The sequence below is a fragment of the Podarcis raffonei genome, chromosome 1 (assembly GCF_027172205.1).
Source record: "Podarcis raffonei isolate rPodRaf1 chromosome 1, rPodRaf1.pri, whole genome shotgun sequence".
Taxonomy (NCBI): Eukaryota; Metazoa; Chordata; class Lepidosauria; order Squamata; family Lacertidae; genus Podarcis; species Podarcis raffonei.
In genome coordinates this window covers 12,226,536-12,457,500 of record NC_070602.1, presented here as the reverse complement: position 1 = coordinate 12,457,500, position 230,965 = coordinate 12,226,536, and the positions used below count along the sequence as shown (strand labels likewise).

At 45.0% G+C, this 230,965-nt stretch overlaps 5 protein-coding genes and 2 long non-coding RNA genes across 11 annotated transcripts; 4 read left to right on the top strand and 3 right to left on the bottom strand.

Annotated features, from left to right (window-relative positions):
* Positions 1 to 19,405: 19,405 nt before the first annotated feature.
* AKT1 (AKT serine/threonine kinase 1) lies at positions 19,406 to 135,540 on the top strand. The gene is made up of 14 exons (XM_053359518.1): positions 19,406 to 19,756; positions 39,475 to 39,636; positions 103,363 to 103,491; positions 109,277 to 109,388; positions 110,145 to 110,292; positions 111,324 to 111,455; positions 111,606 to 111,671; positions 115,199 to 115,267; positions 116,690 to 116,815; positions 120,533 to 120,661; positions 127,744 to 127,958; positions 129,853 to 129,940; positions 132,027 to 132,129; positions 133,419 to 135,540. Exons 2-14 carry the CDS (start codon positions 39,591 to 39,593, stop codon positions 133,496 to 133,498), a joined length of 1,443 nt encoding a protein of 480 aa, XP_053215493.1. The 5' UTR covers positions 19,406 to 19,756; positions 39,475 to 39,590; the 3' UTR covers positions 133,499 to 135,540.
* Positions 135,541 to 137,059: 1,519 nt separating this feature from the next.
* Positions 137,060 to 143,820, bottom strand: SIVA1 (SIVA1 apoptosis inducing factor). Its single transcript, XM_053360078.1, has 4 exons — positions 143,596 to 143,820; positions 139,271 to 139,462; positions 138,417 to 138,573; positions 137,060 to 137,303 (listed from the first exon to the last, which is right to left on the bottom strand). Exons 1-4 carry the CDS (start codon positions 143,711 to 143,713, stop codon positions 137,246 to 137,248), a joined length of 525 nt encoding a protein of 174 aa, XP_053216053.1. The 5' UTR covers positions 143,714 to 143,820; the 3' UTR covers positions 137,060 to 137,245.
* Positions 143,821 to 143,862: 42 nt separating this feature from the next.
* On the top strand, positions 143,863 to 146,585 carry LOC128398890 (uncharacterized). Its single transcript, XR_008327184.1, has 2 exons — positions 143,863 to 143,937; positions 144,985 to 146,585. It is a non-coding gene; the product is annotated as an uncharacterized LOC128398890 (long non-coding RNA).
* Positions 146,586 to 149,179: 2,594 nt separating this feature from the next.
* Positions 149,180 to 171,816, bottom strand: ADSS1 (adenylosuccinate synthase 1). Of its 2 annotated transcripts, XM_053359636.1 has the most exons (13): positions 171,548 to 171,816; positions 162,789 to 162,891; positions 161,766 to 161,828; positions 160,904 to 160,954; positions 159,883 to 159,949; positions 156,620 to 156,727; positions 156,176 to 156,257; positions 155,047 to 155,173; positions 154,109 to 154,263; positions 152,412 to 152,536; positions 151,417 to 151,514; positions 150,624 to 150,773; positions 149,180 to 149,664 (listed from the first exon to the last, which is right to left on the bottom strand). In XM_053359636.1, exons 1-13 carry the CDS (start codon positions 171,746 to 171,748, stop codon positions 149,612 to 149,614), a joined length of 1,383 nt encoding a protein of 460 aa, XP_053215611.1. In that variant the 5' UTR covers positions 171,749 to 171,816; the 3' UTR covers positions 149,180 to 149,611. The 2 variants fall into 2 exon arrangements, with proteins under 2 accessions (XP_053215611.1, XP_053215704.1); XM_053359729.1 differs by lacking the exon at positions 171,548 to 171,816 and having other exon boundaries at positions 160,904 to 160,956; positions 161,767 to 161,828; positions 162,789 to 162,844.
* LOC128398963 (uncharacterized) lies at positions 157,447 to 159,594 on the top strand. The gene is made up of 2 exons (XR_008327187.1): positions 157,447 to 157,545; positions 159,443 to 159,594. It is a non-coding gene; the product is annotated as an uncharacterized LOC128398963 (long non-coding RNA).
* A 4,752-nt stretch (positions 171,817 to 176,568) lies between the features above and the next one.
* Positions 176,569 to 197,299, bottom strand: LOC128424444 (inverted formin-2-like). 2 transcript variants are annotated; one of them, XM_053359177.1, is made up of 13 exons: positions 196,857 to 197,299; positions 196,405 to 196,547; positions 195,715 to 195,776; positions 194,447 to 194,549; positions 192,942 to 193,027; positions 191,293 to 191,393; positions 188,878 to 188,948; positions 186,579 to 186,686; positions 185,690 to 185,760; positions 184,353 to 184,473; positions 180,598 to 180,762; positions 179,048 to 179,169; positions 176,569 to 176,681 (listed from the first exon to the last, which is right to left on the bottom strand). In XM_053359177.1, exons 1-12 carry the CDS (start codon positions 197,290 to 197,292, stop codon positions 179,089 to 179,091), a joined length of 1,548 nt encoding a protein of 515 aa, XP_053215152.1. In that variant the 5' UTR covers positions 197,293 to 197,299; the 3' UTR covers positions 176,569 to 176,681; positions 179,048 to 179,088. The 2 variants fall into 2 exon arrangements, with proteins under 2 accessions (XP_053215152.1, XP_053215061.1); XM_053359086.1 differs by having other exon boundaries at positions 179,048 to 179,147.
* A 12,214-nt stretch (positions 197,300 to 209,513) lies between these two features.
* Positions 209,514 to 227,060, top strand: CLBA1 (clathrin binding box of aftiphilin containing 1). 3 transcript variants are annotated; one of them, XM_053359897.1, is made up of 6 exons: positions 209,514 to 209,591; positions 214,655 to 215,359; positions 217,345 to 217,493; positions 219,200 to 219,329; positions 223,382 to 223,492; positions 226,504 to 227,060. In XM_053359897.1, exons 2-6 carry the CDS (start codon positions 214,883 to 214,885, stop codon positions 226,669 to 226,671), a joined length of 1,035 nt encoding a protein of 344 aa, XP_053215872.1. In that variant the 5' UTR covers positions 209,514 to 209,591; positions 214,655 to 214,882; the 3' UTR covers positions 226,672 to 227,060. The 3 variants fall into 3 exon arrangements, with proteins under 3 accessions (XP_053215872.1, XP_053215944.1, XP_053215821.1); XM_053359846.1 differs by lacking the exon at positions 209,514 to 209,591 and adding an exon at positions 209,669 to 209,806; XM_053359969.1 differs by lacking the exons at positions 209,514 to 209,591; positions 223,382 to 223,492 and adding an exon at positions 209,668 to 209,806.
* Positions 227,061 to 230,965: the final 3,905 nt, after the last annotated feature.

Genomic DNA, 230,965 nt, shown 5'->3' with positions numbered 1-230,965 from the left:
CGTCCCCTTCTCCTTGTGCCCTCCATCTTTCCCAACATCAGGCTCTTTTCCAGGGAGTTTTTAAATGCCTTATGTGCTTTAACCTTGCCATACCACAAGTATGCATGCCACCCGAATACATTGTCATAACCTTCAAGATCTAAGATGTCAGTGTTCTCAAGAAGCAGCCATTCCTTCAACCAGCAAAAAGCTGCTGATTCATAATAAAGTTTAAGGTCCGGCAGGGCAAACCCCCCTCTGTCTTTAGCATCAGTAAGTATCTTAAATTTTATTCTGGGCTTTTTGCCCTGCCAGACAAATCTAGAGATATCTCTTTGCCACCTCTTGAAACAATCCATCTTGTCAATAATTTGCAATGATTGGAACAAAAACAACATTCTCGGCAGTACATTCATCTTGATAACAGCAATTCGACCAAGCAAGGAAAGCTTCAGATTCGACCAAATTTCTAAGTCTTTCTTCACTTCTGACCAACATTTCTCATAATTATCTTTGAATAAATTCGCATTCTTAGAAGTCATGTTCACCCCCAGGTATTTTACCTTCTTTACTAATATTAAATCTGTCTCTTTCTGAAACCTCTCTCTCTCAATCGGCGTCAAATTTTTCTCCAAAACCTTAGTTTTTAACTTATTTAGTTTAAAGCCTGCCACTTGACCAAACTCCTGGATTAGTTCTAGAGCCCTCTTGGTACTACATACTGGCTCCTGTAGTGTCAATACAAGATCATCTGCAACACCCATTTTGATTCTATATGTTATGTACTGAAGTTCTCACCCTGGGCCAGCAGGGGGATACCGTAGATAGTTATGCAAATGAAGGATCGAAAAGTGACGTTCAGTGATTGGATAGTTTTAGAAAATGGCAACAGTTGCATTGTTCTGGAGCTCTATATAAGCAGGCTGACTGAGCTCCTCAGCCAGTTCTGTTCTGGCATCTGAATAAAGAAGAGCTGTTTAAAGAATCGCTGTGTCGTCTGACATGTTCGCCCACAACTTAACACTATACAATATCCTAAGTGTTATTTACTGCTGCTCATGTTATCTATCCCTTCTTGGAAATTTAGCTGGTTGTTGTTCCTCTTTAAATATTATCCAAAGTATTTCCACCCTTCCAGCCCCTCCAAGTGTTCCTATTTTCCAGGGACGTCCCTGATTTAGAGAAGCCGTCCGGGTTTCTGATTTGATCCTGGGATGTCCCCACTTTTTCCTTAGGATGTCCCTATTTTCATTGGAGAAATGTTGGAGGGTATGGAGTTATCTGACCCCCCTGAGCCTCCTGAAGGCAATCCTGTGTAGGGAAGTTAAAAAAAAAGGTTTAATGTTCTATTATGTTTTTATATATGTTGAAAGCTGCCCATGGTGGCTGGGGCAACCCAATAAGATGTGTGGGGTATAAATAGTAAAAAAAATTCATTATGGAATAGGGTGTCCCTATTTTCATTGGATAAATATTGGAGGGTATGCTCTTCCCTCACCAGTTTCTCATCATGATTCCTTATCTTAGCTGACATCGTAGCTAAACTGCATGGGGGGCATGTGCCAGCTTGCTTCGTTGCCCAAGAGCTCCTTAGAGCCTCCCAGATTCCCTGCGACCATAAGAGAGCACTTGTGAGAGATCCCGTCAATAGGCCTTTCCATCTCACTGTTCCACAATGAAGCTAGATCAGGGGTTGGCAACGTGCGGCCCATGGGCCAGATATGGCCCACAAAGCCCGTTTTACTGGCTCATGAGCTGCCCCTGAACCGAGGTGCCCACTCAGCGGGTCCCCCACGCACTGTGCTAAATCGGCGCAGCACGGCGCAGTGACTCACCGAGCGGTGCCGGAAATCGCATCTAGCTAGAGCTTCAACAGGAGCACCAGCCACGCCAACTGGAAAATCCCCCAGAGTGTTTGGAAATCCCTCAGAATCCATCAGCCTCGGCGGGGTGGGGGGACAACAACTGATCTAATCGGTCCTCCTATGATGAGATTGCTCCCTAATTGTTTTAATATTGTATCTTAATCTTTTAAATTGTATTTTAATCAACTTGTTTTTATTATTGGTTGTTAGCCGCCCTGAGCCTGGTCTTGGCTGGGGAGGGCAGGGCATAAATAAAAATTTATTATTATTATTATTACCCCTGCAGTACGGGGTGGGGGTAGGGAATCAGTCCTAGTCAATCCAAACCTCACCACAGAGGGATCTGCCCATGACAACAGGGCAATATTTGCCAGATGCGATGGTCTTAAAATTTATATTAAAAATTAATTGTGAGGCAGACCAGGGATTTTTTCCCCCCAACCGGAACTTGCCGGAACCTCTCAGGTGGGCGCCATTGCCATTGTAAGAGAACGTGGGAGTTGTTATCTCCGGAACCTCTTTTTCTAGAAAAAAATATCACTGAGGGAGACTAGTAATTATTATGGACCAGTAGGTTTCAATGTAACATCTACTAAATGACCACTGAATAAACCAACCATTTTGTATGCCCTGAACATAAAAGCTCAAATCTCATATGTGCCTCACCATCAACTAAGCAACTGTGAGCAACTGGGGCAGTTTAGACAGTCGTGTGGCAGAATGCCAGCAGAACTCATATGCCATGTATCTCTTCTCTGGCTCTAGGCAAGAGTAAAAGACAAGGATTTCCTGCTTTCCACAGTTCGCTATATTTACATACTAAACACTGTTTACCTGACAACAGTGTTCTTACTTAAAGTTTACCTCATAAAATGTTGGTTTTTCCTCAGGGGCCATGACTGCATATTGCGGCAGTGAATCTCATAGTTTAACTACACACACTTTGTGGAGAAATACTTCCTTCTGCCTGTCCTGAACATTTAGCTTTCTCACATGACCATGAGTTCTAGTATGACAAGAAGAACACATCTTCTCTCTGTCGACTTTCTTCGTAGCATGCAAAATTTTATATGCCTCTATCATGTCCCTCCGCTTTCTCTAAAGCAAGTTACTGAAACATTCCTAATTTTACATAAGGGAGTTATTTCATCCCCATGTTCATTTTAGTTTCTCTTTTCCAGGTCTAACAATATCTCTTTTGAGGTGTGGGGTAAAGATAAAGCAACTAAACACAGTACTCTCATGTTTGGCCACACACCATAGATGTGAATTTATGAGGCTAGCAGTCCCCTATCCTAATGATTCCTAACAAGCAATTTGCCTTTTTTTTTCACAGCTTCCACAGCCTGAGGCAACATCTTCACTGAGCTATTCACCTCGGCACCAAGATTTCTTTTCCTGGTCAGTCATTGATAATTCAGACCACTTACTTATCCCCCACACATCTTACTGGGTTGCCCCAGCCACTCTGGGCAGCTTCCAACATATATAAAAAACATAAGAAAACATTAAACATTAAAAAAACAACAACACTTCCCTATACAGGATTGCCTTCAGGCAGCTTGGGGGTCGGATAACTCCATACCCTCCATCATTTCTCCAATGAAAATAGGGACATCCTAAGGAAAAGCGGGACATTCCGGGATCAAATCAGAAACCAGGATAGGTTCTCTAAATCAGGGATGTCCCTGGAAAATAGAGGCAATTGTAGGGTCTGCCTGTGATCGCCTTTGGCTTTTTAATGAATGCAAAATTTTCCCTTCCACACAACTACTCGAAGAATTGATGCTTTTGAATTATGGTGCTGGAGGAGACGCTTGAGAGTCCCATGGACTGCAAGAAGATCAAACCTATCCATTCTTAAGGAAATCAGCCCTGAGTGCTCACTAGAAGGACAGATCGTGAAGCTGAGGCTCCAATACTTTGGCCACCTCATGAGAAGAGAAGACTCCCTGGAAAAGAGCCTGATGTTGGGAAAGATGGAGGGCACAAGGAGAAGGGGACGACAGAGGACGAGATGGTTGGATGGTGTTCTCGAAGCTACCAGCATGAGTTTGACCAAACTGCGGGAGGCAGTGGAAGACAGGAGTGCCTGGCGTGCTCTGGTCCATGGGCTCACAAAGAGTCGGACACGACTAAACAACTAAACAACAACAACTACTTAAAAAAATGCCAGAGCCCCGCCTGATTCCGCATCCACACATCTTAATCCCAAAATTCTTCTCTGTGAAGAAAAATAATATCCGACTACACTCCATTGCTTTTGACAGCTGCTGGACATGCAGAAATCCCAAGCTGTGCAGCTTTAACCAGCATGGCAGGGAAGGATTGACCTGTTGAATTTCAGTAGTTATTCTGCGCTTTGTGTTTCAAAATCTAGGCAACTCCAATGCCTGCCATTTTCTCTGCATGCCTTTAGAGTGGGCTGCTTCCATTAGTTACTGACAGTTAGATAAAGCCTTGCTGGGGAGTTGTGGTGTTGTGAAATCTGCCTTTCTCAGCACTTGGAAGAGCAGGACCAGAATGTTGATGAGCTTTCCAAGGCAATGTATGAAGTGGGGTGGGGGGTGGGGAATTCCCAGGCATCCCATAATTCAGGGAGGCTAATTCAGTGAAATGATTCCGCAATGATGGAAGAGATGCAGTTGGAATCCCACACAAAAGAGAAAGAAGGGGAGGGGGGATTGGGCATGTGTGTGTGCCTGCCTGTAAAAATTGTTGTTTTTAAACAAAGAAAGAAAACTTCAGCGTTTTCCATTATTGCAGAGCTGTAGTGACTGGCCATTTTGCACAATCACTGGAGAAATTTGAAAGTTTTAGCTAAGCAGTGACTCAGCACAGTGATCTAAGATCTTTGGTATCTCCCCCCCCCCCCGCAAGTCTCTCCCCCCCCCACCCTGACTCTGCAGTTTGATGACAGCCGCTACATTCCCAGAACCACACGGTTATTATTTCCAAGAGGAATGTATAAGGTCTGCATTTGTGCATGTAGTAAAAATGTTGGGAGTGAAAGATGAGTCAGGGGAGAGTTAAAGAAACCTTGTATTACTTAGCAAGGGCTTGTGCTTTGACCAAAGGCAGCAGCTAAGCTTTTACTTTGGTGGAGGGCAAGGAACATGCTGCAGTTTGCTCCTTCATTTACAGTGACGTGGAGGGGCATGGGGGGGGATATCTTGGGGGACACTGGTGGGTTAAGCCGCCTACTCGATCTGGGAGTTTGCCACCTCTGTCATATAGTCTTTCATCTTTCTGCTGACCAGTTACCTGTATTTACTTAAAAGCGTGTGTTAAAGGCTAATCCCGCTGCGTAAAGCCAACAGGCTGGAAGTCATACAGAGCTTTGGACTGGAGACGTTGGGCTGCATACAGGGAAAGCTTATTTTAATAGGGCAAAGTGCACTGAACTTTTCTCCTGGGCTGAGCTTGTTGCGGCAGAGAAGGCCCTGCCAAATGCAGCTGACCTTGAATGCAGGTGCAGGCTTCAGCTCCATCTCTGGCAAACAAATCAAGGGGTGTTTTTTTAAAAAAAATGCAGGGAAATAAATCTTTCAATGATGAAAGGGAGCGAACACACCATAAAGGCAGTTATTATCTCCACAGACATGAACCTCCAACAGATGCCAGGGTACAGCTTTGGACATCCAAAAGATTATTAAGAGAGAAGAGTGTAAGGACGCTTGACTCAGCCATGATCCCTCACGTGTGCTTTGATTCGTGCCCAAAGTTGCTTTGAGCTTTGAAGGCCTTCTCTAATGGTAACTTCCTCAGAACTGTAAATAGCAAATTCCAAGTGGGCATTTTTAGTCAGGACCATGGCAGGGAGATAAAGAGTTAAGCTTTATATTCCTGCCAGATTCCTCTGGCTAATTAGGTTTTCCCTTAGCTGTTATTTAAATAAGCAAAAAACCAAAAGTGCATCATGTCCAGTTTGACCCTTAGGGTGTACTTACCTGAGGATCTCAGGTGGGGAGAGCAATGTTTTACTCAGGCCCTGCTCGCAGGCTTCCCATAAGCATTTGGTTGGCTGCTGTTGAGAGCAGGACACAGGTCTAGGGGCACTCCCAGCTTGTAGCTATTTTGGGTGGGATTCAATAACAAACAGGTGATTGCACAATTAAAGTTGATTGGAAGGTCTTCTGCAGCAAGCCCACTTCTCCAAAGGATAGGAGAGGAAAGTCAGGAGGGAACGCGCCAGAAAGTGTAGGACATTTGTTTTGAGCCAACTTCCCCACAAACAAACAGGCTGAGTCCTGTTCTGGCCCTCACTGCCTGCTGAAGAACTCAAACTTACAGCTCTAGAATCATAGAATCATAGAGTTGGAAGAGACCACAAGGGCCATCGAGTCCAACCCCCTGCCAAGCAGGAAACACCATCAGAGCACTCCTGACATATGGTTGTCAAGCCTCTGCTTAAAGACCTCCAAAGAAGGAGACCCCACCACACTCCTTGGCAGCAAATTCCACTGTCGAACAGCTCTTACTGTCAGGAAGTTCTTCCTAATGTTTAGGTGGAATCTTATTTCCTGCAGTTTGGATCCATTGCTCTGTGTCCACTTCTCTGGAGCAGCAGAAAACAACCTTTCTCCCTCCTCTATGTGACATCCTTTTATATCTTTGAACATGGCTATCATATCACCCCTTAACCTCCTCTTCTCCAGGCTAAACATGCCCAGCTCCCTTAGCCGTTCCTCATAAGGCATCATTTCCAGACCTTTGACCATTTTGGTTGCCCTCCTCTGGACACGTTCCAGTTTCTCAGTGTCCTTCTTGAACTGTGGTGCCCAGAACTGGACACAGTACTCCAGGTGAGGTCTGACCAGAGCAGAATACAGTGGCACTATTACTTCCCTTGATCTAGATGCTATACTCCTATTGATGCAGCCCAGAATTGCATTGGCTTTTTTAGCTGCCGCGTCACACTGTTGGCTCATGTCAAGTTTGTGGTCTACCAAGACTCCTAGATCCTTTTCACATGTACTGCTCTCAAGCCAGGTGTCACCCATCTTGTATTTGTGCCTCTCATTTTTTTTGCCCAAGTGCAATACTTTACATTTCTCCCTGTTAAAATTCATCTTGTTTGTTTTGGCCCAGTTCTCCAATCTGTCAAGGTCGTTTTGAAGTGTGATCCTGTCCTCTGGGGTGTTAGCCACTCCTCCCAGTTTGGTGTCATCTGCAAATTTGATCAGGATGCCCTTGAGTCCATCATCCAAGTCGTTGATAAAGATGTTGAATAAGACTGGGCCCAAGACAGATCCCTGTGGCACCCCACTAGTCACTCTTCTCCAGGATGAAGAGGAACCATTGATGAGCACCCTTTGGGTTCGGTCAGTCAGCCAGTTACAAATCCACTGAGTGGTAGCATAGTCAAGACCGCATTTTACCAGCTTCTTTACAAGAATATCATGGGGCACCTTGTCAAATGCCTTGCTGAAATCAAGGTAGGCTACATCCACTGCGTTCCCTTCATCTACCAGGCTTGTAATTCTGTCAAAAAATGAGATCAGGTTAGTCTGATCTAGTTCTAGTTCTGCTAAAGTCTTTAGTTCTGCTAAAGTCTAACTCTAGTTCTGCTAAAGTCTAACTCTAGTTCTGCTAAAGTCTTTAATGCTCAAATCAGACTAGTACATAGAGCAAACTATGGGTTACAAAATTCAGCAGGTACACAAGAAGTTTGGATGCATGGCTAAGTGCAACTTGAGTTGTCAATCCAAGAAGTATCCATACACCTTATTTTTGAAGAGCGGGGTTGGCACAGGTATTTGTGCAGCAAGTGGCTGGAGTCTCAGGACTGGGCAAGCAAAACAGGCACTCCTTCAAGCGAGTTGGCTCTGTGAGATTTGTTCCTGCTGGTGTCTCTGTGTCTTTGGAGACAGAGGTGGAATCGCACCGGTGGTATTTGACTCCTGTGAAGTTAGCAAAAATGTACAGAACGAGCACAAATACTTGCTGGAAATGTAAAGAAAAAGAAGGTACCTTTTATCATATGTGGTGGATGTGTAAATAACTAAAAAAAAGGGTGGAGATGATATATAATGAAATGAAAAAAATGTTTAAAATAACTTTTGTTAAAAAACCAGAAGCTTCCTTATTAGGAATTTTAGGTACCGAGATACCAAAGGACCAGAAAATATTGTTTATATGTATGCGACAACAGTCACATGGATACTATTAGCCCAGAGATGAAAGGAAGAGACAACCCTGACCAAAGAATAGCAAACCAAGTTAATGAACTATGCCAAAATGGCAAAACTAACTGGGAAACTCAGAAATCAAGAAGACAAGAACTTTAAAACTCTTTTTAAAAATGGGGAAAATGTATATACGAGACTGAAATATACTCAGAGTCGCAAAGTGATTTCATGCTCTTTATTCAGCTCATAGTGGTGAGGAGGAATGAATGAAAGTCCCCTCAAAGTATCTGCTTTATATACATTATTTACACAATGGGCTGCACATGATTGGCTAATTCCAGAATTCTACTGTAAGCCAATCAGGTTGTGGATTCACTTCTATCTGGAGCATGATTGGGTAGTTCCTGCCAACCAATCATACTGCTGCATTGTTCTAGGACCAATCAGACTGCTGCATTCTGAATCCTATTGTTCTAGGACCAATCAGACTGCTGCCTTTTGGATCCTATTGTTCTAGGACCAATCAGACTGCTGCAGTTTGGATCCTATTCAACTCAGTACATAACACCCCTCCCCTCTAAGTTCCAGTCCTGCCCGGGAGGTCGCATTCATAGTCCTCGAGGTACGCTGGCGGCCTACGTGTGCGTTGCGGCCTGGGGTGTTCCCTGGTCCGGGGTTCAGGTTCTGGCTCGTGTTCCAAGGATGCTGGCTGTGATGGGGCTATTTGGTCTGGCGCAACCGGCTCGCTCAGTCGTGGTTCTGGTTCCGGTGTCCTTTCGGCCTCGCAGGTCCTCTCTGTATTTACTGATTCTGCCTCTCCTGCTGGCCCCTCGTGCTCTATGGGCCTCACTGCCCCTCTGTTCCCTTGGGACTCCTCTGACCTTTCCTCCTCCTGGTTTTCTCCCGGGAATCGTCGCCGTATCTGGTCGCAGTGGCGGCGCCAGCATTGCCCCCCATCTGTTAGCACCTCGTACGACACGGGGCCAGTGACCCTGGTGACTGTGGCGGGTACCCATGCTGGGCCTGCCCCAAAATTCTTTGCGTACACTGGGTCCTGGGCCTCGAAGGTCCGGGGGTTCCTGCCTTCCCCCACCACTACCTCATCCTGAGCTCTATCGGGGTGAAGGCGGTCCAATCTGATTGCAAGGCGCCGACCCATTAGTAGTTCAGCGGGGCTCCGGCCAGTCGTTGAGCTGGGGGTGCTGTGCTGTGCTAGAAGGAATGTGGCAAGGCGGTACTCCCAATCCCCTTGCGTCATGCGGCGAAGGGTGTCCTTGGTGGTCCGCACCATGCGTTCTGCTTGGCCATTGGTGGCAGGATGGAATGGCGCCGAACGGATGTGGCGGATGGCGTTCTGCACTGTGAAGGTTTGGAATTCTCCTGACGTAAATGCAGTCCCGTTGTCTGAGACGAGAGTGTCAGGGAGCCCGTGGGTTGCAAACAGCCTGCGTAGTACCCGGATGGCTGCGGACGTAGAAGTGGACGGTACCAGTGCGACTTCCAGCCATTTGGTGTAGGAGTCCACCACTATGAAGAATGTTTTCCCCTGAAAGGGGCCAGCGAAGTCCACATGCAGGCGTGACCATGGTGCTCGGGCGGACTCCCAGGACTGGACTGGGGCCCTTGGGGGATCTGGGCGGGATTCTTGGCAGGCCTGGCAGTGTTTGACCCAGGCCTCTATCTCTCCGTCGATCCCCGGCCACCACACATAACTCCTGGCAAGGGCCTTCATTCTTACTACCCCTGGGTGTGTCTCGTGTAGGGCTGTGAGGACCCTTTTGCGGAGGGGCTGGGGAACAACGACCCTGCTTCCCCATAACAGGCACCCCTTGTGGGCCGACAGTTCATGTTTGCGGGTTGTGTAGCCGGCGAATTCTGGCCCGGGGCTGCTGCTGGGCCATCCCCTCCACACCCAGTCCAGGACCCGGGAGATGACCCTATCTTTCTTGGAATGGTGTGCAACTTCTTGTGCCTGAATGGGGCGGTCAGGAAGCAGCTCCAGGCTCATAACCTCTTGTGCAGGTGCTGGGTCGGGGCCTGTTTCCGGTAGTGGTAGCCTGCTGAGGGCATCCGCATGGCCCATCGCCTTCCCCGGACGGTGAATCAGTGCATACTGGTAGCTGGCAAGGAAAACTGACCACCTGAGGACGCGAGGAGACAGCACTTGGGGGGTCTGCTTTTCAGGGGCAAATAAGCCAAGCAACGGCTTGTGGTCAGTCACCACGGTGAAGGGCCGCCCGTACAAGAAATCATGGAATTTTTTTACTCCCTTCACAATTGCCAGACCCTCCTTGTCGATTTGCGAGTAGTTCCGCTCGGTTGCGTTGAGTGTCTGGGAAAAGTATGCCACCGGTACCTCTCTTCCATCCGGGAGTTGGTGTCCCAGGACAGCGCCAATTCCATAGGGCGAGGCATCGCATGCTAGCACCACCGGCAGCCTCTCGTCGAAGTGTGCCAAGACTGAGTTTGAGACAAGCAAGTCCTTGACTGCCTGGAATGCGGCCTCCTGGCGCTGGCCCCACACCCAAGGGGCCCGCTTGTCCAGGAGTCTGTGTAGGGGCTCTGCTACCGCCGCCTTGTGGGGAAGGAAGGAATGGTAAAAGTTCAATAGTCCCAAGAAGGCCTGAAGTTCAGTCTTGTTCTTGGGCGCTGGGGCATCACAAATGGCCCGTACCTTGTCCCCAGTCGGGTGGACCCCTTCTGCGTCCACCATAAATCCCAGAAAGTCCACCTGAGGCACTCCTAGTAGACATTTTTCCCGCTTCACCTTGAGACCCGCCGTCTGGAAACGGTGCAGAACGGTGCGGAGGCGGTCCTCAAACTCCTCTGGTGTGGGCCCGGCAATCAACACATCATCGAAGAAGGGGGTGACGCCAGGAATCCCTTTAAGTAGAGAGTCCATTAGATTCTGGAATATGCCTGGTGCCACGCTGACACCGAATTGCAGCCGCTTTACCCTGAATGCTCCTCTGTGCGTCACAATCGTCTGTGCCGCTGCTGTGGCCTCATCTACTGGCAGCTGTTGATATGCTTGGGCCAAGTCCAGCTTGCCAAAAATTTTCGACCCAGCCAGGGTGGCAAGAACATGGCTGACCACTGGCACTGGGTATGCATGGGCCGTGAGGGCCTTGTTTATGGTACATTTGTAGTCTGCGCAGATGCGGACTGAACCATTAGGCTTGACGGGCGTGACGATTGGGGTTTCCCAGGGGGCATTAGGCACCGGCTCCAGCACTCCTTGCTCCACGAGCCGGTCCAATTCCTCGTCTATACGGGGTTTCAGGGCGAACGGGACCCGGCGGGCCTTGAGCCTGACCGGTCGTACTGCGGGGTCAAGCTGTAGAGCAATGGGGGGGCCCGTATACTGTCCCAATTTCCCATCGAAAACCCCCGGAAATTCCTTGCATATGGCGTCCACGTCCACTTGTAAGCTAGTGTGGTTCACCCCGGTGACGGCTAGCCCCAGTGGTCCAAACCATGCCAATCCCAGTAAGCTAATGTAGGGGCCCTTGACCACAAGCAAGTCCAGTTGCCGCGTCCGCCCTCGGTATTGCACCCTGAAGGTCCCCACCCCCATTGTGGGGACCTTACGTTTTTGGAAGTCCCGGAGGGTGAATGGGGCCGGCCTGAGTTTGGGACCCCCAGTAGGACACAGTTTCCTTAAGGTCCTTGCCGAGATTATGGATAGAGTTGAACCCGTGTCAAGCTCCATGCGGCATGGGGCCCCCTCTATCTGTACGTCAACATAAATTTTCTCTACGTTGGGGTGGGGCAACTGGTATACCTGGAAGTCCGTGAGCTCTGTCGAGTTGCCTTGGTGCGTTGGGCCCCGGGACCTGGGGCTCTTGGATTGGTCATCTGATGCCTGGCGTCGGGTGGGCCGAGCCCGACACACCCGGGCGATGTGTCCCAATTTTCTGCACTGCCTGCACTCTGCGTTGCGGAAACGGCAGGTCCTCCTCTCGTGACTTTCTCCACAGCTTGCGCAGCTCCCTCCTTCTCGTCGAGGCAGCTGTGGTATGTGGGCTGCTTGAGTGCGCTGCTGTACTCGGTGCACCTCCTCCCTGTCGGATCCTGAGTCGTCGGTGAGGTCTTCGTGGTGGACCCTCGGTTGGGACAGCTGGCTCGGCCGTGCCTCTTGCGTCGACCTCTCGGCAGCTTCCGTTGCCAGGGCCTCCTCCAGAGCGACCTGGAACGTTAGGTCCTTCTTAGCGTAGAGGCGTCGTTGCAGCTTCTCATCCTTCAGGCCACCGACGAGGCAGTCACGAAGCATGTTCTCCAGCTCTGAGAAGTTGCAGAACCGGGCGGCTTGGCGGAGAGAGGTCACAAACCCAGTTATGGTTTCCCCAGGGGCTTGCCGCTTTGCGTAGAAGGCATTTCGACAAGCCACCACTGAGGGCTGCGGCGAAAAGTGCCCCTTCAGCTGTTCCATTATTGTTTTGTATGGAACAGTAGCGACGTCTTCAGGCGCAAGGAGAGCCCGGGCGATTTCAAACGTCTCCTCTCCGCAGACGCTGAAGAATATCGCCCTCTTCTTGGCGTCTTCTTCGTCGGTGACCCCTTTGGCTTCTAGGAGGAAGGTGAAACGGGAGGCGTACGCTTCCCAGTCTCCCGATGCTGGGTTGAACGGCGAGAAGCTGTTGTCGGTTGCCATTCTGAGTTCCTTGTGTCCCGGAGCTGAAGCCTGGATACACGGTGCGAGGCAGCGGTGCGGCAGGTGGCGGTGTTGCGGTGCTGTGTGTGGCAGTCAGCTCAGCGGGATCCCACCTTCGTCGCCAGTGAAATATACTCAGAGTCGCAAAGTGATTTCATGCTCTTTATTCAGCTCATAGTGGTGAGGAGGAATGAATGAAAGTCCCCTCAAAGTATCTGCTTTATATACATTATTTACACAATGGGCTGCACATGATTGGCTAATTCCAGAATTCTACTGTAAGCCAATCAGGTTGTGGATTCACTTCTATCTGGAGCATGATTGGGTAGTTCCTGCCAACCAATCATACTGCTGCATTGTTCTAGGACCAATCAGACTGCTGCATTCTGAATCCTATTGTTCTAGGACCAATCAGACTGCTGCCTTTTGGATCCTATTGTTCTAGGACCAATCAGACTGCTGCAGTTTGGATCCTATCCAACTCAGTACATAACAGAGACCATGGTAAGCAGGTTAAAACATTGGCAGGATTTTAATCACACTTGTAAAGTAACAGAAACTATGGACAATTTAGAAGGATAAAAATTTTGATAAGTAATGACACGCAGTTGTAAGCATTACCATTAGGACCCATGGAAGGGATGGGGGCGGGAAATCAGGAGATTCAAAGCAATCTCGATATTTGGATTTTGAAATGTTTTTGTTGTATGTTTATATTTTTTAAAATCAATTTTTTTTTAAGAGACAGCGGTGGAGTCGAAATCTGCTAAGCATCTGACTTATTCTCAGTCACCTCCTTGGAATGGGGAGGTTCCTCGTTGACGTAAGGACTGTCTGATGTCGTAGGAGTGAGGCACTCTTCTGAAAACCGTCTTGGTTCCTTTCCTGGATCCAGATCTCCATCCCCTACAGGCCGCTGGATCCCTCCTTGGAATCAGACACTTTTAGGGGTACTGATTCCATCTCCCACACCCTGCCTAGGGCCCTTCTCAGAGTCCTCCAGCTCCAACTCTCTGAGCTCTTCCCGCCATCCCTTCCCAGAGCGTCTCATCATCTCCTCCAGGACACCTCCATGGGACTCATGACAAACACTCCTTAATTAACCACCATCATATAATCTCCCTGCAAACTAATCAGGATGAATGCTCAGTCAGCAGGTCATCTCAAATGCATCTTATCGGTTGCATTCCAAGTAGCACTAAGCGGTAACTTGCACAAACATAATGGCTTCTGCTTGCACAAAGGGACTTTCCCTCCTCATCTCTTTCCCCTGCAGTCCCCTAAATCTGTTCAAGGGGTCCCCCCAACTCTGGAGCAGATCTGGGGACAGTGTGGAATGCAAGGGTGGGGGGAAGGAAGGGAAAGTCCCATTGTGCAAGTGAAAGCCGTTCTGCTTGTTCAATTATTTAGCTGAATACTGCTTTGTGTTTTTAATAACACCCGATGAACTCAGTGGTGCTCGCTTCTGAATAGAGAATACTGAACCGCACACTTGGTGAACGAATGGCAAACGCCAATAAGATTGTTATTAATCTTTCGCATAACATTTTTTGTTTGCTTCTGTTCTTTGAGCAATGTGTGCTCCCTCTGCCCTACACAGGTTTACACATTTTAGCCTGACCTTTTAGAAAGGAGCAGAATATACTGTCTCCTTCTGCTACAGGCAGGTTACCTAGAATTACCAGACATTTTTTGCTAGTAGGACTACTGTACTTTTCATCAGGTGATGCTTTTGTCAGCGTTTTGCCAAGTCAAGTCAAGAGAAAAGTGCCATTTGATAAATTCCTGCTGTTTGCTCGGCTTTTTAAATCATTGGAGCCATACGAGGAAAGAAAACAAAAGTTGCTTGTCTGTCCTCTGCTGTTCATTACGCAAGGAACAGCAATTGTGCATCTAGGGATCATCTGGGCTTGGTATAACCGTACTACTGTGGGGAAATATACATCAGTGTGGTGTAGGGATTAAAGTGTCAGACTAGGACCTGGGAGACCAGGGTTCAAATCCACACTCAGCCATAAATCTCACTGGCTGACCTTGGGCTAGTCACTAACTCTCAGCCTATCCTACCTCATAGGGTTGTTGTTGTGGAGAGGAGAACTATGTATGCCACCTTGAGCTCCTTGGGGACAATAAATAAAATAAATAAACATTTCATGATAGGGTCTAGAAAGGGCCCAGCAACAAGACAATACTGCAGCAATAAAGTAATGAAGGAAACAGCAGCGAGGCAGCTACAAAACTGTAAAAGGGAATACAAAGAAAGGAGGAAGGAGGGAAGGAAGGAAGGAAGGAAGGAAGGAAGGAAGGAAGGAAGGAAGGAAAGAAAACTGGGGCACTGCATCCTTGAACATTAGCAACAAGGAATATTTTCACAGAGAAGCAATGGAGAAGATTCACTCCCTCCCCTCAGCATTGTGGGAAAATATTCTATAGTCTAGGAGGTGGCCAGGACCTTGAGAGGTTGCCTGAGATAAATGACAACTAACATTAAACATTAAAATGTCTGTAAACTTTCATGGGGGAAATAGCCACACGTCGATGTGGAGAACTCAACTTCCGATTGGAAAAACGAGGAACTGAAAGAAATAGGAATTGACACAGTTACCCATCCCTAATGACAACTGCAGCCCAGTGGCAAATATCACTTTTTGCCTAAAGTAGTGAAGAGTGTGGTGGCTTGGACAGCTTTGGTCATGCTTGGAAGAAATGAATTATCTAGGCCGGTTTCAATTGGGCGATAGGCCTAAGTTCAGCACTGAAGCAACCTTTGTCATCCTGGTCGATCACCTACACCAAGAGAGAGGGAGTATGACTCTAGATTCTCCTACATGTCTTGAGGGCTTTGGATACCATCAGCCTCCTAGCGTGGCTTTGCAAGGTGGGAGATGGCAACACTGCAAGACCGTTTGCATAGAGTAGCATTTGGGGAGTTCTGCTTTTCCCCACAGTGTTTGTGCTGTGGGGTCCCCCATGGTCTCACCTTGTTGTCCATGCTTGTTAACATCTGTTCAGTGGTTCTCAAAGGGTGTGGCGCTCCACACAGGTGTGGCAGGAGAGTATGGCAAGCGTGGCAGGAAGGTTCAAGGGCAATGAAACATTTGAACATTTCAGTGTAGTATAGTTAGAGTATTAAAGTTGTTTTTTTTTTTTTTTTGCAGAATATGGATAGATACGGAACAGGGATTTTCACCTCTGACAAACATGAAAGATCGGAAAAGAGAAAGGCTTCTTTGTGTTGATGAGATGAGGGTTTGTCTCAAATTCAACCTAATATAAATGAAATTCCCTGGCAAAGGCTCAGACCTCTCACTGATTTTGTAGGCATACTTAAGATACATATAAGAGGCTCGTTTATATTTTGGGAATGATTAATGTGCTTATGAAGATGCATTGTTGTACACTTCCTGAATGTCCCACGATCATATTATAAGGTAGTTGTGTTCTGTGTTATAAACCAAGCACTGCTAGGAATTGCTTCTTTTTGTTTTCCAATGTATTTCTTATTGATAATCTGTACGGCATGGCATGAGAAAATTTCTGAAAGTGTGGCCCAGGGAAAAAGTTTGAGAACCACTGATCTATATGAAGCCAGTGGGGGAGATCATTTGGAGATATGCAGTGAGGTGTCACCAATATGCCATTGACACCAGCTCCTTCTCTCCATACAGATTTCAGCTTATGTACATTCTGCATAATGCTATAATCCTCTACAGCATCACCTCCATTCCTATGCTCATTGGTACTCTAAAAGAACTCTAAAACAGTAGGTTAGACCAGACTTACTATTGCAGAAGCCATGTTGGCTATGCTTCAGCAACAGTTGTTCTTTTAAATGTTTGACAATTCTAATTTGAATAATTATTTCTACCAGATTTCCCAGGAAAGACATAAAGCTAACCAATCTGCAATTTCCTTAATAATAATAATAATAATAATAATAATAATAATAATAATAATAATAATAATTTATTATTTATACCCCGCCCATTTGGCTGGGCTTCCCCAGCCACTCTGGGTAGCTTCCAACAAAATATTAAAATACCGTAATACATCAAACATTAAAAGCTTCCCTAAACAGGGCTGCCTTTCCCTCCCTCTCAATGTTTTTAAAAACTGGTGTTTCCTTGGCCACTTGCTGGTCCTCAGGTATGAATGCCGAGCTTAAGGTCGTATTACAGCACAGTTTTGTTAAAAGAAATTCAATTTCATATCTGAGTTCTTTAAAAGCTCTTGGTGGGTGCCATCCAGACCCTGTGAGTTGTTCATTTTTAATTTGTCACTAAGGACTAGAACTTTGTGCCTTGTCACCACTATTTGCCTCAGTTCCTCAAATTCCTTTGCTGGGAAAATCAGTTTAGGCACACGGATCTTTCCCTGATCAGCTTTTCTTCAGTCTCCTATTTCTCTTTTGGCTCGTTGTCATTATTATTATTATTATTTATTGAATTTGTATAGCGCCCTTCATCCGCAGATCGCAGGGTGGTTCATAACATAAAAATACAAAATGAGAACACAAAATACACAAGAAAGCAAAAGCAAACCAATACCTCCCCCGTCATCCAAACATCTAGTCACCTCCCTAGTCAATTTCTAATATATTTAAATCTGTTGTTGCTGGTGGTCTTCTTGTTTTTTGTAGTGTGCTTCCTGAAACCTTTCTATTTGCCTCATTTCTTTTGCAAAGGTGTGCGTTTCTTTTGGTTCTCCTTGTATGGGCAAGACTTCTGTTTTCTGAAGAAAACCGTTCTGCGATAAACTTCCTTGGCTTTACTTGTTAACCACGCCAGCATCCTCTTGGCAGTAACTTCCCTGGCCTGTAGTACTATACATTCTCACTGGGCTTCTGTTAGTGTAATTTTGAACAGCTTCCCCAAGCATTTAATAAAGATTTGACCATTTTGATCAGTAAGGCGAAGCTCTGGCTGGTGGGCCTAATTAGGCCAAAAGGCTGTTTCAGTCAAGTCAAACTGTGCCCACCTAGAGCAGGTGCACAGCCTGGGAATCATTTTTGACTTACAGCTGTCCATGGAGATGCAGGTCAATTCTATGTTCAGGGCAGCTGTTTACCAGCTCCATCTGGTACGCAGGCTGAGACCCTACCTGCCAGCAGACTGTCTTGCCAGAGTGGTGCATGCCCTAGTTATCTCCTGCTTGGAGTACTGCAATGTACTCTATGGACTTGGAAACTACAACTAATCCAGAATGCGGCAGCTAGACTGGTGACTGGGAGTGGCTGCCGGGACCATATAACACCGGTCTTGAAAGACCTACATTGGCTCCCAGTACATTTCCGAGCACAATTCAAAGCGTTGGTGCTGACCTTTAAAGCCCTAAAGGCCTCGGCCCAGTATACCTGAAGGAGTGGCTCCACCCTCATCGTTCAGCCCAGACACTGAGGTCCAGCGCCGAGGGTCTTCTGCTGCTTCCCTCACTGTGAGAAGCAAAATTACAGGGAACCAGGCAGAGGGTCTTCTTGGTAGTGGTGCCTTCCTTGTGGAACACCCTCTCTTCAGATGTCAAGGAAAAAACAACTATTTGACTTTTAGAAGACATCTGAAGGCAGCCCTGTTTAGGAACGTTTTTAAGGATTGATGTTTTTATTGTTTTTCTATATGTTGTAAGCTGCCCAGAGCGACTGGGGAAACCCAGCCAGATGGGCGGAGTATAAATAAATTATTATTATTATTACTACTACTATACCGGACCTCATATATGTAGCAGGTAAAGACATAGCTGGGCCTAATGGTGTTTCGCCTGAGAAGTCCCATGTACTGGGTTATGCAAATACTGATCATCACCCGATTTCACACTGCTGGGCGAAAAGGGTCAGCTGACATCATTGTTGACATGAATTGATTGACAGGCTGGCAGCCCCTCCCATCTGTCAAACTTGGTCCAGTTCCCTCATCCTGCTGCCCTTGACTTTCCCATCTTTCAGCTTCCTTTTCACCAGCCCTGCTCATTTTGGGGAACTTTCCTTTTTTCAAGTCCAGTATGACTGTGTGGGGGTCTTTCTTAGCTGCAGCCCATTTAACATGTATGTAGAATTACAATTTACAGCTGTGCTCAGTGTCCCCAGTGAGGCCAGCAACACTTTACATCTCTAACCAAGTGCTGGGCGCCTCTTAAGATGAAGTCCAGACTCTTCTCCCCTCAATTTCCTTTTGAATGAAGGAGGATTGTGTGTGTGTGTGTGTGCTCTGAGTAAATGCATGCGAGTACATCGAGTGCTCTGTGCATGTGAGAGCTCAGAACCAGCGCATGTGTATGTCTTGAGTGTGCTGTGTGTGAAGCTGCTGAGTAAAGTCTATGTATTTTGAGTATGCGAGCGCTGCGCCTGTTTTGAGTGCATGAGAATGCTGAGTAAGCGCATGCGTGTGTGTTGAATGTGTCAGTGTGCTGAATAGGTGCACGCGTGTGCTTTGGGCGTGTTGCGTGCGAGAGTGTGCACGTTTTGAGAGCTGCTTTTGCTGAGCAAGCGTCTGAGTTTGGAGGCACGTGTGAAGTGTTCAGCGTGTGCTGGATGCGGCAGTGTGCTAAGTGCATGCGTGTGTCGCGTGTGCATGTTGGGGGTGGGTGGGTTGAGAGAGTGCTGAGCGGGTGCGCGCGCTGTTGTGTCGCGTGCGCTGAATTGCCCGAGGAAGCGCATGCATGCAACGCGCGGGTGTCTTTCCAGCGTCCTGGGAAGAAAAAAAAAACATGGCATGGAAACTGGGAGTGGAGCATGCCGGGCAGTAGGACCCCGCGGGCGAGAGCCGGCGTGTGTGTGTTTGTGCGCGTGAGCGTGTGAGTGTGCGCGCGAGTGACTCAAAGAGGGGAAAGGAAGGGAGGCTGGAGGAACTGGGAGCAGCAGCAAAAGCAGCAGCAGCGGCGGCGGCGGCCGCAACGGCAACGCGTCGAGCTCGCGACGCCCGGGCAGCCGCGCTGCTCCGAGGAAGCCCCGCAGGAGAGACCAGGAGCCGCCGGCCGCCTCCCCATTCATAGCCCTCGCAGGCGGGAGCTCAATGGGCTGATTCCCTGCGAGACCAGCAAGGAGGCGGCGGCGGCGGCGCCCGGCAGCCGCAGCAGCAGCAGCCCGCCTAGGCCTCGGCTCCAGCCAGCCGCTCCGCTTGCACCCTCCCAGGCATGTAAGTGGCCGTCGGCGTCCCCGGGCCTCGGATGGGGAGGGAGCAGCCGCGGGGCCTTGCTCAGCCCCCTTTGGCTTGGGTGCGCGCGCGCGTGGTTTTTTTTTGGGGGGGCGCCCCCTTTTTTTTGGTGCATTGTCTGGAGCGCCTGTTCCGAGCGGCGCGGCGCTCTCGCCCTTTCTCCGAGGCGGCTTGTTTGCTTGCAAACCTCCCGCTGCAAAAGTGACCCTCCTTTGCAGGCCTTAGATGAGATGTGTGTGCTGTTTTCTCAAATAATATATTGAAATATCCTTTTTTTTGTGCATTGCAGTGGCGGCGGCGGCGGCTCCCTTTTGCTCCTGCCTGCAGATGCGCCTGGGCTTTGGAAACGCCTGCTCCCCAAAAGCGAGAGGGGTGGGAGAAGAGAGGAAGGAGGGGAAGGGGCTCTTTGTGCGTGCCTTTGGGGTGGGGTGCGCGCTGGGGGGGGGCTTCTCCCCCTGTGGAAAAAACTTGCACCTTTCCCAACCCTCTTTTTTCCTTTCGGGACCGCTGCGTTGCGGGGTGTCAGGTGGGTGAGGGGTCTTGTGGGTCCTGGGTTTGCACCCTCCATTTGCTTTACTCTCTCTAACCCGCCCCCCCTTCTTTCCTCTATGCGGTGTTTGTTTACCTCAGGCTTCTCCATTGCTGCCCACAGCTGTTGGAGGAAGAAGGAGGTTTTCAGGTCCCTCCTCCTTCCACTTCTGAGATAACTGGGTCTCCTGCCCTACCCCCCAGCAATGTATACGCTTTCCAGGCGTTGGATTATTTCATATTTCTTATAACACGGCCCCCCCCCCGCATCCTCACAAACCCAGTACCATAAAAACCAGGCCTTTGCCACCCCCACCTTCTCATTCGCCAACCGAATCTTTGATGTGAGACAGGCAGGGCTGATTCACACATTATTTTATTTTTACTGTACACCTAAAAAAAGTAACGAGCGAATGAGTCAAAAGAGCGAATCACTTGGGGGGGGATGCTTGACAGAAGAATCCCACCCGCACCCCCACTTGGCTGTGGCTCCTCGTGAGGTGCGCAATTCGGTTGCAGACCCCCAGGTCTTTGGACCACTGTAGCCTCCTCGTTAGCTTTTGGAGGTAATGAAAATAACTGGTTTTCTCTCTTAAAACAAAACAAAACAAAAAGTATGAAGGACTTTAGATTTTTGGCTAACTTGTTCTAAATGGAGTTTCGCTTAAGCTGGATTGCTTGCAGCGGATGCTATATAGGTTTTGTTTACTATTCTTCTGCAATATCTAAAAGCTTCATAATATCTGCCCTGGGCACGTTATACCCAAGGTATTAATAGGCCTAAGTGAGTTTCACACAATCCACTTGGGTGTAACTCTGTAAGATCTGTGGTTTTGTTTCTAGAGCTTGTTCATAGTCTTGTGTTCTTCTGTCCACTCAGGCAGTCCTGACAGCTTCTAGGTACTACTTTGTGCGCACAAACGTAATGCGCAGACTTGGCAGTCCCTCATGAATGTGGCTGAAGCACAACAGTTGTAGCAGGGAATACTGCTCCATTTCCATGGAGCTGCCTGTTGGACATGAGAAAACCTGAAGTGTTGTGGGATAGAGTGGTGTTGAAGTTTAAGCAGAGAGACACGGGTTCAAATTCTCACTCGGCATGGGACAGCAATGCTGGGTGCCTCTCTAAAGCTAACCTCCTTCGCAGGGTTGTTAATGAGGATAAATTGGAAATTGCTCCCCAAAGAGGCAGGGATGCCCACTGACCTGGATGGCTTTTTAAGGAGAATTAGACAGAGATCAATGCCTCAGTTGCTGGAAACTGCAGGAAAGGGAGAGCGTTGCTGTGTTCAGGTCCTGCTTTGAGGTCTGGCTTGTGGGCCACTGGCCTGATCTTGTTTGCCGTATGCAGGTGGCGGTGGTGTGATGGGCTGTCAGTTCTGCCCCAAGTTTCTTGGAGGAAGGGCTGAATGAAAAAAATAAGTAATAAAGTTACATTTCCCCATGCAAATGCATACTCCAAAGAAAGGCCAGGAACAGGCCTCTACTTATCTGGAGAAAAACCTTGCTGTGTGAACAGACCATGATTGTTCCTAGACTTTTTGTAAGTGGGAATCCTTTACTCACTTACTTAGGAGAGTAAGCCCTTCAGAACTCGATGGGACCCGCTTCCCAGTGAGGGTAGGGTAGCATTGTTAACACTTTTAGGTCGTTTTGTCCAGGGTAGCATTGTTAATACTTTTAGGTAATACCCCCCTTTGTCTTCTCTCTGGCATGAGAAAACAAAAGGATGGATCCCTTATTGCATTCTGCGTGTTTGCGTAATCATGTAGTATTTAAAAGTCAGGATCTTTTCCCTTCTTTTTTTTTTTTAAAGGGCTGGCCAGGTTAATTATCGCCATTGCATTTGTTTACAGGTAAATGTGCTCAATAGGCTGTGTTGCCAGTAGAATGTAGCTTTTTAACTTCCATCTTCAAACCCACAATAGTTTCATTTAATTATCTCGGGCCTTTGAATGTATAAAAACCTTTGTGCCAGGAATTACTGCTTTTGGAGTAGGTGAATTGCTGCAGCGGCAATACAGTGGTACCTCGGGTTACATACGCTTCAGGTTACATACGCTTCAGGTTACAGACTCTGCTAACCCAGAAATAGGTAAAGGTAAAGGTACCCCTGCCCGTACGGGCCAGTCGTGTCCGACTCTAGGGTTGCGTGCTCATCTCGCTCTAGAGGCCGTGATCCGGCGCCGTCCGAAGACACTTCCGGGTCACGTGACCAGCGTGACAAAGCTGCAGCTGGCGAGTCAGCACCAGCGCAGCACACGGAAACGCCGTTTACCTTCCTGCTATAAAGCGGTACCTATTTATCTACTTGCACTTAAGAGTGCTTTCGAACTGCTAGGTGGGCAGGAGCTGGGACCGAACGACGGGAGCTCACCCCGCCGCGGGGATTCGAACCGCCGACCATACGATCGGCAAGTCCTAGGCACTGAGGTTTTACCCACAGCACCACCCGCGTCCCTTAACCCAGAAATAGTACCTCGAGTTAAGAACTTTGCTTCAGGATGAGAACAGAAATCGGGCAGCGGCGACGCGGTGGCAGCGGAGGCCCCATTAGCTAAAGTGGTGCTTCAGCTTAAGAACCGTTTCAGGTTAAGAACGGACCTCCGGAACGAATTATACCACTGTATAAGGAGTTAGGTGTAAGGTGGGGGCAAAGGCATATTAAGGAGGTCAAGTCTGTCTGATCTATCTAGATGTGATTTTGGGCAGGAAGAAACAGTGTAATTGGCTCAAGGTTCCAAAGTGAGCTTCATATCCAAGCAGGGGCTTGATCCTGAGTTTTCCCATAGTCCAAGTCCAGTGCGTTATCCATTGTACCACATTGCTGTTTCACACGCAGATGGTTTACCTGGCACGATTAAGCTTTCTCCCTTTATTTGTTTGGGAATGTGCAAAAAACCTCCACGCTGACCTGAATGAGCCACCTCACTTACCCAGGTTGTGGCAGCTAAATCTCTTTTAAGTGTTGGTTTATTTTATAGCATACATATTCAGCTGGTGTGTGAGGAAAAACCAGAGTTTTAAGTGGTAGAATAGAAGCATGGCACCGTCGCTTGTGAACGGGACGCTTTAATAGCCGCAAACTTCACAGCCATATGCGCGGAAGCTACAAAACGTGCTGGGGAGAACCAGCAATGTAATGTGCCGTTTGCAACCTGCCTTGTTGTTTAAAAGTTGCATACTTAACATGAATTCAAAAAATTAAAAGTGTGAACCCAGCCCTCTACGTTTTCTTCTCAGGCTAGGGAGAGTATGGTTTTACTAGGACTAATTACTTTCTCTAGGAGTAATTTTGGGATTAAAAAGATTTGTCTTTCATCCTGCCCGAGTAAATAAAAGGCATATGATTTTAATTAAATAGTACTGCATGCCGCCTGTGTGACTCACAAGCCCCATATACACATAGGCTAGCCTACCCTCCTCTGTGAAGGAGAATGGTCAAGGAAGACCGTGTGGGGATTTCGCATTAGGTGAGCAACAAGTCTTCCCCAACACATGGAGGAGATTTAGGGAAGACCCAGTGCCCACAGGAAGTGCTCAGTTCTTAGGAAAGGCACCACAACTTGGTGGTAAAGCACATGCTTGCTCTGTAGAAGATGCCAAGTTAAATCCCTTGCACCTTCAGTTAAAAAATTACCTGCTAGCACAGATCAAGACTTGCCTGGGACCTCTTAAAACAGTGATGGCCAAACTTGGCCCTCCAGCTGTTTTGGGACTACAACTCCCACCATCCCTAGCTAACAGGACCAGTGGTCAGGGATGATGGGAATTGTAGTCCCAAAAAACAGCTGGAGGGCCAAGTTTGGCCATCACTGTTTTAAGAGCTACAGCTGGTGGGAGTAGCTGTTATTGGGCTCTGAATGGCCTCACTACGTGTACTGGAATTCCTATGTTTGTATTACTGCAACAACATCTATACAAGAAGTTTTGCAGAGTTTAGGGAAGTTATTTCCCCCTCCTTCCAGCTGGAAAATTGAGCAAAAACACCTCTTTGCTATTCCAGCATCACTTGTCTTTTTCAAAAAAAATGAAGCCCCACAACTTAGAGCAAGCATGGGGAGCTCCAGGCCTGGCCACCAAATATAGCCCTCCAAGCCTTTCTACCTGGCCCTTGGAACTTTAAGAAAATCATAGAGTTGGAAGGGACTCCAAGTGTTATGTAGTCAACCCCCCCCCCCGCAGTGCAGGAATCTCAGCTAAAGCATTCAGGGCAGGTGGCCATCTAACCTCTGCTTCAAAACTTCTGAGGAAGGAGAGTCCACCACCTCCTGAGGGAGACCTTTCCACTGTCGAACAGCTCTTACCACCAGAAAGGTCTTCCTGATTTGTAGCCGGAATCTCCTTTCTTGTCCCTAAGCCACACACCCTCACTGGACTCTGGTTTGCATTCTGTGTGTTTTTGGTCTGGCTGGAATGCGCCCTTAAATTCTCACAGTGCCTCTTTGCTTGCCTGGGTGGAGGGTAGAGAGAGGTATGTGCAGAAAATGCACATTTGTAAAATTCACTTTTTACTCCATCCACCTTTGCCCTTGGACCAGCCCAGCACTGGCATGTGGCCCACAAAAGCTTGCCCAGAAGCAGAAGGTGGCCCTCAGGCTGGAAAAATCTTCCAGCCCTAGCCTGGAGCACCAGATGTGAGTCTCTCTGTACCTTCTGTGCATGCACAAGATCCCAGTCTCAGTTCCCCGCGACTCCAGGCAGGGGGCTGGGAAAGGCTCCTTCCACCTGAAACCCAGGAGAGCTGCTGCCAGTCCGTGTAGACAGTATTGAGCTAGGCAGGCCAGTGGTCCCACTCAACACAACTTCCCGGAAGCTCCTTTAGGCTTAACTTCCGCCGCTCAAATGTGTGTGTTTTTGAGAGAGCAGACCTACAACAGTGGTTTTCTGAAAATCTGCCCTGGTGTGTATCTGCGACACCTCCACTGGGCCACTGCAGTGCTGGCATGGTGCCGTGATTTGTGATGTGCTAGAGCAGCACTTGCTATGCTCAGTGCTTTGCGTGCGCATGCTGTGGATGCAGGGGGAATCCTGACGGCACAAGATAGCACCAGTGAAGTCAACAGAATATTCTTGCCCATGGATGCATGCGCTGCCTATTTTGCCTTGTGTGTCTGGGACCCGTTCTCCCTTTATTATTGCCAGAACAGTTTTTCGCATCCAAGTCCCTCTTCTTATTCCTAGGCCGTTCTGGCTTTACCCTTGTACCATCTCTGCTCTTCTGACTTGTCTGTTGCTGTCTTTACTGTTCATTGTTGGTCTGTAACCTTTTCTTCATGCTTGGCTATCTGGGGCCGTGTGAAGGCTTGTTCTGCGAGGCGCAAACTGTGCAGGCAGCAGAAAGGCTGTTTATACAGCGGAGGCTGTTCTATCGAACAACAGGCATAGAGGGCCATCCTGTCTGTAAATACAAACACGTTCCATATAAAAAGCCCCTTGTTTGTGGTAATCTGGCATATAGGGGAGAGACCAGTGCTCAAACTTCCTTCCTGATGTGCTACTTTTCTATATGCGGGGAGATCTTTCCTTACCAGCAGAAGCATTCAGAATAAATCCTGATGGCAAGTCCAGAATCTTCCTACGTTCTTACTAATCATCATATTTTACTAGGAACATAGGAAGCAGTGTTAGAAACTCTGATATACAAACTAATCGCCAGTGGTGCCTTAAACTTAGATAGCAGTCGTCACAATGGATTGTCTAGGCGCCTTTTTTATTTTCCATTGAAATTTATTATTCTCTGTTTCATTTCTGTACTGCTTTATATTTTAAAGAACAAATCTCAAAGCGGTTTGCAACGCATTAAAGCATCAACTAAAGCAATGCAGAATAAAACAAATTCGAGCTTCACAGAAAATATTTCAGATCCTTCTCTTCCCCTATTTATTTATTTATTTAATTTATATAGCTGCCCCATAGCAGAAGTGTTCTAGGAAACCCATATGGTGTAGTGGTTAGAGTGTCGGACTAAGGCCTTGGGAGATCAGGGTTCAAATCCCCACTCAGGCATGACGTTCACTGGGTAACCTTGGGCCAGTCGTAGTCTCTTAACCTACCTCACACGGTCGTCGTAGGGAGGCAGCTAAACTATGGACTCCTTGGGAGAAAAAGGCGGGATATAAATGCAACAAATTAGCTCTTCCGCTTATCTGCTTAAGAAAGCTGGAGGGGCCAGCCAGGTGGAGATGTCAGTCATCAACCTGGCATCCAGATATCTCCACATGGTCGCAGTTGGACCTGTGCCAGTCGCAAGACACACCTGGAGCCTGGGGAATTTCTAACACTGGTAGGAAGCTGACTTACACTGAGTCAAACCATTAGGTCCCTCTAGTTGTATTGTCTGCACTGTTTGGCAGAGGCTTTCCAGGGTTTCAACACTCCCAGCCCTAACTGTGGCCTTTCTCTTCTTGGGCCCCTTATTCACCATTTTTTGAATTACCTGGATTCATTTTTAGAGGTGTATTGATTTTGTATCTGTGTATCATTGATGGTGGTTTGGTTTTTAGTCGCTTAATGGATTTTAGCTTGCTTTCTCCATCCTGTTACACCTGATTTTTTGCGAGCTCTTTAATTAACCAGTTTATAAATATTGCTGGATAAATACAAATAAATAAGTGTTCTGGTTGTTTCAGCCAGGGTGTAGAAGCCTGTGCATGTAGCATCGTCCTTGGCTGCCCATCCCCGAGTTTGTTAACATTAAAACATGTTAGGAAGAACACAGGAAGCTGCCTTGAACGCAGAGTCAGGCCCTTGGTCCATCTGCCTCAGAACTGTCTGCGCTGAATAGCGGACGCTCTCCAGGGTTTCAGCTTTACCTGGAAATGCTGCGGATTGCACAACCCGGGACCTTTTGCAAGCAAAGCAAACGCTGTACCTCTGAGCTGAGGCAATTCCCCCTCTGATTGATCATGCTGGCAAGTGTGGTGCCCCATATGGATGAGACTTTCTTTGTTTGGTCCAACGTGATATTTAAACCAAGTCTTGTGAATTGGCTCTTAAGTAGCAGCAGCAGCAGCAGCTGCAAAAATTATGCAAAGGAGTCTAGCTTTTGCTGGCCTGGCAGGCTTGCACAATACAGGCACCTCCTAACCCTGCGAAGTATCTCTGGTTTTCGGAAACAGCTCCATTTCATAGGCTTGCGTCCAGATCAGCAGAGCTTTGCTTGTGCCATGGGACATTGTCTTCCTGCTCTGCGCCCCTTCCCTCCCCCATATCTGCTCTGGAGGGTCCCTCAGCCTTGAGAGTGCACATGGGCCTGCAGGGAGGGGAGAGGAGGCGAACAGGAGCTTTTGATGCATACCTGAGTCTTCTATTCCAAACTCGTGTCACATCCACATGCAAACTTCCTTCTTGCTCTATCTGGGGAGCTTGATTTCTCCTTGAAAGCATCTGACGTCTTCCAGTGCTCAGATTACATGTGACCGCAGGATCCACTCTCCTTCTACCTTCATGAACTGTCGTATAGCCACCGTTCTTAGAAGTCTGCACAATTTGGGAAATAAAGTCAACAGTAGTGAAGTTCAGTCCATCATATTATTCTTTTCTCCTTCCTCCCACTTCCCTCCGCCCTCACTTGATTTTCTCCGCATTATACAATGATCTTTGCATTCTACAAGCTTCTCAAATCATCTATATATTCTCATTATCTTTCCTTACTAATTTTTCTTCTGTCCAGTACTTCACATTTTAATCTAGGCATATTAAATGTGGGGGGATGAGGAGGAAATGGTGTTGGCTTTGGTACATCGGTATTGTAATGTAATATAATATGTGAAAACCAATAATAAAAATAAAAAATAAAATAAAACGGTAGTGAAGTTCAGGGAACGGGCTTCATTAAGGTGCCCCCTCCCCAAATTCAATTATTGAAGTCTTCCCAGATCACAAAGGGTGGAATCCAGTGTAGCGCTAACTTTCTTGTGCTGTCAGCATATGGTTTTCTGCTTGCACAGTGAAACACCCCCCCAATCTGTTCTTGGGGTGGGGGTTCTCCCAATTCTCTGGAGCATATTTTGAGAGGGTGCAGGGCAAGCCTGGGGAGAGGAGAGGGAGCACATTTTGTTGTGCAGGCGAAAACCCTTGTGCTGATGAGAAGAGGGAGCTGGGTTACCGTCCTTGATTAGCAACTGGATGCCCCAAAGCCAAACCTGGCCATAGGGCAAGCAGGAGCTGGCCTCATCCATTGCCAGACCAGAAGCAAGAGTGGCATAGGTGCAAAGAGCGGTGGCTGTGGGCTTTATTTTGGCAGTGGTGGCTAGGCAGCTAGGAAATTACATTAATTGCCACGTTTTAATTGATGGGATTTTGATAGCTGGAATGAGCTTAGGAACAATCCGGTGGTTTCAATTAAGCATGGTTTTTTTCTCGAAAGCAGGCCCCTTGAGGCTCATATATGATGCATGAACAGGAGCTACTGCGCCTGTTGATTAATACCTACTCAGCCGTGGAACCAAATTCCACAGTGCTGAGGAGAGGAGAGGAAAGGGCTTCCTTTCCTTCCATAATGTTCTACCCTGGAAGCCTAGGGTGGCTGGGGCAACCTAGTGAGATGGGTGGAGTATTATTATTATTATTAATTATTTGCTAAGCTGAGCAGTGAAAGTCAAGTCTCCTCCCAACTCATCCCCTGGTTGCAGTCACTCTCGCATTCACACGATACAGTATATGAATATTCCTAGCATGTACATAGCGAGGGCTCCGCATACCCTTTCAAAATGCGTTGTGTGTGTGTTTGTTTATTAAATTTGCATCCTGCGCTTTGTCCCAAAGGAGACCAGGGTGTCAAAAACAAGAGGTGACAAAATTGAACAAAACCGTAAGAACAGGGCTCAGCAAGGTTTACCTCACCTGGGCCAGTTCACTCCAGTGGAGAGCCCTCTGTGGGCCAGATCGCAATTTCGGGCGTCTGTGTCTGCGCAGACGCGATTTCTGGTGCCATGGAAGCAAGTCCCCGCGCTGTGCTGGTTTAGTGCAGCGCACGGGGACTCGGCAAGTGGACAGCTCAGTTTAGGGGCAGCTCGTGGGCCGGTTAAACGACCCCCAAGGGCCGCTTGTGGCCCATGGGCCTTAGGTTGCCGACCACTGCGTAAGAACAATTCCACCTACAGATGCAGTTTGCCAGGTGCATTTTCTGGCCTTTCTCTTCCTGTTACACCTCCCGTGTCTCTGCCATGCATTTCTGCTAAAGGTTGGGAAAGTGTGCTGCTGAGCATATCAGCATATTGGAGAGAACCCCCCAAAAAAGAGCTTTAAAAACAAAAACTGCTACCTTTTAGTGTCAGAAGTGCAACTGGCTGCACCCCTGCTTGAGTAAACAGATTGGTGGTGGTAAAGCAAACTTTCTCTCTCCCTCTCTCTCTCTCTCTCTCTGCATTGAAATGGTTAGACTGAGATTCTGCAGTCCCGGGTTGTCTCTTCAAAATAACACTCGGTGATGTATTCGCAGCTTGAATGCTTTGGTCAGCGCATGAATAAATTAGCACAGTATAAACTGCAGTGAGGCATAAGCACCGCTTAGTTTCTTGACTGTTCTTTATTGAGCTGCGAGACTAGGGGAGACAGTGGTTGCATTTTTTTGGTGCTGAGTAAACTAGGAGGAGTTTTATATCTGCGCGTTTTGATTTTGATTTACTTCTATATCTTTGGCACAGCTCAGTCACGTGGTCAGTGGCTAGACAAGCAGGCCACAGCCACCTCGGGTGACCCCTATTCACTGTAACTCTAGGAACTGCTCCCAAGTGAGGTCACTCTCCAGCCCGGTTTTATTTGTTCATTTTATTTTTATAATTTGCCCCTCCATTCGTCCGGCAAGAGCGCTCGCCTTTCTTTCTACGTAAATGACTGTAGGGGTGAGAACTTTTTTTTCAAGCAGTGTGGGAAACGCATCGTGCGCTGCAAGGCCAGGCTTAGATTTTGCATAGCAGCGCATTAACATACTGTCCTTTTATGCGGTCTTTTCAGGATAAGGAATGGCTCTTGGCTGGCACGCTGCTTTGATTCCGCAGCATTGTTGCTCTGAAGCTGTTCATTCTCAACCGTGAACTGCTTTGACCCTCGTAAACTATTTTATTGGGAGCAGGGGTTCTTAGAAATGTGTTTTCTCTTTCTAGCCTAGAACCGTGATTTCTGATGCAAACAGATTAGCAGTGGTACTCTGAACTGAGACCTGCTGCACCCAGTTAAACTTGTTGTGTGTACAAGACTGCAGCCTTAAGGTTGGGTTAGGCTGCGTGAATCCTGCGGTAGCGTAAAACTCGACAGTGGCCACAGAACTCAGCATCCAGAGAATCTGTCCCATAGAAGTCAATGAAGTAAGATTCTAGTTAACCATTTGCCACCAAAAAGCCTGGTGCAAATGGGACTCTGCAGACTGGGAGCTTAATTTTGCTTTATCCCATTGGAAAGCTCTTTCCAAATAGCCCTTCCATACTACCTGTTGTACAGGGGAATTTCCCTGCAATGATGGATCCTGCCAAGCAGCCTAATTAATTCTTGGAAGCTCTGCTACAACCTAATGCAAGTAGATGTCCTTGTTTAGCATTGACTAACTGGGCTGTAACAACAAGGCAGTCACCTACCGCCAGTAATTGGACTAAGGTTGAATCTACAATTCCTGTGAAACGCCTTCCTTTTTTCACCCCTGCAGAAAGGACATCTCAGGCTGTAAGTTCCGAATGGCCCAAGGCCTTTCACGGATGATTCTGCCACTGAACGCTGTATGAAGCTAGTCTTGAAATTTGTAACGACTCGGCCTTTGAACTAACATTCAATGTCTCTTCTGCGCAGCCCTGCCCTTAACGAGGTCACCTTTTGGAATTACAACTAAAGCCCATCAGAAAGTCTGCTTCTTATAATTGGGCACCAGTTGGTTCAGGCATTTGGTTATTATTTGACTCTCTAGAACAGTGTTTCCCAACCTTGGGCCTCCAGCTGTTTTTGAACTACAACTCCCATCATCCCTGACTAGCAAGACCAGTGGCAAGGGATGATGGGAATTGTAGTCCAAAAACAGCTGGAGGCCCAAGGTTGGGAAACACTGCTCTAGAATACCCCATGTCCCTTGTTCATCAAGCCCCATGGATGTGATGTGGGGCCAAGGTTTCCTCTGTAGCAGGTACAGACAAACTCAGCCCTCCAGATGTTTTGAGACTACAGTTCCCATCAGCCCTGACCACTGGTCCTGTTAGCTAGAGATGATGGGAGTTGTAGTCCCCAAACATCTGGAGGGCTGAGTTTGCCTATGCCTGCTCTGTAGCCTAGCTAGACCGCTTACCCTTCCTGCCTCCTTGCTTTTCAAACCACATTGTTTTCTCTTGGGAACAGTCAGAATCTTGGCGGGAGACACAAGCCAATGTTATCTCAAAGTAAATATTTTCCTTGATTTTTTGGGGTAAGTTCATTGCGAGGATTCTTGGAGAACCCAGGACGAGAGTCAGTCTTGGCTCAAGGGATACCTCATTGGCCGCCTCGTCTTTGACTGAGTCTGATGGTCCCTTGGTGGGAGAGAGCCGTCCTACTAAATTGCCTCTCTGAGCGGATCAGCCACCCACTTCTGAATTGCAGCCGTGACATGGACTCACAGGTCGGGTGGAACTCAAGAGATGGTTTCTCTCTTTTTTTTAAGAATAATATTTATTACTTTTAAAAAGAAAAAAGACAGAAGAAAAAGAACAAAAAAGAAAGAAAGAAAAACAAGACAAAAAAGACAATACAATACATAAACAATACAATATATAAACAATACAAAACACAACCCATCAAGCTAAAACATTTCTTTCATTCCCTTGTTTCCTCGACCTCCTCTCACCTCCCTTTTTGTATTCTACTTCTACTAGTTATTTCAGCAAATCCTTTCTCAAGAGATGGTTTCTCTTTGCCCTGGCTTCTTCGAAACAGGTGGTTATTATCATCTCATTCCTGCTTTCTATCTCTTCTTGCTTTCCAAATCTCGCCGCCTCTCAACCGCTGTGCCTGTCCAACCCTGTGATGTGGGCTTCTCAGAAAATGTTGAATTGAAATATTTCCTGGAGGAAAAAATTCCCACGCATATCAGAGTAACTTTCATTGGAAGTTCTTCTGATGTCCTTGATTGGCCTTTGGCTGGTGGATTAGGATTTGAGGTGGGTCACAACAGCAGCACTACCAGCATACAAATAAGGGATAGAAGAGAGAAGTGGATCCCCCCAAAGTAACCGTATTTTTCTGTGTTTTTTGCTTTTTAAATGTAGGCAGAAATTGGGGGTTGTCTTATACATGGATAATGAATGCAGAGGGGGGTGAGTGAGCGATTGGCGGTGGTGACCTCCCCCCCAAAAGTGCAATAACACAAGGGATATCTCCCCCCAAAAAAGCTCAGCAAAAATATTATTTTCTTAATTTTGGCTTCAAAAAAATAGAGGTCGTCTTATACATGTGGGTGTCTTATACACAAGAAAATACGGTATGTTTTGGTTGAAGGTGGGTCTATAAAGGTGAACTACTGCCCTTGCAAGAAATCTATTTTAGCATGTTTATTTTGCTTATATTTAGTAAAGCCAAAAGCTTTGAAACGGCAATGATTTCCTAATACTGCATTGGCAATAGGTTCACAGTTACTAATTAGCTCATGACATTTGTGTGTGTGTGGGGGGGTGAATCACCCCCCACCAAATAAAAGCCCTGGAACTTTTTGTACCCCACACCTCTGCCATTTGTGTCTGAGCTGACCCTGCTGGTGTGTTCAGTCCGGTTGGCCAATGTGAGAACAGGATATTGGACTTGGTTTGCGGGCCTTTGCTCTGACCCCACAGGCTTTTGGGATGTGATGGTGTCCACTGATAGCTTTTAAAAGGGACTAGGAACAGCTTCCTCCAACCTGGCACCCTCCTGATGTTTCTGGATTCCACCTTCCTATCAGCATGGACTGTAGTTCAGCAACATCTGGAAGGCTCCAGGTTCCCCCATCCCTGGTCTGACTAGCTTGAATGGCCGATTGCACAGGAGAGACGGGTTGCTGGTTCTAGCTTTGCAGTAAGGACTGTGACTGGCACAAAAATGCTGTGGGTTTTTACTAGACTAGGGCACAGTGTTGGGCTAGATGAGGACCAATAAACTTGAGCTTGAACCTTGGAAAGGGGGAGGCGCTATGGGTTTGGGGTGCCTGCACCTGGGAGATTGGCCAGTTGCCTGTTCCGGATGGCAATGGTCTCCCTCTGAAAGAACAGGTTTTGGGGTGCCTGAATCCATCTTGGTCAGGTGGCCTCAGTGGCTCGGGATGGAAAGTTTTGCTTGCTAAGTGGCCTGCAGGGAATTCCTTTTTACCTATGGCTCCCGGCCCTAGTGTTTGAATGCATCACTTGAATTCACTTGTAGCTGAGTGGATTTGGTTGATATAGCTTGGGTGGACGTCACTGCTTGTTTTTGCAAATGGGACCTGTTGTGGTCTTCAGACGGTGAACACATCGCCAGGTGGGTGAACCAGTGCAATGAAAAAAATGTGGGGGGGAATGATACTTAGAATAAGAGCTTGGAAAGAGTGGGAAGCAGTTTGAAATTCTCTTGGGGGGGTGTGCGTGCATTTTCTGCCTTCCTAACAGACTTTGTTTTTCTTCCTCAATCAATTTGCATACATTTGCATTCACTTGTGCCAACTTTCCTTATAGGAAAATTAGCTACAGCTACAGCTAGAGCCAGGAATTGGGAGTTGCTAAGGTGCTGTTATGTGTGCTTTGTTTTGTTTTGAATCGTCATCTTGACTTAGTAACTATGGGGAAAGGATCCTCTTTCTCTGTTCTGGCTGTGTTCTAAACTGTACTCACTTTTACAGTGGTACCTCGCAAGACGAATGCCTCGCAAGACGGAAAACTCGCAAGAAGAAAGAGTTTTCCGTTTTTCGAGGTGCTTCGCCAGACGAATTTCCCTATGGGCTTCCTTCGCAAGACGAAAGCCCATAGGGAAATCTCCAGGGACAGCGGGGACCTCCTCCGAAGGCTGGCGGTGGGGCGGAGAGACCTTCTCCCCCCGCCAGCCTTCGGAAGGCTGCTCCGAAGGCTGGCGGTGGGGCGGAGAGACCTCCTCCCCCCGCCAGGCTTCGGAAGGCTGCTCCGAAGGCTGGCGGTGCGGCGGAGAGACCTCCTCCCCCCGCCAGCCTTCGGAAGGCTGCTCCGAAGGCTGGCGGTGGGGCGGAGAGACCTCCTCCCCCCGCCAGCCTTCGGATGGCTGTTCTGAAGGCTGGCGGTGGGGCGGAGAGCCCTTCTCCCCGCGCCAGCCTTCGGATGGCTGTTCTGAAGGCTGGCGGTGGACCGCCAGCCTTCAGAACAGGTCCGGGGACAGAGGAGAAGCGCAACGCGCCTTCCCCTCTGTTCCCAGACCTGTCCTGAAGACTTGTGGTGGGAGGAGGGTTTTCCTTCCCACCGCCAACATTCAGAATGCTGTTCTGAATGTTGGCGGTGGGGAGGAAAGCCCTTCTCCTCACCGCAAGCCCCGCAAGCTCCGGGAACAGAGGAGAAGCGCAGCGCGCCTTCCCCTCTGTTCCCGGACCTGTCCTGAAGGCTTGCGGTGGGGAGAAAAGCCCTTCTCCGCACCGCCAGCCCGGCAAGCGGTTTCCATAGGAACGCATTAATTGATTTTCAATGCATTCCTATGGGAAACTGTGCTTCGCAAGACAAAAAACTCGCAAGAAGAAAAAACTCGCGGAATGAATTAATTTCGTCTTGCGAGGTACCACTGTAATTGTAAATGTTGCATACAAATTGGAACCAATTATTAAAAACACCAGTACAGTCATACCTCTTGTTGCGTTCCGCTCTTGTTATGGACTTTCAACTTACGAATGCGGCAAACCTGGAAGTGTTTACTTCCGGGTTCGCTGCCTGCGTGTGCGCGGAAGTGATCTGCGCTTTGCGCATGCGCAGAAGAGCTCGATCGCGCCATGCACATGCGCAGAAGAGGTGCTCTAGTTGCGGACTTTTCGGGGTGCAAATGGCACCCCAAAACGGATTAAGTCTGCAACTAGAGGTACCACTGTAATAACAAGAGCAGTTTGTAATATCCTGCAGCAGAAAATGAAAGCAACCAGTCCAGTACCATCTGCAAAATCCAGTACCTTTTATAGACTATTGCCATTTCTGATTATCGTACCTTGGCATGGTGCTTCATCTGTCATGTTCTTCATCTGCCTCCAACCCATTTCCTCCTTCCCTTTTTTGGAGTGCCGCAAAAAGTCGGGAAGTCTTAACTGTAGTTTCCCAGAACATCTTAAACCAGTGTTTAAATTTGGTTAAAAATCCTGCTTTCTTTTGAATCTGGTAACCACAGTTTCTCAGTCCTAACACAATGGGAAACTGTGGTTGATTGCAAATTTTCTAGGTTAATTGCAGCACACTTGAGGGGAGGGGAACGGGCTGCATGCATAGACGCAAGATTCTTCACATTTCTGGTTGTTAAGCAGTGATGGGGATTTCCTAGGAAATTTTGATTTGGGAAATTTTCCTGTGTGAATTAGAGCCGTTTGCTTCAGAAACAGTTATTTTGTGTGTATTGGAAAGCTTTCTGGTGGCATTCAATGATCTAATTTAGCATGTCTATCTTACTTAGCTTAAACAAAACTTAAAATTTTTGAAACCGCCAAACTCTCTTAATTTTTCTTTGCTGGTGGCATCCATGCATTGTCACCAGTGAACTTACGAAATGGGAAAATTGCCAGTGGAAAAATAAAAGCACCACTGGAAAAGTTTCTGTTTCAGAAAATGTTCAGCCAAGGTATAATTGAACTGATTGGATACCAGCCTAAATTGACAAGGCTGAATCCAGCCTCTCGGGGTTTGAATCTTCTAAATTTATCAGTGACCGTAGGCTAGCGATGGCCAGCTGTGACCCTCCAGATGCTGCTGAAGTCCAGCTCCCATCATCTTTGGCAGTTGACCACTGACTATGCAGACTGGGACTTAGGGAAGTTAGAGTATCCAGAGTGCCACACGTTCCCTATCTCTTTCCAGGGCAAACCAGCTCCCCTTTTCCTCTGATCTCCATCAGCAGTATGGGAATGAGGGTGCCACCACTGGCAAGGCTCTGTTAGATGTTGAAGACAATCCTAGCTAGGATGGATTTAGTGCCCATAACACTTCTGTGTTGGACAACCATGAATGTGAAGAAGAATAATAATAATAATAATAATAATAATAATAATAATAATAATAAAAAATTTATTATTTGTACCCTGCCCATCTGGCTGGGTTTCCCCAGCCACAAAAATACACTAAAATGTCACACATTTTTATATATGGGAGAAGAGCATAGCCTTAAGCAGTTTTAGAGAACAACTTTCTCGGTACAGTAATGATTTTCTCGCAAATGAGAGGAGATGAATGTGGCTTTGCCTGCTTTAAGACTTTGTAAGGTAAAGGTAAAGGTACCCCTGCCCGTACGGGCCAGTCTTGCCAGACTCTAGGGTTGTGCGCTCATCTCACTCTATAGGCTGGGAGCCAGCGCTGTCCGCAGACACTTCCGGGTCACGTGGCCAGCGTGACAAGCTGCATCTGGCGAGCCAGCGCAGCACACGGAACGCCGTTTACCTTCCCGCTGGTAAGCGGTCCCTATTTATCTACTTGCACCCGGGGTGCTTTCGAACTGCTAGGTTGGCAGGCGCTGGAACAGAGCGACGGGAGTGCACCCCGCCGCGGGGATTCGAACCACCGACCATGCGATCGGCAAGTCCTAGGCGCTGAGGCTTTTACCCACAGCACCACCCGCGTCCCTTAAGACTTTGTACTTAGACTTAAAATTACGGGGACAGTTCCTGGTGGAATCTCAGAAACCAAAAAGAGTGGGGTGGGAAACAGCTGAGCAGGGACTCTGGTGGTCAGGGCGTGGTGTTTTGGGAGCTACCAGAGCTTCCTGCCCTTCCCCATGAATCACAGTAGAAAAAAATTAATTTTTTTATTATTTATTTCAACTATTTATAGGAACGTAGGAAACTACCTTAACATTGAGTCAGACCTTTGGTCTGTCCCAGCTTAGTACTGTCTACACGAACTGGCAGCTGTTCTTTAGAATTTCAGACAGACCACCATCCAGGTTCTCCCTGGAGATGCCAGAGTTGGAGCCTGGATCTTCTGCTTGCAAGGGAGATGCTGTGTGTCTGCGCGCCTACACACACACACACACACACACACACACACAAACTTCATACTGCTTTATCATCTTTCTAAGTGGTTATCAACCAAATTTCTAAGTGGGTTAGGTAAAAATTAGAAAAACCCTCAGTGGATAAAATATTAAATTAGTCATAATAGCATATTAAATTTGTGCAAAGTAAGCAAGCATATGGGAATCATTGCACATTCAAACAGGTTGCAGAGTCCCAGCTTTCCTAGTGTATTCTTAACGATGTGTAGTGCACGTTTGTACACAAATCTAGGTGTTCTTCAAAGTCTCCACTGTCCACATCTTCCTCCCCACCCTGCCCCGTTCCCAGTATCTGTGCCGTTTCACCTCTCCAGATCTGTTCCTCAATTCCATCCCGGGGGGGGGGGGGGACAAATCATTTGACTTTGGAATCTCATTGGTGTGTGTGTGTGTGTGTGTTGCACTTGCAAATGTGCCGAAAGTAAACATACGCTAGTTTAATCTTCATGTTTCTGGGCTCTATTGGTACAGAGTCCAAGCAGTCCTGCTGTGCTTAAACATATGCTATCTAATGTGGCAAGTGACTCATTGCTTGGTTTTTGTGTGGCTTTGAAAGGCAGGTGAGGGTTCTGGGTTTTGTTTTGTTTTGTTTCCTAAACCGATTTCTGAAAACAATTTTTTCGTGACTGTTGACAGCTTTGCAGCACCTAATGGGTAAGATCACAAGCTGACAACGGATGCTGAAACTTCAGTGGCATTGTTTTACCTCCCTATTTCCAAGTACAGAAAGAATAAAGCTGCATCGTAGTCATATTGGGAGTGGGCCACTTCCCGGTAGATTACTGAAAGGGACGTGGCAGCTTAAACGCATCAGGGAGACTGATTCTAACCTAATGTTTTTGCCAACATGGTAGCATTCATTTCTCCAAAGAGACTTACACTTTTTGTTTTCTTGGGGGGGGGGTAAAGGTAAAGGGATCCCTGACCATTAGGTCCAGTCGTGACCAACTCTGGGGTTGCGGCGCTCATCTCGCTTTATTGGCCGAGGGAGCTGGCGTACAGCTTCCGGGTCATGTGGCCAGCATGACTAAGCCGCTTCTGGCGAACCAGAGCAGCACACGGAAACGCCGTTTACCTTCCCGCTGGAGCAGTACCTATTGATCTACTTGCACTTTGACGTGCTTTCGAACTGCTAGGTTGGCAGGAGCAGGGACCAAGCAACGGGAGCTCACCCCGTTGTGGGGATTCAAACCGCTGAACTTCTGATCGGCAAGTCCTAGGCTCTGTGGTTTAACCCACGGGGGTTGGGAGGGGAAAGGAAATGCTTCAGGTCTGAATTCTTCTCCCTGCAAATCCTTGCTTTGTGAAAGACTAGAATTGGTGGATGTAAGGTTAGGCAAGTGCCCTTCTGCCTGATTTGTCCCACTCTGTAATCTATGGGTCTCCTGTGTGCTGCCTAAAGGGCATCCACCAGTACTTGAGATTCCTGCATTGCAGGGGGTTGGACTAGATGACCCCTGGGACCCTTCCAACTCTTAAGGTTCTGTGATTTAAAACACACCGGGATCCTTCCAGCCGGGCGGGTGATGGTTGATGGCCCTGTTGGGTGAGTGTGGAGTCTACCCTTGAGCAAGCATTACTGACCATTTCTCCTTTGCTTTGGCAAAGTTTAAATGCTGGGCCAATGTTAAAATTCATTCCTAGGGAAATCTGCACTTTTCCAGTACGAGGTCTTAATTCCAGAGGTCTCTCCTCTCTCTAGCTGATACGGTCTATGCTCTTATCGAGGCTGCTTCTGTATTTTGCCTGACCGCTTGAACACGCAGGAATCCCCAAACAATTATGTCAGCTTCCCCTGTTTGCATTGGGGCGGTTCTTCTTCTCTGTTTTCGTGTGTATTTTCCATTGCATCATGTGTGTGTGTGTGTGTGTGTGTGTGTTTGTGTTTGTTTAACCAAAAGAGCTTTGGTCCTGGCTCTGTATTTATAATGGTCTTTGCATCTTTTATAACCTGTTTGGGTTAATCGGTGTTGCCTTGTTTTTCACCCACCCCCCACCTTATCTTTCAGGAATAGCTGAGAAAGGGGAAAGAGGAAGACGGGGAGAAAGAACTCAATTTCTGTTCACCGCTGTGGGCAAACGTCTGTCTGGCTTCCATCGCTAGGTCGAGGGGGAATTTGCCATTATGAATGAAGTTGCAATAGTGAAAGAGGGCTGGCTCCACAAACGAGGTAAGTGCTGTCCCCTCTCCCCTTCTCCACCTTTGCTGAAGCTGAGTAATTCGGGGTCAGTTCTTGGATGTGGGATAATAATAATAATAATAATAATTTATTATTTGTACCCCGCCCATCTGGCTGGGTTTCCCCAGCCACTCTTGAGCGGCTTCCAACAAAGATGAAAGATACACTAAAATGTCACATATTAAAAACTTCCCTGAACAGGGCTGCCTTCAGATGTCTTCTGAATGTCAGGTAGATGTTTATCGCTTTGACATCTGATGGGAGGGCGTTCCACAGGGCAGGCGCCACTACCGAGAAGGCCCTCTGCCTGGTTCCCTGTAACTTGGCCTCTCGCAGTGAGGGAACCGCCAGAAGGCCCTCGGAGCTGGACCTCAGTGTCTGGGCAGAACGATGGGGGAGGAGACGCTCCTTCAGATATACTGGACCGAGGCCGTTTAGGGCTTTAAAGGTCAGCACCAACACTTTGAATTGTGCTCGGAAACGTGCGGGATAACTTATGAAAGTCGCAAGTAAGCTGCCTTGGGTTGTTTGGTTGAGGTGTGTGATGATAGGAAAGTGAGATATCAGTGCAAGAAAAAAAATCACGTATTTTTCGCCCCATAAGACGCACCTGACCATAAGACGCACCTAGTTTTTAGAGGGGGAATGCAAGAAAAAAATATTCTTTAAAGGGAGCGCTGAGCAGAGCCTGCATGCACCCCAGGCTCTGCTCAGCACTCCCTTTCACGAGCCGCATGGAGCATGTGTGCGGCGCTTGCAGGCTTTTCTTTGAGGAGGGAAAAGCCCCCAAGAGCCGCACACACACTCCACACGGCTCTTTAAAGGGAGCGCGGCTCTTGGGGGCTTTTCCGGGAGGTGGGGGAAGGGACTGAGGGGCTAAGCCAGAAGCTAGAACAGCGAGAGGGAGCGCTGCGCAGCGATCCCTCTTGCTTTTCTGACTTCTGGGATAGCTGCGCAGCCTGCATTCGCTCCATAAGACGCACACACATTTTCCCTTACTTTTTAGAAGGGAAAAAGTGCGTCTTATAGAGCGAAAAATACAGTAAATAATAAAATCAGGAGAAACATGGTCTATCTGAGCCACCCAGTGTAGTCCCCACTATGCATTTGAAACAGTCATGGCTTCCCCCAGAAAATTCTGGTTGTACTGTTGTTTGTTACGGGTGTTGCGAGTTGTATGGGGAACCCTTTCCCCAGAGTTCCCTGGGAAGAAGGATTGATTGATAAACCACTCTGAGAATTGTAGCTGTTTGAGCATCCGTATTTTCCCGGACATTTTGGCGATTTCTGCCCGGACTCTGTTTGCGACTGCAGTATTCCAGCTATGTCTGGGGAATTCAGAACATATGGCAGATCTACCTTTGAGGCTTCCAAATGTTTGTGTGAAGGGAGCTCACCAAAAGTTGGATGTTTCTGGTTCTGTATGTAATGGTTACAGGTTGTTGTTGTTGTTGTTTATAGAAAACTGACATATGTGAAATGCCTCACACGCTGAATTTTAGGCTGTGCATTTGTGAGTTTGAATAGCACCTTTCTTTGAAAGGCTCTAATCATTCATGCGTTGTAACATGTCTCCTTTGGCGCAAAGCATTGTGGGGGAACATTGGAGAGATGCTTTTCTGTCCTTCATACATAGTTCTGTGCTGCAGCCGATAACCCTTTATGAGGACTTAGTTGATTCTTTTGAAGGAAGCTCATATCTAGTGCTGGAAGTGTTGAGGGCATATTTCAGCAGCACATTTTGCAAAGTTCTTCCTGGGAGAAAATGCAGTCATGTAAAGGTCCTTGATTAAGAATGACCACAAGCAATAGGAAAGACACAGGATGCTTGCAAACATTTGCAGGCGCGGTTGGGGGGGTCTTGGTCACTTCAAAGCCCAGATTAGTAGGTTTTTGTACAAGATAATACCTGTGATGATGAAAGAAAAATAGACAGTTTTGTTGAGTTGATGAGGAATGTTCTAACAGGAGAAAACGCTTTAAAAATTCAGGTTTGTAAATGAGTTTTGTCGATTGGTTGACTCCTGATACAATTTGTGCTGATGATTAAGGGAAGTGAGCGATTTTATCTCTTATGAAAATGTTAATTCTTAACCTGCGTCTCCCATCACATGATACCCAAGGCACTTTACAGAATGTGTAGGGTCTTGAATCAGTAAAAGAGTGAAATCTTTTAAGTTTTTTATCTAAAATCTATTAAATCAAATTGCCGAACTACATTCTACTAACCCAGTAAACCCAGCAAAAAGTCAGTCTTTACTAGCCTGAATAGTTTATTGCTGAAGTCGTTCATATGAATGACACCTTTAGATAGCTAAAAGCAGCTGAAATGAAAGAAAAGGGAAAGTTTCCTCTTACATGTTGGAGAAGCTCTATTACTTTTCCTTCAGTAAATCAGGCACATTTATAAGTACTGGCAACCGCAGATGAATAACAGGAGGTTTGTGCCTCGTGCCTATATTTCTCTCTTACTGCTGTTTTTACTTTTTTTAAAGTCTCAGCCTGGCCTTTTTGATCCGGGAGAACAAATGCTAGGGGTGTTAATTATAATTTGACCTACAGTAGGAGTGGAGAACCTGAGGCCCTCCATAGGTTGCTAGACTACAAATCCCATCAGTCGCAGCCAGCATGGCCAATGGTCACAGATGATGGGAATTGTATTCCCATCAGAATCCACTAGCTCCCTGTCGTCTAGTGTGAAATCATTGGTGAACAAGAAAGTTCAGAAGGGGAACAGTTTGGATGGCCCCAAGGCACAGAGCAAGCAATAGTCGGGGACTTACAAATGAGTAGCATGGGGAAGAGTGACCACTTTCATCTGCAGAACCGGCACTGTAAACAGATGCCACATAATAATAATAATAATAATAATAATAATAATAATAATAATAATAATAATAATAATTAATAAAATTTTATTTATACCCCGGCCAGAGCGGGCTCAGGGCGGCTAACACCAATAAAATTACAATAAAACATAATGGGGGGGAACCAATTTATTAAAATACGGGTTAAAATACAAGTTAAAATGCAGCCTCATTTTAATAGTAGCCCATAAATCAAAACCATAAGGGGAGGGAAACATAAGGGTCAGACTGAGACCAAACCAAAAGCCAGGCAGAACAGCTCTGTCTTGCAGGCCCTGCGGAAAGATGTCAAGTCCCGCAGGGCCCTAGTCTCTTGTGACAGAGCATTCCACCAAGTCGGGGCCAGTGCTGAAAAGGCCCTGGGCCCTAGTTGAAACCAATCTAACCACCTTGCGGCTTGGGACCTCCAAAGTGTTGTTATTTGTGGACCTTAAGGTCCTCCACGGGGCATACCAGGAGAGGCGGTCCTGTAGGTACGAGGGTCCTAGACCGCATAGGGCTTTAAAGGTCAAAACCAGCACCTTAAACCTGACCCTGTACTCCACCGGGAGCCAGTGCAGCTGGTAAAGCACTGGATGAATGTGATCCCACGGCAAGGACCCTGTAAGGAGCCTCGCTGCAGCATTCTGCGCCCGCTGGAGTTTCTGGGTCAGCTTCAAGGGCAGCCCCGCGTAGAGCAAGTTACAAAAATCAAGCCGTGACCGTCACATGGATCACTGTGGCCAGGTCGGGGCGGGAAAGGTAAGGGACCAACTGCTTGATATGTAGAATGTTGACGTGTGCTTTTCTCTGGTTTTGGGTGTCAGGGAGCCTTGGGTTGACTAGCCCTATGGAGCGTCGTCTGTCTCGGAAAGGGGCCCACCTCTTGCCCACAGAACACCCAGTGTTCGAAATTCCCCAGGCGCGTTTTGCTACTGGCACCAGGTTAGCCTTAGTCCGTAGTTAATACCATTTCCATTTCCCCTGTGTTTCTCCTTGCATACTGAATTGTTGTAGGAGCAAGCTCCAGTCAAGCAATGTAGTTGAGATCATGGAATCGTAGAATCATAGCGTTGGAAAAAGGACCCCAGCGGTAATCTAGTCTAACCCTCTGGCGAATACGCATTCCGTTGTGGTCACCTTAACCCACATTTAAGCTGCTGTTCGGCACCTAGCTTATATATCTGAGTTTCTAACACCACATGTTTATGGAAAACCCAGCATTAAGTCCTAGATAGGTTATCAGCCCCTGTGGTGAGCTCTTATTCTGAGAGTTAATGAACTTTAGGGCGGGATTTGAACCCAATTTTTCCAAGTCCTGATCTAGCGCACTCTCAGTATTATGCTCTTCTGCTTTTTCCCAAGCTTTGCCTCAGAGACTGCACATGCTGCCTTAACTCTTGTTCCTGGTTTCAGCAGCTACTTGTCTTGCAATATGATTTTTAAATTTTGTGCTAACACCGTCAGGAATTGTGGCCTGCGTTTACCTTTTGTTTTGTTTTTTGGCTGTGTTTCTGAGTGCGCCTTTTTAATAGCGGCTTTCCGTTCACAACAATGGCTGTGTAAAAATATACTTGGAGTGCAAAAAAACAAAAACAAGAACCTGGCTGGCTTTTGAAAAGAGCATCAAGGTTTTCAAGTGCAGCGACCACAGGATGTTTCCAAAACCAATGTCTGATATTTTGAGCTTGTGAAACATGCTCAGGCTATAATTACAACAAGGAAAGCTTACAGAAAGAAAATACAGATTATGGACTGTGGGTTGTATTCAGTGTTAGTCATGCTTAGAGTAGACCGCTTGAAATGAATGGACAAGGCTAACTCGGTTCCATTAGAATAATGGGTAGAACTTACTTGGCTGCAGCTCTGTATGTTTGTTAAAATAATCTCCCTTTGAAAGGAAAACAAACCAGTGAACTGAGCCACTTGTGTTTCATTTTTTTAAGATGCCCTCATCTGAACAGTATAGCGTATTTGCTGTTTTAATTGAGTTCTTCATCCAGTAACAGCTATATTTAGAGAGCTGCTACAGTTTACAATTCGGGTTGCAAAATGCTTTGGAACTCTTGTGAATGGGAGGCACTTAAGCTTTATGTATATAGGGCAGATGTGGGGAACCTTGAGGCCTCCAGATGTTGCCGAACTACAACTCCCATCATCCCTGGCCATTGGTTTGCCAGCATGGGTTGATGGCAGTTAATAATAATACCTTTATTGTCGTTGTACAACCTGTGTTCTGGTTCAGCAACATTTGGAGGGTGAAATGTTCCCCACATGAGTGTTGGTACTTAATGGACTAGCGTGCGGAACTCACTTTTTTTTAAAAAATACTTTTTAGTATGTGGCTCAAAAGCACAAAAGCTTCAGGACCAAACTATGTTTCCCAAGCTCCGCTCTGGAGCCTCTTCAAGTCTCTAGTTCTCATTGTTGTGCAAGTTACAGTGGTACCTCAGGTTACATACGCTTCAGGTTACAGACTCCGCTAACCCAGAAATAGTGCTTCAGGTTAAGAACTTTGCTTCAGGATGAGAACAGAAATTGTGCTCCGGCAGTGCGGCAGCAGCAGGAGGCCCCATTAACTAAAGTGGTGCTTCAGGTTAAGAACAGTTTCCGGTTAAGTACGGACCTCCGGAATGAATTAAGTACTTAACCTGAGGTACCACTGTACTTCAAAAATCTAGGATAGTACGCTGGAAGGATACAGTGGTGCCTCGCAAGATGAAATTAATTCGTTCCGCAAGTTTTTTCTTCTTGCGAGTTTTTCGTCTTGCGAAGCACGGTTTCCCATAGGAATGCATTGAAAATCAATCAATGCGTTCCTAGGGAAACCGCCTTCAGACCAGGTCCGGGGACAGTCTGTCCCCCGACCTCTTCTGAAGGCTGGGGGGGGGCAAGGACTTCTCCGCTGTCCCGGGGCGATCTGAAAATGCTGGCGGGCAGCAGCGCAGCGTTCGCTGCCGCTCGCCAGCATTTTCAGATCGCCCGGGACAGCGGAGAAGTCTCCGCTGTCCGGGGGCTTTTTCTTCTTGCGAAGCAAGCCCATAGGGAAATTCGTTTTGCGAAGCACCTCCAAAACGGAAAACTCTTTCGTCTTGCGAGTTTTTCGTTTTGCGAGGCGTTCGTCTTGCGAGGCACCACTGTATTTGTTTGTGCTGTAAAATCTAACTTTTTTATTTTCTAAGCTTTCATGAGAAGGGGCTGCTCATACCCATTGGTCCATCTATTCAAGTTAGTAAGTTGAAAACTCATCTGTCAACTTGACTTGCCCCCATCTGCCAGGAGATTGATCGGCCATGTGAATTTCATATCTGAGCTCAGGAATGCAGTGGCTGTGTACCTCTAAGCACATTGCAGAATTATATTTCGGAGCACAGCCGTATTAGGAGGTTTCCACTGTGGCCTCCCATGTGCTTTCCCCCTGCACTAAATGGAGAAATGAAATGAGACTCCTTCCTCTATGTCTGTCTTGGTAGTTCCTGGCAGAGGCATGAGTCAGTCACTTAAAGGAAGTGCTACTTCCAGGACAGCAGATGTTTCGTTTGTGGAAAAGCCAGTCATCTCCCTGACCTCAAGCCAGAAGCTTGCCGATCTCATGAATGAACTCTTCAGCTTTCAATGGGTGTTGAGTAGCCCTGTGACCCTAATTGCAATAGCCCGGGGTTTAGTCATCTGCAAATACGGCAGCAGCTATTACCAATAACTTCCTCTGTTTCTCTTGGGGAATGCTGAGCGCAAGAAAAGCGCATAGCAGAAGCTGTGACAAGGGGAAGGGAGGGCCAGGAGCATAGGATGTTGTCTTGTGCAGGGCCATTTAGCTCAGTATTTACCTACACTGACTGGCAGACGCTCTCCAGGGATTAAACCTGTGAGCTTCTGTGTGCAAAAGGGCCTGCTCTGCAACTGGGCAATAGCTCTTCCTTGTCATGACCACAAGTTGCGGGGAAAACATTTCTCTGTGTCCCTGTGTGCATATTACCTAAAATACTACCTGCGGTAAGAGGGAGGTGTGGTGATGGTTGGAGGTGCTGCATTTGATTTTTCAGTCCTGTGTATCCCAATGTCATGTTTTCAGATGGCACAAAAATGTTGGAACATCTTCCCTGGATAAGTTCTCTGCTTCCTTTTCCTGCTGCCCCTGGTGCTATGTGGGCAGAAGCTGCTGGTTCATTCCCTAGCATTGCCAAGTAGGGATGAAAATTATGGAGAGCTGAATGCAGTCACTGTAAGCAGTACAGAACTAGATCGACCAACAGTCTTCACTCCATATTAGTGTTGGTTTTTGTTTTAAGCATTTTAAAATGCACATAGGAAGCATTTACAGTGGTACCTCGGCTTAAGTACTTAATTCGTTCGGGAGGTCCATTCTTAACCTGAAACTGTTCTTAACCTGAAGCACCGCTTTAGCTAATAGGGCCTCCCGCTGCCGCTGCACCGCCGGAGCACGATTTCTGTTCTCATCCTGAAGCAAAGTTCTTAACCTGAGGTACTATTTCTGGGTTAGCGGAGTCTGTAACCTGAAGCGTATGTAACCTGAAGCGTATGTAACCCGAGGTACCACTGTATTGAAAGGTGGGCTACAAACAATTTAATTAACGAACAAGGCACACTCTTCAAATGTAAACTCTCTGCAACTCAAAAACATAGTCCAGTAAAAAATTAGGCAAATGCTTGATGGTGGTGGAGAATGGTAAGTGCAGAACATTTTTGAGGACAAGTTTATAAAGGTGGTAACGGGAGGCTGAATGCATTATTTATTTCATAAGATTTTTATACTGTGTGATAGTAAGAAGACAAACAAAACGAAACAAAAACAAAAGCAGCATTCATTAGATTATATCCCACCAAGGAGATCAAGCTGGTGAACTCTGGCCATTTTTGTTCTGACAACACCCCTGCAAGGTAGGCTAGGCAAGACTGAGTGATAGTGGCTGGGCCAAGGTCACCCTATGAGTTCCTCATTAGACTGGTGGTTAGAATCTGGGTCTAATCCTGATGCCGAAGAATTCTCCTTGTTGCTATTAGCAACAGCATCTCTCCATGTGTTTGTGTGTGAGAGTGTGCAAAATCAATATTGTGTGATCTCCACAGTCAGAACCAGCAGGACATAGTTGACTTACCGTGGTAAGCATAAGGTTGATAGGGGTGGCTGTGTGTCTCATGTTGTGTTATGACACACTTCCTATAGCAGTCATTTTGTGTTATTGCCCCCACCCTCCCAGCTGCATAGCTGCTATTTATGACCGGCACTTCCAGAACACTCTCAAAATTCAGAATGTGCCCATTGGTCTAGAAATGTGCCCATTGGTGACCATGTGCTAGTCTGGCACTGAGACATCAAAGTTGAGTTTAAGTGAAAATGCCCATGCCATCTTTTAACAAAACAAAGACCTGGAATTAACAGCTCACGTAGGGAATTATATAATGAAATGCAACAGTTAGGGTTGTGGGAAATGCAAGGGAACCATGATAAGCTGACTTAATCACCCCAAGATCTCCTTGTAGCAACACTGACTCTCATTCTTCAGTCAGTATGTGGGGCAGATAACCTGTCGGTGTGGGCGGAAGAAGAGTTGCGCTGAAGGCAGTAGAAGACTTTGATCTTGTGGTTTTGTTTCTCTTCTGTTTCCACCGTCAAATCAACCTTTTGGTGGTGGGCAGGCTGCTGGGAGATATCAACTGAGGGCCAGATCAGAGAATGCTCTGGTCATGGCTTGGCTTGATGCATCAGGTTTTGTACTGAAGGGTAACTCTTGTCAAAAACTTCTTCTTAACCATTGGAGGTAGTTGATGTTGGCAAGGACACACCTTGACTCCTGTCTTCATGCATACCCCTAATGGAAGGGGTGGGTAACCCTTGGCCCTCCAGACTCTTAACTCCCACCCTCCCCACTCAGCAAAACCGGTGATCAGGGTGGTGAGAGTTGTACAACATCTGGAGGACCACAGTAGCATATGGTGCTAGTAATATCTGCACCAAGAATGGGGAACCTCTGGCCCTCAAGATGATGTTGAACTGCAAATCCCATAATCTCTTGACTATTGGCCATGCTGGCTGAGGCATGTAGGGAGTTAGATTCCCAGCAAATCTGGTTCCCTATCCCTGTCTTATGACCTGAGCCAGTGGATCTTTCTCTTTTATCTGTTTTGGCATAATTCCTTCCTTCCAACTCCAGTTGGCTGGTACTGTGTCATGTCATGGGCCAAAGAAAGTATACACCCTCTACATCAGGGTTTCCCAAACTTGGGTTTCCTGCTGTTTTTTGGACTACAACTCCCATCATCCCTAGCTAGCAGGACTGTTGGCTGGGGATGATGGGAATTGTAGTTCAAAAACAGCTGGCTCTACATCTACATCATGAAGACCACCATTTAAAGGCACAATACTATTCCTAAACAGTCATATGAATAGAGCATATGTAACAACACAGACCACGTAAACATTTGTGTTTTGCAACTGCATTTAAGTAATAGTTTTGAAAAAGAAGAAGAGGAAGAAGAAGAAGAAGAAGAAGAAGAAGAAGAAGAAGAAGACGACGACAGTCAGACAGGTTAAGGCTTAAATGAGCAAGTTAAGTCACGAAATATCTGATGTTGAGGGTAACATTTAATACTGGACGCAGAGGGAGATGAAGGACAGCCATCAATAGACACAGTCTACCTCAATTCTGAGACAAAAGGGTTTAGAGTCAATGTTGAGGCACTAAGGGCAGGGGTGGATACACTTCAGACATGTTTGGTTTATTCTGCCTTTTTCTAGAACCCCAAGATTTACCAACCCCAGGTGCAAAAGCTGCAGAGTTAGAATTAAAGAACAGGTTGCCTTTGAATGCATTCTGATCTTAGGGTTTTGTTTTCAGTGTCAGAAGAGAATTCAACTCGCTGTCCTTTCTCACAGAAGCCTGTTCCAGCTTAGCTTTTGTCTTTAAGAACGGTTTATGGTTTCAAGTCTCCTTCCTTGCAGGCTTCCCATTGGCATCTGATGGGCCCCTGTGAGAACAGGATGCTGGAATAGGTGGGCCTTTGGTCTGATCCAGCAGGGCTCTTCCTATGTTCCTTTGTCCTTATGACTGCTGGATGTCCTCTGATTTTAATCGTTCTGTATTTTTTATTTGGTGTATCTTGTTATTGTACACCATCTGGGGACGCTTGCATGACCGGCAGTAGATGAGTAATTGTAATAAACAAATTTTCAGAGGGGCGAGTTATTTTGCTTTGGAGTCAGAAACCCTTGCTGATCTAATGCAAGCCACCCAGAGATCTACCAGCGCATCCTATCCTAACCTGTGCTGACTGGTAGGGTTATGCACTAACATAATGCACTACACTTCACTTAGTGTTCGAAATTGTTGTTGCTGTTGTTTAGTCGTTTAGTCGTGTCAGACTCTTCGTGACCCCATGGACCAGAGCACGCCAGGCACTCCTGTCTTCCACTGTCCAACCATCTCGTCCTCTGTCGTCCCCTTCTCCTTGTGCCCTCCATCTTTCCCAACATCAGGGTCTTTTCCAGGGAGTCTTCTCTTCTCATGAAGTGGCCAAAGTATTGGAGCCTCAGCTTCAGGATCTGTCCTTCCAGTGAGCACTCAGGGCTGATTTCCTTCAGAATGGAGAGGTTTGATCTTCTTGCAGTCCATGGGACTCTCAAGAGTCTCCTCCAGCACCATAATTCAAAAGCATCAATTCTTTGGCGATCAGCCTTCTTTATGGTCCAGCTCTCACTTCCATACATCACTACTGGGAAAACCATAGCTTTAACTATACGGACCTTTGTTGGCAAGGTGATGTCTCTGCTTTTTAAGATGCTGTCTAGGTTTGTCATTGCTTTTCTCCCAAGAAGCAGGCGTCTTTTAATTTCGTGACTGCTGTCACCATCTGCAGTGATCATGGAGCCCAAGAAAGTAAAATCTCTCACTGCCTCCATTTCTTCCCCTTCTGTTTGCCAGGAGGTGATGGGACAAATGGCCATGATCTTAGTTTTTTAGATGTTGTACTTCAGGCCATATTTTGCGCTCTCCTCTTTCACCCTCATTAAAAGGTTCTTTAATTCCTCCTCACTTTCTGCCATCAATGTTGCCACTTGCGACAAGTTATTGGCAAGTGAAGATTCCTGGGTGCTGGGACATCTCCACCACCTGGAGGTGCATGTCTGGGGATCATTGGATCAGGACTGTTTTCACACACTAATACCACATCCTGTAGATTTCTATCAGTTATATTTTATCTGCACAATCGGAATGAATTTCAGGTACCAAAATGCTTTTCCTGTGCAGCCTGAACAAGAGCGGTGAGCAACGTTATAGTTAATTGTTGCTGCTTGTCTTCACTTACCCACATTCCACTGCCCTGCTCACAGTTGTGAAGAATATTCTTAATGTTATGAACGGTCTTGTGTCACCTTTAAGAAAAAAGAGGTCGGAATCGGCCAATAAGTATGTGGAGTGTCCCTGGATCAAGTGACTTTTCTTCTTTAAGTTCTCAAAGCTCTTAACCTAGCTCACGCTTGGCATCTGAACTAGCCAGATAGTTAACTGAGAATCAAGCACACTCAGTCTTAAAATAGGACTTTAGAGTTGTCCTGCTCCAAAATGACAACTAGTTGTTTTTTGGCGACTGTAACCTTGGTTTAAGGAGCCATTTGGCTCCCAGCTTATATAATATCTGAGTTTCCAACACTGATCAAACCTTTGCTGATTGGTAGGGTTAAGCACTAATGTTATCTTCTTTGGCAATCACTCGTAGCCGAGTAAGATTGTCTTCCATAAACACGGTTTTAACATTGAGTCCGTAAGTGACTGTGGAGGCCAATTCTGGATCCACACGTCCTTCCACAGTGGGGACACTGGCTGCCGGGCAGGAGTTGATCACGGTGTGGATTTGCCATGTGCCTTCCTCTTAGCACACTGTACTTCACCTAATGCAGCAAATGTCAAGAGCTTTGTGTGAATACAGTGGTACCTCAGGTTAAGTACTTAATTCATTCCGGAGGTCCATTCTTAACCTGAAACTGTTCTTAACCTGAAGCACCACTTTAGCTAATAGGGCCTCCTGCTGCTGCCACGCTGCCAGAGCCCGATTTCTGTTCTTATCCTGAAGCAAAGTTCTTTACCTGAAGCACTATTTCTGGGTTAGCAGAGTGTGTAACCTGAAGCGTATGTAACCCGAGGTACCACTGTAGTTAACAGTCTGGAAGAGCTGTAGCTCAGTGGGCTGGGAGAGACCTCTGTCTGAAGTCCTGGAGAGCCGCTGGCCAGTCAGTGTAGTCAAAACTGAACTAGATTGTTCAACGGTCTGACAGCTTCCTAAGGGTCTAGACATGTTGGGCTTGGCAACACAGAGACAACCTAGTGAACTTTCACGTAGAAGAGGATAAAGACGTCTTCTTTGCTGTTCCAGAGGGCAGGACTACATCTGATGGGCTTAAGCTGCGGGAGGGGTAGATCTTGGTTGAATGCAAGGAGAAACCTCTTGATGGCAAGACTGGACCACAAGGCCTTTCTAGCTCTGCATCCTGTTTCCAGTGGCCAAGCAGATACTTACAGAAAGCTTGCAGACAAGACATGAACTCGGTAGCCCTTTCCTGCTCATGTTCCCTTAACTGGAAGGTGCAGGGGTGTTGAAGAGAAGGAATAAATTGCCTAGTTCTGTTTGCCTGTGTAGTCATGTGAGGTTTGTTTTTTTTAAAACAAACAAACAAACAAAATGGGATTGGAATATTTTCTTGTGCAAATTAGGCTAATTTGCATTGAAAGGTTTTCTGTTTGCATTGGAAAATTTTCTGCTGCCTTAGAGAGTGAACTAATTTAGCATGTTTGTTTTACTTTTATTTGGTAAACAAAGCTAAAAATAAAGCATACCATGTTAATTTATATTTGCTTTTATTTGCACCAATATGGCACAAAGCATATGAATTTTTGTTGGGGGGGGGCAGGGGAATGAAGGCACACTTAATAAGGTTTAAATGTTAAATTGCGTAGACAATTTTATTAGAATGTTTGTGAACATTTAAAGACAATGCTAGGGACGATTACCTGAGAAACATTAAGTACAACTTTGAAATTGCTAGTATTGCCTAATATTTTATTCGCAGTTGGTGGTAAACTTTCTACCTCACGTTGTGTGATAGGACTCCTTTGCATCTATGCTTTGCATAATCTGAAAACAGGATTATTATACAATTATACTACAAGTATGGTAGTAGTTGCACTACCAATTTGTTGTTTTTTAACATGCTAATGGCTTTTGTTTTTTGCAGAATGTATTTAATGGTAAATGTTTGGGTAGTGGCAGTCACTAGGGCAGTGATGGCCAAACTTGGCCCTCCAGCTGTTTTGGGACTACAACTCCCATCATCCCTAGCTAACAGGACCAGTGGTCAGGGATGATGGGAACTGTAGTCCCAAAGCAGCTGGAGGGCCAAGTTTGGCCATCACTGCACTAGGAAAATAAAGAGCAGCCAGCATGTTTTGGAAACCAAAGGTTGAGTTTAGCTGTATACATTTGGTCGGTAACAACAACAACAGCAGCAGCAGCAGCAGCAGCAGCAGTAGTAGCAGCAACATTTCCTGTGCTTGAGAGCGAAGCAGTGGTCAAAAGGCCCTAGAATATGTTCTGAAGATACGCAGTGCAGCCGCCCTACTGAAACTAAGCAGGCCAGGGTCATGTTAGCATCTGGGTGGCAGATCAACTGGGACTCAATTCTATACTCCATGGTGGATGGGCAGAATTTAAATGCTGTGAAACTGTCGTGGGTTTTCTTTTTAAGTTAAAGGGTACAGTCCCTGTCAGAAAGTGGCAGACAGGTTGTTGTTGTTTAGTTGTTTAGTCGTATCCAACTCTTCGTGACCCCATGGACCAGAGCATGCCAGGCACTCCTGTCTTCCACTGCCTCCCGCAGTTTGGTCAAACTCATGTTTGTAGCTTTGAGAACACTGTCCAACCATCTCATCCTCTGCCGTCCCCTTCTCCTTGTGCCCCTCCATCTTTCCCAACATCAGGGTCTTTTCCAGGGTGTCGAGTCTTCTCATGAGGTGGCCAAAGTATTGGAGCCTCAGCTTCAGGATCTGTCCCTGCAGTGAGCACTCAGGGCTGATTTCCTTAAGAATGGAGAGGTTTGATCTTCTTGCAGTCCCTGGGACCCTCAAGAGTCTCCTCCAGCACCATAATTCAAAAGCATCAATTCTTTGGCGATCAGCCTTCTTTATGGTCCAGCTCTCACTTCCATACATCACTAGGTAGGCAGGCAGGTAATGGGGAGCTAAGCTAGTGAAATGCAGATTTAATAGGGAAAACATACTTGGGGAGGGATTCACCTAACTGATTCTGTCAGTGGAATCCCTGTGCAAGGGCTTCTGCTTGTGCAACTGGGCTCCCCCCCGCCATTTCCCTCCCTTCATGCACCTCCACTACATAATTTGTTCTTGGGGCTCAATAAATATGGGGGTCCGAATATGGCTCTTGGGAGTCAATAAAACCCCCAGGACAGTGCACAGGAAAGGGGAGGGAGATTGTTCTGGCTGGCAAGCTGATAAGCTTGCACAGGCAAAGCATTTGTGTGTGACGTTGAATTCCAACCTTAATTTCCAGCTTTTGACAATTTCTCCTTTTGGTGTGCAAAATTGGAATGTGCCTTGCCAAGGAGAGGATAGCTCAGTCGGAAGAGCATTAAACTCTTAATCTCAGGGACGTGAGTTAAAGCCCCACCTTGGGCGAAAGATTCCTTCATTGCCGCAGGTTTGGCTATAATAGATTATCCTCATGGTCCCTTCCAACTACAGTGGTACCTCGGGTTACATACGCTTCAGGTTACAGACTCTGCTAACCCAGAGATAGTACCTCAGGTTAAGAACTTTGCTTCAGGATGAGAACAGAAATCGTGCGGCAGCAGCAGGGAAGCCCCATTAGCTAAAGTGGTGCTTCAGGTTAAGAACAGTTTCAGGTTAAGAACGGACCTCCAGAACGAATTAAGTACTTAACCCGAGGTACCGCTGTATGTGATTCTATGTAGTCTTACCTCTTGCTTTAAGACAGGATTATAGATTAGTTCTGGAAGAAACTCCAGAGTAGTCTTTGTCAACCTGGTACCCTCCAGATGTTTTGAACTGGGAATGATGGGAGTTGTAGTTTAAAACATCCAGAGGGCACCAGGTTAGTGAAGATGCTCTAGGCAAGCGCTGCTACTCAACCTTTTTGGTCTGGCAACCTACAAATCCAAATTTGCTTATTATGATGACTCATCGGATTATTGCCGCGTGAATTGTGGACCTTAGGTCTTCGGCAGCTGTGTTTGGTGCATTTTCACTTCTAGTTGGCTCTATTTTATAACCATTACTTGATCCTTCAAAGCAAAAAATTTCTTAGCGCCCCTGTTAATATGTGCTTACAAAATTATTCACAGTTGCGTTTCTCAAAATGTGAGAACAGCGGCCACCTGAATGCAGGATGTTCCTTCATAAATTGTGTTGTTGTGGAGATTAAATGAGGAGGGGGAGAGCCATGTATATAACCTTGAGCTCCTTGGAGGAAAAGGTTTGATATAAATGCAATAAATAAATAAGTTACAGGTTTATTCTAAAAACATGCAGTTAGGCAGTGTTAAATATAATGAGCTGTTAACATTTTAAACATCTTTATTATTGATAAAGTCTATTTTGGCAAGTGTCAGTTGAATGGCTAAGATTGTATTTTGCCAACGAGTACCTTAGGGCGCAGATTGTTGTCAGATGCGCTCTGTTGTTGTTGTTATTGTTGTTGTTGTTGTTGTTCTTCTTCTTCTTCTTCTTCCTCCTGCTGCTGCTGCTGCTGCTGCTGCTGTTATATTTTGTCCTTGTAGCAGTCAATGCTGGAAGACCTGTTTTGTAAAGTTATGTACAGTACTACCAAATGTCAGCAGCACAGATACTGCTCCATCAGCAAGCTCCTGGTACTCAGTGGTAGCAGCTAAAATTTGCTAACCACATTTCCAAAAATTTATCTTTGTAGGTCTTACCGCACGACAATTCAATGAGTTCCTTCTTTTTTTGCAGACAAAGACAACTTCATGACATCAGTTGCAATTGGGTTTTGCTTGCACTTGCTCAGAAACCAGTAGGCAAATTTCCCATGTAGTAAATCCCAAGTGGCTGATGGTTGTTTGCTTAATGCTTGTTTGCTTAATGCTAGCTTTTAATCTCATACGGTTTATCTTCCCGTGAAACATGAAGTTCTGTCACGCATGGGAAAGTTGTCTGTTGTTCCTTTTCAAACCCAAACTGCCCAGAGCTCCATTTTAATCATGTAAACTCCCAACTTCTGCTACGTGAGTAAGGAGGTTTCCGTCTTTGCCTTGTCAACTGATTCAGCTTAACCAAACTGGTCTGCAAGGTATACTAGTGTTGACCAAATGACTTGGAACGAGTCTCTGACCCCCCTGACAGCCAACAAACCTCTGTGTGAAGCAATAAGTATACACATTCGGAACCCATCTCTGTAAGATGTCACATAAAAGTGCATTGAAGCAAACTGGCTTTGATAAAGTTTATACTTGCCAACACCTTTTTATGTCCTGCATGAAGTACTGCACCTAGCTCTTTGGCTGCCAATGCTTCGCCGTTTATGAAGGCAGTGATAAGATACAGCATCGGGATCTACATTTATAACTCGCCGTACTAACCGTAAATGTTGACTTGCCATTGCTGCCACTCCATCTGTGGTGGCACCAACACACTTAAACCAGACCAAGCCACTTTCAGTCGCAAACTTCTCTTAACAATTGAGAATTTTTCTTCCGTGGTTTGTGTTGGCACCTCTGAAACTTGCTTCTTCAATAACCGCATTGACGGGATTAACAAAGCGTACCTAAATCATAAGTGTTGAGCAATTTGCAACATTGGCTGAGTCATCTCAACTGTATTGCAAAGTAGTTTTCAACATATATTGATTAACTGTTCATTCACAGTACAGTGGATACTCGAGTTGCGAACGTGATCCGTGCGGAATGCACATTCGCAACCTGCAGTGTTCACAACTCACATCTGCGCATGTGTGGGTTGCGATTCGGTGCTTCTGCGCATGCGCAAAGCGCAATTTAGCACTTCTGCGCATGAGCGATTGCCGAAACCCAGAAGTAACCCTTTCCGGTACTTTCGGGTTTCGGCAGTCCGCAACCTGAAAAAAATGCAACCTGAAGCGTCTGTAACCCGAGGTATGACTGTATTTGGCATTGCAGAAATTTGATGACTGCTGGCATTATTCGAAAGAGGAACGGCATGCATCTCGCTCACCATGTGCTGTCCTAAGACTTAGAAGCATAGAATCGTAGAATTGGAAGGGATCCCAAGGGTCATTTAGTCCAACTCCCTGCAGTGCAGGATTCTCACTTGTTTTCAACAGTATCTGCAGCAGATGGCAAAATAAGCTCTTTGGCTGTAGTGTGTGGCTTCTTCACTCTTTCTGTAAGTAGTAAAAGGTAAAAGTAAAGGGACCCCTGACCATTAGGTCCAGTCGCGGACAACTCTGGGGTTGCGGAGCTCATCTTGCTTTATTGGCCGAGGGAGCCGGCATACAGCTTCCGGGTCATGTGGCCAGCATGACTAAGCCGCTTCTGGCAAACCAGACCAGCGCACGGAAACGCTGTTTATCTTCCCGCCGGAACGGTACCTATTTATCTACTTGCACTTTGATGTGCTTTCAAACTGCTAGGTTGGCAGGAGCAGGGACGGAGCAACAGGAGCTCACCCCGTGGCAGGGATTCGAACCACCAATCTTCTGATCGGCAAGTCCTAGGCCACCAGCGTCCCTTTCCTGTAGGTAGCGCTACCTCCAAATATCCTTTCAGTACTGCAAAATTTATTGGAGCCATTTTCACAAGCGATCTCTTGCTGCTATTTCATTAGGTCATGTCTGCTGGGAAAACTTAGTTGGTTTTGTTGTTGGTTAGTTTTCTGGTGTTGTATCAGCTTTGAGGGTTTCCTACTAACCTTAGCCAGCACTTCTCAACAAAGTACACATTGTGGTGTTTTAGCTCGATCTTCTGGACCAGCGTGAACGAAACCAAACTTTAGATAAGATTATATCGTATGTGCGTTTTGGGCCCTTGTCACCAGTGCACAATGTCTTTGTGGCTGGTTTATCTGCTAAATCCTTGTTGTCATCTGGATCTGATCCATTGCAAGTGCTGACAAAGACCAAGCAAGACCTACGTTCAGGAGGATTTCTGCATTTCAGATATTTTATCAGCAGCAGCCTGTAAAGGTGAAGATACTATTTCTTATTTTGACTAGGCAAACTTCAAATCACTTGTAGCTAACTCTGGGCTTCTCCAGTTTTCACAAGGATTGCCTCATATCTGCAACTCAGTGGGTGGCTTAATCTGGTTCATTTGTTTTTTTTAAAAAAATACTTTTTAACATTTTCCTAAGTTGCATATCAAATATAAGAAGTCAAAAATGTAACAAAAGCAAAAAAAGGGACCATAACCAACTGAACGAAATCAGAAACGAAAATACTAAGAGGTTTTTATGCACAGACACTGCTGAAAAAATTCTGATAAATGCAGAGATGCAGTTTTTAAATAAATAAAAAGAGAAAATAAATATCTAAACAAGGCCATCTGTACAACGTAGTGTCAGAAAACGCTTCAGCAGTACTATCTACCTGGTAACCTGTCACCATTGGTGTGTCTGCTGGGTTTGCATCAACCAAATTCAACCTGGTTAATACATCAGCAATTTTCTGTGTTTGGTGTACCAGAAAATTACCTGCTTGGTCCCTCTCCACCTGCAGAGAAAGATAGTTGGATACCTCACCAAGATCCTTCATGTCAAAGTGCTCCTTCAGTTGAGCTAGGGTGCTTTGGTAAAAAGCCTGATTCTTCCAAAACATCAGAAGATCATCAACAAAACATAAACAATTCAGTTTGTTTTGCCCCTCCTCCTTGACAAACACACACGAATCAGCTTTGCCCTGGTGAAAACCTAGAGAAAGCAATGTTTCAGTGAGTTTTGTGTTCCAACACCTGGCACTCTGCTTGAGACCATATAAGGATTTCCGCAGTTTACAGACCATTCCCTTCTGTATCTGCATTCCATCAGGTGGAAGCATGTACAGCTCCTCCCCCAAAATCCCGTACAAAAAAGCTGTATTAATGTCATGATGGGAAACATGCAGTTTCTCCTCTGCAGCTATCTTGAGCATCAGCCGAATGCTCTCATATTTGACGGTGGGTGAGTAGGTCTCGTGGTAATCCTGCCCTGGTACCTGTGAAAAACCTCTGGCAACCAATCTGGCTTTGTGTCTGCATCTCATTTTGGGAAACAGCCAGGACCTCCGATGCAGTCAAACTCTGGGCTGGTATGACCGGCAGATGAGCTACTTTCAAAGCATTCCACACCTCACGGGCACTGGCCTTGCCAGCCAGGGTGATTAACTCTTCAGGAGCTACTGAGAGCAAAAGTATCCCCATGGCTCTTGAATCCTGTGCCTCCCATTCATTTGGCACAGGGGCTGGGGGAACCTCGGAAATAGTATTCCACACACCAAATTTTCGCAGCAACGTGCCCAAGTCTCATAATTGTGCCTGTTTAACTTTGGGCACTCAGCAGCTTCAGAAGCGTGGAAAAACTCCATTTCAGCTTTTCACTTGAGCCGTGAGTCTTTTTCACTTCAGAGACTCCTTATCTTGGCTCCCATTAATCACGAAGCCTGCTTGGCTCGGCTCCCAGGCCGATTAGGCCAGCCGGACATCAAACACTCTTGCCGCGTCAAACAGAAAAGCCTTATTGCTTTTGCTTTTCCAACACATACCTCACAGCAGTCTGTTGCAGTCTTACTCTCCTGTAAGTGCCGTGAATCTGGGCCCATAACCTGTTGTTGGGATACTGCCAGGGAGGTAAAGCCCATCATGGCCCACGTCGCCTCCGGACGATCCATCGACCTCCCGTAGAAACAGTATCAGCAATTAGCGACACGAGCTCCAGAGAATATCTTGCCACATTCCAGAGCTCATGCACGCTCTATCAGCAGAAATCCACACAGCAAAAGTTGCACACAGGAGAGCATTTCTTAGGAGTTTATTCAGCGTTGGTCAGAACAAAGAAAAACATGACTGCCTGCTAGCGTTGTCTCCGGCAGAGAGAGAAACGAAAGCAAATAGAAAACATAAACATCCTGCTGTGAACAGGAAATACGCAGGCTGTGACACACAAAGCCTGCTCCCTTTTAAGGTGGAACGGAAATATCCTAACAGAGTAGACCCTAGGGATACTGGTTCAGTAGGGCCTGCAGTACAGATTTTCAGTTCTGGCTGCTGCTAACCTGGAGGCAACGGGACAGTTCTTGAGATGATATGGTATCATTGTTTGGGTGCTGGTGAGCTCTGGATTGGGGGACAAATGTACAGCTTTCTATTCTTCTCTTTTTTAAAAGCAGGATAAACCCAACCTTTCTCTTTTCCTGACTAAAAACAGATACAGGTCTTGGCTCATGCTTTTCCTAGCCAGCAAGGAACGTGAAAAACCTTCAGCAGCAGCCCTTAGTCCTGGTTCTACAAAGTTCTTATCTACTGTACAGGGAAGACGCACAGTTAGTTCTCTCTCAGATTAGAAAGAGATCACAGGACAGACCACAACTCTTTTTGGGGGGCCTTTAGGTTCTTCATTTTATTATCACAACTACCTTGTGAGGTGGGATAGTCTCACTAGTCCAATGTGGCCCAGCAAGCATCTTGGCTAAGTGTGCACTCAGACCCTGGTTTTCCACCTCTTACACCATTGGTAGCTAGTCCCCTTTGCATATGGAGTCCAAAGAGTGCCCCCGCCCACTCCACCTTCCCAGTGCTTTTGCTGATGCTTCTGTGGCATGCCCTGGGGGTACCCCCCATCAGTTCACCTGGGGGAATTGGCTCTGCCTGTTGGTCCTAGCTGTTGCCATGTATGCACCATAGAACACTCCCAACTTTGTAGCTGAGCGACAAAGAGTATTTGCATGGGTTTGAAGGTCCATGGTTCAATCTCCAGCATCAGCAGGTGGAGATGGGAATGGCCCCTGTCTAAATAGGCCAGTCATCGGACTCTGTATACAAGTAGCTTTCTACATTTCCACATTCCCTGGATAGAGACCTGCTTGTTTTGGGGATGGGAGTGGTCCTCTTTCTGAAATTCTGGAGAGGTGGTGTTGTTTAATGACCATAGACAATACTGAGCTAGAAGGACCATTGGTCTGACTCTGTATAAGTCAGTGTCTTGTTTTCCTGAGTATTGCAGTGGAAAATAGCTGTTGTTGTTTAGTCGTGTCCGACTCTTCGTAACCCCATGGACCAGAGCACGCCAGGCACTCCTGTCTTCCACTGCCTCCCACAGTTTGGTCAGACTCATGTTAGTAGCTTTGAGAACACTGTCCAACCATCTCGTCCTCTGTCGTCCCCTTCTCCTTGTGCCCTCCATCTTTCCCAACATCAGGGTCTTTTCCAGGGAGTCTTCTCTTCTCATGAGGTGGCCAAAGTATTGGAGCCTCAGCTTTACGATCTGTCCTTCCAGTGAGCACTCAGGGCTGATTTCCTTAAGAATGGATATGTTTGAAAATAGCTACAGGTGGGTAAACTATCTTAGGCACAAATAAATGTGCTAAGCCATGGTCAGTTGGCTTCTGCGTGAGACTTGAACTACTTCTAGTCTTCATCTGACTTGCTCCATAGTCAGAATCTCCCCAGAATACCAAGAGGACATTCAGGAGCAGTCATGTCAACTGTGGTTAGAGCAGCCGTTCTCTGGGTCACATTTTCAGAATAAAAATTTGCTAGTGCCACAACCGATTTTTTTAATTGATGAGAAATGCATTGGAAAACAAAAATACTTAACATTCTTGCTGGCCAGATTTCCATGTTTTAAATAACAGTTGTGTTTTCATCTTGTTTGAAAATCCCCACTTAGCAATGAAGCTCACTGGGTGACCTTGGGCCATTCGCGGCCTGTCAACCTAACAGGGTTGTTGTGAGGGCAAAATGAGGAGAACTATGTAACTAGAAAATTCCCCCAAAGCATTCAGGAACATGTCAGGTTCCATTGCTCTCTTGAGAGTGGGCCATGCTGGGTAACAAGGGTGGTCAGTAGACCAGTAGCATCCCCACTCTGTCTCTTTGGCCCAGCTGCAGACCCTCTTAAGCCCACTCCAAGATAAAAGGTTTTATGGAAAAATATCCAAATATGAACTAAAGTGGAGAAGGAAACAGTAAATGTAGATTTTTTTAATTGGATGAAGCACAACCAGTGATCTAGAACATTGGTCGTGCTAAGGCTAAACATTGGATCTGTTGGTGCAGTGATTTTTTTCTTGCATGATGAAACCTTACCATCTCCCCCTTCCACAGATCCCTAAATCTGTCCTGGGTTTCCCTCCAAAGGAGATTTGGGGACTTTACCGGGGGATCCCCTTGCACTAGGTCAAGAGGCTGTTCAGTGACACAATAACATCAAATAAGGAACCAGGCCCGATACAGATTTAGAGCTGAATTCTACAAAACTTTCCTAAGCTGAATTGCCAGAGCCTATCAGCTAGCTCTGTAATTGCTGTTGTATTCATATTTTCCAGATTTATGGAATGAAGCACGTGTTACCACTTTTATCTGTAAATAAACCTCAACCAGGATCCCGCTTCTAGTAATGTCTTATAATTCAGTTCCACTTTTTAAAAGTTGTTTAGATAGGAGCCTGCCACTGGCAACCCAGTGAGCATTATTGCTCAGTGAAATGGGTCTTCCATATTCTCCCCCCCACACACACACATTCTAACTTAATAATTAAATGCAGAACTTACTGGGTTTGGGATGGGGGGGGGAGAGAAGGAAAAAGTGCTCCTTTTACTGGGAGCAGGGAAATGAAGTAACCCTGCAGCTATAATGGTCTTTTGTGACACTAGAAAAGTGTGCTGTGCCAAAGTTATGGTAAGAATTTTGTAGGTTTTCTGGCTTCTGGAACAGTTCCTTCCTCTGTTACAACTTTTTCCAGCATTAAAAGCACACAAGAGTAGAATAGCTTATTTTTCTTTTTCCTTTTTTTTTTTAAAAAACACAAACAGAAAGTACCCAGCCAACGGACAAGGCAAACATTCATGTCTAAAACGAAACCGGCCATTCACATGACGCAGCTAGTTTGGACATAAACATACTGTTGTTGGTCTTTGCCCTGCAGGGTAAATCCTTTGGACTTCCTGCACCCTTCAGAAAGCGAGCCGCCGCTGTCATTGGAAGAGCAGAGCAAGCGTGGGCCTGTGAAACTTGGGTGGGGAGCTTTGCTGAAGAACAAAAAACCCTCTTCTGTAGTTTCTCTGGGTACGGGCAAGGGCAGTCTGCTCCAGCTTGCTCCACCAGTGGCAGCTGCCTTTGTGCCGAACATCTGCAAGAAGCGGAGCAGTTTGTCGCTTTTGACCACTGTAATTCTTTCCCTGCCTGTCGTTTTGTTTTAATGTTAGCACCTTTAAATCCTGCCCTTTGGACTGGTTCGTCCTCAAGGCAGTTTACCACAATTTGTTTAAATCAATACAAGGATTATCACACTTGTCACCACTAATAATAATAATAATAATAATAATAATAATAATAATAATGTTGTTTAGTCGTTCAGTCGTGTCCGACTCTTCGTGACCCCATGGATCAGAGCACGCCAGGCACTCCTGTCTTCCACTGCCTCCCACAGTTTGGTCAAACTCATGCTGGTAGCTTTGAGAACACTGTCCAACCATCTCGTCCTCTGTCGTCCCCTTCTCCTTGTGCCCTCCATCTTTCCCAACATCAGGGTCTTTTCCAGGGAGTCTTCTCTTCTCATGAGATGGCCAAAGTATTGGAGCCTCAGCTTCAGGATCCGTCCTTCCAGTGAGCACTCAAGCCTGATTTCCTTCAGAATGGATAGGTTTGATCTTCTTGCAGTCCATGGGACTCTCAAGAGTCTCCTCCAGCACCAGAATTCAAAAGCATCCATTCTTTGGCGATCAGCCTTCTTTATGGTCCAGCTTTCACTTCCATACATCACTACTGGGAAAACCATAGCTTTTACTATACGGACCTTTGTTGGCAAGGTAATAATAATCACAGCTAATAAGAAAGAAACTATATAAGATCGTCAACAACAACCCCTGCCAAACACTATATTTAAAAACTCAAAAAGCTTTGCTAAATAAATGTTTCCAGCTGGTGTCTAAATGACTGTCTGGGGAGAGAATCCTACTGATAGGGAGCCATCACAAAGAAGGCTCTGTCATTTGTAAGCTATGCACAACATAGCTGTGTTTTCTGCCTTGATCCTGCACTCTACAGCATACATTCACTGTACAGTGGTACCTCTGGTTACGAACTTAATTTGTTCCGGAGGTCCGTTCTTAACCTGAAACCGTTCTTAACCTGAGGTACCACTTTAGCTAATGAGGCCTCCCACTGCTGCCGCGCAATTTCTGTTCTCATCCTGAGGTAAAGTACTTAACCCAAGGTACTACTTCTGGGTTAGCGGAGTCTGTAATCTGAGGTGTTTGTAACCCGAGGTACCACTGTATAAGCAGCAGTTGTCTAAACCACGGCTCTCCAAAAATTTTGGTTCCATGGTCTTCATTCCCTCCTGGGCCAACTTTCCAGGGCCTGCAACCCAGCAGGAAAGGGGAAATTGGTCGTTACCCTTCAGTTGATGTTCAGGTTTCTATACTAGGTGGCAAAATGCTTAACTCAGTTTCTGTCACTTAGCTCTCAATTCCTTTACTTAGTTAATGACAGGTGTCACAGATAAAATACTTTTGACACAGCACAGCTTCCTTCACAGCTTTGGTTCATGAGCAAGGGGCACTTTTTGTCAGTTACCCAACCACTTAACATTCCCACTCCTGAGGCATTTCCAAATAGTATAACAGACCTTGGGGTTTCACCACACCCCTTTTAACTGGTTTGAGAGTCTTCTTTTCCTAGAAGATCTCACCCCTCCTGATTGGAATGAGACCCAAGTAGACCGTATCTACACAGCTTCTACTGAGCTCCTGGCTCAAACTCTTGTCTGGCGAGAGGAGTCTTTACAGTGGCAGGTGAGGGGGTTTGTTGTTCTTCCCAGGATGCTGACCCCTGCCTCCTGCCATGAGATGCAGTCTGGCGATGTCTTGAAAAAAGCTTTTTAAAATTATTATTTTTAAAGTGCTTTTATTCCTGTGATGGAATCTACTTGCATGCATGTGTATCTATAAGTAAGCTGAATGTTGGACAGTTGTATTACAAATTGAATTCCATATACAAATACAATTGAATAGTTGTACAATATATAATAACTAAAAAGGCAATTAAAATAGAGTTGAAATACCATATATGAGAAATAAAAGAAGCAATTAAAATGCGATTAAAAGATATACGGCACCTACCACAGCGCAGTGCAAAAGGCAAAATAAATAAATCATCAAGTGGTCCACCATGACCGTCAGTGAGTTTCAAGCAGTCCACGGGTGGGCAGCAAAAATTTGGGAACAACTGCTAGTCTGTAAGTGTTTTTGAGCACATCGGCACAGGGATGAACAATTTCGTTTCAAACGGTTGTATTTGGATTGGGAGTGGGTGAGAGAGCAGTGTGGTGGTTGTAGAAGAAAGACCTTCAAGTTTCCTGAAATTAAATACCAGGAAGAACTTTCTGACAGTTTAAGAGCTTTGTGGGTGGCGCTGTGGGTTAAACCACAGAGCCTAGGGCTTGCCGATCAGAAGGTCGGCGGTTAGAATCCCCACGACGGGGTGAGCTCCCGTTGTCCGGTCCCTGCTCCTGCCAATCTAGCAGTTCGAAAGCACGTCATGTGCAAGTAGATAAATAGGTACCGCTCCGGCGGGAAGGTAAACGGCGTTTCCGTGCGCTGCTCTGGTTCGCCAGAAGTGGCTTAGTCATGCTGGCCACATGACCTGGAAGCTGTACGCCGGCTCCCTCAGCCAGTAAAGCAAGATGAGCGCCGCAACCCCAGAGTCGGTCACGACTGGACCTAATGGTCAGAGGTCCCTTTACCTTTTTTTAAGAGCTTTGTGACTGTGGAACCGACTCCCTGGGGAGGTTATGGACTCTCCTTCCTTGGTGAATGCATTAAAACCAGAAATGTGTGGTTCATAATTCCATTTGCAGCAGCAGATAAATCAGAACAAACTTCCCTGCATGTAGTAATATCCCAAGATATTATGGGAAAATAGGCCCTGGGGCTGAGAGCAGCCCCAAGTCAAGTCTTACTAAATCAAGATATGAGCGCGCCTTTTGACGGTATATGCAACCCCTTTGCTCAAGCATGCTAGGAAACCAGGAAGTCTTCCACTAACCAGTTTTCTTGTTTTTATTCATACCAAGAAACTTTGGTTAACGCCTTCGGAGCAAGTTAAGAAGTTGTGGCTTGAAATGGAGTTAATACTCTTGCTTGTTCTGAAACTGTTAACCATAGTTCCCTGGGAAACTAGCTAATAAAGGGCTTCCTGGGTTGTTTGTTGTTTTGTGCAAAGGAAGAAGCAAAAGCTGATGAGCATATGCCCTAAATGCTCATTCATATCTTGGCTTACCAAACCAAGAAATGATCGTCCGAGCTCCCATCATGTATGGTGTTTTCTAACCTAATGTTTTTTTTCTAAATTACTTGAAGATAATTTTCAAAGATGGTTTGAGTATCAAAATCAACTGCTCCTTTCTCTTTCTTCTCTTGACTCCTTTAGAGTCTTCCTCAATAATATTGTTCAGTTTTTTCTTTGGGCACAGTACGAGACATGCTGGGTTCACATGGAATGCTGAACCATTGTTTCCTGGTTTGCAGCAAACCGTAATTTGCTACTACACCCAAGCCAGCAGACAGACTGTGACTTTGGCTTGCCCCGCCAACAATATTTCCCTAGTTTAGATGTGACTTGCTGCAAGCCAGGAAGTTCTGATATTGGGTATTAAAAAAAAAGTAATAAATCTAGAGAAATGCAAAGGAATGGATTCTGGATGTGGAAAGACAATAGTCAGAGGCACCCTCAACTTTTCCTCTGACATGTTCTAGGGCTGCTTGTGGAGAATTGATGGGAACAGAAGGACTTGCCCGAACCTCCACTCACACCGTCTTCACCCAAACCATTTTACTTTTCAATGCCCTTAATTTTCATTGTCCCAGTGATATGACATATTGATAAAAATGGGGTCCCGGCATCACAGGGCGACCAAGTTGATTTATCAGCCTGCACAGAACTGTTTGTTTGTTTTTAATTTTGGGTGTATCTGAAGTTAGAATTGCAATGCTCAAACCCCCAATATTTCTGTGCACCACAATTTTTGTGGACCCACACCACATCTCTGTTTTTGGTGGGGATGGGGGAGAAGAAGGGACATGCATGCACACCCCCTTGCTGGATTTTCCTCTTCAGGTGCTAGAAGGATGCCCGATTTGTTTATGCCAGTCCATGCGTGCAAAAAGTAAAATGCGGCTGCTTGGCTTTGATGCTAAGGATGATATACACACAACTGACTCTAATGCACACAGGAGCGCATGTCTTGGAGCATGTGCAGAGGATGTGCACAAGCTCAGAGTTCTCTCTGGCCTTAAGATACTGATACGAACATTTGGATTGCTTTAGAAGAAGGATAGACATTTAAATGCTATTGTCTCTCTCTCCCCACCCCACCTCCCAAAATAAAAATGCTTCAAGGCATAATGTAATCTTTTTTTCATCGTTTTGGTGCTGGGGCGCCTCAACGACATCTGCTTTTGCTGCCTATTGCATCAACCCTGTTCTCTTCCAAACTGTAATTTTCACTGTAATGATGGATTATGTTTGTCATGGTGGAGAGGAATCTGGCTTGTGCCTTCGGTTTCTCCTTCCTGCTTTGCTCTCTCTCACCCCCCCAACCCCCCCCAAACACTTCAGGTCTCTTCCCTTTTTAATAATAAAATAAGATTCCTTTGCTCATGACTTCAGAAGTCAAATAAATCTGGAACCGAAGCTCAGCTCACACAAGAAGAGCTACTCTTTAATTTTGCGGTTGTCTGATGGGACCCGCATCTTAGCGATTTATTTGTTGTTCCTTCCTTCTTAACGACGCTGCAGTCGAGAGGCGCTGTTTTGCTAAATGTTGTGTAGAAAGTAAATTGTGGTGCAGCAGATGTTGATATTTGGATGGATGTCTGTTCGACAGGGGGACAGCCACCGTCATCTCTGTCAGCTGTCTTCAGACTCCACAGGCCTGCTGCGTGGTTACTTTGCTGTGTAAAAACAGCTCATTTCGCAACTGTGGAAGTTTGGCATTACGGTTGGCGCGGAGCCATTCTGCCGGGTTTAGCACAAGTGTTCACCCAGCAATTTTCTTAACACTGGTAGCTCCGTGATAATGTGTATTAAACTTCCCATAAGGAAGAAGGAGGGATTGGAGCAATGGCTGTTTGCTTGGTTTTTTTATTTGCTTATTTGTGTGTCTCCTGTCTGTTTTTTAAACGAGCCATCAAAAAACTTGTCGCAGTACAACACACACACACACCCATTCTCTTTGGCTGTTCTTTTATTGCCAAACCTTCATGCAAACGGATCATAACCTTCTCTCTCTCTCTCTCTCTCTTCCTCTTTTCCCCACCCAGGTTTATTGTCCCAATATTGTAATATTTGCCAGGAAAAAGCAGACGGCTGTCCCATTCGCATCCTCCTGTGTGGGCAAACGGCAGTGATTTGGGTTCCAACTTGGTCGGAAAAGTGACCTCCATCGACTGCAGTTGCTCGTGGTCCTTGGCCACGTCTGCCCCATGCATTTAAAGCATCACTATAACACTTAAATGGGACATGGGTGGCACTGTGGGTTAAACCACAGAGCCTAGGACTTGCCGATCAGAAGGTCAGCGGTTCGAATCCCCGCGACGGGGTGAGCTCCGGTTGCTCAGTCCCTGCTCCTGCCAACCTAGCAGTTCGAAAGCACGTCATGTGCAAGTAGATAAATAGGTACCGCTCCAGCGGGAAGGTAAACGGCATTTCTGTGCGCTGCTCTGGTTCGCCAGAAGCGGCGGCTTAGTCGTGCTGGCCACATGACCTGGAAGCTGTACACCGGCTCCCTTGGCCAATAAAGTGAGATGAGCGCCGCAACCCCAGAGTCGTCCGCAACTGGACCTAATGGTCAGGGGTCTGGTGTGCCTGGTGCCTTGCAAATTTTGAACGCTGCTTAGGAAGTCTCACAGAGGGCTTGTCCGTGCTTACGCTTGTTTTTGCCCTTTTGTCCTGGGAAATCTGGTATTTACCCCTGAATCGGAACTAACTTCAATCCGGTTTTCTTCAGGTTGACATCTGCTCCGATTGAGCAGTAAGTAGTAGATTTTCAAAAGGAAAGTGGCGGACCAAAGGGAAAACCACTCGGGAGGCAGGAGACAAACGAAAAGCTCATTGGATCTGTGCTTAGAAAGCAGAGGACACGCAGAAGTGTGGACGATCCCAGAGCTACAATTGCTAGAGCCTCCTTGGGAGGAGAGATTGGTCGACAAAGCACTCTGGGAGTTGTAGCTCTGTGAGTCAAGTAAGGGTCTCCTAGCAACTGCACCCGTAACAAACTGCAGTTCCTAGGTTCCTTTGGGCACAAGTGTGCTTAAAATGTTTTGTACGGATGTGGCCCTTGTCTCGGCTTAGTCCCAGGGTGGAAAACCTGCTTCCTTTGGAGTTGTTGCCTTCCCAGCTCACCACTGGTCAAGGATGATGGGAATCGTAGTCTAACAACATCTGTGTAACAAGCCACAGTTTCCCCATCTCTGGCCTAGTGGTAGACTGGCATGATTCACCTTGCATGAGTTTGGAAAATTTATTCGCAAAACTATGTGATGCCAAGCTGTCTAAATCCTTGACAATAGTGTCCAGCTGGTTTCCGATGGGCTCTGTGGCATGCCTGCCTGCCTTCAGATGTAAACACCAGCTTTGCTAATATATTAATGGGCTGCTTTTTTTTATTTCTTCTGCCCTGTTCTGTGCCTGTTATAAGGAACCTTTTGAGATTCAAATTATGCCAGCATTACCACGTTTCTGGTGGTAATCTTCCAGTGGGAGATTTTCTTCCATTCTTCAAATGCTCTCTCCCCACCTCCCGGCTCCGTGTAGTTTTGTGCTGGTTGAAAGCTTACCAGCGTAGCCTGTTTATAATCTAATTAAGAGCTGCTTTACACATCACTCTCTTTTAGGTGTGCACCTAAGATGTCTTAAGCCCACACTGGGAAATATCAAGTGTGGATAAGCTTGTGTTTGCAGGAACTTGCGTACTACGTGCATAAATCTGTTAGGGAGCTGCAATTGGCTGGGGTCCTGTGCTGTGGGAACATTTAGGGATAAATTCAGGTATGTCACTGCATGCTTGCATGAAATGAACCTTTGGGGCTCCTTTGCTTCCCTCCCACATTGCTGATCAAAGTCTCCTAACACAGTAAAAACAACGGTCAGTACTTGGTGCACTCATTCTGCCAGTGCAATGATTTATGGGTGTGCAATGGACTTCTCCAACTCCTCTCCTCATGCGTCCTTTAAATCTGTTTGGGGGGTGTCCATGACCTCTGGAGAACATTGGGGAAAGGTGCAGGGTATGTGCAGGTGGGGGGGGGGAGTTCTGTTGCAAAGCCAAAATTCCTTGTGCTGGCCACCACCTTGGTGGACAAATTCCTGGGGGAGAAGTCTAGCAGTGGCTACCAGCCATGATGGCTATGGTCTGTCTCCATCATCGGAAGCAGCAACGCTTCTGAGTGCCAATTGCTGGAAAGCACAGGAGAGAAGAAGGGACGCGGGTGGTGCTGTGGGTTAAACCACTGAGCCTCTTGGGCTTGCCAATCAGAAAGTCAGTGGTTCGAATCCCCATGACGGGGTGAGCTCCCGTTGCTCGGTCCCTGCTCCTGCCAACCTAGCAGTTTGAAAGCATGAAGTGCAAGTAGATAAATAGGTACCGCTGTGGCGGGAAGGTAAACGGCGTTTCCGTGCACTGCTCTGGCTCGCCAGAAGCGGCTTAGTCATGCTGGCTGCATGACCCGGAAGCTGTACGCCGGCTCCCTCGGGCCAAAAAGGGAGATGAGCGCCGCAACCCCAGAGTTGTCCGTGACTGGACCTAATGGTCAGGAGTCCCTTTACCTTTACAGGAGAGAAGAGTGCTCATGTTGCTTGTGTGTTTCCCGCAGGCACCTAGGTGGCTATTGTGAGAGCATGATGCTGGCCTTAATGGGTCATTGGCCCGATCCAGCAGGTTCTTCCTGTGCCCTTACGTTCTTGAGGCTGTTTTAGTGTTTGTAGAAGCTCGCCTAGGTAAAATTTGCATTATTTGCTCGCTTTTTGCCTCTGCCCCTTCCCCACCATTGGCATGTGGCCCCCAAGAAGAGGATGTGGCCCTCAGTCGGAAAAAGACTTCTCAACCCCCAATCTAGAGGGTTAGACTTTCATGTTACTGGAAGTGGATGACTTAGGAGGGCCAGACAACATATTCCCAGCTTCCACTCATAGCAATGGCTGCTGCTGCGGCATCATCCCTGCAAGGGGAGCAGCAGAAATAGCCATTTGTCTGCGAGGGTGGGGGTTGGTTTTCTCCTTATAGCTGCCCCCTCTTTGTTTTTTCCAGCAGTGGAAGCAAGAATTCTGGTGCAGCCGATTGCAGCTGGGGAAGCAGCAGCAGCAGCAGCAGCAGCAAATTTTACTCTTTCTCGTTGAGTGTTACTTCCCTCCCTCGAAGTCGCTGGCACCAGCAGAATTATTCAGGGTGGCCTCTGTCAGCTTGACCCATGCAGCGCCAGCAGCAAAACCTTGAGCATCTGCAGCAGCGGGAGGTGGGAGAGAAAGATGGGGAGAAAATGGATCCAGAGCAATAAGAAGGGGATGTTTTGTGTCCGAAGAAGTGAGCCCTCTTAAACCTCAGGGTCATGAGGTCAAGCCCCATATTGGGCAAAAGATACCTGCATTACAGGGACCCTTGTGATCCCTTCCAACTCTGCAATTCTATGATTCTGTGTTTCTCTGTCCCTCTTTTGTAGCCTGAAACCCCTGTAAGGTGCCAGGAGGTTGAGCTGTGCTATGTAGTTCAGGCAAAGGAGAGAATAGTTTTTCCTCTTTGGTTGTCATAGCCATATGAGCTTCTCATGCACCCCTTTTTGGAATTACTGTTATTTATTGCAAGCAGCACCAATAGTTTTCGGTGCCCCACTTTCCTTAAAAAAACAAAACAAAACTAAAACTGCCTTGGAGAAACACCTGTGGAGTCTTATCAAAATCATAGGAATATTTGCAAAATAATACAGATGGCTTCTGCTCCCTTCTCCCCACTTTCAGCATCCACTGATGGGAAGTGCCAAAGCATTGCAGAAGCTCGTAGGTTTCGTTCCCTGGTATCCAAGAATGTCCCCTTGTTGAACTCCTGGAGAGCTGCTGCCAGCCAGTGTGGACAGTACTGAGCTTAGGCACACCAGTGAATTGGCTCAGTCTAAGAAAACTTTTTGCATTCTTGATGTGCATTCATTCAAATCAACAGTCGCAGTAGAGATATATTTGAAAAGTGATTGACCACGCATCTAATTGCATAGATTCCACATTACTGTATGCTGTGGAAGCTGCTGAATAATAATAATAATAATAATAATAATAATAATAATAATAATAATAATAATAATAAAATAAAAAATTTTATTTACCGTATTTTTTGCTCTATAAGACGCACCAGACCATAAGACGCACCTAGTTTTTGGAGGAGGAAAACAAGAAAAAAAAAATCTGAATCCCAGAAGCCAGAACAGCAAGAGGGATCGCTGCGCAGTGAAAGCAGCGATCCCTCTTCCTCTTCTGGCTTCTGGGATAGCTGCGCAGCGTGCATTTGCTCCATAAGACGCACACACATTTCCCCTTACTTTTTAGGAGGGAAAAAGTGAGTCTTAAAGAGCAAAAAATACGGTATATCCCGCCCTCCCCAGTTGAAGCCGGGCTGAGGGTGGCTAACAACAATAAAATAGTACAACATTCTAAAATCATTCCATTATAAAATTAATTCAAATCAAATTAATGGCAACCATTAGGCTAAAGTGAAGAAGAATGTGTTCAGTCACCTTTTTCTAAAGAAGATATGATGGCAGGTAGAACTGCAGGAATAGCATTAGAAGTCCCTAGGAGACAAGAAGGAGATGGCATCCCTGTCTGTCGAGAAGGAAAAAAGGACAGAAAACGAAACACTTTGTAAGAGGGTGCTTACATATGTCTTAATAAATATGTGCAGAAAATCATGGCTAGGGGTACATTTACTTACACTTGACTGCCTATTTTGGATGCAGGTCCTCCAAAGGTTCAAGACACGCATCTAAATTTAGTGCAAAACCCTGTGTGATGCATTTGTGTGTCTGGGTGCAGAGAGAAAAAAATAGGGTCTTGCTTCCGCGTGTGATTTTCATGTAAAAGCAGCGACAAAAAAATAATGCATAACCTTAAAAGACAATGCACTTTCAGAGACATTTCATCCATTAAAAAACTAAATAGGAAAGGGATGAGTTTTGTTGTTTTTTGGAAACTTTAATTTATGCACAGACTTGTAGAGTCGGTCGCAGTGGCTCAGGTTCTGCAGTGATTCCTTGTGTGTGTTTGTGTTATTATAGTGGTCTTTTGTGATTCTTCCAGCCACAATGTTGTTAAGAGGCGAAACTGACACCCAGGCTTACTTTTTAAAAAGGAGGAAACTGTTGTTGTTTTTCAGAGCTACAGCTATCCTGTAAAAAAAAAAAAAGGAAAGGAAAAGGGAAGAACAACTTGTAAAGATCTTAGTGCTTAATGAGGCTTCTTCATTTGCATTTTTTCCCACCAGAGGCAGCTGTAGGTTAAGGACTAGTCTGAGTAAGCTCTGCCAAAGGGAAACGTCAGGAGTTCTATATGCTGATTTAATTCCCTTTCACTCCCTTTGGGAATATCTCGCATTGGTGAGAATTGATTGCTGTAAGCAATATGGCAGCGGTTGTTGTTTGTTTGACCTTCTAAACCAAAGCACTGCAGAAAACAGCAACACAACACAGCAACCCATGTACACGCCCTCAGATCTGTTTTATTTGCTTTTGAAACAGCGTGATTAGACTTGATTAAGACAAGGTGACTCGGGATTGAATGGCAAGAATTGGCACAGCCTTGGGTGGCGTTTCCTCTCTCTCCTCCTGAAAACACACACACACACACACACTTGTGGGAAATCATATTTACTTATTTAATTTATACCCAACCCTTCCTCCCCAAAGGGTGTCCAGGGAGGCTGTCGGCATAAGATCCACTGGAACCAAAACCAACAGACAAAAAATGTAGAATGGCATGTTTTAAAAATGGCAGTGCCTAGATGTACTGTTGGCCTTCCTTGCGCAGGGATCGATCCAAAGACCCTTGGTTCATGTCCCAGTCCCACTCTTCCTGCTCAGAAATTGCTGCAGCTACTGAATTGTTCAGTTTACTTGTTTGTTCTGACGGGACATTAGATCACACACAGTTTCCTCCCTGAATACGCTCCAGAGGAAAGGAGCAGTGTGCTAGAGCTGGGCAGTATCTGATTTTCAACATCATGATGTATCACCAGCTAAACATTACAGGATACTGATTCAGTGGTACCTCGGTTTACGAACTTAATCCGTTCCGGAAGTCCGTTCTTAAACCGAAACCGTTCCTAAATCAAAGGTGTGCTGTCCCTAATGAGGCCTCCCGCTGCCGGTGCCCTTCCACCGTTCGGATTCCATTCTTAAAAAGGTAAAGGTACCCCTGCCCGTACGGGCCAGTCTTGCCAGACTCTAGGGTTGTGCGCTCATCTCACTCTATAGGCCGGGGGCCAGCGCTGTCCGCAGACACTTCCGGGTCACGTGGCCAGTGTGACGAAGCTGCATCTGGTGAGCCAGCGCAGCACACACAACGCCGTTTACCTTCCCGCTAGTAAGCGGTCCCTATTTATCTACTTGCACTCAGGGGTGCTTTCGAACTGCTAGGTTGGCAGGCGCTGGGACCGAGCAACGGGAGCGCACCCCGCTGCGGGGATTCGAACCGCCGACCTTTCGATCGGCAAGCCCTAGGCGCTGAGGCTTTTACCCACAGCGCCACCCGCGTCCCCCTTAGGCCGAGGTAAAGTCCATTCTTAGGCCGAGGTAAAGTTCGCAAACCAGGACACTAAACCCGGTTTTGTGGAGTTCGTAAACCGAATAGTTTGTAAACAGGGCTGTTCTTAAACCGAGGTACCACTGTATATCACGATGTCTGAAATAAAGATGGAGCAATGTAGAGGCATTGGCTGGCTTCATGGTTTTTCCCACATTGTGACTTTCGCATAACATGCACACACCATGATTCGCAATACAATGCCAGGTCAAAAATCATGAAACCGAGATCACGATATGGACTTCAAACCCATTTTGGGACGATATTTCAATATATCGCCTGGCCTGACACTATGCTGCTTCAGGAGGGGGACCACCTATCACTGCATTCTCTGCCAGCCCTCAGTAGGCTAGTAACTTCCGTGGGTTTATTTGCAAGGCTGGGCTAAACAGTTATAAAGAACCAGCTTTCACTCCGCTTGCCAGGAAGCGATTCTTACTCCCCAGAAATGACCAAGTGGTCAGCCATTCACAAGCCTATCAGTGCTGGCTCATCACACTGCAGTGCACATGCATGTGGCAGTCTAGTATATATTTTTTTGTTTTATTTTTTATAGAAGATAGGCCACCTTCAAAAGCAGTTGCACCACACGCACACACAGAGCGTTTGGCATTCTGTGTATTGTCTTAATTCTCATTCCCAACTGTAACGAAACTTCTAAGAACATGTAAGGACATTTGCTTGCCTTCACGCCTCCCCACTCGCTTATCTGTCTGTTCCTTCCTTTCTGTTGCTTCACCACTGCCTATTTTAGAACTGCATTCTTAGGCTTGGGGACGGAGATCTGCCTTATGCTGCCTGTGCATCTCCTTAAGATGCCGTGTTTATGAGTGATGCAGTACGCACATGTGTTTTTAAATAACGAAATGGCAATTCTGCTGACTTCTGGCCCCAGAAGGTGCTGGCCCGATTTCAAAAGATGACTTTGGATCAGTAATTAGTAGATCACCTGAGTGGTGTTTCTTCCACGGGTGCTTTTAAGGGGGGGGGGACTAGTGTCAGGTAGCAGTTAGAGTATTGAACCAGGACCTGGGAGACCAGGGTTCAAATCCCCAATCAGCCTTGAAGCTCCCTGGGTGGCCTTAAACCACTCGCTGCCTCTCAGCCTAACCTACCTCACAGGGTAGTTGTGGAGATTAAATGAGGAAGGAGAAGAACCACGTATGCCTCATTGAGCACCTTGGAGGAAAAAGCAGAATATAAATACCATCGATCGATCAATAAATTGCTTTCCCTTGATCAACTCTATCCTCCTCAGCTTTTGTTTAATTTTATTTTAAAACCCCACCTCTCTAGCCCTTGTAGAACCTTAAAAACAAAGCAAAATGTACAGGCCCTATTCTTACGTTTTAATTTTTGGGTCAGAAACCAGCTCACTCGCCCCTTTCAGTGTTTTTTACCTTCCCCTCAGCTTTCCCCTACCCCGAAAAATATTCCTGTAGATGCTCACAGTTCCTTTCAGTGGCGTTTCAAGCAAGAGCAGGCATAGTCAAACTCGGCCCTCCAGATGTTTTGGGACTACAATTCTCACTATCCCTGACGACTGGTCCTGTAAGCTAGGGGAGATGGGAGTTGTAGTCCCAAAACATCTGGAGGGCCGAGTTTGCCCATGCCTGGGCAAGATGATATAGCCGGAGGCAAGTCTGCCACCACCCCACCACAAATGTGAGGGGCAACAGGGCAGCTGCCAGTCGCTGGCATAAACTCTGCAAGGCAAACCACTTTTATTGGGGGACCGAGACCATGCCTGTGCTTAACTTGTGGTTGGGAAAGCCAAGTTGTTTCCTTGTGACATGGCAAGGGAGCGCCAGTCATCAGGGTTGCCCTTGGTACAGTGGCCAAATGGCTTTTGCCTCCACCCGTCAGGAAGGATTGTTTGGGGGTGATAACTGAGGTGAAGGATGTGGCTTAGCCTTTTCAGAAAGAAGTCACAGTCTGCCAAAGGCACAGGGCTGAATCCAACAGAGCCATGCTCAAAGTTAAAAACACTATGAAATGAACTTTGCTATTTCCTATGCAGCCATCCTTCTGTAATAGTTAGCTGATCTCTGATTTTAATGCCAACCTATCAATCATTTTATTACAGTCATGGACCACCAGTTTAAATGCAATAATTATAACAACAAGATGCAATAGTTATAAGAACAAGCCAGAATAAAAGGTTGCTTTTATTGTGTGGTTTTTGCGTGCATTCGCTGTAAACCACTTGGGTATTTTTTCTGTGAATAGTGGCATATAAACAAAATACTTGTCTATTGGTTTCAGTAGGTCTACTCTGAGTGGGAGTAATTTGGCTACCACCTGGCCTCTCTCCCTTGAGTACTACCTTGTTGTTGTTCTTTAGTCATTTAGTCGTGTCCCACTCTTCGTGACCCCATGGACCAGAGCATTCCAGGCACTCGTCTTTCACTGCCTCCCACAGTTTGGTCAAACTCAAGTTAGTAGCTTCGAGAACACTGTCCAACCATCTCGTCCTCTGTCATCCCCTTCTCTTTGTGCCCTCAATCTTTCCCAACATCAGGGTCTTTTCCAGGGAGTCTTCTCTTCTCATGAGGTGGCCAAAGTATTGGAGCCTCAGCTTCAGGATCTGTCCTTCCAGTGAGCACTCAGGGCTGATTTCCTTAAGAATGGATAGGTTTGATCTTTTTGCAGTCCATGGGACTCTCAAGAGTCTCCTCCAGCACCACAATTCACAATATTAATTTTCTATATCGCCCTTCATCCGAGGATCACAGAGTGGTTTGCAGTATAAATACACAAAAATACACAATGTGATAACCAACTAAACAATACCCCCCCTCAGTTTAAAAAGCCACAGATTCTTTAATTAGCCAAAGGCTAATTAAATTAGATCCATCCCTTGTTAATTGTTCTAAACTTAATCCATACTTATTCCCACCAAAACCTCTGACTTTTTCTTGCTGTTGTTTTGTTTGACTATTAAGCTTCTGTTTGGTTAGTGGTGACATAAGATGAATTTAGGTCGTTCTTGATTTGTATAGCAAGGATCTCTTAATTTGGATGGCTACAAGTCCATAGAGGATTTGGGTTTGCTGTCTTTGTCAGTTAAAATGGAGATTCCATTTTCAGAGAGAGTATATCTGAATACCACCTGCTGGCTCAAACAACAGGAGAGGGGACCTTTTCCTTTTGTGGAAACATCCAAGTGGCAACTAAAAATGAGGATGAAATTTGATTAAGATCACATTTAAAGGTGAAACTACTTAATCCACACTTTCCAAAACAATTTGAGAACTGAAACACAGCTGCCCTTTGAAATTTGCACACCTCTGAATTTTGTGATTCCATACTCCCATCAACGGTTATACCCCCCCCCTTCTAAAATGGGAAAAAACTGAATGTAGTGTAGAAAAATACATTGTGTTAGGGGGAATTGCTTGCAAAAATTTGTGCATTGGTCAGAACTGCATGCGTAAATTCACACTTAAACTCTAATGAATTTTCATGAAGAGATACTGCAGATTGCTGCAGTATAAGTGGAGAACCGAATTCAAGACTGGAAAAAAGAGAGACTGAGAGAAGCGAAAGGGACAAATCGGACCATGCCTAGCGTCAACAGTTGAAAACCGGAATGCTGGAGTAGATGGATCTTTCATTCATTCCTTTTCTTTTGCCTGACCCAGCCAGGGTAATTACCATCTTCTTAGATGCAGATGTGTGCTGAAGCCAGATGGGTTTTGTCCTCCTCTTCTTCTTCTTCCTCTTCTTCTTCTTCATGAGCTTGCTTCTGAATACAGTGTAAAAAGCCCGCCCCCATCTGCCCCCTTTATAAACAACGTTGCTCTGAACATGAGCCTGCTTTTAATCACCCCCTACCCCTAACACCCCTCTTTCCCCCTTCGCCCCCGCCTGCAAATTCCCTGAAGATATGATAATGAAGCAGGTGCCGTGTATATTGTTAGCTTTCCACGGGCCGTGAGAAACAGCAGTCGGTTCAGAAGAAGAGTCGGTGCCGCCCGTGAGGTTGGAGGGCCATTCTTCTTAACCTGTTGCCGTTCCTGTCAATCATTGCTCTGCAGGCTGGAATCGGGGAGGGGGGGTTTAAGGCGCACGCGGTCAGGGTGGTTCGTCTCTAGCCCTTATCCAGCATTATGGGGAAATGCATCAAATAAAACGAAAGGAAAGCAACACACACATGTATAAATTTGGCCTTGCCCCCCAAGTTATTACAGCAGGATCCTGTGCTTGGTTCCCAGAAAGGCAAAAGAGGCCGTCTAAGCCTGGGGAAGGACCGGCTCCGGGTGCAGACAGTCTGCTGACTCCAGCCTGACCTCTCTATTGGGGAGCGCCCTCCACAGCAGTCTCGGTGGGCTCATTGAAATGCGGAGCACAGCCCAGGCGTCCGCAGCTGTCCGCTGGAGGCAAAGTCTCAGCAAGAATCCAGAGGGGGTGAACAGGCCCGAAAAGGGGGTTGTGAGTGGGGGGAGGAGGGGGAGGAAAGGGGGAGGTGGAATCATACAACTGTCACTTTTGTGTGTGTGTGTGTGTGTCTGCCTCTATGAATAGGTGAGCCCAGGACTCTTCATTTTTCCGGCAGCATATTTGGAGTAGCATTAGCATATTTTGTGCTTTGCTCGGTCCCTTCCCCCCCAGCCCACACCCGCCCCCCGCCCCCCTCCCTGTTTCCAGCTGCCTTAGCAAAATGGTGCTGCAAATTTCTCCCTTTCCTTCCAGATACTCCTGTACAGTGGTACCACGGGTTAAGTACTTAATTCGTTCTGGAGGTCCGTTCTTAACCTGAAATTGTTCTTAACCTGAAGCACCACTTTAGCTAATGGGGCCTGCTGCTGCCGCCGTGCCGCCAGAGCACGATTTCTGTTCTCATCCTGAAGCAAAGTTCTTAACCTGAAGCACTATTTCTGGGTTAGCGGAGTCTGTAACCTGAAGCGTATGTAACCTGAAGCGTATGTAACCTGAGGTACCACTGTACTGCCTAGGAGGAAATGCAGGCATGCCCTTCTGTTCTCCAGAAGTGCAAAATAGCAGTGTAAATTTGACGGCAAGGAGGAATTCCTGTAGTTCGTTGTTGTTTTCTTTCTACCAATGTGGTTGAAGAGACCTTTAGCTGGGAACTAGGGAATCCCCCGTTCAAGTCCTACCTCTGCTTTGAATGAAAGGCCAACCTATACATCAAGGCGATGGGACTGTGCTTTTTTTCATATGTGAAGGTGGGGAGGAAGTCAATTTGGGGAAGGGCCATTGCTTAGTGGTAGTGTATGCAGAGCATCCCAAGTACATTCTCCAAGGGAGGGGTAGGAATGTCCTTTTCCTGAAACCCCAGAAAGCTGCTGTGGACAGTGTTGGAGTGTGGACAGCTGCAATCTATCTCTAACGTCATCTTTTCTTTAATTTGCAATGTGAGAACAATAATACAGTGGTACCTCAGGTTACATATGCTTCAGGTTACAGACTCCGCTAACCCAGAAATAGTGCTTCAGGTTAAGAACTTTGCTTCAGGATGAGAACAGAAATCGTGCTCCGGCGGCAGCAGGAGGCCCCATTAGCTAAAGTGGTGCTTCAGGTTAAGAACAGTTTCAGGTTAATAACGGACCTCCGGAACGAATTAAGTACTTAACCCGAGGTACCACTGTACAGACCTTTCTTACCTCTGCAGGAATTGCAGTGACAGCATGTTTGAAACATTTTGAATGCTCAGGATGCAATATAAATGACGTTTTGTTGTTGTTTTATTTAACTGGTGCTATTTTCTAACCTTTAATGATAACAAATATGGGTTCATCAGTAGTCTTAAAAAGATTTCTTGGTGTCCTGTTCGTAGAAATTACATGCAAGAATTGAAATGTAATTAAGTTCTGCGTACCCTCTCTCAAGCAGTTAGGTTTCTTTAGTAGAACCATTTTTTAAAAAATAAGAATGTAAGACCAACCCATTGGATCAGGCCAGTGACCCATCTAGTTCAGCATCCTCTTGACACATTGACCAACAAAATGCCTATGGAAAACCCAGAAGCAGGACCTGAGCGTACCAGCACTTTCCCTACTTGTGGTTCCCAGGAACTGGTATTCAGAGGCCTGCTGCCTCCAACATTGGAGCGAGAGCATAGCCATTACAGCTCAAAATGAGCAAGACCTGTTTGCCTGGTTTGCACAACACTGTAAGACAGGACTGCCTATGGCTCTTGGAGAAGAGCTCATAGCTACTTTGGCACTCTTTGGTGCTTTTTCACTGCTGTGTCAGTGCGCTGTCCAAACTGGGGCTCATGGTTAAGCTCTCTCCTCACTAGTCATGTACATAACCAAGGTTTGTTCCTAACCTCCGGTGATGGTTTGGATGACATGCGAAGCCAGACTTTGGTTTCACTGTGGCATGGCAGTGAAAAGGACCAGGTAGGAGCAAAGTGACTGAGAAGTCCTCTTTGGGAGCTTCTCTACTTGTACAGCTTTGATAAGCGGGGATTGGCTTGTGTTTAGCAAAGATGGGGTCCAGATTCAGATATATATGCAACTTTAGGCCAGCCTGTAGCAGAAACATACGTGTCGGGTGCTAAGAAGCTTAAATAATTATCAGCCCACAGATCCTAGATGGTGGTGGGGAATGGAGAAGGAAAAAAAGCAGTGATTTTGCAACCAAAGTCAACTATTAGACTATCATGAAGAGATATCTCTGTGAGCAAAGGAGTAGTTTGCTAATAGTATTGTGAGAGGGAACATACACAGAGCAGGCACTGCAAAGAGCGGTTTTTCAGCTCTGCATTTGTACTTAGCATTCATGTAGCAATCTTCATAAGTGCTGAAAGTGCTTTTGCAGATGTTCCCTAAGTGATTCTTAAAAGCAGCCCTGTAAGGTAGACCATTATTGTCATGTTTGTATTAAAGAGAGTTGCTTGCTTAAGACCATTTGATTAACTTCTTGGATGAACTGACATTTGAACTGGGGTCTTCCCTGGTGAAAGCTCATGTTCTTCTAATTTAAATTAGAAATGGTAGAAGAAAAATATCCCACTGTTGAAACAAACCAGCAAGGCTGTAAATCGAAGGAATATAAAAGATCAACAATACGATTTGCTGTCAGAATTTAAAAGAGAATTGCCCGATATAAAGGAAAATGTTGATAAGGCAGCCTCTCAAATTCGGGAAAATACTAATTTACTTTCAGAGGCTGTGGCACAACTCAGAGAGGTGAACATACAAACCACTGAGGTGGCAAAGGTAGAGGTGGGAGGCGTGAGGAAAATGCATGGGAAAGTAAAGGTGGTTCATGGTAAAAGTGGCACTACATGTGAATTGATCTGGGAGGCTTTGACAGATAAAAGTTGTACCTCGTGTGAAACGATTTGGGAGGCCTTGACTGTGATAGAGAAGAAACAGAAAGGGAGGGCAAGACGTATGAGAGGTTACCATATGTGGTAGCAATGTAAAATTATTAAGAAGGCCTGGGAGGCAACATACAGTCATACATCGGGTTACAGATGATTCAGGTTGCGTTTTTTCAGGTTGTGGACCGCCGAAACCCGGAAGCACCGGAACAGGTTACTTCCGGGTTTTGGCGGTTGTGCATGTGCTGAATCGCAACCCACGCGTCAGCAGACGCAACGCTGCAGGTTGCGAATGTGCATCCTGCACGGATTACGGTCGCAACCCGAGCGTCCACTGTATAAAGATTTGAAGAGAATGTTGAAAATGACTTTTGTAAAAACAAAAAATAGAAGCTATCATTTTGAAAGGTACAGGACTTAATGGATGTACTGGGAGAAAGACTTAGTTCCTGCACCTGAGAGTGGACGCCAGGCCAAGACCAGCCCATCCCTATAGAAGGAAGAAGACTCCGCCAAAGAAGATAAAAGAAGATTGGTAGAATAACCCAGTGAACTATATGCAGGACATATAGTGGTACCTCGGTTTAAGAACAGCCCTGTTTACGAACTATTCGGTATACGAACTCTGCAAAACCGGAAGTAGTGTTCCGGTTAGCGACCTTTACCTTGGTCTAAGAATGGAAGCCGAACAGTGGAAGGGCACCGGCAGCGGGAGGCCTCATTAGGGAAAGCGCGCCTCAGTTTAAGAACGGACTTCCGGAACGGATTAAGTTCGTAAACCGAGGTCCCGCTGCATTAGACAATTTGAAACCCCAAAGGGCATTGTTGTTGTTGTTTTTTAATAAGGGAAATGTTTAAAGCATAACCTTGTGAGCTTTGTGTATAGGTCTTTACATTAACTGAACTTTTAAATGTCACTTGTAATGAGATGAAGAAGGTAGAACAGCGCAATCTGTTAAATCCTGTTGAGTTCAGTGGCATTTCCTGCCAGGTAACTGTGCATATTGAATTCTAGCCTAAATCTTGATCGTGTGGGAGTCAAACAATTACAGAACGAAATATTCTGTCCGGCATACCTAAAAGGCAAGGCTGGGAATGAAGAAATGCCTTTAACCAAGGGCAGCCAGTATTAAAATTGCAACAGGCAAAACAGCAGCAACAACAACAACTCATGCTCTTCACCACTGATTTTACAACAACGAAAACAACTCATGCTCTTCCCCACTGATTTTCCACCTGCTCTACTGAAGTGTGCTAGGTCAAACCAGTGCAGTAATGGAATAATTGGTGATTTTATTGGTTGCTCTATATTTCTGCAGAGTAAAAAAAAAGAAAAAAGGATCCTATATCCAAGATAATGGTAAAATCATTGTTAAGTGACTCTTGCTCAAATGTACTCTGCTGCGAATTGGAGGGCGCGGTTTTGGCTTTGAAATCGGCTTGATGCAGCAACAAGCTTTGCAGCAGTTGGTAAATAAAGATGGATTTCCTTTTGTTCTGCTGGTGCTTTGCTGTTCATTATTCTCTACTTACTTCCCAGGGAGTGGCAGCTGTTTCTGATGTTCAGCACTCCATCAGTTGTAGACAGCTCCCCAATTTGGTTAATACACTGTGGTGTAAAGTTGGGTGGAAGGGAACACAACACAGCCCTGTATTTTATTGTCCAATTCTCTGCAGAATTAACTTTTCATGAAACAGAAAGAGTTTCCTGTTCTGAAATATTTAAGTTCATGTATACACTTATTTGAGGGGGTAGCACATTCTCTTTTTGGCATAGCAAGTCTGGCAGTAAGTATGTACAGAGAGTTTTAATGTGCTGTGTGCATATGGGGTAGGAGAAAGAGTGGAAGCTAAATCTCTTTTTTGTGCTTTGCACGGGTGTGCATTCGTGGAAACAGCGGTGTGAAAATTGCTTTGGGGCAACTGCTGCTGTCGGTGGAGATTTTAAATCTTCTGTTTAAAAGCAGGCAAGTTGGAAGCGGAGTAGATTTCAAACAAGCATTTTACAACCTACAAATTATCACTCATCTCATTTGTAGGGTTTTTTTTGGGGGGTGGGAAGTTTATTTCCTTTACATGGTTGTTTGTGTTTTAATTCTGAAAATGAGCCAAGAATAGATCCATGAAATGCTTTTTGGTAGGCTGCAAGCTGGACATCTGTGCAACAGCCCACCTCTGATAGTGGACATAGAACATAACTATTGTGATTGGTCCTTCGCTGGAACTTCTCCAGACAGTCAGAATGCAGGTCACGCTTGCTAAATGGCCAGTTTGACACCTTTCCAGGAATTGGGAAGATGTAGGCAGGGGGAAGTGGTGGTAATTCAAACCGTGGTTTCCTCAGTCTTCCTCCCAGACAGAACCTATCATGCGCTTGTGGATTCAGGAAGTTCATACATGTGATCTCTTGGTACACGAGAGAGCAGGGCCTTTCTCCACAGAAAGGTTGGAGCTGATTGGAACTGGAGTTCACCGCCACCTGCACTCTTGCAGGTTCCCCCAACCCTGGTTTGCTCTAGCTGACAGCTCTCCAGGATCTTAGCCGCAGGTCTTCCGCATCGCTTGCTCTGTGATCCTTTTATATTCCTAGAGATTCCAGGGGTCAAACGTGGAATCTTCTCCATGCAAAAATATGTTTCCTCCATCACTGAGTTGTGTTTTTTGTTTAATAATGCAAGCTCAGCTTTGAGCCATTTCTCAAAGAGGTCAGAAGTACCATGTTGAGACTCCACTTCAGACGACAAAGCAACTCATATATGTTGTAAAAGGGAAGTTGTCTTATGAGATTATCAGAGGGGATGGAGGGTGGGCAGACCTGAAACTGCCACAATCACAGGAACAGCTGCAATGCAGTGGCCACAATCCAGAGATGGCACATGCAAGGCCAGCGTGGTGTTGTGGGTTAGAGTGTTGGACTGGGACCAGGAGGGTAAGAGTTCAAGTCCTCGCTCAACCATGGCTCTCTCGTGAGTTGACCTTGGACCAGTCACTATCTCACAACACAAACATGGGCATCTGCAGGACTTTTCCCCAGGGTTTTTTTTTGGGGGGGCGCAGCAAAGGAAGACACTGAAAGCAAGGAGCAGGCTAGTTTCTGACTAGTGGGAACAATGGTGTCTGCACATTTTGTCTCATATCTCAGGTATCTCTAATGCTAGGAGGTTTAAGAATTAAAAATTGGGTTTGTGGTTCATGGGGTGCAGACACCATGCTTACAAGTTTGTTTGGATGCTATAACGGGTTGCGTGGGAACCCCTTCTTGAACTTCCTGGAAAAAAGACGAGATTAAAAAAATGTAGTAATGTATAATAAAAGATAAATTACTCGTGCAATTAAAACGTTGGCTTTAAAAGTAATGTTGCGGTCTCTCCCTTCCCCCCTTCAGCAGTGAGACTACTTGTATTGAAAACAGCAAGCAGAGTGCGAAGGCTTATGCATGTTTTTTGCTGCAACGCCGTCGTGTCTCTGAGTACAGGCTTATAGCAGGCGCAGTGCTGCATCAAATGGAACTGAGTTATCCTGCAGTGCAGCTGCGGCCAAAATGACCTGGTTCTGGTTTGTGTTGTTGCCTCTTTGGGTGGCGTGCATTAAAGCAGCAGCTCCCATAGGTGCAACTGATGCACATTTGGGGAGGGGGGCAGGAAATAAAGACATTTGCTGGCATACAAAGGCGAGAACTGATGAGGAAGAAGATTAGGTGAAGGAGAAGGGGGGAATGGACCAGCAAGGAAACAAAACCCTCTGAAGAACGGTTGAAGGAGTTGGGTATATTTAGCTTGGAGTAGAGGAGGTTAAGGGAAGATGTAATAAAAGTGTTGGGAGGAGCCCAGTAGGAGAAGTTCTGTGGTTCAGGAGTCGCATTGCCAATTTTGCAAGGGACACCCAGATTTCAGCACCCTGACCATCTCAGCATACATCTTAATAGAAATTGGAAAAAACCCCATATGAGTTCTAGCTCATAAGAGCCAGGTCTGTGCGTGTTCCAGCATTCCCAGAACCTCAGCGCTCATTTTAAAAGAAGAGGAAGCAAACAAAAAGCCAAATTCTACCCCTTCCAGCTATGGGCAGTGCCTGGGGCTTCCTGCCAGGGAAGTGGGCCTAGGGATGGCAGGCTTGCTCTGTTTAGTATTATTATTATTTGTTCTTATTCTTGGTCTTGGTTTTTTGTTTTTACATTGTAAGTCGCTGTGAGGTGCTTTGGTGAGAAGAGCAACAAAGGAAAAGGGAGTGGGGTCTTCAGATACGGAATAGACATTTTCTGCTGCTCTCGTGGGCACAGCTGGAAATTGCAGGGAAGCAGATTTCAGCCTAAGCATTAGGATGAGATTCTTAATACTTTAAGTACTGTTTGAAAATGGAACTGTTTGCCTTGGGAGATGGTGGGGTCTTCTTCACTGAGGCGTTGAAACAGGCTGGGCAACCACCTGTCAGCAATGCCGGAGTACAGGTAACTTGCAATTTACGCACATTTAACTTATTCACATCCAATGTGCTTGGGAAAAATAAAAATAAAAAATAACAAGGGGAGCAGAAAGCAGGGTGGTGTCGGGGGGGGGGCGCAGGTTTGGCAATCCCATTTGCCATTGCACCCAATGTGTTTTCACTTTACACAATTCCTGCTTTATGAGCTGTTCCTGCTTAAGGCAAGAGTCTCCTGAAGTTGATTCACAGGATTGGACCCTCCAAACTCCTATGCTTTCCACAAAAAGCCATTTCTTCATATATTTTGAGAACTGTATCCAATTCCCACCTTATTTTCCCAAAAAGGAACTGAGGGAGACTAGGAAAACAGGAGCTGTCCCACAGTATTTAAAAGCTAAGCATCGCAGCCACTTCTCCCAGTTTCTGGGAACAGCAGTGAAAACAGAAACAGCATTTAGTCAGGAAGTCAGGAAATCAATATTTATGACACAAGCTCTTTTTTTTATTTTTAAGATCCAAGTATCTAAATTCTTTAAAAAGTGGGGAGCTGATGGGTCTCAATTGGGAGGCTGTTCCACAGGGTGGGTAAGTGGGGGCCTCTCCAGAAAAAGTCCTATTTATGGGTGCCTGCCATGCTTCACAAATTTATGGAGGGAAAGATTATCGGTGACCACTAGCGACAATGGCTGTGTTCTGCCTCCACTGCTTGAGGAAGTATGCATCTGAGTACCAGTTGTGGGGTTCACAAGCGGGGAAAGTGATGTTGCACTCAGGTCATGCTTGTGGGCATTCCCCTGATGGCTACTGTGAGACAAGGATGCTGGCCGAAATGAGCTTTTGGATTGGTCCAACAAGTGGTTCGTACATTCTTATATGGAAGAAGATGGTCCTTAAGGTTCTCAGGCATAAAGCTTTTCATCAATCCCACCTATCATACATACAAGCTGGGTATGTAATACCAGTATTATATTGGAAACGAACTCTTCTAGGCATTCTGTCTCAGATCCATAGGATAAATTTGCAAAGAGGAGAAGGCTTTGCCAAGGGAAGATGCAGGGTCTTTGAATCATGCACCACAATTCAAGAAGGATATTGACAAGCTGGAACATGTGCAGAGGAGGGCAACCAAGACTTACGAGGAACTGTTGAGGGAGGTGGGTATGTTTAGCCTGGAAAATATTGACAAGCAACCAAGATGATCAAGGGTCTGGAAACTAAGCCTTATGAGGATTGGTTGGGCACGTTTAACCTGGAAAAGAGGAGACTTAGAGGAGATATGATAGCCATCTTCAAATATCTCAAGGGCTGTCACATGGAAGATGGAGCAAGCTTGTTTTCTCCTGCTCTGGAGGGTAGGACTCAAAACCAATCCCTTCAAGTTACAAGAAAGGAGATTCTGACTAAACATCAGGAAGAACGTTCTGATGGTAAGAGCTGCTCCACAGTAGAATGGTCTCTCTCAGGAAGTGGTGGACTCTCCTTCCTTGGAGGTTTTTAAGCAGAGGTTGGATGGCCATCTGTCATGGATGCTTTGGTTGAGATTCCTACATTGCAGGGGTTTGGACTAGATGACTCTTGGGATCCCTTCCAACTCTACAATTCTATGATTCTGTTATTTAAAGTGTGGTGCAATGTGTTCTAGGGAGAAATACGGCCTTGAGATATAAAACTCAGGTGGCACGTTTCAAACAAACATAGGTATATTTCTGGCTAAAGGTAAAGGGACCCCTGACCATTAGGTCCAGTCGCGGACGACTCTAGGGTTGCGGTGCTCATCTCGCTTTACTGGCTGAGGCAGCCAGCGTTTGTCCGCAGACAGCTTCCGGGTCACGTGGCCAGCATGACTAAGCTGATTCTGGCGAACCAGAGCAGCACACGGAAATGCCTTTGCCTTCCTGCCGGAGCGGTACCTATTTATCTACTTGCACTTTGATGTGCTTTTGAACTGCTAGGTTGGCAGGAGCAGGAACCGAGCAACAGGAGCTCACCCCGTCACGGGAATTTGAACCGCCAACCTTCTGATTGGCAAGCCCTAGGCTCTGTGGTTTAACCCACAGCGCCACCCATTCTGGCTACCTATTGCAGATCCTTTCCTCTGTGAAAGGGATACTCTCACATTTGTCTAGTCTTTCATCACAGGTGTGGGTTGGGCAGTTATTGTATAGAGTGTGATACAGTACACTGTAGGTGTCTTCACACATTTCCACTCAGCAAGTGTACAATCTTGTGTACGCAAAGAGTTGAGCTGTAGATTCGTACAGTTGTTCACACATAACACTTGACAGCTGTACAGTCTGAATGCACATTAGCTGATCTGTACAAATCAGCAAGTATATACTCATTCACACAAACACTTGGGTGTGTGTAGAGACGGCTTGTACCTGTGTTTAGTGCAACACATGAAAGAAATACTTTTGTGCTGTGGCCTTGACTTCAGACACTTCTAGTGTTTGTTTTGTCCTGCCAGGGCGTGAGCTAAAATTCGGCTTCTGCTGTGGAAGTAACATTGCAATATTGATTTCAATAAGTCTTCCTTTATGATGGATTGCATCAAAAAAAATGAAGCGTAGCAGCACGGTTACAAAACGATGCAGAAGTGGATTGCTTAACATTCAAATTTAAAACCTGTTTTTTTCTTGCGAACATGATAGTTATTAAAGAGGGCTTCCCACTTCCTTTTTTCCCTCTGATCCTGTTTACAACTAGAAGAGGAACTTAATGGCTATGTTTGCATTTCGTGTTTGCTCAGTGGTACCGTCCAGCCCTGGTCCTTCCCACACTGCCAAAACACACTGCTATCCTCGCTTTTGTGTTTTTTCATGCTGGAGCTGTGTGCCCTTCCTTGAGTGGCCAGTTTGCAGCTCATCATAGCCTATGTGCATTCTGGATGCACATTCCTGTATTCTTACCAATCCTGGTGTGCAAGCTTTTACCACTCATGAAGGCAAGGCAACAGGGATGCAAATAAAATATATCCACGAGGCCTTCCTTATTATGAACCCCTCCACTCTCCCATTCCGTTCGTTCCCCTCTTCTCCCACCCACATTCTCCTGCGCTGCACCCCAGTAACTGGAAGCGCAGCTCTCGGTCCTCCCTTTTGTCTCAAACCTCATGGATGCTTCCAGTCTTTGTTCAGTACTGCCTGGCCCTTTCTCTGCTCTCTGCAACCGGCTCTCTAAATCTCCTGTGCCCGAGGCTCTTTTGTGATGTGGTTGAAGCAGAAGTAAGAGTCAGAACTTAGGGTTGGGGTTGGGTGGCTGCCCCATCTTGTCATGTGCATGGGGCTGTTCTTCTCTCCCCCCCCCCACCCCTTTTTTGCCAGATTTCCCAAGCAGCCTTGCCTGTTTTTCATCCAGCAGATTGTGGAGGTGGGGGTAGAGAATATTATAGGGAATTTCTACATCGATTTAAAAGATGATGCAAGTCAGTGCAATATAAAATTAGGGGTTGGTGTGTTGTGGCTGGGCACAGTGATAGCAGGGTTAATCCTTTATGCTGCCTTTGTGTTGTGTGTGTGTGCGTATGTGTTACACACACGCACACACAAATACAAGCCCTACGTTGTGCAAAACATTCCTGCATTGCAGAGGGTTGGACTTGATGACCCTCGTGGTCCATTCCAACTCTAATATACTATGATTCTATGATATATCTTTATCTACCACTGCTGACTGGATGGAAGCACTCTGTTTTGCAAGGTTGGCTAAACTGATCAACTTCTGTAAGTACAATGGCAGGCACTGCTGATTTGCTGTATAGCACACTAATATAAGCATTGGTTGAAGGTGCTTTCTGGAGTGAGCATGAGCGAAAAGCAGCCCCTCTATTATTGGTAGCCTATTTATTTTCTAGTACAGAGATTTTCCTGCTTTAAATAGTCAGTCTTGCTTTTTTAAAGAGCCAAAAAGTTCTAGCCGCTAAGTCTTTCCACATCCCTCCAAACAGATTATTGGTGGGTCTCTGGGCATGCATGATCTGAAGGGATACGGAGCTGTAGGAGGAAGGGATGAGTTTCATTTGCTTTGTATTTTTAAGGGAACTAACCTGATACACTCCACCTGGAGTTTTAGACAGGCAAGGACACAGTTTCCTTTGCATTTTGCAATGCTCCAAATTTTCCAATACAGCACTCTGCCCAAACAGCGGTTAATGATGCACTTTTGTGGGAGGGGGGATAATCTGTATTTGGAAATGTGTGCGTTGAGTTGAAAATGTCTGTTGAGGTAAGTAAAAAAACAAACAAACAAAAGCCCACCACACATGTAAATACTACATTTTGTAGAGATATTTAAATAATAATCGTAATTCACAGACTGATGCAGAAAGGGTGCAGAACAGACTTGTGCATGAAGACCTGTGATATTGACACAGCTGAGCAGGACATGATCTGACCAAGGTTTTACCTTTACTTAAAACTTCCTGTGCCGCCTTGAGTTCCATAGCCGAACAGTGTAATATGAAGCAAATAACTTAGGTTTAATTTAAAGAAGACCCCCAATGCTTTACCCATGGAGGGTTTTGGGTGCCCAGTTTGATATTTTGGAGCGTACTTATAAACTTTGCTCTGGCAATTTACCAGTATGTCTATCCTGTGGTACATAGGATCCGGCCCAATCGCCTTCTAAATCCGGCCTGTGGACGGTCTGGGAATAAGCATGTTTTTACATGAGTAGAATGTGTGCTTTTATTTAAAATACATCTCTGGGCTATTTGTGGGGCATAGAAATTTGTTCATCCCCCCAGCCCCAAATATAGCCCGGCCCCCCACAAGGTCTGAGGGACAGTAGACCGGCCCCCTGCTGAAAAAGTTTGCTGACCCCTGCACTAACGCATAGATATCTGCTTGTGCAGTGGAACTTCTCCCTTTCCTATTCTTGCACACCCCTAAATCTGCTCTAGCCGTTCCCCCCAACTCTCCAGAGCAGATTTGGGGAGGCTGCGGTGGGGAGAGGAGAGGAGAGGGAGAAGTTCCATTGCACGTATGGAAGTCCTTGCATGTGCAGTTCTGTTCAATAGGATATGACCCATAGATTGCTAGTATGTGAGGACAGCAAAGTTAGGCTCCTGTGCACCCCTTCAAAACCCTTTAAAAGTGATGCTGCGATATAAATAGGTCTTGAATATTTGTTCTGTTAAGATGCTCATGATTCTACAGATCTAGAAAGATAGAGAGGCTGTCCTGTACACCTGTTTGTTCACCTAGCTCAGAATTACCTACTCTTGACTGGCAGCAGCTGTCCATAAACGCTCAGGGAGAATGTGGTTCCGTATCCCCTGCTACCTGATCTACTTTAGTTAGAGATGTCAGGACTTGAACCTGGGACCTTTTACATGCAGCACTCGTTACTCCGCCACTGAGTTGTGCTCCCATCATAATTTCCGATCTCGATTTGAATTTCGCCCCTCTGAATTGTGTGGCTGTTGGTTTCATTGGATATTTTGATGAAACTTTTACACGTCTAGCTTGTTCTCCAAAGTGATTGGTAGAAAATAGGGCCACCATCCATTGTCCTGGCAGGGACAGATGGGAATTGTAGTGCAAAGCATTTGGAAGGCATCAGGTTTGGGAAGGCTGGTTATTTCTCTGGAGAGCAGAAGCAGATGGAGAAGCCTAGGGCGGTGGTTCCCAAACTTTCCCCCACAGACCACTTGAAAATTGCTCATTGCCTTAGTGGACTGCTTGATTTTTGCTAGCAATTGTCATACACTGTGCTAGGTGCTGTCTGATTTTTAGATGTATTTTTATTGCTTCCCCCCACCTCTTACTTTGTACTTTTTTGTTTTTACTTTTTGCATTTTGTTATTACAAATTTGCAGCAATGGAGCCCCCATGCAAAATGGTTTCCGCCTGTACTGTACACTAAGGTACAAATTAAAATGCAGTTTACAGTCAAAGTGGATGTTTAATGTGGACATGCCGTAGGGCACCTGAATGAAGACTGGTGGTCTATAGACTTTAGGAACCTCTGAATTAGGGTTCTGTGAAAGTCATGGAGCGCTTAGGATCTCCTTGAGAGAGACACAAGTTTGCAATCTGTTCCCCTGCAGTTCTAAACACCCTTACTTGGAAGCAAGCCCCATTGAATACAGTGGAACTTACCTCTGTGTAGAATTTGTGAGACTCAAAACAAACAGCTTTATTATGGTATTAAGCTGTTGTGCCTTATGCCCTAATAACTTTGTGGTGTGTTTTTTTTTTTAAAAAAAGCTGCCACAAGACTGTGTTGCTTTTGCTGCAGCAAACTAACAGGAAAATGTTTTGTATTGCACTTTTGAAAATGCCCCTTGCAAGAACCACACCTCTTATCTTCATTCTTTCCTACCCTGCCCAAATTTGCTATTTGCCCATCCCAACCTTCTGTTTCGTTTCCTTCCAAGACACCCTTTTCCCAGCAGAAGCTGGCTTGGCCAAACATGGTTGTCATTGGGGTGTGTGTGTGTGTGTGTGTGTGTGTGTGTATGTGTGTGTGTGTGTGAGAGAGAGAGAGGTAGGTAGGTAGGTAGGTAGGTGTGTGTGTGTGTGGAATTAAAAAACAACACTTGGGATGCAGTGAATCATTATGTTGCTTCCCTGAAGACCCCAAATACACACACTGCGAGCTAAAAATGCAGCTGTGTTCTTCTCAATTCGGATCAAAGCCGGTTTGGGGAAGGATGCATCAAAAAGCAATATTTTATAGGACAGAAATGACAGAATAGATCCAGAATGGATCTGGATTGTGACTAACACTTCCCAAACTGGTGGTGGGAGTGAACTGAAACAGGAGTGTTGGCACATCTTGAGATTTCTGTCTCTCGTATTCTTACCAGCAAGATGGACTTACTAAGAAGAATTAAAAACAACCAGAATTAAACGTGGTGTATCTTTTTTTGTTTACAGCCCCCCCCCATTTTTGGTTCTCCGTTCACTCCTTTCCCCCAAAGACACGGGGAAGAGAAACGCTTGCAGTGGCTATTTCTTTTTTTTAAAAAAAAAATCAGAAGCAAAACTAATGTTGTGATACCCGAGTGAGCCTAGGGAAGCCAGCTGGTTCCGTGCGTTGATCAGGGAGAAGGAGGGTCAGCGCTGATGAGGAGCAAAACAGCCTTTCGGCAGGTGGGAGAATCGGTGGCAGGCGGCTCCAACAGAGGGAGGGGAGGTCTGTGGGAAGTGGGGGGGACGGAGGAGCACCATCTGTAGGGGAGTGTCCGGGGCAGGGTCCACGTTCTCAAGGGAGACATTTCTTGGAAGAGGATAGAACAGCTGGAGTGGGCAAGGCATAAAGGAGGAGAGAAGCGCTTTGGAAGTTCTGTCTGCTAAGTACAGGGCATCGTTTTCGAATTCGTGTGTGGATACCTTTAATGGATAGCTGTTCCACACAATAAACGGCAGACACGTTGCTCCCCCTCTTTTTAATTTTTTTGTACCATCTTTTTTGTTATTGGTTTTTAAAGGAAGATAGTAAAGGATAGACCTCACCTGGGCTGTGTCGTGGGATTGATCCCCACGCCCTCCCCGGGATTTATATGTCTTCTGTGGGTTTTGTTGCAGATAGAGAGAAGGCAAGCGAACAGTGATATGACAGAAGTTTATAAAATTACATAGGGCATACAGAAAGGGAATAGAGGAAAGTTCTTCTCTCGCAGTGCTAGAAACTCAGAGATATAAGCTCATCGCCAAATGGTGCCTTAAGCCTAGATTACGGTCTGCCTAGGTGCTTTTTATTATTGGTGGAATTATTATTATTATTATTTTCATTTTTGTACCTCTGTCTTTTAAAGAAAAAGCTCAAAGCGGGTTACAAGGCATTAAAAATGCAATCCAGAATTAAACAAATTCAAGCTTCACAGAAAATATTTCAGATCCTTCTCGAAGTGACATTCTACTTTCCCCCTATTTATTTACTCACTTAATGTATAGAGCTGCCCCATAGCAGAAGTGATCTAGGAAGCCAGTGTGGTGTAGTGGTTAGCGTGTCGGACTAGGACCTGGGAGATCAGGGTTCAAATCCCCACTCAGTCATGAAGCTGACTGGGGGGACCTTGGGACAGTCGCAGCCCCTTAACCTACCTCACAGGGCCGTTGTAAGGATTCACTGAGGAGGGAGGTAAACTATGTACAGTGATACCTCGGGTTACAGACGCTTCAGGTTGCAGACGCTTCAGGTTACAGACTCCGCTAACCCAGAAATAGTACCTCGGATTAAGAACTTTACCTCAGGATGAGAACAGAAATCGCACGGCGGTGGTCTGGCAGCAGCGGGAGGCCCCATTAGCTAAAGTGGTACCTCAGGTTAAGAACAGTTTCAGGTTAAGAACGGACTTCCGGAACGAATTAAGTTCTTAACCAGAGGTACCACTATACAGTACTCCTTGAAGAAAAGGGTGGGATATAAATGCAATAAACAAGCTCTAATGCTTACCTGCAATGACAAACCTAGACAGCATCTTAAAAAGCAGAGACATCACCTTGCCAACAAAGGTCCGTATAGTTAAAGCTATAGTTTTCCCAGTAGTGATGTATGGAAGTGAGAGCTGGACCATAAAGAAGGCTGATTGCCGAAGAATTGATGCTTTTGAATTATGGTGCTGGAGGAGACTCTTGAGAGACCCATGGATTGCAAGAAGATCAAACCTCTCCATTCTTAAGGAAATCAGCCCTGAGTGCTCACTGGAAGGGCAGATCCTGAAGCTGAGACTCCAATACTTTGGCCACCTCATGGGAGGAGAAGACTCCCTGGAAAAGACCCTGATGTTGGGAAAGATGGAGGGCACAAGGCGAAGGGGACAACAGAGGACGAGATAGTTGGATAGTGTTCTTGAAGCTACCAGTATGAGTTTGACCAAACTGCGGGAGGCAGTGGAAGACAGAAGTGCCTGGCATGCTCTGGTCCATGGGGTCACAAAGAGTCGGACACGACTAAACAACAACTGTTCTTTTAACGCCAGGACTTGTGGATATCCAGCAACGCTGGACGTTCAGAAGATAATAGAAAACACTTCTTCACACAGTGCATGGTTAATTTGTGGAACTCACTTCCCCAGGAGGCAACGATGGCCACCGATTTAGATGGCTTTAAATGGGCAAATTCATGGAGGACAAAGCTTATCAACAGTTACTGGACCAGGACGGCCATGTTCAGCCTCCAGTGTCAGAGGCAGTACCAGTAAATGCCTCTGAATGCCAGGTGCTGGAAACCACAGGAGAAGAGAGTTTGCTTGTTCTTGGGTCCCACTTGTGATCTAGTTGGTCACTGTGAAAACAGGATGCTGGGCTAGTTATTCCTGCACTGCAGGGGGTTGGACTAGATGACCCTTGGGGTCCTTTCCAAGTCTACAATTCTATGTCTAGATGGCCCACTGGCCTGAGCCAGCAAGGCTCTTATGTCCTTTCTCCATGCGTGTTCCCCTTTCCTGTTTCCAGTGCGAAAGGGAATGGACTCTTGGGAAAATGACGCTCTGTAAGAAGAGTTGCTCTTCTTCTTTTACAAGTTGCTCTTCAGAAAGCACCTAAATATCTTCTTTCTCCCAAGGTGTTCCCTCTGAAAGGACCCACCTCGCCCAGAGTTGGCAAGAGAGGAATCGAAAAGGTTTTGGGTGTGGAAGTAAACTTTGGGGGACTTTCCAATGGCTCGGAAGAGTCCCTGGCAACTTAACTCCTGAGAAAGCAAAGTTGCTGTCAGTTGATTTCATCCATGTGTGAAGCGTTTGCCCATTGATGAATACATGGTTCCTTCTCATTTGTTCCTGTGTGGTTAGTGTCAGAAAATACGGAATGAGAGGCAAAATGATGGTTCAGCTGGCATTGCATGTGGATGATATATTTGGACTGAAATATTTATTTATTTATTTATTTATTTATTTATTTATTTATTGCCTTAAGCAATAATAACAGCTAATAATGGACATTCTGACAGCTTTCTAAAAATGACAACTGATCTCAGACTTTACTTCTTAAAAATGTCCTAAGTTTTATACTAGGAGTACAGAAACTGAACCCCAATTCCTGTCCTAGTAATTACTTTTTAATAAGTTAAATAAAGATAATGAATATAATATATATATATGCATGCAAAGTTTGCTATTTTGTGTGTTTTCTTCATTCTGTTCCTAATATTTTGAATATTTGTAGAATTCTGGGGTTTTTTTGGTTGCTTTGCTTCTTCTTGGCTTCTTTGGTTTGGATTAGGCCAGGGGCCCATCACAGTCCACCATCCCATTCTCACAGCGGCTGACCAGATGCCACAATGGGAAGCCTGAAAGTGGGACCTGAGCATCAGAGCCAGCCAGGCCACGAGGCAGTCTGAGGCAGCTGCTTCAGGCGGCAGAACACCAAGAGGCAGCGTCCTGCCAGTGCCAGAGAAGCAAGATCTTGCAAGATCTCCTGTGCTCTACCATCAGATAATTTAAGGCAGGCATAGGCAAACTCAACCCTACAGATGTTTTGGGACTACAATTCCCATCATCCCTGACCACTGGTCCTGTTAGCTAGGGATGATGGGAGTTGTAGTCCCAGAACATCTGGAGTGCCGAGTTTGCCTATGCCTGATTTAAGGCAGCGTTTCTCAAACTTGGGTCCGTAGCTGTTGTTGGACTACAATTCCCATCATCCCTGACCGCTGGTGCTGCTAGCTAGGGATGATGGAAGTTGTAGTCCAACCACAGCTGCCACCCAGGTTTGAGGAGCATTGCTTTACGGAGCAACAGTGATGCTCTGAAATGTGGCGGGGAGGAGACAAACTGCACATTACATTAAGAGAAATCACGCTGAACTTTGGTCATTATCTTTTTCAAGGAAAAAAAAGTATAATCCAGACCTGGAGCACGGTTCATGGGGAGAGTGGATTTACCTCTTTTCTCCCTTCAGCAGCTTCCTGCTCAACATCTGCTTCCTCAAACTGTTCTTTCTACTTCTGCTGTTTACAGTAAATAACACCTTTGGGGAGCACATAGCCAGGGGCTGATTCTGGGATGTGGAAGGACCTTCCTTCTACAAAAAGGAGTGTGCGACCCTTATTAAAAGCATGTTCTTTTAAAAAGGGTGCTTAGTATAGTTTGTTAGCCAGGCCCTGGAAGGTCAGGTTGGTGTGTTGTTTAAAGCCGACTGTTAGTTTGAGAAAACAGCAGGCTAATTAGTGAAATAAACCATTGTTTTAAAACACTTGCACTGCAAAATGTAAATGGAAAAAAAAACCTCCACTTGTCACTATGAAAAATGACAATAGCAGAAAAATAATATGTAGGACATCTGCTGTGGTTTTTCCCCCCTTTTCTTTTTTTTTCTTCTGAAGGCAGGGTTTTAAAATGCACTCCAGGCAAATGATTGTAGAATTCGAAAGTTAAATTGCAAGCCGGTCAAGAAGAAAAACAGAGCTGTTTTAACATTTTTTTTAATGAGATCTTTTTTGGTAGTTAGCACCATGCGTAAAAGGTCTAAAACCTTACTGATATATGGGAACAGTTTTTTAAAAAAGAATCTCTTGTTAGTTTCGATGTGAACATTCTGTGCAAAATTGCAGATTGCAAAAGCCAGGTATTTCTGGATTTTAGTTTGCTGCGTTCATACCAGGCTCCGCTTCGAGGGGAGTTCGCAGCTATTGTTATGGCCATATCTATTGTGCATAAGCCAGTTGCATACTTGCTGGAAGTCCTGGTCGCCTGTTGGCGAAGGTAGTAAGGGGGAGAAAATCCGTAGTTCCTCCTCCCACTTCCAAACCCAGTTCAGCACTATTGCTGTTATTGATTATCTGGTCAAGCACTCAGAGCCCCACTAGTTGGGTCAACATAGAAAAGATATGTGCAGCACCACTTTGCATAAATAATTTTCTATCAGGTGAGGAATAGGTAAAGGTAAAGGGACCCCTGACCATTAGGTCCAGTCGTGGCCGACTCTGGGGTTGTGGCGTTCATCTCGCTTTATTGGCCGAGGGAGCCGGTGTACAGCTTCCGGGTCATGTGGCCAGCATGACTAAGCCGCTTCTGGCGAACCAGAGCAGCGCACGGAAATGCCGTTTACCTTCCCGCCTGAGTGGTACCTATTTATCTACTTGCACTTTGACGTGCTTTCAAACTGCTAGGTTGGCAGGTGAGGAATACAGGCACAAAAAAAGCTCTCCAGGTGCTGCTGACCTTCAGTTCAGAGATCATTGTTTTCATTCCTATATTCTTGTGGTTCAGGGTACACTAGTAGGAGTTGCAACGAAAGGTTTGCAGTGTGGAATGTTTGCTGTTCAGGATTCCAGCTAGCAAGCTCTGCCTTTTCTCAGGATACTCCATTCCATTACCTCTTCTTCCCCAAGCGTTTCATTTCCCCGAAACAGTCACCGAGCTTTCTGCAACCACTGAGCATGCTCAGTTCTCACTGAGCTGGTTTTTTTTTTAATTAATCTTTATTGCTTTAAATCAACACTTACACACACAACAAAAGCTTGAGAAAAGAAAAACGAGACAAAAGCACAGTACATCTCTTACAAACAAAAAACCCCCAATGGAACAATATGTCACAAATTCACAAAAATGTTCCGTCAACTTCCAACTTCCTTAATATGAGTTCTTTGTTTTCTTAATTACTTGCCTCTATTTTTCAATAAACTTTATTCTTATTAAATCTTATTTGACTTCATTATACCTTAATCAGTTCTGAGAGTTATTCAAAGCATTCTAAAGTTTTTATATTGTCTATATATTTCCCATTCTCTTTTGAACTTTTGGGTTGAATAATCTCTGATCTTTTCCATCATATATGCTAGTTCCATGTATTCAAGCATTTTTAATTGCCATTCCTCTTTTTGATGGAGTTTTATCTCCTTTCCATCCCCTGCCAATCAGCATCCTTGCCGCCGTTGTTGCATACAAAAACATCCTTCTTTTCTCCCTTGGGATGTCTGGTGCCATTATGCCTAATAGGAAGGCTTCAGGTTTTTTATTCAACGTCATTTTGAACAGTTTTTAAAAATTCATTATATACAAAAAATTCATTATATACAAAAATTAATTGTATATAAGTTCCCAAAGGCTCTTTATTTATTTTTTTTGCAACCCCACCACATGTGGTCTTTTTGGACTCTCCGCCCTATCAGTTTCTGCACTTTGAGGTTTTCACCAGACCTGATACTACCCCCAGCCCCTTGTGTGAGGGTGGCCCCATTAGGGTCGCTCGTGGGCTCCTCTCCCTGCATTTTCTTCTGATCTCTGGAACAGAAGACGGGAATTTCTGCTGTGAGGCAGATCCCAATAAAATGGGTCATAAAACGGAGCACTACCCCTCTTTAAAACAAACAAAAACAAATCAAAACAAATCAAAAACCTCAACAACTTTGACCTGAACCCCAATAAAAGGGTGGGTTTTTTTGAGTAGATCGTGGTTGGCCACCCCTGGCCTGGTTTGGGGATTATATGGGGTGTTATGGGAGGGGTAGTACCTCTGGTGGGGGACACATCCATCATGCTCCTTCTGGAGTACAGTTATAGTAAAGGTAAAGGGACCCCTGACCGTTAGGTCCAGTCCTGGCCAACTCTGGGGTTGCGGCGCTCCTCTCGCTTTATTGGTCGAGGGAGCCGGCGTACAGCGTCCGGGTCATGTGGCCAGCATGACTAAGCCGCTTCTGGTGAACCAGAGCAGCGCACGGAAACGCCGTTTACCTTCCCACTGGAGCGGTATCTATTGATCTACTTGCACTTTGACGTGCTTTCGAACTGCTAGGTTGGCAGGAGCAGGGACCAAGGAATGGGAGCTCACCCCGTTGCGGGGATTTGAACCACCAGTCTTAGGCTCTGTGGTTTAACCCACAGTGCCACCATACCTCGGGTTAAATATGCTTCAGGTTGAGCGTTTTCAGGTTACACTCTGCAGCGACCCGGAAGTAACGGAACAAGTTACTTCCGGGATTCACCACTCACGCATGTGCAGATGCCCAAAATGATGTCACACGCATGCGCAGAAACGGCGAAGCGCGGCCCGTGCACACGCAGATGTGCCGTTGCAGGTTGCTCCGGAACGGATCCCGTTCGCATCCAGAGGTACCACTATAGTTTGTCCGCCTTTGGTCCCCACCCAGGGGCATCTTACCCATAGAGGCTAGTGGTGCTGGGTGCCAGGGCGCCAAGTTCTGGAGGGTGCCAGGGAAGAGGCGGAGGCGCGACACGGTGCCTCCCGGCGTCAGCTCGCTGCCCTCGCCCGCCTTCGCCATGCTGCACTGAAGCAACGCCGCACCCAGAGCCTCTGTCTGCCATGGCCACTGCGGCACGAAGCGGCCGGCTGAGTCTGGAGGCGCCATATCCAGCCTCTGCCTCTTCGCCGCCGGCGGAGCCGCCCTCCAGCCGCTGCCCACCTCCTCCAGCCCCACCGGCAGTGCCATTCTCCCTAAAAAACTCTGGGAAAGGGGTGGGGACACCGGAGGGAGCTTTGCACCACGACGCCGGATATGCTTAAGACGGCCCTGTCCCACCCTGCACTCAGCTCTCACTTGTGGCTCCTAGAAGTTGTCGGTGTGCGACAGAGGCCACACCCTGGGGTCGTCTTCAACTGACCAACTAAGCCAAGTGAGGGTGGCTAATGTGTCTCAAACTCTTGGTGAGTTAGGGACTTCCTCTGCGTGCAAAGACAGGCTCCAGGGGATTGAACGAACGAGACCAATAGTGGGTCCAGCGGTCAAGAAGACGGTTTCTGCACGTTGCTGTAGGGGGAAGTGAGGGCACATGGGGCTCATCACCCTTGGAAGGGAGCCCATCTAGGAGAAGGAAAATCCTGGTCCTAAAACTGCTGCCTGGCAGTACATATTTGGGAGAAGAAAAGGCTAAAACCTACACAAATCCAGAGTGAAGTTCCTAAGACTGTTGGATGGCGCCTTGTACGTCTCCTTCTGGCAACTCCTGCAGCCAATCTCGTGCCTAAACGTATTGCCCTGCTTTCCTTTGGACCACATCAGCGAGGTCGAGGGGGGGGGTCTTGTTGGCTGGGCAGCCATACTGGCTGGCCACACACATACTGCCTGGGCTTGCACCCCAGGGAGGTCACTTTGGTGCTGCTAATGCAGCAGTTAGATTTTAGGGAAGCTTTTAATGTTAAATAGGTTATTGTATTTTAGTGTTTTGTTGGAAGCTGCCCAGAGTGGCTGGGGAAACACAACCAGATGGGCGGGGTATAAATAATAATAATAATTATTATTATTATTTAACACCCCCCCCCAAGAGGAGCGCTCCATTGTCTCTTGAGACAGACAGATTCCAGCAACAATTGGTGTATGGGTAGAATTTCTCTTGGAATCTGGTTTCTAGTCCAGTTGTCTGGACTCCAAGGTGGTTAAATACTTTCATTTTTAATTGCACAAAGTAAATGTTGTTTCTTTCTATTTTTGTTGAAATTGCATTTAAAAAACACCTTTAAACATAGCAGCTGTTTTATTTCTTTTCTCTTTGTCCGGCGCCTCACTGCTTACAGGTGTTTTTTTTTTTTTTTTGCAATAACTCACGGTAGTTGTAGCAGTAGTACTTAAAAAAATAATAAGCTGCTTTAAATAGACATCTGAGTTTTGGGAAATAAACATGGCCTGTGATCAAGAACACTGAGAGTAAAGATTACTTTTCGGTGTTAAGAGAGGACCGTGGGGAGAACGCCATCTCTTTCAAGTCAGGCGTCGCAATTAGGGGATCAGATAGGTGACTTACTGCATTTATTATTATGGGCTTTGATGCTGAGTGGGAGAAAATGCGCACACAGCTTTCCTCTCTGCTTGGAAAGTGAATCTCTAGGAGCGCTGAACAGTTTTAGGACAAGTTGTGATTGCTGTGATTTGTGATTCCCAAACTCGTTTTTGTTCTTATTTATTTATTTATTGTTCTGAAGTAGTTGAAAAGGGTCTGCATTCCGAAAACTTGGGGAGCTGTCAACAAATCTTTGTTTTTCTCGCTGCTTTACAAGTCCTCCACCTTCCCATTCCCATATTTGTTAATACAAGAAACGAAATAGGCATCAAGTTATGCAGCTGCAGAAGAAAAGCTAACTGCAGGTGCATTTGCAACTTGCAGAAGAAGTCTGTGAAAGCTTATCCCATTATAAAAACGTGTTGGCCTTTTAATGTGCCACAAGATTCTTCCTTGTGCTGTACCTGCCTTTGTAGTAGTAGTAGTAATTATTATTATTTTTATTATTATTATTATTATTATTATTATTATTATTATTATTATTATCATCATTATTATTTATACCCCCACCCATCTGGGCTTCCCCAGCCACTCTGGGCGGCTTCCAACAAAATATTAAAATACAGTAATGCATCAAAAATGCTTTCTAGCAAAACGCTCTGTGACTGTGTGGAGGGAGGCCCCCTATGGGTCACACAGTGTCATTGCACACAACTCAAGTTTCCTGTTGGCATGAGCAGAGTCACTCAGTGTGCTACGTAAGCTTGCGGGACATGTTTCGCCTTCGCTGCAATTCCCTGCTGCATTTGGGGATATAGCTTAAGGTTACCAGATGTCCCCGTTTCCCGGGGACAGTCCCCGGATTTACAAATCAGTCCCCATATAAAATTCTATCATTCCTACTGAAGTTGAAAAGTGTCTCCGGATTCATTTGAAAAAATCTGGTAACCTTAATATAGCTCTTGCCCCAAAACAACAGGATAAGTGAACTAAAGCATAATTTAACTATTAAGTTACGTGGCGTAGTCTGGGTTCACCGCTGAGTTGTTGTTTGTTTTCCCTTTTTTAGTAGATTTGTATTCTGCTTTTTAACACAGGGCAGCTGGTTTGCATCCACTGTTAGTCCCTGCGTAGGGTGGACTGTTTGAAATTTCTGCATGTGGCTAACTTGGTTTCATTTCACAGGTGTGCTCAGAATTGAACTTTGGTAGGTGCAACCCACGCTTTTTGGCTTCTGCGCAGTATTGATTTATTTCATTGGGCATTTTAAATTAGATTATCTGATTTCCATGTTTCATTTTAAGCAGTTGTATCTTACGAGTCTCCATTGCAACCTCATCCTTATGCACTGCTTAAAAACCGTGGTGCCAAGTGGCGTGGAAAAGGTTGAAACGAAACGAATGCAATTATCCACATTTACCAGGCGCTGTTTTGTTTTTCTTCACATCAACCTTTCCAGGGGAGTACATTAAAACATGGAGGCCAAGGTATTTCCTGTTGAAAAATGATGGAACGTTCATTGGCTACAAGGAGCGGCCGCAAGATGTGGACCAGAGAGAATCCCCCTTAAATAACTTTTCTGTGGCTCGTGAGTATTTTCTCAACAACCATCCTTTTACTGTTTCTTGCTTGCTTATTAAAACTTATTTGAAGCGTAATTTATCTGATTCGATGGTCTGTGGGGTTTGTTGCAGACTTGGTACAATGGGCATATTTATTTTATTTAGTTATACAGTCGTACCTTGGATCCTGAATGCCTTGTGAGTCGAACATTTTGGCTCCCAAATGCCGCAAACTCAGAAGTGAGTGTTCCAGTTTGCAAATGTTCTTTGGAACCTGAACGTCTGGCACGGCTTCTGAATGGCTGCAGGAGCTTCCTGCAGCCAATCAGAAGCCGCGCCTTGGTTTCTGAATGTTTTGGAAGTCTAACGGACTTCCGGAATGAATTATGTTCGACTGCCAAGGTACCTAACACTGTATTTGTCACCCCACATAATGAGACTGTGTCATCTCTCAGTTGCTGCTTTGAGGGTTGTTGTTGTTTCACAATCAAGTGGTATATAAATTTTATGAATTATTATTTTTAATTTCTTTTTTTAAAACAAAACACAACCATGCACACCAGTGAGCAAGGGCTTCTTTCCAGCTGACAAACCAAAAAGTCAAGAGAGACATAACCAAACTCCTTCCAGACGACCTGTTGAAAAACAAAATCTGATTTTAAAAATCCACAAGGCCACTCATTGATCGTAGGACCAGGAATAATATGACTATCAATCTCTTCGTTTCGCTGCGACAAAACCTGCCTTTTATTTCAGCCTCCTACATGGAATTCCTGGTCACCTATAGGGCTTTTCTGGTAGCTATAGGTGACCAGGTATTTCATGCATGTGTATGAACTGGCTGGTGGCGGAGAAATGGAGCGCTGTGTGCTCAGCATAGAAACCAAACAGGCTACTAGAAACGGGTGTCGTCTTGTCCCCAGTGCTGTTTAAGATCCATATGAAGTCACTGTCCTGCTCTTGATACAGGCCATCCATCAGGGCAACCCAAACTGCACCTGAACCCAGAAGGAAATGTAATTAATAAAGCAGCGTGGCTGGTAGTCCTGGGATTTCGCCCATTATTTTGTGCTTCTGAAAGCAGCCTGGTATCCCAACTACCTTCTCTACATCACTCTTGCATCTCCTCCAGTTGCCTTAGAAAACCCTCTAGTGACAAACAGGAGAGTGAAGGATCCTTTGTGTCATCAAATGGGGAGCCAGTTTGACACCTCCACTGCATGAAAAGTTTCTCTCCCCCCCCCCCCTTTCATTTTAAGTGTTTGGAGGCAGAGTAAATATTTTGACATTCTAGGAAGTCACTAGTATAATGCCTGGTGCCTGTTAGCCTCACAACAACAATTTGCATATGAATGCCCAGTTGTCTGTTCACATCATCAACACTTTGCACCATCCAACCTACCCTTCAGAGATCCAACCAGCACAAACAAGTCATAGTTTTAACATTTAACTCCTTTCCATGGGGAAATGGCAGGTAGGAATAGGGGTGCGGTTGGTGTTGGGTTGGTGTTATTTTGTTTTTGGTTTCTGGGTTGCTTTTTTTTCAAAATAGGCAATTAGGGACCAAACTGTTCCCTTAAGAAAAGTGGCATAAGTTTGTATCTAGATGTACTGAAAAAACACCATCATCATAATTATTTATGTATATGCCGCCCTTCTGACTGGGGTGCCTCAGCCACTCTGTGCGGCTTCCAGCAAATAGGAAAAGCATAACAAAACATCAAACATTAAAAACTACCCTATACAGGGCTGTTTTCAAATGTCTTCTAAAAGGCAGATAGTTGTTTATTTCCTTGACATCTGATGGGAGGGCATTCCACAGGGCGGGCACCACTACCAAGAAGGCCCTCTGCCTGGTTCCCTGTAACTTGGCTTCTCGCAGGGAGGGAACCGCCAGAAAGCTCTCGGAGCTGGACCTCAGTGTCTGGGCTGAACGATGGGGGTGGAGACGCTCTTTCAGGTATACAGGGCTGAGGCCATTTGGGGCTTTAAAGGTCAGCACCAACACTTCGAATTGCGCTTGGAAACGTATCACAACTGCACTGCAAAGAGCTTGCTGGGAATAAGAATCCTGGCATCAGTATACGCCATCCTTAGCGGCTGTTGAGGTTCAGGTAGTTGGTGCATTGAAACCTTCCCCTTCTTGTCCTGGTGCCCCAAGCTGTAGCCTTACCTGGAAACTGCAGCTGGAAAGCTGCTAGCTATTTAAAAATAAAATCCCACCATGTCTCAGAATTCCCAATGTAGCATCATCCCAGGAACATTGGAAAGAGCCCTGCTGGATCAGGCCAAGGGCCCACCTAATCCAGTATCCTGTTCTCACTGTGGCCACTGGATTCCAATGTGCATTCCAGGAGAAGGTGATTTGGTGTCTTAACGCAGGCCTGTCCTAATTCACACTTCCAGAAACAACACAGCCATCCTTCAGAATCCCCAGTGCAGTGCAAGTTTCCTTACTGCCAGTGCGCTTAAGATGTTTAATTGGGTGGGGTGAGGCTGTAGTTCAGGAAGCACAACGAAGTGGCATAATTCCACCCCATCCCCTTTTTTTCTTTTAAAGTACCGTGCAAGTTTTCAAACGAAGCTTTCTCCCCTTCTTGATGCGTTCTGTAATGATTGAGCAGGGTAATTAGACAGCATATTGTTCACTAAACAAAACATTTCTGCGTGACATACTTGAATTATAGTGGTTATTAACTGACAAATCTCTATTATTCATCTTGCTGTGTGCTTTTAAGGACTGCTGGATCAGCAAGCTTAGCAAATATCAACGGGGCAGCGCTGATTTAGAGGAAACGTGTCGATTCTAAATGGCCTCATTCCTTTCCTTGTATCGAAAAGCAATAATAGGGTGTCATACTTGAGGTCAGAATAATTTCGACTGCTGCCGCATTTTCCTCCTCCTGTCTTGCTCTCCGCACTTTTGCCAACGCATGTTTTAGTCCAAGCTGGGATTGGCAGTGGCTGATTAATCTCGGCTTTTGTGTCTTCACACACACCCCATGCCAAATAGCAGGAGGTGGGAGTGCCTAGTGTCTTGTCTCCCCAGTTGCCTTCGCTAGCTCTGGTGCTCTTCAGATATTTTGGACTACAGCTGTTCTGCCTGTGGCTGATGGGAGTTGTAGTCCAAACCAGAGTTGCCGAACGCTGCCCTAGCAGGTGCCATCTGTCTTTGCACCTGGGAAAATGGCCGCCTCGTATCTCCATCAAGCCAAGGAAGAAAACAAACGCAAGGGATTGGTTCGTGGCAGAATTCTCCCAAGCCCTGATTGGGCAGTAGTGGACTTGGGGCATTGAGAGCCCCAAGCTGGCTGTAAATGGACCGACAATCTAAGCAGAGGTTTTCAACCTTTTTGAGTCCACAGCTCCCTTGACCAACTACATCCTTCCTGCGGCCCCCCTGTGGGGCTTAGGAGCCCAGTTATGCCACCCCTTGCCTGAAGAGCTGGCAACCTCTCACCCATTTTCAAACACTCCCTTGTGGGGTGTTCCCTCAGCCTCCCCTCCATTTCCCTCTCCTTGAGAGTCCTCCGGGCAGCTGCTGCTGTCACCCCTGGTCTCTGAGCTGTTCCCCCTGCCCCAAAGAGAGCTGCCTCCGAGAGGCACCATTCGCCTGTGGAGCTTGTAGCCAGGGCTGCTACAACATACAGCTGTGCAAGCCTTTGGGAGGCAGAGACGCGAGAGGGCATCAGAGGAGGGAGGGAAGGAAAGAGGGACAGAGGCCAGTGTTGCCCGCGGTGCCCCTGACCATCATTCAAGGCAGCCCAGGGTGGCACAGCACTCTGGTTGAAAACCACTGGTCCAGAGTCAAGAAAACCCTGGAAGGAGATTTGTATGCACCCCTGTTGAGTGGGTGAGGTGACACCCACGACTGCAGACTTGTGATGACCAGTGCTTTTCCCCAAGAAAAATAAGTGCCGGAACTCACTATGAGGTTGTTCCAGTAAGTTGCTGGGGCAGCCCTGAACAGATGCTGGTGCCCCTGGTTCTGGCGCAGGTCAGTTAAATGCAATGCTTTTTTCCTAGGAAAAGAGGTGCCAGAACTCACTATGAACACCTCCCTTATTCTCTTATAATGGCGCCCACCTAAGAGGTGCTGGTTCTGACACGGTGGGGAAAAAAGCACAGGTGATGACAGCGCCTCTGGCTCTTCCTGCATTTCCAGTTTTTAACACTCCCAGATTTAGCAGAATTAGGGCATTTGTGTGCTGATCTCACTAAAGCGCGCCTTTCATTCTTCATTACTCATTTAATGCACTTTTAAAACCTAATTGCACTCCCTTTAGTAGGACGCCTTGTAACCTTGGTGTGCCGTGAATGAAAAACTAGATGATGTTGCCATTTAAAAAAAGTACTCGTTGAGAAGCTTCACAATTTCAGCAGCAAATGAGGCATAGACTATACGGTCCAAAATGCAGCATCTAAAGGAGGATGAAAGGGCGGGGGGTGGGTTGTGGAGAAAACTCAGCCAATGGCAATAAATATTTAATCTAGCTGTAAGTGTGCAAATTAAAAGCTTTTAGTTTTAAAAGCAGGCGTGCTCTTTAAGTTGCCGCACTAATAGAACCACCCTTGGCCAGAGTGTGCGCATGGCACATATCCAAAGAGCTAGTGGTTTGCAAGTTGAGTGAGTTATATTCTCTTGATAGCGGATTTTGTGTTCATGTCTTCATGAATACTCTGAGGTTTCAAGCACCCTGTGTAAGCAAGAGTGCTTTGCTGGAGCAAAAGTCAATTCAGCGTGTGGTATTAAAATGAAATGGGTGGGGGAATTGTTTAGTATTTTCAAACAACAACAGCAATTCTCTTGTTGGCTGCCAGTGACATAGGCACAATGCACAACTTGGAGATCTCACACTTTTTTTAAAAAAATCACTGCACACTACAAGAGAGAAGGTGGGGCACTTCAGAAATGTTTTAAAACCTGCTTTTGGGGGCCACTCTCTCACAAAGTGGGGTGCAAGAAAAAGGAATGGCACAAAAGACAATATAGATCAATGGGGGGGGGGTCAACTCAAGGGCCACGTTCTTGGCTGGGCAGCCTTCCAAAGGCCACATGCCAAGGGTATGTTAGAAAGTGCCTGGGCAGTGCCTGACCGAAATGTCATACGCCGGATGGGTGGCTTTGAAAAAAGTGTCCATTGGAGGTAGACATTTTTAAGGGTCGATGTTTTATTATGTTTTTATATGTGCTGGAAGCCGCCCTGAGGGGCTGGGGAAACCCAGCCAGATGTGCAGGGTATAAATAATAAAATTATTGTTATTGAGTGAATAACTTTTACGTAACTTTTTGTATCCCTGCCTCTTGGTGGGTGGACCCAGGATAAATTGTGCCAGCTCATTTTATACAAGTCGCAGAATCCAGTTTTTCTTGGTGCAGAATTTCAGTTCTGTGAGCACAGAATTCTTTTTTTGTGGTGGCGGTGGTGTGTTTGTGTTGAGGTTAAAGCATGGCATGTGTACAGGCGCCAAATCTTCGCAGAAATCTGGGGGCACTTCCTCCGCGCCGTGCTAAACTTCTGTCCTGCGGATTGCGGAAAACGCACGACACCAGCCAAACTTAATTTTTGGCCGGGCAGAATTTCCAGCGGCCGTATTCTGCACTGTCAAGAGTGCAGCTCCTTGAAGGCATCCTATCCACCCGGCTGTTCTGTTTGCTCTTCTCATCCGGCGGCTGCCCCTCTCCCGAAGAGCTACTTGTGGAGATTTCCACGCCTGATTAATCACAACAGTTTGTTAGATAAGAATAAAGACAAATGATTATTTAAACCTGCTTACATACCATGACTTCCCTCCCTCGATCTGTGCTAGAGTGCCAGTTGATGAAGACGGAGAGACCCAAACCAAACACATTCATCATCCGGTGCCTGCAGTGGACTACAGTAATTGAAAGAACGTTTCATGTGGAGACTCCGGAGGAGCGGTATGTCTCGTTCAGACTTAAATACAAAGGCAACTTGCAAAAAAGCAGATGTAAACGTTCAGCGTTATTAAGAGCGCGCCTTCTTCTCCAGAGCTTTGCTTTGTTTATGACGAGCTCTGGTGCTGTGGGTTTTAAGAGTCTCATTTCCCACTTGGGTGGGGGTGGATTAGAGGTTCTTGCAGAAGGGACTGATTGGGGGGTGGGTGGGTGTGTACACACATGCACACAAATTTGGAGATGAACTGGGGAAGGAGTCCAGAAATGCTCTCCCCTCCAGGCCCATCTGTTTGGCTCCCTCGGAAGGTGGTGGACTCTCCTTCCTTGGAGGTTTTTAAACAGAGGTTGGGTGGCCACCTGTTGTGGGCACTTGAGTTATTTATTATTATTACTATATACAGTGGTACCTCGGCTTAAGAACTTAATTCGTTCTGGACGTCCATTCTTAACCTGAAACTGTTCTTAACCTGAGGTACCACTTTAGCTAATGGGGCCTCCCGCTGCCGCCGCACCGCTGGCGTGCGATTTCTGTTCGCATCCTGAGGTAAAGTTCTTAACCCGAGGTAATATTTTGGGGTTAGCAGAGTCTGTAACCTGAAACGTCTGTAACCTGAAGCGTCTGTAACCCGAGGTACCACTGTATTAAATTTTTATACCGCCCTATACTCGTAGACACCTGTGTTTTAGCAGCTTTTTAAGCAGTGATGGGATATGCTTGTGGTGGGCAGGAATCTCAATCGTGATTGCTTGTTTGTTTAGGGATGAATGGACAAAAGCCATCCAAACCGTAGCAGACAGCCTTAAGAAACAAGAAGAGGAAATAATGGATTTTCGATCCGGTTCACCCAGCGATAATTCAGGCGCCGAAGAAATGGAAATTTCTATGACAAAGCCAAAACACAAAGTAGTAAGTATTGGGGTTGAGGTAGGTTTTCTCGCCCAAGCATTAACATTCCCTATGGCCTGTGTTGCTACAGAGCCAGAGGTAGCCAAATGTTGCTGGACTCCCAATTCTCATCATCCCTGGCTAGCATGGCCTAGTGGTCAGGGAACAACTGAAGAAAAGACCCTTTCTCTTGTGGAGGGGGCACAGGTCGGTTCATATGAGAAGGCAGTCCTTGAGGTATTGCAGTCCTGAGCTGTTTAGGGATTTTTATAGGTCAAAAGCAACACTTTGAATTGGGCCTGGAAACTAGTCAACAGCCAGTGTAGTCAGGCCAGGATCGGGTGTAATATGCTCAAACCTTCTTGCCCCAGCGAGCAACCTGGTTGCTGAATTTTTTTACATACGTGTGTGTGTGTGTGTGTGTGAACAATCTTCAGAGACAGCACCACACACAGCGCCGTAATCATTCAGAGTTAAGACGCATTTTTGTTTGTCTCCATGAATTGAGTTCTTTCTAAAGCTGATCCCACTGTTTTGTGAGAGGGCCATTCTTTATCGATGGTGGTTGGCAAAGACTCTCCTTTAAGTCTCCACACAAACATACCGGCAACTCCCCATTTAAATGAGGGTTATGTTCCGAGGCATCACGTGTTTAAGCGAAATCGCATATATTGGGAGCTCTATTGGAAAAACCTGCAAGCACCTTCTAAACCTCTGGGAAACCCTTGATAAACCCTTTAAAAAACGAGCAGTACTCCTGGGATTGCGCTAGCAAAGGCTCGTGGGATTGTCAGACGCTTTTTTCATGCCATTTTTGTCATTCTCACACTCTTGGGGGCCATTTTTGCCCCTTCAAGTGCCGCTTCTAGGTTTGCGGCAATGCACGGTTGCAAGCGGCTCAAATGAGCGTAAACGGGGAGTTGCCTGTATATACACACATACATATATAAATAAAGGATTCCTCAATGTTGTCATTCATTTTGCTTTGTTCAAGTATTTCGGGACGTTGGCCTGTAAGCCTCTTAACCACCTTTCAAACGTGTCTTCAACAGACTATGACTGAATTTGAGTATCTTAAGCTTCTGGGGAAAGGTACCTTTGGAAAGGTGATCCTGGTAAAAGAAAAAGCAACCGGGCGATATTACGCCATGAAAATTCTGAAGAAGGAAGTCATTGTTGCAAAGGTAAGCGCTTTGTTTTTTTAAATGTTTAGATTAATTTTGTAGGATTTTGGGGGAGGGCTATAACAGTAACAGGTTTCATCTATATATTCATCAAAGTAATATCAGTCCAATAGCTGTTGTTTACTCACGATTTACTGGGTTTTTCTTCAGGATGAAGTGGCTCATACGCTGACAGAAAACCGTGTTTTGCAGAACTCTAGACATCCTTTCTTAACGGTATGTGTTCTCTCTTAAGGGCAGCCCATAATCTGTGAGATGGGTGTGCGTGCGTGCCTTGGTCGTTTTAATTAATAGGAACCTTGGAGCCATATGTTTTTCCAAATCAGAGAATGGTAGATTTAACTACTTGATGGCATGCCAACCATTTCCCCATTGATTGTAATGGGATTCAGAGCTGCTTTGCGCATAGCACAGCTGCATGAATATTTCCCTCTACTAAACGCCCAAATGTGAAGGGGAAGATGTCTACTCTTAAACACATAGGGCTCATTCAGGCAACCAAATCTTGGCATAGGAATCTTGAGTTATTATCTTGCCTCCCACCCCTACCCCCATGGTTCAGCCCCTTTGTTCTTCCCTTTGTAGCAAGAACAGGCGAACCATGAAGCCTTCTATTAACCACAGTTTCCAGTTCCATCTGAACTGGGAAACGATGGATGATTGCTTCAGAATAAGTCAGAATATTGTCAACTTCAGATTGCAGCTAAATATTCCGGCTTGTTTCAGACTCGTTTACTGTAGTTTCCCAGTTTGTACAAAACAGGGAAGTAGAGCTAAAGTAAGATTTTCTGGCTTGCTCGTGTCTCCCTTCATGACGCCACTAAATGGGATGCACGCCTGGCCGAAAAACTTGTTTATATCTCAGTTTATTAAGCCAAGGTTTGATCTTCCAAAGATGGCCGTGACGGTCCTGTTGGTTACAGCCAACCAGCACTTTGACCACTCTTGTTTATTTTTAAGAGTGTGTGTCGGCCTCTTGTACTTCACATGCACATGGTAGAACAGCGGCTTCTAAACTCACCCTCCCCCCCCCATTGACCACTTGAAAATTGAGATTTTGCCTTGGTTGGACCACTTGAATTTTTTTTCTGCCTACTGTGACAGCCTGTTATGGTGCACTGTGCTAGACGCTGCATGATTTTTAATTCTCATTTTATTGCTCCTTTATTGTGAATCATTGTGTGTGTGTGTTTGTGTGTGAGATGCAGAAATCACAATGTGAAGCTAGCCAGTGTCTCAACATCACTCCATCCTTATTTCAGACATTGTGATATATCAGTATATTGTGATGTTTAGCTGGTGATATATCACAGTTTTGAAAACCAGATATCGCCCATCCCTACTTCCCACAGGCGTCTGGTTGGCCAATGTAAGACCAGGATGCTGGCCTGATCCAACAGGGCACCACTTACCTACTTAGCAAAAACCCCCCCTCTCTCTGCCACCCCTTTCCCCCTTGATGTTCCTCCTCCTTGCCACACACATGAAGTTAAGGCAAGTGCCACATGAAATGCGCTAAGATCCACATGTGACCCACCACAAACTGACAGCCCCTGAACTAGCAGATCTCAGGGCCAGAGATTAGATAGATATAGATAGATAGATGATAGATAGATGATAGATAGATGATAGATAGATAGATAGATAGATAGATAGATAGGTGATAGATAATGATAGATAGAGAGATAGATAGAGAGATAGATGATAGATATATTTAAGTCTTGTTACGTATCCCAAAAAAATGGTGCCTGTAAAACCCGTTATTATTTATGGAGATGTTTATTTTTATCTAAAGCCAAAGCAGTGACTCCCTCTCTGGCTCTGAAACCCCAGCTGTAACTTCTGGGCTGCAGCCCAAGCAAAACAAAATGGACTGTACGTCAAACCAAGCTGGCGGTTCTCATGATGTAGGAATGCATGTGACGTGAGGGAAGGGCACCAGCCCTTGTGAGTGGAGTGGGGGGGAGGACGTACGAGGGGGAGAGAGATTCCCCCTCCCCAGTCCCTCTTTCACCTTCCAAGTTAGTGACTTGAGAGCGGATTTATGTGGCTGGAATGCCTCAGCTGGGCAGCTGCCATCCATGGAACTGCAGCAAAGAGCTGGATAATGATGATAATTTCTGGATGAGAGCGGCAAATTTCACAGTGAGCCGCAGAGGATCTCCTGCGTTGACCAAGTGCCACCACACATCATAGGGTTGTCCGTGGAAAGACCCCCATTTCTCAGGCTGAACTATACGCACTTTGTCTCTCGGCTCAGTCTGGGTCCTTCATCAAGGGGATGAAGGACCCAGATTGCAGGCCGTTCAGATTCAAAACAGCCCTAAGTCATGGCTCTGCATCAGTTTTAAATATCCTTAAAGTAAGGGGCAAAGTGGTCCAACACCACTCCCAGCCTCCCAAGACACTGGGCATTCAGATTGGAATTCTCTGTCCTGGCCGTTTAGGCTGAAAATACCCATCTTCCTCACGGTGGGTTGCGGCTGGTACATCTCTCAGCTCATCCTGGGTCCTAACTCCTCTTCTTTGGAGGTGAAACGCAACAAATCTGAACCTTGGAAGATTCAGGACAGGCGAAAGGAAGCAGTTGTTCACACGGCGCATAGTGAGGAACTGCAGAACTCCCACAAGATGTTTGCAATGGCCGCCATCTTGTACGGCTTTGAAAGAGGATTGGATAAATGAATGAATGGAGAATAAGGCTGGCTGTGGCTGCTAGCCACGATGACTTGTATTCTACAAGTCCTCCCAATTGTGGATTGGGAAGGGAGGCTTCGTGTTGCTGCCCATCAACACTTAGGCAGTGAAAACAAGCCTGCTGGGTTTAGTTCCCCAGAAACGTGGCCTACCAGGATTGAGGGGACCCAGGCTCCACTCTTCTAGCCAGATCCATTTCCCCACCTCCGCTGTAGCAAATCCAGCCAGCTACGTCTCAGGCTTTTCCCATCCGGCTTCTGGGTCAGGAATTGGGTGTCAGTATTCCTCTGTAGATGAAACCCAATATCTTTTTGAAGCTTGAGTTAGGAGTAAGGGTAGGGGATGAGATGAGATATCCCAAGATTATTTCATGGCTTTTATTATTTTATCGCATTTGTTTCCCTCCCTCTCACAAGGGAGCGCAGAGCAGCTTAGAACTTAAGGCGATATAAATACATAGAATCACAGAATTGCAGAGTGGGAAGGGACCCAAAAAGTCATCTAGTCCAACCCTTGTAACACAGCCAAGTCTGGAACAGCACACACACTTTGTTAAATGGCAAATAGGTTTTAGGAGTTCACCTAAACATGGCCTGATTTCAGCTAGTGGGCATGGAGTTCCATAAATGTGGAGCCACCACCAAGAATGCCCCGTCTTGCGGTACTATCCATACCACACCTCCCACTGATGGAAGCAGGGTGTGGATTATCCTCAAAAGGCAGATTCCAGGCTGCAAAGAGTATGTGTGTGTCTCTGTGTGTGTCTCAAAGATTGTAGATGCTGTCTTTCAATCACGTGGTGTCCAAGACAATTTGACAGCAGATTAAAACAGTACAAGTCAATGTGGGTGGGACAGAGTGTTTTAAAACCACTGTGATAAAAGATTGGTCTTGGCTTCACCTTAATATCCCAACCATAGTGTGGAAACGATAGCAGCAAAAAAAGACTGCTAGTAACTTGCTCTGCTACATCAATTTGGAAGCGGTTCAAGAACTGCATGTGAAATAAAACCACATTTTGCTCACATGTTATTCGCTTTTTGTAGGCTTTGAAGTATTCCTTCCAGACGCACGACCGCTTGTGCTTTGTTATGGAGTACGCTAACGGAGGGGAGGTAAGGATCGTGTTCACCTCGGTCGAATGTTAATGGTGTGCCTTCTGAGGGCCACATTCTATTGGCGGCTGGGTTTAGAGGGAAAAGGAAGATGATGAATAGATATGACTTCACTGGGCTGCGTTTCAGCCGCACACGAGCTCCTGGGTTCTGCACTCACACAAACCTCTCCATCCTCCATCCAGACATTATAGCATTACAGTGATGAACTTCAGCCAGGGGAAGTGCTGAAAGTGGGTGCGAAGCAAGGTTGGTGAGGGTTGTGGACATCTTTGGAGAGACACCTTTGGCCTTGAGTCTGACATTTGGTGCTTTGAGAATCTTCAAAGTTCGTCACAGCAACCTTCTAAGAGCAGCCTAAGGACATGGCATATCTCAGTGGTAGAGGGCATGGTTGGCATGTAGAAGTTATCAGAACCAGTCCTAGTATTAATAATTTCATAAATTCTCAGGCCGTGGGGCAGGGAAAGACCTGAGGTGCAGGAAGACTGCTAATCCCCTAGATCAGCGGTTCTCAACCTCTGGGTCCCCAGATGTTGTTGAACTACAACTCCCATCATCCCTGAGCTTTGGCCTTGCTAGCTAGGGTTGATGGGAGTTGTAGTTCAACAACATCTGGGGACCCACAGGTTGAGAAAGGCTGCCCTAGATGATGGACAATGCTGGTTAGGTGGACTGATAGCCTGACTCTGTATTAAGTGACTTCAGGTGAGGAAAGGGGTATGCAGCTCAAAAATCACAGAGGTTGTAGTCCGTGCCAGGAAGAAAGTCCTATTGACCTCTGAATGGGGTGGGGAAGTAGCTGTTGGTTCCCACTGGGCCTCTTCCTTGCCCCCCGGTGCTATGAAAGCAGCATAGAGACCGAAGCTTTCCTGGCTTGTCAAAGTGGATACAGATGGTCCTCTCAGTCTAAAGCAAAATGGCCTGGTGGGCCATATTTGTTGACCCGGAGGTATACCGTATTTTTTGCTCTATAAGACTCACTTTTTCCCTCCTAAAAAGTAAGGAGAAATGTGTGTGCATCTTATGGAGCGAATGCAGGCTGCGCAGCTATCCCAGAAGCCAGAACAGCAAGAGGGATTGCTGCTTTCACTGTACAGCGATCCCTCTTGCTGCTCTGGCTTCTGAGATTCAGAATATTTTTTTTCTTGTTTTCCTCCTCCAAAAACTAGGTGCGTCTTGTGGTCTGGTGCGTCTTATAGAGCGAAAAATACGGTGCCAGTGAGACTGTTTGCCTGCCTCGTCCAGTATTTCCTTTCCACCTTATCTGCTGCCAGACCTTCCTAACGAAGAGATGTCTGGGATTGAACCTGCATCCAAACCACGTGCTCCAGCACTGAGCCAGGGTCCCTCCCTAATTACAGGTCTCCAGTAAACGCTGCGGTGTGCCAATTTAGGCTAACAAGTGCTTTTCCCTCCCAGCTGTTCTTCCACCTATCCAGAGAGCGCGTCTTTTCTGAAGACCGGGCCCGGTTCTATGGGGCTGAGATTGTATCTGCTCTAGACTACCTGCACTCGGAGAAGAACGTGGTTTATAGAGATTTAAAGGTAAGTAAGCGGAAGCCGGTGAGTTTGGGAGGCCAGCCTTTTTCTCGTTTATCTCAAGAAAAGGGCGTTTCTGGAGCAGATTCGTGGTGCTAAATCTCATTTGGAGTATTGACGGGGTATATCCGTTTTGAACTTTCTCTTGCTTAGGGGTTTCATATTTCAGGAAGTGAAAATCCGGACACAAAAATTGAAGGTAGCATTCGACCCTCAGGGGCGTGAGGTCCCCCAGCCTCATATTCAGCGCTATTTCTCTAGAAAAAGAGGTTCTGGAACTCACCGTGAATGCCTCCCTTGTTCTCTTAGAATGGCATTGGAGCCCACTGGAGAGGTGGCAGAACTGAGTCCCTGCTGGGGGGGAAAAGACACATTTTCTAGATAGCACATATTGGTGGCGTTAAACAAAATCAGAACAGGAGGTGCAACAGCTCAGCAGTAAAAACCCTCCCAGCAACACAATTCGGTGGTAAAATCCAGTCCAGCGTGCGAAGGGGTTGATTGCTCTCTTCCCTCACCCCTCCAGATGTTGGGGATATACTTGTTTTGTTCTTTTCTTCACCTTGCCTCTAGTTAAGCAGCAGCTTTTAAAATTTATAGCTCCTCAAATTAACATATGCAAATGAGCAGCAACCCTGTTAATTCTCTGCATGGGCAGAGTCACCCACTGGAGCAAACAAGAAGACGCTAGGTGGCTGAGACGTTTTGGAATCCTGTTGGTTTTCATTCAGGCAATTCGCCAATTAAAATATTTTTTTAGTTGTTTAATCGCCTGCCTCTCTCTCTCTCTCTTTTTAAATATATCTTTATTAATTTAAAATAAATACATTTATGAGAAAACAGACATACATACAAGTAAACAAACATACAGTCAAACAAACAAATAACAGAAAAATCAAACAAACCACCACACAATAAGCTACAAGAAGACTAATATAATTATCATCATATATACTCCTGATACTGAACACAATTATAAAACTTACAGAGAAGAAATTTTAAATTGACTTCCAGTTAATCTCACTGTACTTTATCTATCCATTACTTTATACCACACAGTTACATATTTCTTATATAATTTCTTTTTACCTGCCTCTCTCTTTAACTAATTTAAAGATCAGTGATATTTAAATAGAGGCGCCTTTCCTTGCATTTGAAGGAAAGTTGTTGTAATAGCTTAATAATTTTTAAAAATATATTCGGTAGCAGAAGGCAATGTTTTTTTCCTTTTCACTTTGTATTACAGTAACCCACCAGTTTCAAAGTTGGGCTCAGAATAAAATCAACTGGTGTGCTCTTAAAGCTCCTGGATGACCCCATGGTAGCTTGCTCCATACTCCTGTGCTTAAAAGCTTGTGGCCCTTATTTTTTTATCGGTGCTCTGCAGCGTGTTAGAACGGACACATGGATTAGAGATGGGGACGGGTCATAAATCAGTGCCCAAGCACCTGCTTGGCATGCAGAAGGCAGCAAGTTCAGCCCCTGGCATCTCCACTTAAAAACATCAGGTAGTAGGTGATGATGAAGAGCTCCTTTGCCTGAGACCCTGGGGAGCCACTGCCAGTCAGAGTAGGCAGTTCTGAGCTAGATGGACAAACAGGGCTGCGTGGCAAAATGGTTGTTAGTCATTCATGCTTGTGCCGAATTGGTGCACTTAATTGTACTGGGCGAACATTGGAAAGTTCAGGTTGGATTTTAAAAATGACTTAACCAAAGTACCACTTCTCTTGAGAGTCCTGAATAACGTGCTAATTGGGGGCATGAAAATATATATATAGCCTACTTAAATAAATGAATTAAAAGGGTCCCTCTCTTCTCTTCCCCACCCTCCCAGCTGCCTTCCTTTTCTGTGTGTGTGTTTGTTTCCCACCTGGTAACGCTGTGCAAATTTTTTCCTGGAAGACAGACAACACCTGAGTTATTCATGCATTGCCATTGGTGGCTGCCATGGATACTTTTCGCGAGCTTTGGAAATAAGTGCTGAAGAGGAGGCAGGCCCACCCGCCGCTCTGCTTGACATGCTGCTGTTCTCCCCACTTTTCCTTCTCCGTACTCCTGCCATCTAACCGCTCTCAGGTGCTGGGACTGCCCAGGAGGATGAAGGTGTGCAAGCAACCCCTGTGGCAGTTCACTTGGTTTAATGCACAACACGGTCTCTCTGCCGGCTGCACAGGAGCAGACAGAGCTCAGTGGTGAAGCTCGTTGCTTTCCATACAGAAAACCCCCAGCTCCTGTCCTGCAGGCAGAATGATCAAGAAGCAGGTAGAAGCATCCATAGCCCAGTGGCAGGACATCTGTTCTGCATGCAGAAGGTTGCAGGCCCAGGATCCACCCACCCTGGGCATCGGATGTGCTCCGGTCCTTCTTTAGGGCTTTGTGTTGGGCCATCTGTTTGGCCACTGTGGACTAGATGAGCCTGTGGCCTGATAGGGGTGTCTGTGTGTGTGACTCTCGCCTCTCCTGTTCTGTTTTCCTGTGGATAATCCCCTCTCCCTCCCAATCACTGGCGTTCTCCCCATAAGAGAAAACAAGTGCCGTATTTTTCGCTCTGTAAGGCTCACTTTTTCCTTCCTAAAATGTAAGGGGAAATGTGTGCGCGCCTTATGGTGCGAATGCAGACCACGCAACTATCCCAGAAGCCAGAACAGCAAGAGGGATCGCTGTGCAGCGAAAGCAGCGATCCCTCTTGCTGTTCTGGCTCCTGGGATTCAGAATATTTTTTTCCTTGTTTTCCTCCTCCAAAAACTAGGTGTGTTTTATGGTCTGGCACGTCTTACAGAGCGAAAAATACGGTATGTCATGTATATTTTTCCAGTGGGGCAAAGAGCAGTTTTGGAGACTGATCTATGTTGAAACAAAAAATTTTTTTCCTTCCAGTAGCACCTTAAAGACCAACTAAGTTGGTCTTTAAGGTGCTACTGGAAGGAAAAAAATTTTTTGTTTTGACTATGGCAGACCAACACGGCTACCTATCTGTAACTGATCTATGTTGAGAAAAGGATGTAGGGCCAAAGCATTAGTCCTTCTCCTCTCTCTCTGCTTTAGTCCTAAATTAAGCTGGGTAACTGTGTCTGCATTTTGCAGAGATTCAGAGAGAGGAGAGGTCTCCTTCGCCTGTCAAGTTTGTCCCTAAAAGTGTAAGCTAGGGAGCCTCCTGGTCCAGACTGGCTCACCCACAGGCTTCAGCTGACCTTCCCCATGCTGCCACTATTCTATCTGCCTTGGGCTCCCAGCTGTCAACAATAATGAGAAATTTTACGGGCTACCTGACAAGGCTGTTACATGGATTTTCTCAATAATGTGTTGTGCACCACACTGAACACTCAAAAATAACTTCAGAAATCCTCATTATTACTATTATTGTTATTAGCTCAAAAGCCTATTCAGCTCAGTTCAAAGGGAGCCATAACAGATGCCCAGGTCCGCTTGTTTTCTTTCTCCCTCCCCATCCCTTTTTCCTTTTGTGTTGTGTCTTTTTGATTGTAATCCTCAGGGCAGGAGCTAACTTGTTGTGTAAGCCATTTTGGGAGCCTTTTCAGCTGAAGAGCAGGGTGATCATGCTTCAAATAAATAAACAACAATGGGAAGGCAGTGAGAAGGGAGAAACTTCTTTTTTTAAAAAATGGGCAATTTTGTAAAAAAAGAAAACGAAGATTCTGCACTGACTATCCAAATGATTGACTTGTTCCTCTCTCTCTCTTTAAATTTGATTTTTCATTTAAGCTGGAAAACTTGATGCTGGATAAAGACGGGCACATAAAAATAACAGACTTTGGGCTGTGCAAAGAAGGGATCAAAGATGGAGCAACGATGAAGACTTTCTGTGGCACCCCGGAATACCTTGCGCCAGAGGTACTCTTCATGCAGCCCTTGATTGTATCATCACAAGCAACGCTTCCTGTAACAGAAAATAGAGCAGTTCATAAGGGGGCTCCTCGTTTATGGAACGCTCTCCACAGGGAGGCTCGCCTGGTGCCCCTCTTTTGGGCCACAGGCTAAAACATTCCTCTTCTCCCAGGCCTTTGGCTAATTAAACAATCTATGGCCTTTTAAACAGGGAAGGGATTGTTTTGTTGTGATTATGGTACGTATTTTTGTGTTGTAAACTGTGATCTTTGGATGAAGGGCTGTACAGTGGTACCTCGGGTTAAGAACGTAATTCGTTCCAGAGGTCCGTACTTAACCTGAAACTGTTCTTAACCTGAAGCACCACTTTAGCTAAAGGGGCCTCCTGCTGCCGCCGCGCCGCCGGAGCACAATTTCTGTTATCCTGAGTTCTTAACCCGAGGTAATATTTCTGGGTTAACAGAGTCTGTAACCTGAAGTGTATGTAACCTGAAGCGTATGTAACCCGAGGTACAACTGTATAGCAATGTAAATATTATTATTATTATTATTATTATTATTATTATTATTATTATTAGAGACTGTTGGCCAATGCTAGCAAATCACTTGCTGAAGCACCCCCCCCCCCATTTTAGCAGGCCACTCACCTGTCAGTCATGGGGCATCATAATGATCCTGATAAGGATCTGACCCGTGAAGCCAAAAATGTTCCCCACAGTATGTTCCCCATAACCTAGGAGTCAGCAACCTTTTTCAGCCTTGGGCCGGACTATTTTGTTTTTTTTTGGGGGGGGGGAGAAATATGAACGAATTCCTGTGCCCCACAAATAACCCAGAGATGCATTTTAAATAAAAGGACACATTCTACTCATGTAAAAAGACGCTGATTCCAGGACTGTCTGGGGGCCGGATTTAGAAGGCGATTGGGCCACATCCGGCCCCCGGGCCTTAGGTTGCCTACCCCTGCCATAACCCAACACCCTGACCATTTCACTGGTTCTCTTAACCTGCAATGAGGGCAGGATCACAACATGGGGATGTTGAAACAAGGACTGAGATGTACGGGAAGTGCCTTGAGCCCTCCTGAGAGTGCCAAGGACGGTTGTTGCTTTCCATCTCGGACGCAGTCTTTGTCCTCCGGTTTGCAGTGTGTGCATGTGTGTTAGGTTCTGCGCGGTCCTTTTTGCCACCCAGTGGGGCGGTTTAGCATTTGAGCAATCCGGAGAGCGTCCGTGCGTGAGCGAGTTCCCTGCGTCCGTGAAGCCACTCGCCCTTTCTTAAAAGAGAAAAGGAGCAGCGCTGCTGGCATCCCGGTCATCTGTTTGTAATCGGAGCCCGTCCTCAGAGCCTGTTTGTACAGTTGCTGCATAGTTGTTTTAGGGTCACGCTGGAATTTGGGACATAGATGGCAGCGGTCGGCTTTGATGTGCCTGGAGCGTCGGTCGACGAGGTGTTTACAGCTGTTGTGCCTTCTCTTGTAAATTCCACCCGTGCAGCTGTTCAGAGCTGTTGGCTCCTAACCTGACTAGCCACTTATTTTAAGTGAAATGACCTTTTTTATCCTCTGGCCTTCTGCTCACCCCCCACATACTATTATAAATCGTGGCTGGAAAATAATTCCTTAAATACGAATAGAAAGATGTTGTTTTTGATGGTGGTGGCATCCATCTGACACCGGAGACAATGGAGGAGTGAGCCTTTGGGGGGTGAAGTCAAGCCATTGTGGGGTTGCAGCGACTTCTGTGGCTGCAGAGACACGTTTCAGTGGGGCAGATGAGGGCGTCTGGGGAATGGCCCCACTATGCTTCAGAGGTGCCAGAACTCTGTTTCAGTGAGTTCCGGCTGGGGGGAAAAGCCCTGGTCTCAGGAGACATTGCAGGAGTGAACCTTTGCAGGTGAAGTCAAACTGTTGTACAGTTGCAACACCTGCTGTGGATGTAGAGGCCGATGGGGGGAGACATGTTTTGTTGCAGCTGAGGCAGATGGAAGCACCCAGTGGTGCTGCTGCAGATGCACTCCAAATACAGATGTTCTGAACCGCAGGGATACTAAAGAAGGATGTTTAAAACATCAGAAGGGCTAGTTCTAGCTCTTTATTAAAGAAGGCATAGTCTTGCAGCAAAGCAGCCTGCCAGGTCTCCCAGCCTTTACAGACCCGGGACGGAGACAGCAGCAAGGAGGTGGCTTGTTCTGTATACGCAAAACATCCACAGATAAAAAGGATTGTTCCAAAACAAAGTTAATGTGAACAACAAGATCTTGCCAGAAGGAAGACACCACAGGACACACTTGCATTGCCTGCCTCGGAGAGGCATTGCCTGCAAGTTGCCAGCATCTCTCTGAACGAGCCAAGGCAACATGGAGTCCATTTACCACCCCCCCGGGGGGGGGGCAGCTTTTGTTGAATTTATCTTCCTTTTCAAAAGCCTGCCTCCACAAAGTAGTTTTGCTCACCTCCTCCCAGAGCCCTCCACTCAATCAGGAATTGGGTTCAGCAAGCAGAATATTTTTTTAAAAAAACAACAACTTGATTGCTTTTTCTCTCCTTTCTGAGTCCAGTAGTGGCCCTGACACACCTCTGAGGATGCCACTGGGAGTGCAGCAGGGTCTAGATGCGCTTCCAAACCTCTCTTTTCTTTCCCACTAACCCGACAGCAGGGACGCGGGTGGCGCTGTGGGTTAAACCACAGAGCCTAGGACTTGCCGATCAGAATGTCGGCGGTTCAAATCCCCGTGACGGGGTGAGCTACCGTTGTTCAGTCGCAGCTCCTGCCAACCTAGCAGTTCAAAAGCACATCAAAGTACAAGTAGATAAATAGGTACCGCTCTGGCGGGAAGGTAAATGGCGTTTTCGTGCGCTGCTCTGGTTCACTAGAAGCGGCTTAGTTATGCTGGCCACATGACCCGGAAGCTCTCTTGGCCAGTAAAGCGAGATGAGTGCCGCAACCCCAGAGTCAGCCACGACTGGACCTAATGGTCAGGGGTCCCTTTACCTTTTTAACCCAACAACAATGGGAGGGGAGGTCTCGGTGTAATTATTCTTTTTGTCCCTGCTGCAATGGCAGCATCTTGGGAACCCTGGGCATAGGCCTTACAAGAGTTCAGTTGGTAGACCATGAGACTCTTAATCTCGGGGTCAAGGGTCCAAGCCCTACAATGGGCAAAAGATTCCTGCTTTGCACGGGGCTGGACTAGATGACCCTCATGGTCCCTTCCAGCTTTACAATTCTGCGATTCTGTGAATCTCCCGCAATAGCAAAGTCTCTGCTCGTGTTTGCAGCTGCTCCAAGGGGGCCTTGAGAAGTGTGAACAGAAAGTGCTGTCGGGAAAGGGCACCTCTGCATTGTCACACAGTCCCGCGTGCAAAGCCTCCCCAAAGCGCCCCCCCCCCGTGCCCCCGCCCTTGTCCCGGTTGCTCGTAAAGGATGATGAGGCTGGCTCCTGGAATCCTGGCAGACGAGGCAGCTGTGTTGGTCTTCTACATATATGGGGGCAGCTGCAGAGCCAGCTGTCGCTTGGTGCGAATCATACGGCAAGAGGCAGGCTGTAAATAGACCTGCGTGGGGTAATCCAATACCTGGCAGCCTCTGGCTTTTCGCTGCAGGCCGACTTCCAGCTTCCAGTGTCCTACCCCCACCCCCACCCCTCCTCAGAGCAGAGTACTAAGCAGTTAGCAGGCTCTAGACTCCCAGGGGTGTCCACACTTTTTCCAAAGAGGGCCAGATTTGATGAAGTGAACATGCGTGAGGGTCAACCATAGCTGTTGAGACTTTTTTTAGGATTGAGGTTTTTTTGATGAGTTTACCTCAAAGTTGCTGAGCTTTTTTGAGGATTGAAATCGTTGAGCTTGTGGGGGGATTTCCCCCCTCACAATTTTTTTAAAGGATTTAACCCCAGGAAATAAACTGCCACAGAGGCCGGGATGAACCGACTGGCAGGCCACATTAGGCCCCCCGAAATGGACTTTGGACATGCCTGCGAGTCTAGAGAGATGGGCAAGCAGGGAGAAGAGCAAACTCTCTAATGTTCGGTTTTTCTCTCTCTGCGTCATCGTTCAGCTCTCTCCACGATCTCTGTGCTTAAGGAAGGCACTTCAGTAGGCCTTAGGCATGACCAGCTTGCCTTTCTGAGTTGTAAGGCTAGTTCCATAAAGCAGGGCACAATAATTTGGATTGCTGCAGAAGTTTAAAGCTTCTAACCCTCTTGCTTTTAAGTAGTTCTGTGTGTCGGTTTGTTTATTGCACACCTGTCCGACTTTTCCTCCTAGGAGCTCAGTGTGGTTGGTCCTTCCCATTTTATCTCCACAAGAACCCTGAGAGGTAGGCTCTAGCTGAGAGGCAGTGACAGACCCAGGGTCTCACCCAGTGAACATCACGGCCGAGTTGAGAATTGAATTCGCAGGTCCTGGTCCAACACTCTCTAACCCAGGGAAGGAGAACCTGAGGCCCTCCAGAAATTGCTGAACTACAACTCCCATCGTTACTGGCCGCCGGCTGGGGCAACATCTGGAGGACCGAAGGTTCCTCACCCCAGACATTTTAAAATGGCACTATTCTACTACCGCCGATATGAAGAGGGCATTGAAAAGATAGGCTTCCTTTATTTTTATACAGTGGCACCTCAGGTTACAGACTCCGCTAACCTAGAAGTAGTACCTCGGGTTAAGAACTTTACCTCAGGATGAGAACAGAAATTGCGCGCCAGCAGCACGACGGCAGCAGGAGGCCCCATTAGCTAAAGTGGTACCTCAGGTTAAGAACGGACCTCAAGAACGAATTAAGTTCGTAACCAGAGGTACCACTGTATTGTATTATTTGTAATTCCCGTGTTGTGGGGAGGTTGGACTACATGACTGATTCCATCAGTCTACATGACTATTTGTACTTGCTTTTTACATAACTCATAACTCACCTTCTGCCAGTGCTCTCAAGGTGGTTTAAAAGAAAGAGCTATTCCATAAAATTACATGATGGTTAAAATGTCCAGGTACGAGGAGGGCGAACCAAGTGGTGCTGAGCCTCCTCTGAGTCGATGGAGTGATCCTCACTTTCTCTCTTTTGAGATGCAGCCCGTTGGAAAGGCTCACAGCAGAGTCGCTTCTGGGTGAGGGAGGCCAAATTGCAGTTGTTCTTGGCCAGCCTTTTAAACAGAGGAATAAGAACTGCCTTAACAGCAAGAGTGTTAGAACTGTAAAAACCTCTGCAGCAATCCTGCTGCGTAATTTATTGCACGGTGCATATCGGTAGCAATAACAATAAGGCAGTCGTTCATAGGGGGTTGGGAGCATCTTGTGAGTTTGCACCCTCTGTTGTTTCACTGCACACCCCACTGCGCTCATCCCATCCCCTGTCATTCCTCCCCCAGCTAAACACGCAAAGTTTTAAACTGTTCTTCATAACACTTGATCTCTTCTGTTTGTTGTTTTTGCTCATCCACATGTCTCTCTTTGTGTGGGGTAGGGGAGAGGGGTACTTTTCCTAACTCTGTTGTGAGATATTTTTTTATGCTGGGTATTGTAACACTATTTGTCGTCGTCCCCCCCGACCCCCAGTGTTTAAACCTCATAGATTTCTGTTTATGTTTCAGATGGGTGGAATTTGCAAGACAATTTCTAACCAAGTTCTTAGCCTGCATTTAAAAACAAACAAACCCGTTAAGAGTTCCCAGTTGTGTGTGTGAGAGGGGGGGGGGAGGGCACAATTGTCAACAGAATAGCTAAAGGTCTGGAGGAGTTTTGGAGAGCTTTCACATCTCTGGCCAGTTGGGTTAAAATGCTCTCAAGTGCCACTGTGATGATGGAATTTGTCAAAGCTTTGAAGTACTTCAGTATTTCTTTCGTATGATGGCAACAGTAAATCCCTTCATCTGATGCAAAACAATCTCCATTTCTATACGTATTCCTGTGCATCTACCCATATTTTAAATACCTCGGGTTACATACTCTTCAGGTTACAGACTCCGCTAACCCAGAAATATTACCTTGGGTTAAGAACTTTGCTTCAGGATGCAAACAGAAATCGCGCAGCGGCAGCAGGAGGCCCCATTAGCTAAAGTGATGCTTCAGGTTAAGAACGGACCTCCAGAACGAATTAAGTTCTTAACCCGAGGTACCACTGTACTGGCTTCATTGCCCATCATGATAAACCCTTTCATCCATTTCTTGTCCCATTAGAGTAACCTCTTTTTGCATATGCGTAAACATATGGACTGCCTTGGGTACCAGGTTTCTGTTATGCCCTTCTAGATGCTGTTGGCCTCAAACTCCCATTACTCCCAGGCAGCATGTCCAGAGATCAGGGATGATGGAAGCTCATAGAATCATAGAATTCTAGAGTCGGAAGGGATCCCAAGGGTCATCCAGTCCAACCCGCTGCAATGTAGGAATCTCAGCTAAAGCATCCATGACAAATGGCCATCCAACCTCCGCTTAAAAACCTCCAAGGAAGGAGAGTCCATCACCTCCCAAGTGAGACCGTTCCATTGTCAAACAGCTCTTCCCCCCAGAAAGTTCTTCCTGATGTTTAGTCAGAATCTCCTTTCTTGTCATTTGAAGCCATTGGTTCGGATCCTACCCTCCAGAGCAGGAACAAACAAGCCTGCTCCATCTTCCATGCGACAACCCTTTAGATATGTGAAGATGGCTATCATGTCTCCTCTTTTTCCAGGCTAAACATGCCCAACCAATCCTTACAAGGCTTGGTTTCCAGACCCTAGGTCATCTTGGTTACCCTCCTCTGCTTGTCAACATCCTTCTTAAATTGTGGTGCCCAGAACTGGACACAGTATTCCAAGTGTGGTTCCTTACCAAGGTAGAATAGAATGGTACTATTGCTTCCCTTGATCTGAACACTTGAATAGCACTAGCCCTTTTTTGCTGCTGCCTCACCCTGTGGACTGAGGTTAAGCTTGTGTCTTGCTAGGGCCCCATGGGAGGTGGGGAGAAGGTTCCTCATCCCTGGCCTGAATGGATGCTGTGCAGGAAACAAAAGGCCAGCAGCTGTTACAGGACAGGAATTCCTTCCTTCTGCTTATCTGACCCATGGATGAGTTAGACTTGCCATTGACATAAAGCTCTGGCCTTCTTGCAGGTGCTGGAAGACAATGACTACGGCCGTGCGGTGGATTGGTGGGGCTTAGGAGTCGTCATGTATGAAATGATGTGCGGGCGTCTCCCTTTCTACAACCAGGACCACGAGAAGCTCTTCGAGCTCATTCTCAGCGAAGAGATCCGGTTCCCACGCACATTATCGCCCGAAGCAAAGTCACTTCTGTCGGGCTTGCTGAAGAAAGATCCGAAGCAAAGGTGAGGCTTTGGCATTCCTGGTCTTCCGATGCAGGCGGCTCCTAAACCCCGTAATCCCAGAGGCAGATTCTGGGCAGGTCCAAGGAAGTGCTTCTTCCCAGAAGGCGTAGTTAAACTAAGATGGACACACACAGTCCATTGTTAAACTGCCCCCCACAGGAGGCAAGGATAACCAGCAACTTGGATGGCTTTTGAAAAAGGCTGGTACAGATTAGAGGAGGAGAGGGCTATCTAATGGCCTTGCACACCTTTGAAAGACAGTGGCTAGGAATCTCAGGTAGGAAGAGTCTTGCTGCTGTGCTCAAGTCCTGCTTGTGGGCTTCTCACGGGCATCTGGGTGGCCGCTGCAAGAACAGAATGCTGAACTAGTTAGTAGGGTTGAGTGATATATCAATATACCGTATTTTTTGCTCTATAAGATGCACTTTTCCCCTCCTAAAAAGTAAGGGGAAATGTGTGTGTGTCTTATGGAGCGAATGCAGACGGGAGGCTCTGCTCAGCGCTGCCTTTAAAGAGGGAAAAGCCCCCAAGAGCCGCACACACGCTCCGCACGCTCTTTAAAGGGAGTGCGGTTCTTGGGGGAGCCTTCATCCCGCTGCCCGGGAGAGGCTGCGCGTGGCTATCCCATAAGCCAGGACAGCAAGAGGCTATCCCAGAAGCCAGATCCCTCTTGCTGTTCTGGCTTCTGGGATTCAGAATATTGTTTTTCTTGTTTTCCTCCTCCAAAAACTAGGTGCACCTTATGGTCTGGTGCGTCTTATAGAGCGAAAAATACGATATCACCCCAAACTGGTTTGAAGTCCGTATCGTGATATCGGCATCGTAATTTCTGACATGGCAATGTATCGCGAATCACATGGTGTGTGTGCTATGCAAAAATCACAGTGTGGGGGAAACTGTGAAGAGAGCCGATGATGCCTCTCTCGATTCCTGTAGCCCCTGTTAACTCCGCCAGCTCAGCTCTCCCCGGCCTCCTGCAGGGGGCAGTGAATTACAAGAGCAGGCGCCGGCAAAAATCACAGCGCGGGGGAAACCGTGAAGCCAGCCGATGCCCCTTCATAGCTCCATCCTTATTTCAGACTTCATGGTGGATCACACTGTTTAGCTGTTGATATGTCGTGATGCTGAAAACCAGATACCGCCCAGCCGTACTAGATGGGCCATTGTGCTCTTTGTTCTCCTGTGCCCTCCTGGTGTGAGTTGGTTCTAGTGCTGTAATTTCCTGGCTTGTTTAAGTCAGAGTTCCCCTTTGTGCCTAGCGCATCCTCTAAAATGAGCAGTGAAACGCCTTGTGTGTCATCCCAGTGTCCGAATGTGGGGAAATGGAACATCACAGAGCAAGTAAAGGTTACAAAGCGTTTCTTCCTCTTCCCCCACTCACCCACAAAAAAATATCCAATCTGGAGACTACACTGGAGTTCAGGATGATTATTTGACCTGGTTTCAAAGCTGTTGAATGTTTTTCTGTGAAATGCATGCTTAAGATTTTTTTTTTGTTTAGGCAAGCCTGTCCAGGCATGTAGCTGTTTATCCTTTTCTCGCTGTTCATTTTAATTCTTTTAAAATGCATTTGAATTGCTTTTAACTGATAATTTTAATAACATCGTTTAAACTGTTTAGAAGTTTTTATTACAGGCTTTTTTATTAGAGGTTTACTAGAGGGTTATTCAGAGGTGGTATATAAATTTTGTTAAATAAATAAGTGGCGCAATCAGCATGCAAGATCGTGCAGGGCCTACTTGGTAGAGGCACCATCCCCATCCACACACTTCTGCATCGTCACTTAGCAAGGAGTCATTTTCGCAAAGGCCAAATGAGCACCATTATAAAACCGCGTATAAACGCAAAACGTTTGCACTGTGCTAAAGCGGTGCTGGTATTTTTCTCCCCACAGGTTAGGCGGTGGACAGGACGACGCCAAGGAGATTATGCAACACAAATTTTTTGCTGGCATCGTATGGCAAGATGTGTATGAAAAAAAGGTATTCAGAGTTTTGCATGTTGGAAGATGCGATTTGTTGGTGCTTCACAGCTGGAGGCAGTAATGTAAAGCAGTAAACCAGGGATTGCGAACTGCAGGACGGTCTCCCCCCCCATAACCCATGGCTTTGTTAGTGTGGCTCTCTGCCACCCTCTAGTGTTCAACACCCACAAAAGTTTATAGCTGGTGTGGCTGTCTGTTAGCCGATCAAAATGGGCTCTTTTTTTGGCTCACAAATCGGCTTTTTTGGCTCACGTAGTGACGGCTGTTGGATTCAGCGGCCTTGAGGATGGTTCTTTGATTAACATTTCACTGAGCATGGCTGTCAGCACGGACGTTTCCAAGTATCATGCCATTCAAGTGAATTAAAAAGGCCTTGTGCAATCAGATGGGAAAGATGGTTTACAGTTGCATTTGCCCCCTGTGTGTCAGCATCTTCCTCCTGTCCCTGTTCAGAGCCCAGAAAACTTTCCAGAGCTTATCCTGCTACCCTTGTCTCCAAGCTTCTTGCAGAGAAAAACAAAAGGGGTGAGTCGGGTTCAGGGAGTGCCATCCATGCCATCATTTACCTCCATTTCCGCTATGCATCTCTTTTAAAAAACTGGCTCCATGTCTTGTTGCATTTTTTGAATGTTTCACAAGGAATTTAAACACTTTAATAGCTTAAGTCTATCTACTATTTCCCCTGGTCGCTGCCCTGCAGGACTTTTCACACTGCAGTGCTGTAGTGTTAAAGGCCAGTCTTAGTGCATCTTTACATAGCATGCTTCAGGTTGAAGCCATAATATTTTTCACAGCAGACCATTCTAGCAGACCAGAATAGTTTTGCAACGGACTGTTCTCTCCACTGCTGCCACCCCCAACTCCACGTTCACGCAAGAACTCCTAGGAGCGCAGCTGCGTTGTGTAAGTAGATATGGGGGTGCCCCCATTCCTTGCACTTTGGAAAGGCCTTTGCTCAACTTCCTGGGTGCCAGTAGTCTCCCGTGTAGGTAACCTGCGACGCACCGTGGAACCAAAATTTCAGCTGTCTTGTTTTCTGCTTCCTGGTTGATGCTTCGTCATTATGAATTCAGATCAAGCCTTGCTGGCTCTCAGGTTGTGTTGGGAAGTTGTCCAGCATTTTTATGAGTACGGAAAGTACTCTTATTCCATGCAGGCATGCACTATCAACAGAATTATAATGGCAGAATTCCCTCTCTCCCCCCCCCCAAGAACCCCCCCCTTACTGACCTTTTCTTAACACATAATAGTGGTGGTTCAGCTTTTTCTTCTTCTGCATAAGCTTCTTCTCTTTCTGCCCATCTGATGCCAATACTGTTTTGATCCTGGGGTGGCTGACCAGTGGCCCTCCGGACGTCGCTGAACTACAACTCCCATCAGCCCCAGCCAGCATGGCTAGTGCTCAAGAGAGGGTGGGGGTTGTAGCACGGCAATGTTGGAGGGCCACAGGTTCTCCATCCCTGCCAGCCCCCACTAGCCCTAGGCGGTACTACCACTGGAGAGGCACAATGTTGTTTGACTCCAACTCCCATCAGCCCCTGCCAACATGGCCAGTGGTCAGGGATGATGGGAGTTGTAGTCTGGAAGGCACCAAATTGGCTACTCTTGGCTTAGCATTATGCCATAAATGGACCCGTGTGGCCTGTGCTGGGACATAGCAGTGTTATGTGAGCAGGTGGTTATGTATAAACTAGTTCCGCTGTTTTCTAAAACTGGCAATATAATCACTTGGCTTTTTGCCCCTAAATCGTGCACATCATAACCTTGTTTCCCATCGCTTCGGATTGTGAATTAAAACAAAACAAAAAAGTTAAATCGGTCAGCATCACGCTTTAAGGTCCATTTGTCTGCTCTGTGGGGTCTTGAGCTCTAAACGACCCACCCATTCTCTCAGTTTCAGTACACCAGGCAATCATTTAGAAAGTGGGTGAAAAGCCAGATCAGGTGCCAGAACTATATTATGCTAAGTGAAATCAGCAGTTAGCCATTTTTAAAGGAGCGAAACGACACACACACACACACACCCGCCCGCCGATGGTAGGGTGGTAAATTTTGATGCCTTTCTCTCTCTTCCTTTCTTCCAGCTCATACCACCATTTAAACCGCAGGTGACATCTGAAACGGACACGCGCTACTTTGATGAAGAATTCACAGCACAGATGATCACTATCACCCCTCCTGATCAAGGTAAAAACTGCTGCGGTTGTCATTATAAAGACTTACATCACTCTATATCACCAGGTTTGTCTTAATGAAAGGATTGCCTGCACTGACAGGGATTCAGCCAGGATCTCCCAGAAAGCAAAGACTTAAATCTGTAGTTTTATCGAAAGGGTTGGGAACCTCTGGCTTGTAGGCCAATTTCAGCCCACCAGGGGGTCCATGAGGGCTCAACATCAGCCCAGTGGTTGAGAGTGGTTCAGGTGTCAACTGGAGGAGAGGAGGAGGATGCTAAATTATGCACATCTTTCCCCGACCAAGTCAGCCATGATTTAACCCCCGCCTCCTTAGCTGAGCAGGATCCCATGCAAACCTGTTCCTGATTCAGGAAGGATATTGCATTGAAATCCCCTACAAAAATAAACGTTTTTCAACCAGCTCCTGTTTGAACCTCTGGTTTTACGAAGACCAAACAGGAATGCTGGGCTGGTTGAAAGTCGTTCTGCAGGCTCCCTTCTTTAGACTTCGTTTGGCTTCACCTGCCTGTTCCCAACTCCCATCTGCTCCAGCCAGCATGGCCAAGAGCCATGGATGATGGAAGTGCCCTGCGAGGGTCACCAGTTCCCCATTCCTTCCATTATTCTTGCCTCTCTCTCTTTCCCCTTCGTTGGCTAGACAACCTGTGTAGACTTAGCTTCTTGAGACAGGGAGCCACAGTGTGTGTTTTGAAGTTACCCGGTAAACTAGGAGTGGACACAAGATAGAACAAGAGCTACTTGGAGATCACTGGGATGTTCGAAGTAGACGGACAGGCGTTTCTGAATCCTAACAATTGCAACCACAAAACTCCTTTTTGCAACTTTATTAGGCTACTAAGGTAAAGAAAGGTTAGGAACATAGGAGGCTGCCTTGGACCAAGTCAAAACATTGCTCCATCTTCCTCAGTGTTGTGTACACTGAATGGCAGCATCTCTCTCAGCTTTCAGGCAAGGGGTCTCTCCTGAGTATGGCACAGATTGGACCTGGGACTTTTCTGCATAAAGCCCCTAACCCAGAGCTAACTCCTGTGTGAAAGGACTGTGAGCTCAGTTTAGTTCAATGATTCCCAGCTCGGAATATGCTCAGAGGACCCTGTTTTTTAATTGTAACACAACACATCTTTTTGCATCTAGCTCTGGTTAGTACGTCTTGGGTAAACAAAACAAACTAAAACAAAGTAGACCCGACAAGCCTGAAGTCTTTAAAGCCTTCCTTGTAAGGCATTGCACGCATTGGCATCTCGGCAGATTAACAGAATGCTTTCTTTCTGCTTCCAGATGACAATATGGATTACGTCGATAGCGAGCGACGACCGCACTTCCCTCAGTTCTCTTACTCGGCCAGCGGAACGGCTTAGTGTTTCATTTATCCATTCACAGGAACCAATCAGACTGCATTTTGGGGACCTTATAATTTCGACGGACACTAGAGATCTCTCTATGATACATGATTTGCAAACTATGTTTGTACTACAGTTTAGTTGAATTTGTAGGAAGCCTCACAGGTTGTGTATTTAAAACAATCCTGATGCATTTTTGAATCGGAATCTCTGAAGCAATTTTGAGGAAGGAAGACAAAGGATCCACTCATAGAGCGCAATTAAAAATGTAAGAAAAAGGCTTTTTCTTCTGAAAAACGACCTTTTTTGGTTTTTAAGAATATGCACCAAAACTGTTTTCTTTCTAGCAGTTTCAGATTTTCCATTATTATTTGGTTTTGGGGGTTTTTTTGTGGAAAACTTTATTAAAAAGTTTAAAAAAGAAGAAGTTTAAGGTTTTCAACCTAGCAGCAGCAGCAGTGACCATTTGAGAAAACCTCTCTTTTTTTAATTTATTGCATACCATTTCATTATGTAAGTAGTGAACCTGCACTCTGAATAATTAGATATATTTAGGATGAGAGACAGATTTAGGTAGTGCAATACAAGCAACAATGCAAAAATAGCCGGAACAAACTCTGGAGATAACAATAGGTTCAGCCGCTATTTGGACAGAAATGAAACAAAAAAATGTCAGCAAAGTTAAGATACTAATTATAGGAATGGCACTAACGGCCTCAATGAGGTAAAATCAGAACCGATAGTTATGCTACCACACCTTCTTAAAAGACAGTACACAGTTACATATCAAATGGAGCTGTATGGAACTTTATCCATATTTTGCAGTGCACTGGGGGGTAGTCTACTAAAGGCAGTGAGTTTTAATTATTCCATCTGAGTGTATTTATCTAGGTTTAATCTTGCTGAATACCAGCAGATATCCACGGGCATTTTCTCTTGCCATGGGCCACGTTGAAACCAGCAGAAGTCGTACAAGGGTCTTTCTGCACTCATCTTCCCAGACTATATTCTCATCCCAGTTTCCTACTAGTTGTGCCTTGGAGAAACGAGCCAGTTTTACCAACTTCAACTGGGGAAAAACACCCAAACCCAAACGCTTCTTAGTTGCAGAATTGACCAGCAGAGAGAGGGGTGGGCAGGCATGCCTGTATATTAAATGACAAAAGGAAAAAGGGGGGGGGGATGCCGACAGCAACCGCACAATATTCTTAAGCAACGAAACACCTTGCCAAACGAGTTGACAAGTCAAATTTCAGGCACCGAAGCCATAGCTTTGTTCGTATATTTATAAAAGGCAGTTCTAAAAATGGGAACGTGAAATGCACGTTGATATTACTACATCCATGTGTTCCGTCACTCGCTTCAGTGTACATTTTTAATGATTATTTTTGGGGGGGTGGGGAGGAAAGCTCAGTGGCAACACCAGCACTTGGATCCAGGGGTGGGGAATGTGTGGCCCTTTGGAGCACTGCTGTGCTCGCTCTCAGGGGCCGATGAGTATTGCGATCCAACAACATCCATGCGTCTGCAAGTTCCCCATCCCTGGTGAGGAGGAAGCTTTTGCAGCTGCAGATGGGTGTAAAAAAAGAAAAATTGGGTGAAACTTCCACGTGTTCGAAAAGCGAGCTCTCTCTTCCCCCATGCCCTGCCCTTTATTATCACTTCGTTTTGCATTTTCACAGAAGCCACCTCATTTTGAATCTGCCGGACGTTTGTAACTAAATTGTCTCTTTGCCTTTTGACACGGGCCAGGATTTCTGAACGCTCTCTTGTGCCGCGAATGAGTTTATTCAGTTGTGGCTTTATGTTCTTTTTAGATATGCTTTTGTTTCTGTTCTCTTATCTGTGCAAAAAAGTTGATTGAATATACTGCAGTTCCTTAACACCTTTTTTTTTTAATTTGAAAGGGAATGTACCCTCAAGTTTTCCCTCTACATGAAATCCCATCATTTTGTGTGTTCTTTTTTGTTTGTTTTTTACAACATTCAACTCTAGTATTTTTACTTATGATATGAAAGTTTCCCTCAAAATACTTCAATAAAATGTGCTTTAACAAGTTAGCTCGGGCCTTGCCTTTGGTGGAACGATGCAGACTTTTGAAAGAGCAAAACTGGATGCACCTTTTTCTCCCTGACTGCTGTGCAATGGATTTGGGAGAGCCTTGCTAAAGGCTGAATTATCAGCCTGCTGTAAGAAGGTGGGGGCACACAAGCTGTTGCCAAGGAGCTACAGTAGAAAAAGGAGCAGACCGAGGTGTGTGTTTGATTTTACATTATACGTAAAATATATATACCTGCCATCAAAGTCGGGGGGAGAGGCGAGAGCTCGACCATAATGAGAACTTCGCTTCCAGCAAATACAAAATGGGAAGTGTTTAAGGAGCATCTCATTAGCAGCAGGTCTTTTGTCACAAAGACCCCACGACCAGGAGACTCATCAGACTTCGTACAGAGATGCGCAAGAAGCCATGCTGCTGAGCTCAAGCGAGTGAGTGTGAAAGGAGGAGGGTGGGAAGGGGGAAAGCTGGTCAGGGGAAACAGGGCTGAAGTCTCTCCAAGGAAAAAGCTGCTACAAAGGGTTCACTTGTGCAATAAAATCTGGCTGAGAGCAGCATATAGGTTTTTTATAAACACACACACACACACACACACACACACACAGAGGGCAAGCTTTCAGATCCAAAACCTGCTTTACAACAGTGGATTTTTACTACTTGGACATAAATGTGGCTGCTCTAGCTTGAAATAAGCTACTCTTGATAATTAAGCAATCCCAAAATGCAGCCTGCTATAACTTGCTCTCCCTCAACATTTTCTATCTTGACTTTTTTCCTGATGGGTGTCCAATGCGAAACGATGATTTTTAAAAGTTAAAAGTACCTAAACTTTCCTACTTACCTGTCCCCTATGTAATGCAACTGGTGTCATGGACAACCACTTGGCATCATTTATGATATGACTTGTATCAGGAGAGTCTACGAGTTTGTGGTTGAGTCTCTTTGAAGGTTATGTCAGCAGGGTTGTTCCAGCTTTTCATGCATACCTAAACACTCTTACTTGGAAGGGAGTTAAAATAAGTCATATAAGTAGGTTTATAAATATATATATATATAACAATTTAGATGGCTCATTTCTTTACTGCTAACAAAGCGTTATTTAAGAACTGGGGAATAGAGACAAACAAACTGAATCTGGACAGTCTGTTTAGAAGTAGTATTGGATGCTGCAAACATGAGATGCTTAAATGATCCAAGCCACTGAAAAAGGAGGTTTTACAGTGAATAGTTTGAATCAAATTCTGACCACCTCAAAGTTTAGGGCCATGGGAAGATGCTTTATTCAGTCAGATTACTGGCCCCTGTAGTTCACTTTTGTCTACACTGTCTGGCAACAGTTGTCCATTTGTCTCAGCCCTATCTAAAGAAGCAACGGATCAAACCAGACTCCGCATCTGAAGAATGAGCTCTCCCTCGAGTTTCAGCCCTCTATTACATTGCTTTTCTAAGGAATTGAATAAAACTCTTCCGCCTTATCAGAACAGATGCCAGCAAGGCTAGCCAAATGCACCCTCCATGAGAGATAATATAAAAAGTTTATTCTATTAAAATTAGTTATAGAAATATACACTATTTATAAAGCGGCACCACAATGTCACAGTAGCAAGACGGAGGGTAGGGCGGGAATTGTCCGGCTATTTAAACAAAACAAGTTCCTTTACAGATCCTGGAGATAATTATGTCCTTAAAACTTAGTCATTTCAAGCATTTTAGTCCTCAAACATGGAGCAGCCATTGCAAAGTATTCGCTCGCCAACGTCATTGGACCTAGAAGAAAGAAGGTAACAGGCAATTCAGTGCATCTTTCGGTTCTGTACAGTTTAGGAAGAGAACACCAGCTCCACCTCTACCACATGCAAGGAAGTTGTGAGGCTGAATAAATTAAGCTGTGGGGGAAGCCGAAAAAACCAAAGAATCACCTTGCTGGATTAAATCGAGGCCCACACCAGAATAACCTGTACACGCAGGATGTATTTAGCTACGGTGGGAAACTGCTTTAAGAGATGTAGGTGGGCAGGTGTAAGCGTGAACTCCTGCAACAAATTAAACAATGGCACAGTTCTCATGCAATGCTAAGCCATACAATGGCTAGGCACGACTAAGCAAAGTGTATGGATACTCATAGGAACGTCATAAGCCTGCTTCACTCCTCCCCTGCTTAGCTCCAGGGAGATCAGCAACAGCAGGAACAGATAGTGTGTGGGTATTTGGAGGTGGGGGGAAAATCATTCAAACTCATTCATGCTTACTCGTGGTTCAATTTCATGTTGGCTGCAGGGGAGCTTATTTATGTATATTCTTTTCCTCCCAAAGCAGCCCAGGCTGGGAAGCCTCCCTATTCGGCCCACGAGGCTCTTGATGCCAAAGCCAAGCCCATCTCTTGCCCTTTACCTGTGGGCCAGGTAAAGGCTTGCTGCCTGGCAGAAGTGGATTTTGCACACAGTGCTAAACAGCTGGTTGTCAGTGCTTGCAACGGCCTGTGCCTTTGCTCGCAAGTTTGATTTGCCACACTGTTAAAATAGCCTGGAAGGGCTGGGGACTTGGCTCACTAGTGGCTGGAAGTGGTTCTCCAGCCCCGCTCCAGGACATGAGAAAATTTCCGATGCCAATATTTGCAGGGAGTTCTGCTAAGCTAGACTGCCTTTCCCTCTCCTCAATTTTCTTAATTACCTAGGTTCAAACTACAATCCAAGGTTCAAAGGCCACTGCATTTATGACACAATGGGCCAATGCTTCCTTACAGCTTTTGGCATATGTCCCACTCCAAACCAATTTTGCGGGGAATGCTATTACTAACCAGTTTGCTACATTCAGCATGCAGTGTGTCCCAAACCAACTGAAGGAAGTTTTAACTCATGCCTAGTCCGCACGGACACTTACTCTGTAACAGAACACAAGGAGCAAGCAACTACATGGCAACAGCTGCAGAGTTTGCTGCAATTGTGGCATATGTGCCGATCGCACTGAGAGCAAGTTTCTTTGACGTCAACTGTTCTTATGCATGAGGAGCAGGCTGTGGAAATGCATTCCGGCAGAGCTGTGTAGAAACATACAGACCGTATGTTAGAATAGATTTCAGCATCAAGTGTCAGAAAAAGCACCCATTTCAGAAAGCAGATGGCAATCTTCAAGCCATCTACGTAGAATTGTAGAGTTGTAAGGGACCCTGAGGATCATCAAGTCCAAGGTTCTGCAATGCCAAAATCTAAACTAGATGGTACATATGGAATCCTATTGAGCTGCTCTGAAGGGAGGAATTGTGCCTGCTGTTCTTCACAGAAATGCCGCAGACCACCTGAATATGCCCTGTGAGCCTCAGTTTGCTCCCTACGCCACACAAATATCAAGGCTTACAGTTCCTCCCTTCAGAGAAGCCCAACTGGAGCAAGTCAATTGCTCTATACAGTGGTACCTCGGGTTAAGTACTTAATTCATTCCGGAGGTCCGTACTTAACCTGAAACTGTTCTTAACCTGAAGCACCACTTTAGCTAATGGGGCCTCCTGCTGCTGCCATGCCGCTGGAGCACGATTTCTGTTCTCATCCTGAAGCAAAGTTCTTAACCTGAGCACTATTTCTGGGTTAGCGGAGTCTGTAACCTGAAGCGTATGTAACCCGAGGTACCACTGTACATGCATATCACAGTTACACCAAACTTTGCAAACCAATAGAAGAAAAGCAAACAGAAAAAGAATCCGCTGCACAGGTACTTGACAGCCGGCTAAATTTACTTACCTGTTTCTCTTGCACAGGGCTGTAGAAGTTTTCCATCCTGCCCAATTAACATTTGTCCGCTGCAACTAAGCCGAGAGCAAGCTTCTGGTCTGCTTGCAAGCAGCTCTGGAGACTGTGCTGCCACCGCGCTACCATTCCACGTGTTATCCATGTATGCCTGGGCACCCCTGAAGAGCAGCTGTTTCGTTTTCTCTGCAAAAAAGGACAAGGTGGGAATGGTAACGGAAAACTATCTCGAACTGGTTTCCCACTCCACTGAATATCATCTTCCCCAAGAAAGAAAGAAGTCTGCTGTATCAGATTATGACATGCTCTCCTACCCAGAAAAGGGCTTCCATTTCAGAGGAAAGCAAAGAACACAGCTGCCCATCTGGTTCAGCAAAAGAGGAGCCCATCTAGTTCAGCAAAGTTTATGGGAGTTGCCCAGACACCAAGGACTGAATCCAGAACCTGGCATGTTCTTAGATGTCACAGTCATGCGTGATGATAATCCAAGCAAGTAATAACTACCAGCAGTAAGGATCTTCTCCCAAATTTCTTAAACATTTCCATCCCCTCCCCCAAAGCAATTCAGCAACGGTTTTTAGTTCTGTCAGGAGAGCATTCAGACTCTTGATCACAGGGTCGTAGGTTTGAGCCCAACATTAGGCAAAAGTGTCCTGCATTCTTCTTTGGCGACCCACTCATAGCCAAGTAAGATTGTCTTCCAAAGCAGGGTTTTGGCAGTGAGTCCATAAGTGACTGTGGAGGCCAGTTCTGGATCCACACATTCTTCCACAGTGGGGACATAGGTTTCCGGGCGGGAGTTGATCATGGTGAGGGTTTGCAAAGTATGCCTTCCTCTTAGCACATTTCTCCCTTTCGTCCTGAGTTTGAGTGTCTTCAAAGCCCATGACACCTTTGGTTTTGACCTTTAAAGCTATATGCGGCCTAGGACCCACATACCTACGCGACCGCCTCTCCTGGTATGCCCCACGGAGGACCTTAAGGTCCACAAATGACAACATTTTTGAGGTCCCAAGTCACAAGGTGGTTAGGTTGGTCTTAACTAGGGCCAGGGCCTTTTCAGTACTGGCCCCAACTTGGTGGAACGCTCTGTCACAAGAGACTAGGGCCGTGCAGGACTTGACATCTTTCTGCAGGGCCTGCAAGACAGAGCTGTTCTGCCTGGCCTTTGGTTTGGACTCAGTCTGACCCTTATGTTTCCCTCCCCTTTATGGTTTTGACTTTTAAAATGAGGCTGCGTTCTGAATTGCATTTTAACCTGTATTTTAAATTGTTCTTTTTCTTTTTTCTTATTATGTTTTTACTGAAATTTTATTGGCGCTAGCCGCCCTGAGCACGGCTCTGGCCGGGGTATAAATAAAAAATATTATTATTATTATTATTATTATTATTTGGCAAAGTCTGTTCTCCAATTGGAGCACTTGCAGGGTCGTAAGTTCAAGCCCAACATGGGGCAAAAGTGTCCTCCATTGCAGGGGGTAGGACTAAATGACCCTTGTGGTCCCTTCTAACTTTAAAATTCTATGATCACATCATAGGAGGAAAGGAAGGCTGCTTCTTTATGCTACCTACAGATCCCTTGCTAGGTTCCAAGAATGTGAAGTAGCTCACAACTTGCCCAGATGGCAACAACCCAAGTAACAGACCCTACTTTCCCAATACTGTAACCCCATCAGAATTCAATCCCCCATTATGAGAACACCAGTCCACATTTCAGTCAGTGCTCATTACTCACAGGATAAAGCACTGACCCCAGATTCCTCTCACACAGGAACAAAAACAAACATACGCAACTCATCTGCACTTTGTATTTTATCAACTTAATATAACACAAACTCTTACAACCACCAGTTGTTACTTAAAGTCAAGGGTTTTTTTTTAATGTCCAAGCAACAGCTTATACAGTAATAAGAACCTGATTTCCCAACATGCATTGCATTCTTAGATTTAAACGTGTAATAGATATACCAGCTTTGACATTTAAAGGTTTTTATGTTGCACAGATCCCTGCAGCTGTGTTAGTTGTGGCACAAAGAACACTGTGGCAAAATTAGGGCATAGGAAATGCGGCATAGGGTGAAAATGAGGGGGAGAGACAGAATATTTGTGTACAGTGAGGGCAGGAGGATATATGCACCTTCCACCAGATGCATGGCCATGCATTCATGTGCACAAAAGCAAAGCTGTGTGGTTTCACACACAAAAGCACACCAATGTGTGATGTAGATAAAGACACATAAATAAACATGCAAATAAAAAGAAAGCGAGGTACAATGGAGATCAAACCAAATTAATTAGCAAGGGGCTGGAAATCTTAAAATCACACTGCAGAATGTAACCAGGATTAAAGTTAGAGAGTGCAATGCAGAGTGGCTCTGCAGCAGGAGTCACCAACTTCGGGGGGACCTTGGGCACCACACACACACACTTGCAATCAAGTACACAACTTCTTCTATTGGTTAAAACAGAATGCTTCTTTCAAGTCTAACTTCAAAGTGGAGCGGCAACCACAGCTTCATGACAATGTTTATTTCTATCCATTTCAATTTGCATGTGGTTTCCAAAGCCAGGGGAACTAGGCTGTCACAGCCTCCCCAGCAACTGCTTGTGCTTCCTTGACAGGTTAAAGAGAGAAAAAAATTATCTCTGCTCCTTTGCTGAGTAGTACTTTAATCCTATTTCCCTCTTGTAAAAAGGCCCTGTTTACAGAACCTGATTCAGCATCCACAAAAGATGCAAGGCAAGCAGCACAATAGCATTACCTAAGCGCTAGTGCCCCCAAGGGAGGATTTTGGGGTAGAAGTCCAGAGCACCAAGGTAGCAGTCAGGAATCTCCCTCCCAAAACACAGCAGAGCTGGTCCGCCATGTGTTTCATCACACGATGCCCATTCCTATCCTAAAGAGGTGAAGGCAGTTAAGAGAAGTCTGGAGTGTAAAAATCGCTGAACTGTACCAGTTGCCGCATCAAGCAGTTGGTCCCTTACCTTTCCCGCCCCGACCTGGCCGCCACAGTGATCCATGCGACGGTCACCTCCAGGCTTGACTACTGTAATTCGCTCTACGCGGGGCTGCCCTTGAAGCTGTCCCAGAAACTCCAGCGGGTGCAGAATGCTGCAGCGAGGCTCCTCACGGGGTCTCTGCCATGGGAGCATATTCACCCAGTGCTTTTCCAGCTGCACTGGCTCCCGGTGGAGTACAGGGTCAGGTTCAAGGTGCTAGTTTTGACCTTTAAAGCCCTTCACGGCCTAGGACCCTTGTACCTACGGGACCGCCTCTCCTGGTATGCCCCACGGAGGACCTTAAGGTCCATAAATAACAACACCCTAGTGGTCCCAGGCCCTAAGGAAGTTAGATTGGCTTCAACCAGAGCCAGGGCCTTTTCAACTCTGGCTCCGGCCTGGTGGAACGCTCTGTCTCATGAGACCAGGGCCCTGCAGGATCTGATTTCTTTCCGCAGGGCCTGTAAGACAGAGTTGTTCCACCTGGCCTTTGGCTTGGAGTCAATTTGATTCCCTCCCCCTCTTTCTTTTTTCTTTTTCCTTTCTCCTCCTGTGACGAGGCTGCATTTTAATATTTTAATGTTTCAGTATTTTAATTGTTGTATTTTAATCTTGTTTTTAAGCTGTATTCATTAAACTCATTTTTATTATTGTTAGCCGCCCTGAGCCCAGCCTTGGCTGGGGAGGGCGGGGTATAAATAAAATGTATTATTATTATTATTACCACTAATTCCTGGGCGCGTGCAGAGTGCTCTCCTTTCATAAGAAAAAGCAGACAGGTTCGAGGTCAAGCACCTCTATGCTTAGAAATGCTGGGAGGCAGGGCGAAGGGGGGTGTCTCTGCTTCAAGGGAGAACCCACTGATCCCTGGACATGTGTAGAAATAAAGACCAAGCATGCTTAGTTAGGCTGTGCGCTTAGCAGGGAAAGGCTGAGAGGTGCAGAGGAGAGGGAGGAAATCTCTTCAAACAACGCCCTCCAGGGAAGAACCACTGCCCCTGGGCATGTGCAGAGTGTTTTCCCTTCAGAGGAAACAAACACCAGACAGGCTTGAGCTGCGTGCTTAGCAAAGGCTGGGAGATGTGGAGACGGAGGAATCTCCCCCTTCCACAATAAAAGGGGCTTTGCTCCATTCTGCTCCTTCCCCCACCCCCACCCCGCTGAAGCGTCCAGTTCTCGCGAGAGTATGAACTCAGTTCTCGCGAGAGCGAAACACTGGTCAAGCAACAGCGCCCTTGACCAAAGTTTCGTCCTCGCGAGAACACGGCTCCGAGACCCTCCCTCGCGCCCAACCGCCGCCGCCGCCTCCTCCTCCTCACCGAAGACCTCGCGCCGGTAGCGCTCGCCCTGGACGCCCTGGCTCAGCTCCCTCAGCCTCACGCGGGTCTTCAGCTGCACCGGGGAAGAGTCCCCGAACGGGCAGGGGCGCTTCGGCATCCCCTTCCCCTCACGTCACGCGCCGAAGGAGACCAGCGGAACCAAAAGACGCTGCCTTGCTCTTTATGTAGCTGGCTGGGCCCTCCCGCGCGGGAAAATAGCAGCTGCAGCGGCGACGCAACACAAACTTCGTTCGGATCTCGCCGCCACGCACCCCGCCTACTACTACGTCACGCGGTGTGTCAGCCAGTAAGGAAGGACGCAGAGCGGCGTTGAAAGCACAGGTAGGCGGGGCAGTGGGCGGGATTTCTGACAGGGTGTGTGGGCGGGGCTGAAAGCAGGGTCCCTCCTACGACAGGAACCGTAGCCCTGATGTCACCGCTAGGGGGTGGTGCCGAGGCTCTTCCGTGTAGGTAAGTCGTACTGTTGCCATATATATATATATATTTGTAAACCGTTTTCTGGCTTTTCTTACAATCAAACGCTGAATAAATGCTTATGAAATAAAAATTTCTATTTCATTAATAAAATGAAAAATAAAATAATAAAATAAAAATTTCAATGTCATTGGGCTTGGCTTGTTGCGTTGCTGATTTCGTGAGATGGTCAATTAATTAAAGGGCGCAGCTGCGCGCAGCTGAGAAGAACCTCACCAAGGAGCTTGCTCTTCAAAATGTTGCAGCAAGAAAGTAACTATCCCCAAACGCATTTTCCTCCTTTCTTAAACCATCTTCTCCTGCACTTATTTCTCTGCGTGCTCATGAGCTCACAAGGGCACAGAGTGGTTTCTAACTGCCCCCTCCTTTCTTTCAAATTAAGAACCTAGATTGAGGTTCCATTTGCAACCCCTTCTTCAACATGCATACCAGGGCAGGGGTAAGTGGCCAGTAAATTGTACACCTTTGAAAACTATACAGAAACGCCAACTGGTGCAAGGCACAATAGCTAAATCTGGAATCTCTGCCAGATCTGGGGAGCACCTTGCCCCTCCCAATCTTCATTTATTTTACAAATTTTGTTGGGCTTTTTTCTTGTATTTTGGGGAACTCAGCAGGGAACACATGGGCCCAGTGGCATATTTCTTAGGAAACCGGGGGGGGGGGGGAATTGAGGCTGGTGCTTTGCCTTCCTCTTGGAAAGGGTATTGACTGGTGAGCTTGAGGGGTGTGGGTAGCACAGCATAACCAGGTATGGAGTCAGGTTGTTGGTCTTCACCTGCAAAGCATTCCCTATGATGGGCAGTGAAAGTGTGCCAGGTGGCAGCCACTTCACATTCTCTGGCATCCTGCTGCTCCTGAAGTTTCTGGAGTTCAGTGGCTTTATTTTTGCAGGAGCAGAATTATCCTGGCAGGAACTTTGGAGAGCTGAGGACTGAAGCCCCAGATATGTTGCTCTAATGACTGTAGGAGGATTGCGCCGCTCTGCCTTCTCATTATTTTATGTCTTCCTAGATCCTCTTCCTCTGCTGTCTTCTTTTGGCTGTCTACCACAAACGCCAATCACTACTAACCTGATGACAGACAGTTTGAGGTGGTACCCATGACATTCTTAGTTTTCCAAATGTGCCCTTGGGTTCTAAAAGGCTGGCGCTAAGATTATTTAATGAAACCAGCAACATGGAACATACATTTTACCAATGTTAAAAGATCTCCCATCTGTTTAAGGTACAATTCAGGATTCTGTTTTTTCTTTAAAACACAGTAGGTAGTAGATTAGATCAAGGACTAGCTGCTCCACATTACAGACTGTAGCACATATATTTTTATACTGGCAAGGCATTTGTATACTGGGGTAAACTATTTTCAGGTGTGGTTTTACTGATATTTTATGCTGCTTAGTTGTTACTGTTACAATATTGTGATTTATATTATGTGTTGTTTTGCATGATTGTTTATTGGTTACTAGCTACCCTGAACTCAAGATGGGAGGAAGGCCAGGATCTAAGAAACTTGAGTAAAGAAATATGGACCTGCCCAGTCATTAAGATCTCCTTCAGAGATTAAGGGCCTTTGCTGTGGATTTGCCCAGCTGTAGAACCCTTTCCCCAAAGAGGTTTCAGCTGAGCTTTTGGGACCAGGTTAAAAGAGTTTCACTGACCTCTTTCTTCTACCACACACACAAACCAAGTTGATGTAAAAGCCAGAACTGCCCCTTGGACATACATTAGCTAATTTGCCACAGATTCTCATGAACAGCAGTGGAATATTGATCAAGATTTTCTGTGAATGCAAAAGAAGACTCAAGAGACCAAATTCTTACTCTTGTAAGGCTTTATAAAGCAAAGGAAAGAGCTGTAAGATAAAAGTGTACAGCCCTATTGACCATATACAAAAATAAATCAAGAGAACACTTCTAGTGCATCTGTTGAACTGTGTGCACCCAGCTAGTATCAGTAAGTGTGATATAGAGCATCATAAAAGTGTTATGCATGGAACCTGACCTTTTTACTGTAGTCCTTGCTGTGATGCACAATTAAGACATTTTCACTGTCTTGCCATGCTGTCCTCAACCCTATTAATTCAACCGTACCAATTTGCTTCAGGTTATGAATATTAAATGTAACCTGTGAAACTAATTATAAATAAATTTCAAGTGAATGTTCAATATAATATTTAACAGGATACCGTCAAGAGAGTAGCATGCATTGTACAGAAACACATTTCTTGTGCTGCTTTGAATCACTGTGCACTGTAACATGATTCCCTAATAAATAAAAATAAATTGAATTTTATTCAGTGCTATTATTTACTGAGAACAGATTGCAATTAAAATAACTTAATAACATTCCTCATAGATTAGTTAAAACAGAATAAGGCTACAGAACAAAAGGTCAACTGTGATTTAGTGCAAACTAAAAAACCTGATGTCATTGGGCATGATGTGCTAGTGAGTTCTTCCATGCCAGCTCCACTGAAGTGAATGTGATTTATCAAAGTTCCTGCAGAGCTCACATTAATTTCACTGGATGTTGCATGGGAACACTTCCCAGTAGGCTGTGGTTCATGTTGCCCCAGGTTAGGCTGCTCAAGTGACACAAAATTTGGAAAGAGTTTAAGCATCCTATATTGCAAGACTGCAGCAGCTTTCTTCTGCAGCCGGCTTTCCATATAACAAATAGTCATCTATTGAGGATGTACTAGCTCTGGATAGTCTATTGCAATCAGGAGATTGGACAAGATGGCCTACAAGGACCCCTCCTCCTCTTACAATTCTGTATGCATCTTGTTAGTAGTGTAAAAAAAATATGTCACATGGGCAAAGATAATGGACAACAGTGCCATTTCAAATTACAAAGCAGTAAGCAAGCCACAAGGTGCAGAAAGCCAGTCACTCCTAAGTGATTATAGAGCAAAGCTTGATAACTGCAAGGCAAAAGGCCACTTTGGTGGACTTTGTCCAAATGCATATACACCAAGGCACCATGGCTTGAGGGAAGAATTCTTGGGCTATTTGTGACAGCAACGAAAACTGACTTGGCAGTGGTCCTCCTGTCAATTAAAAGCGCTTTTACAAATTATTTAACAAAACATTTAAGTCTCAAAGTGAAGTCAACATAATCTGAGTCAGAAAGTTAGTCTTCTCAAAAGGGTGAGGCCCACCGTGATTCTCATAAAAACATACAAAAATTATTCCAGAGCAGTCTGTTGCAGCAAACACAAAGAACCCCTTGGCACCTTAAAGACTAACAAGTGTATCATTGAGTGCGGGCTAGAGCCTACTTTGTCGACATGAGGTAGGTAAGCAAGTATTACCTGCCATGTTACAACTGGCAAAACTAAGGCAGAGATAAGGACTAGGATCCAGAGTTGTAAAACACTGTCCACAAGGTTTTTCAGCTCTCCTGGCAGCAGCCTCCGTGAGAGGATGCTACCAAAAGGAAAAATTAAGAGACACCTTTGTGCAAGCGCACACACTACTCTGGATCCCAGGAAAGGCATTGGTCACAGTCCAACCCACCAAAGCTCATTGCTTTTCACTGGGCTTAGGCGTGCTTAGTTCAGTGTTGAAGTGTAACCATTAACTAATAAGCAGAAGGCAGTGAGAGTCAATGCAGTGCTCTCTGTTCCTGAGTGTCTATTAGTTATGAATAAACTATAACCTCCATTTCCAAGCTGTCCAAGGCAATGGTATTGCAAGGGGCAGGGGCCACAATCCCCCACAATAAAAACAATTCAGGAGCACCCAGTTGCAACACACCTTGGCTGCTTTCTTTTAAAACTTGTTCATTGCGTAATGGTAGACCTTCTGAGCTTCAATAAGGTCAGAATCACAATATTTAGGATCTGTATAGCCCTTTCTAGGGTTCAAGGCACTTCACAGGCAATATCTAGTTTTAATCCCTGAAACAACCTTGTAAGGCAAGTATCCTCTATGGTACGGATGGATGGATAGAGGCTGACGCAACCTTTGCTACTGGAAGCAGTGACCTTAAAAGTGCATCCAGACCAACATTCACCATTATGTAATTCCTGCTTGGCACTTCATTGCCCCACAACACACTCATATTCATGGGGAACATGTGGTTGCAGTGGCACAATTAATCTTTTTTTTTTTTTAATGGAGGCAAGTAGCAACAGATCCAAGCCCTAGGCTCTCATGGATAACTACACAGAATAAATAAAAAAAACCACACTGCTATTCTGCATGAACCAAAAGGATTCCTCCTTCATACACACTGCTTATTTTGCTGGGATTGGAGACATTCATTATATTTAAAAGAATTGCTCCACAGTCCATAACAGCACAGCTCCATAGAAAAAAGCACTGTCATTCTGTACTCATTATTTGAAAGGCTGAGGAGGAGCCGCTCTAGTTAACTTGTTTTAAGAACATAAGAAGAGCCCCCTGGCTGAAGCAAGTGACCTATCTAGTCCAGCATCCTGTTCTTACAGTGGCCAACCAGGTCCCTACAGGAATCACACAAGCAGGACCCAAGTACAACAGACACTCTCCACTCCAGAACTGGTATTCAGATGTGGAGACAGAACACTGCCATGAGGGTTAGTAGATGACAATAGATAAATATCCTTCATTGATTTATCTAAACCTTTTTAAAATCTACCTATTTATTCTGTTGGTGATCAAGCAGCGCAGTGGCAAGTAATGTTGGTGGAAGGGAATCCATGCTATGGCTTGGCAACATAGGGTCCAAGACCAGGGATCTACTCGGCTGTAATGAAGGATGTAGTGAAGCCACACCCTGTCCATGTAGTGATGCACTTCAGGATGTTGAAAGATTTGCTTCCCTGAGCATTTTCTTACTTTTCTGTGGTTTCTTTGTCCTTGTGCCTACTGCACAATGGCACAAGAGAGCACCATCTCTGAAGGACTTCATGTGGAGTGCCTATTGGGAAATATTTCAAGGGAAGCTCTTTATCCCTTAGGTCTGTCGGCTATTTTCAGTTTGACCCACTGCCAAAAAAAAGGACTTAAGCTATTGCCTTCCTTCCTCCCATGACATAACTTCTTTTGCATCTCTTCACCCTTTATATCTGAAGAGCTTTTATTTCTAAAATAAGTAGTCGCTTTGACTGCTGGGCTTGAAAGAGAATTACTGAATTGTGCTGGCTTTTACACAAGTGCAGTGCTCCATAACCAGCACAATTTTAAATGCCACATACATTGAACACTGCCATATTATTGCTTCCTGACATAGGAATTGGAACCTCCTCCTTACACCTTCTGCAATCTGGAATAAACTTCACTACTGGTAGCAAGTTGAAGAAATAATTCAGTGCAGGTTTGGCACTTTTTAAATGTGACCTTAAGATTCCCCTCCCCAAAGTTTCTGTTCTTATTCTGTGTTCCTAATTTTTGGATACATTTACTTGAGAATATGACAAGTACAAGGCATGTCTAATCATAGTCTAGGAAGAACAGCATCTTCATCTCGGTTTGGGTACAGAAAGGAACAGATGTACAATAAACTGCTTCTTGGCACATATGTTCTTTGTGTGTTTAAAAGAGCTGGATCATCGATTCCCTTGATTTTCCAACTCCAACCCATTTCACTGAAGAGGAGAGAAATAAAAAATTATTAGAACAATTACTTGGGGAGTAAACAACATAATAGAATCTATTTTATGATGTAATCCTAATGTGTAGACCAGAGTCTTCAAGAGCAAATGAACTCAGAACTGCAGTGTAGTAGCAGATAGACATTTTAACATTTAATAATTTATTCTTGTGATTTGCCTCTGAAGTTGTACAGACCTACTTCATTTTTTTAAAGGCACACAAAAAGCTTCTCCCTGCCCACTTCCCCCCACCATGCAAATGTTATACATCTCAGCTTCCGGCTTACTCACTTTTCTAAACTAAAAAGCCCCAAATGCTGTAACCTTTCCTCAAATGGGGTTGCTCCCTCCTGCTGATTATTTTGGTTTACCTTTCTGAACTCCCCCCCCCCCCATTCTACAATATCCTTCTTGAGGAGAGAGTACCAGAACTACACACAATATTTCAAAGGTGGCAAAACCACAGAATTGCACAACAGCATTACGATATTGGCAGTTTTGTTTTCAGTCTTTTTCCTAATGACTCCTAACATGGAATTCACGTTTTTCACAGTTGGACAATGGGTTGACATCTTCATGGAGGTATCCCCTGTGCCTTGAATATATATTGTTCCTGGTCAGTGACTGCCAGTTCAGATCCTGTAAATATTCAAAGCTGGCACAGGGATTTATTTCCTTTTTACATGTTGTGGGGCAGGTGCCTTTTGGATTGGGGGGCACAGTCCAATGCACAACTTCAGCATGGATGGCTCTAAACATTGGATAGGGACGCATAGGAGAGGGGTCAATCACTACAAGGTTTTTCTAGAGTACTGCAAACAGTGCTTGGGAACCGCTGATCTAGTCAAATCCCCCCAGAGCTGGAACAACTTTTCTGCCCAACTGGAAATATTTTGCATGGTTTGGTGGACACATGGAATGCCTCCTAGGAAGAGTGCCAAAACGATATGTACCTGCCACCCCAACGTGGTTCTCCACAAACCGAATGTAATTTTGTGCCTTAGGTGGAAGTTCCTCCCATTTTCTGGCACTTGTTGTGTCGGTTTTCCACCCTGGCATTGTTTCATACTCCACCTCCACTTTCTGCAGTATTTCCTGGTTAGCTTCAAAAATGAGACAAAGTGAGGATGCTTCTATGAGCTCAATGGTTGCAATCAACTGGCATGAACAAAATTCAAAGTGTAATTGGCTAAATTTAAACTAGATTGCATGACATGTGTCTGGCAGCTCAGAGGTACAGCATGTGCTTTGCAAACAAAAAGATTCCTAGGTTCAGTTTCTGAAGTCTCTAAGGAGGGCTGTGGGAAAGACTCCAACCTGAAACCCTGGAGAGCAACTGCCAGTCAGTGTCAATTGTGCTGAGCTAGATGGACCAATGGTCTGTCTTTATATAAGGACAACTTCCTATGTACATAGGGAATAATGGAGAGGGCATTTGGTTCTGTTTACCAAATTCTGGCACTTTTTAAAACAAATATGAAGTCAACTCTAGAGACCTGTTGACACAAGCAACAGTACTAATCATATATTTGTAGAGTTGGGAGGGACCACAAGGGTCATCTAGTCCAACCCCCTGCAATGCAGGAATCTTTTTGCCCCATGGTGGGGCTCGAACCCACAACCCTGAGATTAAGAATCTCATGCTCTACCAGCAGAGCTGTGTACATACACTTGTAATGTAGCAGTTAAAAGGAGGAAGGGGAGGAAGCCTGATATTAAGAAACTATTTAAGCAATCGATACATACCTGGAAAATATGGAATTCTTTTGCCACCCAGCTTGTAAGCTACACCAATTTTGATTTCATCAAATACATCCAGAATATCCAGTTTTGTTAATGCCAGGCTGCCCAAAAGAAACATGAGGTAAAATTACATGTAAAACAAATCCTCACTCAACACCTTCTTTAATCCCCTCCATCTGTCTTCATCTGAAGTCATTCGGCCAAACTGAATGAATAAATATGAACACGAGTAATCACGGAATTAATAATAAATAGGCATATTATAGGTACATTAATAAACATGTTCAGAAACTTTGCAGAATATGAAGTCAAGCATTACATGCATGTATTTTAAGGAGTAGGTACGATTCGTAAGTATCAAAGGCATTTTAAAAACCTGAATGCAGTGGGGGTGATTTTTTAAATTTCTTATTGATCTGCTGGAACCAACTCAAATTTGGAACCTCAACTAGGAAACCACTTCTAGGGCATGCTCATTCGGCCAGTGCAAAGGCAACTTGACCCTTGGGCAGACCATGGAACTGCATGCCCTCTTGTTTCAAAACCCTCCTCTCTCAAGCAAGCATTCTCATCACCATGTTTTTCGGTTAGGTCAGCAGCCTATGAACCTTGGTTAATGCTAATCACTGTTCCAGCTTAGCTAAACTGTGCAGTGCAGAGTGTTGTATCCCCTCCCTTAATCTTGCCAAACTGCCAAGCAACTCCATGTTCAAGCCACAAAGCACATGGCCATGAACACAGTTTCCTTTTGCCTGGCTCTTATCAACTGCTTCACTCCTCCTAAACATTGTGAGCAGTGTATATTGCAGTCCTGTCAGCAATTCCATACAGACGGATACAGTATTATCCTTATGACACCTGGAACAATTGGCTCTTATCAATGCACAAAACATAACACTTTGCTAAGCTAATCTTATCTTAATGTTACCTACATATTTGTACTCCACGGGATAAAAAGTTATGAGTTCCAAGTGTAGCTCAAAATCTGTGATGCTTACGCAGTGAATCCGTTGATCATATGGGCGTATCTCAATATGACAAGGTCAAGCCAGCCACAGCGCCTTTTTCTGCCTGTGGTCACTCCCCATTCATGGCCTCGGGACTGTAAGAGATCTCCCATTTCCTGCCAGAGACAAATATTTAGGTGAGATTTCTGCAACATTATCCTAAGCATCAGGCGATCAATGTAACGTATTTGTTTTATTTAAAACTCAACAGGTGTGTGATATACTAAAAACCAGAACTAGAATTTTAATTTCCATACTAATTACACATTTTTAATCTGAATTATAAATTGTGTATTTTATCGCCAACTCAGAAAAAGCACCTCTGCTTAACTGAACAATACAAATTAGGATGTTGGACTGTATGAGATGCCTGAATTTTGGTCCAGGAAGGAGAAATCTGATGGACATCACTGCATGTTTGCCTACCAGGGTTTCACAAGAATGTGAACAGAAAAGATGGAGAAACACTACATACAGTGTTGAAAGCCAACATTAAGAATTGATAATGTAAAATTATTTTCTGAGTGCCAGAAGTCCACAAGGAACTGATCCTCAAAAATATTCTTTCACCAATCACTTATTCTTATTTATTTTTATTATATGTCTTCCACACCATTAACATAAATTCTTTGAGCAGGTCATAGGATAAAGGATGCTCAATTCAGATAATCCTTGCCTCCAAATGAAAGTTGGAGGATCAGAAAAGAGCATCCTCTTCCGCAGTAACCAGAGTTTACCCCAACATTCAGTTTGGCAAACCTTAGTTAGCATTTGCCCTCCAAACCAGAGTCAGAAACCCTTTTGAAAGTACAGTTTCTGCCAGTTTGCACATCACAGGAAACAAAGAGGAACACTGCATGGAAGAGCAGAGGAATGGGAAAGAGGTCAACCCTTGTTCACCGTCTACCAAATCACCAGTTTGAGAGTATCTGAGCTTATACAGTGGAACCTTGGTTCTCAACTGGCTTAGTTGACGAACAAATTGGCTCCCAAACGCCACAACCCCGGAAGTGTTCCAGTTTTTGAACGTTTTTCAGAAGCCAAGCGTCCAATGTGGTTGTCGGCTATTGTTTCTGGGGTGCCTGCGCCAATCAGAAGCCACGCCTTGATTTTTGAACGTTTCGGGATTCGAACAGACTTCCAGAACGGATTAAGTTCGAGAACCAAGGTACCACTGTGTAATGATTCTGTTTTTAGCAGCTCATTTTAATCAGTTGCCTTTGATACAGTTGTCTCCAAATATGGTTTTTTTTGGGGGCGAGGGGGCTCTCCCCCCCCCCACCAGCGCTATTGCATCCACCAACTAGTAGCTGCAGAAGGAGACAAATCCTACAGAATAAAAATTCCAAATTGAAATACTGATTCTGCAAGGATACTGACAGATCACTTTAGATTCAGATCAAGGATGACCCTGGCAACAGGGATACCTAAAACAACATAATTATGAGAGTACATAAGCAGTATATATAAGAAGATTAAAGCAGCCAGAAGAGTAAAGTTATCACATAGGTGCATTTCTTACTTTGGAACGAAGCTTGAGATTTGTGTTGAATCTACTGCAGCCCCGAGATAAAATACGGCCCCTTGGCATAGTCTAGACATGTGTGCATTAGCAGGAGACCATCATCTTGTTACGACATTTTATCCCACTGACCTTATGTCTTTGCCTTTGGTAACACTAAACCTACATTTATCTGTTCAGTGGGAAAGGCTCCAATTCCCACTCTTGTTGTGTAGGCCTTCACTACACCATACACTTCTCCAATATACTGGGGAGGAATACCAAGCCCGGTGCACACACCGCCCACAGTGCAGTTGGAGGACGTCACAAAGGGATATGTGCCTGTCAAATGAAAGAAAGATGAATTATGCATGGGGGGAAACAAATGACTTTTGCTTATTCTATTTCAAGATGGCTTCTCATGTACATTGTTAGATACTTCAAGGTGCTTTAAAATATGTGGATAAGGGACCCCTGGTCATATCAAGGAAGATGAAGGAATGCACAGCACAGAAGATGAAGCACGAGCAAAATTCCACATATATATGCTGACAGAAAAGGACATACACCAGGGATGGAGAACCTGTGGCCCTCCAGATGTTGTTGGACTACAACTCCAAACATTCTGGACCAATACCCAGGCTGGCAGGGAGTGATGAAAGGTAGATTCTTAACACATTTGGAGAGAGACAGGTTCCCCTTGCCCTTGCACTATTCTCTGTTACAGAATGGGAGAGGCTGAACAGGTGGTTTAGTTGATTGGTAAGAACAGCTAGCTGAACCTTTAGCAGTGTAAAGTATCCTAACTCGCTCAAATTTTAGTAAGTTCTGATTTGGTGCACTCCTCTCAAGCCAACACAAAAATTATGTCACATCTCAGACATCTTCTAATATGCCTGAAGATTCATGCAGGTGTCACAAATAAGCAGGCGTGCGTATGGAAGAAGAGCTCTGCCTATCCGGTTCAGCATCTTGTTTCCCACACTGGCCAGCCAGATTTCAGTGAAGGTATATAAAGTTTTGTCTCACCTTACCTGAGAAATAGGTATATAATCTTTCCTACCTCTGCACACACAGGAGATCTTATGGAGGCGGAAAAGTATTATGTTGTACAGGGAGGCGTACCGAAATCAATGTCGAGCAGTGCTGCGTTGGCACCCTCTACAAGAATTTTCTTTGGAGAGCCATGGAGCGCTTCATACATAAAATAAACACCATCTCGGACCATTGGTCTTATTTTTTCAGCATAGCCCTGCAAGATCCAACACATATACAAGGTTAAATCAAATGTTTCTAGAAGATTGGCTGCAAGTCAAGAATAAAAGCATATCAAAAGCCAAACCGGAAAGTAACCATTTCTAAACTGTTAACTAGGTGGAGGGATCTATAAAGAATAAAATCAGGGTAGTTTCCTGTAGGTTTCACTTTATCCAGGACAGTCACACGTTTTCAGGGTAATGCCCAAACTGCTATACAGACCGAAGGGATAAAACCCAAGTATGGAAAGTGGTCTTCTGCGTTCACAAATCATTTTCAATGGAACTCATACTGTCAACATTATATCTGGTGAAACTCAAGTGTACTTTCATCTTCTGAAATTTAAACATGCCAGACATAATCCCACATATCCATCAAACAGATGCATATTCCTTTCTACTATGCCTTAAAACCCTAGCTGGCACATATGCAGAAAGCTCCTTGGAGCCCCACAACAGTCAGACTCATGAACGCCCACAATTCTCATTCACTGTTATGCCCTCTGCCATGTATCCCTAAGCCCAAGTATAGGCAGGACAATTCAGGCCACATACATCGCTACAGAGGCAAATGGCCCCAAACCAAACTTTCAGCCAAACCATAATGCCTAGGAAGTGTCCTCTCACAGTCTCTCCAAAGTGTTCTTGTGCAACTCCCATTTTGTGGGGTTGTGCAGGAAAAGTTCCTAGTGGATTGTGACTACAGGTATTGTACAACAAGCAAGCTGTTCCTGGGTATTTTAACAGTGAAAGATTTCAATCACTGTATTACAGTACAGTGTACTATCTTTTCTAGGTAAAATATTTAAATACTCTTGAGATCAATGAAAAGCAATATACTGCATTCCACATACACTATACTCTATCAGTTTCAAATTTCCATTTCAAACTTTTCTATTTCATAGTCTTTGTTATTTATAGAAAATAAAAATCAGTTATATAATTTAGTTATATAACCTTGCTTTATTGTCTTAAACACTGAAGTATTACTAGTTTACCTTTAGTTTTTTTAGTTGTCCTTCTGTGTCAACTTCTAAAGAAGGAAACATCGACTTGTACTGGTGAGCAAGATTCTTAAATCTGTAAAATATCAACAATTTACTAGCACACATATTTTTAAAGTTGGGTCTTATTATATAACGACCTTTGTCTATAGGTCACACAGAATGCCACAAAATGAAAGGATTATCTAAAAAAGATACGGGAGACCCATTTTCAACCTTTGAAGATGGACTGAGCAGTACCCTGTTAAAGCCAACTAGAGACCTCTTGTCCAGGCACCAGTTTGTCTGAAATCACAAATGAAAATATTTTTACTTCTATTCCTTATAGCTTCCCAATTCCCCCTACCTGTGTTTAAGGGGTATAGAAGCAGTAAGAAAAAGATTTCACATTAAGCAAAAATCCCCACCCACTTCTTGCTGTGTGCTTCAGTAGGATACCTTGATGAAAATTCATCAAAGTCTGAAAGAAGATCACATATCCGAAGTCCTGTCCGTGCCGCTTTGGAAGAATAGGTTGGTCCAATCCCTTTCTTTGTTGTGCCAATACTAGTGAAAGAAGACAAATGAGTGGTATCAAGTCTTGAACTAAGAAGACTTACGGAGACACATACATTTTTAGAATGCATTAGAGTAGAAATTGGTTGAAAGTATACTTTTTGCTTGATGACCAAAACCATTAAAAAAGACCCTCCTCCATTTATTTGCCCGTTTCTGTTCTCTTGGCTGAGATGTAAAGGAACGTGGGGCTCCTGTATTTTTAATAGTAATTAAGATTTACTGTATTTTTCTCTCTATAAGATGCCCCCATGTATAAGACACCCCCTATTTTTTGGGACTCAGATTTAAGAAAATGGGGGGAGATGTATCCGTGTATAAGACGCCCCCTAATTTTTGACCTTTTTAAAGGGAAAAAACGTAGTCTTATACACAGAAAAACACAGTATTTTCCCCAAAGAAGCTGGCCATGCACACACACAAAAATACAACCTTCTATACAATTACTAAAGATAAATGAATGCTGTCCTTTGTGTCTGATCATACTCTCTTTCTTGTTTCTCCATTTCAAATAAAGAAAATAGTGGCAGTACCACAGATGCAACCCCCCACTTCTTAAGTTAGCGCCTGACTCACTAGTTGAAGACCAATGGCACACTGAACTGAGACCAAGCACTCCTGAAGCCTGACTACGTGGATGAAACAGTGGTGGGAGCAGTGGCAGAAGTAATTACTCACTTTCAAAGTACCCAAATGGCAGCTCTGCCCTTTCTATCTATCACCCTGTCTGTTTTCTCTTACAGGGCACCCTTATTCTGGAGCCCTTTTGACAAAAGGTGACACAGAAATATAAACGATAAGCATAATGGGTAAGAAATAAATAAGTTCCCTGACCTCCAGTTCTATGTTGCTATCCAGTCACATACTTGCTAACCAGATTTGTGGTGCTGTGGGGAAACCCAGTTAAATCACAGTTAATTTCCAATATGCTCCCAATCTTCCTTCTCTGGACTTCACATCCACTAGGGGTCAGTCACCCTTCTTTGAGCCTGTGCTTCAGTTACATACTGTTAAGTGTGATTTCTTTCAGCAAGGGCATTATTAACAAAGTTTACACTACTGCACAACAAACAATGCACAGGATCAGAAAGCAGGGTACATAAAACTGACTTTTCATGCTGAACTGTATATGCCAACTTCCTACGCTCCAGTAGGCTTGCTTGTTTTCATTACTGCACTGCCAAATCTTTCAGAGCTGTTCTAAATAGGTCGACAAGGTATCACTTTCCAGCTCACTGACCTATCTACTATAACAGCCAGTACGGGGGCATGACAGGGTTGGACTGGGAGGAAGGGAAGCATGACTGCAAGCATAGCCTGGTAAAATACTGGAAACCTTTGCCATCCATCATGAGTGGAAGACGGGTTTTGCTCCTAATAATGAGGTATTCACTTTTACTTGAAGCTGAATTTTCCCTACCACAGGCTGTTCAGACACTGTGGGATTCTGGCATACATACAACCTATCTGGAAGATAAACTGCTGCAAAGCTTCATGAAGGAGATATGCCTAGGGAACACTGTTGGATCAGATTCCAACTACAGAAAAGAATGCATCTCCTTCTGTGGCCTGCCTGGGTGGGCTGAGACTAGCTATGAGCTAGACTACTTGCTGCATTTTTTATCAAGTCTCAGGGTGTGTATGCAACATTATTTCCATAGAACCATGAGGGCAGATTCCCACATATTGCTACACCTTATCTGATCCAGGATTAGCAGTAGCTTCAGTAACTACAAATATAATGGAGGAGAGCTCTTTTCCCCAATTCCAGTTGCTTCTCCAAGCCCTAAACCAATCAATCAAAGAGTGCTGAATTTGACTAGACCAGATTGCAAATATATTTTGGTCTAGTCAACTTCCTTATTAAGGGAAACCTCTTGAACAAAGGAAAGACTGCCATATATCAATTTTGTTACCTCTAATATATAGCTCACATAGAGAATCAGACTAGTATTCCAACACCATTATATCTGCCTCCGGACAACTTAATGTCTTTTTTGTCCAAGTTGTACAGGATATCAATAGTGCCCAAATTTCTCATAACTAGGAAGCAACATGTTGCCATTTCTGTGTAGTGTTATGAAGGAAGAGCCACCATGTTCTAAGATGCAGGACTTGTAGCAGAACATCTTGCATGGAGGTGGAAGAGCTAATGAGAAGAGTGGCTATTGACCCAGGGACAGCCACCATCCTCAGCCTAACCAAGCTCATGAGCATTGCTAACAAACCAGCTATTTTATCCAGAACAGAAATAATTTGTTCTTTTTTTATAGACTCTAGATGACCCTGATGTCAAAATGCCTCGTTCCATTTTTTTTTTTGCAATATCCCCAATTTTTGGGGGCACCTATCATTGATGCTGATTTCATGCAATGGCAGATGACCTTTGAAGTCTTTTCCAACTCTATGATTCTATGATTTCCTGAACTGATCCTTGACTTATTTATTCTGTTAAGCCAGATAAATTGTTTTTTTAAAAAAAACACACAATTATATGCCAGTAGGTACCAAGAACTGAAAGTTCAATTCAGAAATACCATTGCTGATGTGAAAACAATTAAAGGGCTAGGAGTGAGTAAGTGGAACCACTGTTGAGCAAGACTTACTTTCAATTAAAACATACTAAGCAACGGGCTTTGTGGGATTTTTATGGGAAATAAAGCACAATATTGTCACGTGGAACTACTGTTTTAATTCTGCTTCCAGGTGATTGTGAAAGACCACTGCCTTGGCAGCACTGAAGTAGCCTAGAGCAGAAACAACCAGACTTCTTGTGAGATCAGCACCACGTATACTACACCCTTGATATTTTGGTAATTACTTAAGGGCAATTAAAACTAAAAGTTTGCTGGATCAGACTTTTCTGAGCAGGAGCTTCCATTATGTCTGGGCCCCTATTATTCTCTTCAACATCCCACAGCATAATTTTTACTCCATCCAGGAATTCAAAGGGTGCTGTCATGTGGCCTGTGGTCCCTGTAAATCCAGAGTTTGGTCATGCAGAGCTCTCTTGGAAGTTAATATATATTTATCATTTTTATTTATTAATTAATATGCTGAGGAGATCAAATACAGGGCACCCTATTCTTACAGACTTAAGCCATATCTATGTAGCAGAATTCAGGTATACCAAGATGCATAATTACTTTTTCCCTTCTTGCGCTTGCCGCTGCACTTCTTGAAGTCCATCCACTGCCTGGTGAAAATCAAACACTGTACAGCACAGGAGAAGAATCAAAGGAGACAAAAAAACAGTTTGGCTTTCAAGTATCACACACACATTATTTGAGTAGCAAAGAGACCAAGTTAAATAAGCCTTTGTGATTCTCGGTAACATCATTTCTGAGAGTCAAGCAACTGGATCGGATCCAGACATTGGATCCGTGATGTTTATGGAGTGCCTGCTCCAACTGCCTCTGTGTCTACATTTGTTTTGTTACCTTGTTAACATTGTAAGCTATTTATATTTTGGACGATATCTGGGGTTTATTTTCCAGAAACAGCAGCATTAAATGCTAAATACTAAACTGCCAGCAACTTTTAAATGTATCTTAATAAAAAATAATTTCTACTACTGGAAGGTACAGGTAAATGCTCCCTCCTAGTTCTATTAAAATTAATAGGCTTTTGCACCACACTTGGCATTTTAATACTGAAAGTTATTAACAAGAAATTGATGCATATAAAAGGATGTTGTTATATTATCAATACATAGTACTACTGATATCCAGCAGTTAAGAACTTATGCTAAATATATACATTTATATATTTATTAGTATTAATTTTGTTGTATAATGAACTTAATCACAATATTGGCATTCACATAAGGGACTAGTTCAACAGACGTGCCTGCTGGAGGAAGGGAAGGAGAAGGCAAATTTTGCAGAGCCCATCTCCCCCCTGCAACTATTCTGGGGCTTCCCCCCTGCTTCAAAAACCCGTAACAGGTTTTCAGGGAGCTTCAGGAGCAAGGAGTAATTGGCAAGAATCATCTCCCCACCTCTGGTCAATGAACTCAACTCATGGGAAGTATTGATCCAACCCCGTACATATTAAGCAGGGAGAGGTGGGGGTTTTTTAAGCTCTTAATTATTGCACTGAGCATATTCAAATAGAGATTACTCGCCATCTATGTTATTAAACACAAACTACCAGACTGCCGCTTACCAATGTGTGCCCTGTCTGATATGATGAGTCTTTTCTCCCAGTCTCTTAAACCTGTCAGAAGAAATGCAGTGCCAGTTAGGTTTCTGCTCCCAAGAGGCTAGAACACTGAGATACGAGTTTATTCAGTTGTCCCATCAGTTTAAAATTATTTATTTAAAGAAAAGAAATGGAAACACATCAAATGCAGCAAATACACATGTAATGTATTATGAGCAAAACCAAAACAAAATCATTATGTGCTCCTTATGGAGTGGTTTTTGTTAAGAGGGCAAAGTTCACATAGTAAGGAGCCCCCAAGATTGTTGGGTTGTTGTTGTTTTTTTACACACAACTCCCTCCACAGCTATATTCAGCTAACTAAAGCACAAAAATACAGCCATGCTCTGGCTTCCAGGAGTGACTTTCACCTCCTTTCATAGTTGGAGTTGTAAAATGCAAAGATAGGAAGCAGTTTTGTGTTTGTTTGTAACATTAATTACTCCTCCTTGCATTCAAGGAACTCAATTTTATGACAGCATATTTACTCAATTGTGATTTGCAAATGAGGATATGCTACATTAAGAGGAGCCTCCTCTGGATATTGCTGCGGCAGGCAATGTGTGGAACAAATTTTAGGAGCTCCTTACCAGGTGAACATTCCAGCAACTTTCATACAGTCTGTTTATTCACTTGTGATTTGGATGTGATTTGGATGTCATGTTTAAATAATAGTATGTCTAAAGCATCATATTATTTGAATGCATGTAGGCTTAGGCATACTATTATTTAACCATGACCTGTAAATTTCCCTGATAAATGTGAAATTACCTGCAATGGGAAAAATACACTGCTTTTAAAGAAAACCAAAACATTGCATACAAACCTTTTTTCTCATTTTTTTCAGCTTCTTCAAATAAGCCTGGCAAATGTATGACTACCCCATTCCCTAAAAAAGACATAGAAATGTGTAATTGTGACAGCAAACCATTAAACAGTCATCTTTCAAAGTAATGCACAAAGCATTAGAAGCATTAGGGTAGTAGCAGTTGTCCTAATGCTTAAGTCAGACCAACTGACAATGGACTGGGTCAAAAACGCTTTCCCAACTCCATTAACTGAAGTAATCAATCAGTCATTATCATCACCACCACCACCACCAAAATACTCTGCCCATCTGGCTGGGTTGCCCTAGCCACTCTGGATGGCTTAACACATATAAAAACATAAGATCTGTATCCAGGCATAGGCAAACTCGGCTCTCCAGCTGTTTTGGAACTACAACTCCTGTCATCCCTGACCACTGGTCCTGTTAGCTAGGGATGATGGGAGTTGTAGTCCCAAAACATCTAGAGGGCTGATTTTGCCTATGCCTGATCTGTATCCATTCAATGCATTAACTTGGAATGCTACTGAATGGACCTTTCAAACAAGCATAGAAGTCCAAACTTAGTAGATCTTCTGTAGACTCAGCTCTAAGCAGCTGCTTTGATACGTGAATTCCTATTACTTAATAGGAATTAATTAAATTCCAGGAGCAATGGCAATCATGCTGAAGATACAGGAGGATTAGAAATGTGGAGGGATGGTAACAGCTGTTCCTTTTGTTCCCAATAACACTCCCCACCCCCCCACCCTGACCCGAAAACCCCCTATGCAATTGATTCTCTTTGAATCTTCTGGAAATTTCTTATTTTCCATACTAGTGACAGTCAATAGGTCACCTGTGATATCAAAGGAGGGAAGAAAAAGCTGAGTGTTTAATCTTGTCTTACTGTTTAAACTTAACCTGATTCAAGCCTCAGTAGCGGAAACAATAAATGTTATTGCTCACGCAATAAAGAATCCATTTATAGCTGAATTTCCCCAACTTGAATCTCAAGTCTCCAAACAAGACATTTATACTTACCAATTAGAGAAATTGCCTTGGGATTAATTATACCACTAGGGAAGAGGTGAAAATCATATTCCTTCCCATCAACAACCACGGTATGGCCTGCATTATTTCCACCCTGCCAAAACAAATACAAAAAATGATTACTTAAATAATGTTAACCTGTTTTTGCTATAAGCAAAGAATGCTATTGATTTGGACTGAAAATATGTGTTCATGTTTTTTAATTGCATTCATAGTTAACTGAATTTCAGCCTAATTATATTAAGGATTTGAACTGTCATTGTTATTCACTGCTCATCTGCTTCAGAGGGGGTGGGGAGGAGGGTGTCACACGATGGAGATCTGCCAAGACAAAAAAAGAAGAAAAACACCACCACTGCCCCCCAAGTCACTTTACTCCCACCACTACCACTTAGGATTACTCTAACTGATTTACTGTAATTCATTTACTGTACTTCAATATTCGTTTGTTGCCTTTTACTGTACTAAGGTAGGTCAAATAAAACAGACTGCAGAGCTTTTCCATCTGCTCTGTTGTTAAGACCAGCTCTGCCAGGCTCCTCCTACAACTGTTATCCACATCAACCATTCCATCAGAGAAAAACTGGACCACATGGCTTCATCAACTCTATTGCAAGAACACTAACTTTTGGCTCCTCTGCTCCTTGAAATCTTTCAGCTGTAGCTGCTAACTGAAACTGAATTTTCGCAAATTTCTTCATTGAGGGGGTCCTAAAAATATATGCTTGGCTGTGAGAAATTCAAATCTGCTGTTTTTGTGACTGGGCAACATTTAGATTGATAAGTCTACATAAGCTTGCTTTTGGAAAACCAAAGAATTTTTATTTTACCTTCTGTAAATGTCAGGTAATAATATATATATATATATATATATATATATATATATATATGTGCGCAACTTTACGTACATTGTACTTACCAAGCAAAACAAAATTACATTAATGTAACCAAAATATAGTTTCTTGTAAGATTCTCCTCTCCGAAAAATACCCATGGACATTTTGCATTTTAACACCATTAGGTTCTGGAATGCACTTACTGTAGAAGTGAGTCCAGCTGTTATTACTGAATCTCTCTTATTTATATACTCTTACTCAGTAACTATACAAAAAAACTATGCGAAGTTTGTTTTTCCTACTCTTACAGCTGTTAGCCTTTTCACAAGACACCTTAATTCTAATTAAAGGTGCCTTCTCCATTTCAAATTAGAAACACTTGCAATGCATATGCAAACAATCGTCAAGGTGATGTGGGAATAAATGTGACTTTTAAGAGGGAAAAGAGCAAAACATATTTACTGAGCTGTGCAGCATGTGCTTTGTACACAAGTAGCCCAAGAGGTCTTTTTATGATTATGTAGACAAATTTCATAAGATGCCTTTTGTATTTTCTGTGTCTGCAATTATAAAAAAAGACTGCAGTGATTAAAAGTCTAGATTAAAAGGCATTAGACAGTAAAATTGCCTCTGTTCCCTTTCATCAAATTATAGAAACACAGTATTAACACCCCACTCACCCAGGCAAGTTATACAAGTGAGCTTTAATATTAACTTGCCTGCAAGTATCATAAATTCAAACAACAAAGAAGATAAAACAAGTATCATTTGAACTTAATTTTCAGTTACTGACTTGATTGTTACCCAGGATAATAAACTGAAGATTTTGATGAGGGCACTGCAAGCCAGCCTTGTTTTCTTACAGAGCTTTGGTAACTTTAAACTTGACCTTCTCATATAATACGGGTGATCCTGGAGCGATTTTATCAGTACCCAAAGGAGAAGCCCAAGTTTAAAATAGCAATGTCACCATGTAGTTTTAAATCCTCCACAGATGTAAGGACTCCCATAAGTGAGGCTCTTTCTTCAGATGCAAGCAGATGCCCGGGAGATAGATATAATAAACAAAGAAGCATAAACAAGGTTGCCTCTGAAATGTATTAACGAACAACCTTTCTAGTCTTTTGAGATGTAAAAATAAATTAAGATACCCACATTCAAAACCTAAGAAAGAGACTGAAACAAAACCAGTCATGAAACTATCATATTCCAGTTGGTTAGAGCGTGATGCTGATAACACCAAGGTTGCAGGCTCAATCCCCGTTAAGGGCCAGCTGCATATTCCTGCATTGCAGGGGGTTGGACTAGATGATCCTCAGGGTCCCTTCTATGATTCTACATATCTGCATCTCCCCTCACTACTCATTTTATTTTCTCTGACTTTCATGCTGTCAGAAGCAAGCTTCCTCAGGACTCATGGGATTTTTGCTTTGTTTTTCTTTGCTTATGTTACTAGACAGGCTGCCTCACTCTGGGTAATGAAAGGGCCAGTTTTAAAGTGGCAGATATTCATAGAATCAGACTGGTCCACCCCCCACCCCCCACAATGCAGGAATCTCAGCTAAAGCTTCCATGACGGTCATCCAACTCTGCTTAAAATCTTCCAAGGAAGGAGAGTCCACAGACCGTTCCACCATTTAACGATATTGGGATATCATTAAAAGGATGTCAATAAAGGTTGTTATTTGTATCAAAGGGGGTGCACGCATACTCAGAAGGCGGCCCCACTGTGTTCACGAAGGGTTATGTCCAGGTAAGTTCATGATTGTTGCTTTAGCTTATTTCAGTAGGGAACAGTGCGGTGGGACAGACACACTCACCTGGCCTCCGATCAGTCACATCACTGCTGCTTACCAGCTGATGAAAGAAGAGGAGCAAGGGGACATGACATTTCTCCCCATCTACTTCCCAGTGAGCAGCAGTGACTGACCTGCAGCCAGGAGAGCACAGCTACCACACCACTGGCTTATTATTTTTTACCACCGTTGATGGAATCTTTCAAGAAGTTGGAGATGGCGTTTGTAAGTGGTCCATGTTTCACAAGCATACAGTAGACAGGCGAACTAGTATCAGTGTACTGGATGAAGCAAAGATCACCAGTGTTGAAGCAATGATTCTTCAACATCAACTTCATTGGACTGGTCATGTTGTGCGGATGCCTGATTATAGTCTTCCAAAGCAACTACTCTACTCCGAACTTAAAAATGGTAAGAGTAATGCTGGTGGTCAACAAAGGAGGTTCAAAGACTCTCAAGGCAAATCTTTTTTTAAAAAAGTACGTTGTATAAACACCGAGAACTAGGAAACACTGGCTTGCAGGCGCTCCAGTTGGAGAACAGCCTTTACCAAAGGTGTCGTGTGTTTTGAAGACGCTCTCAGGACAAAAGGGAGAAATGAGCTAAGAGGAAGGCATGCTTGGCAAATCCACACCGTGATCAACTCCTGCCTGGGAACCAAGGTCCCCACTGTGGAAGGACGTGTGGGTCCAGAATTGGCCTCCACAGTCACTTACGGACTCATTGTTGAAACTGTGTTTATGGAAGACAATCTTACTCAGCTATGAGGGATCGCCAAAGAGAGAGAGAGAAAGAGATTTTTTTTACCACCATGGGTGGTGTTACATAGATTTTCTGGCACCAAAATGTATCAGATCACCCCAGTAAAACACCAGTGTTGGGCTATATAAATAATTTAACCCATAAGACTTGGGAGTTCAGATTTTGTTTAACACTACATAAAGTATAGACACTTGCCCTCATTCTTAATTTAAAGCTTTCCCCATCACTTGAGAAAATGTATGACAGCATACTAGCTTTCATTTTCATAGATAACTCTGTGGTATTAAAAGCCAGAAATCTGGCTCTGCTCTTAATCCTGTTTTGTTGTTTTGTTTTTAAATGGGATTATGCTGACTACCTTTCAAACCTCTAGTTAAAGAGGTATTTATTAGTGGCAAGATGAAGATTTTTGTTAAAATTATCAACTCACATTTGAGTACTCTTGAGAGGCGAACTGACACAAACCTGCTTGAGAGTAAGCACCAGTGAACTCAGATTTACTGAACTCGGACATATTTCTCAACTCAGAACTGTGCTGTTAAAATGCTTGGGTGTATTAGTGAGACCTCTCATTTTTTATTTCTTAACATCTCTCTTTGGCTTCATTTTTCAGTTACCTTCCCACCCCACCCCGACACCTCATTCTGACATAAGGATGTGCCCAACATCTTCCACAGGGAAGAAAAATAATATATTCAGCTTCTCTCTCCCCTGCCCTTCCATCTAACTGTCCAAGTGCCTCTTATTCAAAGAAATTTTAATTGTTCAGCTTAAAAGAATTTAAGATGCATGTTGCTGAACACATTGTTCAGTTGCTTTGCTTGTTTAGCCAGGTTTGTGCTCCTTCTGTTCTCAGTTGGGCAAGACTTTCTCTTTTTAAAGGAAGTATTCTTGCCTTTCATGATTTCCTTGATTTTGCTCATAAAGCAGCTGGCATCCGCTTGAATTTCATAATCTGTGGTATAGATTCTATCTGAGCCTCTATTATTGTGGTTTTAAATAACCTCCATGAATCCTGAAGATATATTTTTTGCTTCCTCTTTCGAGATGAAATGTTTAAGAATGTACCTTAACTTCCTGAGGATTTAATACTGTGTGCTAAACAGATGATGACCCAGTAAAAGCCTTGACTGTACTGAAAAAAGATCTAAACAAATTGAGAACTATGAAAAGAAAACAAGGAGTGGAAATATTTGGGAGAATATTTTTTAAAAGGAGGTATCAAGATTAACTGGCAAGTGGGATAAACTTATGATCAACAGTTGACTAGACAAGGGATTAGAAAGGATGGAGAAAGGGACAGGATAAAAACATAAGGAGATGTAGCAAACCAAAGAATATAGACTAGGATGACAATGAAAGATAAGTCGGGAAGTCTTTACTTACTATAAGATGATGAATGGATGTAATATGTTTTATGTAATTTGAAAAATGTGTAAAAATAAAGTGGGTGGGGGAGAGAACTATGAAAAACACAGAAATTTAAATTCATTGACAGAAAACAAACTATTTAAAAATTCCACATCATTACTAACAGTTTTACTATTGAAAAACTATCATAAGATTCAAAAGTGAGATCATAAGAGCAAGCTGGATCAGGCCAGTGACCCATCCTGTTCTCACAGTGATCAACCAGATGTTTATAGGAAGCATGCAAGCAGAACCTGAGCTTTTAAAAAATGTAAAGAGATACCCTGAGAGTTCTTGCTGTGGTATCAACTTCCCTCCAGCCTTAATATGAAGCCACTGAGAGTAGACACTAAGGGATTTCAAGCACAGTATAATCAGTATTCATACCCAGCATTATTTCTCAGTTGCATTAGCAACAGGCGTGGCCATGCAAATTCTAGACAAGTGTCTGGATGCTACAGAATGATGCCCAACATACTGAGGCTGAATCTTAGTAAGTTGGAGATCCTGTGGCTAGACAGTCCACCATTCCGGGAGCTGTGCAATTTGGAAAGAGTTGCACTTCCCCTGAAGCAGATGACATGTAGTTTAGGGGTGCTCCTTGATACATCTTTGTCGCTGAAGACACAAGCAGCTGTGTGGCTGGAAGCACCTTTAAGAGCTTCAGGTGGTATGACAGCTGCAACACTTTCTGGACACAGTGAGACATGTGTTGATAAACTCAAGAGTGAACTACTACAGATGTGTTCTATATGGCACTGTTTTTGGTCCAGCTGATACAGGATGTGGTGAACACTAGGTGCCAAAGTTCTTACCACGAACCTGTAACACTGCTCTTAAAAGCAAGGCATTAGCTGTCAATCAGCTTCTTGGCCAGGTTTAAGGTTTTGGTACTAACCTACAAAGCCCTAAACCTAAACAACTTGGGACCACCTCCAAAAGGATCTCCCTAGGTGAATGGGCACTAAAATGTCAACTGCAATTCACCACAAACAAGTGCAAAGCGTATGCACACTGAAACAAAAAAATAAATCCTATAAAATACAGAGTCTGAACTGTCGCCACATGTCAAAAAGGTTACTGTAGCTACACAATGTTGCAAAAAGGCAACCAAAATGATCAGGAGTGGAACAACTTCCCCATAAGAAAGGTTACAACATTTGGACCTTTTTAGTTCAGAAAACAGGTGAACAGGGCAGTTATGACAGAGGTGTATAAAATGACATGTGGCGAGGAGAAAGCAGATATGTTTTCCCCCTTTCTCATACTATTAGAATTCAATGAACCTGAATGTTGGAAGGTTTTAGACAGAAGGAAGTATTTCTTAACACAGCGCACAGAGAAATCCACTGCCACGAGAAGAAACAGTTAGCAAAACCAGCTTTAAAAGTGGGGTAGGTAAATTAATGGAGCATAAGGCTGTCAATGGTTAGTAGCCATGAAAGCTATATACTAGCTCCACTGTTGGGAGAAAATATGCCTTTGAATAAAAGTTGTTGGGAATCACAAGTGGGAAGAGTGCTGTTCCACTAATTTCTGCTGGTGGGGCTTCCCATAGGTCCAGCCACTGTGCTAGACTTGGTGGGCCAATAGTCTGACCCAACTACCCTGTTCTTAGGTTACCTAACAGAATGTCTTATCCATACAGACCTGCCCAATAACTAAGTTCTTCTACTGAGCCTTCCCAGGTCATGGCACAACTTGCATTGTGGTGGAACAACCTCCTCTCCAAAAGAAAGGAAGGCTGCCATTTCACTGCCTGCTAAAGAGCCATCTGTTCTCTGAGGCCTTTTCCCTGACCAGTTATGTTGATGATCTCATCTTGTATTTGTACTTCCTGGTTTTTGTGAATCACCTTGTGATATATTATGAAAAGCACTAGACAGATATTTTAAATAAACTGATGAAGTGCTCTGGTTAGTTAGAAAGTATGCCCAGGCAGAAAACAATTAACTGATAGCAACATGAATTTATCAGAATAATTTCTTTAGTGCCATGGAGAGGACCCGTCTACAGATTTATTTGCATTTAACAAAATTTATAAAACCGCTTGACTGTAATAAAACCTCTAAGTGGTTCACATGAAATATTAAAATTATAAATAAATACCACTTCAAAACAATTCAAAGCATTTAAAAATAAATAAAATTAGTAGTAAAAGAGAGTAAAACATTTCAACAGTGATGTGCCTGGATAGGTTTCCTTCAACAAAAAGGTTTTGAGCAGACCTTGAAAAGAGTCCAACAAAGGCACCTGATGTCAACAGGCAGGGAGTTCTGAAGTGCAGGCACGGCCTACATTTTATTAGATTGATTTCTTACAGCTGCAAAACATGTATTTTGTGGTGCCTGTAACAGTGACAGTTCCACAGACCAAAGCAGTCGAGAGTGCATACACGGGGTAAGGCGATCCCGCAAGTGAACTGGCTCCTAGCCGTTAAGGGTTTTATATGCCAATGATAACACCTCGAACCTGGCTGGATGAGGCTCCTGTTCAGAGAGAAGCCACTAGATGATTACTAACTGCAATTGAAAGATGTTCCCAAGTCCCAGAGTGACATTTTCACAAACCCCACAACAAGACCGATAGTGGAAAGAACTGGACAATACACAACTTTCATATATCTGGTTTATTTCACCATTCCTCAAGTGAGTGCACACACACACAGCTCATTTTATCATCACAACCACTCTGTGAAGTAGGCTAGACAGAAAATGTGACTACTCCAATTGGCATAACGGCTATGAACCCCTATCTCCCTAGTCCTAAATCTATACAACCGCTGCCACCCTCGACCAGCTCATTTAGAGTCTTAATATGTGACTGGAGAAGGCAGGCAGAAGAATAAAGAAACGCTGCTACCTTCGTCACATTTAGCTTAGCCCACGATAATGCACAGATAGCATACTATGTGTGAGTGTTGGGCTGCACTAGTCACCTTCAGCAACCTTCCCTTGCAGAAGGCCGTCACCTGACACCTGCTGCAAATACCCGCCCCCAGCAGATTCACTACTGTCCAGACACACAGGTTCTGGCACTGAGACCATGCTTGTCTAGATCTCGGGATCTTATGTCATTTATCGCCAAGGGTCAGCTATTTCTATTTGTAGCTCAAGGCGTGCGGGTTTACTTTCCTCTTCCCAAGCGGCATTCAGTCTGCAGCAAGCCACTCTCCTCTGTGCTGTAGCAGCCAGGGAGTAGGCAAAGTAAGGTGGGTGGGAAGAAAGTGAAGAAGGAGAAATATGGGGGGGGGGGTAGAGGAGGGGGAACAATAAGGGTTAATGCACCAAAATCATAGAACTGTAGAGTTGGCAGGGACCCTGAGGATCATCTCCAACCACCTGCAAGGCAGGAATAGACAGCTGTCCCATGCGGGGAACAAACCTGCAACCTCGGCATTAACATCACCACGCTCTAACCAACTCCAAAATAATAATAATAATAATAATAATAATAATAATAATAATAATAATAATTCCTTGTTGGCATCCATCTGTCTCAAGAGACAATGGAAGAATACACCATCTGGGGTAAGGTCAAACCACTGGAGATTTACAGCAGCTAATAATATTAATAACAGTAAATAAGTGGAAAGGAAGAGGAGATGAGAGCAGGAATATGACCCAGGTTAAAATCTCAAGGCAGCCATGAAACTCAGTCAGTGGCCGTGACCTTGGGCCAGTCGTACTTCTCTCAGCCTAGCCTACACCGCAGGGCTGCTGTGCGGATAGAAAGAGGGTGGAAACCCCGGGGAAAGGCTAGAGTCTTGAAAGGGAGAATGGAAGGATTTGAAACGGCGGCAACTATCATCGCCACCATATAAGCCATTTAGGATTCCCTCGGCAGCGGGGCAGGATAGAAAGGTCACAAATAGGAGAGCAACAGAAAAAGCGGCAGCGAGCCTTTCACGGAATATTTCAAAAGGGCTGAAGTTGCCACCACCCACCTGGCACCTGCAGACGACGTCGGCCTCCGTGGCCAGCAGGTCCACCACCTTGCCTTTGCCTTCGTCCCCCCACTGCGAGCCCAACACCACCGTCACCCGGTTGCCGCCCGGCTCGCTCCGCAGCCGCTTCAGGCCACCGGCCCCGGCTGGGTGAGGGGCGCGGTCATTGGACGCGGCCGTCGCCGCCCGGGTGCTCGACATGACGTTGGCTGGACGGCTCTCTCGGTGGCCTGAGAGGAATTCCTTCTGCTCACACGAGCCCACCTCGAGTGCCCGCGCCTCCCGCTCGCCCGCTCTTCGCGTTTTTATGCCGGCCCTCGGCCAATCGCGGCGGCCGGAGCAGCGACGTTGTACAAGGGGAGGAGCGGGGTTGGGTGCCTACGAGCTGGAGGTGGGGCGGGGAAAAGCAGTTGGGGGCGGGCCTACGGGCGTAGCCAAAGGGCGCGCGAAGCGTTCCTGAGAGGAAAGGGCGGTTCGTCTCAGACGAAGCAGGCGGCGGGCTTTTAGAAGCCGTTACCCCTTCCCCCCCAAAAAACAAAATTCGAAATAAAATTCATTACGCATTTGAAATAACCATTCAAACCGAGCATTCCGTCAGCTAAGAGTTCGCTCCCCTTAAGAATGTAACCCTCTCGTGCCAATGTTAAATAAACCAAGACGAAAACTTAAAAAATAAAAAGGAATAAAAATATGCGTATGAAAGTTAATATAGCACACTGAAATCAATATTATTTATTTACTTTTAAACAGAAAGGTGTTTATTATTGTTATTATTAAAGAATTAGAATTTATATACTGCCCTATACCTGCAGGCTCCGGGTGGTTCACAAAATAAAATCAGAATATAAAACCACAAAATACATAATAAAAATAAAAACAACAACAACTCAAAACCCCACACACATGTACTTTAAAAGGGCATAGAATGCCTATCAAATAACAGTTAATGCAAATATTATATATTTATGAATCTACCAAAAAACCAAAATGTGGAATTAAACACATTACGCATTTGAAAGAACTATTAAAACCAAGCATTTTGTTACCTATGAGTTCGCTCCCCTGAAGAATGTAAACGTATCTTGCAAATGTTAAATAAACTCAGATGAAAACTTTTAAAGAAATTTCTGTGTATGAAAGTTCATATAACACACTGGAGTCAAGACAGTCCTGGCTTGAATTTTACCTCAGGCCAATGGGACACAACCACACACCATGGATTCTCCAAAATAATCCCAGATGTGAACTGTAGGTTATTAAGGGTGCTGGGAGTCACAGTTCTGTGAGGCGTAAATGACTGTTTGTTTGTTTGTTTCATTTAAATACCACCTTTATCTTCCAAGGAGCTCAAGGTGGTGGCACATGGTTCTCCTCCTCCCCACTTCATCCTCACAACCACCCTGTGAGATAGGTTAGGCCACAAGGCAGTGACCGGACCAGAGTCACCCAGTGAGTTGTTGGGGTTCGAACCCTGGTCTCCCAGGTCACAGTCGGGGCTTTTTTTTTTTCAGCTGGGCGCCATTGCCATTCTAAGTCAGCAAAGGAGAAGTTCCTGGTTCCTCATTTTCTAGAAAAATAGCACTGGTCATTATCCAACACTAACCATTACACCACACTGGCTCCCAGGATTCTCTGGGGAAAGTCGTGTGCTTTGAATGTATGGTGTGGAAGTGGCCTAAGGGAAGCCAGTTTGTTAGCGTCACATGTGTGCACATGCACACACTCTCTGACCCAGGAGTGGCGCAGCTCAAAACAGCAACCTGCCACCCCACCTCTTTTATCTGTGTGGCATGGCAGCACCCTCAAAGCACTGGAAACCAGTACAGCTGGAGAGGTGGTGGGGTGGGCAGCACTGGTGCTGCCTTTGGGGCTTCCTGCACTTGAGGCGGTCACCTCATCTGTGGGCCTGCCCTGCCTCAATATGAAGAGAGCTACAGTGGCCTGCATCGCAGGAAAACTAGATTGCCGTGGTGACATATAAATGGCAGGAGCTACCATGGTTTGCCCTTCATAGCCACGTGTCCAAGGGGAGTCCAAAAATGCCAGCAGCATTTTTGTGCCACGTACCCCAAAGAGCAAAGGTGTATCATATAAAACCCAGTTTATTAACATCAGCTTGATTGCATTCCTATGTACTATTCCTTGGAGTAAGCTCCACTGAATTCAGTGGTGTTTATTTCTGACTGCAAGAGTCCAACCACTGCTCAGCAGTCAACCGAAATGCAACCTTTTATCTTTTCACTGGAAATGCAGTCTTGCAAAGAAGCATTACCGTTTATAAAGTTTAGGGACTCCCGTCAAAGGAAGGAAGGAAGGATCCAGCCTCTGCTTGATTTATTTTCCTCGTTCTCTGACTTCCTTTATGCTAATTTCCCCAAACTTGAAGGCCTCATTATCACCTCACTGGCCAAAACAAGGAGGGTCCATCAATTAGCCTGGAACTGTGGAACATGCTACTGCATCACTTCTGTCCTGAGAAAAGTTCCAGAGCTCTACTCCCTCAACTACCCCATTTACACCCAGAGATACAAGAGATGGTCTGTGGTATGCACCATTTTGAGAAGGTTGAGGGAGACAAAGCATGACAGAGGTACATGGCAACTGAGAGAAGGTTAATCTTACCATACATGCTTGCAGGGCTGGTGCCAGACTTAAAGGGACCCTCCCCCCCAAATAATAATTCAGGAGCAACTTAGAAATATTCATTTACCCAGGTACTTAATGGCTGAAAGATAATGTGCTTGGTAATCTTGAAATTGTTACATACCATGGTATGTGGCTGTTTTAAAATAAACACATCAATTAATTGTATTGGTTTACCACTTTTCTGTTTGCCACCCTGGGCTCCTTTGGGAGGGAAGACGGCATAAAAATTTAATAAGGAAGGAATAGTATATCTTATATCTACAATTTTTTTCTAGTCGCTTTGTCCATCAATGTGGCAAAATGTCAAACAATCGTTTCTTGCCAATAATTCATTTCCAAAAAGCAGAGAACTACATTGCCATTTTCTCCCAAGTATTATTCTACTTTTTAAAGACGATCATTTTAAAGTATTTTTAGACCTTCCATCACAATTGTGGAACAATCCTTTCAGGTATGAACATATTTAGTGGCACCTGGTTTAGTGGTGAGGGGGTACTTTTGTGAATACCTTCTTTACCATGAAACTGTAGTGAGACAGAGGAGTTTAAGGAGAGAAAGCAAATATTTTTTTCACTTTTATATATATATTTAAATAAATGCATATACAGTCCTGCATTGATGTATACAGGTTGCTTTTGATTTTAAAGAAACAACAATTTGCAAGTCCTTTCATCTGCATCAGGGGTGAGGATTCAGTGGCCCTCCAGCTGTTGTTGGCCAATTCCCACCATTGGCCATGCTGTCTGAGGCTGGTCAGGGACGATGGGTATTGTAGTCCGTAGAACACAGAAAGCTTCCTTAAGCAGAATCAGACCGCTGGTCCACCTAGCTTAATACTGTCTACACTGATTGGCAGCTCCAGACAGGCTCTCCTAGCCCTACCTGGATCTCCTGGGGACTGAACCTTGGTACCTTGGAAAGCAAATGCACTCAGCGGCACCCACCTAGAGGGCCACAGGTTCCCCATGCTCTACAGTTTCAAAAAACTGGAAAGAATTAAGCAAATCCTCACATCAAATTCACGACCATTTCTGCCTTCCCACTCCACAGAGCACAGGGATGACAGCATAGAAGGAATAACAAGCAAAAGGCTAGGTAGGCGAAGTTCACTTAGCAGCAGGCAGCTGGCAGACATGCTACTTAAGCAGAGCATGTTCCCCTCTCTGGAGGAGCAGGCATGCTTTATAGGGAAATGAGCAGCTGGCTGACATTCCCTCCACCCCCCCCCGAAGCGGAGGTGGTGACATTTGCCACAACACTGCTATCCCTTTCCTTTAGAAATGGAGCCACTGTGGGGTGGAGGGACAAATGACATATTGTGCAACCAGCAAGGCACTCAGAATGCACACAGGCGTTGTCCCATTTTATCTGCTGCGCAACAAACCTGTCAGGGAAGCAGTTAACCCAAAAGCATGACCAGCCCAAGGTCAGCCTTATGCCCGAGCAGTGATTTGAACCCTTTCGGCCACCCGCTCCAAGCCCAGCATGCTGGCTCTCAAATATTTGCTTTGCCCCAAACCATTACGTTATTTCATTTCTGGCTTTTCAGTTATTTAAATAAAATTGACTGCATCTTAATATTACACCACTGGACTCAAACCAATGCCAGAATAGTGCAACATTCAGTCTCCCCAGTAGTGGGTGCTGCAGGGGTGAAAGTTGTACTTTATATAAAGTTTGAATAAAAAACAAATAGATATGTGCTCCAGTCCTGTAATTAAGGAGTACCCAATATTATGTTTTAAACACTAAGCAGGAACTTTAAAAAAAAATATTTTGGGGTGGGCAGAGAGTTACAATAAAAAAATGGGGGGGGGCACCAACACATTTTCCTACAGTAACTTTAAATAGGCCAATTTGAATTGTTGTTGCACATTTATATCCTGCATTTTTCCCTAACAGGGAAAGCTTTGTACAGTTTAAATCAGTGCCCATGAAATTCCAGAAATTTCAATAAGAAGTGGGATTTCTGTACTCTGTTACCTAACTCCATTCCTTTTCCTCCTTTTATGTGCAATAGACAGGTAATTTACATCAAAATTTCCACATGGAGTCATAGCTTTTTATTTTCTTCCATAGGTTGTTCAGCTTAGTAATTAATAAAGGCATTGTTCTTACCAAAACTGACACAATGGAAATAATAAATTAATAAATATGTTATTAAGTAAAGCACAGAAATTTAAACAAGCATCCACTATCAAGTTCCTCTTTTTTATATAAAATAATAATAATTCAATTTTCTCACTTGATAAGTTGGGGAGGGGGACATAACTGCTTGGACATGAAGTATTATTATTTCCAGTTAAGAAAGTAAACTGAATTACAAGCCCCCCCAAAAAAGAGCAGGATTCTTTTTCTTTCTTTCTTATTTTAAAGACAGCTCCTGCATAGAGTTTCCAGGAATTGATGGTTTTTTTCCACAACTGAAAGCCTTTCCCTGACAAAGCATCAAAGATGCCAGCTTCCTTCGTTGCAGCTCGTTTTCAAGCTATGCAGAGAGAGAGAGAGAGAGAGAGAGAGAACATGCCTCACATTTGTATGCAGTGAAATCATGCCAATACATACCAGCACCTTTGAATTAAAAAACAGAATGACTAATAGCCCGAGTCTATGTACATTAGCAGATAGACTCGGACTATTAGTCATTCTGTTTTTTAATTCAAATACATCAGCGGCTCCAATACTTTGGCCACCTCATGAGAAGAGAAGACTCCCTGGAAAAGACCCTGATGTTGGGAAAGATGGAGGGCACAAGGAGAAGGGGACGACAGAGGACGAGATGGTTGGACAGTGTTCTCGAAGCTACCAGCATGAGTTTGACCAAACTGCGGGAGGCAGTGGAAGACAGGAGTGCCTGGCGTGCTCTGGTCCATGGGGTCACGAAGAGTCGGACACGACTAAATGACTAAACAACAACAATGTACATCAGCAGAGGGTTCAGTCCTGCTGGGTGCTGCTTTGCCAGCATGTTCTCTGCAGACAATACACTGGCTAACCAGACCCCTGCAGCCAGCAGGACTAAACCATCAGCTGGCAGGCAGAGGGTTCAATCCTGCTGGGCACTGCTTTACTATTCAGCATGTTTTACCAGCCTACCCCGTCCTGCCAGTCAACTCTGACATGTGCGTAGTCACCTGGCATCATCATGATGTCAGGATGCACTGACAGATGAAGAGTCCTGCTCATCTCTCAAAGGTGGTCCACTGGGGTGGTGAGGGAGAAATCAAGATCTGGCCCCAAAGGTTCCCGGCCTCTAGATGAGGACCGCAAATATGATACGTGAAGGAGCCCTAAAACATCTTGGTGAAGTCTCCAAGTGACTGCAGAAAGTTCTTAAGTGCTCTCTCACTCAGGTGCCTTTAACCACATCCCCAAATCAAGAAGCAGCAAGCAAAACATCGAGTGAACAGGAACAAGCTGTCATGCTGGTAGGGGGATTTCTGCAGGTGACAGTGGCAGCTGTCGGAACTGGTATCTGCTGTTGTCAACCTAGTTTGGAGGCTCTATCAGGGTTCCTAAGGGATCTATGGGGTCAAGAAGGCTGTACAGGGAGCTCCTCATCAGGAGCTGGTCTTTGGAGGGCCCCTCTTCCATCACAATCCCCTTGCCTGCCCCTCCCCCACGCTCAACAAGCTACTTCTCCTAATATGGCAAAGTTCACTAAAAATAGGAGGACAAATTGAGACAATGAAGGAAAATAAACCCGTCTTAACCATCTTAACTGAAGGACGCTGGTGGCACTGTGGGTTAAACCACAGAGCCTAGGACATGCCGATCAGAAGGTCGGCGGTTCGAATCCCCGCGACGGGGTGAGTTCCTGTTGCTCTGTCCCAGCTCCTGCCAACCTAGCAGTTCAAAAGCATGTCAAAGTGCAAGTAGATAAATAGGTACCGCTCCGGCGGGAAGGTAAACGGCGTTTCCGTGCGCTGCTCTGGTTCGCCAGAAGCGGCTTAGTCATGCTGGCCACATGACCCAGAAACTGTACGCCAGCTCCCTCAGCCAATAAAATGAGATGAGCGCAGCAACCCCAGAGTCAGCCACGACTGGACCTAATGGTCGGAGGTCCCTTTACCTTTACTTTAACCATCTTAACATAAGTTCAGCATCTACCAAACCTTCAATCTTTTTGGAACCCGGGACCCAACCACCACTAGTCCCAATGTGGAACATGGAACCATTTTTAGGTTTATTTGTTTTTAACTTCCTCCTTTGTGATCAGCCTCTCCCTGTTTCTCTCCTCCTCCCCCCCAAAAGTCCTACATTTGCTATAAAAAGGGAAATGATGGGCATTTTAGGCCACAGCGTCACACACTTAAGGAGCAGTAAATAAGCAAATTAATAACCGGCGTTAGCTGTTGAAATCATGAAGGCATCTAGGTAGGTAAAAACGTAAAGTTCGGTCAAAGGCGACTATGGGGTGCGGCACTCATCTCGCTTTCCAGGCTGAGGGAACCGGTGTTTGTCCACAGACAGCTTTCCGGGTCATGTGGCCAGCATGACTAAATCGCTTCTGGCACAATGGGACACCGTGACGGAAGCCAGAGTGCATGGAAACGCCATTTACCTTCCTGCCACAGTGGTACCTACTTTTCTACTTGCACTGGCGTGCTTTCGAACTACTAAGTTGGCAGGAGCTGGGACAGAGCAACGGGGCTCACCTCATTGAGCGGATTTGAACTGCCAACCTTCCGATCGGCAAACTCAAGAGGCGCAGTGGTTTAGACCCTGCATCTAGGTAAACCCGTACATGGACCCAGTGTTAAAAATCAAATGTTAAAAAGGAATACCCAAACTGGTTGTGATAATAAATGAAAAGTGGAGAAACAGAGGAAAACTTATTTCCAAAGGTTATACCTCTTTAACAATGTTTCCGACGCTTAGCTGCTTCTCCCTCTTCAAGAAAATTCTTCCTCTTTTCTGCCTTTACCCCTTGTTCCCTTCTGTCCTGATTTTCCTACATTCCAACATACAAAAATCTAAAATTCAATAGAAGCCTGACAAAAAAAATATCCACATGGATAATAAACCCACCTAGTTTGAAAATTGCAGCCCACTTTTTAAACAAAACAACAACACATTCCTTGAATTAATTTACAAACCACCACAGTAAATCACTGTGCACTGGGGCGGAAACCATGCTGTAGTATAAGATCAGGGCAGTCAATGGCATGCAATTTGAATTAATTTGACTGGCGGTGGGCTCAGGACATGCAAGGAGCACAAAATGTGCAGGGATACACCATATTTTTCCGTGCATAAGATGCCCCCCCATGTATAAGACGCTCCCTATTTTTGGGGACTCCAAATTAAGAAAACACCTCTCAGCACTACCCGTGTATAAGACGAGCCCCAATTTTAAACAATTTTTTTTGGTTAAAAAAACCTAGTCTTATACACAGAAAAATATGGTAATGACAACATACAACCAGTTACTAAATTCAGCAGCAATTGTACAACTCCCTGTTCATTTGTTATTAAAAAGAGTCAAAGCAGCTTGCTGCATGCTCCATGCATCTTAACCCATGTGTAGAGAAGTAGTGTGTGCTTTATTACAGTATAACCATGTTATCTACTTTAGCTGCTCATACCAGACTAAGGCTACAAAGCAGAGTTCTGGGTAGATGTAAAGACTCTCTCAACAGGGTTCTTTATGTCCTCCTTTCAAACCAAAGCCCCTCACGCAACACTGAAACTTATTCTTGCAGCTCCCTCTTTCGAATTTCAGAAGTGGCTTGCTATCAGCATGTCTAGGGGAGAGGGCTTGCGCTGGTGCCTCTGTGCATGCACAAGTGTGTGAAAATCAAACACACTGCTGTATGTACACGTAATTCCTTGATATCAAAATGCCCACAAGAAGCATACAAGCGAGAGATCTGAGGATTATATTCAGATCTAGCAAAGACTAAGGAGTAGCTGGTGGTTCCTTCTAGCAGTATGCAGTTTTGTGAAGTCCAATAATTTTTTATTCCCACAATGGTAGTTTCACGCATTTCTGGCATTAATTGGTAGCTTTAATACATTCCCCTTATTTCTGACTTTCAGGCTGTGAGTGCCATTACCTATGTAGCCAAAACAGATTCACCCACAAACATGAGGGAAGAACCAGTAAGTTCAGGGGAACCCCGAGTTTTGCAGCAATAGAAAAATGATCGCAGGGGCAGGGAGATAAGAGGGGGAAATCACAATATACAGCCCAATGAGAACAATATGTGAGGAGTTCAACCCCCCCCCCCAAAAAAATTGCTGGCTGCTGGGGTAGAGGAAATTAAAACCGGGTGGTGTGGGAATGGAATATATTGAGAAAGAGCATGGCCGGCAGGAACCCTAAATGGGAACATTCCACATAGCAAAATTTTGTTGCAGGTCCCACTTGTCATTATCGAACCTTGTTTATTATTGCAAACCTTGAGGGCTTTGATGAAGAGATCCCTGAAGGTTTTCATAGTGTTAAAAAGATCATCTAATGAGTGTGTGTTTCGATCTTCACAGAGATAATCAGCAAGCTCAGCTTTCTTTTCCACAAGGGCAGTCATTTCCTCACCCAGTTCCTTGGAAGCATTTATGCTGTCCTACATGCAAACACAATTTGCGCATGTTAGAAAACATTGTTCAAAATAACATTGCACCTGGTGCGGGTTTGTTTGACTGTTTTTTACAGTCTGTATTTTGTTGGTCTTAATGCTTTGCTTAACCATTAAAGGTAAAGGGACCCCTGACCATTAGGTCCAGTCGTGACCGACTCTGGGGTTGCGGCGCTCATCTCGTTTTATTGGCTGAAGGAGCCGGCATACAGCTTCCGGGTCATGTGGCCAGCATGACTAAGCCGCTTCTGGCGAACCAGAGCAGTGCACGGAAACGCCGTTTACCTTCCCGCCAGAGCGGTACCTATTTATCTACTTGCACTTTGATGTGCTTTTGAACTGCTAGGTGGGCAGGAGCTGGGACCGAGCAATGGGAACTCACCCCGTCGCGGGGATTCGAACCGCCAACCTTCTGATCAGCAAGCCCTAGGCTCTGTGGTTTAACCCACAGCGCCGCCATTACTTACTAATATTATCATAAGCAGCCACAGAAAGTAATAGTAATTGTAAGGTAAGGTATACATTTTTTAAAAAACAAAACAGAATCAAGGGGGGGGGGATTTGTGAAAATAGTCCAAAAGAGCTCTCTAGCAGCTTGTGAGCAACTTTCTGAAATAAATAGAATAAAGCCCTTTCTAGCCAATCATCTTTTAGTCTAGTAAATCGTAGGATCATAGAACCAAGGGTCATCTAGTCCAACCCCCTGCAATGCAGAAATCTCAGCTAAAGCATCCATGACAGATGGCCATCCAACCTCTGCTTAAAAACCTCCAAAGAAAAAGAGTCCACAACCTTCCAAGGGAGTCTGTTCCACTGCCAAACAGATCTTACTGTCATAAAGATCTTTCTGATGTTTAGTCGGAATCTCCTTTCTTGTAACTTGAAGCCACCGGTTCAAGTCCTACCCTTCAGAGCAGGAGAGAACAAGCTTCTTTTCTCAGTTGTTGCCTGGGATCTCGACTTCTTCCTCAAAGAAGCACTTTTTATTTTGGATGGATCTCCTGTTTCGCACCATTCAGTTCACAATGCATTATTGCGAGGAATCATTCTCCAGCTAGCCAGACTCCTGCTATTTGCAGTACTGCCCAGAATGTTGTTGTTGTTTAGTCGTTTAGTCGTGTCCGACTCTTCGTGACCCCATGGACCAGAGCACGCCAGGCACTCCTGTCTTCCACTGCCTCCCTCAGTTTGAACAAACTCAGGCTGGTAGCTTCAAGAACACTGTCCAACCATCTCGTCCTCTGCCCTCCCCTTCTCCTTGTGCCCTCCATCCTTCCCATCATCAGGGTCTTTTCCAGGGAGTCTTCTCTTCTCATGAGGTGGCCAAAATATTGGAGCCTCAGCTTCAGGATCTGTCCTTCCAGTGAGCACTCAGGGCTGATTTCCTTCAGAATGGAGAGGTTTGATCTTCTTGCAGTCCATGGGACTCTCAAGAGTCTCCTCCAGCACCATAATTCAAAAGCACCAATTCTTCTGCGATCAGCCTTCTTTATGGTCCAGCTTTCACTTCCATACATTACTACTGGGAAAACCATAGCTTTTACTATATGGACCTTTGTTGGCAAGGTGATGTCTCTGCTTTTTAAGATGCTGTCTAGGTTTGTCATTGCTTTTCTCCCAAGACTGTCCAGAATATGCTTGTGCAAAATGGCAAACCCGTCAACTGAAGGAGAAGAAGACTCTACTGCAGACAGAACCAACTGGCTTTAAGGCACAATGCGGGCAAACATCTTGTCAATCTCTCACTCTCTCGTGCACACAATCTCTTGGCAGCAAAGGGCCTTGCTTTCAGAATTTTGCTTGACAGGCTGCCTAAATTAACCAGGCAAATCTATTTGTTCTTTTCAGCCAGTTGAAGATAAAGTGCATTCATCTCATCTCTTAATGGGGTGGAGGGGAGTAGCATGGTTTGCATCCCAGGCGCATGAGGCCCCACTTTGCAAAAACCAAGGCACCCGGGGTCTGGACAGCGTCAGGATGAGCCACTGCTTGAGAACCACATGTATGCTGCCAGTTCCACGATGGAAGAAAGATAATATATAAATAAATGTAGGGTGACAAATTAAAAACAAACAGCTAGTCTCGCCCTGCACCATCACGCACCAGTGGTCTCTCCTAAACGTTATTCCACACATTGCACCACTGGATAGCTCAGCTGGTTAGAGCAGGGTGCTGTTAACGCCAAGGTTGCAGGTTCGAGCCTGGATAGCTCAGTTGGTTAGACCATGGTGCTGATAACACCAAGGTTCCAGGTTCAATGCCTGTATGGACCAGCTGCATATTCCTGCATTGCAGGGGGTTGGACTAGATGATCCCCAGGGTCCCTTCCAACTCTACAGTGCTATGCTGTGATCCCTGTATGGGGCAGCTGCATATTCCAGCATTGCAGGGAGTGGTACTAGTTGATCCTCAAGGGCCCTTCCAACTCTCTAGTTCTATGATTCTAAGAAAAGCCACAGGTGCTCCAGCACATGCATGCAGAGCCATGTTAGGGGCCACTCCATTTTCTTTCATTTCAGAGGGGTCATAGCTCCATGGTAAAGGTAAAGTTAAAGGGACCCCTGACCATTAGGTCCATCACTGGGGTTGCGGCGCTCATCTCGCTTTATTGGCCGAGGGAGCCGGCATACAGCTTCCGGGTCATGTGGCCAGCATGACTAAGCTGCTTCTGGCGAACCAGAGCAGCGCACGGAAACACCATTTACCTTCCCGCCGGAGCGGTACCTATTTATCTACTTGCACTTTGACGTGCTTTCGAACTTCTAGGTTGGCAGGAGTAGGGACCGAGCAATGGGAGCTCACCCCATTGCGGGGATTCGAACCGCCAACCTTCTGATCGGCAAGTCCTAGACTCTGTGGTTTAACCCACAGCGCCACCCGCGTCCCCATAGCTCCATGGCTTGTATGCAAAAAGATCTCAGGATTGATCCCTGGGACCTTCAGAGGGTCATGGAGAGAGGGTACAATACTGAGCTATATGGACTATTGATCTGATTCACATTCACACCATACATTTAAAGTAGTTGTATCAATCATGGCTTCCCCCACAGAACCCTGGGATCTGTAGTTTGTCAATGGTGCAGAGAGCTTAGGACAGTGATGGCCAAACTTGGCCCTCCAGCTGTTTTGGGACCACAACTCCCATCATCCCTAGCTAACAGGACCAGTAATCAGGGACGGTGGGAATTGTAGTCTGAAAACAGCTGGAGGGCCAAGTTTGGCCATCACTGGCTTAGGAGACCCGTAAGAAACTACAGTTCCCAAGATTTTTTGTGGAAAACCATGGTCACACATCCACATTGCATGTTCACATTTAGAGCATGGCTTCCCTTAAACAATCCTTGGAACTGTAGTTTAAGGGTGCTGGGAATTGTAGCTCCATCAGGGGTAAGCTACAGTTCCTATTTGTGTGGTTTTTTTGGGGGGGGGGAGACATGTACAATAAATGCATGTTGTGGATGTGACCCATGACTCTTAAAGAGAGCAAGGGCCTGTGAAACCCATTTAGCAGACACAACTAAGAAACATTCTGGAATAAGAGGAAGCTTGAGTACCATTAGTAAATCCACGTAACTTACTTTAATAGATTTCCCAAACTGGACTTTCACATCATCCTTGGATGAAAATATCTTTTGCTCGATTTCCAACAATTTCTTTAGAAGGCCTTCCACTTCCACTTGCATCTCTTTTACATTGATTCTGGAAGAGGTTTAGTAAAAAAAACCCGACAAGCAGCATCTATAGGCAAACCCATTGTGGAAGCTTCCCTTCCTCAGCACCCCCACATATCTCTCAATGGGAAACACAGAAGGAGAGTCTTTGTGGTGAGAGAGATCATGCATGCAAGACAAAGGAAGGAGCCTTATCAATGGTCCTCTACCTGAGTGGAATGTGGATACAGGAATCACATTTCTGCAGCCGGGTCCCTGCAGAGTCCTTGTCCCCAGTGCCCTACAGCTACCCCATCCAGCACAAAAGGGGAGCTTTTTAGCCACAGGGTGCTCCAAAGCTAAGCATTTAGGAATGCTGAAAACACAAGGGCAGGCATAGGCAAACTCGGCCCTCCAGATGTTTTGGGACTACAACTCCCATCATCCCTAGCTAACAGGACCAGTGGTCAGGGATGATGGGAATTGTAGTCCCCAAACATCTGGAAGGCCAAGTTTGCCTATGCCTGCACATGGGGCTTCCGTTTCAAGGGAACGGTGTGCAAGTTCTGCAACGTACAGCAGCGCTTCATGGAAAACACAGATGAAATCAGAGCACTCCAAGTCATTTGCTCATGGAGGTGCACAGAAAACAGCAGATCTATCTGAAAGGCAACACCTGCATTAATGGTTGCAGTGCATCCCCTATTATTATTATTATTATTATTATTATTACACAACTGTATAATATTATTGTGCAATCTTAGAAGGGGTGCGGCTGTGAGGGGCACAGCTGTGACTATCACGAAGGGACCCTGCACTTCTGAATTTGCCACTGCGCAACTGGTTAGACATTGTGTTGGGCTAATAGGAAGAAGAGGGGAAGGCAGTGCCTTCGCCCAGTTCTGTGTGTCCCCACCCCACCCCACTCCCCATGCCACAGAATTCTCCACTTCCTCATACAGTGGACACTCGGGTTGCGAACGTGATCCATGCGGGAAGCATGTTCACAACCCGCAGCGTTCGTAACCTTCAGTGCCGCACCGCGTCTGCGCACGCGTGGGTTGTGATTTGGCGCATGTGTGCACACGCAAGCGCCAAAACCTGGAAGTAACCCATTCTGGTACTTCCTAGTTCTGTGCGGTGCGCAACCTGAAATCACGCAACCCGAAGCGTCTGTAACCCAAGGTACGACTGTATTCTAATTCTGCTTTAACAAACACACATTAACCTTTTTATTTCAAATGTTAGAAGGGAGGAGAGTTTACCCAGCTGCCTTTGAAACACACTCCAGGTCATGGGGAAGCTGTAAAAGGTCTCTGTGTTTTTTTTCAACCTCCTAGAACAAAACAAAACAAAAAGCAGGAAAAAAGTAATAATCATGTATTTGCATCTGTAGAAAGCACCAACCAATTATTAGAAGCGCGAGAAGACAGGAAGCAGCCTTACATTGAGTCAGGCCATTGGGTTCATAGTTCAGCATCGTCATGGCCTGCTCTCCAGGATTTGAGGAAGTGTTATCTCTACCTGGAGATATTAGAGTGTGGACCTGGGACCTTCTGCATTAGGGGAATTTGTTTATTAAAATGTGTGTATAGTCAAACCTCGGTTCCCGAAAGCATTGTACGTTTTGGTCCCGAATGCTGAAAACCCAGAAGTAACTGATCCAGTTTTCGTACAATTTTCAGAAGCCAAACAGCTTCCAGGGAGTTTTCTTCTTTTTTCTTCGTTGGGTGTTCAGTAGGGCGGTTCATAAAATACTTATTTTTTGAAAATGCCTGCTCCAAAGGTCTTATCTTGCAACACTAGGGATTATATAGCTATATCTGAAATTTCATGCATATCAGTTAATATCTTGACCCTCCTCCACAAAAATAGCTGTTTACTTGGCCATTTTCCTATGTCGTGAAGGCTGAAATTTCAATTCAGTGGAGCAGGTGAGGGGTGTTCAGGTGTAAAGGGAGGGCCTGGCCAGGTTGGAGAGTAGAGCAAGGAAAGTCAGCAGCATATTTATAATCATAAAATTGATGTTTTAAAAAGTGCAATCAGTTCTCATAAGGGGGTTTGAGTTTTGTCTTGTCTTAAAACAATACTGCTCTTAATGTAGTCTCAGAATCAAAGTCAAGTGCAAGAAAGAAGAAGGAAATGCATCCGTACCTCTAGGATGTGATGGAGCAGAGTAATGCTGTTTTTATTTGCTCTTGTCTCTGTTAGTTTGAGCAACGTGCTGATTCTGAAGCCTCCAGCATTCCCACTGTGACGCCCCTGAAAGATCAGATGTGATATGAGCCAACCACACACTTCCAAGAAAAAGGTACACCCAACATGCCCCTTTGTCATCACAGCTGGATGGCAACTGTAATAGACACACAGACATTTAGATATCTTGAGAAGCCACTAAACCAAGCATGCAAGATGAAGGGATGAAAGGGCCCAATAATACAAATTATGGTATGGAGAACCAGACCACTCCAGTTCCCATCAGCCCTGGGCTGGCCTAACCAGTATTCAGGGATTACAGGATCCAAAAGCACCTGGAGGGCCACAGGTTCCCCATCCCTAAAGGATCCATAAAATATCAGTCAGGAATCTCATCGTACTTGAGCAACAGCAAAAATGAAAACCCAGCCATGCACAAAGCTTACTGGGTGACCTTGGACTAATCTCCAACGCTAATTAAACAGCTCAGGACTGCAATACAGTAGTACCTCGGGTTAAGAACTTAATTCGTTCCAGAGGTCCGTTCTTAACCTGAAACTGTTCTTAACCTGAAGCACCACTTTACCTAATGGGGCCTCTTCTGTTCTCATCCTCAAGCAAAGTTCTTAACCCAAGGTACTATTTCTGGGTTTGCAGAGTCTGTAACCTGAAGCGTATGTAACTTGAGGTACCACTGTACCTCAAGGACCGCCTCTTACCATATGAACCTACCCGGACCCTGAGATCACCTTCTGAGGCCCTTCTTTGTGTGCCTTCTTTGTGTCCGGAGGGTGGCAACACAAGAACGGGCCCTTTCCACAGTGGCTCCCCATCTGTGGAATGCTCTCCCCAGGGAAGTTTGCCTGGCACCTTCATTATACAGCTTTAAGGCGCCGGGCAAAAAAAGTTCCTCTTCAACCAGGCCTTTGGCTGATTGAATCCAATGCGCTTTTAAAATGTGTTGGGGAGAGGGGGTTATTGGGTTGTCTTCGTTTGTATTATGTACAGTGGACACTCGGGTTGCGAACGTGATCCATGCGGGAGGCACGTTCGTAACTCACAGCGCCGCTTCTGCGCATGCGTGAGTGCCGAAACCTGGAAGTAACCCGTTCTGGTACTTCTGGGTTCGGTGTGGTGCGCAACCTGAAAATGCGCAACCTGAAGCATCTGTAACCCGAGGTATGACTGTATTTTGTGGTTTTTAATGGCCATTTTATGCCATGAACCGCCCTGAGACCTGCGGGTATAGGACGGTATACAAATAAATTAATAAATAATAATAATAATAATAATAGTTGCTGAGGAGTCTAGTACATGAACAGCAACAAAAGGTATGCCTGTTCAGCCATGAAACTTCCTGGGTGACCTTGGCACTATCAGCACCTTTTACCCCAGGGACAGGGAACATCAGGCCTGAGGTGCGGTGGGTGTACAAAATGCAGTCCTCCAGGCCTCTCTATGTGGCCCATGGAACCCACTCCAGGCTACAAATTTCTCCCCCCCCCCATTGATTCCTCCCTTTTACTGACATTTATTTATTTATTATTGGTTTTCACCTATTACATTACAATACAGATGTACCAAAGCCAACACCATTTCTCCCCCATACATTTACATTTCCTCAATCCATCATATTATTCTTTTCTCCTTCCTCCTACTTCCCTCTGCCCCCACTTGATTTGCTTCACATTATACAATTTACAATAATCTTTGCATTCTACAACCTTCTCAAATCATCTATATATTCTTATTATCTTTCCTTACTAATTTTTCTTCCATCCAGTACTTCACATTTCAATCTAGACGTATTAGCCTATCATTTTTTGAGCAATATTTTGCCAGGCTACAACTTTCAGTGGCCCCAGTGTTTTTGCCTGGCCAGAATGCATCCTTGAATTCCCCTAATGCCTCTTTCTTCCCTGTCTGGATGGACAATAGGAAGGGGTTAAGCATGTGCGTGTATAAACTAGCCTACCGTACAAAGGCAAAAAGGCACCCACTTTTGCCCCGGCCCCACCCACTGCCGACATAGGGCTCCCCCAAGGGTCGCCTAGAAGGCAATGTGGCCCCTCGGGGTGAAACCGGTTCCCCACCCCTGTCTCAGCCTAACCTACTTTGCAGGGTTGTTGCAAAGATTAACCAGGGACAGAAGGGGACCATATACACCAGTCTAAAGTTCCCTGGAGGAAAGGGTTAGGAAAGAAGAGATAAAAAGGTGAGACAGGTCGGTATCTCCCCACTCTCCCCACCTTCTTACATAATTTAAGAAGTTTCCAACTTTCAGAATCAACTGGCAGAACAATGGCAGACGCCGGTTTGTAAGAAGCGCTGAAAAAGAGAAGAATGCAAATGTCGTTTTTACCTGGAGTTTGCACACAAAAACCACCCCTGCTGCTCCATATCTTGCATTTAAATTCAGGAAGAAAATAATATTTAGGTTGCAATTGAAAACTGAACTCAGTGGGCAGTTCTTCTGAGTACTCTTGTATTGAATTGTTAAAGGTAAAGAGACCTTGACCATTAAGTCCAGTCACGGACGACTCTGGGGTTGTGGTGCTCATCTCAACTCTGGGGTTGTGGTCCTCATCTCGCTTTACTGGCTGAGGGAGCCAGCGTTTGTCCACAGACAGCTTCTGGGTCATGTGGCCAGCATGACTAAGCCGCTTCTGGTGAACCAGAGCAGCGCATTGAAATGCCGTTTACCTTCCTGCCACGGTGGTACCTATTTATCTACTTGCACTTTGACGTGCTTTCAAACTGCTAGGTTGGCAGGAGCAGAGACCGAGCAATGGGAGCTCACCCCATCACGGGGATGGGGCAAGCCCTAGGCTCAGTGGTTTAGAACTGAATTGTTAGTTGTCTTTAAATGATGAGTAACTGGGGGTATCCAATTAAGTCACTGATAAAATATAAAGCTACACAGAACTAAGAAGTGTGTGAGTCCTATAAAAAATGCAAATAAAAATCAAAGCATCTCCAAAAAGACATTAGAGTTTTCGGCTAGCGTTATTTTCACCTGTTTGGGTGACTTGAGCAAATTAATTTATTTAATCTGGATCGTCAATGGTTACTGGTCACAATGGCCAAATTCTACCTCCATTGCTGAAGGCAGTATGCTGGGAATCACAAGCAGGCTGAGGGTCCTGCTGTGCTCCTGTTTGTGGGCTTTTGAGAGCATCTGGTTGGCCACTGTGAGAAGAAGATAGATGGGTCTTTGGTCTGATCCAGCACAGCTCTTCTTATGTTCTCATGCTGCCATTCCACCCTTAGTCTGGGCAAGAGCAGAATTTGGTACTAGATGCAAAGCTCAAAATAAAATTGGAAGCTTGGGATTGTGATTTTTAAAAAAATTAATGGTCTCTTTAAATTTGAAGGTTCATTATTGTTCCACAAGATGTGTATTTCTTTAAAGGCCAGAGCAGTATAGCAGGTGCTGTTGTTGTTGTTGTTGTTTAGTCGTTTAGTCATGTCTGACTCTTCATGACCCCATGGACCAGAGCATGCCAGCCACTCCTGTCTTCCACTGCCTCCCACAGTTTGGTCAAACTCATGGTGGTAGCTTCGAGAACACTATCCAACCATCTCGCCCTCTGTCGTCCCCTTCTCCTTGTGCCCTCAATCTTTCCAACATCAGGGTCTTTTCCAGGGAGTCTTCTCTTCTCATGAGGGGGCCAAAGTATTGGAGTCTCAGCTTCAGGATCTGTCCTCCCAGTGAGCACTCAGGGCTGATTTCCTTCAGAATGGATAGGTTTGATCTTCTTGCAGTCCATGGGACTCTCAAGAGTCTCCTCCAGCACCAGAATTCAAAAGCATCAATTCTTTGGCGATCAGCCTTCTTGATGGTCCAGCTCTCACTTCCATACATCACTACGGGAAAACCATAGCTTTAACAATATGGACCTTTGTTGGCAAGGTGATGTCTCTGCTTTTTAAGATGCTGTTAAGTTGTGGTAATTAAGCTGTTGGGTATGGTATATAAAGAGCAGCATGTAGCTCTCTCAGTATCCTGGAGGATGGGTCATGCTTATTGATATATTGTAATTTAGTGTAAAAGGAGTTTTTGTTTTTGTTATTAAAACCTAGCAAAAGTTAGTTTTGCGTTTATTGAATGTGTGGTCTCCTCAGCACACCTTCTGCAGTGCAACTAGTCTGCAAAATAACCAACAAGGTGCTGCTAGTCAATTACAACAATACTAAGTTTTCCCAGTAGTGATGTATGGAAGTGAGAGCTGGACCATAAAGAAGGCTGATTGCCGAAGAATTGATGCTTTTGAGAGTCCCATGGACTGCAAGAAGATCAAACCTATTCATTCTTGAGGAAATCAGCCCTGAGTGCTCACTGGAAGGACAGATCCTGAAGCTGAGGCTCCAAGACTTTGGCCACCTCACAAGAAGAGAAGACTCCCTGGAAAAAACCCTGACGTTGGGAAAGATGGAGGGCACAAGGAGAAGGGGACGACAGAGGACGAGATGGTTGGACAGTGTTCTCGAATCTACCAGCATGAGTTTGACCAAACTGCGGGAGGCAGTGGAAGACAGGAGTGCTTGGCGTGCTCTGGTCCATGGGCTCACGAAGAGTCGGCCACGACTAAACGACTAAACAACAACAAAGTTAGACAGACCAATGGTGTGAATCTGTTTCATTTGTTCCTAAAATTTGCAGTCCACTTACTCTCAGCAGCTGCTCTGACCAATTTTGCTTTGGGCCAAAGCAGATCCAGCATAATGTTGGTCTCCGTACATATCAGCATGCCTTCAATCCTCAAGTGGTAACTAGGAAGAGAAATCAGTATTTTTTATTTAAAAATAATAATAATCATCAGACCTAGTAAATGGAGCCATGGACGAGGCAATTAAAAACCGTACTAGGATCTCGTTAGAACATTCAGCTCAAAGTATGGAATAGTTCACAAAAATATTAACATAACTGTGTGTCACTTTTCCATCCCAGCAATGTTCCCCAATTTGATTTCGTTCTCCACCTTCTCCAAAAGACCTTTCTGAAACTCTACTTCTTCCACTACCCCAACCTCCATTGTAGCTTCACCTAACCTCTGAAGACCAGCGCATTTCAGAACTTTCTTACCCTTAGCTGCTGAAAATGTAATTTCTAACCTATGTGTGCTTCCTCTAGAAGCCAGAGCATTCCTTATTTAGCATGAACCATACATGCCTTTGTTCTAGCTGTATTTCCAGGAGACAACAGACTTTGCCCCTGTCTAGCATCCATGGATAAGCTGGTGAAAAGGAGTAAATAAGATTTGTCTGGAGCTGCGATTCAAGCATCAGCAACGGACTCTCAAGTTCTCGACTGGTCCTGCTTACACCCAAGCCAGCCATTGGTCCCTCATGGACAGGAAGGTCTATGGAAGACTTCATGTTTCAACTGGGATGTTGCCTGAGTAACAGGCGCTATTGGCACTAGTATAGCTCCGCATTCCCTTTCCAATCCAGCTCCTGTTTGTCCCTCATTTCCAAGGTCTTCCTTCCTGGTTCTCTCCAACCCTAGTGTGCTTCTCAGTTCCAATTCCTCCTTGCTTCTTGGCTCTGACTCAATTCCTGGCTCACCTTAGAGAGCTGCCTACAGCTCTGCCCTGACAAACACCCAGGGCTAGGGCAAGAGACCCTCTGCTGAAAGATGGTGCCCCGGTGCAAAAAAATCCAACAACCTCATAACAAAATCCACTTCTAGAAGCTGACTTGATTGGCAGTTGTCACACTGGCCTCTAGCACAGCAGTTGGGGGTAGCAAACTTACTTATTTTTATTTTCTGAAAGATTTTTTTAAAAATTAGATTTCTTCCCTTCCCTTTATCACAAGGCGCCAGGACAGGATACAGCAATGAAACTGGGCCCTCAAAAGGCAAGCTGCTCCAAAATCAAGGCAAAGAAAAAGACAATAATATATTGTATGATCTGTTAATAGTTCACAGAATATGGTTCAGAATAAAAAATAGGGAAAAGAAATACTGGACAAATCCTCCCTCAGCATTCTGTTGGTGCAGGAAAGGCTTACAAATGTAAAAACAAGAAAAGGGTAAAAATAGTTCTGTATGTAAAAACAATAGAAACATTTTAAAAACAATTGCACATAGCCAAACTGTTAAAAATATAGTAATTCCAATAGAGATGCAGACTTAGGTGACCCAAACATTTCACTCACAATCCCCTGCTGTCAGTCCCCTGTTGCCGGTGCCACCCCACAAGAAACTGCTGCCTGAGGCAGCCACATCACTCTACCTAATGGTAGAACCAGCCCTGCAAACGCCTATGCTAGTCATGCAGAACTTGTAGGCAAGGGGAAGTAAAAGACGGCTCTTACCTGGGAACTTCAAGGAGACACAGATAAAACTGATCGGCATTTCCTAGCTTGGCTTTTTCACCCTTGAATGCTTTCATTCTCTCAATCTGACAAAAGAGAGGAAGACTCATCACTACCAGCTCTGAACTGCAAGCAGCGATACCCAGACATATTAAATTGCTTTTTTTTGTAAACCACTTATAGTGTGTCTCCCCCCCCCCTTTAACTGTATGAAGCAACAAGCATTTTATAAATTAAGAAATAAATATTAAGAAGAGGACTACAGTTCCCAGAGCCCTTTGGGGGTGCATGGTCTAGCTTTCTCCTGCTTGAACTACTGCAATGCGCTCCACGTGGAGCTACCTTTGAAGGTGACTCGGAAACTGCAATTAATCCAGAATGCGGCAGCCAGACCGGTGACTGGGAGTGGCCGTCGAGACCATTTAACACCGGTCCTGAAAGATCTTCATTGGCTCCCAGCACAATTCAAAGTGTTGGTGTTGACCTTTAAAGCCCTAAACAGCCTCGGTCCTGTATACCTGAAGGAGCGTCTCCACCCCCATCATTCAGCCCGGACACTGAGATCCAGCTCTGAGGCCTTCTGGCGGTTCCCTCATTGCAAGAAGTGAGGTTACAGGGAACCAGACAGAGGGCCTTTTTGGTAGTGGCGCCTCCTCTGTGGAACGCCCTCCCAGCAGATGTCAAGGCAATAAACAACTATTTTACTTTTAAAAGACACCTGAAGACGCCCTGTTTAGGGAAGTTTTTAATGTCTGTATGGTTTTTGATATTTGGTTGGAAGCTGCCCAGAGTGGCTGGGGAGACCCAGTCAGATGGGTGGGGTATAAATAAATTATTATTATTTAAATGTCAGGGGCATCATGCTGCCGAATACAACTTGCTGGGGATCACAGGTGGGCAGAGCGCTGTGGAGCTTATGCCCAGCTTTGCAGACTGGGTGGCCACTCTGAGAACAGGGCTGCATCAGTCATTGGCCTGATGAAAGCAGGCTCGTCTTATGGTATGTATGCATTCACGTGCCTTGCCAGCTCCAGGGAGGTCAGGAGCACCACTTGTGATTGCCTAGCAACTTCCAAATATGCTCTCTTAATAGTTGCAGAGCATGACTAATAGCTTTGAGACAACTCTCAAGTTATTTCTTAACTTAACCTTCAGAAATAGCAAGACATCTGGCACGGGTTCCGGTTCCATGAATGAAAGAAAGCTAGTCTGGTGCAGTGATGACAGTGGGGAGTGGAGAACCTTCACTCCCAATTTGGGGGTTGCATTCCCCCAGGGGTTCTTCTGTGTGCCAGTGGTGGGTGGGGCCACAGGCAAAAGTAGGCGGGACAGGGCCACTCCCCCCCCCCACTTTCTCTCTCCCTCCTCCGACCTTCCCATCTGCATGTAATTAAGCCACGCATAACACCCTCAGCTGTTACACGCTCAGGGAAATTACGACAACTTTCTTGGAGCACTAATAAGCATATCTAAAATTAATATGGGGGGGAAGCCCGTATTCATACCTCATGGTTTTTGGGCAGAAGCTTCATTAGGTTTTTCAGCGCCTCATCATCAAACATGCTCCTGTCTCCTTTCCAAATCATGTCGGCTATTTGCTGATTCGAGCTACAGGAAAGAAGTGGAATGGTTAAGATGCACAAACATAAAAGCTAGGAAGAAATCTCAGCACAGGCGCCCTGTCCCCCCAACTTACATGGGAGTTACGTTCCGGGCCCCCGCATGCATAAGTGAAATCACATCAAGTGGGGAGCACCCTCTAAACACCCTTTAAAAGCCCTCTCTTCAATCAAAAGTACTGGATCCAAAAATATCCACAGCTAGAATTGAAAATCTGGAGGAGGCGGGAGGACATGTGGGGAGGCTGAGCAGTGTAAACAAAGCCCCACTGCGCCTCATGTCTCTTTGGGGCTTCTTCCACCCTCACTGGCCTCCTCTTTGGGCTCCAGGGAGGGTCTGCTTGCAAGCCATGAGGACTCATCAGCTCTCTCCCGCAATTTCCAGGTTTTAATTGAATTATTTACTTATTTCCTGGCGACGCACCTATTCGCAGTTGTGCAAAAGTCAATAGTGTATGGGGGGGTGCCTGTAAATGGGAGAGTTCTTGACAGGGTTGTTGTCCAGTTGGATCCAGTTCACATGCTTTATTACTGAAGGACCCATGCAAAGTGAAGTCACAGCACAAATCCCTTGGCAGATGGCTTCCACCAGGACTTTCCAAACTGTGCGTCACGACACACTAGTGTGTCGGCTGCAGTGTGTAAGTGTGTCGTGCAAACGCTCCCCACACTCCTCCCCTGGGAGCTGGAAAGGGGATAGTTTAACCTCTGGTTTGCTAGTAAAACTGAATTACCGTGTCGCGAAAAGATGCAAGTCTAAAAAGTGTGTCACCAACATGAAAAGTTTGGAAAGCTCTGGGCTTATGTAGTCATCTCCTTTGGTTTCCCATGCTGTGTTCAGCCAGCTTGGCCCCTCTTAAAAACTTTTGTCATACTTATATGCTCTTACTTGTGGTAGAGAGGAAACAAACTGGAAGTAGAGAGATCATCTCAGTGGCATCTCCTGCTAAAACGGATCTCGGAAAGACCTCTGCCTTGAGACCTTGGAGAGCCAGTGCCAATCAGACTAGACAATAGATGCACCAGCAATCTGATGCCCTACCAGGCTTCATATTTGCTCATGCTGAAATTCTGCCTATGCTGCTGGGGGCCAGGTTTAGTCATCGCTTCCCCTCACCCCACGCAACACATTTCATTGATCAAGTAACTCTCACCATTTAAATTGCTTTAGCACTATGTTCAGATGGAGACTTTTCTTTCGATCTACGAAGGAAATCTGTTTAAGAGGGGGGTGGTTAAAAAAAATTAGTAGCAGGAACAAGTTAATACTGCTTGCCTACTTTCTTTGAACAAAGCTCTGAGACACAGAGAATGTGAAGTGGTTTTCAGATTCCTCACCTTCTCCCCACTTCCTAGCATTTTTATAGTGCTTTATGTTGTGTTATGTTATGTTATGCTATGTTATGTTATATGTTGTTATGTTATGTTATATGTCATGTTATGTTTTATGTTGTTATGTTATCATGTTATCTTATGTTTTATGTTATGTTATAATCTGCTTTCCTCACAAAATTGACCCAAAGCAACTTACTAACACAGTATAAACACAAAAAACCAATCAGAAAGGGCACATCCTAAAAACACATTTGTACAAACAAAAGACAGGTCTTAAGAGATGCCAAGGGGCTGACTTTGGTAATCTTTCATAACATGGCAAGCCCAAAATTTGGTGCCCTCAAATGGATCTTCTAAATTTTTGCTCCCCCTTGGCTTGCCGTCCTGTGCAAGGGAACCACCCCCCTCTCCCGGCCCAAAACCCAGCACTGGAGATCCTGCCCTGCTAAAAGAGACCACAAGTGCTTAAAACCCATCAAATTATGGGGAATGACACTCAGCTATTGTACCTCCTTTGGCTTCTTCAGTCTGAGTTCTGTTTTCTCCTGCTGGCTTGCCTGAGGTACACAGAAGAGTCGCTCTATGCTAATATAATCAGGCTCTATATCTTCATCACCATTGGTCACCGCTGAAGTCCAGAGAGAACGGCCACCTGGAAAAGACGCACAATGATGGAGCGTTTCCAGCTCTACAATCCTATGATTCTATGGACATCTGCAGTGCCACAGGTTAACCACCCCTGGTTTATTACAGAACACACTTGAAAACAGCCCTGCTGGAGCCAGACCAAAGACCCATCCAGTCCAGCATCTTAATAATGATAATTTTATTATTTAAGCCCCATCAGGCTGGGTTGGCTTGTTCTCAGATGCCCATGGGAAGCCCACAACCAGAACCTGAATGCAATGGCACTCTCCCTACACAGTGGGCAGCAGAGGTAGAACACAGCCAGCGTACTCACTTTTCGTGGCATCCAAGGGAAGTGTTTGCCAGTTGAACGGTTTCATTTTCAGCAATGGCCTCTGAGCCTTCGTGGAGCCTTCAACACTGCAGGACGGCAGGGCCTTGTTGCACAGAGATGTGGCCTTCATCAAAGGAGGGGAAGGAGGGGGTGGCAGAGGTGAAAGCGGAAGTCGCAGCATTGGCAGAGACAGGAACTCTCTGGGCGTGGCATGTGCAGTTGGAAGCTGGCAAGACTGCAAGTTCTCAGAGGATGGAGATGTTGTCGTGGCTTCCATTGAGTCAAGTATATCTGGAGAGCTTCTGTTTCCACTTGAGAATTCTTCTTCCAAGTCCATGTCAACCTGAATGCACTTACTTGTTTTCTTGGTAAGCTGTTTTGCACCCAGGTGGCTTTTCGCAAAACATTCTTTGCACCTCAGAGGTTGCTCCATCATGGCTTTTTCTTCCTTTCATTCCAAAACCCCCCAAAAGAGAATGGAGACATTTATTTTCAAAACTGGGATCAAGCAAGAGCATTCCCATCTGTGTTGTGCTGAATCTGCCATATTTGAAATCATGATTGTGTTGAATCTGCCATATTTGAAATCATAAGCAAGGACATTGAAACCAGTACCAAAAAAAATCAAGGTTACGGGTTTGATTCCCGTATGGGACAGCTGCACATTCCTGGACTAGATGATTCTCACAGCCCCTTCTAACTCTACAGTTCTATGATTTGCACTGAGTAATGGAATCACAACATTTTGGGCATGTGTCTGTTGTATCTCAAATTACAGATAGAGCTGTATATGGAACCCTGTACAGTACAGTATTTTTCGCTACATAAGACGCACTTTTTCCCTCCTAAAAAGTAAGGGGAAATGTGTGTGCGTCTTATGGAGCGAAGGCAGGCGGGAAAAGCCCCCAAGAGCCGTACACATGCTCCGCTGTCACTGACGGGCTATCCTTCTCCCACCTCGTAGAAATGCCCGCAAGAGCTGCGCACTCTTTAAAGAGCGTGCAGCTCTTGCTGGCTTTTGCAGGAGGTGGGGGAATTCCCACACCTCATAGAAAAGCCCGCAAGAGCTGTGCTCCCTTTAAAGAGCGTGCGGCTCTTGCTGGCTTTTGCGGGAGGTGGGGAAAGGGACAGAGGGCAGCCCCTCAGTCCCTTTCCCCAGCTCCCGGAAAAGCCCCCAAGAGCTGTGCTCCCTTTCACGAGCCGTGTGGAGCTCCACACGGCTCGTGAAAGGGAGCGCTGAGCAGAGCCGGGATGCATACAGACTCTGCTCAGCGCTCCCTTAAAAAAAATTTTTTTTTCTTGCATTCCCTCTCTAAAAACTAGGTGCGTCTTATTGCCAGGTGCGTCTTATGGAGCGAAAAATACGGCAGTTTGCAAAACCGGTCTTCTGGCACAGACACTTGTGCCCAAAATACATTTTTTCTTCTCAAAAGAAAAACTCAAGTTGAGTTCTAGCCCTCATTAAGTTGTGGGTGAACATATCAGATGACACAGCGATTCTTCAAACAGCTCTTGTTTATTCACAGGCCAGGCCAGAACTGAACTGAAGGGCTCAGCCAACCTGCTTACATAGAGCTCCAGTACCACGTTACTGTAACAACTTTCTAAAACTATCCAATCACTGAATGTCACTTTCAATCCTTCATTTGCATAACTATTTACAGTATCCCCCTGCTGGCCCAGGGTGAGAACTTCAGTACATAACACCCGTGTTCTGGGGAAGGACCATAGTTTCGTGGTAGTCCATCTGCCTTGCATACAGAAGGCCCCAGGTTCATTCATTGGTGTCTCCAGGTGAGGCGGAGAATGGCTGCAATCTTGAGAGAGCCATTTCCAGTTTAAGATAATACTGAGCTAGAGGGACCCATACTCTGACACAACATAACATATATACAACTGCTTTCAAGCTATCTTTGCCCTTTAAAAAAATGAAAGCTGAGGTCCAGCGCCGAGGGCCTTCTGGCGGTTCCCTCACTGCAAGAAGCAAAGCTGCAGGGAACAAGGCAGAGGGCCTTCTCGGTAGTGGCACCCGCCCTGTGGAATGTCCTCCCATCAGATGTCAAAGCGATAAACAACTACCTGACATTCAGAAGACATCTTAAGGCAGCCCTGTTCAGGGAAGTTTTTAACGTGTGACATTTTTGTGTATTTTTTGTCTCTGCAGAAGCCGCCCAGAGTGGCTGGGGAAACCCAGCCAGATGGGCGGGGTACAAATTATTTATTTATTTATTATTATTATTATGATGATGATGATGATGATGATGATGATGATGATAGACAAATCAGTTCTCCAAGTACACTTAGTTCCTTACGTAGCCAAAACAGCACCAACCGCAAACAAGAGGGATGTATCAGAGGAAGCTGCTCTATGCTGAATCAGACCCTTGGGCCCATCTAGTTCAGTAGTATCTACTCTGACTGGCAGCAGCTCTCTGGTATTTCAAGAAAGGGGACACTCGCAGCCCCTACCTGGTGATACCAGAGGCTGAATCTGGGACTTTATCTATTATTATTTTTATTATTATAAAATGCGGGATAAATACACAAAATACATAAGAAACACAAGGTCTAAGGGACAGTGGACCGGCCCCCTGCTGAAAAAGTTTGCTGACCCCTGGGTTAGATTAATCAGTTTTGCCAACAGATGGCTCTGCCCAACTCCTTTTACATTTTAGAAGAGAAACTAAAGAAGGCAGCCCTTTGCCCCTTTAGCATCTCCGCCAAGTGACATTTCAGCAGCAGAAAGATCTTAAAGAAATATTCGGTTTGCACCAGAATAAATTCTGCTTCCATTCTTGGATTCTGATACCAAAACCTAATTGCCCCATGCAGTAATTGGTGTTTGCCTTGATCCCACTTTGAAGCCTGCCTCTGGATCTTGACACACAAATCCTGCTAAGAAGCCCTGCATGGGCAAAGCAGCTGCTCTGTTGCCGACTTACAGCCCTGCCCCAGGTTCAGGGGGTCCCAAAGATTTGCAGAAGCACAAAAAAATCTTTAGAAAAGAAGAGCTGAGGAACTGAAATGACTGAAATGCCCTACCTGCCCAAATGAGCACAGCCAAAAGGTCAACCAGCCCAGTGGGAACTGAGCATGCTAGGATAGACAGAAAACAAGGTGGGGTAGGGAATGGAATGGAGAGTCATGGGAGAGAAAGCATAGCTAGAGGGCTTCACGCTGCAACATTTCGTTGCAGATGCCACTTACATTATCCAGACATTATTAAACTCTCAGGATGCATATATGCCTAATACAGTTATTTGACTTGAGTTTCTGATAAAAGTCTTTATGCTCTTTCAAAGCTGAAAGACACTGCACTGCATATTACCCAAACAATTAATGTGATCCAAGAAACAGACGGGGTAACAATTGTGGAGTTTAAAAGGTACCTATGTTAGTACTTTTGGGACGCGGGTGGCGCTGTAGGTTAAACCACAGAGCCTAGGACTTGCCGATCAGAAGGTCGGCGGTTCGAATCCCCGCGATGGGGTGAGCTCCCGTTGCTTGGTCCCTGCTCCTGCCAACCTAGAGAATTGAAAGCACGTCAAAGTGCAAGTAGATAAATAGGTACCGCTCTGGCGGGAAGGTAAACGGCGTTTCCGTGCGCTGCCCTGGTCTTGTCAGAAGCAGCTTAGTCATGCTGGCCACATGACCTGGAAGCTGTCTGTGGACAAACGCCGGCTCCCTCGGCCTATAGAGAGAGATGAGCACACAACCCCCGAGTCGGTCACGACTGGACCTAATGGTCAGGGATCCCTTTACCTTTACCTTATGTTAGTACTTTTTACCCACCATATATGTTTAAACAATAGACTTATGTCGCAGGAGAAAAATAACAACCCACCTCATAATGAAAACATTTAGACTAAAATTAAATGGCAAAAAATAAATATTTCCAAACTTAGAAATGACAATAAGAAACTCCTAAAGATGCTCACTGTGTTTTTAATGCAATCCAGTTAAGATGTAAAATAAACTTTCTTCAGTAGATTACTCCAGGTGATAAAGGGATTTACAGAGAAGTATACCACAGATTATTTTTTGAAACATACTATAAAACTACTGCCTGTAAAAAACAAGTTGTGTTATCCCTGTATATAAAGAGAACTTTACCTTACTTTGTTGGTTAAATATTCAAGACAACTGACTCAGAAGTACTTTAAAGCAAAAACCCCAAGCATATGACTTGCAGCTAACAAACAGCAGTAAATTTGTCAACTCATCCTAATTAACCAATCCTACCTCAAACACTTACACCTGAGACACGGGTGGGTCACATTCACACTGTATGCTTAAAGCACTGTGACACCACTTTAAGCAGTCATGGCTTCCCCCAAAAGAATTCTGGGAGCTGTAGTTTGTTCAGGGTTTTGAGCATTAAAGGTAAAGGTAAAGGGACCCCTGACCATTAGGTCCAGTCGTGACCGACTCTGGGGTTGCGGCGCTCATCTCGCTTTATTGGCCAAGGGAGCTGGCGTACAGCTTCCAGGTGATGTGCCCAGCATGACTAAGCCGCTTCTGGCGAACCAGAGCAGCGCACGGAAACGCCATTTACCTTCCCGCCAGAGCGGTACCTATTTATCTACTTGCACTTGATGTGCTTTCGAACTGCTAGGTTGGCAGGAGCAGGGACCGAGCAACGGGAGCTCACCCCGTCGCGGGGATTCGAACCGCTGACCTTCTGATCGGCAAGTCCTAGGCTCTGTGGTTTAACCCACAGCACCACCTGCTACAGTTCCCAGGGAAGAGGGGGTTGCCTGTTAAAACACAGGGAAAAGAGGCCCTGGAGGTAGGAAGCTTGAGAACCGTTGTGCTAATAACTCATGCAAAGCAACGCATTGTGGAGACCAGCCTGGAGAAAGATGGAAAGAGCATCTTTCCCCCACTAGATGGTGCACGCTCATTAGGCAGTCTTTCCTTCAGAAGCTGGGCTGCCCTATGTCCTTTCCCATTGGGTGACAATTCTTGGTCACCTGGGAAACCCAGGGACCAGTGAGGGTGCCGCTCTGCATCGCAAGGGTTACCCATTCCACCAGACACACACAAAGCAGCAGCTGTACATAAATGGCTTTGTTATGCAACTGGTCTGAAGGAGAAATGCGGGAGCCTTTCCAGAAAGATATTTGCTCGGCTGCTTTTCCTGAGCCAGGAGAAGGGGGGAGGGGGGAGAAGGGAGAAGAGTTTCAGAAAAAAACAAAGCACCACAAAGAAATCAGGTCCATGCTAGTTTTGTTGCACCTGGCTGTGTTGGACACAGCAAGGAATAATTATTTAATTACTTTCCATGTCCCAGAGCTGCTCCTGTGCCCAAGGACAGGCTAACTATTGTTGTCTATGCTCTGGTAACCTCTAGGTTAGATTACCACAACACGTTCTATGTAGGCCTGCCTACATGTGTGTCCATGGGCTTTAAATGAGGATTATGACTCTATATCTGAAATTCTTCTTGGGTGATCACTCGGAGCCACACGATCTTCCACAGTGGGTACATAGGCTTCTGGGCAGGAGTTGATCACGGTGAGGGTTGGCCAAATGTGCCTTCCTCCTAGCACGTTTGTCACTTCCGTCCTGAGGTTGATTATCTTCAAAGTCCATGACACCTTTGGTAAAGGTTGTTCTCCAGTTGGAGTGCTCGCAGGCCAGTGTTTCCCAATTATCGTGTTTATACTACATTTTTTTAGATTTGCCTTGAGAGAGAGAGTCTTTAAACCTCTTTTAATACAAATAGGAAGTGGGGCTCTTGCACAACAATATTTGGAAATAGCAAAAATAAGAGAGGTGGGGGGGGGATGCGGGTGGCGCTGTGATCTAAACCACTGTTGCTCGGTCCCAGCTCCTGTCAACCTAGCAGTTTGAAAACACATCAAAGTGCAAGTACCATATTTTTCGCACCATAGGACGCACCGGACAATAGGACGCACCTTGTTTTAGAGGGGGGAGAACAAGGGGAAAAAATTCTTCCGCTCTCTGCCCAGCGCCCCTTCAGCGAAGTGACAGGAGGCGCTGCGCAGAGAGGGGGAGAATTTTCCCCCTCTTGTTTTCCCGCTCTAAAACAAGGTGCCGTTTAAGGTGCGTTCAGGCGGCTACCTTGGAAGCCTGGAGAGCGAGAGGGGTTGGTGCGCACCGACCCCTCTCGCTCTCCAGGCTTCAGGTTCCTTTCGACCTGCTCTTTGGGGCTGGCGGGGGGAAGCCCACCACCAGCCCCAAAGAGCAGGTCAGGGAGCAGCGGAAAGGCGCAGCGGAGAGGCTGCTGCCATAGCTGCGCATCACCTCTCCAGCCGGGAGAAGGTCACGGGGGGCTGCTTTAGCCCCGCGCGTGCTCTCCCATCTGGAGAGGCGACGCGCGGCTATGGAGGCTCCTGCCATAGCCGCAGGTCACCTCTCCAGACGGGAGAGGGTCGCGGGGCTATGGCATCTTCGCTCCATAGGACGCACACACATTTCCCCCTCATTTTTGAAGGGGAAAAAGTGCGTCCTATAGAGCGAAAAATACGGTAGGTAAATAGGTACCGCTCCGGCAGGAAGGTAAACGGCGTTTCCGTGCGCTGCTCTAGTTTCACCAGAAGTGGCTTAGTCATGCTGGCCACTGGACCCGGAAAAACTGTCTGCGGACAAACGCCGGCTCCCTCAGCCAGTAAAGCGAGATGAGCGCCGCAACCCCAGAGTCATTCGCGACTCGACTTAACTGCCAGGCGTCCTTTACCTTTACCTTTTTAGGTGTGGAACCATGGAGTGCTTCAGCAGACAAAGCAGATTTAGAAAATGTGTATTTTCAGCCGTGGTGCAGACATGCACCATAGCACAACAAAGGCAGAACAAAATGGGAAATACTGGACATTTGTGCTAAGAAATGTTACAGGATATCAGAAGGAAGCTGCAGAACGTTGACTGATTGTAGTATGTCCACCCTGGAATTTTTTCATGTACAAGCAGTATTGAAAATGACATTGAGTATAACCATCCTGATAATGTCATGAGCACAAATAATCATGAATGCACAATAAAAAAGGTTGTTTGGCATGGCCCTTATGCAGTGTTTTTTTTCTAAAAAACAATGTTTAGTGGTACTCTCATTTTCCTACTCATATTGAAATACTGACCTTCAATGAGGCCAAACTGAGATTCACAAAATGTTAGGGGTATGCGTCCCTCCAGAAAAAAAGCACTGCCCTTATGTATGTACTCCTTTAAGTTCCATGATGGGTAGGATCTAAGTGTCCTAAATAATAATAAAGGTCTCCTTTGTGTTCAAAAGTTGCTCATCAGTTGCTCATAAAATATAATCAATCCAGGGAACAGTTCTGCGTAACTTGAAACTTCGCATATACTGCGCTGTGAACTTTGGTGGATCCTAATAGAGGAATTGTTTTACTGTCCAGTTTTGTTCAACCGGATCTGCTTTAGATAAACTTAAGAGACAAAGTGTCCTGTAGCTTCTTCTGGTGCACAAATCTGCCCTTTTCATTTTTTTCTAGGCCCACCCCACAAAATTATAAGCACATAGACTCATGAATGGCAGTTTGTGTTTTTTTCTGTTTATATCCTTCCTCTCTTTCCCTAGTTTGGCTTTGCTTTGTTTGTACTATGGCTGCAGCAGAGGCAGAGTCTCCCTCTCCCGGACTGACCCTGGGCAGAGAGTTATTGTTCCTGCTTCTGTGCATACTGCCACAGTAGGTTGGCAAGTTGCCTGGAGCTGCGAGCCTCCCCTCCTCCACCTTAGTCTCACAGGAACATGAAGCAGCTAAAGCCTGCTTTCCTAAGCCTGTGACCAGAGCATAGTTTTTAAAAAGCGCAATGACAAACACTTGCATGCTTCCTCAGGTGTCAGCCCACTGCGTCTACGGTAATCGGATGTCTTAACGGAAAAATCCGAGGGCTCCCTTGGACAAAAACAAGGACACCAAGCAGCCTGTAGGCTTGGCCTTTATTGAATGGTTGCAACAGGGTGCTCCCCTCACTTGCAGGAGAGAGGAAAGACACAGAAAAAAAATGGTGTGCAAGGTCTTATAAAGACTTTTGAAATTCCCATCCTGTAGATCAAGCCCACCCCCAGAAACATCATACATACATCACAGAAAGGAGGGGTTGAGGGATGGGTTGTGGTGGTAACCTGAGTGTCCTGTCACCTGGCTGGTTCCCCCTTTCCCCCTCCCCATGAGTACTTTCCAGGTGACAGAGGGGAATTTGCAGTTTCCTGCCCCCAGAGGGAAGAGCTGATTATTGTCCTTTGTTCCAGTCTGTGCTGAATCCACTCCCATATGCAAGTTCTTTGTGATCTTGATGGTCTTCTGTCTAGGACCATCAGGGTTGGCATAGCAACTGGGCAGGGCTCCTGTGGATGTGCTGGTATGCTGAAGGGATTATGGCTGCCCTGTATCAAACCTTCCCCATTTTGTAGTCCTTCCTTCATGGAGTAAAATAAAAGTGGAACAGTGCAAATCCGATGTATGTTTGATTTTCTATGAATTTATAACAGAAGCGTAGTGTATGTAGTGTGTGAGTGTGAGTGTGTGTGAAGTTTGTACAAACTGAATGATTGGGGGGGGGAGTTTCCTGCTACAGTTGTAAAGGTAAAGGGACCCCTGACTGTTAGGTCCAGTCGTGGATGACTCTGGGGTTGCGGCACTCATCTCGCTTTATTGGCTGAGGGAGTAGGCGTACAGCTTCTGGGTCATGCGGTCAGCATGACTAAGCCGCTTCTAGCGAACCAGAGCAGGGCACGGAAACGCCGTTTACCTTCCTGCCGGAGTGGTACCTATTTATCTACTTGCACTTTGACATGATCTTGAACTGCTAGGTTGGCAGGAGCAGAGACCGAGCAACAGGAGCTCACCCCGTCGCGGGGATTCGAAACTCCGACCTTCTGATTGGCAAGCCCTAAGCTCTGTGGTTTAGACCACAGCGCCACCTGTGCTGTGTACAGTGGTACTTCGGGTTACAGACGCTTTAAGTTACAGATGCTTCAGGTTACAGACTCCGCTAACCCAGAAATAGTACCTCGGGTTAAGAACTTTGCTTCAGGATGAGAACAGAAATCGTGCTCCAGCGGTGCAGCAGCAGCGGAAGCCCCCATTAGCTAAAGTGGTACCTCAGGTTAAGAACAGTTTCAGGTGAAGAACGGACCTCCAGAACAAATTAAGTTCTTAACCCGAGGTACCACCGTACTAGTTAGTAGTATTGTGTACTAAGATGTACTCCCTAGCAACATGTAAACAACTTCAGCATTGCAGCTTTAAACAATCTGCTTTCTCTCTGGGAAAAGGCTTACCACATCATTCTGTCCTGAAGGCCAAGGTTCAAAACGACTGTTTCTTTTAGGAAACCTCCAGGTGTTGTGGTGGGCTTCCAACAGCCCCAAGGGATGATGGGAGCTGTAGTCCAACAACAGCTGGCAGGGGCCATAGGTTCCCTGACCCTGTTTCAGGACAATTTCCCATGGCAGCTGGTCATAGGTAGCATACCATACCCTCCAACATTTCTCCGATGAAAATAGGGACATCCTATTCCATAATAATTTTATTATTTATACCCTGTCCATCTGACCAGGTTGTCCCAGCCACTCTGGGTGGCTTCCAACATATATAAAAATATAAAAAAACATTAAACATTTAAAAAAGCTTCCCTATACAGGGCTGCCTCCGGGGTCACATAACTCCACCTGCAAACTAGTGACAGTCTGGATATGGTCCTGATGGTGAATGATCTAGAATGAGCACAGGAACTGGTCTGGCAAGATCTTTGCCCAGGCATGCCTATCAACGACTCTGCCTTCTCTGATGGTTATAAGTTCAGCTGCTGTCCTGTGAATAGGAGAGCAAGGCAGGAGGTCAAGTCAGAAGCATAAGACGTGCAGTGACTACTAGCAACAATGGTTATGCTCAGACTCCAGAGTCGGAGGCAGCGATGCTTTTGAGCACAAGTTGCTTGTTATGTACTGAGTTGAATAGGATCCAAACTGGAGCAGTCTGATTGGTCCTAGAACAATAGGATCCAAAATGCAGCAGTCTGATTGGTCCTAGAACAATGCAGCAGTATGATTGGTCGGCAGGAACCACCCAATCATGCTCCAGATAGAAGTGAATCCACAACCTGATTGGCCTACAGGAGAATTCCGGAATTAGCCAATCACGTGCAGCCCATTGTGTAAATAATGTATACAAAGCAGATACTTTGAGGTCATTCTTCCTACTCACCACTATGAGCTGAATAAAGAGCATGAAATCCACTCTCGACTCTGAGTATATTTCATTGCTGGAAACCACAGGAAGGGAGACAGCGCTTGTGCTCAGGTCCTGCTTTCGGGGTTTCCTGCAGGCATCAGGTTGGCCCCTGTAAGAACAAGATGCTGGACTAGAATTATGTAGAAGGCTCCTCTTATGCTTCCTGGAGATAAACTTGCTGCTGTTTATCCCTCTCCCAGGCCACACTGAGCGAAGTAAAGCTGGTCATCAGAACTTGGGCTCATGATGGTACAGCTCTATCCTCTCAGACTACAAGCTGAGGCCAAGGCCTTCAGAGTGGGATGTTCTTGAGACAGAAAGCGATCGATCGAAATCTCCATCCCTCTTCATCAGGCGAAACAGTTGCACAAAGCAAGGGGTTTGAGGAGGTTGAGTCATAGAATCTGTGGTCTGAAGGTGGAATTTCCTGGTTTCTTATTTTTTTCCGGCTCCTCTGAAGCAGAAGTAACAGCTGCTCACAGAAGGCAATGGGGAAATCTAGGATTTCAGCGTAGCTGTGATTGGGCAGGGGCAGTGAGTCCAACCAGAAACAAAAGGCGGTAGGCAAATAGGATATGGTGTTCTCCGAACTTATTTCAAGTAAAAAGAAATGTGCTAGTTTAGATACATGCACACACATATGCTGCGGTCGTTTACACACACTTCTGAGTAGCCAGGCCTAGAATTGCAGAACTGGAAGGTGTGATGTGTCTGTCTGCATGCTAGTCGACAGGGCACAAGGTTTCTACATGCATGGTTGTTGTTGTTTCACTGTACATCCGAGCCAACCTCTCCTTTAACCTGAAATACGAACCGGGGACTACACTGTAGGACTGTTGTAATGTTTGGACAGTTTTGAGGCCTGGGGTGATTATTGAAGCCTGGGGTGATTTCACAGACAGGATTTGGGTATCCTGTCCCTTCAGTAAACCACAGCTTCCCCCTCCCTCCGCACGGTATAGACATGTTATTTATTTATTTATTATTAATTTTGTTCCACAAAATTTAAACGCCGCTTGATTGTAGAAGAAACTTCAAAGCCGTTTGCAAAAAAAGATAAAACAATAAAATCAATCACTTGAAAAATAATAATTGCAACCATAATTTTTACAAAATATACAGGAAGTTAAAACCGCAACAGAACAGACTAAAACAAATTAAAACTCATACAAACTCTCTAAGCATCCGGGTGGGCTTGTCGAAATAGGCATGTGTCCAGCAGGCGCCAAAAAGAATACAGGGAAGGCGCCTGCCTGATATCAAGAGGCTTGTTGTTTAGTCGTTTAGTCGTGTCCGACTCTTTATGACCCCATGGACAAGAGCATGCCAGGCACTCCTGTCTTCCACTGCCTCCCGCAGTTTGGTCAAACTCATGCTGGTAGCTTCGAGAACACTGTCCAACCATTTCATCCTCTGTCGTCCCCTTCTCCTTGTGCCCTCCATCTTTCCCAACATCAGGGTCTTTTCCAGGGAGTCTTCTCTTCTCACGAGGTGGCCAAAGTATAGGAGCCTCAGCTTCAGGATCTGTCCTTCCAGTGAGCACTCCGGGCTGATTTCCTTCAGAATGGAGAGGTTTGATCTTCTTGCAGTCCATGGGACTCTCAAGAGTCTCCTCCAGCACCATAATTCAAAAGCATCAATTCTTCGGCGACCAGCCTGCTTTACGGTCCAGCTCTCACTTCCATACGTCACTACTGGGAAAACCATAGCTTTGTTGGCAAGGTGATGTCTCTGCTTTTTATCAAGAGGCAGGGACTTCCAAAGTGTCCGTCTTAATTTTTAGAAATACATTTTGAGAGAGCACCGTATGCTCCGGCCGTTGTAAGCCTTTTGAAGGCTGAGGAAACCCGGCCTCATTAAGGAAGACACAGGGGGAAAGCTGACCCAATGGCCAGTGCTGCTTTCTCCCACTTATTATAGTTTATCTCATTCGGTAGAAATAGAAGTTTTAGAAAGCGTGCAACTCTACCCTTTTTCCCCGCTTCCTATCTCTATGGTTGAAATGCCGGCCACCCTTTTCACGCGCGGCGTGGCTACCCTCCCACAAAGCACCACCTTAGGCCACGCCCCTGCGTGCGTGCGTGCGTGCGTGCGTCGTCTGTGCGCGCTTCTTTGCATTCCCCGCCTCCGCGCTGTGCCGGGCTCAAGCTCCACCCCCTCTCCGTCAGTCGAACCCCGGCCAATCAAGTCCGCCTCTCTGACGCGCAGGCCGGCACCTGCGTCCCGCCCCCCACGGATTCCATCCTCCCTAACAACACCTCAGGCCACGCCCCCGCGTGCCTGCGTGCGGTGTTTGTGTATTTGTCGGCTTCCTATGCCCCGCCCCCGCGCCCGAAGAACGCGCTGTGCCAGGCTCAAGCTCCGCCCCCCGTCTGGCGAACCCAGCCAATCGGGTCCGCCTCTCTGACGCGCGCAGGTCGGCACCTGCGCCCCTGCCCCGCCCCCCCGCCTCTTTACCAGGAGCTGTCAGAGAGCCGTTGTCGGTTGAGGGAGGAAGGTGCGCGAGGCGGAGCAGGTAAGCGACCCCCCCCTCCTTCAACGCGCGCGCGCTCTCTCCCCGTTTTTCGTCACTGGCCTCCCTAACGGTCACTCACTTGGCTCCCTATTCCCTCACCGCGCGGGCCTTCTGGGGCTCAGCCACCGCCTCCTTCTCCTCAGGCCGAGGTGCTCGAGCTCCCTTCCGCCGAGCAGGGGGCGAAAGGGAAGGTGGAGGAGGTGGGCAGACAGCAGGTAGGCAGCCTAAATAACCGCTGTTCAGCAGGCAGTGCAGATTTTAAGGCTTCCCAATGATAACGCCGCATTGTTCTTGTCGTTGTTCTTGTAAAACTTAACTGGTTTTTAAAATGCTATTCCTCAAATTAAGTATTATTTTGTTCTGCCTCTCAGAATTTAAAAGCGTCCCTATGAATTCTTTAATTCTCTTTATAAAAAATAAAAAAATTGCCATATACAAAAGCCTTTGGTTTCAAAATATAGGTGCCCCTTAAAGCTGAATGGTTTGTTAATAGGATTGCCAGAGTTGGGGGTCATCTAGTCCAATCCCTGCTTGCCCACGGTGCGGGCTTGAACCCAGGGCCCTGAGATTAAGAGTCTCGTGCTCTACCTAGCTGAGCCTACTTGCTATAAGATATTTCTTCTGAGCTGCCTTTCAGGATGTAAAAGCGCCCCTGAGGAGGTTTGCCACTGTGAAATTGAACGTACAGTGGTACCTCTGGTTAAGTACTTAATTTGTTCCGGAGGTCCGTTCTTAACCTGAAACTGTTCTTAACCTGAAGCACCACTTTAGTTAATGGGGCCTCCCGCCGCCACGCGATTTCTGTTCTCATCCTGAGGTAAAGTTCTTAACCCGATGTACTATTTCTGGGTTAGCGGAGTCTGTAACCTGAAGCATATGTAACCTGAAGTGCATGTAACCCGAGGTACCACTGTAAACCCATGTACAAACCATTAAATTTTAAAATGGAGAGCTAGAAACACACACACACACACACACCCCTTGAACTGAACGAAGCAAGTTAATCTGCCAGAGTTCCATCAGGGGGAAAGGTGGGGTGTAATTAAATGTATAATGTATAAAAATAATCCAAAGTTCAGCAGTTAATTTTAAAAAAAAACAACCCAGATGAAAATGGAAATTGTTTCTTGTATTTTTTTTAATGATTTAATGAAAGTGTGGGTGCCTGAGCAGTATACAGTTGGCATAAATAAAAGTTTAGCATCACATTAAAATATATCTTATCTATCTTTCAGTGATGGGGAACCTGTTGGACTCCAACTTCCATCATTCCTGATCATTGGCTACACTATTTGGGGCTTATGGGAGCTGAAGTCCAACAACATCTGGAGGGCCATGGGTTCCCCACCCCTGATTTATAGTGTTTTTCCTAAGTGTTTCAGGTCACTTTGCATATATTGTCTTGACAGTTCTCACCAAAAAAGTGTGAGGTAGAATGGTGTTGTTGTTAAACTCTACTGCAGACAGTAGCTTGAAGCTGAGGAGAGCAGCACCAGCCTAATTATGTAGCATGTCCTACTTTCTTCATCAGACTTCTGCCTCAGTGAATGTGTACAGGTTTATCGCCCAAAGAACATTAATTTTTTTTTAAACTTGTTCAGATATGTGTCAAAATGGATCATTAATAAGACTTGATCTATTTAAGTACCTTTTCACTAGGGAAATGTGTCATGGTGAACAGTTATTGCATGTCCTAATAACTGATCTCAAAACAGTGTGCAGGTTTGTTTATTTATTTACAATAGCTTCTAAAAGGTTTTTAAAAACCTCTAGCAAATGTTAATACTCAAAAATTACAAGGTTGCTGCCTTAGAGAGCTTATCATTGTGGGGGGAATGGACAACTCATTTTTTCAACTGCTATGTATCAGATCTTTCTGTACTTCAAACAGATAAATCCCCATTATATAAATGAATTTTAAAAAATGATTTCCACATGTTCTCTCTGACATTTGATGGCTTGCTTAGAAAGTTACCTATCCTAACATCCCATCCCCATGCTTCAATTATTCAACCACTGGCTTCTTTAAAACTTTTAAACTCATTACAACACGGTGAAGAAGTTAACAGAAGTTAAGAGTACAGATACTGTATTTACTTGAGTCTAATGCACCATCTAATCTAATGCACACCTCAGTTTTCAGAACCTTGAAACCAAAATAGTATTTGCTGGTGAATGTAAATGTGCTATCGAATCTAATGCGCACCTTAATTTTTGCAACCAAAAAAGGTGAGTGTTAGATTTGAGTAAATACTGTATGGTAATTCAATATGTATCATTTTCTCAGTTCATCTCCTAGTGTAAAACTGAGGTGACAACGATGGTGTGTGATGCCAAATGAGACTGGGAGTGGGAGCTTTTAAAAAAAGCAACTCAAAGTAACAACTTCACTAGAAATTGAAACTAGAGGTGGCCTTCCTAGAGCAGCCTCAGGCCTAATTTGTGCAGATAGACTCTGGTGAAGAAGAGAAAAGGGGTGTGTGGGCAGGGAGGAGTGGGAGAGGGGAAATGGGGGTGGCAGAGAGAGAGAGATAGCCCCACTCAAAGACACCCCCAAGGCAATCCATGTTTTGACTGGAAAATAATTCCCCATATGTAATTTAATATGTATGGTGAGAATCTGCCCCAAGATTGCATGCAGCTGTTGTGACTGGCAGTGGAAGTTGTCTTTTAGTGGTTTTTGATACAGCTCTGTGCATGCAGGATGCCCTATTTTATTTAATCCGCTGTTGTTAGCACCTCCAAATATAAATGCCAGAAAAAGTCTTGCCTCAAAATGTAATGTGTTGCTTCCTGCAGTTAAAGGCAACAAACAGGAATGTTTAACACCTAGGTTGGAAACAATCTTTCAAATTCCTAGGAGTCTGCATACATTCATTGTTAACAAGCTGGTTGGCTATGCCTATTAATTTCTAGCCTTGTGCACTAAACTCTATGAACCCTCAAATCTCCCTTTAAGTTAGTTCATCTAGCCTTACAGTGCTAGTCTACTCCTCACTGGCAAAGGCTCTCCAGGGTTTTGCAGAGAGTTCTTCCACAAGCTTGATTCCTGAAATTAGAGCTGAGCAACAATGGCCTTCTAAAATCTGTACCCTATTCATGGGTGGTGAAATGGGGGTGAGGGGATGGGGGAATAATTTTGCTGAATATTCAAGGGCAGAAGAGAACTTCTCCAACAGTTAGTAGTGACATGACTTTTTTTTCTTTTTACCTAAGGTTCTTTTTGGTACTGCTGCCAGGAGCAACTGTGTCGGCAGCCAGGCAACCATTTTGCATTCTCCACTGATCCCAAGATCAAGTGTCATTGTAGGGCATTCTGGAAGGAAAATGGTGGAGAATATTTGGCAAAATGGCCCTCTGTTCTTTTTCTTCAGCCCACCCCCCAAGGCAAAAAATAAAAGATTCTCACATTTTCTGAGAAGAAATTTCAGCTCAGCTCTACTGGAAATACTTCTCTTGCAAAAGGTTGTTAGCCTTGATCTCCGGCATCACCAATTATAAATAGGTGCTGCACCACTGAGCTCCTCCCCACAATTTTCTGAAATCAGAGGTGACTTGGAAGCTTGAATTGTGTTAGCCATTTAAGCTGATTCTATAGGTTACCATCTCATTCCCTCCATTTCTCATTCTGTCAGCAACAGGAGAATGGTGTTATCTACAGTAGACCAAAAATACAGTGATAAGCCTGCACAGATTGGCATCAAATTATCCCATAGATTCCACTACAAATTATTCAGGGTACGGCTGGGAAAAGGTGACATCATCTTCTAATAATAATGTCTGCTTGCTCTATCAGTGGAGAAAGGGGAGAAGTCACCTACTTGCAACTTGTGGTAACTTCTTTCTGAATTATGAGTTGTAAATATCGGTCTCAGAAACAAGAATAGTTTCACCAACAAGAGGAAAAAAAACCCTAGTTTCACAGTGAGAAAACATAGCTGACTGCTCTTATTCATGCAAAGAGAACATAATAGTCCCCAGCATATTGCTACTTGGGAGTGGGGGGGGGGTGTCTTTCCCCAACATTTATTTCATTTTGGTTTGTGTAGTTGCTGACTGCTGTGTGAAAGAGGAACCAAAAACCCCAAAGCATTGATATTAAAAACCACATCTGCCAAAGAGTATGCTGCTAGTTCTGCGGATTTCAGTCATCTTATTTTATCACTTGCTAGCCTAGAATTATATGCTTAAACACCAAGCAGTTCCCCTGTTGGGTGCACCTTACTCACCAATGTTTCCCAACTTGTTAGAGGGGTTTTATTTGAGGAAAGCTAGCTTTTAAGGAGCGTAGGGGTGTATAGAATCTGTTTTACAAGGTTTATTTAGTGAGATATGGAAATACCTTTAGGCAGGAAAATAGCCTATTGTGCTGTGGCTTGGGGTCCAATCCTGTATACACTTATCTGAAGTAAATCCCATTGAGTATGGGGGGGGAGTTATATCTGAGTAAACATGTATAGGTTTGCCCTGTGCATCTTTCCTATGCAGGTTTCTTGAGCTAGTTTAAAATATCTTTAGGAGCATATGATAAAGGTTTTTTACTTGAATAATGAAAAATTATTGAAGACAGCTGTATTTTTCATCCAAACATATCAGTTTTATAACATGTTCTAACAATTGTTTCTCCCCCTCCCCCCAAAAATCCAGGAAATTATAGTTTAAGGTGCTCACAGTTATGTTAGAGATTCTTATCTCCCTCCACTACATTTCCAGTGTTTCCTGCAGAGATGGAAATATGATTAAGCCCCTTCGGATTTGTAGTGTTCATAGGTGGCTCAGTGAATCACATGGTACAAAGTGTGTTGAAAGACCTCAGTTTTGAAAGCAGCTCACCATGTCACACAAGAGGCTGCTATTGGAGAAACACAAATCCCAGTCGCTGTAGGTAAAAATTCAGCCGGGCTAATCTTTTTGTTATGTTTCTGTTCTTGCAAGAATTCACTGCATTGCATTGGAATGTATTTGTCCAAGCATGAACGTTTTTCTTGCCTAATCGTTTATCTTTTGTAAGCCTTACACACAGCATTATCAGAAAGGTCTTTATTTATAACCCTTTTTTGCAGCCTGAAATCTGGATTGAGAAGCAAGTTAAGACTGAAAAACAAGCACTGCATTGATGACTTAGGGAGACCTTGAAGGACACACTGTTTTGCTAAGCTACATTTTTGCAAGCTGTTCAAGGCACAATGAAGTACCCATTATGTTTTTGAAACATTAACGGTTTTGACTTTTGCTATCAGCCATGTTTTTTTGTTGATGTTCATGGATTTTATTGTTGTGATAACAGAAAAATGCAAGACCAGAATTTAGTGGAAATACATAGTGGTGCGGAAGTTTCAAGCCAGTCAATTTTGAAACCTCTGTCAACAGAGACGGGTGCCACCTCTCTCAGTGAAAACAGCAGTGGAACTGATGTACGTTGTCTAAACCAAAATGGAAATTTTGATGAAAGCTCAGAACTGGAAATGATTCAGAAAAGCCTTCCTGTCGAGTGTGGTGACAAAAAGGTTTATGAAGCATCGCTGGAGAGTCCTGACACCAGCTTGGTGGAATCCAGCAGTACTTGGGGTGACTTTGAAGGTTTCAGTGAGGTCAAGCAGGAAAATTTAAGCAACACCTTGGAGTCTTTGGAGAAGCCAAATGGAAAACAAACTTACACAAATGATGCGGATGTCAGTGACAGCTGCCTCACTACCTCATGCAGACAGGTCTTTTCCAAAACAACTGGACACAACAGAAAAGAAACATTTGCTAACACTTCAGTGAAGGTATGTTTTAATAAGTTAAGAGTGATCCACCTCCTCTTCAGAGTCCTGTTCTCTCCTGTCTAAGAATGCTATACATTTTGTTAGTTTCCATGGTGTCACCTTTAAATATTTGGCAACACAGAACTAAAACACATTGCTTCATTAAATGCAGTAAGGAACTGATGGCAACATCAATTCACTTCCTTTTTTTATTTTGCTATATGGTAAACATAGCACAACTGAATATGATAAAGGTAGAAATATATTTTAAACAGATGCATTCTTCAAATGGCTCCCTTTTCCTGTTTTGTTGCTACCATCTCCCAGTGCAAGCATTATGTGTCTGTGCAACAATCAGTTTTGGTCTGTAGAATTTTGCATTCTTGGTCTAACTGTGAATGAAACTTGTGAAATTGACTCTTGCTTAGTATTTTGTTGCAACTCAAAATGTTAAGAACTTTTAAATATTAAATAGATCTTCATATAATGGAAACCATTTTGATATTCAACAAAACTACCATTCCCTCCATTTTTTATGCTGAAGCTGTTACGTAGCTAAAAGAACACCATCACAATACAAGTGCAATATACCAGCAGGCTTGGGAAAGCCCAAAGGTTTGCAGAAGTGCCAATAAATGAAAATGTATGGGCAGGAAAGGCCTAAGTCAGGGGAAAACCCCCAAAATGGCCCAGTGAAAACTGAGCTTGCTCAGTGGCCATGAAAAGCTAACAGACTGGAGGTGGAATGGAGAATTCTAGAATAAGACATAGCTGGCATCCTGAACAGCAGCACTCTGTTTGTTGCAGCTCCCATTTGTGATTACCTAATCCTTAGTCACACAGGTACCCTTTTAAGAAGAATAAGGCACTGTGTGCATTCCAATGAGCTTACTTACATGAGTAAGAGTCATGCAAGTGAGTAAGGAGCACTTACCTTCAGCTGTCACACATTTTTCCCTTGTGACATTACAACTGCTGTTATAAGTAGACTTCTGTTGAATAGTCCTCGGTTTTAATATTTACTGTTCATTTGGCAACCTCCCCCGCCAATTCTCTCCTTGCCTATGATTGCTGTTCGGTTTTGTTTCCTTGGTGGCAGCTGCTTCTGCTTCCTGGAGCACTTTTGCTTCTCCATTACCCATGTAGCCCTCTAACTTACTTGCCCACTGGCTGTTTAATCTTATTGATTGTGGTGGCCTCTGGGATTTTTGTTTGGGCAACCATTATATCATCCCATTGGATGTAGAGTCATCAGTGAATTAAATGACAGTGTGTTAACACCCAATACCGATACATTTCAAATCAGATATCTATAGCTTCCCCTCCTCTAATTGTCATTCCAACACATTTTTCCTCCTTTGTATTGTCTATTATTAAAGAATCAAAATAATAAAATGGCAGTGATTTATTGAGTACATAGACATGTTGATTAAAAAAAATCATCATAGATGTCTGTACAAAAGATGGGGGACCTCCAAGATGGTGCAATGAGTTGAGGATGTTGTGCACAGAGGTGATAACTAGATAAGACTGAAACTTCTTAAGTTTTTCTACAGCATTGTAAGAATGACTGTAAGACCTGAATAGTTTCACAGAGGTGGGAGCCTCCAGTCTTGCATGGGTTTGTTCAGTACATTAGAGTTGGGGTAGCCTGTGTGGTGCTTCCAACACTAGTAAACTTATGAAATGGAAACTTTTCCACAAAAAAGTTAAGCACTAAAACAAAAACAATTTTTTTTTGAAACCCCTCCCATATCACTGGAGCCTAACAACATCTGGAAGGCACTACATTGGCTACCCTCTAATAGAGTATCACAGTATTTTCCCTATCCTGGGCCTGGGATTGTGTAGTGTTGAGTTGTCCAAGTGTATCTGAAATCCTCTTATGACTTAGCTCTCTGGTAGGAAATAAGGAGGAATATTTCAGAGGATGCAGGAAATTATGCTGTATGTCATTGTATAAAACAGCAAAGCATCGGCCTCAATCATTACCTTGCTTTCTCCAGGCTGTCCTCAGCTCTGAAGATATTATTAAACTGAGTTTTCCAGAAGTTGCTGTACCACAGTTCTTGGAGAAAATTAGCAGCTTGGATCAAGTACTTTATACAAAAACAGAAGACACAAACATTCCTGAATGTACAACGAAACAACTTTGGTAACTGTTTAATAATTGTTCTTGTATCAAGTGCAAGGATTTGGGCTGTGCTGGTATCTGGGAGGCAGAAAGGCTTCCGAAGTTGCTGGAAAATGTGGTGATGGTACAAGAATATACCATAAATTTAGAACTTTGGTAGCTTGGAATAGTGGGAGTTCATTTGATAAAACAGGATTCCTGTTGACTGCCTCATTGCTTCCTATTCCTACATGTCTTATTTTGGTTTTGGCAGTAACAGCTCCCTGCCCACTGTGTTGATTCTCCCTAATGCCTCGAGAGAGCAACTTCTGTGGGATTCTTTCAATTTTAATGTTAGAATAACTTACGTATGTACCATTTATTGAATCAATATAATTTCAGCATAATCATTTATTTGCAAAATACACAATAATGCATGCAAAGATAGGCTGCAGTGGATTGAGCGGACAAGACCAATAGTCTTGTCCCCTCCACCCCATTCACCACTTTCGTCCTCCTTTCCTTGAAGTGTAGTAATCTTAAAGTCTCCTATACTTTGACTAACCATACTGATCATGGGACTAAAATACATCATCCAAAAGCTGACAATCAGTAAGTGGAATAGAAATTCAATTTACTGAATACATCTGCATGCATTTTAGCTGCAAAGTAGAATGAGTAACGCTTCCTGTGCTACTGTAGCTGCTTAGATTCCTGTGGTTCTATAATCAGTGGCTCAGCTGGACAACTGAATCAATTGCCTTCAGTCAAATCCTGGGAGTTGAGCATTGAGGATGGACTTGGAACTATATTGTGCCTTGACATTTGCTTTGGATTACTTTAAGATGTCTGGAGTGTCTCATTTAGTATTTGTTTTGTGGGATTGCAGGTTGGATGTTATAGTTTCATCTTTTTAGCAGACTGTTTTTTTAATTCATGCTTTGCACTGATTTGAACGTCAGAACTTCTAGAACTGCAGGATATAATTTAAAAAATAAATAAATCTGAGTTCAGATTCCAGTTCGGTAGTATACTCTGCTTTAGAGAGTCACTAATACTCTTCAATTTCCTGTCTGAAAGATGAGCCCTTTGGGGCCTTTGGGACAGTTAATGTTGAGATTTGGCAAACACATGCATATACAGTACTGTACTTGATTCACGTCACTCTGAGGGAAGCAATGCTTGATAGCTGAATGTGTAAACTGACTCCATTGAAAGGATATTTTAAACTCATTCACACATGTAAGTCACCACTTGCTGCTGCAGTCATAATGATTAATTTAAAACATGTATGTGAAGCCGCCAAAAGGCATATAATTGTCAAATGGCCTTGAACAGACTATTCAGACAAATATGTGAAATCTGTTTTAGGCTAAAGAACATCTGCTTTTATTGGAACAAAATGCTACCACTTTATAGATGGAGTACAGGGCAAAGAACTGCCTAAGGCTTGCTATGGTGATTGGAAGATTAGGAATATATTATTTATTTAAGGTATTTATATACCACTTAACTACCCAAGTGTCTAAGCAGTATACATAAAAATTATATGCTACATTATATATATATATATATATATGAGTACATATGTGCCATCTATTCCATCCTTCTGATAGGGTGACAAAGGTTTAGCTTGTCCTCTTCAGCTGTACTTGAACTGCTTTTGAATTGTAAGCAGAAAACGTGGTTTTCTATGAGGTATGTGTTTTGTTATCTTGGATTAATCTGAATTGCATTTCCTTTTAAAGCACTGACTCTGGGAACTTATGGAAAACTCTTACTCAATCCACTAACTCTTCCAGTTTAAGACGTCCTTGGAACAAATCTCATTACCACGAAAACCTTCTAGCTGTGCTTGGAATAGATGCTCATCAAAAGGTACTCTTCTGAAATATTTTCTAGAATACCATGGCATTTTGTTTTTAAGATTAACAGATATTATGGTCTTAAGGTTGCCAGAGAAAACAAAAATAGCATTTCCCAAACTTGGGAATCTACAAATTTTGGTTTTCCTTATTTGCCATGATTTGTGTTTGCAACTGATTCCCTCTGCTCCCTTCGCGTGTACCAGTGGATGGAGAAGTTAAGGTATCTTGTCTCTCAGAGTCAGTCCACCCATGAAGCAGGGTGAGGCCATTGCTTCAGGGCAGCAAGGTCTGGAGAGCTGAGAGGTGCAGCAGATTCACCCCCTGCTACCCACCCAGATTTGGATCAGGGTGCCACTCACCTAACTCCCTCCCATCCTGAGTAAAACATTCATTAAACAAAGCACATCTATGCCTTTAAGACCAGCTCCTTGTTTGCAACCAATCAGAGAACCCCCAGCAACTCACAGTATCCCTGATGAGCCTTTTGCAATGGCTTCTTGATATTGTAGTCTCCTTAGGTAAGAGCTAGTAGGAGAACTAGTGATAACCTATGGAGCTAAGAACAGCTACTCACACAATGCAGGGCAGCTAGCAGGACCCCATTTACTTGCCTGGGTGACTTAGGTGGTGTTGGCCATGGCTTGGAGAAACTGCTGCAGGCTGGGGTGATTTTCTAACATTACCCGGGGAGTGAGGCAGTGGGGAGGGAAAGCCACCTGGCAAGTTCCCCCTCTTCTCCCCTTCCTGGGAGCCCTATTGTGCATTCCAAAAAGGACAGAGTGGAGTCAATGTGCAAAAATAGATGTGAATGAAAGAAGGCGATCTGCAGAGAGGGGGAAGAGGGTGTGTACATACATACAGTGGTACCTCGGGTTAAGAACTTAATTCGTTCTGGAGGTCTGTTCTTAACCTGAAACTGTTCTTAACCTGAAGCACCACTTTAGCTAATGCGGCCTTCTGCTGCCGCCGCATCACCGCTGCACGATTTCTGTTCTCATCCTGAAGCAAAGTTCTTAACCCGAGGTACTATTTCTGGGTCTGTAACCTGAAGCATATGTAACCCGAGGTACCACTGTATATGTATATGGGGTCCTTAACAAATGATGATTCACAGGGAGATGCCATTTCCTAATTTGCCTCAGGTGCCTAAATGTCTTGGGTGGCCCTGCTTTCTCTCTTTGGCAGAAGTAGCACAAATCTTTCATGCTGCTTCTGCTTTCTGCAGAGCCACTGCAAAGTGTAAGATGAGCCCCACACTCCCACCCCAAGTTTTTTGCATAATTTGAGGGAGGGAGGGAGGAGTGGACACCACTGGTAATCTGGCAAGTATATTTGTGAAGCCATGCTATTAACTGTTGTTTGCTATTGAGTTACTCTGCTGAAAACATTTGACTAGCTATAGAGATGATAAAAAATAATACACAATGAATATTAAGTACTGTGTGGCATAACTGGCCACTTAAATTGCACCTTGATCTTTTAACTGATAATGTTAGAAAATACCTTGACTATGTACTGTATGTTCATGATGGAGTGGTTAGCAGAACTTGTATGCAAGGGTTCTAGTTGTGAGTCAGGTGTAGAGGTTTTTTGCTGATTTAAATGAGCACTGGTTCAGTCCATACAAAAGATATTGCCATGCCATGTTGGAATATCCGCTTTTCAAAATTAGAGAAATATGTTTAAAAACAAAATTTTAAAAAGCATTATACCATCTTAAGTATGCTTTAATCTGTATAAGAAGAACTTGGGTCACTTTTAATTTACTTTATTTTTCCTTTTCTGAGATGCCAGCAGTACTTATTTGGGCCTGCTCTCAGTTAAGCTGACACAAGGCCTGCATTTTTGGGGGCTCTGAACTACAGGTAATGAATGACCCCTCAAATATCTGGCCTGCCTCTTTCCCCAGCCTACTCCCTCCTCTCCCAACTTTTGCTTCTGCACGCTGCCCATTAAGCAGTCCAGTTCTCCCTCCAGTTCCTTCTCTGGGCATCTGATTCCATCTTCCATCCATGCCCATTCCACAATTCTGGCCTCTCACCATCGCTGACTGCTATAGATGAGTGACATCAGAGGTGCTCTGAATTTGTTGCTTACCCCTGCATGTTTTAAGAACAACGGAAAAGATTGTATTTGTTGCTTTTATGAAGTGTGAACTGTAAATATGAACTGCAAGGGTGGGCTGGGGGGGGGCAGTATGAAACCTTTTTTATTCAGAATCTGTATTATTAGTAGTGACTCTGTTATTAGGGGAGGCTTTTACATTTCTTCCAGAAATCATGGTGTCACTAAGCAGTTTTGGCCCCTTGGTAAATGAGGCCAGGATCCAAAGGGCTAGATGTGGTGGACTGTGTGTTTGCTTGGGCTTTGCAGGACTTTCTCTTCCCTTTAACAGTGCATTGTGTCTTACGTCTTCTGAGATGCCACTCCTAGAGATTTGGAGGCTCTCCAAAGAGTGTACAATGTGGCATGGAGGCAACAGCTGGGAGCGGAGTGAGGAGTTGGTGAACCTCTCCATGACAATGTACAAAACCACATGAGGCTCTTTGGATCCTGGCACATTTGAAACATTAAACAAAGAAAGTGCTAGGCAGCTTGGTTTCTAAAATGAGGAAATCTGTTTTTAGTGCAGGTTTTCACATATAATTTGTAGAAATTAGGCTCAATCCCAGGTCCTTTCCAAGTGCTATATATAAAAACCCCAGTAAACTTTTCATTAGTGCAGCATTTGCACTGGCTCAAACAGCAGGAACGTAATGATTCCATTTCCCAAGCAACAAATGGAGAAGTGAGGAATACAAGCTAAAATGTGTCCTGTTTGGCCAAGGAGAGAGTCGAAGAAGTGTCCTGCTGGATCAGACCAAAGGTTCATGTAGTCCATAATTTTGTTCTTGCATTGGACAACCAGGAGCCTATGGGAAGCACTCAAGCAGGATCTGCTTGCAGTTCCCTTCAGCTAGTATACAGGAGCATACTGCCTCAGAAAGTGATGCCTCTGAAAGTCATACCTTGAAGGTCGAACAACTTCGTTCCCGAACGTTTTGACTCCCGAATGTCGCAAACCTGGAAGTGACTGTTCTAGTTTGCGAACTATTTTTGGAAGCCGAACGTCTGATGGGGCTTCCGCATCTTCCCATTGGCTGGAGGAACTTCCTGCAGCGAATTGGAAGCCGCGCTTTTGCTTCTGAAGGTTTTGGAAGTCGAACGAACTTCTGGAATGGATTCCGTTCAACTTCCAAGCTAGTAGCCATGACAAATGTATCCTCCATGAATTTGTTTAATCCTTTTTTAAAGCCATTAAAGTTGGTGACCATCACTGCCTCTTGTGGGAGTGAATTCCAGAGTTTAACTATTCACTGTTTGAAAAAAAAATTTTTCTCCTCCCTGAATCTTCCAACATTCAACTTGATTGGGTTCTAGTGTCCCAGTGCACTCCCTATCCACTTTCTCCACACAATACGTAATCTGAAAATGTGCCGCCACATCTGAACATGTCTCTCTGTACTCGCCTTCTTTCTAAACTAAATAGCTCCAAATGTAACCTTTCCACATAGGTGAGTTGCTCTATCCCTTTTATCATTTTGATTGCCCTTTTGTGAACCTTTTCCAGCTTTACAGTATCTTTTTTGGCAATCAGAAGTATCCCAAGTGCACAATGGATTTATATAACATGGAATTCACCTTCTTCACAGTGGAGGTTTTCCCATATCTTGATGTTCTGTGTTTTCCCTGTCACCACTTTACATCCTTGGCTGTTGCTAGCAAGAGAGTGAGGATCTGCAGATAGTGATGGTGTTATAACTTGGATAAGGTCATCTAAGCAGGACAAAGTGGCAGACAGAAGTTAAGACTCACTTGCTGTTTTGTTTTTGTTTTGCAGCAGTCTCTGCTGCATCAGATTACTTTGGGCTCCAGGTCTGGGGGGCTTCCAATTGCATCTATTTAGTTTCAGCTTGATCCTATAGAAAAGATGTTGATGTGTAAAGAAAAAGTTAACATTCCTAAATAGGTTTGCAGAATCTGGATTACTTGTAAGCATCTCATGTGATTTCTGTTTACTAGGCTGTTCCAGAAGGCAAGAATGATATTTTGGAGACTAGCATTAGCGAAAATGAAGATTCCAATGTTGACAAGTTCAACATTAGCACTTGTAAAGCACTAATTCAAACCAAGGTGAGAATAGAAAATAATCCTATTACCCTTATTTGTTTGTGTAGTCTGTTTAGTGTACTGCAAATAAGTATCTGTAATCTTCAATGTTTCTCTTAATCCTCCTTGCAATTGGCACAAGTTCCATGCAATCAGTCACCCGCCTGTTGGTGTTTCGCTTGCCTATCTTATGTTCCAAGAGATTTCCTTAGTTCAGGACTACACATATTTCAGTTATCCCATTCATATTTCATCCGTCTAAAGAGCCCTGGCCAGTGTATGCAGGTTGCCCTTTGTATCTTTGTAAAGCTGTATAGAATAGGTTGAGGTGAGTGACATTTCCAAAGCTATCTGGGGAACTTTATAGACTTAATGGTAATTGGAATCCACATGTGCTCATTCCAAGCCCAACACAATTCATGCTGTGCCACACAGACTGTAGTTATCCTTACTTGTTGGACCAACACATACCAAATTGCAGTGTGGTGATGCACCAAATCTAGTAGAAAGTCTAGCAAAATGCCAGGTGGAATAAATAAGTAGAGCTGCAATTAGTATGATAGAGGTCATTTTAAGAAACTTTTCAGCCCACTGTCATCTTCCCAACTGTCCTGTTCACTTACAGCTCATGATTAGTAATATATCTTTCTGTGTCCATATACCGTGACTTTCTAATGCAACCTGCTTAGCTCTGTCTCTCAACTCTGTCTGGTTTTGCAAATTTCTGGGGATGTTCCTATATACTAACAAAACTCATTATCAGTGTGTGTAGCCAAAATGCCACCAACCATGCACAAGGTGTTAGTAAGCTCCAAGGAACAATTTTTGAGAAGTGGGGGAATAGCCCAATGAGGACTGAGCATTTTGATTGGCCCTGGGATGCTAACTCACCATTGGAAGTGGGGAGGGATGAAATGGCGTATCCTGCAAGAAGGCATGGCTGGCTAGAACCCTGAATCAGAGCATGCCTTGCTGCATTATCTTGTTACTTGCTTTAATCTAGGTGCGACGCACAGTTATCATGTTGTCTTAGGAGTGAGATGGTCTGAGCTTCAGATCATTCAGTTTTAAGTTATCAAATAGCAGAAGACAGGGGTAGTTGTACAAGTGCAACCTGACAAGATCTGTGAACTTGGCTAGGCAATTTGAGCTACCCTTTATCAGAACTACAATGTTGTGGCTTGCTGGCCTCAGAAATGATCCTTTGCCAACTAAAGAGGACCAATTGCTAATTTAGAAGGCATTGACAAACACCTTGGAAAAAGGGAAAGAACTGTCAGATACCAACAGTATATAGTGAAACAGCACGAAGGGAACAGGTGCCATAAAAAGCTATGGATTGAGTAATTGTGCCAAACCGGTCTTTCAAGCAGCTGGTGATTCAGAGGTTTGGGTTGTACATTACTGGAAAAAGATGTCACAAAGGTAGCTGTGTCAGGGCTCTTTATGACATGAGATTGAAGGAACATTGGTTTACATGAAGAACGGCAAAATGGCATTAAAGAACAAATGTAAGGCAAAGACACTGTAAAAAACTCCATTCTAGTTCTATTTTGTGGAGGAGTTCTTTTTCTTTTTCTTGAATGGTGGCTCTTGTAGCCTGTTTTTCTGGTGTGTAGATGCTGCTTTGGAGGAAATCTCCTCAAAACGTTCCCTGTTCCAATTCATATGAAACCAATACATGGGGCAGTGTCCACACCATACTACAAATATTAATATTCTGCACCCTGAAACTCTAAATTCTATGATCTGTACAATTATTCTATGAATTCCTCCTTCTTGTTTTTGCTAGGCATGGGAAGACCTGCAAGGCCCTGAGAAATCAAACATTCCACAAATCTTGTTTACTTGTCCCTAGGCCCTGTCTATACACTCACAAGCATCTTCATGCCCATATGGATTAGAAGCTTTTAAAATTAAAAAAATAATGGGAAAAAGAAAGCTTAAATCTTCAGGAGGACGAATTCTGCACCCAGTACCACATTTTGTGGGTTCTTAGCACTCCCATGAAATTATGGCAAGCCCATAGCCCATAACCAGGTCTCAACAATTTTGCTGCCAGCCTCCCTCAGAACCTGGAAGTGGCAGAGGCAAGGATCACCCCAGCAGTGGTGCAGTAGTCCCTACCACAGTCCTAGCTCTGAAGTTGGGAAGAAAGTTATGGTTTGTTTCTAAGTTGCCAGGAGAATGTTGGTCACACAGGGCCAAGCCACCAAAAATATAAAAGAAACACTTGCCAACCCTTCCTGCTCTGGGACAGAAAAGGTGGGGAAGACTGGCCACCACTCCTGGAAGGTGCAGAAACACACACCTTTGAACAGCCACTCTTTCTTTTGGTGCTTCTTCACGAAAGGATTTGGGTGTTGCGTGTCACTGCTGCAAGGTGTTCAGAGCATCTTCTACAGTGAAACCTAACCCGGCACACTCCCCACTGGCCCTTCCCTTGCAAAAGGGCAGAGCAAGATTATTGGGCACCACTCTGCAAAGGCTCCACCCAAATGTGATATGCTTGTCAGGAGAGATGAGGTAGGTGGGAGAGATGAGAACTATGATGTTTGGCTTGGCCAGCCAGAAATTGTCATCCCCTGCCTCCAACCACAAGCAAAAACAGTGGGAAGATGAGAAAAGTGTCACTTGGGAAATGTTTCAGATTCCAAATCTGTAGCTCCTATTCTTCTACAGATCTGAAGAATCCAGTCTGCTGAATGTTTGTGTGTGTACTGCTAGTATTTTCCCTTTCCTTTGTAAAAGAGATGTTGCTTATGGACTATGAAGCTGGCTTGCTTAACATTTGTGCCCCGTTTTCTGGGAAATTTTAGGATACCACTATTGCTAGCCAGCTACTTCTTGTATTCTTGAGACTGCCATTATAGAAATTGTGAAAGACAAAATAAGTGAAATGCCATCTGCTTGATATACATAAGCCTGAATTAGCTGCAAAACCTTGCCATACACCTTTGGCCAACCCCAGTTTGCACCCCATGTCATGTGTGAATGGCCCTCACATTACTTTTTTCCTTTGTTTTTTGGCACAGCTTTCTGTATCTCCTGCTCCAAAACAGAGCCATCTCTTTTCCTATAACCTTTTCTTGAAGAAGACCCCATCTGGTGGAAATATGCAATATATCACAGTTCCACAGAAGAAGAGGATTTTTACTACACGAAGCCTAAAGATGAAAATGTTCAGCAGCAATGTTTGCTAATAACCAACATATTTCTGTTGTTTTGATCATTTTTTTAAAAAAAGCTTATATTGTATTATTAATTTAAAATGAAGAGCTTCAGGAGGAAGAAAATAAAACCTTAAGCTGTGTATTTAATTTCAGTCCACCATCAGGGATGTGAGTAAATGAACTGGGTTGGTCCATTCCAACTCTATAATTCTACGATTTTATGTTCCTTTGCCAGGAACTGCAGGCAAATCATATTACATTTTATGGTAAACTAGCTAGAATTGAGCTGTTATAAACAAAGGATGGGTTGTGCTCTGCTAACTCAATCCTGCCATTATCTTTTAAGCATTAATGGCATTTGTCAAACTTTTTAAACTATGCCCCCAAATTAAAATGTGTGTTGTTTGTGTGCCTTTTAACCTTTGTTTCTCCAGCTCACTATTTCTGTGGTTAACCCAAGACTGTACAGGTTGTCCTAACTTCTCTCTTATTTATCCCTACTTGCAGTCCTGTGCCTCCACTAGTATAACTGGTTTATGAATTGCCTTTTGGGGGAGATGGGCAAACTTGAGTATCAGCCACACTTCTCTATATTGCTTGGTTTGCATATGAACCATCCTGTTGTGCAACTCATCAGAAGACTGTTGAACAACTGTCCTTCCCTCTTGACCCTTCTCCTTTAGGATTAGAGATAAATACATCCTTGAACGTCTATGCCAAGACAGGATACTTCTGCATGATACGAATGAACGAAAATGGGAGTCCTGAATATATTTGTTGAATGGGCCTCTAATAATAGCACTGCACCAATAACCTTTAAGGGCCTTTCAACTCCTTAAATGTTATGGCCTCTGCTAGAATTCTGCAATGTATCTTAAAAGGAGCATACACTAAAGCAGTTACTTTCAGGCTTTGATTAGTCACTCCCAACACAGTCTAGTTGGGAGTGTTTCAGAGACTGCACTCACTCCATGTGAGTTGCATAGTTGCCCTTTTTTGAGCTGAACAACTTAGAGCATATTTGGTGTGGAATTCAATTATTACACAGGTGGAACTTCCATCACCTTCCTATGCTCCCACCTGTATTCCCTATACACCCCCAAAATTTGCTCTGGGGGGCACCTCTCCAGAGCAGATGTTAAGAAGAAGATAAGAGATAGGACCCTGCTATGGGAGCGGAAATCGTTTTGTGTGCACATCAACAGCATGATTGCATACAACCCTCAAAGTCTCCTTCACTTGCACATTGCAGAAGTAGTGTGGCTTTAATGTCAAAGGGAAAAGTTTGTCTTCTGGTTTGGTATACACTGGTACCTTGGGTTAAGAACTTAATTTGTTTCGGAGGTCCACTCTTAACCTGAAATTGTTCTTAACCTGAGGTACCACTTTAGCTAATGGGGCCACCACGCTGCCAGCGCACGATTTGCATTCTCATCCTGAGGTAAAGTTCTCAACCTGAGGTACTTCTTCCAGGTTAGCGGAGTTTGTAACCTGAAGAGTCTGTAACCCGAGGTACCACTGTACCTCTCTGAGAAACCCCCAATGGTTTGAACAGTGCTGCACTAGAACAAAGGAGTCCAGGAACTAGGAAGTACTTCTCAAACTTCAAGAAACAGCCCTGTTTTAACCTAAATTAGATATTTTATGTCCCCACCTTGATATTGAATCATAGAATCATAGAATCATAGAATCATAGAATCATAGAGTTGGAAGAGACCACAAGGGCCATCGAGTCCAACCCCCTGCCAAGCAGGAAACACCATCAGAGCACTCCTGACATATGGTTGTCAAGCCTCTGCTTAAAGACCTCCAAAGAAGGAGACTCCACCACACTCCTTGAATATTACTTGTAACATTCCCCTCACTTAGCTACACTGTGTCACGCCATGCTTTATAATTTACATCCTAGCAGCATCAGTCCCACATTAGGTCAAGAGTAAATTCTTCCAGCACTGCCACTTTGGGAAGCATTGCACTTGAGAGTCTCTCTCTGACTAAAAGGCAGGGTGGGGAGCAGAGAGAGCGAGAGCAATTGCTCACCTTGCTTCTGTCCCATGCAATTATGAAACACTTTTAACATTCTGTCACGGAAAGAGAAAGTTTACTTCCTTCTATTTTATACTGAGCGTATTTTAAATTCTGAAACTGTTTTACAACCATGAAATGTTAGAAGGCCTTATTGTCATATCCACTGACATTAATTATGGGTGCTGGTCCTGAATTTTCTCTTTAAGGGTCAGGGCAAGTGATGACGGGTAAGGCTCTATCCCAGCACTGCAGTCAATGCCGGTATGAACAAAGCATAATCTACATGTAAGTGTAGCTTATAGAAAATTTTATGGGTTGTGTTCTCAGTTCTGGAATAAAACTCAGTAGGCACTATTGTCAGTTTAGGAGAAACTTTTTTGTGTATGTGTCCTTATTACTTTAATAGCAATAGGTCAAATTCAGTGTTCAGTTGCCTTTGCTTAAAGCTGCTTAGCAATGAGTGGAGCAGAACATGTGCACCCAGTTAGCATGGCATGAGGGCCCGTAACATGACAAAGCTCAAAGTTGGGAAAATTACGCCTCTTACAGGCCAGTTGATAAAGAACAAATCTGCACTGATACGTTTTGTAACTCTGCCTTTAATAAACTATTCACAATATAGAGGTTTTGCTGTTAAATGTTTTTTTCTAACGCTGCCCTACAAGCTATTCACTCAGATGTTTGGGTGGAATTTTAGAGTACTTCAGAAACTGCCTTATGCCAGGTTAGACAAACCTAACTAGCTTTCCCTGTCTATACAAGTTGGTTAGCAGCTCTCAAGAGACCCCAGAGCCTTTCCCATCACCTGCTATGTGAACCTGGAACTGACTGACCGACTCTATTATGCAATAAACGGCCCCATTCCAATTGTCTTTGTTGAGTAGGCGTTTATGACCCAGTAGTCTCCCTCAGATTCTAGGAGTTAGGAGTTGGTTCTATAGCAGTTGGATGGGAAGTATCCTGCTGAGGCCAGCTGCATGGGATTGAAGCCTCATCCAGGCATAGACATTTATCACAAATGCAACGCTTTCCCCCTAAGCTTTTTCACAAATGCAACGCTTTTTCCCTCTTACATGGTTTTACACCACCCTTGAGTTGTTTTGCTTGGCTGGGATGTATCCTTGAACTCTGACAATGCTTCTTCCTTGCCTGGATAGAGGATAGGGAGGGAAGTGTCAGTGTGAAAGAACCAGCCTAATGTAAAAAAAAAGGGGTGTGTGTGTAAAATGCACATTTACAGCTCTGCATACTTTTCTCTTTAGACATGGCCATTAGTGGACTTACAAATACCTTTCCCTTCCCTCCCCCAATATACAGGGTCACTTTGAGAAAGCATTGGAGGGTTTCTGCCCATGCTTCTGAATGCTACAGGGTCCCATCCTGTCCACATGATGAATTGTATTTGTATACCACCCATTACCTTAGTCCATCCGAGTTAAAATATTTTATAAGAAGCTGCTGGGTGAGGCTATCAAAGTGTTTGTAGTAACATGGCAGCACGAGGCTGTTCAGACCAGTGCCTGGTTTTGCAAAGTGGGCTGGATGTAAGCTAGTAAGCTGAAGCATCTGACAACATGGAGTTGGTTCTCATGTCCAGCAATTGGGTGTACAAGATGGGTTGCACTCCCCTTGAAAGACTATAAATTTAGCTTGGTGACGAGGTCTTGGAATGAGCATTGTCACTGGAAGCCCAGCTTCAGACAAATTACCTGGTGAACTGCAGCTCTCCCTGTCTTGAGATCAACCCATAAAAGTACAGCTGGCACCATTGCTACAATCAGTTGAACACCTGCTCATAAATATTTGCTAATGTATTTTAAAGTCAGTTATCATTTAGTCTTTTTTTCTTTTTAGTTTTATCAGTCTTTCATCAATTTAGGACACACATATACGCACAACTACCTAATCTTTCTTGTATATTTCCCTGATATTTCATAGATGAAGGGGCATTTAAAAATACTGAAAATGAATGATTGTACATCAAAGACAAATAAGAACTACCTTAAGCCTGGACTGCAATCAGGTTTTCAGGCAAGCTTCTGCACATCTTTTCCTCCCTTGCAATTCTTTCCTGTTCATTGCTTATTCTGTACCTTTCCTCCAACCACCTCACTTCTGGGTTCAGAGTTTCCCTGCCTCCTTTCCTCAGCCACACAAAAACACTCTGTTTTAAGGGCCAATGTGAGGTTCTAATCCCAGCCAGACAACTAACCCGTGTCTCAAAGAACTATAAACATCCTGACAGGTTGTGGGCCAAGCATATGGAATGTTCATAAACATTCCATGCCAACACAGC

Excerpts from the sequence above, each read along its gene's own strand:
- AKT1 (XM_053359518.1), top strand. The coding sequence starts at position 39,591 with ATGAATGAAGTTGCAATAGTGAAAGAGGGCTGGCTCCACAAACGAG. Across the intron at positions 109,389-110,144 it reads GTGGAGACTCCGGAGGAGCG|GGATGAATGGACAAAAGCCA; the intron begins GTATGTCTCGTT and ends TTGTTTGTTTAG. Across the intron at positions 110,293-111,323 it reads CAAAGCCAAAACACAAAGTA|ACTATGACTGAATTTGAGTA; the intron begins GTAAGTATTGGG and ends TGTCTTCAACAG.
- SIVA1 (XM_053360078.1), bottom strand. The coding sequence starts at position 143,713 with ATGCCGAAGCGCCCCTGCCCGTTCGGGGACTCTTCCCCGGTGCAGCTG. Across the intron at positions 138,574-139,270 it reads GCCCTGTGCAAGAGAAACAG|CTCTGCCGGAATGCATTTCC; the intron begins GTAAGTAAATTT and ends GTTTCTACACAG. Across the intron at positions 137,304-138,416 it reads TCCTTGTGTTCTGTTACAGA|GTCCAATGACGTTGGCGAGC; the intron begins GTAAGTGTCCGT and ends TCTTTCTTCTAG.
- ADSS1 (XM_053359636.1), bottom strand. The coding sequence starts at position 171,748 with ATGTCGAGCACCCGGGCGGCGACGGCCGCGTCCAATGACCGCGCCCCT. Across the intron at positions 155,174-156,175 it reads GACAACTAAAAAAACTAAAG|GGCTATGCTGAAAAAATAAG; the intron begins GTAAACTAGTAA and ends TGGATCTTGCAG. Across the intron at positions 151,515-152,411 it reads ATGATCAACGGATTCACTGC|CCTGGCATTAACAAAACTGG; the intron begins GTAAGCATCACA and ends TCTTTTGGGCAG.
- LOC128424444 (XM_053359086.1), bottom strand. The coding sequence starts at position 197,292 with ATGATGGAGCAACCTCTGAGGTGCAAAGAATGTTTTGCGAAAAGCCAC. Across the intron at positions 194,550-195,714 it reads GTGCTAAAGCAATTTAAATG|CTCGAATCAGCAAATAGCCG; the intron begins GTGAGAGTTACT and ends TCTTTCCTGTAG. Across the intron at positions 179,148-180,597 it reads TCTTCATCAAAGCCCTCAAG|GAAAATCAGGACAGAAGGGA; the intron begins GTTTGCAATAAT and ends GTTGGAATGTAG.
- CLBA1 (XM_053359897.1), top strand. The coding sequence starts at position 214,883 with ATGCAAGACCAGAATTTAGTGGAAATACATAGTGGTGCGGAAGTTTCA. Across the intron at positions 215,360-217,344 it reads TTGCTAACACTTCAGTGAAG|GCTGTCCTCAGCTCTGAAGA; the intron begins GTATGTTTTAAT and ends TGCTTTCTCCAG. Across the intron at positions 219,330-223,381 it reads GAATAGATGCTCATCAAAAG|GCTGTTCCAGAAGGCAAGAA; the intron begins GTACTCTTCTGA and ends TCTGTTTACTAG.